The sequence below is a fragment of the Melospiza georgiana genome, chromosome 26 (genome assembly GCF_028018845.1).
Source record: "Melospiza georgiana isolate bMelGeo1 chromosome 26, bMelGeo1.pri, whole genome shotgun sequence".
Lineage (NCBI taxonomy): Eukaryota > Metazoa > Chordata > Aves > Passeriformes > Passerellidae > Melospiza > Melospiza georgiana.
Genome location: NC_080455.1, coordinates 5,019,167 through 5,289,738, shown reverse-complemented (window position 1 = coordinate 5,289,738; position 270,572 = coordinate 5,019,167). Strand labels below are relative to the sequence as shown.

At 57.4% G+C, this 270,572-nt stretch overlaps 16 protein-coding genes and 1 non-coding gene across 25 annotated transcripts; 6 read left to right on the top strand and 11 right to left on the bottom strand.

Annotated features, from left to right (window-relative positions):
* Positions 1 to 3,690: 3,690 nt before the first annotated feature.
* On the bottom strand, positions 3,691 to 7,439 carry FAM174C (family with sequence similarity 174 member C). Of its 3 annotated transcripts, none has more exons than XM_058040828.1 (3): positions 7,138 to 7,439; positions 6,412 to 6,573; positions 3,691 to 5,547 (listed from the first exon to the last, which is right to left on the bottom strand). In XM_058040828.1, the coding sequence occupies exons 1-3, from the start codon at positions 7,389 to 7,391 to the stop codon at positions 5,544 to 5,546; spliced, it is 420 nt and encodes a 139-aa protein (XP_057896811.1). In that variant the 5' UTR covers positions 7,392 to 7,439; the 3' UTR covers positions 3,691 to 5,543. The 3 variants fall into 3 exon arrangements, with proteins under 3 accessions (XP_057896811.1, XP_057896813.1, XP_057896812.1); XM_058040830.1 differs by having other exon boundaries at positions 6,412 to 6,528; XM_058040829.1 differs by lacking the exon at positions 3,691 to 5,547 and having other exon boundaries at positions 6,408 to 6,573.
* Positions 7,440 to 10,821: 3,382 nt separating this feature from the next.
* Positions 10,822 to 13,983, bottom strand: CIRBP (cold inducible RNA binding protein). 2 transcript variants are annotated; one of them, XM_058040730.1, is made up of 7 exons: positions 13,877 to 13,983; positions 13,116 to 13,224; positions 12,912 to 13,018; positions 12,287 to 12,425; positions 12,112 to 12,196; positions 11,942 to 12,006; positions 10,822 to 11,579 (listed from the first exon to the last, which is right to left on the bottom strand). In XM_058040730.1, exons 2-7 carry the CDS (start codon positions 13,216 to 13,218, stop codon positions 11,563 to 11,565), a joined length of 516 nt encoding a protein of 171 aa, XP_057896713.1. In that variant the 5' UTR covers positions 13,219 to 13,224; positions 13,877 to 13,983; the 3' UTR covers positions 10,822 to 11,562. The 2 variants fall into 2 exon arrangements, with proteins under 2 accessions (XP_057896713.1, XP_057896712.1); XM_058040729.1 differs by having other exon boundaries at positions 10,822 to 12,006.
* Positions 13,984 to 31,977: 17,994 nt separating this feature from the next.
* MIDN (midnolin) lies at positions 31,978 to 43,899 on the bottom strand. Of its 2 annotated transcripts, XM_058040723.1 has the most exons (8): positions 43,756 to 43,899; positions 41,617 to 41,842; positions 40,571 to 40,658; positions 40,199 to 40,261; positions 35,321 to 35,707; positions 34,734 to 34,866; positions 34,315 to 34,617; positions 31,978 to 32,720 (listed from the first exon to the last, which is right to left on the bottom strand). In XM_058040723.1, exons 2-8 carry the CDS (start codon positions 41,832 to 41,834, stop codon positions 32,455 to 32,457), a joined length of 1,458 nt encoding a protein of 485 aa, XP_057896706.1. In that variant the 5' UTR covers positions 41,835 to 41,842; positions 43,756 to 43,899; the 3' UTR covers positions 31,978 to 32,454. The 2 variants fall into 2 exon arrangements, with proteins under 2 accessions (XP_057896706.1, XP_057896707.1); XM_058040724.1 differs by lacking the exon at positions 43,756 to 43,899 and having other exon boundaries at positions 41,617 to 42,327.
* Positions 43,900 to 55,168: 11,269 nt separating this feature from the next.
* Positions 55,169 to 58,016, bottom strand: ATP5F1D (ATP synthase F1 subunit delta). Its single transcript, XM_058040731.1, has 5 exons — positions 57,871 to 58,016; positions 57,021 to 57,174; positions 56,581 to 56,669; positions 56,028 to 56,156; positions 55,169 to 55,291 (listed from the first exon to the last, which is right to left on the bottom strand). Exons 1-4 carry the CDS (start codon positions 58,006 to 58,008, stop codon positions 56,034 to 56,036), a joined length of 504 nt encoding a protein of 167 aa, XP_057896714.1. The 5' UTR covers positions 58,009 to 58,016; the 3' UTR covers positions 55,169 to 55,291; positions 56,028 to 56,033.
* A 212-nt stretch (positions 58,017 to 58,228) lies between these two features.
* Positions 58,229 to 66,714, top strand: CBARP (CACN subunit beta associated regulatory protein). 3 transcript variants are annotated; one of them, XM_058040720.1, is made up of 10 exons: positions 58,229 to 58,758; positions 60,938 to 61,009; positions 62,109 to 62,272; positions 62,374 to 62,435; positions 62,665 to 62,830; positions 62,899 to 63,073; positions 63,232 to 63,384; positions 63,666 to 63,873; positions 63,981 to 64,164; positions 64,492 to 66,714. In XM_058040720.1, exons 2-10 carry the CDS (start codon positions 60,962 to 60,964, stop codon positions 65,672 to 65,674), a joined length of 2,343 nt encoding a protein of 780 aa, XP_057896703.1. In that variant the 5' UTR covers positions 58,229 to 58,758; positions 60,938 to 60,961; the 3' UTR covers positions 65,675 to 66,714. The 3 variants fall into 3 exon arrangements, with proteins under 3 accessions (XP_057896703.1, XP_057896705.1, XP_057896704.1); XM_058040722.1 differs by having other exon boundaries at positions 58,230 to 58,758; positions 62,127 to 62,272; XM_058040721.1 differs by lacking the exon at positions 58,229 to 58,758 and having other exon boundaries at positions 60,863 to 61,009; positions 62,127 to 62,272.
* Positions 66,715 to 67,150: 436 nt separating this feature from the next.
* STK11 (serine/threonine kinase 11) lies at positions 67,151 to 99,768 on the bottom strand. Its single transcript, XM_058040726.1, has 10 exons — positions 98,287 to 99,768; positions 93,303 to 93,386; positions 89,922 to 90,011; positions 89,036 to 89,168; positions 88,427 to 88,563; positions 87,872 to 87,999; positions 80,727 to 80,784; positions 73,534 to 73,727; positions 69,343 to 69,571; positions 67,151 to 67,738 (listed from the first exon to the last, which is right to left on the bottom strand). Exons 1-9 carry the CDS (start codon positions 98,574 to 98,576, stop codon positions 69,354 to 69,356), a joined length of 1,332 nt encoding a protein of 443 aa, XP_057896709.1. The 5' UTR covers positions 98,577 to 99,768; the 3' UTR covers positions 67,151 to 67,738; positions 69,343 to 69,353.
* A 4,578-nt stretch (positions 99,769 to 104,346) lies between these two features.
* On the top strand, positions 104,347 to 157,457 carry SBNO2 (strawberry notch homolog 2). Its single transcript, XM_058040718.1, has 32 exons — positions 104,347 to 104,429; positions 111,176 to 111,386; positions 112,654 to 112,733; positions 117,539 to 117,662; positions 129,834 to 129,998; positions 135,040 to 135,132; positions 136,099 to 136,195; positions 136,379 to 136,539; positions 136,927 to 137,060; positions 137,603 to 137,693; positions 138,716 to 138,859; positions 139,349 to 139,466; positions 139,860 to 139,965; positions 141,030 to 141,183; positions 142,377 to 142,553; positions 143,733 to 143,830; positions 145,968 to 146,050; positions 146,911 to 147,099; positions 148,184 to 148,356; positions 148,724 to 148,855; positions 149,072 to 149,207; positions 149,477 to 149,589; positions 150,076 to 150,147; positions 151,012 to 151,120; positions 151,352 to 151,426; positions 151,706 to 151,849; positions 151,988 to 152,082; positions 152,225 to 152,317; positions 152,514 to 152,645; positions 152,820 to 152,896; positions 153,271 to 153,461; positions 154,280 to 157,457. The coding sequence occupies exons 2-32, from the start codon at positions 111,288 to 111,290 to the stop codon at positions 154,855 to 154,857; spliced, it is 4,233 nt and encodes a 1,410-aa protein (XP_057896701.1). The 5' UTR covers positions 104,347 to 104,429; positions 111,176 to 111,287; the 3' UTR covers positions 154,858 to 157,457.
* Positions 157,458 to 158,584: 1,127 nt separating this feature from the next.
* Positions 158,585 to 160,311, bottom strand: GPX4 (glutathione peroxidase 4). The gene is made up of 7 exons (XM_058040728.1): positions 160,213 to 160,311; positions 159,871 to 159,965; positions 159,582 to 159,726; positions 159,347 to 159,498; positions 159,199 to 159,223; positions 158,916 to 158,975; positions 158,585 to 158,838 (listed from the first exon to the last, which is right to left on the bottom strand). The coding sequence occupies exons 1-7, from the start codon at positions 160,309 to 160,311 to the stop codon at positions 158,806 to 158,808; spliced, it is 609 nt and encodes a 202-aa protein (XP_057896711.1). The 3' UTR covers positions 158,585 to 158,805.
* Positions 160,312 to 160,702: 391 nt separating this feature from the next.
* POLR2E (RNA polymerase II, I and III subunit E) lies at positions 160,703 to 164,048 on the top strand. Its single transcript, XM_058040727.1, has 8 exons — positions 160,703 to 160,793; positions 160,909 to 161,083; positions 161,242 to 161,357; positions 161,704 to 161,784; positions 163,036 to 163,094; positions 163,249 to 163,327; positions 163,459 to 163,532; positions 163,781 to 164,048. The coding sequence occupies exons 1-7, from the start codon at positions 160,737 to 160,739 to the stop codon at positions 163,522 to 163,524; spliced, it is 633 nt and encodes a 210-aa protein (XP_057896710.1). The 5' UTR covers positions 160,703 to 160,736; the 3' UTR covers positions 163,525 to 163,532; positions 163,781 to 164,048.
* A 1,995-nt stretch (positions 164,049 to 166,043) lies between these two features.
* ARHGAP45 (Rho GTPase activating protein 45) lies at positions 166,044 to 184,104 on the bottom strand. The gene is made up of 23 exons (XM_058040719.1): positions 183,988 to 184,104; positions 182,258 to 182,564; positions 180,009 to 180,152; positions 178,889 to 178,973; positions 178,180 to 178,252; positions 177,862 to 177,940; positions 177,532 to 177,669; positions 177,246 to 177,310; positions 176,889 to 176,999; positions 176,572 to 176,652; positions 175,358 to 175,537; positions 174,659 to 174,796; positions 173,886 to 174,076; positions 172,963 to 173,102; positions 172,557 to 172,634; positions 172,235 to 172,336; positions 171,479 to 171,642; positions 171,070 to 171,258; positions 170,594 to 170,731; positions 167,711 to 167,949; positions 167,269 to 167,518; positions 166,568 to 166,670; positions 166,044 to 166,425 (listed from the first exon to the last, which is right to left on the bottom strand). Exons 1-23 carry the CDS (start codon positions 184,102 to 184,104, stop codon positions 166,151 to 166,153), a joined length of 3,387 nt encoding a protein of 1,128 aa, XP_057896702.1. The 3' UTR covers positions 166,044 to 166,150.
* Positions 184,105 to 186,321: 2,217 nt separating this feature from the next.
* On the top strand, positions 186,322 to 191,407 carry CNN2 (calponin 2). The gene is made up of 7 exons (XM_058040898.1): positions 186,322 to 186,411; positions 188,495 to 188,616; positions 188,921 to 188,987; positions 189,067 to 189,204; positions 189,338 to 189,454; positions 190,159 to 190,305; positions 190,382 to 191,407. The coding sequence occupies exons 1-7, from the start codon at positions 186,349 to 186,351 to the stop codon at positions 190,646 to 190,648; spliced, it is 921 nt and encodes a 306-aa protein (XP_057896881.1). The 5' UTR covers positions 186,322 to 186,348; the 3' UTR covers positions 190,649 to 191,407.
* Positions 191,408 to 192,363: 956 nt separating this feature from the next.
* On the top strand, positions 192,364 to 215,748 carry ABCA7 (ATP binding cassette subfamily A member 7). The gene is made up of 51 exons (XM_058040897.1): positions 192,364 to 192,427; positions 193,724 to 193,990; positions 194,094 to 194,187; positions 194,338 to 194,479; positions 194,558 to 194,685; positions 194,750 to 194,871; positions 195,669 to 195,863; positions 195,946 to 196,035; positions 196,117 to 196,342; positions 196,428 to 196,567; positions 196,643 to 196,759; positions 196,889 to 197,068; positions 197,148 to 197,356; positions 197,442 to 197,618; positions 197,787 to 198,009; positions 198,100 to 198,321; positions 198,403 to 198,607; positions 198,675 to 198,791; positions 199,180 to 199,351; positions 199,492 to 199,623; positions 200,269 to 200,408; positions 200,486 to 200,623; positions 201,328 to 201,539; positions 202,300 to 202,372; positions 202,615 to 202,817; positions 202,921 to 202,969; positions 203,453 to 203,515; positions 203,887 to 203,904; positions 204,585 to 204,730; positions 204,807 to 204,931; positions 205,007 to 205,105; positions 205,853 to 206,048; positions 206,561 to 206,655; positions 206,870 to 206,902; positions 207,680 to 207,785; positions 207,875 to 207,949; positions 208,651 to 208,820; positions 208,889 to 209,066; positions 209,152 to 209,267; positions 209,846 to 209,990; positions 210,077 to 210,200; positions 210,289 to 210,421; positions 211,369 to 211,489; positions 211,588 to 211,650; positions 211,727 to 211,833; positions 212,125 to 212,266; positions 213,301 to 213,435; positions 214,135 to 214,238; positions 214,864 to 214,956; positions 215,036 to 215,273; positions 215,347 to 215,748. The coding sequence occupies exons 2-51, from the start codon at positions 193,925 to 193,927 to the stop codon at positions 215,485 to 215,487; spliced, it is 6,738 nt and encodes a 2,245-aa protein (XP_057896880.1). The 5' UTR covers positions 192,364 to 192,427; positions 193,724 to 193,924; the 3' UTR covers positions 215,488 to 215,748.
* Positions 215,749 to 216,054: 306 nt separating this feature from the next.
* On the bottom strand, positions 216,055 to 216,161 carry LOC131093792 (U6 spliceosomal RNA). The gene has a single exon (XR_009115616.1). It is a non-coding gene; the product is annotated as a U6 spliceosomal RNA (small nuclear RNA).
* Positions 216,162 to 216,499: 338 nt separating this feature from the next.
* On the top strand, positions 216,500 to 229,424 carry TMEM259 (transmembrane protein 259). Of its 2 annotated transcripts, none has more exons than XM_058040965.1 (11): positions 216,500 to 217,087; positions 219,080 to 219,346; positions 219,610 to 219,721; positions 222,854 to 222,964; positions 223,825 to 223,947; positions 224,268 to 224,368; positions 225,213 to 225,270; positions 225,568 to 225,651; positions 226,044 to 226,176; positions 226,509 to 226,608; positions 227,204 to 229,424. In XM_058040965.1, the coding sequence occupies exons 1-11, from the start codon at positions 216,863 to 216,865 to the stop codon at positions 227,996 to 227,998; spliced, it is 2,109 nt and encodes a 702-aa protein (XP_057896948.1). In that variant the 5' UTR covers positions 216,500 to 216,862; the 3' UTR covers positions 227,999 to 229,424. The 2 variants fall into 2 exon arrangements, with proteins under 2 accessions (XP_057896948.1, XP_057896947.1); XM_058040964.1 differs by having other exon boundaries at positions 219,610 to 219,775.
* A 537-nt stretch (positions 229,425 to 229,961) lies between these two features.
* On the bottom strand, positions 229,962 to 236,295 carry GRIN3B (glutamate ionotropic receptor NMDA type subunit 3B). The gene is made up of 10 exons (XM_058040963.1): positions 235,852 to 236,295; positions 234,252 to 234,850; positions 232,789 to 233,839; positions 232,251 to 232,396; positions 231,966 to 232,081; positions 231,634 to 231,785; positions 231,380 to 231,544; positions 230,785 to 230,852; positions 230,342 to 230,683; positions 229,962 to 229,998 (listed from the first exon to the last, which is right to left on the bottom strand). The coding sequence occupies exons 1-10, from the start codon at positions 236,293 to 236,295 to the stop codon at positions 229,962 to 229,964; spliced, it is 3,120 nt and encodes a 1,039-aa protein (XP_057896946.1).
* A 1,837-nt stretch (positions 236,296 to 238,132) lies between these two features.
* WDR18 (WD repeat domain 18) lies at positions 238,133 to 247,177 on the bottom strand. Its single transcript, XM_058040862.1, has 10 exons — positions 246,968 to 247,177; positions 246,394 to 246,504; positions 244,561 to 244,694; positions 243,474 to 243,615; positions 242,807 to 242,950; positions 242,555 to 242,619; positions 242,328 to 242,452; positions 239,530 to 239,696; positions 239,013 to 239,081; positions 238,133 to 238,750 (listed from the first exon to the last, which is right to left on the bottom strand). The coding sequence occupies exons 1-10, from the start codon at positions 247,175 to 247,177 to the stop codon at positions 238,619 to 238,621; spliced, it is 1,299 nt and encodes a 432-aa protein (XP_057896845.1). The 3' UTR covers positions 238,133 to 238,618.
* Positions 247,178 to 249,165: 1,988 nt separating this feature from the next.
* ARID3A (AT-rich interaction domain 3A) lies at positions 249,166 to 268,682 on the bottom strand. 2 transcript variants are annotated; one of them, XM_058040846.1, is made up of 8 exons: positions 268,246 to 268,682; positions 267,441 to 267,756; positions 254,119 to 254,191; positions 252,928 to 253,111; positions 252,247 to 252,494; positions 251,554 to 251,850; positions 251,389 to 251,475; positions 249,166 to 251,298 (listed from the first exon to the last, which is right to left on the bottom strand). In XM_058040846.1, the coding sequence occupies exons 1-8, from the start codon at positions 268,632 to 268,634 to the stop codon at positions 251,099 to 251,101; spliced, it is 1,794 nt and encodes a 597-aa protein (XP_057896829.1). In that variant the 5' UTR covers positions 268,635 to 268,682; the 3' UTR covers positions 249,166 to 251,098. The 2 variants fall into 2 exon arrangements, with proteins under 2 accessions (XP_057896829.1, XP_057896828.1); XM_058040845.1 differs by having other exon boundaries at positions 251,389 to 251,850.
* Between the last annotated feature and the right edge of the window lie 1,890 nt (positions 268,683 to 270,572).

The following is a 270,572-nucleotide window of genomic DNA, read 5'->3' as shown; positions in this document are numbered from 1 at the left end:
TTTCATCTATGGGGTGCTGGAGGGATTTGAACCATCTCTTCTCCCAGAGAGTGACCAGAAAAATAACACACAGACTGCTGTAACACATAAAAACACCCAAAAAAACCCACAAAAAAAACCCCAAAACAAAACAAAAACCCACCAAAACCTAAAAAAACCCCAACTTTAGACACAAACCCTCATTAAAAGCAGGGGACAGTGAGTGAGAGAAGAGAGAGAAGAGCTCAGCAGTGCTCCCTCCCCGGGCTGTGCCGCAGAGGTGATTTCGCACTCCACGGAGCGCGGCGTGAGGAGCAGCAGCAGCAGCAAACAGGCTCTGGAATCAAAAGAGCTCCCTGGCACTCCACCGGCCCCGCAGCTCCCATTCCAGGCAAAGGAAATTTGCATCCAAAGCATCAAGAGCACTTTACCTCGAGTTTAAAATAAATTCCGAGCAGATCCATGCCGCCAGCTTGCGTTTGTGACTGGAATCCCAGCCAGCGCCAGCCGGAGCCTGGCCCCGTTGAGAGCTGGGGAAGAGGGGATGGCACAGAGCAGGGAACAGGGATGAGAAGGGGACAGCACAGCTGCAGCTGGTCCAGCACCAAGGGCCACAGCAATTAGTGCTAATTGGGGTAACAGCCCCCTGAGCCTGAAAAGGAACAAGCACGCGGTTCACATCCTGCGGCAGCTCCCAGCACCGCACACACACGGAGCTTGGAAGCACAAAATGATGGATTTTTTTTGGAAAAGACCCCTGAGATCATGAAGTCTAACTATTCCCCCCCAGCACTGCCAAGGGCACCATTAAACCATGTCCCCAGGAGTCTTCTGAACACTCCCAGGGATGGTGACACCACTACTGAGCCAGGCTGGATCCCTTCCTTTTGGGGAAGGAATTTTCCCTCATATCCAATCCAGCTGGACATGGTGATGGTGTCCTGCCCATGTTGCTGCACAGGGAATGCTCTCTGTTAGTTCATTAGCACTGCAGTTAATTTGGCCCAGGAAAGCTGGGGTGCCCCCAGGGTGATGCTGTTCATGTCTGGGCTGGAGCTGGTGGCATCACTCCATCAAACCAGGGCATCCTGGAACCCTGCAAGGCCAGAATCATAAAACGCTTTCCCAAACAAGTCCTGACAGGGCCAGGTGGAACCTGGTTCAAGTGGAGCTGGGGCAAGACACTCCCCTGAGACAGAAACCCCAACAGCTCGCCAGGAGCCACCCCAAAACCTGCTGTTCCCCCACCCTGATGCCAAAAGAGACAAAACCCCCGAAGGGCACTGCCAGCTCATCTCAGCTGCTGGGAGAAGCAGATTTGCCTTTCAAGGCACCAGGATTTATTTGCAGCTTCCCCAGGTGCCTGCAGTGCCCTGGCAGCTGCAAGTCTGGTCTGTGAGTGCCACCTACAGGGATCCCCTGTGCCCCAGCTCCTGGTGTGCCCTGACCCCGCTGCCCCCCAGAACCCCACCAGTGACGAGGGGAAATCCTGGAGCAAACAAAACCCTCCCAGCTCCTCCAGGACAGGGTGGGCAGAGGGGGACAGAGAGAAAGTGGCTTCTGTTTTCTCAGTGCCACTGATGAGAAGCAGGTGTGAGTCAGGGAACGCCCTTGGGTTTGTTCTGGAATGAATTCCTGGCAGGGAGGAGCTGGGACATTCCCATTTCAGCCTGGAGGAGACTCAGGGGAGGCTCCCAAGGGGCAGCTCCCATCTCTGCTCTCTGGGACAAGGGGCAGGAGCTGAGGGAAGGGCTGGAGCTGAGTCAGGGCAGGTTTAGGGCTGGATTTTAGGAAAAGATGCTCCCCAGGGAATGGTCCCAGCCCCAAAGCTGCCAAAACTCCAGGAGCACTTTGGAAGAACTCCAGTATGGACACTGCTGTCAGGGATGGACAGATTGGGGTTGTTGGGGTGTCTGTGCATCCCATCGAGTTGGACTTGATGATCCCTGTGGGTCCCTTCCGACTCAGGAGATTCCATGATTCTGTGATCCAGGGAAGAGCATCTCCTTCCTCACCTCCAAATAATCAAAATGGAACTTGGTTCTGCTGCTGTGCAGAGGCTGGAATTGGCCTCACAGCGACTTTATTTGGTCCTCTGTACAATAAAAGGGATTAATGTGAGAACGGGGAGAAAGGAGACTTCAGAAAACTGAAACCAACCCAGAGATGGCTGGGGAATCAGAGAGTCACTGAATGGTTTGAAAGGGACTTTACAGCTCACCTCATTCCACAGCTTCCATAGACCAGATGGCTCCAAGCTCAATCCAGCCTGGACAGGACACAGGGTGAGGAGCAGCCCTGGGAGCTCAGTGTCACTGCCCTGTGAGCAGGGGGAAACCCCAAGGACCCCATAAATCCACGAGTTCACCACAGCAGCCTCATCCCACAGGCTCAGCAGCCCGTGCACACAGCAGGGAGGGATGGGTGAGCTGGAATTCTTTATTCCAGTGCTTCCAGCTACAAGGGAGGGGACGCTGCAATGACAAGAAAACCATGGATCAATACCATGGCTGTTTAAAGACAGAGCAGCAGTTCCAGGAGGGCGAAACACGAGCTGCTCCTTGGGGAGTTCACACAACAACCTACTCAAGTGCTGTTCATTGACTCCCACCACAGGCTCAGACCCTGGCAGGGCTGCAGGTCCCATCCCAGGCACAGAACAAAACCAGCAGAGCTGATCTCACCCTTCTCCCATTGATCCCATTAACCCTGCAGATGAAACCCCAGTCGGTTTGGGCAGCCCAGAAAGCCTCCAAGATAACAGAGGGATTACGTAAACTTTGGAAAATTTGGTTTAATTCAGAGCAGACTGTCGTAGCCACGATGCACACAGGTGGTGACTGTTGCAGGATGTGATCCATTGGCTCTTTTTGGTGGGATGAGCAGGAATCCTGCAGCCCAACAGGCTCGTGGAACCTCCACCAACACCCTGAGGCACCCAGGAGAAATAAAAGTGCAGCAGTGCCTGGTGAAGCCTCAGCCTGCCCAGCACCAGGCACAGGTGGGTCTGTTTGCATTCCTGTGTTTAGCATGAAAAACAACTGGAAATCTCAAGATCCAACTGGGGCAAAGAGACCTAAAACAAGGGTATCAAATACACATGGAGGAACTGAAAGAGTCATGGAAGGAACACCTGAACTGCTCCTTTGTGGAAATGTCACATGAGGTGTTCAAAGCTGCTGTTATTTGCAGGATTCACCCCAAACCCCCCTGGCACTGCTCACACTGCAGAAGTGCCAGATCCAGCTGATTCTTGCCAGAGAAATGGATCATGCTGAGCATCCCAAGGAGTCTCAGATCTGTCACTTGGGTTTTCTCCTCCTAGAAAAGGTCTCCAAGGGCTCAGAGCACAGCAGGGATGGAATGTCACAGCCTGCAAAGGGCAAACCCAGATGCCAGCTGCTGCTGAGGGGCAGGATGGAAGTGGAAACAGCTTCACAGGGTCCCTGATTGCAGCTCCAACCTGTCTGCAGCCCAAGACCAGGACAAGTGACAGCCCCACAAGCACCTTTGTACCCTGCACCCCTTAAAGGTGGCCAGGAGGACTCTGAAAACGTGGAAGTGGTGTAGAAATTCCAGGTTGGCACATCAATTTCTTTCCCAGGCACCTCATCACCTGCTCCACGCCTTTCCCTGCTCAAACACAAACATCTGTTCCAGCCAAAATTAATTGCAGCAGAATTATTTTCAAGGCAAGACCTACTGCTCTGATCTGAATAATTTAACATTAAACAAATGCTCCACTCGTGTGAGGTGAGGAAATTTGAGAATTGCAAACCCCAGCTGCCCAACAAGAGGGGAGCTTAAGGAATGCTCCAGGTGAAGAAGGAGGGATGAGGAATGTGTGGGTCAAACACTGAGCATGGCAGTGGGACAGTCAGGCTCCAGCAGCACAAGGAACAACTTTTCAGAGAGATTAAAACAGCCAGGGAATTTTACCAGCACATGCAGCCCTGCAGGATGAAGAAAGATCTTCACAGAGCTCAAATCATCCCCAGGGAAGCTGATCCAGGTGGAGCCATCCCAGCAATCCCCACATGGAACCTCTGCCTGCTCCCACAAGGCAGGGAACACCTAAAATAGGTGTGAAACGATCAAAAACAACAGGAAAACGGGGCACATGCAAGAGCTGTGTGCACATGGCAATGTTATTAAAAAAGTACATGTGTGTATTTTAAAATCCTTTGTGCACACGTGAGACAGGGCTGCCACGAGGGTGGGATTTCTCCAGGAAACCTCACCTGTCCTGACAGACAAACTGCTGCTTGCACAGCATCACAGCACTCCCTCAGCAGATCCTGCAGCATCTGGCAGCCCCCAGCCTCCCCCTGATCAGGATCAGCACATCCCTGTCCCTTCTCCAAGAGCCATCGGTGCCCCTGATCCACAGGGGGTTTGCAAGCCAAAGAAAAGGAGCCAGACATCCCAAAGATTCACCCTAAAGGTGAATATCCTCATTTTTCACCCTAAATGTGCCACAGGGACCCTCCCTGCCCGCAGGGTGAATCCCTCTGGTTCTCCAAAGGCACTCTACCAGCTTGGGGGGAAGTGGGATTGAAGGATGTGCTGCCAGTTTTCAAGGAAAGGCCACAGACAGAAGCATTGGTGAGCAGTTTTCACCGATTTAGCAGCAAATCCACCCAAAAAACACCTCCTGACACATTCACCTTTGGTCCTACACAATCACATCCCAAATATCCACGTAACAATGGGCTGCAGGAGAGATGCCAGCTGAGTACCAGCCAAGGGAATGAAACTCCAGGGTCCTTGAGAGGAGAGAGCTCATCCAGGGCTGCCCTGAATCACAGTCAGGAGGGGTTGGGGTCCCCCTTTTCCAGTCATCAGCTGCTCCAAGACACTCCCTGGCTCACATCTGGCTCCTCCTCAGGTATCCAGAGCTTGGCAGATGTCACATGTGTCCCTGGTGAGCTCACAGCTGGGGCTGGGCAGCGTCCAGGCATTCCCAGCCCTTCTGGAGAAAGATTCCTTTGGGTTTTGGCCCCTTTCATTTCTGTAAACCCGTGAATGACCTGGATTGTCCCAGGAATTGCCAATCGTGCAAAATGTAACTCGTTTAACTCCTTCCCAAAGCTGCTCTGTCTGAGCTATCACCCTCCCACCCCCGTTCCTGTAACAGAGCCAGAGCTCTCACAGCTCCTCCCAGAAGCTGATTACAGAGACACTTCCCAAAGAAGTAACCTGATATTGCATGAAGGAAAGAGGATCAGCCTGGAGAAGGCATCTGATGCTTCCAGGGCATGGAGAGAAGGGTATGAGGCACAGGGGCAGCTCTGGAGCTCAGATTTCAGGTGCTGAAAATCCTCCAAGAGCATCTCCTTTACCTCAAGCCTTTCCCCATGCAGTGAACAGCTCCCATCTTTACCCAGAAATGTCCCCAAAAAAATGCATGTGAAGAAAACAGGTTTGGTCCCCTCTCCCCTGCCCCAGCTATGGAAGGGCTCAGACTGTTAGTGAAGTCACTGTAAGCAGATAGAAAACTTGAGCACTAAAGATTCCACTGGGATTGGACCCTCCGTCATTCAGTCAGTGCCACTGGTCCTGAATCATCTGGAAAAAAAAAAAGGAGACACCCAAAATTAGGGAGAGCTGAGGTGACATTCCCTGAGGTGACATTCCTTGAGGTGACAATCCTCCTCAGCTTAAAACAACCTCCCCAGAAATCAAACTTTGGGATGTGAACACAATGATGGGAAAGCAGGAATGGATAACCCTGATGGGACTGGGAGTTTGAACTGTGATATGAGTTGGAAGCAATTCCCAAAATGAAAAAAAGAAAACCCAAAATAAACCAGGAATTTTGCTGGGAAAACAGGAATGGATATCCCTGTGAGACTGAGAGTTTGAACTGTGATATGAGTTGGAAGCAATTCCCAAAATGAAAAAAAGAAAACCAAAACAAACCAGGAATTTTGCTGGGAAAACAGGAATCCTATCCTGATGGGACTGGGAGTTTGAACTCTGATGAGACCTGGAAGCAATTCCCAAAAATGAAAAAAAGAAAACCAAAACAAACCAGGAATTTTGCTGGTAAAATGGGAATGCTATCCTGATGGGACTGGGAGTTTGAACTGTGAAATGAGTTGGAAGCAATTCCTAAGCTGAAGGGAAAAAAGAAACAGGAATTTTTGTTTCTCTGTCTAACACAGGGAGGCCCAGACTGGGCACAGGGGCTCTCCCAACAGCTCCATAACCCCACAAATAACCCTGTCAGCGAGACTTCCCTGGGCCAGAAAACGAGGAAAAGTGAGATAAATCCGTGTGCCAACACAGAGACCACACACAGGCGCTTTAATTTATGCAGATCTGGTTGCAGGAGCTGTGCCAGAGCTCCCACGGCTTTGGGAAAGGAGCCTCAGCCCCTTGTGAGGAAAAGAGCAACACAAAAAAAACCAACACAAAATGCTCCCTCACCGCCTCAGGTTCCGGCTTTCAAACACGGTGTCCTCGTCGCTGTCGAGGGAGCCCAGCTCGATATTCTCGTCCTGGCTCGACAGCAGCCCGTACTTCTTCCTCTGGGGCTTCTTCAACCTGAAATGAGTTTTGGGCTCGTTTCTGGGGCCCTCGGACCTGGGGCTGAGCGACACGGAGAGCGCAGTGAGTGAGCCGCTGTCCCCACCCAGCGGGTGGCTTTAGCGGAGATGGTTTAGCGCTAATTACCTCGGGTAATTAACAGTGTGAGGGATTTACAGCGTGTTTTGGACTCGCTGCCAAAGGGATGCGCTGGGGAAGCAGAGCTCTGGCTGGCAGAGGGAGGGAGAGAGGGGGATTCAGGGAAAATGGGCACAAACCCAGGGATTAGGAGCGGAATTGGGACAGGCAAGGGACAGGGACACCGTGACCGGCTTCGGGGGACCCAGAGCAAGACCGGGACCGGCAGGGAAACCGGGACAAGCAAGGACAGTGCCACAAGCAAGGGGGACTGTCCAGGACCAGGACAATCAGGGTGACATCCCCGACCACGGGGAACCAGGACTAGCAGAGTAGAGAACCTCAGAACCGGGACAAGCTGGGACACAGCCCGGGATAACGGGAACGGGAACCAGCGGGCACGCAGCCCCGGGTCAGGGGACACCAGGATGGGGACAAGAGCAGGAGCAGCAGAACACGGATACAGCCCCGTCCCCGCCTTGCACTCACCGGAACGCCCGCAGCATGAAGTAAAAGGCGGCCAGCGCCGACAGAGCGCTCAGCACATACACGGCGCGCCTCAGCACCGGCAGCCCCGACCCCACCGACAGCCTCGGCCCGGATTTGTGCTCCGTTCCCGACTGCGTCTCGTTCCGTGTGACCGCCCGCGGCGGCTCCGTGCTGTTCCCCGGGCTGGGGGCGGTGGCGCGGCCGAGGCGCGGGACGAGGAGGAGGAAGATGAGGAGGAGGAGGAGGCGCGGCATGGCCGGGCCGGGGCGGCGGAGCGGGAGCGGCGGCCGCAGGAAGGCGCCGGGACGGTGCGCGCGGCTCAGGCCCCGCCCGGCCCCCGCGGAACCGCTCGCGGGTTCCGGGGCTGCGCCGTTCCGGGCCGGCCGTGATCCGCTCACGGAGCCGCCGCGGGGCTCCGACATTTTGCCCTCGGGGTTGTTATTGTTTGCCCTCGGGAGCTGCGTGCCCCTCGGCGGGGCCGCCATTTCTCCCTCACTGCAACACCCCGTCCGTCACAGACGCCATTTTCCGCTCAGGGTCATCCTTCCTCTCTCAGGGCTGCCATTGCTCTTTCAGGGCTCTCATTCCTCCCTCAGAGCCGCCATTTCCCCCTTAGGGTTGTCCCTCCTCCTTCAAGGCCACCATTTTTCCCTGAGGGTCATCATTTCTCCCTCAGTCTGGCCACTTCCCCCTCATAACAGGATCTTTTCCCCGAGGGTCACTATTTCCCCCTCATAACAGGACCTTCTCCCCCAGAGCCGCCATTTCCCCCTCAGGCTTGGCCCTCCTCTTTCAAGGCCACCATTTTTCCCCGAGGGTCATAATTTCTCCCTCAGTGTCGCCATTTCCCCCCTCATAGCAGGATCTTTTCCCCCAGGGTCATAATTTCTCCCTCAGTATCCCCACTTTCCCTTCATGGCAGGACCTTCTCCCCGAGAGCTGCCATTTCCCCCTCAGGGTTCTCCTTCTCCATTCAGGGTGGCCATTCCTGCCCTATGGTGAACACAGATGGGAACAGGAGCATTTTGAGCATTCCAAGAATTTCTATCCCCTAATTTTTCCCTCTGCAGACACTTCAAGCTGAGCAGGGCTCAGTCACCGCCCTTCAGTCCTGCTCCACTTCCCCATTTTTCCTCAAGGAATGGCTCAAGCTGCCTGGACACATAGGGCTTAGTTTAAAAAAAGGGCATTTTGGTTAAAACTGGGTCACCCAAGCTCACGTCAGACCCTTGGCACCCAGACACCTTCCCAATGACGCCACTGGGTTCCACATCCAGCCCCTGGCTCCAGCGATTCCCTCACCCATCCCAACAAGACATCATTAACTCAATGCCATAATTAGCAATGCTAAAAATAACAGCGCCTTCAACCAGGCTATTTTTGCACCTGTTCATTATTTCTGCCTGCGTCTAAGCATCCTATTTAGGAAGGTCTTACAAAGCATTATTTTTAAGTATTTTCAGCCTGAATTCATTTCAGCCTCACCTGACTGCATTTTTATCAGCAAAGACCTCACACACTCCTCAGCTTTCATTGTATTTAATACCCTCTTGCATTAACATGCAAAAAATCCTCACTGGTGAATTGCTCAATACAACCCCCAGAAGAAGTGTGTCATGGCTGATTGCTTTTTTTAAATGCTGTTCACTTAGATAAATTGAAAGAGGTTAGAGGAGGAAAAGTAGGTTTTGTGAAGTGAGCTCTGTAATCCCCTCCTGCAGGCAGGAATGTCTGGAGACTCCTATCAGTGGAAAATGGGGAACTGATGGCTCTTGGGCAGCAAGTCCTCAGGGCTCCTGACTGAGCCCATCACCAAATTCTGAGTTTATCAGTTAAAAAAAACAGGGAGAAAAGGGCAGGATGAAGCAATAAGCTCTTCTCTAACACAAAATAAAAAGGGAAGGAGCAGCTGAGATCAAAAACTCTTACCCTGCAATCTCCTGCCAGAAACACATTCAGAGTGTCAGCCTCTCCCAGCATTATTGTATTAATCCTCCTCATCACTGAGCTGCCACATTGTTGGGATTTAATTTGCAACAAGACCTCATTGCCCGTGAGGATCACACATCAATCTGCTTGGAGCAGAATGTGTCTACCTCCAAGCATCACAGTGGTGGTTTGCTCTGTGCACCAGGACAAATACTTTAGCCAAAAACATTCTGTCTCCCACAAAAAGTGCCACAGAGATTTGTTTTTCCACATTTCAGTGTTTTATTCTGTCTTGACTGATCTGGTTCATGTAAAAATGAGCAACACCACTGCTTTGAGCTCTTCATCTCCTCACTCCAGTGTCTATCCTTCTGTCTTCTCTGACGTGTCTCAGTGCTGAAACAAAACGGACACAAGAGAATTAGAAGGTGGATAAAGGAATGCAAGAAGGTTACTGTACCACTTAGGGATATGGAAGAGGGAAACAGACAAAAAAAGAACTCAGGAGAGGGATGTTACCTGGTTGGCAAACTTGCTGCAGCATCCCTGGAACGCAGCTCTGGTCGCTCAGGATCTGCTGGGCCTCCGAGGCGTGTGCCGGGTCCCTTCAGCCTGCTAAAGCAGAGAGGCATTAACAAAGAGCCCAGGGCAGAGGCTGCTCTTGCCCCCAAACCTCCCCACACAGCTCACAGCGCACGAGGGTCTCACAAGCCATCGCTGAACCCATCACACCACAAAGCACAGTCTGGGAAAAACTGTTCCGGGCCGGCTGCTGCCCGTGCTCAGCCAGCCCATGGATTGGATCCCCCTAAGCAGAGAGTTAACACTTGGACATGGCTGCTTAGGAAGTGTGGGCCATGGGAAAAAGTTAATGGCAACAAGTAGGATGGCAAAGAAAGCTACAATTAAAGTGAGCAACTTAATGAAGTCTAGGAAGATTCTCAATAGATGAACACATATCGAGTCAGGGAGTTCGTTCCAATCTTGCTTCCGTACCTACAGCAAGACACGGCTGCATGCCCAACTCTGATCTGTGGAACTCAAGGTGTGCCACAAGCCAAAGGTTGCATACGGCATGGGTTAACGTTTTTCCAGCAGCTGACCAAAATTGTCAAAAGGAATATTTCACAGGTACATTAGACTTTCAAATGAGCTCTCAACAAGAGGAAGGATGCGGACATGAGCAAAAGGAGTTACCTCGAATTACAGGACTATTTCCACATATGAACTAGCCAAGAGAGCAGCTCTCGTCTCAGAGGTTTCTGTTGGAGGCACAACACTTCTTTTCTCCAAGGACACTGCAGTTTCCATTTGCTAGCAAAGAATTCTTAGAACTTGTAAGCAATGACACAGCTAAGCTAAGCCCGGCATTCCCCTACATCGCACACGCGCTCGGCACGCAGGGAACAGCCCAGGGACTACAGCACTTGGCTCTTCTCTACAGCTTCCCAGTGTAACCTACAGCAGCTTTGCAGGACACATCCATCATCCTTCCTAACATTCCAACTGCACTTCGCTCCTAGCACGCCCTCAGTTTGTACTTCCAGCCTCTACAGACAAGGTCTGACTACTTTATGTGAAATTTCTTGGCCAATTCAGATGTCAAGACCGATTTTAGGATTAAAATTCCAGCACGTCCGGGCAATCGTCCGGCCAGCTCTGCCACTGTCCCTAATCTCCTCCTCTCGCTCCCAAGACTGTTCTTCATCTCCAAGGGTTGTGTTGTGCAATGAAATGTAAATGTCAGGAGCAGAGTTCATTTCAGACGGTCTTTTAATAGGCTTCGTAAAGCCAAAGAAAACTGTATACAGGAATCCTTTACCACTTCAAATACAACAGCAATGGAATATGCATATTTCTTCCAGTAAAAAAGGACAATATAAATAAACATTTTCAAGAACCTCTTTATGGTTTGCAAGTCTAGTTCTGGGTCATTTACATCATTACAACAGTAAAAATACCGTTATGCGGGTTGAACATACAAGCACGTTTCTCTTTAGATATATCAAGGTGGTTTGCCTTCCAACGGAACCCAAGCTGCATTCCTACCTTGCTACACTAAAGGAATGTTACAAAAGACGAAGGTAATGCACTTGAAAAAAAAAAAAAGGAAGAAAAAAAAGTCCACAGCTTGTTCAGCTTCTAGTGAACATTGGTACAAGGTCCTTGCTAGCTCAAAAGAAACTGAATTGGGGCCCCAACTTAAAAAAAACAACCAAAAACGAACACCTTGGCTCATTCATGGAGGATAAAATAAAATCTGAAGTGCTTTCAAAAAAGATTAAAACCACTTGAAAGCAGAGCTTTCTCCAAGACAGTCTAATCAGACAGTCTTGTCTCAGAAGCTGCCAGGCTGTGTATGACAAGATCAGAACTGATAATACTACAAAAGTGAAAATACAAGTAGATGTACTACACAATAACCATTTCAGCGAAGCTCCAAAAATCTTTATAAATACAGCCATTGGAAGGACGATCTTGAGTCAGGAAGGATTTTTACTCGTTGTGTGTAGCTGAGGACAAGAAGCAGGCACAATTGTAAAGGCACTGAAGCAAAGACAAGTTCCAGCATTTTACTCCCTTTGCATTATTCCAAGGCTACGGCTACTTGGCTACTGAGATCCCCCACCCGCGGGTCAGTGCGTTAGGGCAGCCGAGTTTGGGCTCCAGGAACACCTTTTCTTTTCTTTTTTTTTTTTTTAAACACTTGCTTTGCCTTAGATCCGAGCAACTCCTGCACATGCATTAAATTAGAATCTCCCGGCACCACCACACGTCCACAGCCTGAGCCTGCCCCAGCTGCAGGCTCGGGCTCAGCAGGTTCAGAGCTCCTACAGCACACGGACTCAGCGCTCCCGCTCGAAGCACGACTTACCGTAACTGTCGTAGCTGTCTCTGTAGGAGCCTCCTGAGTTCCTGTCTCCATAGCCACCTTGACTCCTGCACGACAAACACAACTTGCTCTACAGCTGCTCAAATCCTCCTCTGCTGCTTTGAGCCCCACCACAGCTTCCCCACCACCCCTGGTGCTGGCAGAGCCCTTACCTGCTATTATAGTAGTCTCTGGAGCCGTTATAGCCTCCACTTCTGGAATCAAATCTGCTGCCGCCATAGCCTCTGTCTCCACCTCCTTAGAAATACATGGAAATTAGGTTTTTTAACCATTCTGACAAATGACACCCCCCCATGCAGACATTATGAGTGACCCCCATGCACTCACCTCTGGAGAAGCCACGGCCCCGGCCTCGGCCCCCGCGGAAGAAGCCCCGGCCCCCCGAGGACCCCCCTCTGTAGCCACGGGATCTGTTCTCTGAGGACTTCCCAGCCTGGTCAACTCGGATCTGACGCCCATCTACAGACTAAAACACAACCACAGTTAGCCAGACTGAAATAATTAAATAGAAAGCACACGTAGAACAAGTTGCATGCCTTCTAAGTTGGCGGAACAGTGCCACAACTCGCTGCTTGTGAAATAAATAAACATCTATTCCGTGCCACAATTAAATCAAGTAGGCAAAAAAACTGATATATTAGGGAATATTATTATAACATTCTATAGTTTATTACAATATTATATATAGGAACGCTTATAAAGTCATATCTCAGTCATCCAGACACCACAATGGAACTCTTTAGTTTTATTCCTAGTACAGATACATACACATATATGTATGCTCTTTTACATATTAACTCATATAGCCAAATTTTTCCCATATACACCCATATAATCTCATGTAAGATACTAGCATTAATCTATTTTTTCACACAGCCTGAACAGGAGCACACACCTCTGATTCTCTTCCTGCACTATGGGAAATAAAGAATCAACTCCAAGGCCTCCTCACCTTTCCGTTCATGGCCATCATCGCATCTTTTGCATCATCGATATTTTCAAAAGTAACAAAGCCAAAACCTCTGGATCTCTGAGTCTCTCTGTCTTTCACCACCACAACTGTGAAAAGGAAAGACAGGAAATAAAAACCCATCCGCACCAGGGAAATTTAAAAGACTTAGGGAATCTATCTCCCATCGTGGCTCTGCAGCCTCACCTTCAGAAATCTGTCCGTATTTAGAGAAGACTTGCTCCAATGACTGCTCATTGGTGTCGAAACTGAGCCCGCCGACAAAGAGTTTTCCCTCATCTGACGCCATTCTGACCTGCCAAACCAACAGAACCGAGTCAGCGACTCAAAAAACCCACACAATCCCCACGAGGTCTGAAACAATAAATCCTTTTAACACCACCTATAACAACACTGATGTGATCGCACACTCCCGGACGCCTGATGTGGTCCTCCAGTCTTACAAGGGGTCTCCCGCAGGGAGAGCGGAATCGAGGGCCCAGCTGGGGCTCCGCAAGGCTCAGGGCCAAGGGCAGGTGAGCAGCATTGGGACCGGGCGCCGGTAGAACCCGCGGCCGGGTCGGGTCCCGCCAACCCCCGGGAGGACCCCCGGTACCGGCCCCTCCGTGCCCAGCGCGCATGCGCGCCCGCATCGCCCCCTACCGGCCTAGCCTGGGCAGCGCCGTCCGCCGCCCCCTCCCTCCCGCCCGCCATTTTGCACGGCCGAGGCCCGTCGCCATTTTGTTTCCGCGCACGCCTTTCCGCCCGCCGCGGCCCCGTCCCCCACTCGGCCCAGACCGGCCCGCTCCGCCGTGTCCCCCGTTCCTGCAGAAGGCACCGATCGGTGGGTCCGGAGCCGCGGCCTAGCCTCCCGCGGGACCCGACCCTGTGCCCCTGGGACACGGCTCCGCTCACTGCGGACCACCCGGCCCGGTGCGGTCGCGGCCGCCCCGCGCGACTGCGCTCACCGATAGCCGGGCGGTGCGAGGTCCACACAACACTTCAAAGCTTCAGCGAAATGTACGGCGAGCCTGGCGGGGCGGCGCCTTATAAACGCCCGCGCCTCATCCCGCCTATCTTATGAATATGCAGATGAATCCCGCCGCAAGGAGGGGCGATACGTCACCAAAGCGCTGCCGCCGCTGCCCCACCTGATTGGGCGGGATTTCATTAATATTAATGAACCACGGCGGGGGCGATAGTAGGGGCGCGCAAACAAAACCACAGCGTGGCCCCGCCCCCTCCACCCTCGCGGGGGCGGGGCGCGAGGAACTGCTCCCATTGGCTGCGCGCGCGGAGGCGGGCGGGGGCGCCCCTGTGAGAGGGAAGGAAGTGGAGGGCGCTGATTGGGCGGGGGGCGCGGTCGCCCCGCCCCTCTGGCTAAGTGGGCGTGTCCGGGCTGGCCCAGTTTCGCGCCCTTCTCGCACTGCGGCGGCGGCCGCAGACAAAGGGCCCCCTCAGGGGCTGCCGCCATCTTGGGCACCGAGCGCTGCCCCCGGCCGGGCTCCGGCGGCTCCTCCCGCTGCGGCCCGGCCGGTCACCGCCCCGCTCGGGAAACCCGTCCTGGCCCCGCGAACTGGCCGCCCTCCTCTCTATCCCATGGGGAATGATCCCTCTTTGCAGTGTTGTCCGACACGCACTTGGGAGATGATGGTGAGAAGTAGTCAAAGCAATAAAGTTTTCTTTAAAAATAAAAGTCTTTCATCAACCTCTTTTCCCAAAGATTGACATCTTTAAAAGCACATCCTGAGGTTTGACAAAGGTCAGAATGTCTTCAGCACTAAAAACTTTGTGTTGAAAGAGAAAACTGCCAAAGCCAAAGACGTGTCTCAGCGAGAGGCTACGCAGCTTTGAAAGGCCGCAAAATAAAAATGGTCAGTGTTTCATACAATAACTACAATCTCATGTAGAAAACTGTTTAGAAACATTGGAGGAGAAGAGATGCACATGAATAAATAGATTGGAGAGGAGGAGATGGATGGGAGGGAATAGCAGTGAGCAGGAAATGGGAAGGAAACGCGGCAAGGGAAGGAAACACAGCGAGGCTGTCACTGTGTGTGTCCTGTGACCAAGGACAGGACTGGACACATCAGGGCTCACTCTGTGTATCCCTGTCCCAGACACCTTTGCTGTGCCTCCAGAAACTCCTTGTAATTCACGTTGCAGTTCACAGATGGAGTTTGCAGCCACCAGCCTCCATCCTTCCTTCTGTCCTTCCTTCCCAGTATTTCCAGTCTGAGCCAGGCTGCACAGAACAAAATCACTGGAGTGCAGAAATCACCACTATTTGGTGACAAATTTCCAAACCAGGCACTGAGTCTGAGGAAAAACAAACCTCAGGGAGATGCAAAGAAACCTGCCCACAACTACTCATTTGAGCAGTGATCACCCATTCCCTGCCTCCCAGAGTGTGGAAATCAGGCTTTTCCTCCCTGGTTTGTTGTGATCCCTTTGGGATCTGCAGGAAAAGGGCAGTTTGTACATAGGTAATACAGTAATTACGAAACCCAGGGGCACCACATCTGTGGTTTTTCTGAGCTCACAGGGCCACAGGGACAGAATGCTGCCACCAAAGTGCTCAAAAGCACATAAAAACACCCAATATTGATGACACACCCGGCCAATTTTATTATTTTCCTACTATGAAAAAATTTTACTCACTTTCCTAGGCCTGGAGGAGGGAGCAGACCCGTCTGCTGTTAGTGCAAATTGATTTTTGCCCTTCAAGAGAGGAAAAGATTCCAGCCCTGCAATCACAGGCGCAGCATTTTGATTAAATTAGAGACCCATTAACGTGAGCGTTTCTGGTCTGTGATGAGGGTGGATAAAGTGACCTTGATGCACAGAGAGCCATTTTCCAGCCTGAGGGGGTGAACATGCTCCAGATCACTCAGGGCAGGCATCAGCTGTGGATTTGACAATCCTCGTGGATATTCCACGATCAGGCTGCACACAGGGGCTGCTCCTCTGTCACCAGCCCAAGGGGCTCAGGGACATCCCTGCATGTCCCACAGGCTGGAAGCAGCCAGGCAGGCAGCTTGCACCACTCATTAGGCCAGTTAATTAAGCACTAAACAGCCCAAGATTAATCTCCTGCAGCACAAGGAACCTGGCCAGGGGTCCTAAACAGGCAACACCACATAGCAGAGTTCACTCCTGTGTGAGTTCCAGACTGAGCACCCATGGGTGTTTTCCCTGGCTGAGCCGTAATTTCGGTCACCTGGATGTGGCTGTGAGCAGGGCTGAGTGACCCAATTTGGCAAAAGTGCCAGCACTTCCTCAGGGAGTGCAAATATCCGCTCTGGAGCGGAGCTGTTTGTGTGCACAGGTGCTGCCATGGGAAATGGTGACTCACCAGAGGCTGGAGGGAGCTCAGGGATCACCTGGAGCTCATTCAAGCAATCCCCTCACACACGACTGATGTTTTTATCACTTATTTTTTACAGCTTCCAAGGGCAGAGGTTGTAGGACTGAACATCCTGTTAATGATTTCCTGGAAGTTCTGCCTGTCCAGCAGAACATGGAAAGCGACAGGAGGAGTCCTGCCTTCATCCCGTGCCATTCCCACATCAGCATGAGCCTCTCTCCTGCCTCCAGCACATCCCACACCCGCCCAGCTCGGCCTTCTCTGGGGGTGCCCACCTTGCTGTGCTGTTTGTGGGGACTTTTCCCAATCCCTGCACTCATGGCACACACGGAATTGCCCAGAGCCGCCCAGCAGCTGAGCCCAAACCTGCTCGGCAGCCCCGGCACCTTGTGGGGGAGCCAAGGGCAGCCCCCGCCCCGGGCACTGCTCTGATGAGGTGCCCAAATCACCGGGCAGCTGCTCCGGGCCAGGGCTGGGGATGGGAGTGCTCAGAGGAGGGGAGGACGGGGCAGTGGGTGCCACATCTCCTCCTCTTGTGGTGCTGTGTTGCTGTGTCTTACTGGGGCAGTGGGTGCCACATCTCCTCTTCCTCTGGTGCTGTGCCTTACCCAGGGCAGTGGGTGCCACATCTCCTCCTCTTCCTCTGCTGCTGTGCCTTACCCAGGGCAGTGGGTGCCACATCTCCTCCTCTTGTGGTGCTGTGCCTTACCCAGGGCAGTGGGTGCCACATCTCCTCTTCCTCTGGTGCTGTGCCTTACCCAGGGCAGTGGGTGCCACATCTCCTCCTCTTCCTCTGCTGCTGTGCCTTACCCAGGGCAGTGGGTGCCACATCTCCTCCTCTTGTGGTGCTGTGTCTTACCTGAGGCAGTGGGTGCCACATCTCCTCCACTTGTGGTGCTGTGCCTTACCCGGGGCAGTGGGTGCCACATCTCCTCCTCTTCCTCTGGTGCTGTGCCTTACCCGGGGCAGTGGGTGCCACATCTCCTCCTCTTGTGGTGCTGTGCCTTACCCGGGCAGTGGGTGCCACATCTCCTCCTCTTGTGGTGCTGTGCCTTACCTGAGGCAGTGGGTGCCACATCTCCTCTTCCTCTGCTGCTGTGCCTTACCCGGGGCTGGGAGCGAACAAAGCCCCCCAGGCACCCCCCCTTCCCCCTGCATTCCTGCTCCAGAGCCTGGCAAAGCCCCTGGGAGCGTCCCCCCTGCTCCAGGCACAGCTCGGCACGCCCCAGCACATCCTGCAGGGCGCAAGAGCCGCCTCCCCTGCCTTTGTTTTTGCTGGGATTGCAGGAAAGGAGGGAATGTGAGGTCGGGCTGGAGCAGAGCTCATGGCTGAGCCTCCACCCCATCCAACACCAAGGCTCCTTCCTGGTTTTCCCTGCAAGATCATCTTATACCAGGAGCAGAGAAGGGACACGGAGTCCTCAGTGTCCCCTCGTTGTCCCTGCCATGGGAACCCTCGCTGTCCCCACCGTGCTTTGCCCATGGCAGCCTTGGACCCTCGAGCAAACACCAAACCAGGGCTGGATCAGGGAACTGGCAGTCCCAAAGCGCCCCAGGGAAAAGAATATTCCCTTCTCCCTTACTTCTGTCCCCGAGGGAGTTGCTCATCTTTCGCTGAAAGAAAAGCCCTGACGCAATGCCGCTGTTTCCATGGTGAGGAGCGCTTCCCTGTGACCGGGATTTACCGGGCTGGAGGACAAAGGCACCGGGAGCAAGGGGGGACAGGATCCGCAGGGATCAGATCCACGGAGAGCAGAAGGATTGGATCCACGGGGAGCAGGAGGATCGGATCCACAGAGAGCAGAATGATTGAATCCACAGGGAAAAACGGGATGGGATCCACAGCAAAAAAAGGTGCAAGAGATCAGGGCTCAAGTTGCCCTTGGGCAGCATCAGGAAATCCAAACTGGAATATTAGGAAATGAGCTGAGGTCCGGGGGCATTCAGAACTGGAGATATTGGTGCACTCAGCTGGAATCCGGGGAAATTCAGAGCTGGGAATGCCAGTGCACCCCGATTGAGGTCAGGGGGGATCCAGGGTTGGGAATGCCGGGGCACCCCCGGCTGAGGTGAGGAAGATGGTGAAAATAAGCATGTGGAAACCATGGCAACCGTGTGGCTGCCTTGGCGCTGAGCAGCAGCTTTATCGGGGCTGGTGCTTCCCAGCCAGATTATGGAAAAGCAAATCTTGTGTGTCAGACTGTCCCTACCTGCCCAAACGCGGCCAAATTTAGAAACAACTGCACACAGCATCTCCAGCAGCGGCCTCATCGCCCCCACAGCTCACGCTAAGGTGTTGCTGTGGGATTTTTGCCCTTTTCCTCCAGCACTCCCAGCTCGCCAGCACAACATTCCAGCCACTGTCACACATGAATGCTTTTCCAACATCAACCCTTCACCTCCCAGCTCTGCCACACTGGACAGCCCAGCCATGCCATGGTCAACGTGGTTCACTCCCAGGATCCAAAACTGCCTGGAAAACCCAGATGGGAGCTGCCCAAGCTGCTTCCCCATGGGTGGCCTCTCTCCCACATCTGCCAGGGTCCCCCTGCACAGAACGCAGCTGTTCTGGTGTGGGAAAAGCAGCAGCAGCAGCAGCAGCTCTGTGCTGTTTATTGCTCCCACCTTCCCTCCTGTCACCCTCCCGTCTGCATTAAGGACTCAGTTCAGTTATATAAGCACTCATTAATCATCATCTAAGAGTATTTGCAGCGTTGAGTCCTTAAGGGCAGGAGATGCTACCCAAGGACAGGACAAACAGCCTCTGACCGCCTGACACCGGGCGACCTTGCGGGACAGAGGGCTGGGGACGCAGGAAGGGTTTGGTTTATCACAGCCTGCAGGGGAAAAGCTGCCAAGAACTGGGAACATCGTATCCCTGCCCAGCAAGAGGTAAAGTACACACCGAGGGGGGCCAGCCCAGGTGTTGAGGGAAGCTGGAGCTTTTCCAGGCCCCTTGGGCTCCTCCATTCACTCCCTCAAGTGCTCACACTGCAGTTCGCTGCCTTGATTTGTGGTAGGGACGGTGGTCTCACATCCTTACAATACCACGCAGGGTGGGATCATCCAGCTGTCTCAGGGCTCCCCTGATATCCTCCCAGGACCCCAGCGTGCCCTCTGTGCCCTTCAGCAGGTCGCTGTGTGCTGCTGTTTCCCTGCAAGGGCACACGAATCACCTCGAGCCCACATCCACCCCCGAGTCACTTCACTGCCGCGGGCACGGGGGGCTGGCCCGGCGGAACGAGCCGGGAACAGCCGCGCTTGCAGAAATCCCTGAACTGCAGCATCGACGTTTTTCCCCTGCCCAGAAGGTTCCCGCGCCCTCCTCGCATGAGCTCATCCTGCACCGTCCCCTTTCCGCGCCTCCCGTAACCCAACCTCTCCCAGCCCCGCTGCAGGAGCAGGAATGAGACAGGAATGAGACACCACAGCCCAGCAGATTCTTGGCTCTCTGGGTCACTCTCTGCCTCTCGGGAGAGCTCCAAGTCATGCGACTCCTTCTCTTTTTTTTTTTTTTTTTATCTTTTCTCTTTTTTCTCCCCCCCTCGATGTGGGGGAACCAGTCGGGAAAGTTCCCCCGCTCTTCCCCCCTGGCACGGATCCGGATGGAGGCAGGTACAGGCAGCGCCCGTGCCTCCAGCAGCAGCAGCACCACACCTGCCCTGGGAGCCGGGCGTTCCACAGGGCAAGGCCGGGATCCTGGCACTGCACAGCCTGGTGCCACCCAGCACAGCTGCCCTGTGACTCCTGGAGCAATCAGCTTTTTTTTGGGAGGGGGGGAGTTTGGCAAAGCTCCCCCAAAAGACCCCCCAGCACCCGTTGGGATGAGCTGAAAGGGAGTGGAGGCTCCTCACTGCCCACATCCCCGGGGTGGCAGCGCCACGTGGACCTGCACAGCTGGAAATCCTCCTCCCACCATCCCCAAAAGCAGCTCCCAGCAGCCCAGAGATGCCCCAGAAAGCCGAGCTCCCCAAAAGCAGCTCCAAGGAGCCCAGAGATGCCCCAGAGAGCCGAGCTCCCCAAAAGCAGCTCCAAGCAGCTGCTCCAGAAAGCCGAGCTCCCCAAAAGCAGCTCCAGCACCTCAGAGCCGCCCCAGAAAGCCGAGCTCCCCAAAAGCAGCTCCAGCACCTCAGAGCTGCCCCAGAAAGCCGAGCTCCCCAAAAGCAGCTCCAAGCAGCTGCCCCAGAAAGCCGAGCTCCCCAAAATGAGCTCCCAGCAGCCCAGAGATGCCCCAGAGGGCCGAGCTCCCCAAAAGCAGCTCCAAGGAGCCCAGAGCTGCCCCAGAAAGCCGAGCTCCCCAAAAGCAGCTCCAAGCAGCTACCCCAGAAAGCCGAGCTCCCCAAAAGCAGCTCCCAGCAGCCCAGAGATGCCCCAGAAAGCCGAGCTCCCCCGGCAGCGCTGCCGTGCAGGGAGCTGGACGTGACCTGCTTCCCAACGCAGCAGCGGGATGGAGGATGGGAGGGATGGAGCGGCGGGATCCGTGCCAGCCCCACACCCCGAGAGCCACCAAGAGCTGACACCACGCCGAGCCCCTTCCCCACGGCTCGGAAAGCCCAGAAAAAGCTCCATTACCCGCTGGCTGCTGCATGACCCCATCCCAGATATGGGGGGGGGCGCGGGGTGCAGCATCCCAGAGCCCACTCCCCTGCTGGGGGGTTCTGCTGTGGGCCGGGGGCTGGCACGGAGAGCTGCCATTGCTCAGCATCCCCCCGGGGGTCCCTGCTGCAGCATCCCGGGGGTGCCGAGCGCTGCCGAGGCCGTGGCAGCAGAGGGCAGCCACGCTGCATGCACCGATCCTGCCCACACGGCACGGCACGGCCCGGCCCACGCGTGTGACACGGCCACGGCACCCCCGTGTCACCCTGAGCCTCAGGGTCCTGCAAACGGGGCTGGTCCTGGCGCCCAGCACCCCTTCAGCACCCCACAATCGTCAGGATGTGCTCCTACATCCACAGGGTGGGCTGCCCACGTGGAGCCCCAAGTGCAGCGGGCATGGGTGGGCTGGCAGAGGGTGCAGGGCACAGCAGGAGCTGCTGGGGACAGGCACTGCCTGCCCGAGCCCCCCTGGCCTCACACAGAGATCATCCCTGAGTGTGCTGGATGTGCTGGGGGGTCCCAGGGCTTCCCGGGGGATGTGGCAGTGAGGAGCCCCCACTCTCCTCCAGCTCATCCCAATGGGTGCTGGGGGTCTTTTGGGGGAGCATTCCCAGGGTTTCCCAGGTGCATGGTCCCCACCCTGCACCCCCTTCATGCACCAGAGCCCCCTCCTCACACCAAACCTCCTGCACCCCCCCCAGAGGGTCCCACTGGACACACATGTGTCCCATGTGGACACACATGCACAGAACACACGTGTTCACACAGGGACCTGCACTCCCATCCCTGCTCTGGGTGTGTGTGGGGTCACCTGCCCGTGTGGGAGACCACAAGCAGGGTGTGACAATGCTGGCCTGTGACAATGACAGTGCAGGAAGGGTCAGAGGTGGTGGCACTGTGAGGTCCCCCTGTCCCCAAGCAGCCCGAGTGACTGTGACAGGGTGAACCCCACGCTGCCAGTGCCTCAGTTTCCCTCCTGGCACTGCTGCAGGGAGAACCAGACGGCACCAAGGGCCCCAGAGTGGGGTCTCTGAGCCCCCACAGCCCTGCACGTGCAAAGTACACATCAGTTCTTGCATGTGTGCACACACAGCTGGGAAATCCCACACGTGTGCAACCACACACCTGGGGAGTAACACATGTGCAATATCACACATGGACCCAGCCAGCCCTCCTCATCCTCACCCTCACCATGGGCCTGGGCCCCTGGGCACCCCCAGAGTGGGGTCCCTGAGCCCCCACAGCCCTGCACATACAGAGCACACATCGGTTCTTGCATGTGTGCACACACAGCTGGGAAATCCCACACGTGTGCAACAACACAGCTGGGAATTCACACATGTGCAATGTCACATGTGGACCCAGCCAGCCCTCCTCATCCTCACCCTCACCTTCACCCTGCTGTGGGCCTGGGCCCCCGGGCACCCCCAGAGTGGGGTCCCTGAGCCCCCACAGCCCTGCACATACAGAGCACACATCAGTTCTTGCATGTGTGCACACACAGCTGGGAAATCCCACACGTGTGCAACAACACAGCTGGGGACTCACACATGTGCAATGCCACACGTGGACCCAGCCAGCCCTCCTCATCCTCACCCTGGGCCCCTGGGCAGCCCCGCACCCATCGCAGCATCACCGTGGCAACGCTCCAGATTTATCAATGGAGATGCTGCGGAAACGCTCCGGGGGAGGTGGGAGGGAGGGAGGGAATGAGGGAGGGAAGGATGTTCTGTGGGAGCTGGCGGGGGACACAGACGGACAGACGGACAGATGGATGGCTGGGGGGGTGCAGGATGGGCTGTCACACTCGCACACACACGTGTGGGGGCGCGCTGTGCACGCACGTGTGCAAGGGGAACTGCAAAGGAGGGTGGCTGAGAACTCTGGCTCTTCCCCAGGGTTTTCCCAGCCCTTGGCAAAGCCCTGGGGGCTGGCAGTGAGCTCTGTGCCCCATGTGGGTGCATGGAGGGGTCCTGAGGTGAGGCCTGATGTCCCATCCTTGTGGCTGTGAGGAACAGAGCCAGCTGCTCTCAGCTCCAAAAGAGTCTAGGGCTCATCCAGGAGGGGACAACCCCGATCCCAGGGAAGTGGCCAGCGTGTAGCAAGGGGCTGTCAGAGCTGCGGGGTTCCCCCTTCCTGGGGAAGTGCTGCTGGTTTCACACGCTGTCTGTGACTCAGGCACCCGGCTCTATTCCTGCTCTGTCCCTGACTCAGCGTGTGGCTCCAGGCAGGACACGCTCTCACCAGCCCCACACAGCCACCACAGGGAAGAGGAAGCAGCTCAGGGACCCTCAGAGCAGTGTGGGCTCCTCACCCTGTCCCCCCACAGCGAGGCAGGAGCCACCCAGAGCACCTGCACTGACCCCCAGCCCTGCAGCCTTCAGCCTCACGGGCTCTTCCTCCCGCACGAGGCACCCAGATGGGGATGGGCACGGCTGCCCACACCACACACACAGCAGGGACCTTCCCTGCAGCTGTTCCAGGAAGGGCTGGAGGAGAGGAGGAGATGGGGACGGGACGGCAGCAGCAGGTTCACACCAGCTCAGCACTTTCCCGGCTCTGGGCAGCGCCGTCACACCCGGCTCATCACATGCCTGCTCACACCCACCCCCTGCGCCTGCCCCGGGCACCGGGCCAAACCCACAGCAGAAAGGGTGGGAAAAAAAATCCAGTGAGCGACTGACCGGCCTCAACAGCCTCAACACAAAACATTCCCGACGTTCTGAGCGCACGAGGTCCCAAATCACACAGTGCTGGTGGTGGATTGGGGACATGATGGACCCCGTGCTGGGGCACAGCATCACTCACAGCCACACACCGGCTGCAGCACTTTTCACCTGAGAACACACAGAACTGGCTCAGCCATGGCACCTCCAGGTCAGGGCTGCAGCACCAGGACAAGCCAGAGCTGGGCACTCAGCTGCCAGCCCAGAGCTCACTCTCAGCCCAGTGGGCATGTGCCCAAGCTGCAGGATGCCCGGGCAGGCCGGCCATGCCATGAGCTGGGCAGTTTCCTACGGTTGGGTTTTACACCTGCCCCAGCCCAGGTGAGCTTGGAAATCCCCAGGTGCCCGCCTGGCCCTGGGCACTGTGGCTGTCTCGAAGGCAGGTGTTTGGAGATCCCCTGGATCAGCAGTGCCCATCAGCCCTGCCCTGCACTCAGGTCTGTCCTGTCCTGCAGGGCTGCCCTGTGCACCCGTGTGTGACACCACACACAGCAGCAGCTCCCAGACTGCCTCCAATGCTGTGACCACTGTGGGAGATCAATGACAGGGGTGCACCAGCAGCTCCCTGGTGCTGGGACATGGAGGAAGCTGCCAGCACAGCCCAGCTTCACAGGGACTCGCCTGTTTGTTTGTTTAGCACATGACTCACCCCCCCGATCGCGGTGTCCCCAAGTCAAGGCGTCCCCATCCCAGTCCCTGTGCACACCTGCCTGTGCTGACTCACTGCTGGCCATGTCCCCCTCACTGTCACCCACCGAGGGGGCTGCAGCCCCTCAGGAACCACGAGATTCGCTCAGGAAGGCAGAGCTCAGCAGCTCCTGGGGTGGGAGCTGGTGAGGACCGAGGTTAAGGGGGTTTGGCCAAGGCAGGAACACCGTGCCAGGTCACGGGTGGGGATGTGGGGGCAGAAGGCCACAGGCAGTGGGCACAGTGGGTCAGGGAGAGCTCGGCAGAGCTGGGGTGGCTGCAGCAATCACTGCAAAAGTGAATCTGGTGAGCAGGGCCTGGGAACAGGCAGGCGGGGAGGGGGCAGCTGCTGCACCTTGCTGTGACTCACAGAGGCTGCCCTGCCCGCGCCATGGCACTGAGCCCTGGGTACTGCATGGCACCCTGGGCACTGCACGGTGCCACTGACCCCTGGCTCCTGGCACAGCGCTCTGGGCATCACATGGCACCACTGATCACCTCCCTCTGCAGCCACCCGTCCCTGCTCAGGTCCACAGTCCTGCCTGCATGACACTGTGGCACCCCAGACCCTTGCCCGGTGCTGGGCTGCCAGCCAGAGCAGCTGTGGAGCCGGTGCCAGCTGTGGCCGAGTGCCAGGGGCAGGTGGAGCTGCAGCCACAGCCCAGACCCACGGCAAGCCCAGGGCAGGTGGAGCAGCCCCGGCTCCCCAGGCAGAGAGAGCAGCCCCGGGCTGGAGCTCAGGGCACTGCCTGGCACCGCTGCACAGCCGGATCCGCCCAGACACCCGGGAAACGTGCCCGGTCCGGAACCCCACACCCAGCCGGGGCGGGCACGGTGCCACCCCGAGCCTGGGGCATCCCGAGGGCACCGCTTGCCGGGACCCTCCGTCCCTACAGCCCAGCCGAGGGACACGAGCACCCAGCGCGGCCCCGGCAGCATCACCGGGCCGGCCGCGGGCGCCGCGGGCTCCACGTGGCCGCGCTGGCCGGAGCGGCCGGGGGGTGGGGAGCGGCAGGAATCCAGCACTGAGTCACGGCTTCCTCTGCGAGCCCGTGACTCATCCCGGCAGCGCCAGGCTCGGCTCCGGCGTGCGGAGCCCGCGACGCGCACACGGCTGCATGTGAGGGCAACCCCCGCGTGTTGGGGGGCCCCGCACGCCCGCCCCGTCCGTGGGATCGGTGTGAACGCACACAGAGCCGTGCCCGAGGGCACGAGCACCGACACGTGTGCACGCAGCCGGGCTCTGGAATGCCCGCGTCCTCCACATGCACAAGAACGCGTCTGTGCAAAGCACACACGAGTGGAGCAGTGCGAGGATCCACGCTCAGCCCCACGCTGGCCTGCAGCACAGCCCTGTCAAATTTCTACATCGGGCCGGGGGCTGGGGCTCACCTGTGGGGTTGCAGCAGCACTTTCTCCTGCACCTGAGGCTGCGGCTCCTCACTCTGGGACCTGGAGAGGAAGAAGAGGATGTTGGGAAACTTTGTCCAGCTGCAGATCCCTGCTGTGCCCCTGCTGCATGCATGCCAGAGCTTTCTGCAGCCACCCACGCAGAGCCCTGTGCAATAGGTGCCCGCAGCACCGCATTTGTCCTCCCCACAATTGAACTTGGGGTGCACGGAAGGAGGGCAGCAGGGTCTGCACAACCCCACACACACACACACGCAGCCGTGGGTGCACACGTGTGACCTGCAGCCACCCTCACACGCAGTGCTGGGACACCCGCGCTTTGCCACCTGGCAGCTCGCACCCACAGCTCTCACACCCGCTGTACCCCGCCCTTCTGGGGGGGTCCCCATCACTTTGGGGGGGTGGGGAAATTGCACTCTGCAGAGCCGGAGCTCAGTGCCACAACCACAGAGACGGGGGGTGGGGGTGGAGTGGGAATTGGGGGGTGGGGGGAGGGATCGTCAAGGTTATGCTGCGCCAAGCCCGGCCCACGATGGAAACCGCCGGGGCCGGGCTGCTGCCCCAGCCCGGGGGAGCGAAGGGGGGCCGCCCCCGCCGACGTGGCAGCCGCTGCCCGAGCCTCGGCGGGGCTGAACGCCCCCGGCTGCAGCCGTACCAACGGGGGGACCCCCAGGCGCAGCCCCCCGGGCTCCTGTCGCCAGGATCCCCCCCAATACACACAGAGGGGCACCCGGACCCCTGTGCGCCCCCGGCCCCTCCGGCGCTCCGGCTGTGCCGTGGGAGCGGGGAGGGGGGGGGCGGTTGCCACGGTAACGGAACTCCCCGCGCGCCGGGATGAATGGGCCGGGAGCGCGCGCGCGATCTATGAATGAACGAGCCGGGCCGGGAGCGCGGAAAGCCCGGCACGGATCGAGGAGCACGGAGCGGAGCCTGGGCACCGGCTCCGCCTCCCGGCCGGGACCGCCGATCCCCCAGAGGCCCCGGCCGCTCCGAGCCCCTCCGAGCTGCGAGCAGAGCTGTGTCGGGAACCGAGGCCGGAACTCGCGGGGTACCCACGAGTGCTGTCCCGCCCTTTGCCTGCGGATCCGGGCCGGGCTTTGCCGGCGCGGCGGGCAGGGGTCCGGCGGGCTGGGGGAAACACCCGGCCCGGATTTCCCGAGCGGAGGGGAACGGAGCAGGACCCGGCTGTGCCCCCAGCCAGGACAGCCCCAGACCTTGATGCCCCGGTGGCCGAGGGGCTCCAAAGCTGCACCCCACTTCGTGCACCCCTGTCCTAGCCACCCCCAGGGCTGATCATGGTGGGGGCTGCTGCCGGCACTACCAAGGGGACCCCAGCTCTGGGATGTCCTTCCGGGCTCTGGAGTACCCATGGCAGAGCGGGGAGGGGTCCCTGGGGAAGCCTCGGCTCCTCCGGGCCCCCTCCCTGCCAGCCGCAGGGCCCCAGCCCTGCCCAGCCTGCCCTGACCCCTCACCTCCGGCCCTGTAAGCGGTTCCCAGAAGGCAGGATGGGAGGGGGGGCAGGATGGAGGCGGAGGGGGGGGCAGGATGGGGGGAGCGGGGCGGGGGGGGCACCGCCTCATCTTCCCAGCAGGGTCTGGGTCAGCCCTGGGTGTCACCGTCCCCCAGGACAGTCCGTTCCCAGCACAGGCCAGGGGCGGGGAGAGGGTGGGGAGGGGGCATTCCTGGGCTGCCTGGGGGCTGAGTCAGCCCCGGCCACCGCGGCCACGCGCACACGCAGGGACGCGCCACGGCCACACACGCAGCGCGTGTGCACGGAGGAGCGGAACCACGCGCGTGTGGCACACGCAGCGAGCTGAGCGTGCAGATCAACCTGGGCACACGCGGTGACACGCGTGGGAACACGCAGTGACACAGCTTGGGACACACACACACGCACTCTCAGCGACCATGTGCGCACAGATGCGCACACACATGCACACGCACATACAGATTCGGGGGCGGTGCAGCCACATGCCCCTCTCACCCTCCCTCCCCGCATCCTCCAGCTGTGCCCAGCGCACGTGGGGACCTCCCCCGTTCCTCGGGGGTTCGGGGGGGGGGCCCGGAGCCGGTTGCGGGGGCGTTCGGCCGAGCGTCGCCGGGGCTGCGTCACCGCTCTGACGCACCGTCGCTACCTGTGGGTCCCGCTGCTATAAATAGCCCCGCGCACGCCCCATCTGCCGCTCGCACCGTGACATTGTGACATTGTGAATGGGGGGGGGGGACACCCCGCTCCGTGCCCCCAGCGCCACCGGGGCTCAGGGGACAGGTGGCGCCGTGCCAGCCCCGAAAATCCGAGCGGTGGCCGGAGGGTAGCGTGGCGGTGGTGGCACTGAGCCACCTGGCAGGGCCTGGGCTGGCAGGAGCAGCACGGACGTCACGAGAGCTCCTCGAGGTCCTCGTAAACACGGTGACGCACCGGCGATGCCCTCTGGCCCCGTGTCCCCACCAGCCCCGTGTTTGCCCGGGGCCACGGTGCGGGGACGGGACCCCCACGGCACAGGCTGTGGGGTCTGGGTGACACAGGAGTGACCCCTCAAATGTGTGTCCCCATCCCGGTGTCACCAGTGGATGTGAATGGGGGCAAAAGGGGGAGCTAAGCCGGTGCCCCCTCCCAAAACACCTCAGCTGAGAGATGCTTTTGGGGTGTTCTCCAAAAGGGAGATTCGGGGGTTTTGTCGCTGTCGAGGGCAGGCAGCCAGGCCGGGACGCGCAGTGCGACCATTCCCGGTTCCCAGCGCGGCTCCTGCTGCTGCTCCGGCCCCGCTGCGACCTCGGGCCCGGCGGGGCTGGGCTGGCTCGGCGCCCCCGGGCCCGCCGCCCCCGTGATGTCACCGGCCATGCACGCCGGGCTCCTCGGGCCGCGGCTGCCGGCCAGCCTGGGGGAGCCGGGGAGGCCCCGGGGGCGGCGAGGACACCGAGGCACCCTCTGCCCCACGAGGGGCTGCCGTGCACACAACAGACACGCGTGTCCCGCTGTGTTCCACGCGTGTGCGCTGCACACCGGCCATGCGTGCATCCCCACAGCCCAGCCAGGTGTGCTGCAGCCCCTCGCAGCAGCCAGGGGGTGTTCAGCACCCCCCGGAGATCCCCAGAACCTCCAGTAGCTTGGGCACGCCGGGATCCCCTGCCCCACGCAGCCGTGCGTGCACACGCGTGTGCAAGAGCCCGCGGACACGTGTGGGGCAGTGGGAGGCTGTGGGGAGCGCCGTGGGGCCGCGGCTGGTGGGCGGGGTGAGACATTCCTCACGGCGCTTGTTATTTTATCTGGTTCAAAGTCAGTTCCTGGAATGTTTTTAATTCCAGGATCCATCCCTGCGCCCGGCAGCTCCCGGGCCCTCCCCGCGGCCTCTTCTGCACCCCACACCAGCACTGCCGGCCCCACGGCAGCACCGCGAACTGGCGTGGGGGCTCAGCCCTTCAGGAACCTCCTGCACCCTCAGGGATACGCAGAGGGCACCCATGGGTGCCCCATCCTCGGTGGATGCCCCACAGCCGGGTGATGGGCGCACCGTCTGCAGCCCCACGCGGGGGATCGGGCTCGCCCCCACGCGGGACCCCGCTGCGGCAGACGCCGTGTTCCCAAGCCGTGCCAGGGACACGCGGCAGCAGCAGCAGCAGCGTCGCCCACCCGGCGTCTGGCACCGCCGCGCCAGCCCCGTCTCTCGCCCGCAGCCAGCGCCGGGTGCAGCCGCAGAGATTCCGGGGGGCTGGGGGTGCGCGATGCTCCCCCCACCGTGAGGGGCTGGCGGCGGTCACGGGGGTCCCACGGGGTTCCCACGCGTGTTTGCAGGCTGGGGGTGCAGCGTGTGGGGTGTGTAAGGGCTGGGCGTGCAAGGCTTGGCGTGCCTGCCTGTGCCGGGGTGTGCCCGGCATGGCGGGGCCGCGGCAGGGCCGGCACCGTGGGCGTGCACGGAGCCCACGGGTGTGCCGGGAGCGCTGGGAGCCGTGGGTGTTTCCTGGCACGCCCTCTGCGGCAAGGGCTGGGCGCAGGGACGAGAGGGGCACCCGGTCCGGCTGTCCCCACCCACTGGCTGTGGGTGACGGACGCACCTGGCAGGTGGCACCCGCGCTGCCCCCACAGCGGGCACGGTGCTGGCGCTGTGGGTTGCTCCGTACTGGGAGCACTGGGATGAGCACGGCCTGGCAGCAGTGCGGGGCTGGGGGCATGGGGAGAGGAGCCAGGATGGGGTGCAGGGGGTGTCACCTGGGCTGGGCAGTGACCCCCCCTGTTATCAGCAGCGTCTGGGGGCCCTGGGCGTGGTGATGTCACCCTGCGGTGCGGTGATGTCACCCTGTGGTGTGGCACAAGGCAGCGCCCTGTGCCCTGCCTCGTCTCTCTGTGCCACAGACACCTCCTGCGGGTGCCAGCTCTGTCCTGTGCCATCGAGCCACGCCACGGCTGCGGGGCCAGGCCTGTCCCTGCAGCGCCCCCGTGACCCCCCAAACCCTGAGCTGAGCCCATGGGAGGCAGCAGCTGTTGGGATGGACTGCGGGGCTGCCCAGGGCGGGATTGTTTGTGTGTGTCCCCGTCCCCCCCCCCGTGCGTGGCTGCTGGCATTGTCCCCGTGTGCACACACGCGTGTGCGTGTCCCCCGCGTACCCTCCCGGCAGCCATTGCCTTACAAGGGCCGTGCTGCTGCTCCTGCCGCGGTCGGAGCCTCTTCCCGTTGCCAAATTTGGCCGGGCCGGGGGTGTGGGGGGGTGCAGGGGCTGCAGGGGGGGGAGCCCGAGGTCTGCTCTACCCGAAATGACGTCAAGGCCGGGGCGCAGGGTGCCCGGTGCGGCACAAAGCCACCGCAGGAACCTGAGCGGCTTCCGCTCCCTCCCGGCCTCCTCCGGCACTCGCTGCTCCTGGAGCTCAGGGTCTGGACAAGCCCCCCCTGCCCAGCTCACACTGAGCCCCCCATGGGATGAGCCACTCGCTTCCCAGCCTGTCTGTGAGGTGCTGAGGGTCCCTGGAGCTCTGGGTTGTTCTCTGTCCCCAACCCTGGGGACACAGCTGGGACGTGGCAGAGAGGGGACGTGGGCAGCCACTCCTGACCCCTCCCCACATAACAGCTCTGTGCCCAGTCAGGATTCACCCCACCCCAGGTGTGCCTGGAGGTGACAGTGTCACCGTGTTGGTGTCACAGCACAGCTCTGGGGGTGTCCCAGCCCACAGTGTCCCCCCACAGCATCTGACACCCCCAAAGCCTCCAGCTCCCTGGGGGCTGCAGGAACAGGGTTGCATGGGTGACATGGCGCTGACACACATCCCCAGAGCCACCCCACCCCATCTCCTTCCCCGGGGCAAGGGCAGGTGGGGAAACTGAGGCACGGCCACATTTATGGCCACCAACCCCCCGCCCCGGCCCGCAGCCACCGGGGTGTGACGCAGGAGGGAGGGAGGGAGCTGGCAGGCAGCTGGCACTCACGGCCAGCCCAGCTGGTGCAACCGGCCCAGCTCCTCCAGGCAGTGGCCAGTGGGATGAGACTGGGAGCACCGAGTCTGAGAGCACCCACGGGTTGGGGGCTGGCACCCAGAGAGTGCTGAAAACACCTCAAAGAACCCCCAGAACTGTTCTGACAGGGAGGGATGGGGCATCACTGCCCTCCTTCCTCCTGCAGGTACAAACGTGGGTGCTGAGCAGGTATGTGCACAGATATGGCACCCTCTGACACTGCTGGGGTGACCCAAGAAGCTCCTGTCACCCCCACACCGACACCAGACACGATTGCATCCAGACTGCCCAAATTTATTTCAAAAATAAAAAATAAAATATTAAAGACCGAAACAGCCTTGCTTTTTCCCCCCCGCCCCCCTTTCCCCAAAACACACACACAAAAAAAAAAAAAAAAAAAAAAAAAAGACTTTTACAGACAAAAAACACATCACATGGGGGCTCTATTTGCACAGATCCTGACGGAAAAAAATCCAAGTCGGACGAGAAAAAGGATCCTACGGCCTATGAAGACTATGTCAGTATTGGCTCAGTCGGGTCATTAATGTCTATAAATACCGGCCCTGCAGCCGGGACCGAGTTTGGGGTTATTTATTCAGGGTTTTTTTCTTTTTTTTTTTCTTCTTTTTTTTTTTTGTTGTTTTTTTATTATTTTTTTTTAAGTTAAAAAAGAAAAAAAAAAATTTCCAACCACCCAAGCGGAGGGTGGGAAGGAGTCCAGGGACTCGGAAGTTGGGCTCGGCCGCGGAGGGAAGGCGCCTTGGCTTCTCCCTCCCCAAACAAAATTGAACACCCCCCCAAAAAACAAAGCCCTCCCCACCCCCGTCCCCCCTCCCCAGGCTGCGGCGGTGGGGCCCAGGCACACACGTCCCCCCTTTTGTGGGGGGGCCCAGCCCCACAGCCGAGCAATGCTACATATAGAAGGGAAGGAAAACAAACGGCCCCCAAATCGGGGGGGGCTCCAGCACCTCCGAGAGAGACTTCATCTCCTCCTGCCTGCGCCGGGCTGGGGTGGCACGAGGTGGGGCCGGAGCCCACCCGGCTGTGCCCCTTTCACAGCAAAGCAGCAGCTTCCATACACCCCGGCTGGGGAGGCTGCAAGGAGGGGGCGGCTCCTGCTGCTCGTCCCCATCTCCCCAAACCCAAACGAGCAGGGGGACGGATGGGGGGGCTCCCCCTAACACGCAGATCGGCCCAACGCGTCCGCTCGCAGCAAATCTGGAGGAGCCCCAGCCCGCGACGCCGGCGCTGCCTCCCCAGAGCGGGGCCAGCCAGCGGGACCCCCCGGCACAGTCCCCCGGGGCCCTGGCTCTCCTCTATGCTACGACAAACTCGGATTTCATCTCGGCCTTGACCTCCGGCTTCCAGACCGAGTCCTCGAAGTCCAGGTCCAGGCTGCCCTCGCTGCTGGAGACGCTGCTGTTGCTGTTGGTGCGGCCGGCCTTGCGGTTGGGCACCCAGTGGTACGGAGCCCGGGCGTCCCGCCGCGCCTTCCGCCGCAGCCGCTTCTGCTGCAGCAGCAGCTGCAGCCGCTCCACCTTGCAGCGCGTGGCACGGTTCTCCGTCTGCCGCAGCCGGTCCCCTGCGAGGGAAAACGGGAAAGGGGGTCACAAGGGGTGCCATGGGGGGAGATGCCAGCCCTCAGCTAGCCCTGTGTGCCACGGACATGTGGGCATCACTGTAGCAGAAATGGATGAGGATGGGTCATGGTGGGGTGCCCTGATGCATGTAGCACCCAATGGCACACACCTCTAGAGCAGGAGCCCTTCAAAAGGGGAAAGGGGGCCATGGGGGGCTTCTATGGGGGGACATGCCAGCCTCCAGCTAGCCCTGTGTGGCACGGACATGTGGGTGTCCCTGTAGCAAAAATGGAGGAGGATGGGTCATGGTGGGGTGCCCTGATCTACAGCCCAGCAGGTAGCACCCAATGGCACACACCTCTAGAGCAGGTGCCCTCCAAAAGGGGAAAGGGGGCCATGGGCGGCTTCTATGGGGGGATATGCCAGCCTCCAGCTAGCCCTGTGTGGCACAGACATGTGGGCATCACTGTAGCAGGAATGGAGGAGGATGGGTGATGGTGGGGTGCCCTGATCCACAGCCCAGCAGGTAGCACCCAATGGCACAGGTAAATGGACACACCTAGAGCAGGTGCCCTCCAAAAGGGGAAAGGGGGTCATGGGGGGACATGCCAGCTCCACATGGCATGGACATGTGGATGTCCCTGCAACAGCCAGGTGTCCCCTGTAATGGAGGAGGATGGGTGATGGTGGGGCGCCCAGATCCACAGCCCAGCAGGTAGCCCCCAACAGCACACACCCCTAGAGCAGGTGCCCTCCAAAAGTAAAGGGGTGAGGGTGGCCTAACCCACATACTGGGGGGATCACGGAGCCCTTCATGGCACAGTCCCTTGGATATCCCAAAAATAGTGTGCCCACCACAGCACCAGGTCCTACAGCACCAGATCCCCAGTGGCCTACAGCCATTTTTTGGGGTGCAGCATTCCCACCACAACACCCCGTCTATCCCCCTGGATGGGTGGAGGGCAGCCCTGGAAGACCTGGTCACACCAGCAGGGGTTGGAACCACCCCTGTGGGGATCTGGACCACCCCTGGCTAGGAAAGAAGGAACAGCAAACCCTGAGGGGGCTGAGCCAGCGCTGGTGGTTTCACTTCTTTCCTCTAAGCAAATCACAGGGGGTCTGGTGTGGGTGCCTGCGACACCTTCCGGCCCCAGGGCTCACAGGTGTGCACCCAAAAATGCTGGGGGAGCTGCTGCCACGCTCTGGCCAGGCCCACCTTCACCCCCAGTGTGGAGAGATGGGGTCGGAAAGAAGGAGCCACAGCCTGCGTGACCCCAAAACCTCTGCCCACACAGAGGGACAGGCCCTGAGCTCTGGGGCAGCACGGACACCACAGCCACCTGCCACTCCTCCACACCCCCACCCACACAGGGACGCGCTGTCCCCACAGGGCTTGGCAGAGATGACAACGCAGGGTGGGTGGGGGGACCTCCCTGAGTCCGCAGGGGGTGCTGATTGCCACTGAACACACAACCCTCCTGACTGACACCTGCCAATCATCCAGCTCCTAATCCCTCCCTGCTCATCCCAGCCATGCACCAGGCACCCCCCAAGAGGTGCCAAGCTCACACCCCAAGCGAGGGCAGCCAGACTCACCACTGGGCTTGCACATCCGGATCTGGCTTTGGCACTGGACGACGGGGTGCAGGGTGGGGGCGGCGGCCGCCGGCAGCGGCTCTGAGGTAGTTTTGCTGGCGAGGTCTGGAGAGGCAGGCGGCGAGGAGGAGGAAGAGGAGGAGGAGGAGGAGAACTGCGTCTGGCAGCGGAGCTGTGTCAGGGACTGGGGCATGCCCTGGTAGTGTCTGGTGGCGCTGAGGAGGTCGTTGAGGATCTGCAGGATGGTGCCGATGTCCCGCCGCGGCCGCCCGCTGCTGTCCTGGCAGTTGGGGTGCAAAGTGCCTGCAGGCGGGGGAGAAGCGAGTGTGAGACAAGCAGCACCCCCAGATCCACAGCTCCATTGCCCCCCAATATCCCCCCCCCAGAGCCCCCTGGCAGTTCAGGGGGGCAGCACGTACCGGAGAAGGTCCCTGAGAAGACCCCAGGAGCGTGGTTGACAAAGCTCTCGATGACCGCCCCGGGCTTGCGCGACCGGGCCGAGGGGGCCGGGCTGCTGCCCGGGGAGCTGCTGCTGCGGGAGCCACAGTCCACCTGCCAGGGGGAAAACACGGGATCAGCCTCGGGGTAGGGGTCTGCTGGGGCACACAATCCTGCTCCTCCTCCTGACCTTCTGCCACCCCGCAAAAAAGCCAGGTCAGGAGAGCCCAGATAGGGAACAGGCACCCCTGGCATGCAAGGAACCAGCCTGGGGGTCCCGACAGGCCCCCTACCCTGCTGTGCTGTGCAAAGGGGAAAGGGAAGCAACAGCAGCAGCTCCTGTCCACCCATGGGGACAGGCAAGGTGTGAGGACAGGCAGGGTTAAGAGCTAGCTTGGGTTACACCCTGTCCTTGAGCCCCTCCCTGGGACCTGGGGACATCCTGGAGGCCAGACTGGGGACAACCCATTCCCACACATGATGAAACCAAGGAAGGGCCAGGCTGAGCTGGAAAAGCCACAGCTTCACCCCCATTTCCCAAAGCTCCCGGGACATCCCCCAGCCTCACCTCTGAGCAGGAGGAGACCACGCTGCTGTTCACCGTCTGCGCGCTGGCCCCGTGCGACCGGAACATGCCGGCGGTGACGGGAGCGGCGTGAGGGGCGTTACAGTACACGGGAGGGGCTGGCGGGGCGGGCGTGGGGCTGGGGGCCGGGCTCTGCTGGCACGAGGGCACCACGGGGATGCGGGCGAAGCCGGAGCCGCCGGCACCGTGCAGCGTCCGGCAGTGGGGGCTGGCGCCGGCGCCCGCCTCGCCCCGGCTGGCGATGAGGTGTCGGTGCTGGAGCTGCCCCGTGCTCTGCTGGGCCGCCAGCTGCAGCTGCACGAACATCATGTGGTCACCCACACGCAGCGCCAGGGTCAGCGGGGACCGGCCCGACAAGAAGTCGTTGACCTGGGGAGAGATAAGAGAGAAGGGATCCTCATCGGTTGCGGCACAAGCAGTGGGGTGCTGGTTGCCCCCGTGGTGATGTAGTTGCCCCTACGGGTTTCCCTTGGCTACAGGGATGGGTCACTGGGGCACAGAAGGGGTGACCCCCTTTGACAGCCCTTCCCAGGCCCTCACCCGTGCCAGGCTGGCACACGAGCCCAGCTGCCGTCCCCACGCGACCCCAGCCCGGTGCCAGCTCCGTCAGCTGATGGTGCTGGAGGGTGTTTTTCTTCCTTCTGCCCTTCCTGCCCTTTATTCCCCACCATGGAGTGGCCGTGCCTGCCTGCCTGGCTGCCCTCCCCGGCGGGCAGGGACGGGCAGGGGCCGCAGCTGGCACTGCCCAGAGCTGCACACCCAGCCAAGGGAGGGGTGTCCCCCCTCCCCAGCTCGAGGGACTGGCACAAGGAGATGAGCAGGGGGCAGGTGAGGACATGCCCGGTCCCTGCGTGCCCACCATTGTGATTCAGAGCCCACCTGCCCTCCTCCCTCCCCCCCTGAAGGCAGCTGGGGTGGGGGACAGGCCCTGCCCAGCCCGGAGGCTCCAGCCCTGGCAGGTGATGGAGCAGCTGCAGCCTGGAGACAAGAGCCAGGGCCTGACCCTCCCCAGGCCGCAGCTGTGGGGGGCCCCCAGTGCCCAGCACCTGCCACCCCCCAGCTCACACCCCTCAGCCTCCCCCCAGGCGCATAAATCACTCGGCAGCTGTGCCAGGGAACAGGGGAGCCCCCTGAGCACTGCCCCACATTCTAGGGGGGGCTGCAACAGCCACGAGCCCCCCCCTTGCCCTCATGTGTGCTGCAGGGGGGCTGCGCCTCTCACCCTGCCAGCCCAGACGGGTTAATGGGGACAATGCCCCCCCTTTCCACCACACACCCCCCTCGCTATTCCAGCTTTCCCAGCCTGTCACGTGCAGCTCCTGCTATCACCCACCCACACCCCGCGGCACCTTTGGGGTCCCCAGTGGGGGTGCTGGGCCCCCCCCCGTCGCCAGCACTGCAGAGCAGGGCCCCCCCCCAGCCCCAGCCCTGCTCCCCCACGCCCCGCTGGCGCGGAGGCCGCTTCTGAGAAGCCGTGGGAAAAGCAGCTTTAAAAATACCAGCAGCAAAGCCCCGAGCGTGTCAGGCGGAGGCTGCAGAGGAAGGGGTGGGCGGGAAGGAGACGCTGCAGCTCTGGACACGGGAGGTTACGGGGCAAGGGGGCGGGAGGGGACGGCGGGCGGGCGGGCGTGCACAGGGGCACACGTGTGCACACGCGTGTGCGTGCACTGAGAGCACCTGGCCCCGTCCTGCCTCAGTTTCCCTTCCCATAGCGGCCTGGATGGCCTCATGCCAGGCTGGCAGCCCCATCCTCACTGCTTGGTCCCATCCCAGCTCTGGCCCGAGCATGGAGGCTGCTGGGCCACCGCAGCCCTGCTGCTGCTCTCTGAGCCGCTCTAGGGGTACATTCCAACACCAGGTTGGACTCCAAGCACCATTCACCAAACTGTGGGAAGGGGTCCCAGCCGGGTTCTGCTCCCGCTGAGCTCCTGAGTGGGCTCTTTCACAGCCCCAGCTCTGCACCCAGGTGTGCCCGGGGGAGCCCCATGCACCTCCCCGGGGCCCCTTGACGTCAGCCGGCCCCGCGGCCTCCTCCCGCTCCCTCTGACTCACCCCTGCCCTGCCTGACCCTTCTCTGCCAGCAGAAACCAGAGCACCCCAACGCCGCCAGGCCCGCTCTGCCGACGCTTCCCAGCAGCAGCAGCACCACCAACACCCCTCCATCCATCCATCCATCCATCCATCCATCCATCCATCCATCCATCCATCCATCCATCCATCCTCACACACGGGGGTCCCACGGCCCCCCTGCCCGTGGCACGGAGCCCGCCCGGTCCCCGCGGCGCCCCAGCCCCGGGGCTCCCAGCAGCCGCCCCCACGCCGCTGCCAGCCTCTCTCTTCCCCCCCTGGCGAAACCAGCCCGCTCCAATGCAAACACGTCCCACCCAGCCGCCCGCTCGGCCGCCCACGCCGGGAGGACCCCGCGTCCCTCCCAGCCGGCTCCGCCGCGGGGGCCGGGACAGCCTCGCCGAGGGGGCTGGAACCACCGAGCCCCCCCAAATCCCGCATTTAGGGGTCCCCTGTGATTCTGCCAAGCCCTGCGGGGCTCAGCTGCACGGTACCGGGCTCGGGGCCCTGCGGGGATGGGGCAAAAGTGTCTCCCAGCTGCTTCTGAGAAACGCCGATGAGTCAGAGAACGCCGCATTCCCGCCTCGCTCCGACGCCTGGCCCCGCGTCACCCCGGCCCGCAGCACCGCGCACCCCCAACTCTGGAGCTGCCCCCATGGGCAGGGCAGCACCCCCAAACAGGCACAAGGAAACCGTCCTAAGAGATGCAGATTGGCAAAGGCAAGGCCAGGGCAAGGATGAGGAGGGGGAGCAGGAATTGCCCCCCCCAAGCTCTTGCAGAAATTGCCCTCCCAAGCCCCTGCAGGAATTGCCCCCCAAAGCCCCAGCTGGGCACAGCTGGGCCTCCCCCATGCAGCCACCTGTGTTGTGTCTGTGCCAAGGGTGGGGGCAGAGGGACAGAGCCCCCCTGGCCGCGCTCCCCCAGCCCTGGAAGATCAGGATGTGTCATCCCCATCCTCTGTTCTTCCTCCCCCTCAGCACTCCCGGGCAGAGGGACCGGGGGAAGGAAGGCAGAGCCGGCAGCGGGACCCAACGCCTGCCTGCCATCTCTGGAAAGCGGGGGCAGCCGTGTGTGTGAGGGGAGGGGAGGGAGGAAGGAAGTGCAGGAGCATTTCCAGGAAGCCCCCGTGCCCGGCAGTCACTTCCCCAAAGGCTGGGGAGGGGGTGGCAGCGCCCCGGCCCCCCCTCACCGCCCCCAGAGGAAGCGGCTCAGCTCTCCCCGTGCTCCGGAGGCTGCGTGACGCAGGCAGAGCCCAGCAAAGCATGAATGGGAGGAGTGGTTTCCTGCCCCCCCCCTCGCCGCCCCCCAGGTGCTGGCGGTTCCTCCTGCTCAGCCCTGGCTTCCTGAATCACCAGCCGGAGGAACCTGCGGTGGGCAGGGAGCTGCGGAGCCGCTTCCCGCAGCCGCTGCCAGAGCGTAGCCCACCCACCCGCCCTCCTCTTCCTCGCTCTGCTTGCTCTGGGGGGGGGGGGGGCACAGCCCTGTGCAAAGGGGGTACACTGAGCTCCACAGGCTCCTGGCTCCCACCTCCTGCCCACAGCAGAACTGTGCAGCCCCAGCAGAAATATCTGCAGCCCTGAGGGCAGGATGTGTGACCTGCCAGGCCAGGCTGGCAGAACCAGCCCCCTCCCATAGCTCTGGGATGGGGCAACCCCTCCATGGGACCCCCACAGCAGCGTCCGGCACTGGGGATCCACTTAAAGCTCCAGTCTAAGCTTACCCCTAGAGCCCCCACAAGGGGTTAAAGCAGCTCCCAAAAGTCAAGGTCACCCCGGGCAGCCAAGGGCACTGCGGGCACTGCAGCCTAGCCCTTGGCACATCCCCACACGGGGGGGGCACAGCAGTGCCCCCACCAGCCCCTTCTCTGAGCCCTGGCACCACACGGGGCTCAGCCCCTTCCCAGAATTCAGGCGATAAAAACGCTCAAAAAAACCCCCAACCCTTCAAAAAACCAGAGCGGCCAGAAAAAGGAAGGAAAGAGTTTCACAGAGCAGCGACAGAGACGGAAAACAAAGGAGCGGGGCCTGCACGGCTGGGGGTAAATTCCACCTTGGCGGCAGGAGCTGCGCACGCACCCACGGCTCTCCCACGGCTCTCCCACCCTGGGAACGCTCCCAGCCCACCGCAGAGACCCCCCAGCAGCGAGGACATCCCACCCCCTCCAACAACTCCACAGCGGCTCAGCCACGGCCCCACCAACGCCGCCCACTCGGCCCCTCGCATGGCCCGGCACAAGGAGAGGGGTCAGAACGCCCCAGCACGGCCAATCTGCACCCCAAGGACGGCTCCAAGGAAAGCAGGGACATCTCTGGGCGCTGGGCCAGGCTGTGCAGCCCCATGAGCGCCCCCAGGCAGCCTCCTTTACACCCACCACAGCTGTGGGGCACATGGCAGCCCGCTGCCTGCCCCCCAACGTGGGCACCTGGGGGGAGCTGCAGCCCCACAGCCCCGGGCAGGGCCCTGAGCTGCCCGGCTCTGCCACCACCAACCAACCAACCAAGCAACCAACCTGCGGCGTGACCTTGAGTGAGTCACTTCACCTCCCCGGCTCCCTCCCGGCTTGTTTGGGCTGCCGGCGTGGGACCTCCCCGAGCCCGGCGCTGCTGCCCTGGGTGACGGTGCCCGCCCCGGGCACCACCCTCAGCACTCTGCGAAACCTCAGCGAGGAACCAACGCCAAAGCTTTTGGGAGGGGAAGCAAAGCGAGGCCGCAGCTGTCTGTCCTTCCTCCCCACCCACCCACCCACCCTCTCTGCCTTTGTCTCCATCCTGCCCCGGCATCCAGCCCCTCACCTGAGTTTCAGTTAAGCTTTCCAGAGCTTGCATCACCGACTGTTCTGGCCTGGACGCCTGGGACTGGAAAAAAAAAAAAAAAGAAAAGGAGGAGGGGGGGGATTAACGTTACAAATGCAGCAAAGGAGGGGGCGTCCGCAGCAGGAGGGAGGGATGACATGTCACTTCCACTATTTCTACACAAGCCCTGAGAAAGGAGTGAAATACTAAACCTGCTGCCGTGCCCAACCCAGCGCTGCCTCCTCAGCAAGAGCTGGGGCAGCAGAGCCGCGGGGCTGCCAGCACATCACATCCTCATCCTCGCCCGGGGCTTTAATAATAGACAGGGACGAGTGGGAGGGATGGAGGGAGCAGCAGGAAAAGGCCACTCACCATCAAGCCGGCCTCCACGGTGGGCACCAGTGTCAGCTTGCTGCCTTCCACGACCCCCAGGTCCTGCAGCTTGCCAGAGCTGAGGCGGCTGTGGGAGGAGATGCCAAAAGCAGGGTCAGTGCAGGTCGGGCAGCTCCCCCACGGGGGGACACCAGAGGGGGACACCAGCTGCAAGTCTGGGGGACCAACAGCCCCTCAAAGCGCCCCTACCTCAATAAATTCCCAGCTTTCACAGGGAGAAGGGAACCCTGGCACCCCACTGCTCCCGGGGGAGCTCACGGTGTGGGGCACCCCTGCCCTGGGCACGGGGCGGTGCTGAGGGGTCAGAGAGGAGCTGAGCTGTGGGCAGGGAGGGCGGTGGGAGCACAGGGTTCATAGCACAGGAAATCTGCCCACCGGGGGGGCGCCTGGAGAGAAGTTGGGACCGGTGTAGGTGGGGGAGGCAGCGCTGGGAAATTGCTCCCCCAGCCCCGCAGACGGATGCGGTGTCCCCATGTGTCCCCCCCCTTCCTCCCTGATCCGGGAAAGACTCTCCAAGTTCCTCCCGGCCCGACCCCACGCGGGGGGGGCGCAGCCCCTCGGCCCGGGCCCCCGGCAGACAAAGGCTCCCCCGCCGCCCCCGGCGCTGGGGGCTCGGGCTGGGGGGGCCGGGCCGCGCCGCCGCCGGGGCTGAGCCCAGAACAAAGGGCCGGGGCACGGCCGGGCCCCGCCGCCCACAAAGGAGCCCCGGCAGGGCCGGGCGAGGGGGCGGCGGCCGCGCTCCCGGCCCGGCCCGGAGCCCCCCTCCCTCCTTCCCTCCGCCCCGGAGCTCCCCCTCCCTCCCTCCTTCCCTCCCTCCGGCCCGGCCCCCGCTCGCCCCCGCCGCGGCCCCCCGGGCTGCCGCCCCCCCCGCCCCGCACAGGAATGGGGCCGGGAAGGGGGAGGGGGCGGGAGCCTTTGTGCGGTGCCGAGCCCGGTGCGAGGGGGCCGCCCCCGCGCCCAGCCCCGCTGTGGAGGGCTGGGGACCCCGGGCCTCCCGAGCCGCGCCGAGCCGAGCCGAGCCGTACCTCTCTTTGTGCAGCAGCGCCAGACGCTCCTTGGGCACCTTGAGGCGCTGGGACAGCCGCCGCTTCAGCCCCTCCACCGTCTCCTCGGCGGGCACCGAGAGCTCATAGCGGGTGCCGGTGGTGGTGTGGATGTAGAGGTTCATGGGGGGCTCGGGTGGCCCCACCTCGCAGGCGGGAGCCCCGCGGCTGCAGCTCCTGGCGCCGGGCTGCGGGTCCATCCGCCGACCTGCGGGGGCAGCGGCGGTCGGTGTCGGGGGGCGGCGGGGGGATCGGACAAAGGAGGGAGCGGGGCCCGCTCCGCCGCACGCCCGGCGGGACCTACGGGAGCTCCGGCTACGCGCTGAGGCCTCGGGCGGGGGCCGGGAGGAGGCGGCGGGCGGCTATAGGAGGGGGGTCCCCAAGCAGGGCTGCACCGGCCGTGCCCTCCACAGCCCAGGCGGAGAAAATAAAAAAAATATATATATATATATAAAAAAATAAAAAAAATATAAAATCTCCCGTTCTCGCCCCGCTCCGGTGGCTGCCGTGGGAAGGGGGGTTGGTGGAAAGCGGCGCTGCCTGCTCCTGCCTGCCGCCTCCTTTCTTTCTGCTCGCCGCCGCTGTGTGCTCACGGTGCGGGGTGTCTGGGGGCGGGGTGAGGCCCGAGGCCGCGGCGAGGGGCGGGGAGGCCGCCTCGCTCCCCCTTCTCTGGGGCCGGACCCGCCGAACCGGCCGCCGCTCGCGCTGCCGTGGGAGCACCGGGGGGGGGGAGGGAAGTTACAATGTAGCAACGTCCCGGGGGGCGGGGCCTCGCCCTCATTCACTCCGGCTCCTCCGGCGGCCGCGGGCCAATGGGAGCTCGCCGAGCGCCCAGACATCCGCGCTGGCGGCCAATGGGAGGCGGGCGCAGCTTCCCCACGTGGCCCGGTGGGCGGGGCGGTCGGGCCGGATTCCTCCCGCCCACGCGGCCGCGCTGGCCCCGCCCCGGCCCCGCCCCCCGCGCGCCCTCGCGCCGCGCCTGGAGCCATTCATAATCCCGGCGCACAACAAAGGGGCGCGGGGGGCTCGGGGGTCCGGTCTGGTTCGGTTCCGGTAATACCGGGCCGCCCCTCGCTGGGGAGCCCGTGGGCTTGGCGTGCGAGGCGCCACGGAGGGGTGGACGCGGGACACGGGCAGGCGCCGGCCCGGAGCGCCGCGGCGGGGGCGGTGAGCGGCCCCCGCACCGGAGGAGGCCGCGGCGGGAGGTGACTGCCCGCGGGGCCGGGCGGGAGCTGGAGCCCCCGGAGCCGAGTGACGCCGGGACACAGAGGCGGAAAGGGCGGGGGGGATGGGGGGGGGAACACGCACAGTCACCCGCGGCCGGTCACACCCGCCCGGTCGCACGCACCCGCCCGGTCACCCTCCCGGTGACGCCGTTACAGCTACGGGGAACTGTCCCGGTGAGGGGTTAAGCCCCCTCTACTCCCCCAGCACGCCCTTGCCCCCCGAATCCTGCAGCTGCAACCTCCACCCCAGCGGCCCCAGCCCCGCCGGCGGCTCCCGGGGAGCGGAACGGACACCCCGCAGCCCCGGGGCCCCGTCCCGGCACCCACGGGGGGGTTGGGGGGGGCGGGCTATGAGTCAGCAAAGCGCGGGCGCCCTCTGCCGGTCCCGCCGCGCCTCCGGAGCCCGGGGGGGCCGCGGGGGCCGCACCGGCGGCGCGCCGGGGAGCCCTTACCGACACACCGGCTGGCCCTTACCGAGCCACCGGGCGGGGTGCGCCCCAAAACCGCTGCTCGCCCACCGGGATGGAGAGCCCCTGCCCCGGGAGCCCCCCCTCACAGAATACCGGGTCTCGGTAGCGAGGAGCCGCTCCCCGGGACGCGGCGGGAGAACCGGGGCTCCGGCAGCTGGAGCGGGGAGAACCGATCCCGGTCCCGGTTCCGCTCCCCCGAGGGAGGCAAAGCTCCAGGTGACCGAGGACACGGAGGGTCCCTGAGGGTGAGCAGAGCTCCCGAACAACCGGAGAGGGGCTCTGCCGTGCGTCCCCTCGGGAGCCCCGGGGAAGTGGGGCCACCCCGCCCGCTCTGGGGAAACAACCGAGAGATCGCGGTCCCGGTCCGCTGATCCCCCCCCTCATCCCGACCCGGACCCCCACCGGCCCGGCGCGGCTTTACTCACCGAGCACGGCCCCGCGGATCCCGGCGCGGCGGGAGCTCAGCTGCCTCCGGTGGCAGGAAGAGGGAGAGAGACCCCAGAAACGTCCCGGGGGGAGGTGGCGGTGGGTGCGGTGTCACCTCCCGAGCGCTGCAGCCGGTCCGAGCGCAGCCCTGACGCGGAGCTGCCGGGGAGGTGCCCGAAGTTTTATCCCGCACCGCCCGGGGTGGAGCCTGGCGGGGGCAGGGACCGGTCTGGCCTCGGCAACGGCCCCGGCAACGGCCACGGCCCTGCCCCGGCCGGAGCCGCACCTGCTCCCGCGGGGGGTCCCGCTCTTGGCCCCAGGGTCTCGGTTCTGAACGGGGGTCCCAGCCTGAACCCCCTCATTTCGGGTCCCGCTCAGGGATCCCGACTCGCCGTGCTCTAATCTCGGTATCAGCGCGGGCACCGGGGGCGTCTCAGCCCATGCCGGGGTCTCGGTTCTGCGGGACCGTGGGGAGGGGACAGAGCGGACATTTCTCCCCCTGTGCGTGCCCCGTGGGTCAAAGTCAGTCCGTGGGTAGGGAATGGATGGGCTGAGCTCTCCTTGGGAGCCAAGCGTCCAAGCTGCTGCTGCCCGTGGAGACTTCTCTGATGTCTGATAACAAGGCTGGACCATTCCTCCCCCAGGGATTCCCAGCAGGGACACAGTTAGGACACAGGGCTTTAAAGCAAGGGACAAACGGGCCGGTGGGCACCGGTTCCGGGCTGCCAAGGGGCACAAGCCGCTTCCTCCCGGGCCAGCGCCACCCCGCGCACACAGGGAGGGTGCTGGGGAAACGCTGCTGTGACCTCAGGCTGCCTCGCCGGGTCTCTCCTTCGCAGACAATGCCCTGGCACACCAAGACACAAAGCAGCTGGAGATGGGGGGGATCTGGCGGGCAGTCCGCAGTGGGGACACCCGACCCGTGAGGCTGCAGGAGCTAAAGGGGAACTCTCCGAACCCCCAAAATTCTGCTGCTGTGTCCCTCCCGCCCGGCATCCCCTGGAGTGTGTGTGCGGATGGCTGGGAGGGAGCGAGGCCACTCGTGCGAGGCAGAGACCGGGCTGGGAGGGAGCTTTTGTCGCACAGCCCACGGCCCCCCGCCCGCCCCAGCCCCCTCCAGGCTCTCGGGGGGGAGATGAGCTCAGGCGGCTCCGACTCCGGCTCCTGCCATTGTTGTCCCTGGGAGAGGGGCCGGGGCAGGGATGCGCCATTGTTCTCCCCGGGAGCTGCGGAGCCCCGGGCCTGCGAAGCCGCCCCTAGGGGGGCCACATCCCCAGCTGGCCCTGGAGCAGCGAGGGGACAGCCAGGGCCACAGGTTTGGCCGTGCCACAGCTCAGGAGGGGCCGTGGTGGGGACAAGGTGACACAGCAGAGCCTCTCCTGCAGGGATCATGGTCTACTCCAGCCCTGATCCATGGGGAAGGACAAGGTGACACAGCAGAGCCTCTCCTGCAGAGAGCAGGGTCTGCTCCAGCCCTGATCCATGGGGAAGGACAAGGTGACACACCAGAGCCTCTCCTGCAGGGATCGTGGTCTACTCCAGCCCTGATCCATGGGGAAGGACAAGGTGACACACCAGAGCCTCTCCTGCAGAGAGCAGGGTCTGCTCCCAGCCCTGATCCATGGGGAAGGACAAGGGGACATTGTGGCCATGGCTGGGAGTGCGGCCTGCTTGGCTTCTTTGGCAAAGCAGCCCCAGGGCAGAGCATCTCCCCACGTCCTGGCAGCCCTGAAGAGCCCCTTTCCCTCCTCACACGGCTCCAGCTCCTTCCTGGGAGGAAGCTCCATCTCCTCCGGCAATCCCATGACTCCAGGAGCCGGTGCTTTAGGAAGTGTGTGCACATTTCAGCACGGTTGAAGGTATCTGGAGGAGCCTCCAGAGACACAAGCTGGGAGATCCCAGGATTCCCAGCAGCCTGGATTTTGTGTGTTTAGTTTATTGTGTTGCCCTGGGAATAAATCGTTAAAGATTACAGGCAGACTCGGGCATAATTGCTGCACGGCATCGCAGGCTCCCGCGTCTCCAGAGGGAGCGTTCTCCAAACCCCGCACGGCTGAGCAGCTCGGGGAGAGACGATCCGACGAGCAAATACCTACACAAATCCCGCAGCAGGCCGGCCACACGCAGCTCCCGCAATCCTCTTAGCTAACCTGGGCGCTGGGATCAGCCGGGAGGGCGGCGCGGCCACGGGCTGGACCAGAGGGGCTTACCCGGGTCCCGCCGGGACAGGGACGCTTCCCACGGGCCTGGTGGCACGGCAGAGCCAGGGCAGCACCGCGGTGGTGTCGGATCCTTTGTGTCCTGCCGGCCCCAGCTCCAGCTGGGAGCCCCGATTCTTTCGGAGCTTGGTTCTTGGAAGTTTTCTCCCTCGAAGGAAGGGAATTCCCAGCCCTCTTTTCTTCGGGGAAATCCCCCACCAGCCCCCGGGCAGCAGCTTTTCTCTTTTCTCTCTCTGTTTCCACACCACACACCCCCCCTCCCTCAACCTTTTTGGGCTGGATTCTTGGCTGATTCCACAGCTTTGGCAAACGGGGGATTTTTATCGCAGTTCTCTGCATTCCACTCGCAGGCGCGGGGTCATGGGATTAGGGCAGAGCTGACTCCGGCTCCGGAGCAGCCACAGGAGGGGAGAGGAGGGCGGAGAGGAGGCGTTCCTCACTCTTGCGGCTGCAGGAGAAGCTGGGCTGCAGCCTGGGGGGGACCCAGGTGGGACGGGGATCCTTTTCCTCCGCCTGGAGAGGGGAGGGGAGCGATCCCGCGGCTTCCAAGGTGCCCGGCTGGGGCCTCGCACGGAGCTGTGGGAGCTGGGAGCGTTCCCAGGGCGCGGGGCCAGGGCCGGGATCATGCGGGGCACACCCGGCAGGAGGGTGCAGCACAACCCCGGCACCTCCACCCGCCCGGCCCGGCCCTGCCCGGCCCAGCAGGGTGGGAGCGGGGCTGGCCCGGGGGTCCCGGGGGGCTCAGCCTCGCTCACTCAGCCTCGGGCGTGCTCAGGTGAGGCAGCGCTGCTGCAGGGAGCGAGGAGCTGCTGATTGCACCCTCCCATCACAGCCCCCGGCGGAGCCCCCCGACCCCGCGGGCCCGGGTGTCCTTGGGCAGGACGGCGGTGCCTGTGCCGGTGACGCTGGCGGGGCTGTAAACACCCAGGCGTGTCCTTAGAAACACACAACCGGCTCTGTGTGTTCCCAGCTCTCGGGGACGTGTCCTGGTGGCCTTTGGCAGAGTGTCCGGGCGTCGCAGCCTGGGGACACTCCAGCTGCCAGCCCGAGCCCTGCCTGGCCTCGCTCGCCGTGCCCTGGCTCTGGGGCACCCCACACTCGCAGGGCTCTGCCCCCCACCCTGGCCTGGGGCCTGGGGTGAAATCACCCCTGGGGTGACTCAGGGTGAGCGTGCACTGAGCAAGGGGAGCCCAGCACAGGGCAGACCCCAGGGTGACTCAGCTGAGGCTGGGGGGAGTCAGCAGAGCCCTCACCCACCTGGCCCTGGGCCCGGCAAGGATGGCGAATCCCTCTGCATTTAGCAGCACCCAGGTGTGCAGCCATACTTGGCCGTGCTGGGCCGTGGCCCCGCTGCCATGAGGTCAGCCCTGGCTATTCTGGGCTCTTTGAGCTCACGGGCCCCTTCAGGACGCTGAACTCCAGTTCCTGCTCCCATCCCGGTGGCTCCCAGGCCCCGGCCCCAATGCCTCCCTTCCCGTGGCCCCCTCAGCTGGGGGCAGGCAGAGCTGTGGGCCCCAGCCCGGCTTCAGCCTGGAGTTGGGATGGGATGAGCAGGGGGAACCCATCCCTGACCACCTCCTGTCCTGCTTCATGCCCCAGCTCTGCCTCTGTGCCTGTTCTTCTGCAGCCCCCCAGCCCTGTGCTGCTGTGGCAATTCTGGCAATGGCAGAATTCGGGTTAGGAGAGGTCCTGGGGTCCTCCACCATGGGCACACGCTGTCAGCTTGTGCCCACCCTCCCCTGGGCATGGCCCTCACAGTGCCCTGAGACCCCCCAAAAAGGGCAGAACTCAGCTGCTGTGCCTGGGGAGCCCTGGAAACACAGGTAGGGAACTGTCAGGGTGAGAAGGGGCACCCAGGGCACAGACCCAGAGGCAGCAGAGCCCTGGTCCCCCACACCCCCGTGCCCCCCATGTCCCCTGTGCCCCCCACACCCCTGTGTCAGTGCCAGAGGCTGTTTCCCAGACGCTGCCACATCTCTTGGTTTGTTTTAAATCCCGGCTCCAGGAGTCAGCCGACAGCTCAGCTGCTGGTGGTGGTGTTATTATTGTTGTTATTATCATTATTATTATTATTATAAATGCTCAAGCGAGTTGCCAGCCTTGGGGAGGGGAAGGACTCGGGATTTCGGGAGCCTCCTTGGACACACACTGAACCTTGTTCCTGGGGTGACCCAGCCTTGGAAACCCGAGGGAAAGCAACTCCCTATTCCACCGTATCCAATCCCATCCCACCCCATCCCAACCCATCCCCATCCCACTCCAGCCCTCTGATCTCACCGTGAGGCGTCATCCCCGCTCCTGGGAATGCACACAGGGTGGCAGAACCGTGTGGGATGGATCCAGAGCTGGGGGTGATGCCAGCAGGGGACCAAAGGGGGCATGGGGTGGGTGTCCCCCGTGTGCTGACACACTCACCCCGTGTGCTCACACTCACAGCACCGCGGCATTCCCGCCCCTCGGAGCCGCCTCAGGAATGCGGGAACCTCACCCGGGCGGGGCTGCGGGCACCTCCCCACCCTCCACGGCCCTGGCAGCCCCCAGCCCAGCCCGGCACGGGGCAGACACAGCCCTGGTGCGGGCGCAGTGCCCTCCCTGCCCTCCAGCAGGGCTGGCACCCCACTGACCCCCCAAAAGCGGGAAGGAGGAACAGGATCCATGCAGGCAGGATGTGCCCCGGGAAAGCCCGGCTCGGGCGGGATGGGGACGGGAGGAGGCATTTCCTCCTGGCCTCGTCCCTTCGCACACGAGTTCAGCTCCTCACGCTTGTGCCCAGAGCCGGCCCAGGAGCTCCGGGTGCGCTCCCACCGCCGGGGCTCGCCGGGCCCGGTGGGCGCTGCCCTCCACACCCACGGTACCTCCTCCCTTCCCGGCCCCCCGCGCTCCCCCGCGGCCGCAGTTCCTGTTTACGGTGATGGAGCCGCCTGCCCGGCCCTGCCGACACCGCGGGGGGAATTACCGGGGCACCGCCGGTGCCGCTGCCTCCCCGTGCCTGGCACCGGCGCTGATGGGTTCCCGGCTGTGCGGGATCACCCCGAGGATGGGAGACCATTCTGGGAACAGCAGCAGGAAATCCTGACCGGGAAAAGAGCTGGACCCCGTGTGGCATCGCAGAGCCACAAATCTGCTGTGTGTGGAGTGTGGGTGCCCCTGCCTGGCACTGCCACGCTCTGTGTCTGGAGCAGGGCACCATGCCCAGGTTGGGGGCTCAAGGGAGGCTCCAGGTGTGTCCCAGGGAGCCGAGGGAGGAATCCAGCACCCACTGTGCCACATTCCCCAGCGCTGTGAGGAGCCGGGCTCAGCTCATCCCAGCGCCCGACCGACCTGTGGGGAAACTGAGGCACCAGCTGGGGAAGTGACTCACCTGCACCGTGGCCTCTAAATGCACTGCTCCGATTAGATAATGGGCGGAAGGATCACAGGGAGCCCCGGCAGCCTCTCATTAAACCTCGGGCTCCCCGAAGAGCCTTCAGCTCCATCCCAGGCCGCGGCCACCTGGGCCGGTGCTGGCCCTGCCCAGAACCCACCCACTCACATCCGCAGGCGCTGCAGCACCTCACATCTGGCCCTGCCGGAGGGTTCCTGCTCACAGCAGATGCTGCCCCTCCCAGAAGCCCGCAGGGGCTGTGGGGAGGCATTTTGCAGCCCTGCACCTTCAGGGTGCCATACCTGGGACACAGGGGCTGCAGCCAGCCGGGGTTCGGGGACAGGATGTGGGGCCGGACGAGGACACAATGTGGGGAAGAGAGAAGGGGACAGCAGGGATGGGGACATCCCGTCGGCACAAGTGGGCTCACAACCCCTCCAGCCCCCAGAGCTGCCCCCGGAGCTCCGACTCCTCCAGGTCCCCTGGTGCTCCCTCCTGCTGCACCTGCCTGGCCCGGGGGGCCCTGCCCTGCCTGCAGCGGCCTGTCCGAGACGCGCAGGAGCTGGTTGGGCCGGGCAGGTGCCGGGTGGGAGCGGGGTCCGCTCAGCCCACACAGGCGTGGCCGCGCCGGCTGCGGCAGCAGCGAAGCTCCGCGCCCGGCTGGCCCCGTCTTGCTGGGTGGCAGGAGCCTCCCGCGCCGCTCGCAGCCCCGGGCGGGCGGGCACACCCCGTCATTAGCCCAGCTGCCGGCGCTGCCCGGGCAGGGAGGGGGCGGCAGGGCCGGCACGGCCTGCTGGGGATGGGGATGAGGATGAGGATGGTGCGAAGGCATTGCCCAGCCGAGCCGGGCCCTCCCCTCCGTGCGTGGCACCCCCGCGCCCCATGGATGCCCCTGACGCGTGGGGGAGGCAGCCGGGGTCAGGCCCAGCAGCTGCTCGGGCCGTGCCCTGCGGGTCCGCGGTGCACAATGAGCCCATTGAGGTCCCGCGGGCCGGGGGGAACACCCAAGGTGGCGGCGGCAGAGGTGACTCCAGTGTCAGCCTCAATCCTGCTATTTATACCCGGCGGAGGGGCGGCCTTGGAGGGCACGGGGATGGGAGCGCTGCCAACCCCTCCCTGCCCCATGCCAGGGCATCCCGGAGGGCAGCGCCCCCGGCCCCCCGGCTTTCCCTGCCCGCCCCACGGCCCAGCCCGGCGCCAGCCCTGCCAGGAAGAGCCCCAGCGCCGGGACCAGCTGCAGCCGCTTCCTCCCGGCCCCGCCAGGAACTGGGGAGCCCGCAGGGGCTCCGAGCCCCCGGCTGCAGCCAGGCTAAAGGGAACCGAGCGGCTTTGGAGCCGCAGGGCTCGCGGGGGGCACCTGGGTGCTGGATGCCAGGATCCAGCTGGGAGCTCCTTGGGAACCTCCCAGCTTTACCAAGGGCGAAGTCCCAGCACATCAAAGGCGGGAGCCGGGGCAGGAGCCTTTGGTCGCTGCCAGCGGCCGGTTCCGCCGCCCCACGGAGCTCCCACCGCCCCGCACCGGGGGCACCGGGCTCCGGGGTCGTGCCCCCCTCCGCGGCGTGGCGCCCGGCCCATCGCTGTGGCAACCGCCAGCAGCTCCGGGTGTATTTTCTGCACCAGGGCCACTGTGGGAACCTGGACGGATGCCACCTCATTCCGCCGGGCTCTCTAGGCCGCCTTTGTAGCCGGCACCGAGCCCAGCTGGCAGCGCCTTCCTCCCCAGGCTCCCGCTGCCCCTCGCGGGTCACGGCCCTGGCTGGGAGGGGGCTCTGCTGGAACCCCCGGCAGGAGAACACGCACCCCCTCGGGCTTTGGGCCACCTCCACCACAGCCGTGAGGCCTCCAAGGCCGCCCTGAGCGAGGGCCGTGCCCGTGGCCCCGGGGAACGAACCCCGGCCAAGGCACCGGGAACCCGCAGGGCAAAGCCCGACCCCACCGCCCCCTGCCTGACCCCGGCAGCTCGCAGAGGTGGAATCGCCAAGAGCAGCAGCACAATCTGAGATTCCCATGTCCCGTTCCCACTCTGCCCAGCCTGCCGGTGCCTCAGTTTCCCCAGGAGAGAACGCGCCCCGGGCCGAGGTTTGCTGTGTGGCCGGTGTGGCACTGCCAGCCCCGGAGCACCGTGACAAGCTCTGTCGTGCTGGCTGCAGCACCCGCCCTCCTCAACGCCCCACGGCGCTCGGGATTTTGCGGGTGAGGCCGCTGGGGCCACGCTCCCCACGGGCAAAGCACCCCCAGAACCGGGACCGAGGGGCCCCACCGGGCCAGATCCCGGTGCCAGGTCCTGCTCCTCCCCACAGGGTTTTCCCTGAGCCGTGCCACGCTCCCTCTGCGGGGCCACGTGCGTGGGAGGGAATCGGAAAAGGAGCATTTTCCAGAGCTGGAAACCCAGAGGAAAAAGGCTGCCGTCCGGAATGATTAACGCGGCCGGGTTAATCATTATACAGCAGCAGCACCCGCTGCCCCCCCCCCCCATCCCAAGGAAGCTGTGAGAGGATTCGGCCTTCGAGCTTCGAGCTGCCCAAGGGCGGCGTGGCCCAAGGACGCTCCGGGCTGCGCTCGCAGCGTGTGGAGCCTCCGCTGACCTTCCCACGCCGGGGCCAGCGGCAGCACAGAATCCGTGTAGGCAGGAAGGGGCCAGGTCTGCAGAGCCCCCGGGACCCCAAAGGGGGTCCCCCAAACCCCAAGGAGCTGCCGGTGCATCCTGAGAGGGATGGGGGCAACCTCAGTACCCCCAGGGTGGGCACCGATGGGGCACAGAGACAGGCAGGATCCATCCCCAAGGTTTGGGCAGGGAAAGGGGCGGCTCTGCCAGCTGAGTCAGCCCGGAGGGAGCGGGGCTTCCTGGGGCTGCGGTGGGGTTTGGGGTTTGTTTTTCCTGCAGAGAGAGGAGAGCTGGAACCTTTCGCCTGCATTCGGGACTGGGTGGGACGGGGAAATGCCACGCGGCCAAACGCAGGGATTGCCGCCAGCACCGGGAGATTTGGCCTGGCAGAACCCGGCCCGTCTCGGAAATCATCCCCCGGAGAAGCGACGCCGCCGGCAGAATCCGTGATGCTTCACTTTCCGAGCGCCGCCGGCCCCGCTCCCCACCCTCCATCTGGCAGCAGAGGATGCGAGTCATGGGAGAGAGAGCCCTGCGTGGAAAGGGAGGAGGGGGGACAAGGCCAGCCCTCCTCCCACCGCGTTCCGGGCAGCCCTTCCCTCTCACACCCACCACGCCCCAGCCCAAAGCCGGAGACAAACAGGTCCCGGGGACAACTCCAGCACATGGCCCGTGCTGCCGGTCCTGCATGGCCCCAGCAGGGGCAGGGACCCCAAGGCAGGGGCAGGGACCCCAAGGCAGGGGCAGCTCAGCACCCATCACCCCAAAAAAAGAGGCAGAAAGCACAGATGGAGGCTGCTGTGCCCCTGGGCAGGTGCCAGCACTCCAGGAACAGGAAAATGCCACACTGGTGTCACAATCCGGGCTGGTGTGGGGGCAGGGGAGAGGAGGGTGACCTGCTGAATCACACCGTGATCCACACCAGGACTGTCCCCCGGGCTGGGCTCAGCCCTGCAGCACCTGCACAGTGAGCAGGGAAGGGCTTTGCCTCTGCAGCAGCTGCACATCCCCTGCACCCAGTCAGGCCATTTTTGTGGCATCCAGCAGGACGTGACCGACGGTGGCTCTGGCACGGGCAGTGGGAGCCAGGGGAGGAGGAGAACGTGGCTCTGCAGAGCCAGATAATGAGCAGGGAGGGGAAGGGCTGGAGGCAGAGGGGCTCAGAGCTGAGGCTGCAGGGAGCAGGCTGGCCTGGGAGTGTGGAGGAGCGCAGGCATCCACCCACACAGGCCCTGCACCCCCAAAAGTGCACAGGCATCCACCCACACAGGCCCTGCACCCCCAAAAGTGCACAGGCATCCACCCACACAGGCCCTGCACCCCCAAAAGTGCACAGGCATCCACCCACACAGGCTCTGCAGCCCCAAAAGTGCACAGACCCTGCACCCCCAAAAGTGCACAGGCATCCATCCACACAGGCTCTGCAGCCCCAAAAGTGCACAGGCCCTGCACCCCCAAAAGTGCACAGGCATCCACCCACACACACCCTGCACCCCAAAAGTGCAGCTCAGGGTCAGCAGGGCGATGATGCTGCCAGCCAGGCACCCACAGCCCCTGCTCAGGACAAAGCCTCATCCTTGCATCCATGGGTGCCTGGACATGGAAGGGTCCCCCCTGCTCCCCCCAAATGCAGCCTACAAGTCCCAGCAGGTCTCAGGCTGTGGAGCACCCAGCCAAGGGCAGCTGAGAGGGGGCAGGACCGGATCCCTGGGCCCCCCCAGCTCCCCTGGTGCTGGCGGGAGGCAGTGGGAAGAGCTGGTGAGAGGACGCTGACGGAGACACTTTTTTTTCCCAGTCCTAAAAATAGCAGCTGGCCGTTTCCCCAGCTTCCCGGCCTCGCCAACGCTCTTCCATTAGATGAAAAACCCGAGGCAGCCACCTTCCGTCAGCACGGCTGCGTGTGCTGGGGAGGCTCACGCAGCCGAAATAGCGGCTGGGGACAGAGAGGGGCAGCGGGAGAGGGAAGGGAGCTGCCCGGCCCCAGTAATTCCCAAGATGTTTTAATTAGTACAGCTCTGAGGCTTCGGAAGCTTTGCTTATGCTCAGTGCAATGTCTGACCTTTAAGGAAAAAAAAAAAAAAAAAAAAAAAAGGGGGAATGAGAGGGGAAGGGGAAAAGGCACTGGAGCAGCTCAGGAGCTGGAAGTCGGCTGAGCTTCAAATAGGCTCCGCGTCAGGCACTCGGAGGCTTTTAATAAGCCACAGAGTGAGAAATTTAACACCACAGGCTCTATTTTTGATCACTTGTGAAGGGGGGGGGGAGAGAGAAAGACAGAGTGAGCGAGAGGAGGGGGAGGAGGTGGTGGTGAGAAGAGGAGGCAGCCAAGATTACATCCTGGGTGGCAGTGCCCAAAATAGCCGTGCCCTGCTCCGAGCACGGAGCGGGAGGCTGGAGTGGCAAGCACTGACCTCACAGGCAGCCAACACAGCTCCCCAGGCTGGAACAGCGCAGGGAAAAGGGGATTAGAGGCACGCAGAGGGAGGGACGGAAGCTCTGCACAGCAGTGGAAACCCCAAATCCCTCTGGAAAGGCGTGGGAGGGTGGCATGGAGCGAGGGGCCCGGCAGCAGCTGGTGCAGCAGGACACACGGCAGGACACGCATCCCTGGCACAGGCAGAGCTGTCCCATGCCCATAGCTGCCCCTTGCCAGCAGTGCTGCAGCCCAGTGAGCCTTTCCTGCTTCTCTGGGCTGTCAGGAGCCCTGAGGAACCCCAGGTGGCCTCCTCAGATAGGGCTGAACCCAGCGAGCCCCAAGCTCAGCAGAGCAGCTCCAGCCATCCCCAGCACGAACAGAAGCAGGAAAGATTTCCACCATGCACAGCATCTGCTTCCCTCTCCAGGCCAAGCCCATCTCCAGGAGCAGGGGAAGTGCCACTGGCAGCAGCAGGGGATGGGGCAGAGCCCAGCAGCTGCTGCCCAGCTGTGGGAAGCTCCCTGGTGTGCCAGTGTGGATTCCTGAGGCTGAGGCTGGGACAGGATGGCTCTGGAACAGATCTGTGCTGCTGAAATCCTGCAGTCCAAGTGCTTACTGGAGGTGGCTGGAGCACGGGGAAGGGAATATAAATCTGTCTGATGAACCTCCCCAGGGTGAATCTCCCCAGCCAAACCCCAGGGCAGGGCTGGTGACCCCTTCCCAGGGTGAATCTGCCTCGGGGCAGGAGCTGGGAACTGCTCCTGGCTGCAGCTGCAGTTGCTGCCTGGGAAGAAGGCAATGTGCCACAAGAGGGGGTCACATTTCCTTTTAATTGATCAGAACCATTTCTCCACCTCCATTCGTCCTGCTCCATCTGTACAGCTGGGGAGTAGAACAGGGACAGGCTGGGAGTTCTGCATCCACAGTGGGATTCCTGCAAAACACAAAGTGGGGTCAGGTTAGTGTAGGGTGAGCTTGGCTGGGCTGCAGGTCCCAACCCCAGGGCTTGGCCCCACTCCAGCTGTGCAACTGCTGTGAGTAAACACCAGCCAGCAGCTCTGCAGGACCAAAGAGCACCTGGATCAGAGATCAGGAGAGAGCAGGAGCTGCTGCCCTCCTGTGCTCCAGGCTGAGCCCGTTGGAGGCTGCCAGTGACTCACAGCCCTGCTCAGCACACACTGCTGCAATTCCTGGCTGCCAGCACGTGGGAAGGGAAGGGATGAGGCACAGTCCGTGCAGGGCAGAGCAAAAAGAGGCCACAAGGCAAGAGCCTGGCCTCACCTCCCCTGAGAATGAGGCTGTTTGGCTTTAGTGGGAGTGTGTGTGGCAGGGATCACATGCTGTGGGGCCCAGGGGAACCAGTGAGGCCCCAGCAGTGACCACAGCTCCCAGTCTGTCCCAGGTGTATCCACCCACCCTTATCAGGGCTGAACTCCAGTGTCACAGCTGGGCTGGACCCCACAGTGCCACAGCCCAACCCCAGGCCCCACTGCCACCAACAGCCCCAGGTCAGCTCTGCGCTGGGGACCCCCACGAGCCCCCCCAGAGCTGAGGCCTGACCCTGGCAAGGGACAGCTGTGTTCACTGCTCCCCAAAAGCAAGGCAGATCCCCTCACCCAGCCCAGCAGGCCCTAGAGCAGGGCTGGGTGCTCAGCCAAGCTGAACCTCACCTGGATTTACTCCAGAGCCTTCACCAGGGCTTCGTTAGCTTCTACCTTAATCTGAGCTTCTGCTTTAGCAGCTTCATCAGACGCTGCTGCCATCTCTGACACAGCTTTCTCCAGGTTGGATTTTGCAGTCTGGACATGAGGGCACAAAGAATGTGTGTCATTGGGAGACACTGCAGGAGAGGGGACTGTCCTTCCCTCCCTCCCTCCCCTGCAGCCACTGCTCCTTCATGTGGATGCCAAGGACCCAGTGACTTGGGAGCCTCACAGAGCTACAGACACAGCTGTGCTGGCCCCAGACACCTTATCAGCAGGGAAAAGCTGTTCTGGAGGTGAGGACAAGGTCAGTGTCTGTCCAAGGGGTGGGAAATGGTGTAAGATTTATGACTGCAGAGCTCCCTCTCTCCAGAGAGCTCACCAAGGAGGTGCCCCAAGCCTCTGATCCCAAAATATAGCGGGGGTGCTGACACAACCCTGGGTTCTGGGCACAAGGACCCCAGAGCACAGAAGGAGAGCAATTTCCCCACCAGGGTGGGTGAAATCTCTGGGTACTCACAGCCAGGTCCAGCATGTCCATGGTCACTGCCTCCTCTGCCAGCACCTGCACCGTGGAGTCGGCGTGGACAGTGACAGAGCCACTGCTCACTGTGAGACACAACATGGGAGGTGGCTCAGCCAGGGGGCTCAGCCCTGCCATCCCCACCACCCTTCCCCAGAACAAACCCTCAGCGCCCTCCTGGCACATTTCCAGCATTCAGGGACTCAGCTCCCACCCCATAGCAAGCTGGAGAAGGGGATGGACCCAGAAAACCTGAGCAGAACCACGACCTGGTGCCAGCCCACGGCTCCCAGATCAGCTCCCAGCAGGCTGGGAAAGCAGAAATCCCTGGAAGTGCACCAGGCCACACCTGGATGGGCAGAGCCTGCCTTGTGAAAGCGCCAAGAACACCAACCCCACGCACACCTTTCCTGCCCAGCCCCTCCTGCTTCGCTCACCAAAGTACTTGGTGGCCGTCCCATCCTCGGCGTGGACTGTGACAACGCCCGGCCGGAGCACCTGGAGCGTGGGGACGTGGGATGCCAGGATGCCAAAGGAGCCCGTCAGCGTGGGCACATCCACCTGCTTCACGTTGGCACCGTTGTAGAACACCTGCATGGACGGAGAGGACAAAAAAAAATAGCACAGTCACCAGGGATGGGGGGATGGAGAGCCCATCCCAAGGGAGCAGCCCGGCTCCTGGCAGGTTCAGGGTGTGCCCAGGACAGGCTGCACCCGCACAGGGTGGGAGCAGAGCCGGGCTCCAGAGCACAGCTCCTGGCAGAGGCACTGGGGAAGCGTTCCCAGCTGCCGGGGCACGGCGGGGAGGCGGCACATGGAGACACCGAGTCGGGAGTGGGCGAGAGGCGCCGGCACAGCCTGGGAAGCGCGTGGGGAGCCCGGAGCCGCTGTCCCCGCTGCGGCCCACGCTGCCGGGCTGTCCCCGTCCCCAGCGCCCTGCCCCGGGGCCAGCCTGGCAGGCACGGCGGGGGCGGACCGGCCGCGTCCCGCTCCAGGCCGGGCCCAGCGGGTCCGGCAGCGCGGCTGGAAGGGCTGGAGCGGCCCCGGGAGCGCCGCGGCGGGGACCGAGCGGCCGGGCGGGCGGGCAAGGCCCGAGGTCAGGGCCAAGGTCAGCCCGGGGACAGCCCGGGGACAGCCCGGCCGTGCCCCGGGAGCCGCGGAGCCCCCGGGAGCGGAGAGCCCCGCGGGGGCGGCAGCACCGCCCGCGGCCCGCCCGCCCCGAGCCCTCAGGACACACCGGGCGAGGCGGGGGCGGGGGCACCGGGAGCGGGGCCGCGGCGGGCATACCTGTGTGGGTGAGGCGAAGGTGAAGGCCATGGCAGCGGGGCCGCCGGCGGCGGGATCGGCATAGCCGCGGCTGGGCGGCAGCGGCAGCGAGGGGCGGGCGAGGCGGAGGAAGCGGCGGGCGCAGAACATCGCGGCCATGGCGGCAGCGGCGGCGGCAGCAGCGGCGGCGCGGGGGAGGCCGGGACGGCAGCGGACCACAGCTCCCGACGCGCCCCGCGCGCCACCCGGCGGAGGAAAAGCACGCTGCACCGCATGGCCTTGTGGGAGTTGTAGTCTCTCCGTTCTCGCCGAGTGCCGTGGTGCTGGGCGGGGGGGCCCGCTCCGCCTCCGCACCGAGGGGCAGCCGCGGCCCCGGGCCCGGTCCGGCCGTGCCCCAGCGGCGCGGGGGGCTCCGGGGCACCGCTGGGCACGGGGAGGTGGGACAGGGATGCAGGCAGGAGAGGTGCAGGCAGGGATGCAGGCAGGGATGCAGGTGGTGATGCAGGCAGGGATGCAGGCAGGGCGGGTGTAGGCAAGGCTGGTGCAGGCAGGGATGCAAGAAGGAGTGATGCCAGGGCTGGAGCAGGCAGCGGTGTAGTCAGGGCTGGGGCAGGCAGGGGTAAAACCAGCGGTGCAGGCAGAGGTGCGGGAAGGACTCACAGACAGGGCTCACAGACAGGACTGCGGGGCAGGCAGAGGAGCCGGGGGTACGGGCAGGGGAGCCGGGGGTACGGGCAGGGGTACGGGCAGGGGGTACGGGCAGGGCTGGTGCAGGCAGGGCTGGGGCAGCCCCTGTCCCCACGTGACGCCCGCGCCGCGCGGGGGCGGCTCCGGTTCATTCATAAATCCCGGGGCCGCCCCGCCGCACCGAGCGCAGCGGCGGCGATGGAGCCCCGGTCTCGGTTGTAGGTGAGTGTCTGGTTCCGGCGCCTCGCGACAGCGCCTATCGCGACATAGGGAGCCGGCACGGCCGAGGGGAGACCAGACCATCACTCCCTATCGCGCGCAGAGGTCCCGGGGGCTCCTGCCTCGCTGTCACAGCGCTGTCACCAGCTCTGCCTGCATCCCTTATTCCTTCCTGTCCCACATCCCTGCTCGCATCCCTCATCGCTCATCCTCCATCCCTATCTCCATCCATGCCCCACATTCCTGCCAACATCCCTCATCCCTGCCTGCATCCCGCATCCCTGCCTCCATCCCTGACCGCATCCCCGTCACCGGGCTGAGGCAGAGCGGGTTCCCCCCACGTCCCCAGCGCAGCCCCGGCCCCGTGGGTCGCACACACGCGTGGGGCGCAGCCCCGGCCCGCCCCCCGCACCCCTTCCCACGTGCGGAGGCGCGGCAGCACCGGCATCCCCTGGCCCCGAGCCCCCGCCCCGGGCTCCGGCGGCCACCGCGGGTCCCGCCCCGTGTCCCCCCCGGGGGGGACAGCCCCGGGGAGCGGCCCCCTCCTCCAGACAATGGCCGTCCTGTTCCTGTCGGGTCGCCATGGAGACGGGATTCCTCCATGATGGGGAACAGCAGGGACATTCTTCCCGCTCCCCCCGCCTCGGGCCTGAGGCTGCCCCGCAGGGATCCCGCCCGTGGAGCCGCAGCCCCCTCGCCCGGGGTCCCCCCAATGTGCAGGAACCCCCCACACACCCCCTAACCCTTTCTCGGGAGTCTCAGGGTGGGTCCCCTCACCTCGTGCTGCGTCCCACCAGCTTGGAGAGGCGTGAGGGGCGATGCAGGCAGGGGGGTCTCTGCCTCAGGAGCCCCCCAACAGCCCGATGTCCCTCCAAGGGGTTGATACCCCGACCTGTGACAGGGCTGCCCTCAGCCATCACTGTCCCTCGCTGCCAGCTGCGACACGGCCACGAGTGACAGTCCCCACCCCTTCACGGGCTCCATTCACATTTTTCACTGACCTAATTCTGAGCGGCTTCCAAGCGCCCACCCCCGACAAATCCGGGGGTCCCCGACACAGCATCGCCCACCCGGCCCCGGAGGGACACACGGACAGGGACACACAGAGGGACACACGGAGAGACACATGGACAGGGACACACGGGGGGACACATGGAGGGGAGACACGGAGGGACACAAGGAGGGGACACATGGAGGGACACATGGAGGGACACACAGACAGGGACACATGGAGGGACACACGGAGGGACACATGGAGGGACACACGGAGGGGACACACGGAGGGACACAAGGAGGGGACACACGGAGGGGACACACGAGGGGGACATACAGAGGGGACACACGGCCTGGCAGCGGGAGCTGGAGCTCGGAAGTCCCCGGGAATGGGGGCACAGACACGCGGGAGGGCGATGAGGTCCCCGCCAGGTCCCCAAAGGCCGCGCAGTGGGGGAATGGGACCCCATGGCGGCGGCTCTCGGTGCTCAGGAGCTCAGGGCCCCCCCGGCCCCTCGGTGTCCCCCCCCCCGCGGACAGCCCGGTGACGGAGCCGCTCTCGGGATGACTCACGAGCGTCACCCGTCGCGCTCCGGCGACACCCACGCCACGAGCTGTGGGGCGGCCGCTGCCCCCCGTCCCTGCCGGGAGCCCCAGCGCGGCTCCCCCCGAGCTCCCCCGGCCGGGGTCCCCCCCGAGGGGGCTGCGTTTGTCCCTCGGGGGCGGCAGCGCGGTGTCACCCCGGAGCCGGGGCAGGGATTCACCCCCCGGGCCGGCTCTGGCCACCGGCACCGGCCACGCTTTGGGGGCTCCGGTCCCAGCCGGGCGTGGGGACCGTGGGCGCTCCTCGCGGGGCCGGGGGTGGCGCCCACGCGAGGCCGGGGGCTCAGGGGGTCGCTGGGGAGGGGCAGCGGTTCTGCCCTCGCCTCCCCATCCCTCCATCCGTCCATCCCTGCCTCGCTCCTGACCACACCCTCCATCCCTTCATCCTTCCCCTGAGCACACCCTCCCTTCATCCCTCCATCCCGGTCCCTCCCTCCATCTCTCCATCCCGGTCCCTCCCTCCCGGTCCCTCCCGGCAGCTCCGCACCGCGGTGCCGGGCAGGGGCCGGGCAGGAGCCGCCGCCGCCGCCCCCGGCCCGGCCCCACCGTCCCGGCCGGTGCCTCCCTCCGTCTCCCCCCGCCCCAGGACACGCTCGGGCCGGGACGGACCATGAGCGATGACCCAACACCCTGGGACAACGCGACCGAGAGCGCCACGGTGAGTGCTGCTGTCCCTGCCTGCCCTGCCCGCCTCGGGCGCCCCTCCCCGAGCCGCCAGCCCGGGGGTCCCGCGGGACGGGGGGGATTCATGTCCGGAGCTGTGGGGTTCTCATGGGAGGGGGATTCATGTCCGGAGCTGTGGGGTTCTCATGGGGGGGGGATTCATGTTTGGAGCTGTGGGGTTCTCATAAGAGGGGGATTCATGTCCGGAGCTGTGGGGTTCTCATGGGAAGGGGGGATTCATGTTTGGAGCTGGGGGGTTCTCATAAGAGGGGGATTCATGTTCGGAGCTGTGGGGTTCTCATGGGAGGGGGATTCATGTCCGGAGCTGTGGGGTTCTCATGGGAAGGGGGATTCATGTCCGGAGCTGTGGGGTTCTCATGGGAAGGGGGGGATTCATGTCCGGGGCTGTGGGGTTCTCATGGGAGGGGGATTCATGTCCGGAGCTGTGGGGTTCTCATGGGAGGGGGATTCATGTCCGGAGCTGTGGGGTTCTCATGGGAGGGGGATTCATGTTTGGAGCTGTGGGATTCTCGCGGCTGCCGTGGGGCTGGAGCCTTCGCTCGGGTGGGGGCCCCGCTGTCACCGCCTGCTCTTCCAGCACTGGGTGGGTGACGGTTCCCAGTGCTCTGTGCCCTGCTGGGATGCTCTGGGGGTACTGGGGGTCCGGGGCCCTGGGCGCTGCTGCCGGATCAGCCCCTCTCCCCCGGGTGGGGCAGGCTTGGGGGTCCTGTCGCCGTTCCCGTCCCCATCCCCGTCCCCATCCCCATCCCCATCCCCATCCCCATCCCCATCCCCATCCCCATCCCCATCCCCATCCCCATCCCCATCTCCATCCCCATCCCCATCCCCATCCCCATTCCATCCCCATCCCCATCCCCATCCCCATCCCCATCCCCATCCCCGTCCCCATCCCCATCCCTCTCGCACTCGGCGCGGGGGCTGGGGCGGCTCAGCCTCCCCGGTTGCCGTTGCCGTGGTGCACGCAGGGCCCGGGGGCGGCGGGGGGCGGCGGCTCCGGGGGCAGCGCTGGCGTCAGCGCGGCGGGGGCAGGTTCGGGGTGCGCGGGGGTCCCCCGGAGCATCCCCGCGGCTCAGCCCCTCGGCCCCGGGCAGGCGGTGCCCGGCGAGGTGTCCCCGCAGGATGGGTACGTGCTGCTCCTCGCCCTGCTCTCCATCTTCATCGGGGGCACGCTGGTGCTGCTCTCGGGCATCCTGATCATCTGCCGCCGCTGCTGCGAGGCCGATCGCCGGCACTCCAGGTGGGCCAGGGGTGAGCACGCCGCTGTCCCCGGGGTGTGTGGCACTGCAGGGAGGGTCGGGGGGACTGGCATGGGCACCTCTGATCCTCCTCCCCCCGCAGAGCCAGCGATGATCCTGAGAAAACCAACACCACTTACCTGGATGACTCGCAGCAGGCGCAGGGTGAGTGACCCCAGTGCTGATCCCCCCAAATTGCATCCTGAGTTTTGGGGAGGGGGGTGAGGCAGCTCCTGGGCCCTCCCAAGGGGAGCAGCGACCACCTTGTGCCATCCCTGGCTGTGAGCAGGGAATTCCAGGCTGGCACTGAGGCCATGAGTGCAACAAGTTTGCCAAGCCTCAGCTGGGGCACACCGAGGCGGGGGGAGCTGGTCGCTGACCCCCTTCTCTGCAGATATCACTGGTAAAGCAGAGGACCCCGAGTGCCTGTCGTCCTCCAGCTACCGGGATGCAGAGAGTGAGAGGTTCCTGTCCTCCAGCTCCTCCACTGCCCGGCGCGTCTCCTTCAACGAGGCCGCGCTCTTTGACCAGGGCAAGAAGACCCAGGAGAAGGGCAGGAGGTGAAGCTCTGGGCTGAGGGGGGGGACAGGGGGTTGTGGCTGCGCCTCCTGACCCAGCTGTCCCACAGGTACACGCTGACAGAGGGGGATTTCCACCACCTGAAGAACGCGCGCCTGACCCACCTGCACCTGCCGCCGCCTGCCCTCAAGATTGTCACCATCCACGAGTGTGAGTCCAGCGAGAACAGCCTGGCCATGACCCCCCGCCTGCCCCCGCCCAAGCCTGGCCTTGCCATCTTCCAGGTGAGCTTTCAGTGCCCGAGGGACAGATGGGACATCCTGCAGCACCCCAGGGAGGCACCGCTGAGCCTCAGGGCATTGCTGGAAGCAGAGCCAGGAGATGCTGGGGTGCAGGGGGTCCCCATTGTCCCCAAACCCCCTGAGTGCGCTCTGCCTTGCAGCCCCCTGCAGGAGCCCTGCCCCGGCCAGTGCTGCCCAGCCATGCCGTGGGCCCCAGCTCTGCCCTGCCCGGGGACACCTACAACTCCACGGTGGACACCAGCTTCACAGAGGCCAGCCCGTCCGCCTCCTCCGACTCCGGGGAGGGGCCTTCGGTGAGTGCTGGGGCAGGACCGGGCAGGGGAAGGGGCTCCCAAGGGTTCTGTCCTGCTCCCTCCCTGCTCCATGGATGCCATCCCTGCCCCCTCGCTCCGTGCCAGGGCTCAGGAAGAGTCGTGGGCATCCAGCTAGAAACAGGCTCTGCTCCCTGCCCCGGGGGACATTTGTGCATCTGCTGCAGCCCAGCTCTGACAAAGGAGCCGAGCGGGATGCGGGGGGGGGCTGGGGAGGCACGATTGGGTCCGAGCGGGCACTCAGGGCCCCCCCGGCCCCCCAGTTCACAGCAGCACCCAGGAGCGGGAAGGCGGCTGCGGGAGGCAGTGCCGGCCCCGGGGAGCCCCCCCAGACCCCCCCACAGGGCACCGTCCTGCAGTTCTTCACCCGCCTGCGCCGCCACGCCAGCCTGGACGGGGCCAGCCCCTACTTCAGGATCAAGAAGTGGAAGCTGGAGAGCACCCAGCGGGCGTCCAGCCTGGACACCAGAGGTGGGGGTCAGCGAGGGGGCTGTGCAGGGTGGGGGGGACACGTGTGGGTTGGGGGGATGCTGCTGCCGCTTGGGCTGTGCCCCCCAGCCCTGCCCTGCGCCCCCCAGGATCCCCCAAGCGTCGGCAGTTCCAGAGGCAGCGGGCGGCCAGCGAGAGCATGGACCAGGAGGACCGGGACCCGCACCAGACCGACATCATCCAGTACATTGCCCACACGGACGACGTGTCCTTCCACCCCGCGGGGGGCCCCTTCCTGCCCTCCCCCGCCAGCCCCCCACCCTCTCTCGGCAGGTATTTTTCAGTAGATAAGAGGGGACGGGGATGGGTGAGCACCGGGAAGGCACCGAGGGACCCCGCGCTGCCCTGGGCATGGGGTGCTCCCACCTCTGCGGCTCTGGTGGGGTGAGGGGTCTGGGGTGAGGGGTCTGGGGGGCGCTGGTGATGGGGAGGTTGGGTTGGGGCATGGGCACGGTGGTGGCAGCAGCATGGAAACAGGATGCAGGAGCGGGTGGCACCGTGGCGCTGCTGTGGATGGAGCCTGCCGGGGCTGGGCTGGCACATCCCTGCCCGTCACCTGCGGGGTCTGTCCCTGACGTGACACCGGGGTGCCGCCCGCAGGCTAGAGCCAGGCGAGGGGGGCGCGGGCAGCCCCGGCGAGCCCAGCGTGCCCGAGCAGCCCAGCGCCTACCACGACATCTGGAGCCTGCGCGCCTCGCTGGAGCTGTACGCGGCCTCGGAGCGCAGCAACGACCAGGACTCGGTGCGCAGCGACGGCGGGGACAGCGTGTCCTCCGCCAGCGGAGTGCCCCCCTGCCCTTCCCCTACCCTGGATGAGCCCGAAGGCCCCGAGGAGAAGTTCTGGGCTCGGCCCAAGGCGGAGGAGTCGGAGCCCGGCACACGCAAGCTGCTGCAGATGGACAGCGGCTACGCCTCCATCGAGGCGCCCAGCCGGGGGGGCGAGGAGGGTCCCCCCAAGGACCAGACAGCCTCCGAGAAGCGCATTTGCTTCACCAGCGCCGGGCGGAAAGGAACCATCTTCGAGAGCTTCGAGGGCCGGGAGCCGGAGGAGGAGGAGGAAGATGAGGAAGAGGAGGAGGGCGGGAGCAGCACCCTGGGCGCAGCGGGTGGGGGGACACACCTCCGTCCCCACAGCCCCCTGGCCTGGTCCCCGTACGGGCAGATGTTCCCGGGCCGGGAGGGGCTGCCCCGGCGGGATTACAGCATCGACGAGAAGACGGACGCGCTGTTCAACGCCTTCGTGCGCCACGACCCCCAGTTCGACGAGTCCCCGCTGCGGGGCAAGCACCGCTCCCGCACCCACCTGCGCAAGCAGTGGCAGCACACGAAGCAGTTCAGCGACCCCGGCGTGCGGTACCCGGCGCTGGAGCGGCACCGGACGCCCCTGCGCCGCGGCGACAGCGCCAATTACCCGCTGGACTCGCGGTTCCACAGCCCCCTGCCCCGCATCGTCAGCGCCGGCGATGAGGAGGCGGCGGAGGCGGCCGATGGGGTCCCCCCTGCCCCGGCGCTGCCGGACCCCGAGATCCAGGTGATCGTGGAGGAGCCCGGAGAGGCGGCCTCCGAGCCCAAGGCGGGCTCTGAGCCCCCTGAGGACGATGACTGCCCCGGCTCCGGGAGGTGCTTGGGGCTGGGCTCCGGCTCGGAGCTGATGGACAAGATCGCGGGCGGCCTGGAGGAGCGGCTCTATGGACACCTGAGGAGAGCGGCCGAGAGGGAGAGCCCCGAGTGCGCCGTGGCCGTGGCTGCCAGCGATGCCTCCCCCGACCACAGCACGGTCTAGGCCCAGCATGAGGGGGAGAGACCCCGGCGCAGGTTCAGGGCTTCATCCCCTCCTGCTGCCGGGTGCCCAGGCCAGGAGAGCACATGGGGACCCCTGGCTGTGACACCAGCACGGGGGTCCGGTAGCGTGGGGTGGCCGAGCCCCCCGGCTCCCATAGCGAGAGCCTGGGCTGGGGGAGCCCCGGGGGTCGGGGCACGGTGGAGAAGCCGAGGGGGTCAGCGCTGAGGGAACTTTGCTGAAGCCCCCGTAGCTCAGACCTTGGCTCTCGCCTCTCTCCGAGGTTTTACAAGCAATAAGCCTCTCATCCGGCCGGGAATGTCCCCGCAGCCAGGAAAAGGGGCCGGAGCTGGGTGTCCCCAGTGGTGCCACCCTGGCCCAGGGGGCGGTTTGGGGATGGGGGCAGTCACCTCCTCAATCTCAAACCCCCTCCCCACAAGGTCTGCAGGGAGCCTGGGATCTAAACTGGAAGCAGGGGGGATTCTACAGGGGCTCAAACTCCTCCTGGGGGACCCCAGAATGGCAGCCCGAGGGTCTGGGGGGGAAGGATCGGCCCTGGGGACCCCAAAAATACCCCCAGGAGGGGTGAGGGTGCCCGGTGCTGCCCCTGGTGCTGCCCCCCGGGCCAGGGGACAGGGTGAGAGCAGAGAGGGGCATCCCCAGCATGGGCTGTGGGTGACCCCCCGTGCCCCCCAGGAGCTCAAGGATATTTATTGATTTTTACAGAGGCGGCTGCTGCTGCTCCGTGGTGGGGGAGGCGGGGCGGGGTGTTCACTTTTTATTGGGTTTTTATTTGTGTTTCAAAGGACGGGTGAAAAAAAAAAAAAAAAGAGGAAAATAAAGAAACTGCCCCAGCCCAGCCCTGGCTGTGGCACCTGGGACTCGGCAGCAGGGGGGGGGACAGGCAGGGCCCCCCCAAACCCCCATTGCATGCGAGTAGAGGCCGGGTTGCCCCTTCCCTCTGTGCAGGCTCTGCCCAAAGCTCTCCCTCCATCACCTCTGCGTTTTTAAGTCTATAAACAAAGGAGAAAAACCAAAACCAACCGTGACATCTCTGAGCTCTTTTCTTACCTTTTGGGCGTGGGGTGGTGAGGGTAGGGGGGGCTCCAGGCCTGGCATTGCCCCATAAATGTAGGGTTTGCCTGGGGGGCTGTGCCCTTCCAAAAGGAAAAGGAAAAGGAGGGGCTGGTCATACCCCTGACCCTGCCTGCTGCAGGAGGAAGGACATGAAACCCACCTGCTGTTTTCACTTTATTTTTCTTTAAAAAAAGGAAAAAAAAAAAAAAGAAAAAAAAAAAGGGGGGAAGAAAAGAAAAAAAAAAAGGCAGAAAAAAAAAGCCAAGTGGCTGCGACCACCCTGATCCCTTTGGAGCTCAGATTCCTCCTAAGCTCTGAGCCCTTCCTGGGCCCTGTTCCCTTCTGAGCCCCTCCGAGCCCCCGTGCAGCATGCAGGTGTAATAGAGTTCTGCTTTGTTTTAATACCTGTTTTTTTTTGGTTTTTTTTTTTTTTTTCCTCATCTGGTTTATTTTAACACATCACGATGTGTAGGAATCTCTAAATATACCGCAAATATAAACAAAAAACAAAAAAAACCCAAACAAACAAAAAATTAAAACAAAACAAAAAAAAAAGAGAGAGGAAAATATATAATATATAACAGTAGTCTAAAACATAAAGTGCACGGCAATGGCTTTGCACGACTCTACACAGCCAGGGGGCCCCTTGACCCCTCATCCCACCCTTCCCATCGCAAAATTAAAAACAGAATCAGTGTCTTGATTGGCAAAGAGTGATCGGGGGGGGAAGGGGGCAGCGTCCCGGCAGCCGCAGAGTTCAACTCCCAGGTGTCCGATGGGATGGGCAGGGCAGGGAGGAGGGTGTGGCCACTGCAGCTTCGTGTCCTGGCGCTGGCCGGAGCAGGGGGTGCGGGCAGGGAAGGAACGGGGGGGGGGCTCCTTGGTTGGTTTCTTCTGGTTTCCTTTTGGATTGCAAGCACAGTCCAGTCCCAGGAGAGAGGCAGAGCTGGGGCAAGGAGGGGGACACAGGCTGGCCCGGGCCCAGGGATGCTGTGGGGAGAACAGAGAAAAGGGGGTTAGGGATGGAAGGGGATGCCCAGTTTAGGGTGCTGGCTGTGCTCCTGCCCTGCACCCTGCTCTGGGGGCTCCCTCTGGCATCTTGGGATGGGAGCGAGGGGTTCGGGATCCCTGTGCTGTCCCTGGAAGGTTTTAGGGAGTCCCTCAGCCAGGTGAGCCCAGCAAAGCAAAACCCCTGACCAGGAATTGGTGCCAAGGAATGTAATTTATGCCAAGGACAGGAGCAATCCCTTCCTTCAAAAGGTTTCTAGGCTAAGGAGGGGAGTGACCCAGCCAGGCTTGGGGCAGGAGCAGGTCCAGGGGAGCCCCATCCCAGGCTCAGGCTGCACTGACTCCCCGCAGGTGACTCACTGCCCCCATGAATTAAAGATGGAGCTGCCACGGGCCTCTGACAGCTGCAGGGGGAGGATCCGGCTTTTATTTCGGGCTTTTTTCACACCACAAAGCTGGTCGTGATCCAGGAGATAACAGAGCTCAGCCCCAGCAGCGCCGTGACGAGCATGAGGCCGGGGGCGGATGAGGCTGAACATGACTCACTGCTGGCTCCGTTATGAATGAGGGGTGGGAAGGAGGGGACAGGGCTGGGAGCTGGGCAGGAAGGAGCTGCAAGGAGGGGGGGAAGCAGGGAGAGGGCTCAGCTTCCCCTGGAAGTGGCTTGGGCATGGGTGACAGGGCCAGGGGTATGTCCCATGGGGACATCCTGGGGCTCAGCATCCCTCTGTGCTCTCCAACTCCAGGTATGTGGTGAGGCTGGGAGCAGAGCAGAGAGGCCCTGGTGCCAAGGAAAAGGGTTCAGCATCCCTTTATGCTCCCCAACTCCAGGTAGGTGGTGAGGCTGGGAGCAGAGCAGAGGAGCCTTAGTGCCAAGGAAAGGGACTCAGCATCCTTCTGTGCTCCCCAACTCCAGGTAGGTGTTGGTGAGGCTGGGAGCAGGGCAGAGGAGCCTTAGTGCCAAGGAAAAGGGCTCAGCATCCCTTTATGCTCCCCAAGTGCAGGTAGGTGGTGGTGAGGCTGGGAGCAGGGCAGAGGGGCTCTGGTGCCAAGGAAAAGGGACTCAGCATGCCTTTATGCTCTCCAACTCAGGTAGGTGGTGAGGCTGGGAGCAGAGCAGAGGAGCCTTAGTGCCAAGGAAAAGGGACTCAGCATCCCTTTATGCTCCCCAGCTCCAGGCAGGTGTTGGTGAGGTTGGGAGCAGAGCAGAGGAGCCTTAGTGCCAAGGAAAAGGGCTCAGCATCCTTCTGTGCTCCCCAACTCCAGGTAGGTGTTGGTGAGGCTGGGAGCATGGCAGAGGTGCCAGGGAAAGCGGGTGGCATAGCACAGCCCAGGAGGGGACAGAGATCACTACAGCACCTCTCACATGACAGGGCAGACTAGAGCAGAGCCAGGTGGGCACAGCAGGGCATTGAGAGGGGCTCTGCACCCCCAGCACCACAGGAAATCCAAGCCCTGGCTACCAGGAACTCTGCAGAGGGACGCTCAGGATCCAGACTCCAAAACACCCTCAACTCCCTCGCCCTGCCCACAGCTCAGAACCCCCACAGCTCCCTCGGGCAGGGCCCAGAGTGCCCCGGCAGTACCTGGGCAGAGCTCACTGCTGCTTGCAGGTGGAGAGCTTGCGGATCTTGCTGCTGGCAGAGCAGGCCTTGCGGGAGGGGTTGGAGGAGGCGCTGGCGCGGCGCTCGCCCTTGGCCCTGGCGCTGCTCAGCTGCCCCGGCTCCGTCCCGTTCATGCACACGGCCTTGGGCAGCCCCCTGCCGCGGCTCTGCCCGTTCTGCCCGGCCTCCTCCTCCTCCTCAGGCACCTGTCCTGCAAGGGAACGGCCACAGTCAGAGGGGGCAGCAGAGCCGCCATGGATCCTGCTCCTGCTCCCCAACCCGGGATGTGCAAAGCCAGGTGTTGGGGAAGATGAAACAGGAAAGCCTTATAAATGTGATTGCCTGGCAAAAAGAGTTTGAGAATATGGAAACTGTAAGTGAGATTGAAATGAAAGCAAGCTCTGAGATCCCTTAGTTACTGAACAACAGGAAAATAATGGCGTGGCTGAAGGCAACCCCCTTTTGATGGAACACCCTCTGCTTGCTGACAGCTCCAAGGGTCAGAGCAGACCCTACAGCTTGGCAGAAGGAGCCCAAAGAGGAGTTTTTAGGGTTTAAAATGTAGTACAGTATGGTAATGTAATGATTCTTACAGGCTGTATGTAAATGCTATAGGATTTGTGTATTGTACTAGATTGGTTAGTGAGAATTAGAATATTCAACACAGAAGAAGATTTATTGTATTGTAATGGGAACCTCACTCTCTTACCCCTTTTGCTCTCTTACCCCTTTTACTCTCTCCCCCTCTCTCCTCTCAGCCCTGCTCTGAGCTGTGCCTGGCAGCTCCCAGCAGGGCCCTGCACCCAGGCCCTTTGCAATAAACCCCAAGTTCCACGACCTGGCTGCAGAGATCTCTCATCTCCATCCATCCTGACCATCCTATCCCCAACACTCCTACAGAGCTGGGAGCCTGAGACTGCACCTGTGCCCTGCCCCAGAGCTCAGGCAGCAGCTCAGCTCCTCTGGGAGCAAAGGGGCAGCAGTGCACGAGGTCACCCCTCTTTCCTCCTGCCTTCTGTGCAGGTCCCAGCCCCAGGTACCAACCTGGGGGTGCCCAGGGGCTGGCAGTGTTTGCAGCCTCTTCTGGCAGGGGTTCAGCTGTGTCACTGTCCCCTGAGGGAACACCCCATGGGTGTCATCAGCCCTTGTCCCTCCTCAGCTCCGTGTGACTCAGCAGAGCAGGTGAAGAGCCATTTCCAGAGGCATCTCCTGCTGCCACAGCCGGGGTTTGGGTCACATCCCCTCACTCAGGGAGCGACACAGGGATGTGGCTGCATCCCAGGGTGGGATGAACAGGAGCAGGGAGCAGCCCCCAGCCCAGCACAGGCTGAGGAGAGGCTTTGTCAGGCCCCTGGCTCCCCCCCACCGGATCCAGCCGAGGCAATTTCCTTCCAGCAGGAACGTCACGCTCCAGGGCCCTTCAGTTATGACTCAGAGGTTTGAGTGGAAGCAAAGGCTGTAAGACGATTATGTATAATTTTCTTTAAAGGATGCTCAATCCTTTCTCTGCCAAGGCTGGGCAGGACGTCAGCTCCGCTTGCGCCAACCATCACCCCACTGCTGGCACCTGGGGGGGCACAGGGCTGCTGGGAGAGCTGCTGCTCCTCTGGGGAACACACTGGGGGTCCCACCTCGGACCCCCTGAGCCTTGCCACTGAGCCAGAGATGGGGAGGGAGGGGTGTATCCTGAGTTACACATACAATTATTTCCTCCTGGATCTCCCCCTGTACCCTCCCAGCGTTGCCACAGCTCCCAGGCACTGGCTTGGGGCTGCTTACCTGAGCACTCCTGCCATGAGAACAGACAGGGACTGACTGACCAGGGACAGCTCCTGGGTGCTGGCAGCCAGCCCTGGCACTGCTGGAGCTGGTGGCACCTGCAGTGGCACCACAGCTCCTGGTCCAGCCCAGCTCACCACAAGGGATTGCAGTGATGGAGGTGCTCTGGCCCCCAATGCCTCTGGCACTCAGGCAGTGACTGGCACAGCAGGAGGATCAGGAGCACAAAGCTCATGGATTCCTCCAGTGCCTGACCCCTCTGGAGCCCAGAAGAACCACCAGCAACCAGCTGATGGCTGGAAAGGGCTCAGGAGTCCAAGTTTTAGAAGAGAAACACGGGACCAGAGCTTCCAGGCATGGGGCTCCATGGGTCAGGCTGCAGCAGCCCAGAGCTCCAGGCTTTTCATGCCATCCCTCCATCCCACCAGCACAACTGCAGAGCCTCAAACAACCCCATTCAGAGCAAAGCTGAGCACTTCTCCTTCCCCTCCCTCGGCTGAACTCGGGCCAAGTCAATTAACATTTCTGACTGGGGAGGGAAAAAGAATCTATCCAAACAGCTCACTTGTCTTTTGTGTGACTCTTCCCTCCTCCCCTCCTTCCCCTGCTTCAAAAGCACAGTCCCGGGAGTCTATTATGGATATCAAGGAGGGAGGTGAATCGTGAGCTAATTTTACCTCCTTCACCAATGACAGTTGCTGACGTTCAAATTAATGAAAATAAAAAATTCAGCACGGGCTGAAGTCTTGGCAACTGCTGCCCCCGCGGAACCGCTGACCCAGCGCTGTGTCTGCCCGAGCAGCTCCTGCCCACCTCACCCTCAACCACCAGCAGGGCTAAAAATAATATAAATAAAGGCAGAGCTGAGAGAGGAACCAGCAACGTGGCTGCTCATCCCTGCCACCCCTCACATTCTTAATGGCTCCGCATCCAGCTCATTCAGGCACCAAAAAAGGTTTCAAAATAACACAGCAAAGAGGCTTTGAATTGCTGTTTGTCAGACTGAGCACACGGGCACGGTGAGCAGCCAGGAATGCAGTTTTCCTGAGCACCAGGCTTGGCTCAGAAGCTCCAGTCCTGGCTGTGTTTTCCAGCCTCAGACTGAAAAACCCAGGAGGAGCAGGTGCTGCAGGATGGGGCTGCAGCAGAGGAGGGGTTAATGTAGGACAGGAAAGAGCAGAGCTCAGCTTCTAGACCTGAGGCAGCACAAAAGCACCAAGCAAGACCAGGATGACCACATCCCTTCACTGCACAAGATGGGGAGAGGATTGTGCCTCCAGGCCACAGCCATCCTCTCCTCCACCCTCTCTGGATGGGATGTTTAACACCGATTGAACCAAGGGCTTGGAACATTTACATCTCCCCACAGAGCTGCATGAATCTTTAAATAACCCTTTAAAAATGAAAGCACTTCCTCAAAGCCCCTTCTTCCTCTGAAGAACACAGGATTTAATGAGGTTTCCTCTTTCCCCCCTCCCTCTCAAACCCAACAGCCACCCCCAGCCATGAGTCACTCACACTCCTGCTCTGGCTGCCCAGCAGAGCCACAGCTGAACTCATCCCCCATGCACACGGGGGCTTTTCATTTATATTTCAATATGGGATCACTGGGCAGGTTCAAAGGGATGCTGCAGGAAGACTTTGGTGAAAAAATTAACATTTATTCCCTCTGCAGCTGCCCCCACCTCTGCAATGTTTCACAAACCCACCGAGGGTCTGTGCTGGGACCCTCCTCACCCTGCTCCTCCCATGAGTGTTGAGGGGATTCCTGCCCACCACAAACTCTGCACATCCCACCTCAGCAGCCCCTCTCACCCTTTAGATCTCTAATTCCTCTGAAACAGCACAAGTTACATAGAGAACATGGAAGATCTGCCTGTCATCTGCCATGACAGCTCTGATTCGGGTTTAAACGCTGCTGTTTGTATGAGGAGGGTGAAATTCCTGGTGTCAGTGTGATCCCTAACCTCAGATACCTGCCTGCATGGGGCTCACCCTGCTCAGCTGGGATGGACATGGAGCTGGGGAAGGCAAGGACCAGGCAGGGACCAGGGGATCCCCCAGGTGTGCCACAAACCCTGAAGGCAGAGTCATTTCAGGGCTCTGCTCACAAATAACTCGTTCTAGCAAAATTAGAATTAACTGTGCTGAACAGCAGAGCCCAGCAGCAGCTGTTGGTGGGAGATGGGAGGAAGCTGGCACAGGGGTAAAACTGGGATGGGCATCCTGATTGATCAAATCAAGGACTGAGGAATCTGGAGCATCATGGCTCACTCACACCATTCCACAACCGAGAATCTCCTCTGCTGAAATGATCATTCAGACCTCAAGGCCTTTCCTTAAAAAAAGCTTTAAACCCCCCCCAAAAATCCCCCACAACCACTTCTCCCCTACCTGGTACTGTGAAGTCCTGAGTGTAGATGATATCATCTTCAATGTCATACAAGTCATCATCCTCTTCCTCATTGTAGCCATGCAGATCCTCCAGGTAAGGCACCGCCGTCATGCTCCTCCACCTGTCCTTTGTCTCAGGGCTGGGAGGGATGGGCACCAGCGCCTCTGCCTGAGCATGTTTCTTCCTAAACCAGCTGCACAGAGCCCGAGGGCAGAGCTGGGTCAGTGCACAAGGCATGCAGGAGGCCTCCAATGAGGGTGGCCCCAGCCCACCTGGATATTCAGAGCTGGGAGTTCCACCCGTGCCAGGTAAGGAGAAAACAAAAGGTCTGGGCAGGTGTCAGGATTGGGACACACTGGGATAGGGACAGAACAGAGGGACAGGCACAGAGAGAAGCTCAGGACCATTCTCTCCATCACCAACTCCAGCCCAAACTACCTGTAAGTTAAAACAAACCAGCAGAGTTGCCAGAGCTCCTGAGTTTTGTAATCCAAGCAAGCTGGACAGAAGGAACTTCCCTATCCTGAAGCTGAGGCTGATCCAGCCCAACAGACACAAATTTAAAGATCTCAGCCTGAGAGGGGCACTTACTGCAGCAGTTTCCTCTAAAAGCCAGTTTGCACCAAGGCCACAGCAGAAATGTGAATACTTTATCTTTTTATCCCCCCCTGTCTCAAGGGACTCCTCTCACCACCAAACCCTGTGCTGCCATCTGGCCAGGAAAGGATATCTGAAAGCTGTTCCTAATCAGATCAGGAATCCAGCAGGCTGCTTCCAGCAGCATCCCAGAGCCAGATGGGATAAACCTCTTAGGTTTTCATCGTGCTCCCATAGCAGAGCTCTGACTCCAGACTGTCTGGGACATCTCCCAGTGCTGCATGTGGGCACCCAAAGTTTCCTGGAAGGCTGCTGGAGCCTTCCACACTCCCAATGACCCCCTAAATGTGGGTGGGAGCAGAAGTTCCTCCAGACTCAGGTACCTCTAACACAACTTTGCAGCCCACATGAGCCTGATGGGACACAAATGCTTCCCACCCTGCAGTTGGCATCCTGTAAACTCCTGGCCTCCAAGCACGGAGGAGGGCCTGAGCCAGCCCAAGAACTCTCACCAACCTGAGCCATCTGGTTTTTATCACCCCAGTTCCAAATTCCTTTCAGGAAGGAAGGCTGAAGGCACCTCCTGCGCAGAGCTGTAATTATCATTTTGTTCTAAGTCTTACACTGCTTTGACAGCCGGCCTAAAAAAAAAGTGGGATTCTAACAAAACTATCAGGGAAAGGAGAGGAGTGAGGAGATAAACAAATGGAAATGCAGCTACTGGGACAAATCAGGCAGGATTCAAGGGAGGGGTGAATTCTCATCCAGAAACTGCTTCACCATTAGCATCTTTAAACTGTTTTCTCTGCAGAAATGGAGTTTGGCAGCTCCTTGTTTGCAGGGAGGAAGGTGTTGTTTGGGAAGAGGGATAGAAGCTGCTTCAGATTTCATCTGGCAATTGTCACCTCCAGTCCCTGAAGGGGCACTAAAGGAGTTAAAGCCCATCCCAGCTGCTGGACAACATAATTCTGACCCAGGGCCCTTCCCAGATGCATGGATGGCTTCCTTGGTGACACGCATGGCACACTGCTCTCCTAATGGGATCAATCCATTTCTCTTCTCTGGAGACTCTGTTCATTGAGGAAGAGATTGCCAGAACAGCAAATCCAGCCTGGGCTGATCCAGCCTGGCAGGATCAGCAGCACAGAGCCAGAGGAACCACCAGCAAGCAGCTGATTTAGCCAGAGGCACTGGGGCTTGAGGGATCCAAACTCCACACCAGAGACCTCAGGAGAAGGGAATATCCAGGACAAATGAGATCAGAGTGATGGCTGCTGAAAGGAGAATTTTAAAGGGAAAAAAAAAGCCTGGAAGTCTATGGCAACTGGTGTTTTTATTTTGCTGTATTTCAGCTCTGCCTCACTCTTCCCTCCTGTCCTACTTACCAGGAGAGTAAAAATAGGTTTTTATTAGCAGCAGAAACCTGAATCACTGTACTCCAGTCATTATGCTTCCATCCTCTGGGAGGTGATTTCAAACACTTGCATATGCATATATGGTAATGAGGATAGAGAGTGAAAAGAGAAATCCATTGAAGTTCTAAGAAAAATCAAAGACCTCTTGGAAGGAGCCTTGAGCAATTCTGTATGGAGTAGTGGAGTATTTGCTGGCAAGGATTTTCCAGCAGGGACAGACATTTTGCTTTCTGTGCTGGTGCTGGAGGTTGTCACTGAAGATTTGCACCTCAGCTGAGGACCACTGGCTTTTGGAACTGGAAACCAGTTCCAGAACTGGCCTGAGCCAGAGAGCAGCAGCTCCTGGTCAGTGATGGCCATGAGATAAAGCCTCTCCTCAACCCTGCCCTCACCACAACCCCAAATATGGCTGGGTCAGAGCCCTGCTGATGAGAGTTCCACCAGTTATTCCCAGTTTCAGGGATGTTTTCTGAGCCTACTGCACTGGCACACTCACAGTTACCTGGTGCTTGTGGCAGCTGCTTTAACCTTGAGGGCAAAGAAAAGATTTTGCATCTCAGAATTGCCCCTTGAGCAGAACATCCCTCTGCAAGAAGCAGATTCCTCTCTGCTCTATGCTTCAAAGGGCTGGGAGGGGCTTAGAAATGCTTCAGAGTGAAGGCAGCAGTAGTAAGGGATTATTTCCTCCTATTCCACAAGCTCATTGAGGAGCCTGCAAAGCTCAGAAGCCCCAGGCAGCAGCAGCAGCACAAGTGTTAATTGTGATCCTGCTAGGCAGAAGTGGCCAGACAGCTGCTATCAGCCACAGGGAGATAAGACACCAAGGGTCAAGGACTGAAGGAAAAAAAAGGAATCTGGGTTGCCCAGTGCTTAATGAGCCTGTTTGGTTTGCAGCTCCCAAGCTCAGATCTCCCATCACAAGTCCTCCCTCTGCTCTTTTCAAGTCCTGGTATAAGCAAGGTTAAAATAAGAATCTTGTAAGCACAGCTGCAGCTTTCCAACACTCCCAGCTATTCACTTCCCATTTGGGTCACAAACATTGCACTTGGCTTGGTCTGCACAGGGATGGCTTTCTCTGAGAGCAGATGCCAAGCTGCAGATCCCTGCCCTGCCAGCCAGGGTCAGGATGAGCAATTCTCCACCTCCTGTGATGCCATGTAAGGGCCTCGAGCTCCCTGGAAGGTCACTGTCACCACAAGCAGCAATGAGCAGGGCTCCAGTTTAGCTCAGCTCCCTCACAGGCAATTGTGGAAGGCACACAATGTCCCAGGGAGAGGCAACACACACACACACACACACACAGCAGTGTTCCTGCAATCACATTTCCTCACACAAATTCCCTGCCCTACAATCCCCATCCCAGCAGCACCAAAAATTTTGATATATATATATCTTGCTGGATCAAGAGATGTCCAAGCTCTTCAGTGAGGTTCAGAACAAACAAAAGTATGAAAACAGCAGCTCCTCCAGGCTGGTGGTAGCACCAAAGGTAACAGAAATCTGGATCAAGAGATGTCCAAGCTCTTCAGTAAACAGCAGCTCCTCCCAGCTGAGAGCAGCACCAAATGTAGCAGAGAATGGCTCAGACTCCTGCAAGAAGTTCTGGAGATTCAGTCCTTTCACAGACCACGTTACAAAGCTGATTTGCAGAAGGTGGGTAAAAGAAGGAAACATCCCTTCCATGAAAATTGAGCCAGGTGCCTCAGGAAGGAAGAGGAATGCTTCTTTGTGTCCTGGCACTACAGAGAAGGGATGGGGAAAGCCCACAAGTGCACAGGCAGCAGCAGAGGCTCAGAGAAGCCTCTCTCCCTCTCTCCAACACAGCCCAGCAGCACAGTCAGCCTCTGCAAAGGAGCCCTCAGCAGCACCACAGGGATTTCCAAGGGGTTTGGTACCCAGGTTTGAACAGCACAGCACCCCAGAGCCCACAGGAGCTCCAGGAGGGGAGCCCAGCCTGCAGTGAGGTTAATTTGCACCTCCACTAACAAAAAAGTGGAAGTGCCTCCCCTCTCGTGCTCTCAACTCCTGCAACGGGATCTGCGCCTGAACAAATTAAGTGTGACACTTGTAGAGAGGGAAGGGAAGATGGTTGCCTTGGAAACAAGGGACAGAGGTAGAATTCTGCATCCACTTCATCACTTGAAGTGCTGCAGCAGGTCAGTGAGTTAGTAACAAAATGCAGTGTGTGAGCAGGAAGTCCTTCAGCAAAAGCACAGGGCAGAGGGGAGGTGGTGGATGATCCACAGGGAGGAGGTTGGAACTCCTGAGATCTTGGCAGCTTTTCCTCCCTGCCCTACAATCCCCATCCCAGGAGCACCAAATATTCACAGAGCTGAGCTATGAGCACTGGTTTTCCACTGAACATCATTCCACTCTGATCCTTCCAGGGAAAGCAGGTTTTCAGGCTCTTCCACTGCTGCTTCAGGGGCTGGTTTCTGGCAGTTCCTAAATTCTGAGATGACAGGCTGGGAGAAGTTGAACTCATTTCCATTTCCAGCTCCAGGTCTGCTCTGCATGGACTGGGATGAACAGAACAGCATTTTGCTTTGTCCCACTCCAGTAAAAGTGCAGAGACAGGAGTTTGATGCAGTTCAGCTGCAGGAGTGAGGAGGGAGGACAGCAGCTGGCAGGGATGAAACTCAGCAGACTCTTCCTCCAGCATTCCTCTGCTGCTGCAGGGGCAAAAGCATTTGGAATAGCTGACAGGAATGATGGGAGGAATGGCTGGATTACCATTGCTGGGCTGCCTGGATGCCTTCCCTGCCTCCTGCTCCCTGTGGAACAGCACTCTGTGCTCCCTTGGTGCTTTCTCAGTGCCTCTGATTTCATCCCTGATCCCACTGCAAGGGCCTTCACACTTGATGGAAGTGGGGAAGGATGGATCCTGGGACACTCACACAAGCTCTGTGATGCTTCCCTTGGGATCACTGTCCCTTCCCACCATCCTGACACCAGCCTGAGTGCAAAACCCCTGCCTGGGGCCCAGGGGCTGCTCCTGCTGCTTTCAGAGTACTTTGATGATCCTCACTGTCCATATGAGTGAATCCCCAGGAACAGCAGCTCAAAGACATAAAAGGAGACTTCCAGCAGCATAGAAAGGCACAGGGTGATTCTGGCTTGAGATGGGATCCAGCCCAGCAGGGCAGCCTGGGGAAGTTGCTTGATGTTTTTCTGGTTTAGTTCCTGTCCTTAGCACATGTTTTTGCAGGGTGGAGTGCAGAGAAACCCACAATCATTAATGATTTACTCACCCCAATAGATGAAATCTAAGGGTTCTAGAAATCAAATGTCTTCTTACTAAAGTGCTTTCCCAATCCCTGAATGGCTGCCTGCTGTCCTGACTGCTGTGTTCCATTTACAAAAAAAAAAAAAACAGGGTCAGGTTAAGCATCAGGGCTAAGCTTCTATTTAAAGAAAAGGCAGGAGAACCAAGCTCTGGATTCTTTAGCACAAAAAGAAGCTAGACAGACACATCCAGGGCCCAGGCCACAAGCTCTGCTGTGCTTGATGTAATTACTAGATGCCACAGCAGGAGGAAGGAGGCAATTACCAATAGGGGAGAAAAGCCTGTTAAAAAGCACTGGCTAAGCTCACACAAAACTACTAAGAGCCTAAGCCATAGAAATGCTCCTGGTTTGCAGGTAGAGCCTTTCCTCAGCCCCTCTTGGTGCTGTGGGATGAAAAACCTCAGCACAGCAGCTGAGGAGCTCGGGGGCTGCCCTGTGCTCCAGTTTCTTCAGCTTTCTAACTACAGGCAGCATCTCTGGAGACCCCTCTGTGCTTCCAGCTGGGCAACACTGACACAAAAAAATCACTGCCACGGGGGAGGAGGGCAAAATGGAGAATCTGGAATTGGGGAAGCAGCTCAAGCACCTGGCAGTGACCCATGAGGGACCAGGGCAGCTCCTGAGCTCAGGGGTGGCCACTGCAGCCACAGGAAGGGAAGTGCTTTTAGTGCTTTTCTCAACACCTACTGATGACTCCACAGATTAATTCCTGCTTCTTTGCAGTGCTTCCTGACAAAGCAAGGCAAGCTGGTGCCCTCTGGTCATGGCCACTGGTGCTGGGAAGGAAATGCAGCATTGAATGGGAGATGCCTGTGTCCAGAGCACCTGAAACAACCCAGGCATGGGGCTTGGCTACTACAACAAAGTCCTTACTATGAATTAATCACCTGGGAAGCTCCATAAGCCTTGCCTCCCCAGCTCTGCTTGCACCCTGGTCCCTAAAATCCCTGTTGGAGCTGGTTCCATTTGCTCCCTGTGGAACCCCAGTGCATTTCAGGCCTGGCTGTGGCTCCTTGGGCACCATCACCTGACAGCACATCGCTTTTCCAAAAACACAAGAGGAAAGCAGTGCTGTTCTTGCAGCATGGAGTGGGCTCAGCACCACCCTGGATCACATCCTTGCTTTTACAGCTCCCTAAAGGATCAGGGAAGGCTCAGGGGCCAAGCAGCTGCAGTCCAGAGGCAGCTCTGCCTGTCCTCAGAAGCACTTCCCATTCCAAGAGCAGATAAGCTAATGCAGCCTCCGCAGTGAGGCAGCCTCATGATGCTTTTTGTTCTTGTACTTTTATCCGCCCAGGAAATCTCTGCTCAGAGCCTGCATGTTCAAACAGATCCTTAAAAAAAAACCCTCAGTGATAACGGGGCATTTCCCCCCCCTGACTATGGCATGGAAAATGGGGGAGGATATGGGGGAGGGAGGACTGTGATATTAAAGAGAAAGAAAGAAAAAAAATATTTCCTATTGTCCTGGAACGCTTTTCCACATGCTGACTCCATATGGAGCAAATACCAGGGGATATTTCTGTCCCCAGACTGGCCAGAACTAACACACATTACTGAACAGTCCTACTATAATAACACAGCCTTCAGGACCTCCTGTTCTGCTCCATTAGGACTTGCTGGCCCTCTGGAAAAAATTATCCAGAACCCTTAATTATCCAGAAGCAGGCATGCCACAAACAGACTTCCAACATATTCCTTATTTACTGCTTAGCAATTCCAGTGCTCCACCGGATGCTCTAATAGGAGGAAAAAAGCCAAGTGGAGCTTGCCAGAGCCCCAGCAGAGCTGGAGGAAGGAGATCTAGTGACTTGCATGTGTTTGCTGTCAAAAGGAAAACAGAAAGTGAGAGCAGGAGCACAGGTAGAGGAGGAGCAGGAAGAGAACACTCACTTGTGCTGCCTTATCTGCTGTATTGAGAACCTCTTGGCTGGGTCGTATTCAAGCATTCCTGAAAAGAAGAAAAAAAGTCCAGGTGTGATCACAGACATTCAGTTGAGTCAAAGCCAGCACAAAGCTCTGCTCTCCCCTCCCTGACAGCCCTGCTGTGCCCAGTCCTGGCAGGATTTGCTCCACCAGCCACAGGAAACTCAGCATAAAATCCCAACCCACTGCTGAACATGTTCCAGTCTGTCCCACCTGCAGGTACAGCCCATCCCTCCCTCCCAGTGCAGGGACTGAGGCTTGTCCAGCCCTCAGTCACAGCTCCAATCAAGATTTTTGCATTTCAGAGAGAATTTCATTGAACCTCCTCCATGGAAGAGCCAAACCCCCAGGCACAGCATATGTCCACAGTGTCCCAGATCCTCTGGTCTAGTGGAATTCTATTCTGAGGTGCACCAGGGGAGAACCAACAACAAAAATAAATCATCCTGATGCCCATCCCTGTGCTCTGGCCAGGAATTGGATTTATGAGATCATCTGCTGAGGTAGCTGGGGTGGGTGGTGAGCAGAGCAGAGACAGGAAAAGCAGCTCATGCCTATTCTCTCTGGGAGAAAGGGAGGTGGATTCCTTAAACAGCCTCCTGGGATGCCCACTCTGCTCCACTGCCTTTCAGAAGCTTCACAACTCAGCAGAAGGGAAGGAGAAAATGTTGCCATATTCTTCAGAAATGAGCCCATGGAACCCTGAGAGTTTCATCCAGCAGCATCCAAGATATTCTCCAGTGAAGGTTCCAGGAATATATTCACCTCCTGAACATTAACCAAGCCTCATGACTGAACAGTACAAGGAGTTTTGCTTTTACTGGATGATCTCCTGTTGCTCCTCAAGCATTGTGAAGTGCTGAATAGGTTGCATGAAGAATGAGGGTTTGGAGATGGTGGGTTGGAACAGGAGGAACCCATCACCAGCAACCAGAAAAGTTTGGGAAGCAGCACTCACTGTCAAACAGGAATCCAGAAATTCAGGACAGGAGCAAAGAGTGCAGAGAGCTGGGGAGAGCCAGGACAAGAACACACTGAGAACACAAAGGTGGGGGATAACTGGGTGGACATTTGGGAAGTGAGGGCTGGAAAGACATATCCTACTACAAGCAGGAAGCTGCAAGGGCCCTGGAGGTGAGAACCTACAATTCAAAGGTCATGGAAGAGATAAATCACCACAGCACATGTGACACCATAAACTGCTCCAGAACATCTTCCCTGTCAGTCTGCTCACATCACATCAGATCAGGACTTGGGCAAAGAGGGGGGATAGGACAGTACAGCGGGGAAAGACTGAGGTTATTTCACCTCCAGAACCCAAAATACACTTTGCCCTGGCAATTTGGGAAGGTTTATCCATGCTAGTGACAGCATTAAGAGCTTTAAGGGAGATGGGATCACTGCTGATCCACATGACATCACATGAAGGAAGTTAAAGCAATCCAGGAAGAGCTCTCCAGGTCACAGGGCAGAGCCCAATTCCTCACAGTTTTGGATTATTTGGACTGGGTTTTGAGGGTGGAAACTCTACAACACCCACCCCCACCCTCCCCACAAGTGCAACCTGTTCCAGAGCTCAACCCTGGCAGCAAAGGAATTTTCTCACGTTCAGATGGAATTTCTCCTCACATTACAGAAAAAGAAAGAAGTTCAGAGGAAAAAAAAACCCATCCCACACCTAATTAAAGAACCTATTAATAAGATGATCAGACAGTTTCACAGCTGAGCTTCCCAAATGAGTTGGCTTTTTTTTTTCTTTTTAAGAAATAGGGCTGCAAAGAGCTCTCACATGAAGATTAGGGGACAAATATTGGTTAGGTTCTCTTATTCATGTTATAAGAAACAGGAAGTCAGGACACCACCCACTCCCCCCACTGATTTATTTAAAAACCACACTTCAAGGTGTTTTTGAAATTGAAGGCATTTACCAGATGAAACTGGTACAAGCAGGAGAAGAAGCTGAAGGTAAATGATTAAAAGAGCAGAAGTCACAAACAACCACAGCACAGGGAGCTGTTACTCTGAAGCCATTAAAAAGGCAGAAAGAAAACAATCGAGTGAAAAGAATTTTTACTTCAATGAAAAACGACCACATTTGGGGCAACATCTGAAAGAAAAGTGTCCTCACTGAAAATGTACATTCACACATTCAGCTCTGAGTCACTGGTGGCAGCTCTGTGGCTCAAGTCCTGCACTGAGGAGAGGCTTCAGCAAGACAAAACATCATGTTCTATTCACCAGGCAAGTCATCCTGGAGCGCCCGCCCGCAGCCGCCGCCGCTCGCGGCCATTTAGGGTAAAGACTTCCCTGGAGTTTATCTGCGAGCAGGGATGGGACAGCCTGTGCCAGGGAATGCTTCAGGAGGCCCAACTCTGAGCTCTGCTCCCCAGAATTCCCAGAGGATTTGCTGTGTGCACACAGGGGTGGCACAGAATCACTGAGTTCAACCTGCGGGTGATCCTGAATTTGTCACCCTGAGGGTCGTGGTCAGGTGTTCTTTGGAGACCTCCAGGGGATGGGGGATCCAAACCTCACTGGGTGCCTGACAACTCCTTCCATGAGGAAATTATTCCTAAAATATGAAATCCCCTCATTGAGAATTATCAGGTATTAAACTGATAAGAACAGACAGCACACAGCTATGCCCAGATAGGGGTATCACGTCCTCTGCAGCACATCAACAGTTTCAAAATCCTTGCAAATCACAACCCAGAAATTGGAGATCATGGATCTGCCCTGAGCTCCTCACAACCCCCTCACCACACTCAGTGATCCTGGACAGGCACAGCTCCAGGGCAGAATTCCTGGAGCTCAGAACACAGGGCAGTCTCAGGTGTGGGACTGGAGAGGCAGGAAGAAACCCAACAGCAAAATTAACAGGCTCAACCTGGATTCCATTTCAGTCTCCAACTTGGATCAATATTTAACAAGCACTGTAAAAGCAGCGTGAGGCCAATCTGTAAATGAGGCAGGACCTTCTCCCTCCCCCTGCACTCAGCTGGCTGCTCTGGTCACAAACTCCCTCTGCAGGCAAATCTTGAGCCTGTGATCTAGGCCAGGCCTCTGGAAGGGCACACACAGCCCTGGGGACCCCTGCCACAGCAGAATTAAAGCATCCCACTGTCACCAGGATGCATCCTCTCACTGTCCCAGCAAGGAAAGGTCGTGGAAGTGACAAAACAAACTGCTGAAGATCCAGCCACCATGTCCCAGGTCTCAGGGCCTGGAAATCAATCCAGATGCTGATTAATGCAGAGCTGCAGCCTCAGAGCTTCCTCTTCCAGTAAAAGTCTATTAGCCCAGGAGGAGGAAAGCTGACCTTGTGCATTTTTCTGGTCCAGAAGCAAAGTGCACAGGAGTTGATAAGCCACGGGCAGATGCTGCCAGAAGAACCTTAAGACTATTTATAAACCCTTCTGCCCTGACACATCTCTCCTGACTGCACACACAAAACAGCACCAGACCTTCTTTCCATCCCTGAAGAGTACAAATAAAGCTTCATCCCTGATTAGGGAGACAAAATGAGGAGCAGCATCCCAACTAATCTGGAGGATATACTGTCATGCGAGTCTCTTTACAAGCTAAATACCACTGAAGCTTTAAGTCCTCTAAACTCTGCTGTTCTGCAAAAAGGGAACAAAGATAAGAACAAGCTCAAGGGGAAGAAAAAGTAAAGACACACTACAAAAGTAGTCAACAGAAGAACAAAAAAACCTTACAAAGTGTGTTTGTGTTTGCTTCATAGCCTGGCTGTGGTGCCTGTGGTCAGCACAGCCCTGGCAGACAGAGGAAATGAGCATTTTGCTGCACTGAATTCTGCCTCACTCAAACCCAGACCAGGCACTGTGAGGGCTTTTAGAGCCTTTCAAATCAACACAAAGATGAGACAAAAGCACCAGAGCGACAGAGCTGAGCTGGGGGGGTGTCTGTGCTGCTCACACAAACACAGCCACCCACAGTATCTGATCCACAGGCAATGGATTCAGCTCCAGCCTGCTGCAGGAGGAGCAGGCACCCACCAGGAAATGCAGATGTTCTGGAGGAAAAGCAGGAACTAAATAAAGCATCCAGGTTTGTCACCATAGCTACGTGGTGCCACGGCTGCACAGCTCAGCCCTGGGCTTCAGCAGATGCTGGGGAGCTGCTCAGGCCTCCAGAGCAGGCAGAGCTGGAGCAATCCCACCCCAAAATTCATCCCTCTCGAGGCCACCTGGCATGTTGACTGCTAGAAAATGTGTCTCACACCAAGCAAGGGGAATATCAGAAGGTTATGCCAGCTTTTGCAATGTACACAGCAAAATGAGGGGTAGAAGACTGTTCTCAGTTCTGTGGGAGAGAGGACAGGAAAAGGGATCCTTAGGGCTTCCCACTGCCCTGAAAGAAAGGGGTCTGGTCACCTCCTCCCAGGCAAGCTCCTCTCCTTGCCAAACCCACTCAGCTCCCACCTCTGTGGAGCACAAGCACAGAAAGGATGCAGACAAACAGCAGAGAGGATGCAGGAGGAGACTCAGGCTGTAAGAGATGGGCAAAGGGCACCACATTCAAGGCTCTGCCATGTAAAATCAGGCAGAGGGAAGAGTAGGTAATTCTGGCTCCAGCTCTCACACAGGGGTGGGATGAGAACTAGGAGGGGAGTTATTGTGCTAATGAAGCACAAGATTTTAAGCTGTCAATATCCTCAGCAGAGGAAAAGAGAAAACTGCCACGCTCCTTTTCCCCGGGGGAAGCACTAAGTGCAGCTGAGAGGCTGATCACAAACCTCCAAGGAGTTCTGCTGGATGCTTCAGCAGAGCTGCTGCCGGACCAACGGGACTGCAGGGTTTGCTGCATTTGGGCAATTCCCAGCTGATTAAAATGCCACATTTGGAGTCAGCAGTGACAAGCCAAATGCCACAGAGAGCTCAGGCCACTGTTCCCCGGGGCTGGCAGGTACAATGTGAGGCACATCAGGCCGTGAGCAGCCTCTGTGTCAGGCTCAGGCAGATCCTGGCTGTGCCGAGCGCCATTGGAAGCGCTGCCTTATGTAACGCCTTCGGAGAGCTGCTAAAGCTGGCTAATGCTTTTGGAAACACATGGAAATAACTGATTTCATCGTTGGCATGGAGCCAGGCAAGCTAAAATAACCTCTGAGGGGGGCTGCGGGGGTCTGGCAGCTCCGCGGCGCTGAGGGGCCGGGGGAGCCCCGGTGGCGGCAGCGGAAGAGCTCGGACTGACAGCACCACCTGCCGCCAGCACGGCCGGCACCGAGCCAGGAGCTGGGGCCGTGCACCGAGCCCGGGGACCTGCACCCAGCCAGGAGCTGGGGCCGTGCACCGAGCCCGGGGCTCTGCACTGAGCCTGGGGATCTGCACTGAGCCTGGGGACCTGCACCCAGACAGGAGCTGGGGCCGTGCACCGAGCCCGCAGATCTGCACGGAGCCTGGGGCCGTGCACCGAGCCTGGAGACCTGCACCGAGCCCGGGGACCGGCACCGAGCCAGGAGCTGGGGCCGTGCACCGAGCCCGGGGACCTGCACCAAGCCCGGGGACCTGAACCGAGCCCGGGGACCGGCACCGAGCCCGGGGACCGGCACCGAGCCTGGGGACCTGAACCCAGCCAGGAGCTGGGGCCATGCAATGGGCCCAGGGCTCTGCACCGAGCCTGGGGCCTGAACCGAGCCTGGGGACCTGCACTGAGCCAGGAGCTGGGGCCATGCAATGAGCCCGGGGCTCTGCACCAAGCCTGGGGCCCTGAACAGAGCCCAGGGACCTGCACCAAGCTCGGGGACCTGCGCTGAGCCCCAGGGCCTGGGCTGAGCCAGGGACTGGGGCTCTGCACTGAGCCTGGGGTACCTACACCCAGCCCTGGGGGCCTGCACTGAGGCCAGGGGACCTGAACTGAACCGGGAGCTGGGGACCTGCACCAAACCTGGGGACCTGAACCGAGCCAGGGGACCTGCACCCAGCCCTGGGGGACCTGCACCCAGCCCTGGGGGACCTGCACCCAGCCCTGGGGCTCTGCACTGAGCCAGGAGCTGGGGCCCTGCACCGAGCCCCGGGGACCTGCATCCAGCCCAGAGCTGGGACCCTGCACCCAGCCAGGGGACCTGAACCAAGCCCTGGGGGATCTGTGTGCAGCCAGGGAACCTGCGTCCAGCCCCAGGGGACCTGCAGAGCTGACACACTGCCAGCAGAGAGGCACTCGGTGCCCCCCAGCCCCTCACCAACCCCAGAGAGCACAAGGAGCAGGAAAACCAACATGAAACAAGACAAACATCCTGAATCTGAGGGCTGATTGCTCACAAAGAGCTGAGGAGAAAGGAGAGGATGAGCCTGTGCAGAGGGCTGGGGAGCACAGCAGCACCTGGCTGTTCTGCTGGAGAGGAGGCACTGGGAATGCTGGTCAGGCTCTCCCACAGGCTGGAATTGCATCCCAGCTCCTGCCAGAGGCTCACCAGGCTGCACAGCACAACTGTTGCCCTGCCTGACTCACCTTCCACAGGTAGAGCCTCTTCAGCACTAAACATCAAGCTGCTGAAATAAGTGATAGGAATAAAAAAATAAAAAAAAACCCCCACGACTTTCTCCCCAGAAAGTGCCACTCTCCTGGTCCTCGTGGTCCTATCCCAGCCCTGCTGTGAAACTGGGCACTGCTCCAATATCCTGCAGCTCTGAATTTGGGGAGAAGGAAACAAATGGGACTTGAGACCAGTCCAGAGGTGAGGCTGATGAGGAGGGACAGCAGCCCTGAGTACTCAGTGTGTGACATTAGGGAAAGCCTGGACACAGCATCACTGCTCTCACTGTCCTGCATCAGTGCTATTATGCCATTTTAAATTTAACACCTTGTGGGCTTTGCCTTTAGATGTAAAAGCTTCTCAGAGCACAGGCAGCAATGCAAGAACCAACTCTATCCAGCAGTGGCTGTGAGCTGTGCAGGGCATTGGTGGATCTCAGGAAAACACCAGTGCTGGAGATCTGCCAGAGTCTTGTAAGGCTATAATATAACCTCCATGACTAAAAGGATCCCATATCCCCACAAGACACTTGGAAGGAAGCTCTGGCACTGTGCAATCTGAGGAGTTGTTGCCTCTATAAATGTTACCCCTTTTGGAACCAGCTGGGAAGACTCACCTCTCAATAAGTCTGAGAGTGGAGGACCACAATCCTCTGGAATTGTGTAGTCGCCTTTCCCGATGTTTTCAAATAATTTATAGATATTATCCCCTTCAAAAGGGTACAGACCCGTTGTGATGTTGTATCTGTGAAGGCAGAAGGAGAAGTAGGATGAGAAGCAGCCCACAGGTACTCAGTTTTTACCTGACTACATAAGCCAAAAGCAGCCAAGGGGAAACCAAAAGAGGAATATTTGGCAGTATGTGCAAAACCTCTTTAAGGTTTAGCCTGCCTCCATCACAGTCTGGGACAGCAAAAACTTCAAAACAAATACTGGAGATACTTGTGGCTTCTGTTACTGCCCTGGCTGTGCCTCTGGGAGCTGAGCAACAGCTGCAGAGTCACTCATGGAGAGCAAAGATCCCCTTGTGCAGAATTACAGATACTTTGGGGAGCATCAACCCACCCACAGGAGTGAGCAGCACCCCCCGTCACAAGAGCAGTGATGACAGAGTTGGGCCAGCACTGAGCTATCTGAGCGTGTCATTAATTGTGAAGTTCCTGGGCACTCACAGTGTCACCCCTGCAGACCAGATGTCGACTTTAAAGCCTGAAAAGGTGTCAAGGCCATTGGCAATTTCTGGGGGCTGGAATGCTGGCGACCCTTGGCTCGTCCTGCACGTGTCGTCCTCCGCAAACGGATGCAATGCCTGAGGCAGGAGAGACCAAACAGTGTCAGCCTTCCAAGGAAAACAAACTGTGACTCTTGGAAAAGTTCCACCTGGGAAACAAAAGGGGAAAACTCCTCTACTGAACATCTACAGATGATAAGATCATGCCACCACAGCAGCCACACGCCACAGTGACAAGTCTTGCACCTCTCCTACCTAAGAGAGATTCCATATAAAAAGAAGGATAAGGTTATGCAGCTTATCCCCATTTCCCCCCACTTTTGGGCTCATCCACGATTGACATCTTCCTTCTCTCTGTGTTTCCTGAGCAGAGGTTTCATGCTGTTACCAAAAGAAGTGCTTTGGCAATTGCAATAAATATTCAGAGTCACTCACAGCACTCTGCAAGTGCAACAGAACAAAAGCCTAAATGCACAATAAATCAATGACACCACAGAGGTGACCTCAATCTAGAATGTCCCATTCTGATTTTGCTGTGCTTCTCACATACCTCTGCTACTCCTAAATCAGATATTTTTAGTGTCCCATTGGTTGTTAGCAGGAGGTTCCCAGGCTTTATATCCTTGTGGACAATCCCTTGGCTGTGCAAGTATTCTAAGCCATCTATAAGCTGACAAAAGTACCTGCAGAGAGAGGGAGAAGGGAAAAATAAATCAAACACTTTTAGCCAGTAGAAAGGAGCTTTTTGCTGTGGTCAGAGACTCTGGGGCATCATCATAACCCACACGCAGCCTGGCAGTTGTAGAGGCAAGTGTTTCATCTCATAATACCCAGAAATAACATTAATGTGCCTGAATTTCACTTAGGCTGTCTGTAATCTCAGAGATCTCTTAAACTAAAATGACAATATGACTATAAAATGATGTAGTTGCCACAGATTTGCTGCTCTGCCCTGATTTGATCCTGACAATGTTTTTGTTATCTATTCCCAGAATTCTCATGTTTCTTTCCTTTAGGAGTAAAAAGGGCTCCAGCTTAAGCCAGCTAACTACTCCAGCTACCAGATCATGCTGGATATTGCCAATCCCTAATCCATCCCAAGGCCTTTAAAGTCTTTTCTGATGCTGAACTGTGGCTTGACCTCCATTTAGGCAGGAGATTCCCCCCTCACACCCCTTGGCAAGGCAAGAGCACAGGGAACAGGGGGGGCTGTTGGGCAGCTCAGGAAGTAAAATAAAAATAACAGAAAAATCAATAGAAGGATTGTTTTCTTCCCAGAATCTAAGGGCAATCTCTGCTGGCCACTTCAAGAGCTTTTCACTTCTTTTGCATGGGTGTAAAATATGAAATTACTGCACAAAGCCAGGTTTGCTTTCAAACACAGTCTGAGCAGAGTGAACTCAAGAGAACACAGTGGGGAGAGGAACAGAACTTACCCGTGAGCCTGAAATACTGGAAACCTCTTTTCTGGGACACTGTCCAGCATTTCCTGCATCCCACACACACAGTACTCCATCACCATATACGTGAGGGCAGAGTTAAGGAAGCTCCAGGGTTAACCCTCAGTGTTAAATAAACATCCCTCAGAGGGAATGGCTGCACTTCCCAAGTGCTGAGGGAATGCTCCTCCAGCTCCCACACCTACAGGAAAATCCTTCTGCCAAATGAGCATCTGCAGCTCTGTGAGCAGACCTGGAACAGGATGGGAACTCCATAACCAGACCTGGAACAGGATGGGAACTCAACTCCATGACCAGACCTGGAACAGGATGGGAACTCAACTCCATGACCAGACCTGGAACAGGATGGGAACTCCACAGAAAATAAGCTGGAGATCTCACAGGCATGACAGAGAACAGGGAAATACCTTGAAGTGGGCACAGAAAGTTGGGAAATCCCTGGCAGAAGAGCTGCAGCCCATTCCCCCCGTGCCCTGGGTGCTCTGCAGCTCAAAGTGAGCTCCCACCACCTTCCCCAAAGTTGGTTATTCCTCACTCCCCGTCCCAAACAATCCAGTTGTGTGCTCTGTGGAACAGCTGCTGCTTACCCCCAGCTCCACAGGAGTATTCCAGCAGCAGGAAAAAGGATCCTTGGAGAGCTGAGAAGCTTTGTGAAACCACATGGATTAAAAACAGTTACAACAGAATGCCAAGAGCTGCTGGCACTTTGCAGCATTTGTTCCCTTGCAGCATATTCCAGTTTTTATCTCTGTAAGCTTTAATGTTGGGGCCAAAAAAAATGGGAACCAGACTGCCTGATGTTGTAGTTGCCTGTTTCCTCCTCTCCCTGGGCTTTTGAAGGCAAAGTTTGGTTTGGAGGGGCCTGGAGGAACAGACCTTGGGACATTGGGGAGTGTCCTGACAGAGCAGAGCTGCCAGGGCTCCCCTGCATTCCTGAGCATGGTCAGTTATTCCTCCAGGCAGTTGCTTTCTTAACCTAAACCCAAAATAAGTTAATTTTGCCCCAAGAAGCCACCTGAGGTAGAAGAGGCAGAAGGGACACTCCTGCCCTGGGCTGAAGACTCTGCTGCCCTCTGTTCCATCTAGCAGCTCCAAACACTGAAAACTCATTAAATTCCTGCTCCATTCCCCATGAGAGACCCTAAATACTCTAAATTTACCCTAAACCAGAATTTATGATGTGTGTGAAGATTCTCAGTAAATCAATAAAAGCAAGAATAGAAGAGAGAACTCCCAAAATTCATTCCTAGCCTGGAAGAAATCTGTGAACTGCTCCTATCAGAGTGATTTGGAATATATCAACTCTCCCACTGTCAGGAGAATAACAGTGGTGGTGGATAATCCAGAGCAGCTCCTGGGGAGCAAAGAGGCTCAAGGACAGCCCTGGCTGGGTGTCACTAACAGCCAGGCTGCTCCTCACCCCTCCCTGGTCACTGATCCCCTTCAGGTTGATCAATCAGATTAGAGAACAGACGTCCAGGCTGGAGCAGATCTGTTACAGGTGCCCCAAGCTCTCAGTTCTCCTCCTCAAGGGTTTCTGCTCCCACACTCAGCTCCACACACTGGTAATGGGATCCCTGGGATGCTGCTCATGGAACTGGGTTCATTTTCTGCCTGGATGAGCTCTCCATTCACCACTGGCTCTGCACTCCCAGCAAACTGCCCTTAAATACTGAAATTCATTGATATTTTTAATCCAGTTGCCACAGCTTTCCTTTTCTCTCACAAAAAAAAAAAAAAATCACTGAAGGTTTTTATTAGGTGAGTTGCTCAAATGCTGTTTTAACCTGAAGTGAGCCTACAAAAAAGATGGAGAGGGATTTTTTAGAAGAGGACACAGTGACAGGACATGGGGAAATCCCTTCACACTGACAGAGAGGTGGGTTAGATGGGAGATTAGGAAAAAATCTTCCCTGTGAGGATGGTGAGGCCCTGGCAGAGGTTTCCCTGAGAAGCTGTGGCTGCCCGTGGATCCCTGGAAGTGTCCAAGGCCAGGCTGGAAGGAGCTTGGAGCAACCTGGGGTAGTGGAAGGTGTCACTGCCATGGCAGGGGTGGGATGGGATGAGCTTTAATGTCCTTTTTAACCCAAGCCATTCTGTGACTCAATGACAAACAGCTCAAGCCTGCAGTGCACTTCCACCAGCAACAGAACACTCAGGTGGGGACAGAATCCTTCCTTCCACAGCCCCAATTTCCAATCCCACAGTGCTTGTTCTGGAAATGAGGATTTTTCTATACACTCAGGTGGGGACAGAATTCCTTCCTTCCACAGCCACAATTTCCAATCCCACAGTGCTTGTTCTGGAAATGAGCATTTTTCTCTTTAATCACCAATAGGAAAGTTGACATCTCCCCCTAAATCCCAACTCTGCCTCCTGCCAGGAACCAACACAGCCCTGAGCATGACTCAGGGCCCTGCCCCCAGGGCAGCCTCAGGGATACAGTCCCTTTTCTGCTGGATCTGTTCCCAAAATTGTTCCTCATGTGGCTGCTCAAGGTCTGCTCTATCACAGCCCAGGCAGTGCCTGTCAGGAGCTGGGGAAGGGCTTGAACAAAATCATGGATGATTTCACTGATTCCAGTGAAAACAAATTCCCCCCAGTTATTGCCAGAATCAGCACAGGGAGGAACAAATTTTGTGAGAGTGTAGAAGCAGATAAAGATAAAAACGACAAAGTCAACCTGTCCTTGTGAGGGAAAGGTTGGACCAGCACTGCTCAAAGTCCAGCAAGGAGCATCCTTGGAGAGATCCCATTTCCCAGTGATGGTTTTGTGTTGTCATCACCTGGTACCAACACACGATGTCTCTCTCGGGCTCCTTTTCCCCCTGCTGCCTCCTCCCTTCTACCTAATTAACCAGGATCTCTCTATCAATAATTGACTTGCAGTCCCCTCACTCTGTAGAGGCCACAGAACGAGCAGAAGCTGTCACACTCCTTTATCCTAATGATCTGGTGGCAGAGTGTTTGATCTAATTAATGCACACAATTAAATTACTCCTTTTCTGGAGTACTGTAATAAGAAGACAGCAATTAGAAAACACTGTCAAAAATAAAAGGATCTATTTATAATATATACTACAAGGGATCAGCTCCAGGAACTTCCACACTGGTTCCAGACAAAGTGCTCTCAAAATCCAGCAAAGTGAGGATAAAATTGCATTGATCAGAGTCTGTGTGAATTTGTGTTTGTGTGCAAAGTCTGCCAGGTGGGCAGGATGGTTATTAGCAGTGAAAGCAATTTAGCTGCAAAAAATTAAACTTAAGAAACATCCAAAAGGGCTTTTCCAAAAGCAGAACTACAGCAGAGAACAGTGGCAGCTCAAACCTGACCAGTAGCCCTGTGTAAAAGGATATATTTTCTGTTTCTCCTCGTTGTACAACACATCCACCAGCTGGATGACGTTTTTGTGCCGTAATCTCCGCAGGAGCTGGATCTCCCTGCAGGAAGAGACAAGGAAAAAGTTACATTTAAAAAGCTTATTCCCAACTCTATTTCTTCCAAAATTTCACCCAAATTTAACTTGGCTGAATGGCTCAGAGACCTGAAGTGAATTTTGTGTTTGTGGGGAATAAATAAGGTAAAACAGTGAGGAGCCACCTTCCCTTGGCTTGGGGAACAGCCCCTTGAATGTCACCTTCTGTCACCTGCCCTAAACTTTGGCTCCAGGGATTTTATACCTGCCCCAAACCACAGTTTACTCTCTTTTGCATTAAACTCATCCTGCAAAATCCCACTGGATGCCAGCTGTGGAGAAACAGGCAGAGCAGGACAGTCAGGTCAGGGTGGTTCTGTTGGTGCCTGGCAGTGCAGGTCCTGCTTTTCACTTTGTTCTGCTGCTGCTCCATCCTGGGCTGTGCTGAGCCCCCAAATTCTCCTTCCCACAATGATCTGGTGAGTGCTTTAAGCAGTGTGGTCACACTTCATCAGCTCAGCATTACAAGGAATTCTGAGCACAGCTTTGGAAGTGAGAGCCCCTACCCAAAGCCAGCTCAGAGCCCCTCGTGGGCACAATTAGCAGCTCCAGTAACGAGCTGGGGCCAGCACAAATGCTGAGCAACAACCAGGAGCTGCTCCTTGGAAAGGGGTTCTCTGATCCAGGAGTGCAAGGAGAATCCTTACTGATCTTTTAAGGATGTCTGAGCAGTGTGAATTATTTCACTACCAAAATTAAGGCCAGAGACTCCTTCCTCAGCTCTGGATTTAGAAGAAACCGCCAAGAACTGAGCAGAGACCCAGGATACCACAGCAAAACTCCCAAGTATTGTGTGGACATGGCAGACAAGTCTAATTATAGGAATGACCAAAGGGCTGAAGTGGATTAAATTAGCACAAGGAACAGCAGCCAGTGTCAGTGTGGAGCTGAGGAGATCCTGCAGCACGAAGGGAGAGGGCTGAGGGCTCCAACCAGGGCTGCCAGAGGAGAGCAAACACACTCAAACACAACTTTAGGCCCAAAATGTTGGGAACACATTTAAAATCCTGATCCCAACAGCTCATTCCCTGTAATACAACTCAGAAGCACAAACACTAATTCCTACAAATAAATATCTCATATTTCTGTAATGATTTTCCCCCCCCTCAGGAGGACTCTGTGAACCAATCCAAAATGCCAGGGCAGTGCCCCCACCCCTGTCCCTGGGGCAGAAGCCAAGCCACCCTTTTCCCAGAGGAAAGATTACTTCTATTTTTAGCCCCTCTTTGGCTCTGGAATGCCTGAGGAGCAGGGACAGCCAGCTCAGTCACCTCCAGTCCCATCTCACTTTGCAAACCCCTCGAGTAGGGGAACAGAGGTCTCACCTGCTCAGAAAAGGCCTAAATTTGATTTTTTTTTTCTTCCAAAACCACCAACAAAACCCCACTGCAAGTGTGTGAGCAGACAGATTGTCAGAAACCAAGGCCTGCTTGCAAGTACAACCTCCTTGGAAGGAGACAAGGGGGAAAAAAGACCTAACTCGAGCTCTGTCAGATCCATTAAGCTCATCCTGGTGGATTAAGATTTATTCCCTGCAAGGTACCTGCTCTGGTAAATAACAGGGGGTGTTGCTGCTCAGAACTGTAAACAGCAAAGCTGCCCCCTTGTTCCATGGGCCACAGCATTTTGGAACGTGCCAAAGGCAGCCTGGAAAGGCAGATTCTCCTTCCTGGACATCTCCACTGTGAGATGCAGTGTTCTTCCTTGTTCCCAGCCTAAGAAAACACAGCCAAAAGATTCATTCCCTTCCTTTGGTTCACAAGGTTCTTCCCACAACATCCTGAAAGCTTAGGGAGTGCAGCACCTGATCCAGGACTGGCTGCAAGTGCCAGGAAGATTTCAGCGTCACTTTTTCTTAGTCCCAAGAGTTCATCCACATCCTGCTCCTGCAGGGATGTCTGGCATTCCAAATTCTATATCCATCAGAATATGGAATTCTGGGCTCTTCCAGGTCCCAGCATTTCACCTCCCAACCCAGGCAAACATCCAGCTCAGCAGAGGAAATCCTTGAGCCAAGGGGAACACATCCCTGAGGATGTGGGATCCTGAGGAGGAGGGATCAGCTCATTCCCACCTGAGCTCACACCTCCAGAGCCTCCAGCAAATCTGTCCCCGTGTGGAGGTTCCAGCTCTTGGCACTTGCAGACCCCAGGAACTGTCACAGCACAGCCCCATAACCCAGGAAAACCCTCAGAGGAATTCCAAGGAGCACAAATTCCAAGCAGAGCAATTGCTGAGGTGGTAAGTACAGCACAGGGCACTTGGGATCCCACAGAGCCCCAAACACTTAATTAACGTGTCAGGCTATTAGCACACAGCGTTATTAAACCTCTGCTGCTGCTGCAGCCACAGGCTGCCAGGTTTTCCTGCCTTTTTTTTTTGGCAATTCCACTAAACTCCTTTTTTTTTTGCAGGGATGAGATTCTGCAGTGTCTGCCTGACTGAGCCACCTCCACCTGCTCTATAGAGAAATTATTGCCCCAATAGATTTAAGGAAATTGTGTCTTACAAGTTTAAGCCCTCAACATCCTCTCCAGGACTCAGAGAGCCCTTCAGGGCTCATTTTCCTGGGGCAGAAGTGGAGTATTTTGGAGTAGAGAAAAATAATTTGATCTGATCTAAGTCCCAAACACATTTTAGCTGTAATTTCTGGGTCTCCAGAACAACAGGGCTGGGGCAGAGATGAGCCTGTGGCCTGGGATATCAGCAAGGAGTGACCCAAGGTTGGCATTAACATCCCATTTCCAGCCCAACATCTGCAGGTGCCCAAGGCCCAGCTCAGAGACCTGTGTGATCCTCCACAGCTCATTAGTGCACTCTCATTACTCCCTGTGTGTTACTGCTTGTGGAATTACCCAAGGGCCACTGTCTAGGAACCGTTTTCCAGGGATTTCCTCGGAGGACAATTCCATTCCTGTGCTATCAGCACAGCTCTGAGGAAGGAACCCACCACAGTAACTCAATCACCTCCGCCCAACAGCCCAAACCTCACGTGCAGCTTTTCCCTGTGTGGTGGGAAACACTGGAAAACACCTCAGTGATCAGATTCCAAGAGAGAAAGCAGAGCCCAACAGTGTGATCCGACCCATTTCCTGCTGTCCTGTGCACAGGAGCAGTTCTTGGGCATAAACTCCTCAATGCTGCCCAAAGTGAGATTCCAGTGCAATCTGGCCATGTTGACATTAAAATACTGTGTCAGGGTCCTGTCCAGCACTACCTGGAGACCCCACAGCACTTTGTTCCTCCCACCCTGTTTGGTCACATATCTCACACTCAGAGCAGGCACAGCTTTCACTCCCTCTCACAGCAGTGCTGAAGGGTTCTGATAAGCTCAGAGTGCCAGGGGGACCAGGGAACCACAAAATACAACAGTTTGCCTTAAAATTCCCCACTGAAGCAGCAGATAAAGCACATGGATAGGTGGGCAGAGGGAAAAGGATGAGGGAACAGAAATAGGAACCTGAACTAAAGTTAAACCCCTGGGTACAAGGCAAGACCTAAAATCTGCCTTGGTGTTTTGGAGCAGGTGGGGCTGAGCCAGGAAATGTCCACAGAAAGTCCCTTTTAATAACTCCCTTAATGACCCATCTGATACTCACAGCCCCGTTCTGGGTGTGAATAAAACTTCCACGGAGTTCACCTCAGGACACAGGAGCATTCCCATGGCTCTGAGAGCAGGGAACTCTCCTGATGTGGGCAAGCTCTTTTTACCTAATTTACATGGAAAGCTTCCCTAAGGAGGAAACCATCTCCAGGTTCCCCAGTGGCAGCACTGGAAGTGCCCGTGGAGGGACCCAGGGACGGGGCACTCAGCCTCCACCAGAAAAACAAGAAACATTTTATTACACATTAACCAGGTTTGCTTGATCCTGAACCTGAGCCAGGAAGGGAGAGAGACAGGGAGGTCCCAGCCTTGGGATGTGACTGTTCCACAGCCAAGAAAGGTTGGAAGGCAAAGTGAGAGAGCTCCCTGACAGCAGTGCTGGGACAGGATGTGAAATATCCCACAGCTAAACTGGGAAATCAAACGGAGGGACAGACACAGGGCTCTGCAGGTCAGGGCTCACCCACAGCAGAACAGCACAAGAGTATCCTCGACCTCTCAGAGCTCTCCCTCCCAGCCTAGATAAACCCTCCTGGGTTGTTTGGGCTGCAGAGGCTCCTGCAGGGCTGATAAGCAGCTCCTGGCAGGGCTGCTGCGAGGTCCAGACTAGGGAGAGTTCCCACAGCAGCCCCACTGATCCAGCCCCTCCTGGGGTTCACTTCCATGACGGCTTTGTACCCTGAGTAACCAGGTGTGGCAGAGGCACAGAGAGCTGACAACCCTTGGCCCCAATTTACAGCCACAGAAATCAGCTGGGGAGAGCCTTGAGTTAACTCCCAAGGACCTTAGAAATGAAGCTGAGCAAAAAACCCAAAACTTCCTGTGCCCATATATTGGATTCTGTTCCAGCCACCTTCCCCATGGGTGGGAGGAGGAATTGCCACCACAGAGAGCTCCAGGGAACACCTGAGGACACCTGGGCAGATACAGGAATAACCCTGTGAGGACACCAGGTGTGTTTGTAAGGTTCTCACCTCGCCCAGGTGCTGAGAGGATACAGAGGAATTGCTTTAAGAAACAATATTTTATCCATGAAATGACACCAAAGTGGTGTATCCCAGACTCTCCCAGCCCTTGGGAACCTGTGCCCAGCCTCACCCAGAGCACTGGCTGCCGTTCAGAGGGAAGAGATTCCTAAATACCTGTGGATTAGGAAGCACTTCCCACAGCAGATCCACGCTGTCAGCTAAAACAACACAGCAGCTCAGCTGCTGAACAAGAAGCAAGCTCACCCATCCAGTTCCCAGAGCTCCTTACTCACTTTTTCACGTTGGCCTCCCCGTTGGGGATCCGGCGCAGCTTCTTCTTCTTCAGGATCTTGACGGCTCTCCTGCACAGGGTCTCTGAGTCCAGCATCTCCTTGACTTTGCCGTAGGAGCCCTCTCCCAGCAGGTCTCCCATGAGGTACTTGCCGATGAGCTTGGCCCGTTTGCGCCGGGGCTGGTAAATGACCTCGGTGGAGTCGATGCGGTGGATGAACGTGTCCATGCCCACCGACATCAGCTCGCTCTCTGCAAACATTCCCAGCTGCTGGGGCTCCTGCAGATCCATCCTGGATTAAGTTCCTTAACCTGTTTTTTTTGTTGTTTTTTTTTTTTTTTTTTTTCTTTAAGCGCTCAAGGCTTTAATCCTTGTTTTGTTAAGTTTCCAACACTCCCTTTTTACTCCTTCTCGGGAAAAAAATATCCAGAAGATTGTACAAACATGAATAATAATAATAATAAAAAAAAACAACCAACAAAAAAAAAAGAAGGAAAAAAAGAAAAGAAAAACCAAACCTAAGAGCTGCTTCCAGGTCAATTGGATGCCAAAAGATCCCGGCCTGGCTCCAGAAAGTCTTTGAAAAAGAACATAAATCTGTGACGGGACACACTCAGTCCGGGACTCACGTTGCTTCCGACCCGGTCCCGCTACCGGGGGCTCTTCCCAGTCAGCTGGCCTTGGCTGGGCCCAGTTTGATCCTACAGAGTTAGGTCATCTCCGGGCCCGTCAGGCCACCCCGTGGAACCAGAGCAGCTCCCAGTCCCTCTCGTGACTTTCCATGCCTAGGAGCTCACGGTTCCAGCCGGGGTGGGAAGGTGCGTGCTCCCCCCGGAGCGCGGGCCGCAGCGGGGGTTCAGCCGTTGGGGAGCTGGAAGCAAGTTTCCTTGAAGGAGTTTTCCCAAACAATTCTTGCGTCTTCGCTTTCGCCTATAAAAGTTTGAGGCCTTCGGTGCCTACCGAGAGCTCCCGGGGGCATCCTTCATCCACCGGGATTGCGCCCGGCACATGATGTGTCACCACCGCCTTTGCTCCGGGTGTCAGCGGTGCAGGACAACACAACCCCCGTTGATCCCGGGAGGGGTCAGGGAGACCCCCCGTGCCCCAACACCCGGCTGCTCCCGGGGGATCTCCTGCCCGGTGTCCGGTTCTTCACGGAGAGAGGGGACGGTCAGGGATGCCCACCCGGCCCGGACGGTGCCTCCCGCACCTCCCACAGGTGTCAGCGGGGCTGGCGGCAGGGCACGGCGGGAGAGCAGAGCGGGGTGACAGGGGACAGGACACTTTCAGTGCGACAAAATCAGCGCCGGAGCCGGGACGGGACGGGACGGACTCCCGGGGAGGGTTCGGTGACCTCCAGGCCCTTCCCGGCCCGGGCCGGCTCCTTCCCCGCACGCAGCTCCGGCCGCTGCCGCCGGCCCGAACGGTGAACTGGGGGAGGGGGGGGCGAGCGGCCGAGTCCCCCCTCCCCGTCGCCAGGCGGGGGAGCCGGGCCGGGCCCCGGCGCCGCGCTCCGCCCCGCCGAGCCGCCGCCTCCCGCGTCCCCCCAAGTTCAGGGGCCGCCCCTCGGCCGCTGCCCCCTGGCGCTCTCCCGGCCCCGGTCCCGTTCCTCGTCCCGGTCGCGCCGCCCCGTTACCGCCCGCCCCGCCGCGCGCGCGCCGCCGACGCCGCTGCCGCCATCTTGTCCCCGCCCGCCCCCGCCGTTCCGTCCGCCCCCCCCCCCGCCCCGCTCCGCGCCTCGCGCCGCCCCGGCGCGCGCCCCCATTGGCCACGCCGTCGGCCCCGTCCCCGAGCGCTCGAACGCTGATTGGCGGCGGCTACATCACGTCGGGTTCCGGTTGGTTCGTTACGAACGTCCCTTCCACCCACCCCGGCCGGCGGCGGGGCTTTGTGATAGGCTAACGGAGCTGTCCGTCAGCTATATGGGCGGGGATTGAGGTGCCATTCAGATGTGATAGTTCATAGGCGATGTCCGTCGCGATTGAGGGCGGGGCTGGCGGCGGCGACGCGCTACTATTGGCTGTGAGCGCTGTCAATCACCGCTCGGAGGCGGGGCGGCGGGCGGTGAGGGGCGGAGGGCAAAGGGCACGCGGGAGTCATGGAGACGGCACCGGCACGGAATCGGCCCTGCCCTACCGGGGAGCGGCCCTGTCCCGCCGGGGAGCGGCCCTGCCTCGTCAGGGAGCGGCCCTGCCCCGCCGGGGAGCGGCTCTGCCCCATCGGGGAGCGGCTCTGCCCCGCCGGGGAGCGGCTCTGCCTCGTCAGGGAGCGGCCCTGCCGCGCCGGGGAGCGGCCCTGCTCCGCCGCCCTCACGGTCCGCCCGCCGCGCTTGGGCCGCTCTGCAGCCGCTTCGGGTTTGGGGTGAACCCGCTCCCCCTGTTCCGCTCGGTTCCGGCTGCACCTCGTCCCACCCCGCCCAGCCAAGCAACTGCGAGGGCATCCCCAAAATAACGGCACCGGTTCCAGCGCCCCGCCAGACTCCGGCACAGCCCGGGGGAACGAACGGGCTCCTCCTCCCTGCGCCGCCTCCCCCTCACGGCCCCGGCCCCGGCAGAGCCGCCTCTCCTGCGGGCACCCTCCGGTGGCTCCTAAGGGTTGGGCTGCACACGCTGCTCTCCCCGTTCAAAGCTCGGTTTCACCGGATACCGGGGATGTCCAGCCCGGGGAGTTGCGGTATGACAGCTCCGGCCGGGAACACCGGGAACCGGTGCCGGTACATGGGGTTTGTGCAGTGTCAGCTCAGGGGAACCACGGTGCCCCTGCAGCCGCCTCCAGCCCCGCTGTGCCAGAGGCTCAAACCCTTTGGCCAAAGGGATGGAGCCAGACTGAGCTGGGATTGGAACATGTAGCAGCAGCTTCGAGAGCTGAGCCGTTCATTCGAGGCAGGGCAGGACAAATATATGAATTCTCCCTTTCCACGAGAGCTGCTGACACTGCATGGATTCCGAAGCACAGGTGGGAGAGTCCTGAGGCTGTTTTGGGGGGCCTGAGCATGGTCAGGGCCCCATGAGTCCTCAAAAGGTCAGATCACTGTGATGCTCCAGTTTGTTGGAGGAATTTGGTTTGTTCAAGGAACTTGAGCCTGTGAAGGTTTGGGAGGAGGTTCCAAAGAGGGGATGCAGAGGAGGGGGCTGCTCTGCCGAGCCCTCCAATCCCGCCAGCACCGCCTTTCCATCCTCCCTCAACGGCTTCTGTCACGACAGCACCCAGCCCCGGGTGATTTATTCCAGTCTTGGCACCGAGTCCAAAGTGCTGGAACCCATCCCCGAATTTCTGGTAAGTGCTGTGCATCCCCTTCCCGAGGTGTTCCCAGCAGTGGGAGGGCTGGAGGAGCTCCTGACACTCCACACTCTGCTCCCTGGCTGTCCTACCCCCTCTCCCACCAGGGTGGCAGAAGAATCCTCCCCAAAAGGCAAAATCCTGCTTGACTGTCCAGGAATGAGCAGGGCAAGCCAAGGACTCACATGGGGTGTCCCCAGGTACCCCCAAGCCCTGTCCCCCACTGGGGCTGCAGGTGCATCAGGCAAAGCCAGAGGCTCTTGGGCTTTCCCAAATATTTGCACCAGCATCGTCCCTTCCAGAGGGGAGGTGACAAACTGGGAGAAACAGCTGACACCTGCCAAAATTGTGGCACATGGGGCAGGCAGGAGCTGAGCTCTCACTCTCTGCAGCCCCACAACCCGGCCAAGTGGGTACAGAAGGGTTTATTCACACATGGGATGGTTTTGTGGGACCCTGGCATCACAGATGGTCCCATCCCTGCCCCCTGCATGCCCCAGCCCTGCACGGGGCAGGGTCTGTCCCCTGGTTGCCTCTTCCCACAGCTTCAGGGGCACAGGGCCAGCTGGCAGCACGGCTCCACAGCCCTCACCCCACGGAAAGTCAGGGGATTTCCAGGCTCTGGGAAAAAACAGGAAGTGGCAGTGGGTGACAGCAGCCAGGCACACCCCAATGTGGAGCTGCTGTGTTCATGGGATCAGGGCCCAAAAACTCCCATCTTGGTCCCCATTTCCTGAGACTGGGTGTCTTACAGGGACCAGCTCCCCCAAACTCCCATCTTTGTCCTCATTTCCTGAGACTGGGTGTCTTACAGGGACCAGCTCCCCAAAACTCCCATCTTTGTCCCCATTTCATGAGACTGGGTGTCTTACAAGGACCAGCTCCCCAAAATGCCCATCTTTGTCTTCATTTCCTGAGACTGGGTGTCTTACAGGGACCAGCTGCCCAGGAAGGGCTGTTCCTGGAGAAGCCAGGCTGTTTTCCAGGGACATTGCTCCTGTAAAGGGGCAAACAGATCAGGAGACAACTCAGATGTCCCCACATCTCCCACCAGTGCAGGCACAGTCTCCCAGCCCAGCATCACTTCTGCTTCATTAGGGTTTCCTGTGTGAATTGGGATCCACAATTCACACAGGGTGGAAGGAGGAGGAGGAGATCCTGGTAAGGGAAAACTGGGTTTGGTGGTTCTGGGAGGAGGCAGATTCAGTGCTGGATGGATCTCTGTGTGTTCTCCCACTGTGCTTATTTATTTATATTTGTGTAACACCAAATAAAGATTCAAAAGGATCTCTGTAAGAAGTGTATGTTGGAAAACGTGACAGGATTGGCTTGATTAATTACTATATGCAAATGAATGAAGGATGGGAGCAGTGGGATTAGCAGGGGAAGAAGGGGACTGTCACAGACCTTCCTGGTTCCCCCTTTGCCTCTGGCACACACCCAAATTTCCCAAGGACCTGGTGTTAATGTGGTTCCCATCTGCCAGTACTTCCCTTCTTGGGGATAAATCAGTTCCCTCTGGCTGCTGCTGTGCTGGTGTAAAAATCCAGGAGGCTTCTGTGTGACCCCTTGGGATTTTGTTCCTACTGTGGGACTGCAAAGGTGGCATGAATCCAATGCAAGCAATGGGAAATTAACAATATTAAAAGGCCCAGTGAGGGGAAAACGAGTGAGGAGCCTGGGATTCTGAGAGCAGGTCATTCTCCAGCCCTGTGATTTTTTTTAATTCCTGCAGCAGGACTTTGTGGCATGGGAGTGGGCAGAATCCTTGGAAGCTGCTCAGGGTTTGAGTGTTTCCAGCTCTCCTGTGTCCTCTGTGGGCTGAGCTGCCGCCCTGGTCCTGCAGGGAGGAAAAGTGAGGAATTTCCTTTTCTTTTGAGAGGAAAAGAACTGGACAGACTCTGCTCGGGAGTCTGATGGTGTGCACAGCCAAGGCTGCTCCGGGATTTTGGTTTGCTTCCTATTTCCATCCCATCCTGGGATGGATGGATGGATGGATGGATGGATGGATGGATGGATGGATGGATGGATGGATCAATGTGGGATGAAAGGCGAGCACTCTGGATCCACACCGATGCAAAGCCCGTGGGAACGGGCCATGCTGAGACCCACGGGAGCCCCCCGGGAGCCCCCGGGCCGGGTGTGGACCTGGACCCGCCGTTCCGGGGGCAGCGCCCGCTCCTGAACCGGGGCAGGGGGAGGCGGCCCCGGAGGCTCCCTCTGCCTCGGGGGCTCCTTCGGCCCCGGGCCCGCTGCCCGTTCATCACTCGGGGCCACCCTGGCGGCTCCCACCGAGACCGAGTTCCGAGCCCTGCCTCTCCTGCTTCCCGCTCCGCGGCCTGGCCCGGTTATCCCGTTCCGCTGCCCACTCCCGGTTCTCCCGTTCTCCGCTGCCCACTCCTGGTTCTCCCGTTCCCCGCTGCTCACTCCCGGCTCTCCCTTTCCCCACTGCCCACTCCCGGTTCTGCCGTTCTCCCGGACCCGGTCCGCTGCCCACTCCCGGTTCTCCCGTTCCCCGCTGCCCACTCCTCCCGGGCCCGGTTCTCCCGTTCCCCACTCCCTGTTCTCCCGTTCCCCAGTCTCGGTTCTGTCGTTCCCCCGGGCCCGGATCTCCCTTTCCCCGCTGCCCACTGCCGGTTCTCCCGTTCCCCACTCCAGGTTCTGCCGTTTCCCCGGGCCCGGTTCTCCCGTTCCCCGTTCCCCGCTCCCGGTCCTCGCCCGGTCGCCGCCTCCCCGTTCCCCGGAAGCTCTGTAGCCCTTCCAACATGGCGGACCCGGAAGCGGCGCCAGGCGGCGGCGGCCGGGCGGGAGCCTGAGCCCCGGAGCGCCCGGGACCCCCGGCAGCCCCGCGACCCCCGAGCACAGGTGAGGGCCGCCCGCTCGCTGCCCCCGGGACCCGCCGCTTCCTCCCCTCCGGGCCGATCTCTCCGTGGGCGGGGGCCGCGGGCCCGCTCGGGCCGGGCTGGGGGGTTCGGTGGGGACGTGGCCCCCGGCGGGGCCTGTCCCAGGAGCCGTCGGTCGGTGCCGCGGGGAGTCCGGGGGCTGCGGGGCTCGGGCCGGGCCCGGAGCAGCCTGTGGAGACGGCCCCGCTGCCGCTGTAGGCACCCGTGTCCCCCACGCGTGTCCGTCCCGCGTGTGGAGCGGGGCCGGGGGGGCTCGGCGGGACCGCCCGGGGCTGTGCCGGTACCGGCAGCGCGTGTCGGCATGGGAGAGAGCCCGAGATGCTGCGGAGCCTCTGGAACCGCGATCCCGGCAAAGCCCGGACCCCTCCAACCCTGTCCGAGCCGGGTCCCGGTACAGCCGGGGTGGCCACAGGCAGCGAACCCTCGTGTTTCTGACTCCCCCTCGTGTTTCTGACTCCCCCTCGTGTTTCTGACTGCCCTTCGTGTTTCTGACTGCCCCTCGTGTTTCTGACTGCCCTTCGTGTTTCTGACTGCCCTTCGTGTTTCTGACTGCCCCTCGTGTTTCTGACTCCCCCTCGTGTTTCTGACTGCCCTTCGTGTTTCTGACTCCCTCTTCAGAATCACGGAATGGTTTGGGTTGGAAGGATCTCAAAGCTCATTCAGTTCCACCCCTGCCATGGTCAGGGACACTTTTCACTGTCCCAGGGTGCTCCAAGCCCTGTCCGACCTGGCCTTGGGTTCCAGGATTACAATTTACAGGGATGGGGCAGCCACAGCTTCTCTGGGCAGCCTGTGCCAGAGCCTCAGCAAACTCACAGGGAAGGATTTCCTAACATCTGATCCAAACTTCTCTCTGTCAGTGTGGAGCCGTGAATTCATCATGCACTGAGCTTCTGCTGGCCCAATTCAGAGCCTCTGCAATATATATAAAAATACTAGTGCCAGCTCTAAAACTCCTCAGAGTAACTGTAAGTTCCAGTGTAAGGACTGTGGCTCCCCCTTAGAGGCTCAATTTACAGTGAGAACGAGATAGGCTGGGCAGGGCAGGTCCTGCAGGTTCAGCACTGGCATCTCAAAGCTGGGATCCAAACCCCAGAGGGTTTTCTGCTCTGTGCACTGGCCCTGGGGTGAGTCTGGAGGGCAGGAGGATGTTGGCTGTGTGCCTCCTTGGGGCTGTTCCTGCTGCTCATCATCCTGGTGTCACCTGAGCTTTGAGCTCGTCCTGAGCCGTGCAGGAATGGCTGAACCAAGAGCAGCTGGTGCTGGGAATGTTTAAGTGGAAAATGATGTGCTAACACTGTTGCTGTGGGGTTGGGAGTGCTCTGTGTCCCGTGCAGCACAGCCAGGTTTTGCAGAGCTCCATAAGTTGCCAGCTGAAGCTTTTGGAAGCCTGAGCTCTGCTATCTCTGCCAAAAGCTCTTTACTTCGTGGGGGTCTGGTTTTTGGATGTTTACACCCTCATTTTCCTAAAATAAGCCTGTTCCTGTCTCGTTCAAATGTTGCTGGGAGGTCTCTGCACAGGAACAAACCGTGCTGTGACTTGTCACCATGAGACTCTGGATCCTTCACGAAAGGTTTATACTCTCCTGAGACATTTTTCTGTTTAAAACTTAAAACTCTTCAGTCTTTTTGGGTTGCACAATCGAGATCTGCACAAGTGTGGGTGTGATCAAAGTGAACACACGCCTCTCACAGAGCAGGTGCACGTCGAGTCTGCCTTAAGGCTGCCCCAATCCTTAGGGAAGCTGGCTTTGATGTCCTGAAGTGGTTTTCCTACCATGAGTGGCTCTGTGTGAAACAGAACACTGGGACCTGCTCAGGTCGAGAGGGTTTCTCTCTTTTTGTGAGAGAAACTGGGGAGAAAGTGTAAAGAATTTGGGACCTGCATTTTCTCGGCTTCTGACCTTGCTTAGCCAGGTTCTTTGTGGAAGGGGAGCAGCCCCAGTGCTCCGAGTGCCCTGCTCAGGCTGTGCCTCGTGCTGGGAGGTGCCCAAAACTCTGCTTTTGGGAATGTTCTGTGGACCTGGTGTCTGAGCCACTGCCTCTGCCTTACAGGGATGTGTTCGTGGCTTGGGAATGGTGATGCTGGGTGGATTTACAGAGGAATGTGCTGAGTTCCTTGGCAGAGCGTGGGTGGTGTCTGGGAGGCGTTTTTGCCCTGTCCAGAAATAATCCTATGTGTTTCCAGGTGGAAGAGCAGGGATAGGTGGAATTTACCTGTGTGTGGCAGTTAATATTTTCTCCTAAAAGGAACTTTTCCCTCCAAAAAGCTGCATTTGTTTGGTTTCCCCCTGTGTGGTCTGATTGTCAGACGAGGAGCAGCAAGTACTGCTTGAAGCATCCAGCTCTTCCCTGTGGAAACTCTGCTGGCCTTGGAGGGCAGGTTTGTTCTTTTGCCTGCACTGCCACAGCTCTTGCAAGAATCTCTGGAATGATCCAGATTTTCCTTCCCTTTCCTTGCAGACTAATTCCCACAGTTAATTGTTGCATGGATTGTTCCATGCTGCAGCATTGACTTGTGGTGCCCAGGTGATGCCAGGGTTTGCCCTGGAGCCTGGCAGTGCTGTGCCCAGCTCCAGGGCTGCAATACCTGTGTCCCAGGAGACCAGGGTGGCTCAAAGTGCTGGCTTAGGATGCCCTGAAGCAATTCCATTTTCATCACCCATAAGATGCGTTTTCCGCTCTGGTGTTTCTCCTTTGTGTTGGTGACGGGACTGAGTCCTATTCCCATCTGCTTGTTTGGTCTAAACTTCCCAAATATACGTCAAGGAGAAGCATGAAAGAGGAACTTGAAGGTGCCTGGGTGCTTGAGAAGTAAAACTGGCTGTTCAGAGTTCTGTGGGGTTGACTTCCCATTTCTTTGGGGCCGTCACATCCCGCAGAATTCCCGTGGGCGCCCATGCTGGGGGGCTCATGGGTGGGTGCAGCAAGGTGGGGACACTTTGGGGCTCCACCTCTGCTCTGTAGGGGTGGGCAGGGTGAGGGGAGCCGATCCCTGAGCAGGAGGAAGAGCAGGATCACGTTCCCAAGGTGTTTTTGTTGTTCCCCAGCGTGGTAATTCGTGATCGGCAGGTTTAGCTCCCGCTGCTCCAGGCACGTCTGTGGGTTTCTGGCTGTGTTCCTTTAATGGAGGCAATTTAAAATACACCAACAAAGGGTGGAACACAACGGGAGGAAGTGCTGGCTGCACTTTGCTGGGTTGTTTTCACCTCTGCTGATCGCAGTTATCAGTGATCCAAGCCCTTACTCCCATCTCTGTCCATCCTGGTTACAGCACAGCAGTTCTTTGTGTATTCCCAATTGGAATTTTCCTGCTGCAGCGCTGGTCTGAGAAATGCCTAAAAAGCTCAAGCTGTTAAAAGCTGAAAGCTGTGCTCTGTAACCTCTAGACACGATGAATTCCAGAGAAATTCCAGGCTGGAGCTGCTCCTTAGTCCCTGTGCTGACAGCAAACTGTTTGGAATATTGAAACTGTTCTGGAGCTCAGTGATAGGATGAAATCACTCCGGGGCTTCGTCATCCTGTGCAGGGAGCTGCTTTCACTTTCAAACCTGGCCTGCACGGCCAGCAAGGAAAATGTCCCGTGGGATTTTTAGGGTCGTGTCCTCTTCCCTCTGGCTCTGGGGGATCGCTGCTGCAAGGAGCTGTGACTGAAGTGGCTGAAGTTGGGAACAGTCTCTGCATGCTGCCACTGAGGGCTGGGCTTTCCTCTCCCAGCCTCTCCCAACACCAGTGCTGGCTCCTGGAGCCTCCTCTCCGGGGATTTGCCGTAACAGCGGAAGCTGCTGCTTGCTTGGTAAGAGAAGCGGTGGAAAATCACTTTTAAAAGTTTGTTATAGTGGCGCTCTCACGTGTGTGGGCCTCTGTGTAACCAGTGTTTACTGTCACAGCAGCAGGATGGGATGTGGAAGTGGAAGCACTTTGGAACTTGCTGATTTTGATGGTTTTCCGTGATGTGGCTGCCTGGAGCGTGGTGGGATGGGCACAGACTGAGAGGGCTGTTCCCACTTCTCTGTTCTTGTGCTGGGTGTTGTCCTGCTGTCCTCTCGGGCTCATGCAAGTCTCTGACTCTGGATTTAGTGTTTTATTTAGTTTTTCCTTGGAATTTGGGAGTGTAAACTGGGCAGCAGCCCCTGGCACTGGGACATGAGCTCAGAGTGAGAGCTGGGTCAGGCTCCACGTTCATCACCAGGAACTCCTTTTGCAGCACAAAGATTTGGCAGGTGCAGGTTGGATTCTGGGGTGTCCAGTAAGTGCTGGTAAGGAATTCCCTCAGCATCTTCCAGGACTGAAATGTGGCTGGAATGGTATCAGCTGTAGAGTGGTCTCTTGGTGCCTCTTTTTCCCCCTTGTTTTCAATGCTTGGCTGTATTTTGCATTTGCAATACAAACCCGCAAACCCCCCACAAACCAAGACTCAGAGCATTCTAGCTTTCTTGCAAAGCAGTTTTCCTTCGTTTTGCCAGTGGGGTATGATCTGTTGTGTGCAGTTTTCCTGGGGAGCTGCTGCTGCTTTAGAGGCAGCCTCTGCTCTGCAGGGTTCACAGTGAGATCTGGTGGTGTGATACACAAGCTAATGCAGAGCAGGCACAGAGGGATGCTGATATTGATTTTACCCTTCCTGAGTTCCTTTGGATATGTAAGTAAAGCTGTATATTTGTATTTGCTATGGCTCTTACGGGAATCACTGCTGCTGATTTCCTCTCAAAAGCTGTTGCAAATAGGGGAAAGAAAAAAAAAAAAAAAAGAAAAGCAGCAAAACCCCTGAAGTCTGTAAGGAAGAGTCACAGGGTTTTATAGACACACAGCAGTTGGTGATATTGACCCTGAGATCAGCAAACCTCAGCCTTGGCTTGGGTAAAGCTGAGCGGGAGTTGGAGAGAATCTTTTTGCAAAATAGAAAAGGGTGACCTTCTCCCTGCAAGAAAACCAAAACCCAAATAATCCCTTTGGGAGCTCCACGCAGCATTCCATAGGTGGGATGTGACTGCTGAACTCTGCTTTTCACACAGAGCACCCTGGGCACTCGGGGGCTTTGCCTGTGACTCCACTGTAGGATCAGGCTTAGGGGTCCTGGTGGTCCCTGCAGCCCCCACATGAGCCCTGCCCAGAGGGCACTGCTGGCACGGCTGTGGCACCACGGGGAGGCAGAAAGAGTCACTTTAATTTCACTTTCCATCGCAAACGCCACAGTCATTCTGTCCGCCGCAGGGCCACTTGTTTTTAAAGGAGTCAGAAATGGCTTTTCAAAAATATTCCTTGTAGCAAACAGTGTGTCCTGAATGATCAGAGGTGGCTCTTTTAAATTACAGCTTTGCTCTGCACTCTGTAGGTGTTGTGTGTGGCTGGATTGCTCCATCCAGAGGTTTTGGCCACTTTGATTTACTCAGCTTCCTTTGCTCAGGAAGTGACAAAGAAAGATTCAGTAGAAATGAAGATATTGTGAATGCTTTTCTCTGCTCCTCTGGTTGTATAGGTTGCTTTCACCATCTCCTTTTTGTTTTAATCCATTAAATCCAGTTGGAAATTGGTTACCTGTGGGATTGTGGAGAATTTAGAAGAAAATTAATCAGTTTGGTGGTTTTGACTGAGAAGTGCACTGGAGGCAGGGTGTTACTGTGAGATTAATCCTGCCAGGACAATGCTCCTGCATTGGATCTCCTTTTGCCAGGAAAGTGCCAGAAGCTGATAAATTCAGGAAATTGTGGCATTAATACTATTAATTTCAAATGAGTAATGAGGTATTGTTGGGTTTGACTGCTGTGGGAAAGGTCTTGGTGCAGAAACATCTGCCTTGGAGCTGGGGAGACCCCAGAGTGCCACAGGATGGGAGAAAAGGGTTCAAACATCTGCCTTGGAGCTGGGGAGACCCCAGAGTGCATCAGGGTGGGAGAAAAGGGTTCAAACATCTGCCTTGGAGCTGGGAGACCCCAGAGTGCCACGGGGTGGGAGATGAGGGTTCAAACATCTGCCTTGGAGCTGGGAGACCCCAGAGTGCATCAGGGTGGGAGATGAGGGTTCAAACATCTGCCTTGGAGCTGGGAGACCCCAGAGTGCCACAGGATGGGAGATGAGGGTTCAAACATCTGCCTTGGAGCTGGGAGACCCCAGAGTGCATCAGGGTGGGAGATGAGGGTTCAAACATCTGCCTTGGAGCTGGGAGACCCCAGAGTGCCACAGGATGGGAGATGAGGGTTCAAACATCTGCCTTGGAGCTGGGGAGACCCCAGAGTGCCACGGGATGGGAGAGGAGGGTTCAAACATCTGCCTTGGAGCTGGGAGACCCCAGAGTGCCACAGGATGGGAGATGAGGGTTCACTGCTGGCTCAGCAGTGTCCCACCTCCAGAGCATATTTTCAGGAAAACAGGCAGTTTGGGGGAATTGATTACCATGAGTTTGCACAGGAGTGCAGAGTCTTCTTGTGCATTAGATAAGGAAATTCCTCAGGCTGAGCCCAGCTGTGGGTGACCTTAGGGACCTGCAGGGCTCCTGGTGTGAGAGGTGTGTTCCAGTTCCAACCTGGGTGAATTCCTGGTGTGGTGCTAATGCAGAGCTCTGTTTCCCATGAAACCCTCTCTTTTCTGAAGAGGCACAACATTTCACAGGCTGTTTGCTCATCTCTGAGCTATGTTTAAACCCACAAGTAGTTTTTTTTTTTTCTCTCACCTCCCCTCTGACAAAACCTAAACAGCGCCTTTCTTTCCCAGCCCAGGACATGGTGCAGGGTGAAGAGCACAATTAAAGACGCTGCCACCACTCACTCCACACCCTCCTGAGGACTCCATGAGGCAGGACACGGGCTGATGCTCTCACCCCACCATGGATGGGGGGAACAGCTTCCCACAGCACCAGCAGCCGGGCGACGCCGTCCGCGGCATCCCCGGCCTCCGCTCCCAGCTCGCCGTGCCCGACGTGGAGGTGAGGCCCTGCACATCCTGGGGAGGGGGAGGCTGTGCCCAGGAGGGGTCTGGGCACAGCAGTCTGGCCTGGTACATTCTGGGAGTCTTGCTTTGTGTTTGCAGCAGCAATTTCCAGGCTTTCCAGGGAGCTGTGCAGGGAGTCGAGGGATTGAGGTGAGGAGGGAAAAGCTGTGATTAAAACAAAGCCTCTCTGAAAGGTTCTGGCTGCCAGCTCCTTGAGGAAGGACTGAAGAGACTCAGAGAATGTGCCCAGGATTGCAGACCTTGTTCTTGCCCCAGCACATCTCTATCAGACCTTGTTCCTACCCCAGCACATCTCTGCCAGACGTGTGAATCTGTGCCCGGGTCCAGCCGTCCTTGTTTCCAGAGCAGCAGAGATAAATAAGTTGTATTTGTCCTGATATAGTTGCTAAAACCAGACCAGGTCCCTGATGCATTTGTCCAACAGGGCAAAAAGCAAACCCTGTCCCAAAATAGCTGATGTGTTCCTGGAGTTTTCTCTTTCTGTTTCAAACTCTGGAATGTGTCACATGCATGGACACAGAAGTTCAAGCGAGGCCCAAGTTCCTCTTGCTTCAAGTACGAGGTTTCATTGCTTTGGGCATAAAAAGAACAGATTAAAGGCTGCTGTGGAGCTGAGTAAGGGGATACTGTGTTCTCTCCTTGATTTTATTGGTATGAGCTGAGCTAAGACCTTGCCATTAATTGGAGACTCTTCAGGGAAGTGAGAAGACAAAAGGCACAAAAGGACATTTTTGGATGTGACCTCTGCCGGCCAATTTCAGGTTATTGGGTTCGTGCTGACATCCCACAGAGACTGAATCACAGAATCATGGAATCACTGAGGTTGGAAAAGACCTTCAAGGTCATCAAGTTCAATCTGTGACTGATTCCCACCTTGTCACCACACCAGAGCATCGAGTGCCACATCCAGCCCTTCCTTGGACACCTCCAGGGATGGGGACTCCAGCACCTCCCTGGGCAGCCCCTGCCAAAGCCTGACTACCTTTTCCACAAGTAAATTCCAGCCTGAACATCTTCATGCCATTTCCTTTGTCCCTTCAGTGTCCTGTGCAAGGGCTGGGGAAGGGGACAGTGGTCCAAAGGGGAGTGGGTTCCAAAACTGAAACTGAAGTCCTGCTGGGGAGACAAGGAGCCACCTGTGCCTCTGGGAAGCACTGAGGGAGGGAAGCCATGGGCCTGCAGCCCCAGGTAATGGTTCCAGGTCTCTGCTGTGCTTTAACTGTTGTGCCTTCTGCTTGCAGAATTCCATGCTGGCCGCCGACTCGTGGAGTAGCTGCTACCCAGGCTCTTTCCCAACCTCATCTTTCCCAAGTGAAAACCAGTGAGTGCTGTTCTCCTTTGTCTAATCCCCTCTGCTCTTGCACACCCCGTGATTCAACTGTTTCTTTGCTGCTTTCCATGTTTACTTTATTTCACGATGTGATGGGGAAATAATTGCATCACTCACTGATCTTGTGGCATTTCAGACACTGCTGCAGCTTGGGAGCAGCAGCAAACAGCTTTTTGTTTTTAAAAATGAGAAAAAAGTTTTGTTTTCTGTTAAACCTGGAGGCTGCAGGAAGGGAGAAAGAGCTTTGGTTTAGCCTGGGTTTGTAACACTAATGGAATTTTTAACAGATCCAACTGAGCAAACACTGGGCAGTCCCTGGCTTTGCACAGATGTGCAGGAAGATGTTACCTGTACTGTGTGTTGGGTTTTGGGTGATGTTAAAATCCTTTGCCATGTCACTGGAAGTGACTGACACTAACAGCCACGTCATGTCTGTACTGAAAAATTTTGTTTTCCATTTTCCCTTTAAAATGAACCTTCATCACAAGGTGGGATATGACAAATGTTTGGGCAACATAAAGTGGCCTTGTGCCATCACTGGGTGACTTGGATGGGGAGTCTGGTGGGGCTGGGGGTTTGGAGGCTGATCCATGGCTCCTTTGGTCTCTGTGAATCCAGGGAGTGGCAGGGATACACGGGATGTGTTCTTTATCTAGGTCAGAGGTGGGAGGAAGTAGAACTGAAAAAAGCAGAATCTGACATCCTGAGTTAACAACTGTGTTCCAGGTGCCTGGCATTACACTGGGGGTTTAATGTGACCTCCCTCCTGAAGGGATTTTGGCATCTTCATGGTGGGTTCCTGTGGTGGTGTTCACAGGGGTCTTAGGGTGAGGGAAGAGACGAGAATGTTGACTCCATGTTTCAGAAGGTTTGATTTATTATTTTATGATATATATTATATTAAAACTATACTAAAAGGATAGAAGAACGGATTTCATCAGAAGGCTAGCTAAGAATAGAAAAAGAAGCTAGCTGACTGTGATTGGCCATTAATTAGAAACAACCACATGAGACCAATCACAGATGCACCTGTTGCATTCCACAGCAGCAGATAATCAATGTTCACATTTTGTTCCTGAGGCCTCCCAGCTTCTCAGGAGGAAAAATCCTAAGGAAAGGATTTTTCATGGAAACACATCTGTGACAGGATGCCTGTCTGGGAGGGTGTGAGTTGCAGGCAGAGAGGAGCAGTGAGGGTCAGCCCCTCTGTCAGGGGGTTGGTGGCACTCGTGTCCCTGTGGTGCTGCTGCCCTGGTCCCCTCTGGGCACAGCAGGAGCTGTGGGGTGGATGCTCAGGGCAGTTCCCCATCAGAGGGTACCAGAAGCTGCCCCACAGGTGCTCAGGGAGCTGAGCTGTGCCAGCTCCTCCCCACAGGAGCCTTCTCAGATCCATTCAGGCCCTTTGCTCTTGGCCAGCCTGGCTGATTGGAAGGGGCTGTGCTTTTTGAGCAGGATTCCTGTAAATTACACGTTGTGAATCCTCCGGAGAGCTATAACAGAATTTCTGTTTTGCTGCATTGAACCACAAGATTAGATTGTGTTTATCTATTGCATTTTTTTTTTTTTCCTCTTGACCATTTGTTCTGGTTTTGCCCCTCATTCTCTTCCTGTACCAGCGCTGCCGGGAACAGCCCAATCCTGCAAGGACATGCCTGTGTCTCACACAAACCTGGACTTGCTGCCTTTCCTGAAGTTACTTCTGGAAATGAGCCCCATTGTAGTAATGATTTAATAGGGAATGATTTAGCCAAAGTTACACTTTTAGCTTCCTGGTCTTCATACCCCAGGAGGTGTAAAAATAATGTAAAAATCACCTTTCAGGTGAGATGTTCCATATCTGCATTTCACATTAAAAAAAACAAAAACAATCAAAACAACTCTGTGCTTTTTGATTTGAAAATGGCACTGACTCTGTTTTAGGTGAGTGGTAGGAATCCTGGAAGGAATGGAAACATTGAAAAGTAGGATTTTAAAGGCAGTTGTAATTGTAGCCCATGCTGTAACATGAAAAAATGCAGCTGGCATTAGAGGCGGTGCACGTTTTTCTTCAGAATCCTTGCAGAGAAATCTCATTTGCAAGTGGCTGTGTTTGGACAGGGCTTATTCTCATAGCAACACCTTTATCCTGAAGCAGGTTTTTCCTGTTTCTTTTCAAGAGTTCACTTTCATGCTAGGGAATTTCTTTAGAAGACCCCAAATGTGGCCTCTTGGGCTTCGGATTTTCTTAACCTGACAAATGTCAACAGTGTATTAAACCTCCCTGAAAGAACCAGGGAGGGTCAGAGCTCTGAAGAGCAGCAGCTCAGCTCTTTTCTGAGGAAATTATCCCTGCAGAGCTCAGCTTCTCTTGATAAGAGGCTCAGCACATTCCTGGCTGGGGGGAATCTGGGGCTGGGGCAGATCACAGCTGCAGCAAAACTTTGTCCCCATTTTTACACTTTTCTTGTTGTTTTTATGCCCTTTTCCACCTCTGCATGGAGCTGAAATAGTAAAGCAGGCTCTGAAAAGCATGGATTGGTGTCTGATGAGGAAGGAAAGTACCAGGCTAGTGCCAAGGCAGCCTGCAGCCTCTCAGCTCTCCCCGATCTTCCACTGGCTTGGGATGAGAAGTTTGTGTCTCTGAGTGGAGGACAGAGGATGGAGCCTGGCCAAAACACACATGGAGGTCTCAGAGGAGTGGCACTGTGGGGCCAGAAGGGCTTTGGGTGCCTTGGTCATGCTCGTTGGGATGAGCAGCTGGGTGAGCAGCTGGAATGCAGCGGAATTGCAGCGGAGCGTTCCTCTTTGGGCAGCTGCTGTGGTTAAACCAGCTCCAATTTCCTTTCTGGAGCTGTTTTTGGCTGTCCAGTGAAGCCCCTCAGCATCTGGGGGAAGCTGCTGACCCACAGCAGAGCAGTTTACCAGGAATTGAGCCCTGGAGAGGCTGAGCAGGTGGGGACAGGGTCGCTGACCTGATTCTTCCAATTAAAGCCTTTTTATCTCAGTTTATTTCAAGCAAACTTGTCAATGGCTCTGTGCCAGCCCTGCAAATGAGAGGAGACAGCTTTGAGTTCTGACTCCAGGGAAGGTAAAACCCAGCTCTAAAGGTACTGAAGGGATTTTGGGGCTTTTCCAGGAGGATCTCAAAGCAGTGCCTGGAGCTGCTGTGGGCTCTCCCTGCAAACTGCAGCAACCAAGGGCATCTCACATGGGCAGATTGGAATACCAAGATTAAGGGTAACAAAATGCCAAGCAGAGCTGGTCATTCCACAGCAGGCCAGGGAGGTTGGAGCTCTCTTGCTCTGTTTCTTGTTACCTTGACTGACCCTTGTCCAGGGGAAGAGGAGAGGGTGTTCACTTTTCCAGTAAAAATAGTTTTCCTATTCCTTGGTTAGTTCCTTGATGCTGGCCAAGCTGTGTCCTCATGTGAGAGACGACCACAGCAGCCTTGCTTTGAAAGCCTTTTAAACCAGCCTTTTCCTGTGTGGAAATAATTAATTCCCAGAATTTATGCCCAGATTTTAATTTCCTTGGATGGATTACAAAGAGCCAACAATCAGGGCTGGACTTTGGGAGCAGGGTTGTGGTCACAGAGGGTCGCAGGTAAAACTGTGACAGCACAGAAAAGGAGGAAAGAGCTGTTAATTTTTGAGGGTTTTGCCTTCAGTGATGGGAAATGAGCAGGAAAAATGTATTTATCAGAGGAGATAACAGTGTTTGCTCATAAATCCACATGTAAATGTTCACCAGCTGTGTTAACGAGCCGCTGGCCACGCACGGCACCTTAATTGCTTAATAATCCTTTGGCAGCTTGGCATTCCCAGCTCTTGGGCAGGAATTCTGTTCAGACTCCGTTTCTCCCTCTCCCAGAGCCCTGTTCAAGTTTCTGGCCTTGGATTCTCTGGGCACCAGGGTGAAGAAAGAGGAAACCACCCAGCTGGGGTGGATATCCCATGGCACTCGCCCAAGCAGGAGCACGGCCCCTTACGGGAAGGATTACAAAGCACATTCCTTGCTCCTGCAGGAGAGGGGAAAGCCTCGTGCAAGCCAGGAGGTGGCGTGGAGCAGAGGCCAGGAGCTGCTCCTGGGCAGGAGGAAGGAAATTGGCTGCTCTCCTGGCAGATTTTGCCCCTGGCTGCCTGGAGGAAACGGATGCAGGGAGCAGGAGGAAGCTGGCATGGCCCTGCCCAGGTGCAGCAGGCAGGATCTGTGCTTTGTTCCCTGGTTAGCTGAGCACTGATCTTGCTTTTGAACTCACACACCACTCACATCCCTAGTTCCTCTGTCTGGGTAACAGTTCTGTCTGTGTTTCCCAGTCACCAGCCCCTCCATTCTGAGCTGCCTGTCCAGGTGGGTTAACAGAGATGTTTCCCTGTCAGAGCTGATTTGTGAGGCTGTTTTGGGGGTTTTGTGGCCTAAACTGGCATTCAGCTGTGATGTTTCCCTGTCCTCACATGGTGTGCCTGGCAGGTCCACCACACCCATCCCAGGGCTCCATTCTGCTTTGTCATCAGGGCTGAAATATTGGGTACTGCAGACCATTGATATCTATTAAGTCCTTCCTGGTGTACACAAATTAAGAATTATGGTCTTAACTCAGCATTCTTACACTGCTGAGTTTGGGAAGTGGGATACAACTGGTACAGGTATTATTTTGCCCTCTCTCTTCTGAATAATACCCAATAATATCTCTCTCCTGTATGTGGCATCCTGAAGTTTCAGCTTCACTGAAGTTTCACCTTCACTTCAGAAGCTAAAGTGACCTGAGAAATTCTGGGGATTCACAGGGAGTAACTGCTTTTCCCATTTCCTTCCAGGCAATATTTTAGCCCCCCTCAGGATTTTTATATGGATTCCATCAGCAGACCACATTTCTTGGATACAAACTATGCAGCTGTGGACCCCACTGACTTCTTACCAAAAAATGGGGATTTTCCTCAGGTAAGTGCAGAGTTCCTGATGTCTTTGGGGGGGAAAATGAGGCTTTGGAGTGCTGGGGATTGCTTTACAGTGTTAGGGAAAATGAAGAGATGGGTGATAAATTTGTCCAGCCCCAGAGAGGAACTGTGTGCAGTTGGGATCAGTCCTCTGAAACCAAGAATTTGAAAGGTTTGGTAGGAGCTTCTCTGTGGTAAAACAGCTTCTGTTTTTTAAAGGGTTGTTTGACATAAGCACTGGTGGTGCTGGGGGCTGCAGGAAGGTCCCAGAGTGTGAACTGAACCCGCTTCAGACTCTTTGGTTATTTCCCTCCCAAAATTCTCTTGTGCTGTGTGTTCTTCCTCACTGGTTACAAGTGGTGGATTCCTGAACAGTGAATATTTAGGGATTACATCAACTCAGTGCCTAGCATTCCAAGAGTGGAGCCAGGTCAGATTTTGCAGAGCTGAAACGTGGGAGCAATGAGCAGTGACCCAGAGTCACTCAGCATCTCTGGGGACCCAAACCTCCCTCACCTTGGGGGTCTCTCTGGGTGGGAAGGGGCATTTTCCATGGAGGTTTTGGAACATTGCACTACTTTTGGCAACATCTTATGGTAAGGTTAGTCAGTAAAAACTGCAGGTGGTTGATATGATAGGGCTGACTTTGGAATGAAGAAGGGACAGGCTATATCCTTTCATGTGTTAATTCCCTCCTTGTTGTGTTTTTGGTTTCTTGCTATGGCTAAATAGTGGTTTTGCCCCTCCTTGGGGCTCTGATTTCTGCAGGTTTGGATGTGCAAGTGCTGGGGATTTATGCTTTTTGGGGTGGCCACTGGTCCCCCCCATCCCATTCACATCAGGGACCCACCTGAGCAGCCACTGGGCAAGGTTTTCTGGCTGGATTAAACCAGATAAATAATTAAATCACAGGAGCATTGATCTCTGCCTCCTGCAGAATTAATTGTGGGAGGAACAAGGCAGAAAGGTGATCTCATCAACTTGTGAGACCATTTATGGGGCTGTGATGGGAAGGGGAGAGGGGTCCCTGCCACAGGTCTCACCTCCAGGTCTGGTGGGGTTTGGCTGATGGGTTCAACGGGAAAAGAGCTTAATTATTTCTTTAACTTATGTATTTTGTAGTATCTCAGTGGTCAGTCAGCTTCCTTCCCTGCTGCATCACAGAAATTGATCTCAGCCAACTTGGAGGAGCAGAATTTTGGAGGTTCTCTGTGGAAGGAGATGCTTTGTGTTGGCTGGGTGAGAAAAGAGCAGGGAGCTCTGAGACAAAGCAAACCTCAAATGATTCCCAGAGCAAGAAATAATAATAATTCTTGTGCTGCTCTTATCCTTTGGGACAGGAAGCCATGGGTGGGAGTGAGTTGATTTTGGGCAAATGGGCTTTTGTTTGGACTGAACCTAACACATCCAAAGCAGTTCCTTCACTGGGCTGTTGTACCACCATGTGCTCCCAGGAGGAGCAGAGCAGCTTCATGGTGCTCTCCTGTCCTGTTCCATGCTTTGTGAGCCCCCCTGGAGATTGCACAGGTAACAGGGTAGTGATGTGTCACCTTGACACTGAGGAACAGGGGATCAGGCTTTGTTGGAGCTCTGTTTTCCAGGCTGAAGCTCTCTGGAGCCAAGGGACAGTGCTCAGTTATTTCACCTGTGGGGCTGTCTCTGGAAGAGAAATTGCAAGCTCCAGTCATCTTCTAGCAGCTTATTCTGCAGTATGGAGCCAGGTCAGCCTTCTTGAACACTCAGCTTTGCATTTCTGAGCACCCTGCATGGTCTCTGCTGTGCTCACTCTGAGCAGGATGCACTAAGCACTGACATGGAGAAACCCCAGGGGTCTCTGAGCCATCAGGCATTGCCCATGCAGAGAAAAGCTGCAGATCTGCTCACAGGAGCCAGAGGTGGAGCCTGGCTCTGGTAGAGCACCAGGTCTCAAGCTGGAGACAGTGGTATCAGTCTGGAGCCACCTGGGAGTTTCCTGAAGCTTTTCCAGCTCTTTCTTCAGCAATGTTTCCCACTTGAGTGCTTTCTCATTGTCCCAGACACCGAATTGTTAAATATTAACATTTGGCCAGGGAAGCTGAAACATTCCATCCAGGAGGGGTGGGAGCAGCTGGGTGGTTCCATATTTCCAGGTGGCTGTACAGGAAAGCACCTGTCTCCTCCAAACTTCCCTGCTGCCATGGTAGGAGTGGCAAAGGTTGGTCCAACCATGCCAGACAGAGCAGTGGAGCCCAAGGGGCAGCATGAGGAGCATGCTGAAGGTGCTGGTAAGAGATTCCTGATCCAGTCTGTGGTTCTTGGGCAGGCAAAATGGGTCAGGTGCTTGTGTGAGGGCTTGTGCTGCCTCCACACGTGGATACAGGCTGTTCTCTTGGCTTTGCTCCCGTAGCAGAATCCAGAATTTTGAGGAATAACAAAGAAGGATTTGAAAGGTCTAAAGAGCAAATGATTGAGGCATGTGTGCGGCAAACCCTTTCTGTTGGTGGCTGTGAGGGTGTTCACAGGGGTCTGAGGATGAGGGAAGAGATGAGGATCTGACTCCATGTTTCAGAAGGCTTGGTTTATTATTTTATGATATATAGTATATTAAAACTATACTAAAAGAATAGAAGAAAAGGTTTCATCAGAAGGCTGGCTAAGAATAGAAGAAGAATGATAGCAAAGGCTTGTGGCTTGGACAGAGAACCCGAGCCAGCTGACTGTGATTGGCCATTAATTACAAAAAACCACATGAGACCAATCACAGATGCACCTGTTGCATTCCACAGCAGCAGATAACCAGTGTTTACATTTTGTTCCTGAGGCTTCTCAGCTTCTCAGGAGGAAAAATCCTAAGGAAAGGATTTTTCATAAAATATCATGGCTACAGGTGGCAGTGATTGTCCATATGCTGTAGAGTTCAGAGTGGGAGTTCTGGTGCTTTTTCCTCTGGCATTGGCATTTCCTCTCATCATCCTTCCTTGTTTTGGGAGTCCTGCAGAGTGCAAAGTCTTTGCTGACCTGGGGATACTGAGAGTGGGAATTGCCACATTTTTTAAAGGCTCTGGGAGTTTCTCTGTGGTTGAACCATTCACCGTGCTGAGCAGGGAAGGTGCTCGCTGCATGGCCAGAACAGCCTGATGAGAACTTGAATTTGTTTCCTGCACAATAGGGTTCTGGCTTGCTCCTGGGGTGATTCATCCTTGCTGATCTGTTGGCATTTTTTATATAAACAAGTGGCTTGAGTGGAGGTTCAGAAAATAGTTCTGGGAGGCCACGTTGGCTCTGACAGCATTTCTGGTCCTGGGAACTGTTGTGTGCAGGCAAAGTCTCATCCCAACCACACGGTGCCATCTCCTTGTGGAAAAGTCTACGGACTGCCCACGTGTCCTTACAAATCACAGTCCTGGGAGAAGCAGGGGTTGGTTTCTGTTGCTTCCCTGCCTTCCTGCTGGTTATTCCTGCAGTGCCAGGTGCTGCTCAGCTGGGATCTGGCACTCGTGGGCAGCAGCTCTGCAAAGGCACCGTGGCTGTGGTGGTGCTGTCTTGTGACACTGATGGTGAGAGCTGTTAATTGCCATAATAAATCATTGAATTAGGAGGGTTTAACTTATCCTCTGGCCTGTGTTGTCTCTGTGAGCTGTGTCTGTCCCCAGATCCTTCAGAGTCAAAGCATCCTGCTCTAGGAGAGCATCCCTGCTGCTCTTGGCCACCACAGATTTTTCTTTACTTCACTGCCCTGGTCAGTTTAGAATTAATTGAAACACAGACTCTGCCTAATTCCTCTGAGCTCTTTGCTATGGCCTTTGCTGGCAGTCTGTGTTCCCTTTGCCTAATTTTGTGCTACCTGTGGCTCTAGAAGAGGACTTTGCTGAACACACAGAAACCTCCTGTGCTGACTTGAGAGAAATAAACGTGGGAAGGGGAGCAGCTCTTGGGAGCTGGGGACATGGTGGGTGTGCAGATCCTCCTTCTCCCCTCAGTGAAGCAGCTCTGGGTGCTTTGGGAGGAATTCTGGTCCCCTTTTTAAAATGTGGGTTGGAGGGAGGAGCTCAGTCCAGATGGATTTATCCTGTGGGTCAGGAGGAATTGCCTGCTCCCAGGCAGGCAATTCTGTAATTCCTCAGTAATTCTGTAAAGATGCAGTCACAGCCTTGTTTGCTCTGCTGTGCTGGATGGGGGCTCCTGAGCACGTGTGTTAATCATAAACCAGCCCTCTCCTCACCACCACCAGCCCCTTGCAATCTCCTCTTAATCTTCCTTGTTAAAGCAGGAGGAGAAATTAACCTGCTCTTAAAAAAAGTATTAATTTTTTAGAAGTGCTGCAGAGAGCACAGAGCTGTGGTGATTTAGGAGAAATCAATGCAACAGTTATTAAATTATATGGAACACTTGGTTGTGGCTGAAACCAAGAGTTTCCTGGAATAAGAAACATCCTGGAACTTCTGTTGCTGTCCTGGAGTTATGTCTACAGGGAACACAGGCATTAAAATCCATTTGCAGGCAGTTACCTGGCTCTTGGCCTTGGGAAGAACAAGTGGCTTTGCATGCTCATGTCTTTGTTTCTGCACTGCAGCTTTGGGGTTTGGGCTGATGCAATAACACTTTATAACCCCTCTGCCTGAGGTACCTGACACATCCTGCAGCCCTGGGGTAAGGAAAATGAAAAGGCTGTGGTTATAATAACTCACTGTGCACTGACCAGAGGCTTGGGGTGCTCCAGTTGAGGCACCCTTGGAGGAAGGGAGGCGTAATTTGGTTTTTGAGGTATTTTTTTTGTTGTCAGTGGATTGCAGGAGCCCCCTCAGGTGCCTGTGGCCCTGGGGAAAGGGGTAAAAGAGCCTGGAGGACTCAGATATCCCCACCACATTCTACTCTTGATAATTTTCATCTGTGTTGCTGCCTCCAAGCAGCAATGCCCACTCCTGGCAGGAGGGATGGGGATCTGCCTTCTGAGGGTCTTGGCAGGCACAATTCCCTGCCTCCTCCCTTGCCAAAGCCAACAAAAGTGGGAAAAGCCAGTCTGAAAGGCTCAGAGCTCTTAAAAGTGCTGCTAATAGAATCCAATAGCACACCACGGGGATGTGGTTGAAAATAGATGTTTAATTCAAAGCAGAGCTGGTCTGAGTCAGGGGGTGCAGAAAGTTCCCCAGCACAGCAACTCCCTGGGCTTGGCTGGAAGGGGATAAAATCAGATGTGAGAGCTGGAATAATCCTGCTTTCCTTGTCCCTGTCTGTCAGCACACGTGTTCTTGGGTGAATTTGCAGGGAGGCAGGCTGGGAACATTCCAGGTGGTGGTTCCACAGTGGTTTGTCTTCCCCTTGGTGATTAAACTGCTGTGGTCTTGCAAAATCAATGCAGCAGCCCTGGGTGTCTGAGCTGTGTTCCCACTTCCTCCAGCAGCACAGGTTCTCTCATGGCTGCATTTTGCCCCTCTTGACAGAAAAGGAAGAGGAAATAATCCACCTGCTCTTCCAAAGGTTGCACAGATTGCCAGCCCTTGATTGACTCAGCCAGGACACAGTGGTTCAGTCAAGGTCACGCAGCGAGCTGCTAATTAAGACATTACAGAAATTAATTTGGCCTCTTCACTCCACACATGTCATTAAAGCACCTGCCCCAGCAGAGCCTGCCCTTAAATACAGCAAATTCAGAGAGCAGCAGCCTTGAGAACCCTCAGCCTTTGTGCTGCCCACAGAAACCATATTCTGCTGTCACTGTAGTCCCTGCAGGACGTTCTGCTGGTTCTCAGGGAAGCGCTGCTTGCAGCCTGAGGTGGGTCCTGAGAACAGGCTCCAGCTCCTCCTGGGAGCCCCATTCCTCACTGCAGACCCTGCCAGAGCTGCATTGTGCCAAGGAAAAGGTGCTTTTCTTTCAATTTGGTTATTGAACAAACCTCCTGGACTGGGTGTGGAATGTGGATCCTCGCTGCTGATGTCTCAGTCCCTGTGGAGCCACGGTGCTGCAGAGGGTTCTGCCCCTGGGAACGAGTCCTGCTGCAGATTTTTGCCCTCTGGGTGGTTTTCCAGCCTCAGTACCTGTGAGTTTTCCTTGGAGGGGCCCACCCTCCTTCCTCATCTGATGGCACAAAGCAGAATTCTCTCACTCAGCTCTCTCCTGGACAGCTTTGTCTGCTCACCTCCGTGCCTTCTTTCACGCCAAAGCTCTGTTTTTTTTGAGAAGTCCCTGACAAAATGGGATTTTCCAGCTGTTCCCAGCACAACTGAGAGGAGCTCAGCAGTGACAGCCACAGCAGCAGGCGCTGAATTCTGCCTCAAATGTGGAGCAGAGATGAGCTGTGCTCCCTTGAAACTCTGTGGGTGCCTGGAAGTTCTGGGAGCAGGGATGGGGAGACTCAGGGCAGCCAGGGCTCCTCTCCCTCCCCATTCCCAGCACGTGCACTGCTGGGTTTGCTGGGCAAACTGGGATTGACCCCACGGGCAGAGCCACCAGCCCTGCCAGGGAAGAGCAAACAGGAGCCTCTTGCACCCAAAGCAAACATGACAGTTCCCAGGGATTTTCCAGAGGGTTATTAATTGGATAATTCCTTTCATCTCCAGTGTTGGAGGAGACCTTCATTAAGTTTACATCCCCCTTTTTGTGCCTTTTTTCTCTTCTCCACCAGCAATTTATTTCTGTTACCAGAACCGTTAAAAGTTAAAAGGGAACAGCTTTGGAAAGAGGAGGCAAAATAACAGTGACCCAGGGAGGAAAGGGAAGAGAATGGGCCACTCCTCTGGATTCCTAAAGGCACCACTTGGGGTGGGGCAGGCACCAAAGACAAAGAGAGCAGCACATGGCTCTGGGGGGGACAGCAACGTGGGGATACTCCTCATGAGCTTTGTCACTTCACCTAAGCCCTGAAATTGGGGGTGAAGGGGTAGGGACAGGAGGGCAGGACCCCCAACCCAGAGCAGGGGCTGCCAGGGGTACAAAATCTGGCGCAAAGAGAGCACGTGGCTCTGAGGGGGGACAGCAATGTGTGAATACTCCTTATGAGCTTTGTCACTGCACCTGAGCCCTAAAATTTGGGGATGAAGGGTTAGGGGCAGGAAAGCAGGACCCCCATCCCAGAGCAGGGGCTGCCAGGGGTGCAAAATCTGGCACAAAGAGAGCACGTGGCTCTGAGGGGGGATACCAACATGGGAATGCTCCTCATGAGATTTGTCACTTCAACCATTCACTTGAACTCTAAAACTGGGGGGTGGGCAGGACCCCCATCCCAGAGCAGGGGCTGCCAGGGGTACAAAATCTGCCACAAAGAGAGCACATGGACACCAATGTGGGAATGCTCCTCATGTGCTTTGTCACTTCAACCATTCATCTGAGCCCTGAAATCGGGGGTGAAGGGGTAGGGACAGCAGGGCAGGACCCCCAGCCCAGAGCCAGGGGGACAAAATCTGGCACAAAGAGAGCACATGGCTCTTGGGGGGGGACAGCAATGTGTGAATACTCCTTGTGAGCTTTGTCACTGCACCTGAGCCCTGAAATTGGGGGTGAAGGGGTAGGGACAGCAGGGCAGGACCCCCAACCCAGAGCAGGGGCTGCCAGGGGTACAAAATCTGGCACAAAGAGAGCACATGGTTCTTAGTGGGGGGACACCAACATGGGAATGCTCCTCATGAGATTTGTCACTTCAGCCATTCACTTGAACTCTAAAACTGGGGGGTGGGCAGGACCCCCCATCCCAGAGCAGGGGCTGCCAGGGGGACAAAATTTGGCACAAAGAGAGCACATGGACACCAATGTGGGAATACTTCTCATGTGCTTTGTCACTTCAACCATTCATCTGAGGCCTGAAATCGGGGGTGAAGGGGTAGAGACAGGAGGGCAGGACCCCCAGCCCAGAGCCAGGGGGACAAAATCTGGCACAAAGAGAGCACATGGCTCTTGGTGGGGGGACAGCAATGTGGGAATACTCCTCATGAGCTTTGTCACTTCACCTAAGCCCTGAAATTGGGGGTGAAGGGGTAGGGACAGGAGGGCAGGACCCCCAACCCAGAGCAGGGGCTGCCAGGGGGACAAAATCTGGCACAAAGAGAGCACATGGCTCTTGGTGGGGGGACAGCAATGTGTGAATACTCCTTGTGAGCTTTGTCACGGCACCTGAGCCCTAAAACTGGGGATGAAGGGTTAGGGGCAGGAAAGCAGGACCCCCATCCCAGAGCAGGGGCTGCCAGGGGTGCAAAATCTGCCTTTGGGTGGCCGTGGAGGGGAGCAGAGGGAGCCTGGAAGGCTCTGGCTCTGCAGAGCTGTTTACTGTGCTCTGTGGTTGGATTACACCACGTACAGTAATTCTCCTCGCACTGCCAGTAATTTCACTGACTTACCAAGCAGGCATCATTTCCTGAAAGTCAGCCCTGGACTTAGAGGAAGTAAGAGCCCTCTCGTCGTCGTGACTAAACAGTCTATGCAAATCTCCCGGCTCAGGACGGCTCTGCCGGGCCCTGAGTCTCCATTTTTATCCATTTTTCTCCGTTTTCCTCACTCTGGCTGCTTCATGTTGGCTTTTAAAGCCCCCTGATGAGCGCTGGCTGTGAATGGACCTTTCTGCACTTTCCTCTGAGCACCCTCCCCCTGCTGCTGCCTCCTGCACCGACAGCCCCACGAATGCTGCTCTAAAATGTCCCAAATGCAGTTCTGGCTGAAGTTCCCATCTCTCTACAAGGTAAAACCTCATTTTTTCCTGGGTTTTTCCTCCTCCTCCATGGAATTCCTCGTGTGTTTGGTCTCCAGTGGCTGCAGAGTTTTGGAGGTGACACCTCTCCATGTTGGGTACTGGGAATAGATTTTTAAAATTTTTTTTTTTTTTTGTCCCAAAGATGTGATTTCTGTTTTGCTGGAACTTGCATTGCTGGGTGCTATTGAGTGTAGAATTTGGAGGGAAGGAGCTCTCTGAGGATTGATCCGTGTGATGGCTTTGAGGGCTTTTATTTCCAAAGTTAATTAATGTGGGCTGCAGGAAGCAAGGGGAGCTAAACCTTCCACACTGTCAGTTTATTGTCCCAAATTTAGACAGATTTTGGGGTTTGGCAGCTGAAAGATTTTATAGTGATCATCTGCAGCTCTGATTTGGTTACTCCTGAATAGTAATTTGCTTAATCTGTCACTTTTGAGGTGCTAAATGTCTCTTGGGTGACAGTGTGGCTGTAATTGTGGGTGTGTATTTGGGTGTACAGATAGGTTTTTTGGGTTTTTAATAAAACCCCCTCTTCACTTGAGTGCTGTGCAGTGCAGTCATCCAGAGCTGCTCTGCAGACACTGTTTCCTCAGTGTCTGGATTGTGAGAAAATAAACCATTTCTATTGATGGCTTGATGGAAAAAAAAATAGTTTTAGGATGCTTGTTCTGTCTGTATTTAGACTTCACCTGTTCTTTCATTATTTTTAACACTTTATTTTGACTGAGGGAGCTGAGCTGTTCCCAGGGGCTTGGAGAAAGGTCAAATGTCTGGGATGGGGTACCTTGATTTTTTTCCTGATCTTTTTTAGGGAGATAATGTGTCATAATCTCAGTTTTGGGGTAATGACAGGAGTACCATGTGCCACAGTAGCATCAGGTTGTCCTCTGCTCTGAGACCCACCTGCAGCTTTGGTCTTTGGCCCAGGAGAGGTCTGGACAGTCCAGAGGAAGCCACAGAGATGCTGAATTCCAGGAATAAGATTTATGTAAAAATTGCAGAAAAATTTATTGTAAAAGTTGCGGAAAAGTATCTGAAATAAAGATCCTGCCTGTCACAACAACTTCCATGTGGTGCAAAAATTTGACTTCCACTGAGACAGAACTGCTGTTACTGTAGAACCTCATGAGAAAAACTTAAAATTCAGATTAATCCATCTGAAACCAGGACAAAATTACATGTTTCAGTGCCTGAACTGGCTCTGACCATGGCCTTTTGGTTGAGGTGATGATCTTTCCTTTTCCCTGAGGTCACCAAGGCAGCTGCTTCCATTTGCAGCAGATAAACCAGGCATGGTTTGCACTGGTTGTGGATATCCATGGCCTTGTGTTGAACAATTACCCTGGGTTTGGTAAATTTACAGAGGGTGGTGGAAGTTCTTGGGGTGGGGAAGCTGGCAGGTGATTAATTTTAGTGCTCTTTAGATAACACAATTAGTTAAGACAAATGAGGGATTCTGGAAGTTTGTGACTAATGCCTGGTAATGCTGGCAGGGGATGGGGTCTCTGCATCACTTCCAGGAGGAGCATTGTCCTCCCTCTGCCTTGGGGGCTGCTTTCCTCTCCCCACTTCAGCCCAGTCGTGGGGCTGGAAGGGTCTGGGTGACGTTTGCTGCAATGTCTTGGGTTGGGTCATGAGGTTTTCCCATATCCTGTTGCTATTCCAGCCCATCCCTTCCCTATTGTTGGGAGCCTCGTGGTCACTCTGTGCTGCCCCACAGCCTCCCCTGCCCTGACACGGGTGTGCAGATGTTTCCTCCTTGCCCAGCCTCTGCCAGTGCCCTTTGCAGGTGAACAAACCCTGCTTGGAAGTGGGACTGGGTGGGATCTGGGGCCATCTGGATCCTGCTACTCACTCTGGCCATGGCCAGACCCACCCAAGTGTTCTCCTGCTTTCTGGAGTGTGAAAGGGAGTCCAGGGCTCCCTTTATTCCAAGGTGATAAATCTGGGTGCCTGTTCATGCCTTGATTTCTGGGCAATCCTAAAATAGCCACAGGAATATCAGGAGCAGGAGCTGCTGCCCTCACTCCCTGAGTCTTTAGGTCCAGCAGTTGGTGACTGAGGAATCCAAACTCCCCACATCACACCTGCCATTGCTGGAGTGCTTCCAGCACCTGCACTGATGGCTTCAGGGCACATCCCTGGCCAAATGAGACATCCCTGGGAAGAAGGGGAAAGGAACATGTCCCAGTGCTTTAAACCCTACAAGCCCATAACTTTTGATAGCAATCAAGGGGATTCTGACCCAGCTCTTGGCCTGAAGCCCTTGGGAGCAGCACAGCCAGGCTCAGCTGCTCGTGGGTTTATGTCAGGCAGGGCTAAGTGACTTTTAAAGAGTCTTTGGCTGCCTTTCTGCCTGCAGTGGGAAATTGGCCTTTACTGGAAGTGATTCCTCCTGTAGCAGCCCCTGGCTCTGCTGGCAGCAGCCTGTTGGGTTACCCTGGTGCTCTGGCTGGGCTGTGCAGCATCTCTAAGGCCACCAAGACAGACCTGTTGGTCCATTTGCCCTTCCTTCATGGGCAGAGACTCATCTCCTGCCAGACCTGAGTGCTGGAAGTACATTGCTCTTAATTAACAGCAAAGTTTTTCTGCTTTGACAAAATTTGGAGGTGCTGTTTGGTGTGGGAGGAGGGCTGAGGTGTTGGGAAGGGGAAGGGTCTGTGCCACAGTGAAGAATGCAGAGCAAGGAGTGCTTATTGGTTCTTGCCACCTAAAATAGGGAAACCAGACATGGGCTTGATGTTAGGGAGGGGATTGATGGCTCTTTCTGAGCCAAAGTCTGTGTGACTCAAGCCAACAGCATCACTGGGCTGGCACCAAATAAAACAGTTGCAAACCATCCGGCCCAGTCACCAGAAAAAGAGCAAGGGCAGAGCCTGGTCCCTGTTGCTGGAGCATGTTCCTTGTCCAGGCTGGGCTGGCCCTTGGGAAGAGGATTGGTGGATCTGCCTGGATTTACCTAAATTCAAATCCAGGTGACACCAGCACTCCTTCCTGGCTGCCTTGTGTGTGTAGAACCTGCCTGGAGGAAAGAGATGTTTCCTACAGGTAGTGCTGCATGGCAAATTGCAGTGAAATAGCCACGCTGTGATTAGGTGTAGCTGGGTCTCTGGGGGCTCCTGCACATGAATGAAATCCCTGAGTCCTTTGGGGTCGAGGTGAAGCCTTTGCAGCCCTCAGCAGCCTTTTTAAATCAAGCACAAAGTGGAGTTGAGCGATGCCTCCTTGGATGCTCCTCTCTCTCCCAGTCCATGGTACAGGGATGTGCACAGCCCAGGTCAGCCTTGACCATGTACCCACACTCCTGGCCAGGGTTTTTTCTTCTTTTTCAAGAAACAGATTTTCAAACAGCACCACAGAACACGTCCTCAGTTCCAGGTTAATTCCTGCGATCCGTGGAGCGCAAAGCAACGGAGACGCTCATTGGGCAGAAAGAAATTACAACTTGCTGGCTGAGTAAGGAAGGATCTTTGGTCTCATCCTTCCTCCTCCAACCATGGCCATGCTTTGTGTTCCAGGATTCTTCATACCTCGATGAGCTCTCCAATAACAACTCCCTGTTCTCGTCCCCCGCGGATTCCCTCTCAGACATCGTGGATGCCAAGGACTTCCTGCCCGCCGACAGCCTGAGCCACGTGCCAACCCTGTGGGATGTGAGCACACCTCAGCAGAACCAGATCGAGGTAGGGGCTTGTCTTAGTTTGATAAAAAACACCAACACTGTGTGATGTGAGCACACCTCAGCAAAACCAGATCGAGGTAGGGGCTTGTCTTAGTTTGATAAAAAACACCAACACTGTGTGATGTGAGCACGCCTCAGCAGAACCAGATTGGGGTAGGGGCTTGTCTTAGTTTGATAAAAAACACCAACACTGTGTGATGTGAGCACGCCTCAGCAGAACCAGATTGAGGTAAGGGCTTGTGTGGTTTGGTGAAAAGTGCCAGTGCTGTGGGATGTGAGCACATCTCAGCAGAACCAGATCAAGGTAGGGGCTTGTCTTGGTTTGGTGAAAAATGCCAATCACTTTTTAAATTTTTTTTTTTTAAATGCCAATCACTGTTTTTACAATTTTAAAAGTTTAATAGTAATGAAATGGTTTTAAAAATAGTAATACAATTTGAGTAATAATAACTTGGACAATTTGGATTAGGAGAATATGAGACAATAAGAACAAAGAGTTAACAGATGTCCAGGTACCTTTCTCTGGGCAGCATAAGCCCAAAAAAGGATACACGTTAACAGAGGATTAACACTTAAAAACAATAACCTGTTGCATATTCATACATCTCATACATGATGCATAAATTCCATTCAAATATAGGATTGTGTATGGTCAGTGTCAACTTCTTCCTCTTAATCCTAACTGAACGAGGCAGGAAAAAGTTCGTTTCTCCTGATAATGAGGCAATAAATTCACTTTCTCTGAAAGATTTAGGTGTCTTGTGGCTGCTATCTTACTGCAAGTCCTTTCTTTAGAAAAATAGTATCTACATAGCATAGTTTCTATTTTAACCTTATGTTATAACCTAAAACTATATTTACCACACTACTTAAGAAAATTAATACAGCATCACTTTCCAACATAACACATATAATATTCATTTTAATGTTTGTGAAAAGCCAGTCATAAAATATGCATTTTTCACAGTTTGAAATGACAGATGTCTGCTAAGGAAGGCAGGAGCTTCCCCTAAAATGGAAAATGTAAACCCTCTCCCTCCGAATTGCTGTAAATTTTAAATTAAGGGGTCTCAGGCAAAAATATGGAAGCAGGAAATAACAGTTCTTTATTAGGGAAGAAAATAAAAGGATAAAATAAACAATGCAGTACACTAAAACAACACTGACAGAGTCAGAACACAACCTGACACCCTGTGGGTCAGGGTGTTGGCAGCAGTCCCATTGGAATTGTGGCTCAGCCCTCCTGCAGTGTCAGGGCTGGCTCTGTTGGAGCAAAGGGGATCTGTAGAGAACGATGTATTCTTCCTCTGAAGACCCAGTGGAAGAGGCAGCTGCTGCTCCTCTGGGGAATCCAGTGGAGAAGCTGTGCTGGTGTTCCAGAATCTCCAGATTATATCCAGGCAGGAATGCTTGGCTGGTGTTCCAGAATCCCCAGATTATATCCAGGCAGCAATGCTTGGCTCCTCCCTCTGGGCTCACATCTCCCAATGGGATGCTGTAGCTCTTATCAGCCATGCAATGACATTCAACAGCCTCTTATCAGCAGATGTCTCTCCTGTTGTGGAAGAGATAAGGAAAATGCCCACTGAACAGAAGAAACTGCCATACAGATGGCAAATAGAATACAATTTGCTTGGCAATCCAGGACAGGGTTGCTCCTTTCCCATCCTCCCAACAGACAGGAGGTACCTCAGCCTTCATCCCATGGGGGTTTTACCAAGGAATTAAGAAACCAACCCAGTTCTTTTGGGTGAAGTTTGAGGTGTGGTGATGTTATTTCACTGGTGGAGGGAAGGGGTGAAGTGGGGTTAAGTCCAGCAGGTCCAGGGTGCTCAGGATTGCTGAAGGGATGGACTACAGTAAAACCACCCTGACATGGATCATTAACTTCCCCTCACAGCAGCACCTTTTGTTTGTTCACCAGGGCAAACAATTCAGCAACGAGTGAATAACTGTCTCAACTTGAGACTCACCATTTGTGTTTACTTTGTGAGTGCAAGTCCCTGCAGGATTTTACATCCCAGAGTTTTCTGGGGTGCAGGAGCTCCTTGCAGTCCTTCAGCATCACCTGATTGTGGGCATTTTTGGGGCATTTTCACCAGCCTTCTGCTCTCTGCTCTGCAGGGAGTGGTTGGAGCTACATCATCCACATCCACTGGATTTGAGTCTCAGTTCTTGCAGTTCCTATCCATCTGTGCCTCACATTTCCACTCTCTTAGGAAGAATGAGGGGAAAAACACCCAAAGTGCTGCCCCAGGAGGGAACTGGGGTAATCACTGCTTCATTTTGAGGCTCTGCTGTGCTCAGTTTCTCTGGCTGTGCTTCCCTGAGCTGTCTGCAAGCCTCAGACCAGTTGGAACTTGCAGTTTGAGGCAGCAGGAAGAGAGCTGAGCTATTGGAATGCAAGAAGTGGCTGCAGACATCCCAGGCTTGCAAATTGGATGGTTAAAAATGCTGGAGAGCAGATGCATCCCCCAGGACAGAGGAGCCATGTGCCACATTGCTCCTGTTCTCATATTATTGTTGGGTTTTTTTATGTAAAAGCCTAAAATTCTGCAGAAATGGTTCTGTGGTGGGTTCTTTGCAGTCATGTGAACTCTGCTTGAGACAGTGAATGCCTAAAAAATCCTGGAGTTCTGTGTCTGTGGGGTGAACGGCAAAAACTTACTGGCAAATGCTGTTCTAAATGCGGCATGAAGAAAACAAGGGAGAAATAAAGGGTGTGTAAGTGTGAGAATGACTTGTGTGACCACAGCAGGATCTCCAGCAGAGTCCTTGTCCCTGTGCTGTTCCTTGTCCCTGTCCCATGCTGTTCCTCGTGCCCTGCCCTCTACCCTTGTGTCCTGCTGAGCTCTTGGGCTCAGATAAGGCCAATTAACTCCTTGGAATTCCATTTATAAACGACTTCCTTTGGGAAGGAATCTCCAGCTAATTCTGAATGCTGTCTTATCTGTGTTTGCTGAGGCAGTTGGGGCAGGGCTGCTGCTTTTTTTGGGCTGTTTTTTCAACTGAGTAACATTTCCTGAGGTGGTGTCAGTGAGGTGCCTCGTGGACAGGAGATTTTGGTTTCATTATTGTGTGGAAGTGTACTGGGTAAAAGTGCTGCCAGTTTGATTCACCACTGGCTTCTGCATATTAGTGTGGGATATCAGCAGCTTTGATAATCTTGTCCCTCCCCACATCACCACACCATCCTAGTTTTCCATGGAATTGCAGGAATTTTGGCTTTTGAGCAGTCACTAAGCTGCAGTGATGGAAAATCCATTACATTAAATCCTGATTCCTGTGATCCATCACTCATCTGTGGCTGTGCAGCCAGATCTGACCCACAGTCCACCGCTGGGTTATCAAGAGTGTAGTTTTTGTAGAACTTTTGTCTCAGAGACCCAGACAGAGCAGGAACATCAATCTCTCACAGTTCTGATTCATGGGACATGCCAAGCTGGATGCATCTTGGGGGAGACCCATCTGTGGATCCCAGGTACAGGAACAGTTTTGTGCTTTATTCTCTTTAAAAATAAACATTCCCAGCTCGCTGAGAATCCCTGGATTGAGGTGGTTTGGGATCAAAGTGGAAAGGGCTGCACACAGAAGTGCCTCTGTGTGCCAGTGGGGAGAGCTGTTATCCCAAGGAAAGGAGCTGCATCCAAAATGTTGGCCCTGTTTATCACTCAGGAATGGGCAGAGAGGGAAGAGCTGCTACCCTGTGAAATATTTGCAGGAGCAGCAGACAAAACAGCTTTGATTGTGATGGAGCTGTGAAATAACCTTTTAAAAATAGTCCCTGTCATACATTGTGTTTTCTGTCATCCAGCTCACACATTCCCAGTGTTTTTAAGGCTGGGAAGCACAGCCCAGCCTTGGAAGGCTGTGCCTGGAATTTGAGAGCTGCTGGTGCAGTTTTTGGTTGCTCATTCACAGTTATGTTCAAGATGTGAGCAGCTTTCTCCCAGCTCAGAACCCAGGGAAGGGATTTACACAGAGAGGGCTTGGCTTGGCAGCCACGTGGGGCTGATTCCAGCCCAGGGAAATCACTGCAAGGTGGGACAAAATGGAGAATAAAGCAGAGGAGAAACAAGTGGAGTAAGAGCAAGGATGTGGCTGTGCAATTATTGGTCTCTCTCCTACTTCCAGCCCTGTGCTCTCATGGATCTGTGTTTCTCTTCTCTTAGCACAGAGGGAGGAGAAAATCAAACCAGGAGGTGAGGGAGGGCAGGGAAAGGCAGGGATTGTGATGTGGGTGATCCATCTCCCCCTGCAGCTCCTGCTCCCACCTGCTTTGACCCTCACAGCACATTCTCACCTGTGTGGGTGGTTTTCAAATGCCCCCAAAACAGCCAAGGTTCCTTTGCTTCCTTTGCAATTCCTGAGGTGGAATGCTGGGTCAGGATAGCAGAGGTTTGTACTTTAGGGATTTTTGTGATGCAAACTCAGCCTTGCATTTGCTTCTTGCTGCTGGAGCTTCGAGAACACGTCCTGCCCTTCCAGCAGCTCCTGGCCATTCTCCTGTCTGAGACCAAACTGAGCTTGGATTTGTAGGTGGGGATGTTTCACCTGCTCTCCAGATTTGCTGGCACTGAAAACACTTGTTCTGTCCAGCTTCCTTCTGGTAATTCTGACTCAGACTTCCAGGAATGGAGGGTGGGTTTTTTTTCTTTTTCTTCTTCTTTTTATTTTTCTTAAATTTTATTTTAAAATAGGAGTGTTTATGCCTAAGAGCTTCCCATGTTTCTCTGCTGCTGGGTCTGTCATTGAGCCTGGTGCTCTGCACAGGCTGTAAACTTGGAGTAGAGCTGCTCCTGGAGTTGCTGATTGCTTTGGATGTCACCAGCTGCTGGCCTGACCTTGCTCTCTGTTGGGAAATTCCAGGGTGAATTTGTTTGTTGTGGGAGCAGAAAAGGATCTCCTCAGCCTGGAATATCTCAGGAGCTCTCTCTCCTTGTGGAGTGTCTCAGGAGCATGGTCCAGGGATCAGTGTCCAAGGATTTCTGTTGGTGCATGTCCATGTTTGCCCTCCCTCACCTGCACGCTCTGTGTTGCAGCTGTTCTCACCCAGCACACCATTCCCTGGCCTGAACAGCTCCAGTGACCACGTTCCTGCTGTCCCCAACACCCCACTCCTCATCAGCTACCAGGTGAGAGCCTCAGTGGATGCCCCAGGTGACACCCCAGTGCTGGGGGCAGCAATTCTGACCTTTATCCCTTCAGAGGGAGTGAGACAGGAAGCTCAGACACAAGTGCCTGCCCTTTCCCAGAAGTGTGTTGTATTTCCCAGAGGGGAGCCTGGGGATACTTTGGGCTCTGAGGACTTTGCTCTGTGCTGTGGGCACAGCTCTGGGTGCAAAGCTGGGCCAGGTGCCCGCTCAGGGCAGGTTGGGCAGGGTTCAATGACCCCACAGCCCATGCCAGGAGTGGTGCCAACATCTTTCCCCAGTTTGATGGCAACCAGGCAGCTTTTACAGCCCCTGGGGTGGGCTCCCACTGATCTTAGTCTACGAATGAGATAGATTGTGATTTTTATGGGGGTTGTAGCTTTGGGGATGGTTTCAGTGGCAGTTTGGGGCTGGGCACAGGCTGTCCTTAGTCTGGGAATGAGATGGATTGTGATCTTTAGGGGGGTTGTAGCTTGGGGAATGGTTTCAGTGGCAGTTTGAGGCTGGGCACAGCACAACTCAACTCATGTCTGTAGCTCAGCAAGAACCAGCAGCTCCCACTGATGGCTGTCCTTAGTCTGGGAATGAGATATATTTGTGATTTTTAGGGGGGTTGTAGCTTTGGGGATGGTTTCAGTGGCAGTTTGAGGCTGGGCACAGCACAACTCATGTCTGTAGCTCAGCAAGAACCATCAGCTCCCACTGATCTTAGTCTGGGAATGAGATGGATTGTGATCTTTAAGGGGATTGTAGCTTTGGGGATGGTTTCAGTGGCAGTTTGGGGCTGGGCACAGGCTGTCCTTAGTCTGGGAATGAGATGGATTGTGATCTTTAGGGGGGTTGTAGCTTTGGGGATGGTTTCAGTGGCAGTTTGGGGCTGGGCACAGCACAACTCATGTCTGTAGCTCAGCAGGAACATTAACATTGGGTCAATGCTGTTTCCTTCAGTCTCAGGCTCCTGCAGAGGAGGAAGATGAAGGTGAGGAGGAGGAAACAGAAGAGTTGGGGCACACAGAGACGTATGCAGAATATATCCCTTCAAAGTGTGAGTGTTGCCTTGGGAAGCTCTGTTCACTCCATTGTGCACCCACCTAATTTAATTGTGTGTTTGCTGTGGCACCTCCCAGGCTTGTGGTTTTCTAGAGAAAACTCTACAATGCCCTGGGCTCTGCGTGATGAGCTCTGAGGAGTAAAAACCTGGACTGACCTGTGCTCTGTTGTCATTCAGCCAAGATTGGGAAGCACCATCCTGACCTGGTGGTTGAGACGAGCACCCTGTCCAGTGTCCCCCCACCTGACATTACCTACAGCCTTTCCCTGCCCAGCTCCGTGGCTGACAAAGGCTCCCTGTCTGCACTGCAGCTGGAAGCCATCATCTACGCCTGCCAGGTACCTCCTGCACCTCAGCTGTCTCACACCTGAAGGAAAATGCCTCTTGCAGGGCCAGGTGTTTTAAAATGACTGCGATTTGGGTGATGAAACTCCTTTGGCATTTTTAAATGCCTTTTGAAGGGTTATTTGAAGCTAGGGGCTTCTGTGTGGTCTGCTTCCCAAAGAGACAAGAACCCTGGACTTTTCCTGCAGAGGATTTTATATTTGGGGGGGTCTTTTCCATGAACTATGAGCTTGATCACAACTCCTGACCTTCCCTGCTGTTGTTTGGCTGAGCAGTGCACGTGCATCTGTGGGATGTGTGAAAGGGTTAAGTAGTGCTCTCAGCAAAGGCAAATCTGTAATTTTAAGTTTAATTTTCAGTTCTGTTCTTGATTTTTGCAGCAACATGAAGTTTTATTGCCCAATGGGCAGCGAGCTGGGTTCCTGATCGGGGATGGTGCTGGAGTTGGGAAGGGCAGGACTGTTGCAGGCATCATCTTTGAAAATTATCTTAAAGGGAGGAAAAAAGCTCTGTGGTGAGTTGTTGGTTTTTTTTTTTTCCTCTTTTCCCGTAAGACCTTGGAGTAAGTTTGGATCTGGAAGTAAGGAATTCTTTAGTGCTGATGTTGGCTTTAGAGTTGAGTCATGCTGTGGCCTTGGGTAAGTCGTTTCCACCTCTTAGTGCCTGAGTGCTGCCTGTGAAATGGGAATATTCCCCCTGCAGCAGGGATGGGGAGTGAGTCACTGTGAAATAACAGGTTCTGTGCTCCTTGGGGTGAGGTGTCAGGCCTGGCCCTGCTCTCCCTGGAGTTGTGGAGGGTTGTTCCTGGGTGCAGAGCCAGGAATAAGGGGCTTTGCTGCAGATCACAGCCTGTGCTGAGGGGCAGATGGGCTGTCAGAGCTCACCCTGGGGGCTGTGGGCAGTGGCAGATGTGAAAACTCTGCACACTCCTCGTGCTTTAATCAGAGCTGTTAATCACCCTGTGCCCTCACTCCCTGGGGACATCCCCAGGCCCAGCTGCTGGGGGGCAGATAAGCAGCTCCAGGAGGAGACAACCACCCCACATCTCCTTCACAGGTTCAGCGTCTCCAATGATCTCAAGTACGATGCTGAGAGGGACCTGAAGGACATCGAGGCCTCCCACATTCCTGTGCATGCTCTGAACAAGGTAGGAGAGGAGCTGCCCTGCTGCTCTGGGAATCAGGAGCAGCTGGATGGTCTGGCTGAGCACGTGGAGCAGGACGAGGCTCAGGCAGCAGCAGAGCTTCTGTTCCCTCCTCCCAGCCAGCTCTTCCCAGTTATTTTATTGTGGAGCTGCACAGGGAGCACAGAGCTGTTCCCTGCAGGGAGTGGGAAGTGACTGCAGGCAGGTGCAACAGCAGAACTGGAACCTTCTTTACCATTCCTAAGAAATCCTGTGGAGAGAACAGCTCTGTGAGATGTGCTCTGCTCTCCTGGGCCAGCCTTTCCCAGTGCTGATCCACGGAATCACTTCTCAGAGCTGTAGGGAGAACAGAGATGCCTGGACTGGTGTCTGTTGTGGCCTGTGGTTGAATTTCTGTCCAGTGTCTTCCAGTTCACTTAAATCCTCTCCTCTGGTTTTAATGGTATTGAACAACCAGCTCTTACAAAGAAACCACAGGTGTTTGACACCTCTGAATGTGCTCCACTAAGAGATTGAAAGGGATTTTGTGTTCAACCCCAAAAGACTTCAAATGACCTTTATTCAGCTTGGGACCAAGCCTTTCCCCCTTGTACTTCATTACATGTGGGACCCATGGCAGTGATACAGGCAACAATCTCACCTGGTCAAAGAGAAAATTATTTTCTAGAAGGAATTAGACAGGAAGGGTCAAAGCAAAGACTCCAAACTGTTGATTAAAAAAAGGAAGCACTTTTTTTTGCCAGAAAATCTCTGTCCTCACACGGTCCCCACGGTTCACTGCAGGCTTCCAGATGTGCTGACACATTGGCTGGGGCACTTCTCCAGGCATTTACAGTCCCTGTCATCACAATAGTTCAGTGCCAAACACAAATGCTGAAGACACCAGCTACCAACAGCTTTTTGCCTGTTCTGAGCTCAGGCTGGGATTTGCTCTCAGAGCATGGAATGTGGGCAGGGATGGGTGTGACATTGTGGGGACAGCAGCCACAGTGTGTGTGTGTATGCTCCTGCTCCTCTTCCTGCAGATTAAATACGGTGACACAGCTACCTCAGAAGGAGTCCTCTTTGCCACCTACTCGGCGCTGATCGGCGAAAGCCAGGCCGGGGGACAGCACAGGACGCGCTTAAAACAGATCCTGGAGTGGTGCAGGGAAAACTTTGAGGGAGTTGTATCCTTAAAAAAAAAAAAACCAAGAGACAAAAACTGGAGAGAGAGAGAGAGAGAGGAACTGCTGCTTTTAATTGTGCTTCAACAGGGAACAAAGAGCCTGGGGCTGTGTGAAGTCATGGGGAGCAGCCCAGTGCCTTCAGGAGACAGGAATCCCCCACACTCACATCTCCTCCTCCTCCTCCTCCAGGATGTATTTAAGGGGAGGAGGGGAAGAAGCAGCTGGGATTAACCTTTTCAGCATTCCTCTCCCTCGGTATTACAAGACACACCTTGGAGGTGAAGGGAGAGGGAGGGGTGGATGACTTTGGATCTGAAGAGCACAGGGCTGGGCAAACCCAGCAGATTCCACGTGTGGGCCGTGAGTCAGTCCTGCTGATACTGGGACAGGTTGTTCAGTTGCCTGGAGGAGACTAGGTTCTATTTTCTGTCTGCTCCCATCCTCTGGATGAAAATAGGTCCTTTTTCCTTAACTGCCACTCCCCTGCAGATTGTGTTTGATGAATGCCACAAAGCCAAAAACGCCAGCTCTACCAAAATGGGCAAAGCAGTGCTGGACCTGCAGAACAAGCTGCCTCGAGCAAGGGTTGTCTATGCCAGTGCCACAGGTGAGCTGCTCTGCCCACAGGGTGGGTGTGACAGTGGCAGAGGTCCCCTCTGAGCTGAAGGGACACCCTGAGGTGTGACTGTGTGTGAGATCCTGTAAGGAGAAGCCAGCGGTGCTGCAGGGCTAGAGAGGAGCTCAGCATGCTGAGATGTGCCCCAAGCCCCATCACTGATGTTACTGTGACTTTTTGGTGGATCAGATTAATTTCTCTCCAGTTTAACTTGTTCCTGGCCAGCTGTTCCAGCTGCTTGCTGATGTTTACCCATGGAATGTAGGGAGGGCGATGTTCAGAAAGGTCTCCAAAGGCACAGTGGCAAATGACAACCTCTTCAGAGGTCTCTTCACTTGTGTCACAACTATTCCCAAGTGCTGACGTTGATTTCTGTCCCAACAGGTGCCTCAGAGCCAAAAAACATGATATACATGAGCCGCCTGGGGATCTGGGGGGAGGGAACCCCATTCCGAGCCTTCGATGAGTTCCTGCACGCCATTGAGAAGAGGTGAGTCCTGCCCAGGGGCCTTGTGTGGGACGTGGTGCAGTGCCCAAGGATGGGGTGGGCAGCATCCCACAGAGCTGGGCTGGGGCTGCTTCTGGAGAGGAACCCGCCCTGTGCTGCCCCAGAGCAGAGGGAAGGTCCCACAGCTGGGGTTCAGAGCTGGGGTTCCAAAGCTGGGGCTCAGAGCTGGAGTTCAGAGCTGGGATTCAAAACTGGGGTTCCACACTTGGCGTTCACAACTGGGGTTCCAAAGCTGGACCCACAGCTGGGGTTCCATAGCTGGGTTTCACAGCTGGGACTCAAAACTGGGGTTCCATAGCTGGGCTTCACAACTGGAGTTCAGAACTGAGGTTCACAACTGGGGTTCCACAGCTGGGGTTCAAAACTGGGGTTCCACAGCTGGGATTCAAAACTGGGGTTCACAACTGGGATTCAAAACTGGGGTTCCACAGCTGGGATTCAAAACTGGGGTTCACAACTGGGATTCAAAACTGGGATTCAAAACTGGGGTTCCACAGCTGGGATTCAAAACTGGGGTTCACAACTGGGATTCAAAACTAGGATTCAAAACTGGGGTTCCACAGCTGGGGTTCAAAACTGGCATTCCACAGCTGGGGTTCACAACTGGGATTCAAAACTGGGGTTCCACAGCTGGGATTCAAAACTGGGGTTCACGACTGGGGTTCTGATGCTGTTGAGTCAGGGATGGAATGAAAGCCTCCAGTCTTCAGAAGGTGAATCAGAAGGTCGTTTAATAAAGGTAGGGGGTCTTTTATATAATGTGACTCGTTAAGGTGAGACTTGATTGATCTCAAAGTAAAAACCTCTCACACTCTTGGTGAGCTATGAATAGCACACTCTGGAGAACCATATCAATAAACAACAGTTACAGAAAGAGGGATAATGATTGTTTTAAATTCTTTTCTCTCAGTTTTCCAGGCTCAGCCTGGGAGAAATTATCTCTGTTCTTTCTTTGACTGAACTGAGAGTATCCAGAGGGTTCCAAAGCTGGACCCACAGCTGGGGTTAGACCCAAGGTGGGTCCCACAAGTGTTGTCCTCTCGCAGGGGCGTCGGCGCGATGGAGATCGTGGCCATGGACATGAAGGTCAGTGGGATGTACATTGCTCGGCAGCTCAGCTTCACTGGGGTCACCTTCAGGATTGAGGAGATCCCTCTGGACGAGAAGTACAAGGCTGTGTACGACAAGGCAGCCAAGCTGGTGAGCTTGGGCCCCTTGGAGTGGGAGGCTGGGGTCTGACCGTGCTTTGGGCACAGCCACAAATATGTGGGAGAGTGTGAGGCCCCTAAATGTGGCCATGACCTCAAATGTGTGGTGCTGTTTGAGGGTCTTCAGGATGAGGGAAGAGATGAGAATCTTGACTCTATGTTTCAGGAGGTTGATTTATTATTTTATGATATTTTATTATATTTAAAATGCTGTACTGTGGAATTTTTCCTCACTCGGGGCCACCAGTTGTGGTGGTGTTCACAGGGGTCCCAGGACGAGGGAAGAGATGAGAATCTTGACTCCATGTTTCAGAAGGCTGATTTATTATTTTATGATATATATATTATATTAAAAGAAAATGCTATATTTATACTAAAACAATAGAAGAAAGGATTTCATCGGAAGGCTTGAAAGGAAAGAAATGGAATGATAACAAAAGTTTGTGGCTCTCAGAGAGTCTGAGCCAGCTGACTGTGATTGGCCATTAATTAGAGACAACCACGAGACCAATCACAGATGCACCCATTGCATTCCACAGCAGCAGATAATCAATGTTTACATTTTATTTCTGAGGCTTCTCAGCTCCTCAGGAGAAAAATCCTAGCAAAGGGATTTTTCAGAAAATATCATGGCTACGCTATACTAAAACTATACTAAAGAAAGAGAAAGGAGACATCAGAAGGCTTGAAAAGAATGATAATAAAATCTTGTGACTGATCAGAGAGTTCAACACAGCTGGACCATGATTGGTCATCAAGTAAAAACAATCTACATGGAACTAATCAAAGATGCACCTGTTGGTAAACCATTTCTAGACCACATTCCACAGCCATCAGATAATCAATGTTTACATTTCTCTTCTGAGGATTCTCAGCTTCTCAGGAGAAAAATCCTAGCAAAAAGATTTTCATAAAATATGTCAGTGACACAAACATAGGAAGGAAAAGAGGTATACAATGCTTAGCTGGTGTATTGAAAGAACTTAGACTTTTTTGCTTCTATTTGGAAGTTCCACATGGAACTTTGGAAGTTTGCAAACCAGAGCTGCATCGTGCTGATGGAGAGGATGCCCAGTGTTGATTGTAAATCAGATTATCAAACCTTCAGCCTGTTCTGATCACCTCCTACACAACAGGAACGACAATGGCAATTCCATTAACTCCTTCTCCTTGTGTTCCCTGCAGTGGGCAGAGGCCCTGATGGTGTTCCAGCAGGCAGCTGACTGCATCGGGCTGGAGTCTCGCAAGTCCCTGTGGGGGCAGTTCTGGTCGGCTCACCAGCGCTTCTTCAAGTACCTGTGCATCGCCGCCAAGGTGCGGCGCCTCGTGGAGCTGGCCCGGGAGGAGCTGGCCAGGGACAAGGTATGGGGGCCTCACCTGGGGCTTGTGTTTGTGAGGGATGAGGTGAGAGATGGGTGAGTCTGACCCATGTTCTTAGGAGGCTAATATTTTATTTTATTTTATTTTATTTTATTTTATTTTATTTTATTTTATTTTATTTTATTTTATTTTATTTTATTTTATTTTATTTTATTTTATTTTATTTTACTTTATTTTATTTTACTTTATTTTATTTTACTTTATTTTATTTTACTTTATTTTATTTTACTTTACTTTATTTTACTTTACTTTACTTTACTTTACTTTACTTTACTTTACTTTATTTATGACATGACATGACCGATCACATTGTATATCACATTGTATATAATATACCCCTCACCTGGGGGTTGTGTTTGTGAGGGTCCCCAGGAGGAGGTGAGAGATGAATGAATTTGACTCATGTTCTTAGAAAGCTAATATTTTATTTTATTTTTATTTTATTTTATTTTATTTTATTTTATTTTATTTTATTTTATTTTATTTTATTTTATTTTATTTTATTTTTATTTTATTTATGACATGACAGGACATACATATCACATTGTATATCACATTGTATATCACATTGTATATCACATTGTATATCACATTGTATATCACATTGTATATAATGTAATGTAATGTAATACAATGTAATATAATATAGTATTATATATATTCTATTATATTTAATATTCAATAATATAATATAATATAATATAATATAATATAATATAATATACCATCCAATATATAATATAGAAAAATATAATATATAATATATAATATATAACATATAATATATATTATATAGTATATAATATATATGATATCTATATATAATATAATAAAATATATTTATAATATAATATAATATAATATAATATAATATAATATAATATAATATAATATAATATAATATAATATAATATATTACATTACATTATATTACATTATATTGCATTATATTATATTATATTATATTATACTATATTACTTACATTACATTACATTACATTATATTACATTATATTACATTATATTATATTATATTACATTATATTACATTACATTATATTACATTACTTACATTACATTATATTACATTATATTACATTATATTTATACCTCATGTCCCATGTGCCATCCCTCATGTCCCCATCACTCGTGTCCCCACAGTGCATTGTCATCGGCCTGCAGTCCACAGGGGAGGCTCGCACCAGGGAGGTGCTGGATGAGAACGATGGGCACCTCAACTGCTTTGTTTCTGCTGCAGAGTGAGTTAAAATCCCTGCTTTCCTTCCTGGGGTGTGTGGGGAAAGCTCTGCCCTGGGGCACAGAGCCCTGGCAGGGCTTCAAATGCAGTTTGATGTCACCTCCCCCTGTAGCACAGAGGGGACACTCAGGTGGCTCCTTGAGGCACTGTATCCTCAGTGGGATTATATGAGCTGTATCCTGGATTTTGAAGTCTCCCATGGACTTAGAGGAAGAGCCTGATCCTACTCTCTACACACAATAAAAGAATTGTCAGAAAGAGAGGCAGAATTGTAGCTCAGAGGTAGGTTGTGTGGATCTGGCTCTGAAAAATGAGGCTGTTGACACAGAAGAAATGAGCAGGAGAATTTACTGTGATGGTTGGGATGATGACGTGAGGTGGTGTCAGTGGAGTGGTCTGAGGAGTTTAAATCCACCAGTGTTGGCTTTTAGCTCATGTGTAAAGCAGGACCAGTGTCCTGGCTGTGTGGCCATTGCTCCCAGCTAGCAGGAGAGCTGCCTGTGGCAGGAGTGAGCCAGCAGCAGCACTTGTGCTACCCTCTGAGCAGAGAGCAAAGCTCCTGCTCCCCCTCCTTCCTGCAGCTTCCAAAACCCCAGCCCATCCCTGAATGCAGCCGTTCCTGCATGGCAGGGGACAAAAATCTGGCATTGGGTTGGGTTTCTGCTGTTCTGCAGAGCTCTTTTCTTCTAATTGACTTCTGCTGCAGGTGGGAGAGTGGGACATGCCCAAGGCAGCCTGAGGCTGGGTCAGGCTGAGCTTTCCTCCCTTGTTGAGCTGGGTTTGGGTTGTTCTGTGTCACTCCTGTGCCTCCAGCCCATTTCTGAAAACCAATTACACTTTGATGACAGTGCACAGGGCAGGTCTGGCAGCTCCTTGGGTGATTTGGCCCCTTGGATTGGTTTCCATGTCACAAAACTCCAATCTAGGTGGCAGCGTGGTCCCTGATTGCTGCTGGAGAAGGGGTCTGTCAGGGGTCTGTCTGTCTGTCCCACTCTGTGGGAATTGCTGCCCACTCCCAGCAGCAGCTCTGTGTTCTTGGCCAGATCACCAAGTGTCTCCTGGCATCTGCTCAGCCTCCAAATGTGTGTCCTGGTGTTCCAGCACTTCAGGGGATTTCTGGAGGGGAGTGTGCTGGGAAGGAGCAGTTTAAAGATGCTGAGAAATGGGGTTAAAAATAAACATGGTGCTGTGGTGGGTGGATTCCAGCCCAGGGCTGTTTTCAGGGAGATGGGGAGGGCGAGTGTGGGAAATGAGTGGAATTTCACAGCTGGGAGGCTCCAGAGCCAGTGGTCATTGGGTCACCCCAGCACACAGGACAAGTGGTCATTCCTGGTGTCACATAACTGCTCCAGAGCCAGTGGTCATTGGGTCACCCAGGACACAGGACAAGTGGTCATTCCTGATGTCACATAACTGCAGACACAGAGCTCTGTCCCTCTGGGCAGCTGTGTGGTCACTGTCCCCTTCACCCCCTCATGCCAAGGCTCCTGGAGCTCCCTCCCCAGTTGCTAAGTCTGCCTTTTCTCACCCAGGGGAGTTGGCATGTCCATCCTCTCACCTGGTGCTTGTTATATTTGGTTTGGGTTTTTTTTGTTGTTTTTTTTTCGGCACCACCCCATTGCCCTGGGGGTTCATCCACACAGTCAGCCTTTAAACATTTGGTCTGTGATTTTCAGAACAGCCCACAGAAACCTTTGATTTTCATCATTTTTGACTTTTTTTTTTCTTCCATTCACTTGGAACCACTACAGATCCATGTTCTGTCCCTTGGTTTTGTGAGAAGCAGGCCCACAGGCAGTTGGAGGACTTTGGTGGAACACATTTATTTATTGGATAGCCTGACAGTGGTCTGTGCTCTCAGGGCATGGAGAGGGACTGGGACACTGGGGTTACTGTGTTTTTGGTGTAACAGTTTCCCAATGTAGTGTTTCCCATTTAAAACTCCTTCTTGATTGTTATATAAAGGACCTGCAGGTGCAAGAGCCACCAAGGGCTGGCTGAGGCCAAGCTGGTGGCCATGGATGGGGTGGATTGACCTCTCTCCCATGGAATGTGGGGCCATCCCAAACACACACTGCTAGGTGATAACCAGCACAGTGTTGCTGGCAGCTGGAATAAATTGTGCATCTTACTTTCAGAGGCGTCTTTCTATCACTAATTCAGAAGCACTTTCCTTCAAACAAAAGAAAGAGAGAAAAAGGAACTGGCATTAAAAGAAAACGTAAGATCTCCCTCACTCCCAGCCCAGCCCCTGCCTCCTGCCCTGCTGCTGCCCCCCAGCCACTCAGCTTCTCTGCCTTTTGCCCTTCTCCCCACTCCATGCTTTTGGCTGCTCTCCCTGGTTTTGATTTGCACATCTCCCAGTGCTCCCTCATCCAGAGGAGCAGCTCTGGGTTTTCCCCCCTTTTTCTCCCTTTGCTTCACTGCCCTTGCCCTGATCCTTCCTTTTGATCCACGCTGGGGGCAGATGGCACAAGGCCTGGCTGGTGTCTGAGCCCCTCCTGCAGCAAGGGGAGTCCTCCACAACCCCTTACTTAGAGCAAGGAAGGTGTCCTGAGGGGAAAAAAAAATAATTTCCCTGGTAATTATTTGTTGTGGCTGCAGGTAAGAAGAGTTTGGGATGTGGAACAGGGGGAAGAGGGGGCAGCAGCACTGGCAGGTTGTGGAGCAGCCTTAGCAAGATGATCCATGAACCTTTTTGTGCAGAGGGGGCACATTGTGCTGTGCTTTATGTCCCAAAACACCAGTACTTTCTGTGTTCTGCACACTCCTCTGGAGGCAATGCCCTGGGATTCCTTCCCTGAGGAGCTGGCACTGCTTAGAGCCAGCCACATGTGCAGCCAACTCCAGCCCTGCTCAGGAGTGCCTTGTTCTTCCTTTCTCTCTCTTCCTTTGTCTCTCCTGCTCTCCCTCCCTCCCTAAGTGCCACCCCCACCCCAGAGGCTGTGTCCTTCTGAGCTCACACTGTCATTTGGGGCAGGCTCAGCTCTTTGGGGACTCCTCCTCCTGCTGCTGTCTGTGATCTGTCCCTGTGTCCTGCACTGGGGCTGGGGCTGTGACACTGCTCCCTCTCTGCTGCAGGGCGTCCCAGGGGCCGCTGCCCCAAGGCTCTGCGGGGTCCCTGTGACCAAGGGGTTGTCATCAAGATCAGCGATGACAGCAGCACCGACTCGGACATGGGGCTGGACAGCGACCTCACCTCGTCCCCAGAGTCCCTGCTGGAGACAGACGATGTCATCTTTGTGGATCACACCTTCAGTGAGGACAGGGGTGAGCAGGGCAGTGACAGGGAGGGGTGGAGCAGTTCGTTTGGGGTCCCCAGGGTCTCCCTAAGCTGTGGGTTCACTGGGAGCAGCAGGCAGGCAAGGAGACTCCACACAGCTCAGATGAGGGGTTTATTGGGGGTCCCACCCCTGGGAGCAGCATGGTTTGTGAGGGAAAAGGGAGGGAGGGGGAGCCTAGGGGGAAAAGGGGCCAAGAGAGAGTCTTCTCCCACAGCTTAACAGGGAGATTCAAACAGGGAGATTCTTTACAGAGAGCTCAAAGTGGGCACAGAATAATCCTTGGGCCAATGGGATTACAGACCCATGATACTTCAGGGTAGGAGCACAGGCTTGGAATAAACCCTACATTTTGGAAGGATGAGACAAATGTAACACCACAGAGGGGAGCACTGTGTCCTGCAAAGATCCCTTCAGGTTTGGGACAATTTTGTGATCCTAGCTGGATTATATCCTGGGGTCACTCTTGTGGGGTGGATCCACATTCCCCACTGGATCAGCGAGTGTGGCGGTGTTCACAAGGGTCTTAGGATGAGGGAAGAGAAGAGGATCTGACTCCATGTTTCAGAAGGTTTGATTTATTATTTTATGATATATATTATATTAAAACTATACTAAAAGAAAGGATTTCATCAGAAGGCTAGCTAAGAATAGAAAAGGAATGAATAACAAAGGCTTGTGACTGACCGAGACAGTCCAGACAGCTGACTGTGATTGGCCATTAATTAGAAACAACCACATGAGACCAATCACAGATCCACCTGTTGCATTCCACAGCAGCAGATAATAATGTTTACATTTTGTTCCTGAGGCCTCTCAGCTTCTCAGGAGAAAAAAATCCTAAGGAAAGGATTTTTCATAAAATGTGTCTGTGACAAGCGCTGCCCTGTGTGCTCCTTCCCCCAGCAGAAAGGAGAAGCCCACAGGGAATTCACTTTGTGCTCAGCATTTATTGCAGGTCATAGTGCCTTTGTCCAGCAACATTGGCCCCAGAAACCCTCTGGGACAACTTTTTCCCTCCTCTCTGATGTGAGTTACCAGGGAACTCTAAAATTCTGCCTTTCCCATTGTAGGTGGTTTCCACATGCTGCCTTCTCAGAAAGAGCTGCACAGCCTGAGAGAGCTGAAGGTTGAAAAGATGAAACAGGACCTCCTAGCAAAAGTGAAGGCACTGGGCCAAGAGCTACCTCTCAACACCTTGGATCAACTGATTGATTATTTTGGGGGCCCAGAGAATGTGGCTGAGGTACTTCCCACTGTCAGTGTGTTTTGGTGGCACTGGGTGACAGGGAGAGGGGCCAGCAAAGACTCAGAGAATCATGGAATGGTTTGGGTGGAAAGGGACCTTAAAGATCATCTCATTCCACCCCTCTGCCCTGGGCAGGACACTTTTCACTATCCCAGATTGCTCCAAGCTCCATCCAGCCTAGCCTTGGACACTTCCATGGATAGGGCAGCCACGGCTTCTCTGGGCATCGAGAAAAATTTCTTCCATTAAAAAACCAGAAATTTCTTGCTGGCAGAGGGTTTCCTCTCCCTGTTGGGAATTGCCTGGCTGGCCTTGCAGGGCTGTGTGGCTCCCCAGGCTGCAGCAGCCCCTGTCCTGTGTGCAGATGACGGGCAGGAAGGGACGGGTGGTTCGCAGGCCCGACGGCTCCGTCGTGTTCGAGTCGCGCGCCGAGCAGGGGCTCTCCATAGACCACGTCAACCTGAAGGAGAAGGAGCGCTTCATGCAGGGGGAAAAGGTGAGCTGGGCTCTCAAAACCTGCACAGGACTGATAGGGGGAGGGCAGGGAGGGTGTCTGTGCCTCCCTGTGCCCTGCCAGCAGCTCTCTGTGGGTTTCACAAACCCTCCCAGGTCCCTTTGACGGCTGGGGCTGCTGTGGTACCTAAAGCTGTTTCTTGAAGCTGTTTAATGTGTTTTCAGGAGCCTGACTCTGTTCTCACTCATCTCTCTGTAGCTCGTGGCGATAATCTCAGAGGCCTCCAGCTCAGGGATCTCCCTCCAAGCAGACAGACGGGTGAAGAACCAAAAGCGCCGGGTGCACATGACCCTGGAGCTGCCCTGGAGTGCAGACAGGGCCATCCAGCAGTTTGGTGAGGGCTGGGTGTCCCTGGGCACTGTCACCTGCCCTGGGTGTGGGCCCTGGGAGGGTCAGGTGTGGTGGCAACCCAAGGTGGATTTAGGGGATGTCTCTGTCAGGTGGAGGCTCAGTCACTGGTGCTGTGGGATTATAGCCCTGAGCTCTGGGGCAGAGGATGGACTCCCCAGGGTGAGAGATGTGGGCATTATGTGGCTTTTCTGGTTACATTCCCACTGCAGACAGGCCATCCCAAGCTCCTGTTCCATCCCTGTTCCCATGCAGGCCGAACTCACCGATCCAACCAGGTCTCTGCTCCCGAGTACGTGTTCCTCATCTCAGAGCTGGCAGGGGAGAGGAGGTTTGCATCCATCGTGGCAAAACGCCTGGAGAGCCTGGTGAGTGCCCACAGCTGTGATCCCAACACGCTTCTGATTCCCTCTGAGGAGATTCTGGGTCAGAGCTCCCACCAACATGGCCAGGGGAGGAGTGTGTCACCCCTGGCTGAGGCATTGCAGTCATGGAATGGCTTTTGGCATCCTGGGATTTGGGAAAGGAAGTGAGGAGAATGTGTAACTGAGGCTTTGGGAGGAATTTCAGGGCAGCAAGCACCTGCTTCCAGATGCTGCAATTTCCCCACTATTACTGGAGTATACACCCATATTATTCCCAAAAAGCTTATGAAATAATTAATGGAATAATTAGTTTGCCTCTGTTTCATTTTCTTCACGTCTGATAAATCCCCAAATCCTTTGGTAAAATCTCAGTATTCTGGAGGAACACTGCCTCCCCATGGCACATTTGCAGACATGCCTTTGGCCATCCTTCCCTGGTGTTTTCTAGCAGCTCAGAATAAAAACCTTTTGCTCCATCTGCCTTCCCAGGGTGCCTTAACTCACGGGGACCGACGGGCCACCGAGTCCCGAGACCTCAGCAAGTACAACTTCGAGAACAAGGTGACAGGGCTGGGCTGGGGCAGCGTGGCTGGGAGGGGGTTGGAAGTGCTGGGAGAGGGAGCCAGAGGCAGGAGGATCATTGCTAATGGCTGCAGGCAGGGCCCAGCCTAGCACCGAGCTCCTGCGAGCTCAGAGTCATGGTCACACTGAGGATTCTTCCACCAGGAGCTGGGAAGGGCACCCAGTCCTCTGTCCCCAGGGAAGGGCCTGGGGACATGGGAGGCACACACACAGCTTCCCCCTTGCCTTGTCTGTGGCATTCCTGGGGTGACAGTGTTCTCTGTGATGTGTGACACCCTCAGCAGTGTCACCCTCAGCAGTGTGACACCCTCAGCAGTGTGACACCCTCAGCAGTGTGTGTCCCCTCAGCAGTGTGTGACCCTCAGCAGTGTCACCCTCAGCAGTGTTTGACACCCTCAGCGGTGTGTGTCCTATCAGCAATGTCACCCTCAGCATTGTGTGTGTGTCCCCTCAGCAGTGTCCCCTCAGCAGTGACACTCAGAGCAGTGTCCCCTCAGCAGTGTCCCCTCAGCAGTGTGTGTCCCCTCAGCAGTGACACTCAGAGCAGTGTCCCCTCAGCAGTGTGTGTCCCCTCAGCAGGGACACTCAGAGCAGTGTCCCCTCAGCAGTGTGTGTCCCCTCAGCAGGGACACTCAGAGCAGTGTCCCCTCAGCAGTGACACTCAGAGCAGTGTCCCCTCAGCAGTGTGTCCCCTCAGCAGGGACACTCAGAGCAGTGTCCCCTCAGCAGTGTGTCCCCTCAGCAGTGACACTCAGAGCAGTGTCCCCTCAGCAGTGTCCCCTCAGCCCCAGCCCAGCTGCCATGTCCGTTCCTCCTGTGTGTGACTCTGCTCTCCTCCTGCAGTACGGGGCCAAAGCCCTGGACAAGGTCCTGTCCACGATCCTCAACCACTCTGAGAGCAGAGTTCCTGTGCCCAGGAGCTACGAGAGAGGGGAGGATGCCTTTTTCCGTGGTAAGAACATTTCCAGCTCCAGGGTTTCTGCTGGATGGGCTGGTCTCAGGTTTAGGATGCTGGAAGAACCGAGCAGGAGGTCAGAGGGAAAAAACAAAGGGGAAAGTGCTCTGGCTTATGTCACCTGCAAGGCATGGGGAGTGGCTGAGTTCCTGAAGAGGAAACAGTCCTGCAGGAATGCTGGTGGGAGGCTTAACCCCAAAATACAAAAGATGTCTTCTGCCATTGCAGAAATGAAGCAAGGGCTCATCTCCGTGGGCATCTGCTGCAGCCAGATGAAGTATGGCACTGTCTCAGTGGAGAAGGGTAGGTGTGGAGCTGCTCCTGCCCAAGGCAGGGGGCACATGGAAGAGATGGGAGTGTCATGGCTTGCCTGACCTCGTGGGGTTTGCTGGGCACCAAAATGTTTGCTTTGTGGGGAAGGTTCTGTGCTGATGGCCCTGCAGATCCCATGGCCCCCCAGCTTCCTCACAGCCCTTGGACTGGGCTGCTGTCAGAAGGAACATGGGGGGCTCTTGGGGAAGGGGCTGGTGGGTTCCATGTCCAGCTGCACCACATCTCACCTGACCCACTGTGCTCTTGCAGACTGCTCCATCACCAAATTCCTGAACCGCATCCTGGGCCTGGAGGTGGACAAGCAGAACATGCTCTTCCAGTATTTTTCTGACACCTTTGACTACCTGATTGAGAAGGACAAGAAGGAGGGCAAATATGACATGGGCATCCTTGGTATGGAGAAGGAGGGGTGGTCACAGCTCTGGGGTTCCAGTTCCTCCCTGTGCAGTGTCCTTGGCTAGCACAGATCTGAGACCCAAGGAGGTGCTTTTGGGAGGATGTTCTTTACAACAGCCTTTTCTCCTTGCACAGATTTAGCTCCAGGAGTGGATGAGATCTACGAGGAGAGCAAGGAGGTTTTCCTGACCCCGGGGCACCCACAGGATGGGCAGGTTGTGTTCTACAAGGTGGGCACCAGGTTGTGTTCTACAAGGTAGAACCAGGTCTGTGCCTGGTTCTAGGCTGTGCTGAGGGGAGGTCTGTGAGGCAAACACCGAGGCACTTGTCCTGCCCCTGGAGTCACAAATCCCTCTGTGTGTCCCTGTTCAGATCAGCGTTGACAGAGGCTTAAAGTGGGAGGAAGCCTATGAGAAGTCGCTCAAACTGACAGGAACCTATGATGGGTTCTACCTCTCCTACAAGGTATGTCCTGGGCTCTGCCAGGGTGGCACCTCAGCTCAGGGGTGATCCCAGCAGGAAATCTGCCATGGTGGTACAAGATCACTCTTCCTGAGGGCTGGGAAATGCCTCCAAGGACTTCCATGCTGGCAGGAAGGGGTTGGTTTAGAGAAATGTGGGGAGGAGGGACCAGGCTGTGACCATCAGCTGTACCCCACAGGTGCGAGGCAACAAATACACCTGTCTGCTGGCAGAGCAGTGCCGTGGGAAGAACTTCATCCTCTACAAGCCAAACATTGGGAAGCAAAGCCAGCTTGAGAGCCTGGACAGTCTGCAGAAGAGATACCGACGGGTAGGTGGAACCTGCAGCCCCCAGTGTTGGAAGGGCATTCATTGTAACCCTGTCACAGCTCCTCGTGGCTCTGCTGTGGATGGGCAGGGATGATGTCCTGACTCCCAGCCCTGGATTTCACATCTCTTCATCCTGGACAGTGGAAAATTCCTAATGCTGGGTGTTCTGCTGCAGGTGCTGCCCGAGGAGGCCAAGGAGCACTGGGAGAGCAGCTACCACTTCTCCTTGAAGAACTGTAACCACGCCGTGTGGTAAGGCAGCTGCAGCCCCAGCCTGCCACAGAATCTCAGCATGGCTTGGGTTCAAAGGGACCTTAAATGAAGCCCATCCAGTTCCATGGCAGGGATGGATAGCGAGACCTTCCACCAGGTTGCTTCATCCAACCTGGATGGATGCCTTGAGCTCCTCCGGGAATGGGGAGGCCAGGCCCTCACCACCTTTTCAGAGAGGAATTCCTTTCCAACACCCAATTTACATCTCCTCACTTTGAGCTTAAAGCCCTTCCTCCCTCCTGCACCCTGGGGCTCCCTGACCGTGGCACTGGGGGAGGCTGTGGGGACGCAAATCCCGCTCAGCTCCAGCAACCTCTGCTAATCCCAGTGGTTTTCTCCCATGGTCCCTGAAGGAACAAGAGCTGCAGGCTGATCCAGGAGGGGAAGGAATGCTTCCAGGGCATGCGCCTGAGGCACTATTACATGCTGTGTGGGGCCCTGCTGCACGTGTGGAGCAGGATCGCCGGCGTCATGGCAGACATCACCAGCAGCAGCTACCTGCAGATCGTGCGCCTCAAGACCAAGGAGAAGAAGAAGCAAGTCGGTGTGTGCAGTGATTTCCTTCTTAAAAGGGGTGTGGTCCAGCACATGGGGTGGTAGCACCAGTTCCTCCCTTCCAGGAGGGCAGTTGGATGTGTTGGGGCAGAGGGGGTGAGCCAGGCTCATCATCCTCCTCCCCACTGTCCCCACAGTGCCCCGTCCCTTCCCAGAGGGCTGTGGGGATGTTATGGATGGAGAGGGGAGAGCTTAGACAGATCCCTGCCTTTGACAGGTGTCTGGCAGTAGGCAGCACCCCAAAACCCACTCTCACTTGCAATGACTGATCAGGCCATGAATTATTTATTTGAATAGGCCAAGGAAAACAGACATAAGCAGATTCACTTGCTACACAGAGAATAGAAGTTTCTTTTGTTTAGAAATTCTGTCTAAACAAAAGAAACACCACTAGTAGATAAAGGTACCTATGTTACAGCTGGCAAAAAATAGTATAAATTAGGAATCAATGTCACTGAGCAACAAATTATAGCAGTGTGCAGAGAATGTCCTTAATTTCTCTCAGTCCCCAGGGGAAGTAACTTGATGCCCATGTCTTGGTTGTTGAGAACTCTCCACACACGCAGAGAGTGTATTAGAGACTTCTGCTTTCATGAAAATCATAGTGGTCTCTTGTAGTTGTAAAACTGCTTGTGTTCTGTTTCCTTTCTCACACCAAGACAGAATGCTCATTGCTGGCTAAGGAGGTTTGCAGCTAAGATAATTAATCACATGACAACTCCAGTGTGACTTAGCCACGTGTCACAGGGAGATAACTTGGGGGTGAAAGGTCCTGCCACAGGGGACTGATGTCTGTTCCTCCCCCAGGGATAAAGATCCCCGAGAGCTGCGTGCACAGGGTGCGGGAGGAGCTGAAGCAGATGGACGAGGACGTGAAGAGGAAGCAGAGCCGGCTGCTCCAGGCCCAGGAGCAGAGCTCCCCCTTCTCCCTGCCCCTGCACATCCTGCCGGGGCCAGGGCTGCCCCTGCCCTCCCTGTGCCACGATGAGATCCTGGACTTGACCTACAGCCCTCCCAGCAACAGCATTCCTGACTTGGTGTTGAACCCAGAGACCAGAGCGCTCTGCTTCTCCTCGGAGCCCCCCCTGCAGCCCCAGCAGCCCCCCCAGCAGCAGCACAGGTTGTCCTTTGGCTTTGGCCACGCTCCTGGCCTGGAGGGCAGCACAGCCCCCGGCCCCTCACTGCACGAGCCCCCTGCCCTGCCTCCCCCAGCCCCCCTGCAGCAGCCACAGGAGGATTTTCTCCAGCAAGACGGGAATATCAATTTTAGAGAGATCCTGGAGGACATGCTGAGGACGTTTAGCGGGCCCTCCCAGGAGAACTTGCTCCCCCCGGAGCGCCAGAGCGTGATCCAGTTCAGTTCTGGGCCTTTCCCAAACTCCTGAGTGCCAGCTGGGAATGCTGCTGTGGATCTGTGTTCTCTGGTGCAAAGGTGAGAGCTGAGGAGCCCTGACTTTTCTGCTGGTTTGGACTGACTCTGCTCTGGTTTTGAGGGAAGAAAGAGCCTGGAGTTTCTTAAAGAGAATTTTATTTATATCTAATATCTAGTCAGGCATGTGCAGGTTTGTATGGAACGTGCCCAGGGAGAGCTGAGCAGGTCCTGCTGGGCTGAGGGCTCTGCTGGGTTGAGTCCTGCTCACAGGTCAGTGCTCAGGTGGGATTGAAGGGAGACCCCTCCTGTGCCCACCCCCTGCAGACTACTGAGTGTCCGAGCCTTGCCCAGCCCTCCAGGCCTGCAGGAGGGGCATGGCCAGGCTCTGGAATGACCACATGCTGGTCACTTAGGGAAGAATGAGAGTTCAGCCCCCAGCTTGGGCTGCCCCAGCACTGCTGCACACCCTGGGGCTGTGCTGGCAGGCTGGGATGAAGGGGAAGGGAATGTTGTCCCAGAGGAGCTGGGAGATGCTGAGCTCAGGTGTTCTCTGGCAGGGCTGTGCAGGTGCAGTGAGAGATCCAAAAATGTTTGTGCTGCCCTTGCCAGGAAGGGACCTTGAGCTGGCTGCACCCCACAGACAGAGCTTGAGTCTGGCAGAGCTCAGCCACGCCAGGATCAGCAGGATTCTCCAGAGCAGAAGGGACACATGTCCCTTTGTCCTGCACTTTAACCTCACCAGGTCGCCGTGACCAGATGTGCTTTGGCCAGTTTCCTGCTGTCACATGTTGTCCCTTCACCTGGACATCTCGCTGGTCCTGCCACTGCCCTGGGCCAGGGGTCTGGGTCAGGGCAGTGTCATTGTCACTGCTGGGGTGTGTAGTGTCTTTGCACTGGCCAGGATGTGCAGTGTCATTGTCACTGCATGAAATATGCAGTGTTCCTGTCATTGCCCAGGATGTGCAGTGTCACTGTCACTGTTCAGGGTGTGCAGTGTCATTGTCACTGCATGAAATATGCAGTGTTACTGTCATTGCCCCGGATGTGCAGTGTCACTGTCACTGTTCAGGGTGTGCAGTGTCATTGTCACTGCCTAAAAAATGCAGTGTTCCTGTCATTGCCCAGGATGTGCAGTGTCACTGTCACTGTTCAGGGTGTGCAGTGTCATTGTCACTGCCTAAAAAATGCAGTGTTACTGTCATTGCCCAGGATGTGCAGTGTCACTGTCACTGTTCAGGGTGTGCAGTGTCATTGTCACTGCATGAAATATGCAGTGTTACTGTCATTGCCCAGGATGTGCAGTGTCACTGTCACTGTTCAGGGTGTGCAGAGTCACTGTCACTGCCCAGGACATGCAGAGTCGCTGTTGAGGGTGTGCAGTGTCACTGTCACTGTTGAGGGTGTGCAGTGTCACTGTCACCACCCGGGATTTGCAGTTTGGCTGCTCCTGCTGCAGTCTCCCTCTCAGATACCAAAGAACAAAGGCTGCTTTGCAAAGCACTGCCCCACCCCCTGCTGCCTCCACCCCAGCACCGAGGGCATCAAAGCCTTTCCCAAAGTGGCACCGGGATGATTTCAGGCAAGGACCTGGGCCCTTCCTCAGAGAGCCCTTGGGGCAGGGGGTACTCTGTGCCCTAACAGGGCAGTTTTGAGGGGGCTGGAGCTTCACAGTGCCTGGTGGTGTCACCCCCGTGTCCCCCCAGGGCTCAGGGACTGGCCCAGTGCCCGTTTGGTGCTGGGAATTGCTCTGGGTCTGTGTCCAGGCGTTGTGAGCTGACTCCTGACACCGACCTGCCCTGCTGCCACACAAGTGGGCTCAGTTTGAGGCTACTCTGGTCCCTGAATTTCGTTTGGGGGGATGCTGTCCTTACCCCCCTCCCCAGCTTAGCACCAGCCCAGGCTCAATCCCTGCAGTCAGGGCCACATTTCACCTCCTTCCTTACCTCAACGTGATCACCAAAGATGGGGGAGCCCCCTGTGCCCCGCCAAGCCCTGCTGGTCTCCCCAGCTCTGCTTCTCTCCAGCCCTGCAGCCTTCCCCAGGCCGGGCAGAGCCAGGCTGCCCCTCTCCACACCCTCCCCTATTTAAAGCACTGCTCGCTTGGGGCCGAATTCCCAGCAATGAGGGAAAAGGACGCCGGGAAAACCCAGCTCAAAGAGGTTTAAACTCAGGAATAGCGAGGGGGAATTCCCTGCTGGGCACCCTCTGCTGTCACCGGAGCCTTACCTGGTGGCTTTGACCTTAACTTTAAAATATATGCAATCTTCCCTCCCTGGTCTCTGGAAAGACAGAGGCCACCTTCAAGGATTCCCTTTCCTGCCCCAGTCCCATGTTTTTTGTCAGGGTTAATAATATGTAATGTTACCTTTTAACTAAATTATTCTGCAGTTGTCCTACTGATTGTATTTTTAATGAGTCCCTGTTTTCTTCCCTGACACCTTTGTGTTGGCACTTTTTAATCTGCTTGTTGTTTGCCCTTGTTTCTATGTATATTTATAATTAAGTTGTATATATGTAAAGAGATTTTTTAGACTATGTGCCTTGGACTAATAATTCCTGAATTTTCTACTTGCCTCGGATAATTTTTCATTCTGCTCAGTAAAAACGGAACAGAAGCCACATGTGAGATTTCTGTAACTCCCAGCTCTGTCTCTATCTCTTGGTCTATCCAGCTTGCTCCAAGAGCCCAGCAGGGACTTGGATCAGGAATCCAAGGCTGGCAGCTGGACTTTGTATCTCCTGTGTCACCAAATCAGTGACATTGAGGGCTGTTGTCCCAAGTCTGTCCTTGGGAGAAGGAGAGGAGGATCCTGGCTGGATCCAGCCTTGGATGAGGCAGCTTCCTCCTGGCTTGGCTGGAAAAACACAGATAAAGGAGCCTCTGTTCCAGTGTTCCCCCAGCTGTGGGATGTCACATCCAGGCACTGCTGGATGGCAGGAGGGATGGGGTGAGCCCAGTGAGTGATCCCTAAATGTGAGCAGGATCCTCCCAGCATCCCTGATGTGCTGGAGGCTCTGCAGGGTTGTCAGACTTTGGGAGACCCGGGGATTTTTCCTGGGGACAACCTCCCTAAGGGGGCTGTGGATGTGACAGGGAGAGCCAGCACTCCCCAGGCCCTGGCAGGAGGTGCAGCAGCATTCCTGCACGGCAGAACCTGAGCTGTCCCTGCCCACGATGGGACACCAGCCCCATGGGCTTGGCTGGGCACGGCTGTGGCTTCACAAGCACCAAGACGCTGCCCCGAGGAGGAGGAGGAGGAGGATGATCCTGCTCGCTGTGGTCAGACACATCCCTGGCTGCAGGGCATGTTTTGCCGTGTCCCAACATGCCTGGCTTCTGTTTTGCAGGAATTTCTGCTGGCCAGGGCTTGTACCATTGCTGGACCCATCCCCTCTGCTGCCCTGCCAGGATTCCTGGGGACAGGAGGGATCCCAAATGGGACAGGGAGGATCTCACAGGGGACAGGAGGGATCCCAAATGGGACAGGAAGGATCTCAGAGGGGACAGGAGGGATCCCAGAGGACACAAACCTTCCCCAGCTCTGCCTTTGCCCAGGGAGCCCCTCAGGAGCACACATCATGCCGGATTTGCACTTCCTCCTCAACGCTGAGGATTATCCCAGCTTGGCTTAGGAGTTGTGTAAGGTCTTGGCTTGCCAGCAAACAACTCCAAGCTGTCAGCAGAGCGGCGCAGCAGCCCCAGCCCCATCCCTGCTCCATCCCACAGCCAACACAGCAGCTCATTCCTAACGCCTTTATTGCAGGGGGACTCGTTAGTGTGAGGGGGCTCTGGCTGCTCCTGCCCGCAGCGGCCACGGCCCCTGGAGCCTCTGTCCAGCAGGTGCACGCCGTGGGTCAGGGCTGCCCCACCAGCAGCTGGGTTGGAGGCAGCCCTTCATGGGGCTGGAGGAGGCTCCGTGGGCAGCAGGGCTGGCACGGGCAGGGGGACAGCAGAGCAGAGCTACAGGTAGGCAGGCAGGTCCTTCTCGATCACCTGTGGGGAAGAAGGGAGTGTTGTACCCTGAGAACATCCCCGGCTTTCCCCTCCTGCCCAGCAGCAGCAGCACTTACAATGGGATCTTCCATCGGGCTGTATCTCTTCACCACTTGACCTTCCCGGTTAATGAGGAACTGTGGGAATGAAGCAACCCCTGGTGAGTGAGTGCAGAGTGAGAGCCCCCACAGGCTCACTTCCCCCTCAGCTGTGCTCTGGGCAGGGCAGGGGTTCCCAAGGGTCTCTGGACACAGAAACCCCTGCGATGCTCCTGCCCTGACACCTGAGCAGAGCCCTCCTACACCAGCAACCCCCCTCAGATCCCCAGAGGAGGCAACCATAACCACTACAGTGTCCTACCTTGGTGAAGTTCCATTTTATTGCACTAGGAGAGAAAAAAACAGGAGTGAGTTTTGGGCAGAAAAGCCCTTCCTCACCCTCCCTGAGCCAAGCCCTCCCTGCTGGCTGCAGGGCTGTGGCTCCCCAGGGCTCTCCCTTCCACACTCACTTGCCCAGAGTGCCTCTCCCTTTGGGCTGCTCCTTCAGCCACTTCCAGAGCGGGTGAGCATCGTCCCCGTTGACATCGATCTTGCTGAACATGTCAAACTTCACCCCGTAGCCCTCAGCAAATGCCTTGATCTGAGCGTTGGTCCCGGGCTCCTGAGGGGCCACACCAGCACCGTGAGGGTTCCTCGATCCATCCCAGCACTCCCGGGGAACCCGAGCCCCTCAGCCCCACGTACCTGCTTCCCAAACTGGTTGCAGGGAAATCCCAGGATGCGTAAACCCCTCTCAGCGTATCGGGCGTGCAAATCGACAAGCTGAGTGTAGTTTACCGCCGTTTTCCCTCACTTGGAGGCCACGTTGGTGATGATACAGACGTCGCCCCTGCAGAGGGGGTGGATGAGCTGCCCTTCCCCGCAGGGCACGGCCAGAGGTCCCTCACCCGCCGGGCCGAGGCGTGAGGGTTACGCAAGAGCCTCTGTGACTCAACCTCGCCCCAGCGCTGCATTCCCGACCCCTCCGTCCTACCGGTACTTTTCCAGGGACACGTCGTTGCCATCGATGTCGAGGGCGACGAAGTCGTAGATGGCCTTGGCCGAGCGCCAGTCGTCCGCGTGGGCACACTGCGGGGCGAGAGCATCACTGCGGCGCCGGCCCCGCCACCTCCGCTCCGCTCCGCTCCCCTCAGGGACCCTGCGGAGCCTCCCCGCGGCCCGTCCAGGCCCGAGCCCCCGCCAGGCCAGGCCTGAGCCGCCGCCGCCCACCCCGGGCACCCCGCAGGAAAGACCCGGGCCCATCCCCAGGCCCAGAGCGGTCCCAGAGCAGAGCGGGCCGTGCCGGGCCGAGCTCCCGGGGCCGCCCCGCGCTCACCATGCTGCGCGCCGCGATCAGCCCTGGTCCCAGGAGCGCTGTCCGCGCCGCCGCCCGCGCGCACCACAGCGCGCCCCGCACCGCGCCGCCCCAGCCCATCCCGCACAAACCCCGCCCTTTCTGGCCGATCAGCCAATCAGCGCGCAGAGAGGCGGCCCCGGCGGCGTGATGGATGGAAATTTGACCAATAGAAGGGCAGGATAGGCGGGGTGGCCGCAGGGGTGTTTATCGGGAGAGACCACGAGGGCGGAGGGCAAGGGCAGAGCAAAGGGCGGGGTTGGAGACAGGTGCTGCGAGCAGCGGCTCCTGGGCGGCGATTCCCTCCTGACCGGCCGCGGGTTCCGAACAGCGCCACAGCCTCACCCCGACAGCAGCAGAGAGATGCCCGTTCCCTCCGGAGCCAGCGGCGGGGAGCAGCTGGCGGCGGACTACATCTCCCAGGAGGCGCCGCGGCTGAGGACCCCCGTGCACGTGTGCAGGGCAGGCGGCAGCGTGGGCAGCCCGCGCAGCCCGGAGCGGCCAAGATGGACGACGAGGAGGAGACGTACCGGCTATGGAAGATCCGCAAGACCATCATGCAGGTCCGGGGCACCGGGAGGGCTGAGCCTGCCGTGTGGGGAGTGCCGCAGGGTGGAGGTGAGGGGACGTGGAGGCCAGTCGCCGTGCCGATTCCTGAGCCTGGTGCTGTCCCCGTAGCTATGCCACGACCGCGGGTACCTGGTGACCCAGGACGAGCTGGATCAGACGCTGGAGGAGTTCAAGGCGCAATTCGGGGACAAACCCAGCGAAGGCCGCCCCCGTCGCACCGACCTGACCGTGCTGGTGGCTCACAACGACGATCCCACGGACCAGATGTTCGTGTTCTTCCCCGGTGAGCAGCGCCGGCCCGCGGGGTCTGGGGCTCGGAGCGTGGGGAGGCTCTCGGTGAGCCCGGGTCCCCCGGTGCCCTCAGGGCACGTTCCGAGCTGAGCCCCCGGGGAGGGGAGTTCTGAGGGCTCTCAGTGACCCCAGGTGTGGCTCTTCCCTCAGAGGAGCCCAAGGTGGGCATCAAGACCATCAAGATGTACTGCCAGCGCATGCAGGAGGAGAACATCACCCGGGCGCTGATCGTGGTGCAGCAGGGAATGACCCCCTCGGCCAAGCAGGTCTGTGTCCCCCTCGGGGGCTGTGGAGGTTTTCCTGGTCTGTTTCTGGGTAAATAAAAGCCCTGAGTTTCCCTCCAGAGAAGAGGTTTTGCTAGAGCCTGTTGTGCCTTAGCACAGGCTCTTTTTTAGCACCCAAATGTGTTCAAGCAGAGCAGCAGCTCCTGGTGGCAGTGGCACAGCTGAGGACCTACAAACAGTCAGGAAGGGGAGGGAAAAAGAGATATTTCCCTATTCCAAGAGATCCATGGGCTCATTCCCAGCCTGCCTGTGCCTGTGTGAGCCCAGGTGCAGTTCTGAGCCCTGCCAGGGCTGCCCCAGCCACCTCTGATGGACTTTTCCCTTCCAGTCCCTGGTTGACATGGCTCCCAAATACATCCTGGAGCAGTTCCTGCAGCAGGAGCTTCTCATCAACATCACGGAGCACGAGGTGAGCAGGGGGTGGGATTGTCACCATGATATTTTATGAAAAATCCCTTTGCCAGGATTTTTCTCCTGAGAAGCTGAGATGCCTCAGAAAATAAATGTAAACAGTAATTATCTGATTATTTGGAGGTTGCTTACCAACAGGTGCACCTTTGATTGGTTCCACGTGAATTGTCTCTAATTAATTACCAATCAAAGCCAGCTGTGTTGGACACTCTTGAGTCTGTCATGGGTTTTTATGATCATTCTTGTCCAGCCTTCTGATGTCTCCTTTCTCTTTCTTTAGTATAGTAATATAATATAATATAATATAATATAATATAATATAATATAATATAATATAATATAATATAATATAATATAATATAATATAATATAATATAATATAATATATCATAATATATCATAATATATCATAATATATCATAATATATCATAATATATCATAATATATCATAATATAATACATAATAATATATCATAATATAATATATCATAATATATCATAATATAATACATAATAATATATCATAATATAATATATCATAATATATCATAATATAATATATCATAATATAATATATCATAATATATCATAATATATCATATAATATATCATAATATATCATAATATAGTATATATCATAATATAATATATATCATAATATAATATAATATATAATAATATAATATCTTTAACGTAATATATGTAATATATAATATATATAACATAACATAGTTAATACAGTGTGATATATTATATAACATATAATTCTTATAATGCATAATGTATAATTAATATAATATTAAAATATATAATGTAATATATATTATATAATATAAATTATATAATAAATATAATATTATATCTAATTAATTATATGAATAATTAATTATATTATGATATTATTATAATTAAATATTATAATAATTATAATATTTATAAATTAAATAGTAAATATAATATTATATATCATAAACAGTAAATATAATATTATATATAATTAATATAATTCAATATATAATTAATTTAATATTATATATATAATTAATATGGTATAATAATAAATCAGCCTGAGGACCCTCACAACACCACAACCTAGGATGGTCCCTCCCTCCTGCTGGCTGCATTCCTGCTGCTCCCAGAGTCCTTCTCCTGCTCTCTGGCTGGGCTGAGGGACACAGTTTTCCTTTTCCCCTCCCAAACTCGTTGTCTCCAGCTGCTGCCTCATCTCAGCCTGTCTTGTGTTTGCAGCTGGTGCCAGAGCACGTGGTCATGACAAAGGAGGAGGTGACAGAGCTGCTGGCCCGATAGTATCCTTTGAGTGTCCCTTTGTGTGTCCCTCCATCCTGCTCAGGTGAGATGGAATTGGGCTGAAAACCCCTCCTCCTGCCATGGTTTATTTCTGTTTTGTGAGCTGCCAGCAGCCCCTGGTGTGTCAGAGCTTCTCCTTGACTCCCAGCACAGCAAGCTGAGGGAGAACCAGCTCCCCAGGATCCAGGCTGGGGACCCTGTGGCCCGGTACTTTGGGATAAAGCGTGGCCAGGTGAGGGGAGCAGGCTGAGGCAGCAGCTCCTGGGGCAGGGCAGGGAGGGGATGATCCTTGAGGGCATTTTGGAGCAGAAAAAGTGTCTCCTCCTCTTCCTCCTGTTCCTGAGCTCTGTGTCTGCCCTGCAGGTAGTGAAGATCATCAGGCCCAGCGAGACAGCGGGCAGGTACATCACCTACAGACTGGTGCAGTGACACAGTGGGTAAGGATGAGGGGACCCCCTGTTTGGGGGGGGGCCTCTGGGCAGTGCCAAGGGATGTTCCAAGCTCAGTGTGAAGCAGCTGCCTCCAGGGAAACATCTCAGAGCTTTAAATGGCTGATGGAGGGAGCTGGTGGGGAGAGCAGGGTGAGGCTCCCCTGGCACCTGTGCCTCTGCTCAGGCTGTGCAGGTTTGGGGTGTTCAGAGGGACCTGGAGCAGGAGATGATTCCCATCCCTCCTTCTCTTCCAGGTGTGAGGAGCTGTGTGGCTCCCACCAGCATTTCACGGGCTCTTGGAGATTCGTGCACTTCAGAGATGGCCAAGGAAATCCAAGGAGATTCCCACACTGCCTCTCTGCAGCCCCATCCCTGGGCCTCATCCCTTGTCTTCCAGCTTGGACTTTGTGGTGACCCCTCAGTCCCACCCAGGACTCAGCCATGGGGGAAAACAAGTGGGGAAAGCCTTTTGCTTCCCTGTTTTCTGGGCTCTTGTTTGAAATAAAGCTTTGTACACCCTCAGTGCTGCAGTGTTGCTGAGCCTCTCCCTGTGGCAAAGCCTCAATACTCTGTAAGTTCCCATAATTTTCATTCTGTTTGGAATCTCTTCCTGCTGAGCCCTGCAGAGCCTTCACTGGCTGCTCTGGGCAGTTTGGAAGTTCAGATTTAACTCCTTCCTTCCCTGATCTGGTTTGGAACTCTGCTGTTCAGACACTGCAATGGAGAATTGCTCATCACCCCCAGCTGCACTCATTTCAATCCATCCCAGCACTCTGGGGGGCTTTAAACTTCATTTTTTTTGTGCCACAAACACTTGGATTTGGCCTGGAAAACCCTGCTGCCCAGGACAAACACGGGTCAGAACACACTGGTTTTATTGGGTTTATTTTGGGAAGCTTGTCAATATGAACACAGCAAGGCAGCATTGTGCAGCATCAGGACAAACACAGAATCCACACAACCTGGAGGGAGCTGCTGTTGTGGGAAGCTCAAGTGCAGCTTTAGCTCCTTCTCTCACTCACACTCACCCTCATCATCCTCACCCACCCTCACACGCACGCGGTACCGCCGTGGCAGCAGCATTCCCACATCCTCCTGCTGCCCTGGAGAAATCCAGCTGCTCCCCTGAAAAATCCTGATCTGTGGAAGAGCTGGAGGGCACAGCAAATCCTGCACGTGTCCAGCTCTTCCCTGGCTCAGTTCCAATCCTGTGAGTTAACCTGGGTTTCTGTACCTTTGCTGAGATGGGCTCTCCATCGACTTCAGAGGGCTCCAAACTCCTGTCCATTGCCTGATTCTGCAGTACCAAGGTATCTGAGACCCTCCCAACACCACCTGCTCTGTCTCCCACAAGCAGGAGCACGAAGGAAAAGGCTCTCAGCTCATTCCAAGCTAAAACTCAACTTATTTCTCTGTGCCTCAGTGCAGGAAAATTCTCATAGCTTTAAAAATCACCGAAACCACTTTGGTTTAGTGCCTTAGCCAGCAGAGGTAGTGGAGTCACGTTGAAGGGTTGATTATTGTCTTTACAGAAAAAGAAAGGAAGCTCAAGATTATACTGGCTGGGGCTGTGCTGGCTGCAGGCCGTGGTGGCCCTGAGGAGGAGGAAGAGGCACTTCCTCATGGGAAGAGTTGCAAGAGCAGAGGGAGATTGTCCTGGACTTGCAGCGCAGCTTTGTGGAGATGAAATGATTGTACAACCAAACCATGAGAGCTCAGCAGGGCTCAGGACATTGCAGCCTGGCAAATGTGCCCTCAGGCTGCTCCTTGCATGTCTCCTGCCAAGGAGGGAAATGCCCACCAATCCAAATGCCCACCAATCCAAATGCCCACCAATCCAAACAGCGATGAAGATGCAATCAGCTGGGCCACAGTGCTGAGGGTTTGGGGCAGGAAATCCATCCTGAACCCTGCTTAAATCAGGTGCCAGTGAGGGACATCCCTGAGATCCTGGCACAGCCCCAAAGCCAAGCCTGGCTCGGGGTGAGATGGTGCAGGGGCTTCACCCCAATCCCAGCGCTGCTCCAGCTGTGTCCCTGTCCTGTGAGGTGCCTTCAGTTCCATCTGCTCCTGTGGTGTAATCCTGCCCATTTTGTGTCATCCTGCCCATCCTGAGGGATTGTTGTTCCCATGTCACTCCTGGAAGCCTTGGCTCCCTTCCAGCCTCAGCCAGCAGGGATGAGCAGGTCCTTTGACTCCTCCAACCTCGATCTCACAGCACAGGTGTGGCATTCAGGGATTTGGGAGCACAACAACAATAAAACACCTGCCGCAGGCACAGCCCTGGGTTCCTTCCCAATCCTGAACAAGGGTTTGCCCAAACTCAGCTCCCTCCCAGGCAAAAATCCTTCATGGCCCTGGCTGTGACCCTGTTCTCCAGCTGGGCACTGAGGGACTCAGGGGTTTTGTGTGCAAGCTCCAGCCAGGAATCAGCCAGGACTCCCCTGCAGCTGACACACCAAACCCCCCTGGGCCGCCCCATGTCCTTCCCACCCCTCCCCATTCCAGTTTCCAGCATCTGGGCAGCCATGGGGATTTGCTCCTTTGTCCATCCCAGTGTCTGGGGTACCTTAGATGAGCCGGGGCTGCAGCTCGTGGCTGCTGTGGCCCCGAGAGGCGCCGGGCTAGTTGGTGCCATCCCTGGGGGTGGCAGAGGTGCCAGGCTGGGTGGTGCCATCCCTGCTCTCAGCCTGTTCCTCCAGATTGCTTTGCTCCTCGGCAGCAGAGCCCTCTGCATCATCGGACTGGCCCACGCTGCAGCTCCTGCTCCGCAGCCCCTCCTCGTCACAGAAATTAACCTCTTCCGTGCTGGTCTCACTGCCCTGCTTGGTCAGGTGTGTCCGTGGCTCCCCGCCGTCCTCCAGCTCTGAATCAGAGTCCACGGAGCGGTCACCGGACTCTGTGGGACACAGGAGCTCTGTGCCACCCTCCAGCCCAGCACGGTGGCATCAGCAGGGGTCCCTGGGGTGGCAGGGGGTGGGTCTGTGTGCCCCCCCCGTGCCTCCCAAGGGACCTGTGTGCCCCCAGGGGCTCTCACTGACCTGCAAGGGAGTCGGCGCTGAAAGCCAAATCCCCTTTGTCCGAAGGCCGCTCCAGGTAGGGGCTGGTGGCAAGAGGAGCCACGGGCTGGGAGCCTGCAGGGGCCTGGGGGGGAACAGGGACGGTGGTGAGGGCAGGGAGGAGATTTCTCACTCCCTGGGAGCTGGGTCAGTGAAGGTTCATCTTGGAACATCCAGGGAAGAAGACGAAGAAGGAGGCGAAGCAGGAGGAGAAGAAGAGAAGAGAGAGAAGAAGGAGAAGGAGGAGAAGAAGAAAAAGAAGAAAAGAGGAGAAGGAGAAGGTGAAGAAGAAGAGAAGAGAGAGGAGAAAGGAGGGGAAGGGAAGGGAAGGGAAGGGAAGGGAAGGGAAGGGAAGGGAAGGGAAGGGAAGGGAAGGGAAGGGAAGGGAAGGGAAGGGAGGGGAAGGGAAGGGAAGGGAAGGGAAGGGAAGGGAAGGGAAGGGAAGGGAAGGGAAGGGAAGGGAAGGGAAGGGAAGGGAAGGGAAGGGAAGGGAAGAGAAGAGAAGAGAAGAGAAGAGAAGAGAAGAGAAGAGAAGAGAAGAGAAGAGAAGAGAAGAGAAGAGAAGAGAAAGAGAAGAGAGATGGTGATGAGGGCATGGAGGAGATTTCTCACTCCCTGGGAGCTGACTCAGTGAAGGTTCATGGAGCATCCCCCGAGCATTCCCCCTCCCTGGGGGTTCCTACCTGCTCAGCACCACTGGCCACCTCCTCTGTGGCACCTGAGCCATGTCTGCTGGGTGCCAAGTCCTTGTGCTCGAAGATGGTGGGGTAGAAGATGATGAGTGCCTCAATGATCCGAGCTTGGTGGGGATAATCCACCAGTGAGGACAGGGAAATGGTGGCATCCGTGGGCCTGGGGCGCATCAGCGTCGGCCCAAAGACGATGCCCAGGTTGCCTGAGGTCATCTTGTTGTCCTGTTCCACTTCCATGATCCTGGGTGGGAGGAATAGCTTGTGAGAGCAAGGAGGGAGAGGCGAGGATGGGCAGGGCTAGGGGAGACACCAGGGAGCTGCAGCCATCCCTGCACCTTCCTCCTGGCTCCAGAGGCTGCCCACCCCTCCCCGCCCCAGGGGACAAAGGGAAGGTGCCCAGCAGCCACCCAGGCTCTGGCCATGCCCCTCTCACCTCCTCAGGTGCTGCAGGAGGAACTGGAGCGTGGCCATGTTCTCACGGGGCAGCTCCTGGAGCAGCTCCCTGAGCTTCAGCACCAGGCCCAGCACCACCGGGTCGGTGTCGGCTCCTCTGTCCACCAGCTCGGGGCCGCCCTTCCCAGCACGGCCCTTGGCCTCGGTGCCCTGCAGGCTCTCCTTGGCCAGCCCCATCAGCTCGTTGTACAGCCTGAAGGGCATCAGGGGCTCTGGCAGCTGCAGGGGAGGCGAGAGAGAAATGGGAGAGGAGAGAAAAAGAGGAGAGAAAAGGAGAAGGAGGAGAAGAAGGAGAAGAAGGAGAAGGACAAGAGGAGGAGAAGAAGGAGGAGAAGGACAAGAGAAGGAGGAGGAGGAGGAGGAGAAGAAGGAGGAGAAGAAGGAGGAGAAGGACAAGAGAAGGAGGAGGAGGAAGAGAAGGAGAAGAAGAAGAAGAAGAAGAAGAAGAGAAGAAGGAGAAGAACGAGGAGAGAGAAGAGAAAGGAAAGGAAAGGAAAGGAAAGGAAAGGAAAGGAAAGGAAAGGAAAGGAAAGGAAAGGAAAGGAAAGGAAAGGAAAGGAAAGGAAAGGAAAGGAAAGGAAAGGAAAGGAAAGGAAAGGAAAGGAAAGGAAAGGAAAGGAAAGGAAAGGAAAGGATGAGATTATCCTGGTCCTGGGAGCAGTTCCCACCTCCATAACATCTGGACCTGTGCCAGGCTCTGAGCTGGCACCACCTGGGGCATTTCTACAGTGAGGAAACATCCCTGGAAGTGCTCAAGGCTGGCTCGAAGAGAGCCCAGAGCACTTTTAACATCCATCTCAGAATTCCACGAGTCTGTGACCTGCAGTGCTGCAAACCTCTGCCCAGAGGTGACATTTATTTATTTATCCATCTCCTGGAGCGTGTCAGTGGACCCTCGTGAGCCCTGGCCAAGGATCACTTGTGAAGCTCAAGCCAAAAGCAGTGCTGGATCCACCCCTGCTGGGTTGAGGCGCAGGAATTCCCTTTTTTCCCTGGAAAACCCCTGGCTGGGATGGGGCCAGCTGGAAGTTCCCCAGCTGGCAGGAAGAGGACGGGGATGGTTGTTCAGGGTGGGGGAAGCAGAACGTGAAGGGCACAGGATGTGCAGGGCACAGCCTGCAGCAGAGGTGGAGCTGCAGCCGCAGGGGAAACTCTGCTTTGAGGTTGGTGTGAAGCAGAAAAGCAGAAGGAGCTGGTGTTGACTGCTGGGTGTTCCACACCGCTGGGGATGTTTTCAGAGCAGCCTCAACGGATGTTTTGGGGACAGGCTGCCTCCATCCACCCCTTTATAGAAGGACTTTAACCCATTTCTCTGCAGCAAGGGCTCAGCACTGATTTCCCCCCTCTCTTTCCACTCTGCTTCCATGGAAGCCACTCAGAGTCCTTGACTTCTGACGTGCAGGAGCCCAAGGGCAAGTGAGGTAACACAGAGCTGCCCTTGGGGAGGGGAGGTTACAGGAAAAGGCAGCACAAAGGGTTAACCCAGGGCTGCTTGCAAGAGAGAAGCAGCTTCCTGCCTTGTGGTGGTGGCTGCTGGAGGATGTGGGTGACAGACGCTGTATGCAACGACAGTTTGGGTACAGAGTGGGGGGTGCTGGGGCTGAGCACGCGCACTGGGGTGGCCCGAGGGGCAGAGACCACACTGAGCCCACCTTGGGGTGATCCCAGGGGCAGAAACCCTGCTAAACCCACCCCAGGGTGATCCCAGGGGCAGAGACCCCACTAAATCCACCCCAGGGTGATCCAAGGGGCACAGAGCCCACTGAGCTCACTCCAAGGTGACCCAAAGGGCAGAGACCTCACTGAGCCCACCTTGGGGTGATCCCAGGAGCAGAGACCCCACTGAGCTCACCCCAAGGTGACCCAAGGGGCAGAAACCCCACTAAGTCCACCCCAGGGTGATCCAAGGGGCAGAGACCCCACTGAGCTCACCTTGGGGTGATCCCAGGGGCAGAGACCCTGCTAAACCCACCCTGGGGTCACTCAAGGGGCAGAGACCCCACTGAGCTCACTCCAAGGTGACCCAAAGGGCAGAAACCCCACTAATCCCACCCAGGAGTGACCCCAGGGACAGAGACCCTGCTGAGCCTATTCAAGGTGAGCTCAGAGACCCCACTGAGCCCATCCCAGGGTGGAGACCCCACTGAGCTCTCTCCAAGGTGATCCAAGGGGCAGAGACCCCACTGAGCCCACCTTGGGCTGATCCCAGGGGCAGAGACCCTGCTAAACCCACCCCAGGGTGACCTCAGAAGCAGAGACTCTGCTAAGCTCACTCCAAGGTGGCCCAAAGGGCAGAAACCCCACTGAGCTCACCCCAGGGTGGAGACCCCACTGAGCTCACTCCAAGGTGATCCAAGGGGCAGAGACCCCACTGAACCCACCTTGGGCTGATCCCAGGGGCAGAGACCCTGCTAAACCCACCCCAGGGTCACTCAAGGGGCAGAGACCCCACTAAACCCACCCCAGGGTGACCTCAGAAGCAGAGACCCCACTGAGCTCACTCCAAGGTGACCCAAAGGGCAGAGACCCCACTGAGCCCACCCCAGGGTCAGAGCCCACCCCATGGGGACATGACTCAGCCCCTGCAGGGTGACCTTTGCTGGCCCCTTCCCTTTTTGGGCGGCCACTTCCCCACTTGGAGGGGGTGGAGGTTCCTCGCTCGGCGCTCCTCTGGGCGCGTCGCTGTTCTGCGGCCGTGACCGCAGTGACGCCGCGTGGGACGAGCTGGGGGAGGATCACTGGGGCCCCATCTCCAAGGCCAACCCACTCCCCATCCCTCCCAACCCGCCCCGAGCCCAGCTGGTGCAGAATTCCTCCTGCCAGGTTCGTTCCTCTGGCCAGCTGCCCTCCCTCAGCACCTCACCTGTCTCAGGTAGAGCTTCAGGACGTTGCTGATGTCGTGAGGGGAGGCCTGGGACAGCTCCACCAGCTCCTTCCCGTTCTCAAAGGCCTGGCAAAGCTTCTCCACACGTGTCTTGACACCGTTAACTCGGTAGATGCCCTGAGAAGGAGAGTAAAGTGGAGCTGAAGTGAGGGGATGGGTTCCTCTGCATGTTTGCATGGGACAGTGAGATGTGTGTGCTCCCACCCTCTCCTTTTGGAGTGGGAAATCCCTTTGGGAAGTCATTTTGGGATATCTCCTTCCAGCTCACTCATTCCTGCCTCAGAGGAAAGCAGGAGAGGTGATTTCCCAAAAGCAGAGCTTGGGGGATCTGGGCCAAGCTCATCCCTGGCTCCCTGCCCTGGGGAAATCCGAAATTTTCAGCCTGTTGGTTTTCCAGAGGATCCTTCCAAGGGCCTGTGGCTCAGCCAGCTGAGGAGGAGAGGGGAGTTTTTCACCTTTGTTTTCAGGGCTCTCTTCTCAATCTCTGAGACGCATTTCTTGACGATGAAGGGGATCCCATCCGAGCTGCCCTGAGACGCCTTCGTGAAGTCCTGCCCGAAGAGCTGCAGCTTCCCTTGGAGCTTCTTGTGCCCACACTGGATGGCCAAGGTCTCCAGGCACTTCTTGTGGCAGGCCAGGCAGCACTGGAAGAGAAAAGGGAACACGTGGAGGTTGGGGGCAGCCACAGAGACGCCAAGCACTGCTCAGAGCATGGTGAGGGACAGGAAAAATAAAAAAAAATACCCTGGGGATGCTGCAGCACTAAAGGAAAGCACCGTTTTCCACCTGGAACCCTCCCCAAAGGAGAAATGTCCTCCTGACCATGGTCAGAGCTGGGTTCCAGCCCCAGCTGTCCCAACCCACCTCCTCACACTCGGCTCCCTGGAAGTACACGTAGCTGTTGCACTCCCGACACTTGGAGGGGGCTCGGAGCTTCCTCAGCCGATGGGTCTGGGCAGCCTTGGACAAACCAACGTTCCTGAAGGGTCCTGTGGGAGCTGCCAGCTCTGGGGTGATCCCATTGATGCCTAGGGAAAAGGAAATATAGGACAGGCACAGCTTGAGCAGGGCTGTCACTGTCACCGCTCTGAGCGGGGCTCGTCCCTCAGGGCTGCTGGGGACACTGTCACAGACATCTTTTCATTAAAAATCCTTTCTCAGGGTTTTTCCTCCTGAGGAGCTGAGAGTCCTCAGGAACAACATGTAAACAATGGTTATCTGCTGCTGTGGAATGCAACAGGTGCATCTGGGATTGGTGTTTGGAATTAATGGCCAATCAGCAGAGCTGGCTCAGACAGAGAGTCTGAGGCAGCTGCCTTTGTCATCATTCTTTTCTATTCTATTCTTAGCTTAGTCAGCCTTCTGAGATGAAACCCCTTCTTCTATTCTTTTAGTGTAGTTTTAATGTAATATATATCATAAAATAATAAATCAAGCCTTCTGAAATATAAAGTCAGATCCTCATCTCTTCCCTCAACCTGAGACCCCTGTGACCACCATCACAGCAATCCCCAGGAATTGCTGTGTTTGCCTGCAGAACTTCTGAATTTGGGAAAAGCAGCCCTGTTGTGGTGGGCAGCACTGTCACCTCCCAGAAAAGGTGTCCCAGGTGTCACCTACTCTGCTCAAAGGGGGTGCTGGTCCCGTCCTTCTCCTCCAGCTCCTCGCTGGAGGACGCGGTGCCGTTGGAGGAGAGCCTCTGGAGCTTGTGGCTGAATTCACCTGCCCAAGGAGAACCCACAGAGCAGTGAACCCCCTGAAAAGCTGCTTTTCTCCTGAGAGCTCACCCCATCCCAGCAAATCCCACCCTCTCCCACTGGAGATTGGGGTCAGCAGTGTTCTCACAGGGCAGGTAAAACAGGGGATGCTCCTGCCTAACTGGGAAGCTCTGGGTTCGGACTGGTTGTGCTGGGAGGGGCTCCTGGGCTGTTCCCATATCTACCTGCATTGGAATCCAGGCTGCTGTCAGCCTCAGCCACAGAGGATGGCCAGGATTTATGCACCTGGTGTCCCCTCCCACCTGCAGAGAGAACACACAGTGCCTTGGGATTGCTGCGAGGGAACGGCTGGAGAAAAGCCTGGGTGCTGGGGGAAACTGGGGGAAGCTGCTGGTGGGGTTTGGTGCTTCCAGGGACACCCAGCAAGGAAAGGGGAGATGGGAAGATGATGGGAAGATGGGCAGTGGTTTCTTAGGGAGCAAAATGCCACAGATCTGATTTAGTGTCCTTCAAGAGGAGGCTCCCCAGCCCGTCCTGCTGCTGACAGCAAAGCCTCACATCAAACCTTGGGGTTTCCACTCTGCTCCTGCCTGGGGGGGACATGGGAGAGCTCTGGGATTCCGGACTCACCTCTTCTCTCAGCTGCTCCAGCCCCACTTGGCGACTCCTTGGCTGCTGCTGCTCCCTCTGAGCCTGCCCCAGCCCCCTCTGCACTCGTGGAGAACTCACTGGCACTGAAGCTGCCCTTCTGTGGCTGAGTAAAGGGAGACCTGCAGGGGAAAAGGGAGCGTGGATGGGAAGGAAGGACACTTGGAGACTTCATCCCTGGCTGCCATCCACCAGTCTAGGGAATCACAGTCTCTTAAATACTCAACAGCCTGTCTAATCTGGGCTAAATTGAAGGATAAGAAGGTAATTCCCAGCTGAGTTAAAGGGAGACCTGGAGGGGAAAAGGGAATGTGGATGGGAAGGAAGGACACTTGGAGACTTCATCCGTGGCTGCCATCCACCAGTGTAGGGAATCACAGTCTCTTAAATCACAGCCTCATCTAGGCTGAATTGAAGGACAAGAAGGCAATTCTTGCCATGAGCCTAGCTGAGTAAAGAGAGACCTGGAGGGGAAAAGGGAATGTGGATGGCAAGGAAGGACACTTGGAGACTTTATCAATAGGTACCATCCACCAGTCTATAGAATCACAGTCTCTTAAATACTCAACAGGCTGAACTGACGGATAAGAGAGCAATTTGAACTGGTCAGCACAGCTGAGTTAAATAGAGACCTGGAGGGGAAAAGGGAATGTGAATGGGAGGAAAGGACACTTGGAGACTCTATCCATGGCTGCCATCCACATTCTCTTAAATCACAGCCCCATCTGGACTGAACTGAAGGATAAGAGAGCAACTCGAACTGGTCCAGCCCTGGCAGGAGCCGCCTTCAGGAATGCCGAAAGCATCCTGCCTCCTGCAGGACAGTGTGGGTGGCAGGGGATAACGAGGGCAAGGCAGGGCAGAACTGAACGAGGCAGGAACGAGGCCTGTCCTCCCTCACCCACCAGGCGTTGTGGGACACGTAGGGCTCGAAGTCGTACTGCACGTCGGGCTCGTCGCCGCGCTGCAGCTGCCGCACGTGGGACGCGTACTGCTGGCCCGGGTCGTAGAGCTTGCTGCTCTCACACAGCGTCTGGAAATTCACCGGCAGCGCCGCCGTCTGCATGTGCATCAGCTGGTAGAAGGAGATGGTGGCCTAAAAGCGACGTGGAGAGGGATGGATGCGGGCTCGGTGGGCTGGCAGGTGGGGAATTGGGAGCACAAAGCGGCGCTGCTCTGAGTTATGAGGGAGAGGGGAGCTCTGCATCCATCCAAATGCCCTCTGGAATAGGGGCAGCTCTGCTGGGAGGCAGCTCTGAGCTCTCCAGAGCACCTCCCACCTCTCACAGACGTGTTTCCATGAAAAATCCTTTCCTTGAGATTTTTCCTCCTGAGAAGCTGAGAGGCCTCAGGAACAAAATGCAAACAATGGTTATCTGCTGCTGTGGAATGCAACAGGTGCATCTGTGATTGTGGTTGTTTCTAATTAATGGCCAATCACAGTCAGCTGTCTCAGACTCTCTGTCCGAGACACAAACCTTTGTTATTCATTCCATTTTTCCTATTCTTAGCCAGCCTTCTGATGAAATCCTTTCTTCTATTCTTTTAGTATAGTTTTAATATAATATATATCATAAAATCAAGCCTTCTGAAACAGAGAATCAGATCCTCATCTCTTCCCTCATCCTCGGACCCCTGTGAACACAGTCACATCCCACCCTGGGGACACCCCACTCACCGATTTGATGACCTGGTCAGTCTGTTTGATCACTTCGTGGATCTGGCGCAGCGAGTTCACCTTGGTGTCCTCCAGCTCCTGCTTCTGCGTGTTTGCATCGGCCACGCAGGTGCGGTACGTGGCCATGGCCTCTTCTGCCTGGGAGTTGGGAGAGCAAGGCATGGGAACAGCTCACAGGTGAGGAGAATAAGAAGAGCCCCTTGGACCCTGTCCATCCAGGCATTCCTGAGGATCACTTCACCCCACGAAGTGGCTCAGGGGACAGCAGGAGCAAGGAGCCCCCTCCAGGGCTGTCACCTGTCACAGACATCCTTTATGAAAAATCCTTTCCTTAGGATTTTTTCTCCTGAGAAGCTGAGAAGCCTCAGGAACAAAATGTAAACAATGATTATCTGCTACTCTGGAGTGCAACAGGTGCATCTGTGATTGGCCTGTGTTGGTTGTTTTTAATTAATGGCCAATCACAGAGAGCTGGCTCAGACAGAGAGTCCAAGACACAAGCCTTTGTTATCATTCTTTATTATTCTATTCTTAGCCAGCCTTCTGATGAAGTCTTTTCTTCTATTCTTTTAGTATAGTTTTAACATAATATATATAATAAAACAATAAATCAAGCCTTCTGAAACACAGAGTCAGATCCTCATCTCTTCCCTCATCCTAAGCCCCCTGTGAGCACCGTCACAGCCACCCTCCTCCTACCTTGTTCTTGGCTTCCTCCTCCAGCCGCCTCTTCTTGTCCAGGGTTTTGGTGGTGGTGCTGCTGGTCGTGTTTTGCTGCTCCTCCTCCGCTTTCACCGCCATGTACTTGGCCTTGTCGTGCTCCTCGCTGCGCTGCATGTATGTCTGCTTGGCCTTGCGCAGGTTCCCCTCGGCCTCTTGCTGCCAGGGAGAGGATGGAGCACAGAGAGGGGGTCACCAGCTCCTACCAGGCTCCCCCAGCACAGCCAGGGGGTCACCAGCTCCTACCAGGCTCCCCCAGCACAGCCAGGGGGTCACCAGCTGCTACCAGGCTCCCCCAGCACAGCCAGGGGGTCACCAGCTCCTACCAGGCTCCCCCAGCACAGCCAGGGGGTCACCAGCTCCTACCAGGCTCCCCCAGCACAGCCAGGGGGTCACCAGCTCCTACCAGGCTCCCCCAGCACAGCCAGAGGGTCACCAGCTCCTACCAGGCTCCCCCAGCACAGCAGAGGCCACCCAACACTGCTGGAGAGGGTCAGGGTGCACAGTGCCCTCAGAGGAGGTTGTTCCTTGTCAGGAGCCAGGACATCCCTCTGTCTGTCCTGAGCAGCCAAGACCCTGCCAGGGGGCTCAGAGACCCTGGCACAGAGCCCAGAACACCTGTGGGTTTGATTGTCACCAACCTTGTATGAAGATCAGCAAGCCACAACAGTTTAGGTAGAATAACAGTGAAGTTATCACAGGGTGGAGAAGGAGATTTTGGGGTTTTTGGTATGGGGGTTCAGGGGGCAAGATGGAGGGAACTGGCTGTGCCCAGCCTTTCTCCTTCTTCTTCTTCTTGGCCTCCATCTTCTGCTGTGATGTTTTTAGATTGGTTTAGAGTAGAAGCTCACTGTCTAACACAGGTGATGGGTATTGGAAAGTAATTGCAAATATTGTATAAGTAGTTTTTAGTATGAAGACATAACACTGCCCTGGGGGCAGGCAGAGTGCCTGGAATTGTCCTGCTAGACAGATCTCGGCAGGGTAGGAGGAAGAATTTTATAGATAAGATACAATAAACAACCTTAAGACCAAGAAATGAAGAGCCCTGACTCCTTCTTCAAGCGCCGGGCTGCTCAAAGAGACTTTCAAACTTTTCTCAGGGTCACTCTGACCAGCTGGAGACCCCAACAGCTCCTCAGAGCCATGAGTTGCTCCAGGCTGGCATTGGGAACACAAACCCAGTCACTCACCAGTTTCCTCTGAGCCCGGTGCCACTGCTCCTTGATCTCCTTCCTGCGTTTCTCATGTTCCAGGCGTCTCACCATCAGTGGCTGCGTGGGGAGGGAGGGAGGAACAGCCCCATGATGGCCTGAGCTGAGCACTCCTGCTCTGCCCTCACCAAGATTTTGGGTGGAGAAGCGTCACTGTCACTCCCAGGACAGCTCACAGGCACTGCTTTGTGCCAGGGGTGAAAAATCTACAGTTCTGGATGCAGGATCCCTCTGGACTGAGCTGAGGAAGCAACACCAGGACCTCCAGCCCCAGGAAGGGCCTCCTGTCCCCTCACCTGAAGGAAGGTTTGCTGCTGCAGGGTGGTGGCTGCCTGCACCATGGAGGCCCCGTGCTCCATGTCCTGCTCCAGGGCCAGCAGGTAGATGGACAGGAAAGGCATGCTGGTCTGGGGAGAAGGAAAACACATTTCCCTGAGCCCCAGAACCCGGACTGAGCACAAGGAGATGCATCCTTCAGGGAGGAAAAGCTAGAGGCAAGGTGAGGCTGGTGACTGCTGGCAAAAGCCCCATCCTGAATTTCTCCAGGCAGGGCTCCATGTCCTCCTGAGCTGGGGCACATGGAATGGGCTCTCCAGGGCTGCTGGCTCCCAATCCTGCCTGGCACTGGGGGCTTCAGGGACTTGGGGACTCACCTCCTGGCTGATGGTTTGCTTGCAGCTGTTTGCCATCTTCTGGAGCCCTCTGGCAAACTCTAGCTCTGGAAGGAAAAGGTTGAAAGTGAAAAGACAAAGGAGACACTGGGATTTCCCTGGTGGAACCCGATCTCCTTTTGAAAAATCAATCAGGAACTTGAGGAGTGAGGTTCCCACTGTCCTGGCAGCATCACCCTCCTCCAGGAGGGACCTCAACCTCAACCTCAGCCTGTCCCATGGCTCAGACCTGCTCCAGAAGGGACCCACCTGCTGTCCCCACACTCACCCAGTGCGTTCCTTTTCTCCATGTATCCCATCAGGTCCTTCATGTACTTGGAGATGGTTTTGGCGTACTGGAGGGCAGCGTCCACGCCCCCCTCGCAGCGCTGCAGCATCACATCCACCTCCTCAGCAGCAGGGCGGGCTGTGGAGGGACAAACAGACAAACACCCCATGAGCTCCCATTGCAAACACCCCCAGCCCTGTGCCAGCCCTGTGCCAGCAGCTCTGCTGCCTTTCCCCAGCTGAGCAGTGAACCAGGGCAGCAGCGATGATGAGGAAGGTGCTGCTTCCTGCCCAGACCCCCAAACCCTGCACCCAGCCCCATGTTGCTTACCTGTGGCACAGCTGTCCGTGCCTGAGGGCACTCCATCTCCTCTGGGCCCAGGAATGCCCCCATAGAGGCTCTCCATGGTCTTTGGGAAGTGGGAGAGAAGAGGGATTGGTCAGCCAAGAGGATGGGGAGCAGCTGGAGGGGCTGCCCAGGTGGGTGGGAGCCTGAGCTGCTGGAGCCTTTTTGCCACTGCTGGGAGTCAGCTGTGCCCAGGGGCTAATGAGACTGTCACCCTGCTCTGGGCTCACAGCAGAGCTGAGGGGAGCAGCCAGAGCCCTGCGTGAGCCCCACATGGCATCCAGGACTCCGGGCATCCCTCACCTGGTTCTGGTCGCTGGGTGGAATGGAGAGGATGGTGCTGCTGTCCACCTCCCCCATGAGGAACTCAGACACCCTGTGGGGAGAGGAGCACGGCTGGACTCAGCACAGGGACACGGGCTGGCTGCCCAGACTCCTTTACAAACTGCCAAACACCCCCTGGAGCTGCCCAAACTCCCTTTCCCAAACATCTTTACAAACTCCCAAACATCCCTTGGTTGCTCCAGAGGATGGTTGCCCAAACTCCCTTTCCCAAACTCCCAAACTCCCAAATATCCCTTGGCTTCTCCATGGAATGGCTGCCCAAATTCCCAAACTCCCAAACTTCCAAATACCCCCTGGCTGCTCCAAGGCATGGCTGCCCAAACTTCCAAACTCCCAAACACCCCCTGGAGCTGCCCAAACTCCCTTTCCCAAACATCTTTACAAACTCCCAAACATCCCTTGGTTGCTCCAAAGGATGGCTGCCCAAACTCCCTTTCCCAAACTCCCAAATATCCCTTGGCTGCTCCATGGAATGGCTGCCCAAATTCCCAAACTCCCTTTCCCAAACATCCCTTGACTGCTCCAGGGGATGGTTACCCAAACTCCCTTTCCCAAACTCCTTTACAAACTCCCAAACATCCCCTGGCTGCTCCAGGGCATGGCTGCCCAAACTCCCTTTCCCAAACTCCCAAACCCCCCCTGGCTGCTCCCTGCCCAGCTCCCTCACGTGCTGCTGAAGGACACAGCGATGGTCTCCACAGCCTTCTCGAACTCCCTCTTGTCTGCCTCATTGTTGGATTCATAGTGGAAACCTGGAGGTGAGGAAATGTGACAGCCCTGTTGCCACAAGCGCCCGTCCCTGTCTCAGCAGAAAGACAAACTGCCAGCTCATGCTGGTACCAGGGAGGGTTTGGGGGCTGGGGTGAATCAAGGGAGCAGAGGGAAGGATCATCCCCATGGGCAATGGATTTTTCCTTTTTCCAGCACAGCAGTTTCCCCCTCCTTCTCCTCAGGACTGATATCCCTGACAGCATCCCTTGGCTCGTGTTTCTGTTTATTCCTGTTACTCAGGGCTGCTGGAAAAGTGCTGCTGGACCTGTTCCACTGCCTGCCCTGCCTCATGGCCCCTCCAGACCCCTCTCCAAGCAGGATGAGCTCCTCCAGGAGGGCTCTTGCCCGCAGACAAATGAGGAACCACCACCAGCAGCAGCAGGAACTGGGGCTGACAGCGCTTGGCAGGCTCCCATACCACGGGACAGCAGCAACCAGAGCTGCTGGGCAGGCCTGGCACAGCTCTTGGGGTGGGCAGGGGTCTGCTCCAAGGCCATTCCCTCCCATTCCTATGTGGAACCAGCCCTGCTGCCATCCTGTCCCCTGTGGTTGCTGTTGGGTGACTCGGAAGGTTGTGCCTCAGTTTCCCCAGGTGGGGATCTGTAGCCACGATATTTTCTGAAAAATCCTTTCCTTCAGTCCCCTGTGGCTGCCGCTGGGTGACTCAGAAGGTTGTGCTGTGCCTGTGGTGGGTGACAGCAGCAGGAGGAGGTGCCCAGCTGGGATGTGACCTCCCAGACCCCGCTCCACAAACACGAGAGGCTGCCAGGAGCAGGATCTGATGATTTCAGTGTTTTTCCTGCGGCTGTGCTGCCTGGAAAGCCCCGGGCAGGATCTGGCATTTCTGACACGACATCATCCTTAAAGCTGAACCGCACCAAGAGGCAGACGACGCTTCTTCCCTCTCCACCAGCCCATGGGGCACCTCCACACCCCATAACCCCTTCATGGGCTCCCCAATTCCCTCTGTGGGGCAGCGGGGGGGTGGCTCAGAGCTCCCAGCACCGCTGTCTCACCCTTGACTTTGGAGATGAGGGTCCCAGCGGCCGTCAGGGTCTCCAGGGTGTTGAGCAGAGGGTATTTATTGATGACCTGGCGCAGGATGCGGAGGGTTTCACCCAGGCACTCGTGGGCCAGCGGCCTCTGGGGCTCCTTGGGGTCTGCAAGAGAGGGGGGCTGAGGTGCTGTGTCCTTGTGCCACGTCCCTGCCCTGTGTCCCTGCCCCCTGGTGTCGCAGACATCTTTTATGAAAATCCTCTCCTTAGGATTTTTTCCTCCTGAGAAGCTGGGAGGCCTCAGGAGCAAAATGTAAACATTGATTATCTGCTGCTGTGGAGTGCAACAGGTGCATCTGTGATTGGTCTCGTGTGGTTGTTTCTAATTAATGGCCAATCACAGTCAGCTGTCTCAGACTCTCTGTCCAAGCCACAGACCTTTGTTATCATTCTTTCTTTTTCTATTCTTAGCTAGCCTCCTGATGAAACCTTTTCTTCTATTCTTTTAGTACAGTTTTAATGTAATATATATCATAAAATAATAAATCAAGCCTTCTGAAACGTGGAGTCAGATCCTCATCTCTTCCCTCATCCTCAGACCCCTGTGAACACTGTCACACCCTTGGCATTGCTCTGCATCCCTGTGTCCCTCCCCTGTTTACCTCCCAGCAGGGACCTGCCATCTCCCAGACTATTCAGGCCTCAGGGCTTCCCAGGACTGGCACAGCCACATCCTGCTTGTCCAGCACCTCCCCACATCCTGACCCTGTGTCTCCTGCCCAGCCTGGCACTGGCCAGGGGGGCACTCTGACCTTTGAAGCATTTTTTTCCCCTCCACAGTAACTTTTTGAAGCATTTTTTTCCCCTCCATAGCAACTTTTCCCCTCGAAAGCAGCTTGGGAATTTCCTCCATTTCCTTCCCTCCCTCCTGCCGGATGGACGCTCCCAGGGACAGGATCGGCCTGGTCCAGCCAGGCTTGTTGCACCCCACAGGTTCCCCCCATTCTGTGGGCTCCAGGGGTCTGGCCAGCACCCCCCAGTGCAGGTCTAGGGCTGGTTGGGAAGTTTTGGGATGGGGGATCAGCACCCACTGCCCATCCAGGCACAGACCCCTCCCCAGCTCAGGGTTGGGAAGGGATTTTTGCAAAACCAGCGCTGACAATGCGGTGTCCAACACCCGCAGACCACGGGATTAATACACTCCCTGTGTCCCCTCGGGCAAGGAGAGCCTGCAGCCCACCCAGCCCCTCCTGCTGGCCGCCCTGGTGGGCTGGGGGGCCGTGCCCAGCACCCCGTGGGGCCCTGGCAGGCGGCTGGCACGGCTGCGCTGTAAACAGGAAAACGGGCGGGTGAAAATAGCCCGGGCAGGAAGCGGCGTTATCCCGGCTCTGAGCTGCTCACCCACCACTCACCCACCACTCACCCACCACCGCTGCGCGCTCCCCTGGCCTTCCCGGGGCCTTCTGGCACAGCAGAGACCCCCTACCCACGGGGGGTGTGTGCCAGGGTGGGCACTCACTGAGGGTGGGCACTCACCCCAAGGGTGGGCACTCATGATGGATGGGCACTCACCGAGGGTGGGCACTCATTGATGGATGGGCACTCACCCCAAGGGTGGGCACTCACTGAGGGTGGGCACTCACCAAGGGTGGGCACTCACCAAGGGTGGGCACTCACCCCAAGGGTGGGCACTCACCAAGGGTGGGCACTCACCCCAAGGGTGGGCACTCACCGAGGGTGGGCACTCACCCCAAGGGTGGGCACTCATTGATGGATGGGCACTCACAAGGGATGGGCACTCACTGAGGGATGGGCACTCACTCACCAAAGGTGGACACTCACCCCAAGGGATGGGCACTCATTGATGGATGGGCACTAACCCCAAGGGATGGGCACTCACCCCAAGGGATGGGCACTCACCGAGGGTGGGCACTCATTGATGGATGGGCACTCACCCCAAGGATGGGCACTCATGAGGGATGAGCACTCACTGAGGGTGGGCACTCACCCCAAGGATGGGCACTCACTCACCCCAAGGATGGGCACTCATGAGGGATGGGCACTCACTGAGGGTGGGCACTCACCCCAAGGGATGGGCACTCATTGATGGATGGGCACTCACAAGGGATGGGCACTCACTGAGGGATGGGCGCTCGCTCACCAAGGGTGGGCACTCACTCATCCCAAGGGACGGGCACTCACTCCCTGAGGATGGGCACTCCCTGAGGGCACTCACTCCCTGAGGATGGGCACTCCCTGAGGGCACTCACCATCTCGCAGCACCACGTCCCGCAGCTTCTCCAGGGCCTCGGCGAAGCGCGCCACGTCCGCCAGCAGCTGCGAGATGTCCTCGGGGTCGATGAAGGGACCGTCCCCGCCCTCCATGGGGCTGTAGCACAGCGGGGTCTTGTGGCCCTTGGGCAGGGGGAAGCCGGCGGCGCTGGCATGGCGGCTCAGGCTGGTGGGGCGCTTCAGGGTGCCCACGGCGCCAGGGCTGCTGCTGAGCTTGGCACTGCCCGCGGGCAGCTCCGCCACGCTGCAGCCCGGGGCGTCCAGGCAATCCTTGCGGGAGAGCTCCTGGGGAGCAGGGAGAGCGTGAGGGTGCAGCAGGGTGGAACCCCACACCACCATCCTGGAGAACAAGCTGTTTCCTTGGGGGACTGGGGTTGTGCCTCAGTTTCCCCAGGTAGGGATCTGTAGCCGTGATATTTTCTGAAAAATCCTTTCCTTAGGATTTTTTTTTTTCTCCTGAGAAGCTGTGAGGCCTCAGGAACAAAATGTAAACATTGATTATCTGCTGCTGTGGAATGCAACAGGTGGGTCTGTGATTGGTCTCATGTGGTTGTTTGCAATTAATGGCCAATCTCTGTCCGAGCCACAAACCTTTGTTATCATTCCATTTTTTTCTATTCTTAGCTAGCCTTCTGATGAAATCCTTCCTTCTATTCTTTTAGTATAGTTTTAATATAATATATATCATAAAATAATAAATCAAGCCTTCTGAAACATGGAGTCACATCCTCGTCTCTTCCTCATCCTCAGAGCCCTGTGGACACGGACACAGGGATCCCCTTGGGCACTGTCATGGCACAGGGGGCAGGGTCTGGGCACTCCCCTGGCTGCCCCATCAGTCCCTGCCAGCTCCTCTGGGGCCGTGTTTGTCATGAAATGCACACAGTGACAGCGTTGGTGACACTGCTTGTCTGCCCCAGCACCCACCGTGATGGGGCTGCCCATCCCAGGGGGTTGGGAACCCCAAAAAAGCAAAATGGCAGCAGGATCCGGCCCACATATCTCTTCCTCTTTTTCAGCTGGGTGAGGAGGCAGAGACAGAGACACCTCCCAAACTACTGTTTCCGCTTTACAGGTGTTTTATAGATGGAGGAAGCTCCAAATTTCTAGGGGTAAAATTGCATTTCTAGGGGTAAAATGGCAGCAGGATCCGGCCCACACAGCTCTTCCTCTTTTTCAGCTGTTCCCATACTGGGTAAGGAGACAGAGACAGCGACACCTCCTAAACTATTGTTTAGGCTTTGCAGGTGTTTTACAGATGGAAAAAGCCCCAAATTTCTAGGGGTAAAATTGCATTTCTAGGGGTAAAATCGCACTGAGGAAGGTCTGGTACCCCTCCCTCAGCGTTCAGAGCTGTCATGGCTTGGGAGCCCCACATCCACTGAGAATCCCTGGGCACCGGGAGGGGACCCTGCAGCCCCTCAGCATCTCCCACCGGTGACCCCCAGCACCCGGTCAGACACGGACGTGCCGAGCCCGAGCATCCCCGGCCGGGCGCTGCCGGAAGCGGTTTTGCACCGGGGGAGCCCACACGGGAGCACCGAGAACACGAGGGCGAACGGGGGAGCCCATCCCCACCACAGGGGCTGCAATGAAGCACAGAGACCCCCGCCCCAAAACTCCTTTGGGGGGCCACCCCAGCCCTGTCCCGGGGTTCGAGCAGCGCCGGTGCCTCCCGTCCCTCCCTCCCTCCGGTGCCCCGGTGTACCGTCAGCCTCACGCTGGGCGTGCGGGGCAGCGAGTCCAGGGATCGCTGGCGGTGGTGGGCTCTGCCCGCCGCTGCCGAGGGGCTGTAGCTTTTCCTGCCCGCAGCCCGACCGAGCATCCCGCTGGCTGCCACCCATGGGATGGGGACGGGGATGGGTGTCCCGTGCTGGGGAGCCGCCCAGGGGCTCCGGGGATGGGGATGGGGATGGGGACGGGTGTCCTGTGCTAAGGAGCCGCCCAGGGGCTCCGGGGATGGGGATGGGGATGGGGATGGGTGTCCCGTGCTAGGGAGCCGCCCAGGGGCTCCGGGGATGGGGACGGGGATGGGGATGGGTGTCCCCTGCTAGGGAGCCGCCCAGGGGCTCCGGGCCGCGGTCCGCACGGTGCCAGCCCGGTGTGGCCGCACGCACCGGGAGCGGGGCGCAGGCGCGGGGAGCACCGGGGAGCCCCCGGCGGGCAGCGTTTCCTCCTGGCCCCGCCGGTACCGGGGGGGTTCTCGCACAAAGCGATCAATAAATATCTGGCAGAGCCAAAGCGCCGGGGATGGCCGAGCCTGCGGTGGCCCCGCTGCCATGCCGGGGTCACCAGGCAGGTCTGTGAGTCTGTCTGTCCTTCCCAAAGGCTCGGAGGGAGCCCCCCCATTTCCTCCCTGTCCCTTCCTGCCCTCCCGCCTCCCTCGGCGGCTGCTCCGTCCCCTTCCTCAGGGGCAAAATTCTCCCCCACCGGGGTTTTTCTCATTTCCTCCTCTTCATAAACCTCCTGGAAGCATCCAGGGCTCCACTGCCAAGCTCTGGCTCTACCCCTGGGTGCCCCAAAGCCCCCCACCCTGCCAGGGGGTGACACTCACCGGCAGTGTCTGTGGGACGGGGCTTCCAGCCCGGCTCTTCTTGGAGATGGAAGGGGTTTTTATCAGCTCTCGCTTTTTCCTGGAGAACATCGTTCCCGAGGGGCCGAGGCGCTGCCCGGAGCCCCTCGCTCGGCCCGTTCGTGCCGGTTCCTCACGGTCACATTCGCGGGGAGCAGGGGCAGGAGGGCGCGTGTGACGCCGCCTCGTTTCCTCATCGGCTTCGCAGCCCGACCTGAAACAGGAAAAAGCCGAACGCGCACCCAGGAGCGAGGCCGGGCCCGGGGGCACCCTGGCTGCCCTGCGGGGTCACGGGGGGCAGCGGGAGCCCCGCACTCGTGGGGGTTTGAGGGGGTTTGGGTGCTGCAGTTCGGGGATTACAGACTTGGGGGGAGGGGGGGGTGAGCCCCATTCTGTGGAACCAGTGAGGAACTCCCACCCTCAGCCTGTTTGGGGATGTCCATCCGCCCAGGGATGACAAACTCCATTCCTCTTAAAGCCCCAGGTGCGGGGCTGAGTGGGATGGGGGGCTCTGGGCTCCCATTTGTGGGATACTACCGGCTCTGCCCTTCCGTGAGCTCGGTGTGGGTGCCGGGACCGGCCCTATGGGGTCACAGCTCCTGTCCTCCTGTCCTCCTGTCCTCTGAGCACCCACATCCCACCCGTGACTTTCCCACTCGGGACGGCTGCCAGCCCCTGCGGGCAGTCGGGGGTTTCGCTGTCCCCTTCCCCGCTCTCCTTCATGCCGGGACCTCCCTACCGGGCCGAACCGGGCCGGACCGGGCCGGGCTGTCCCGCGTGGGGACACGGGCACGGCGGAGGGTGGGCCAAGGGGAGCGGGACGCGGTCGGGGATGGGTGGAGGTGCGGGGACGATGGAAAGGGCACGCGTGGCCTGAGTGTGTGCGTGACCGTGGGTGCGCGCAGGAAGGTGCGTGTCAATGTGTGAGTGAGCGAGTGAATGTGTGAGTGGGTGTGCGTGGGTCGGGGGGTGCGTGTGGGGTGTGTGTTGGTGTGTGTTGGTGTGTGTGGGGGTGTTTGGGGGGTGTTTGGGGTGTGTGTGTTGTGTGTGCGCGCACAACGCGTGCCCGTGGGCCAGGGTGCCCACTCCCGTGCATAGGGATGCCCACGCGTGTGTCCGTCTGTCTCTGTGTGTGCGTCCGTCTGTCTCTGTGTGTGTGTCCGTCTCTCTCTGTGTGTGTGTCCGTCTGTGTCTGTGTGTGTGTCCGTCTGTCTCTGTGTGTTTGTACCCTGTGCCCGTGTCCCAGCAGGGACACCTCCAGTTCCAGCCCCGGGTCCCCCCGGCTCCCGGTGCCTCCCGGTGCTCCCCGAGTGACACTATCGGGGTTCGTGACCCTCCCCTCGATCCGTTTTGGATCCTGCCCTTATTTGGACATTTCTCCCTCCAATCAACGCCGGGGGGGGGCCGGGCCCGACCCCGCCCCCGCCCCGCCCGAGCCCGCTCCGGTACCGGCCCCGTTGCCCGCTCCCCTCTCCGGTACCGGCTCCGTTCCCCGCCATGAGCAGCTCGCAGTTCAACAAGGGCCCGTCCTACGGGCTCTCCGCCGAAGTCAGGAACCGGGTGAGCCGCGGTGGGGGCCGGGCGGTGCCGGGACCACCGGGCTCGGGTGAAGCGGGGGCCGGGGGATACCGGGACCACCGAGCATCCCGGTGCTGCTGGGGCGTCCCGGGTGCATCCCGGGCTCTGGAGAGGCGGCGGTTTATCCGGTATGCCCCGGGACTGCAGAGCCGGCCGGCAGCGGAGAAGTTGGGGGATTTCGGGAAGATGGAAATCCGGGGCTGCCCGGGAGGATGCGGAACTGAAGGACTCAGAGGTCTCTGAGGGTTGGGGACACCGAAGCTGAGCTCTCGGTCTCGGGGTGCCCTGAACCTGCCTAGAGGGTCCCAGGGCGTGTTTGGGGACCGCGGTTGGGTCCCTCCCGTGCGGTGGCTCCGCTGTCCCGGGCAAACCGCGGGGATCCCATCCCGTCACTCCCGGGCTGGGGGCATCTCCTCGGTCCTCCGCGGCTCCGGACCAGCTCCACAAAGCTCCTCCACTTTCTGCTTCACTTCCCCGCAGCTCCACATCGCTGCACGGGATGCTCCGACCCTCAGCATCCCCGCGGTTTTCTCCGGGGATGCGGTTTTGGTGCCGGTGGCTTCCCCGGGAGGGGAAGGAGGGATGGGAGCCTCCGGGTGCGCTGTTTGCACCCCTCGGCGGGCAGAAATCGAGCCGCGGTCACCCCAGGGCTGGTGGCCGGTGGTTTGAGTGTGTTCTGCTCCAGGGCAGGCAGGAGAAGGGACAAGCGGTGGCGGGATGGGATGTGGTGGCTCCTTACGGGAATTCGGGATTTGCATTTCGTAACGGGAGCAGGGCTGGGATGAGCCCCGGCCTGCCCGGGGCTGGGCTGCCCCAGCTGAGAGGGTGACACGCACCGGGGCCTCGGTGCTTCGTGTTGATTCAGCAAGACGTGAGCCAGTCCGACTGCCGCGGTGTGTGTGATGGAGGTGACATCACCCACTGGGAACCAGTCGGACCAGGGACATGCTCCCAGCCTGTGGGAGCCCTGCTCCACTGTGGACTCCCCGTGCCCTGGGAAATCCTCAGGCTGGCCGTGGGGAGGGAAGAGGAACTGGCTCCAGCTGCTCACACTCCAGACAATCCGCGGGTGGAACTCTAGAGTCCCCCAGGCAGGACACATGTGGTGTCATGAGGGTGATCTGCATGGCTCCAGCTTCCATTTGGAGCTGGAGTGTCCCAGCTGTGCCCATCCCAGTGTCCCCCTGTGTCCAGGATCCCCAGGAACTCATGGCACATAACAGGACCACGATGGGTGGGAGGTTGGTGGATGCTCTGGGGCCACCCCCAGGTGCCAGCTGAGCACCAGAGGGGCTGTGCTGGGGCAGGACAGCACTCTGGCTTTCCAGGCCCTTCCCTCCCTAGGCCAGGAGAACTTTCCCTTCCCTTGTGGGTCAGAGGCTGTGATGACAGAGATGCTGCTGGCCCTGGCAGCTGGTCTGCATTTGGGAGGAGACGTCCACATTCCTGGCATAGCCGCGGTGAGGGAGGAATCTGTGCTGGAGGCTGGGCCTCGCCAGAAGGGAAAGGGAGAGCATCTCGTGGCCAGAACCCCTGGGGCTCACAGCTGAGCTCCCACCAGACCCTGGGGCTCACAGCTGAGCTCCCACCACATCCTGGAGCTCACAACTGAGCTCCCACCACACCTTGGGGCTCACAGCTGAGCTCCCACCACACCTTGGGGCTCACAGCTGAGCTCCCACCAGACCCTGGGGCTCACAGCTGAGCTCCCACCACACCTTGGGGCTCACAGCTGAGCTCCCACCACACCTTGGGGCTCACAGCTGAGCTCCCACCACACCCTGGGGCTCACAGCTGAGCTCCCACCACACCCCTGGAGCTCACAGCTGAGCTCCCATGGGCTCCAGCAAACAGCAGAGACAAATCCAGGGGTTCACTCCCCCCTAACCCCATGGGCAGCCCCTTCTCATGCTGTTGGAATGGTTCACAAGCTGCTGTGTGTGCTGGCAGCATCACCCTCATGCTCCTGTCCCTGCTGCCATACCAGGGAGGGGGGGAATGTCCCCATGAGGGGTTTGGGGTGCACATGGGGCCCTGCCTGAGCTGTCCCCTCACTGTCCCCCAGCTTGCCCAGAAGTATGATCCACAGAAGGAGGCTGAGCTGCGGACGTGGATCGAGAGCGTGACAGGAAAACAGATTGGACCTGACTTCCAGAAGGGGCTCAAGGACGGGGTGATCCTCTGCGAGTGAGTCCTGGGGGGTCCCTGAGCACGGCCCCCAGCCCCTGCTGCTCCAGCTGGGAGGAGATGGGGGTACCAAGGAGCCTCACCAGCCCTTGTGGTGGGAAGGGCGGGCTGGATGTGTGCCAGAGCCACCCCCAGGGCTTCTGTGTCTGGGGAGAGCCCTGAGGACAAACAGGGATCTGGAGGGGGAAATTTGCCCCACATGAAGGAGGCCTGGGCAGGACCTTCCCAAAAGGAGCCTTTGCCCTGCAGCTCCTTGAGGTTTTTCCTGCCACAGCCTCATTCATGTCCCCCTGCCTCCCTCCAGGCTCATGAACAAGCTGCAGCCCAACTCGGTGAGGAAGATCAACCGCTCGGCTCAGAACTGGCACCAGGTAGGTGCAGCTCTGCTGCCACCTCTCTGCTGTTCCTCTGCCATGGCCCTCCAGGGCTCACCCCTCTGCCTCTCCCCAGCTCGAGAACTTCTCCAACTTCATCAAGGCCATGGCCAGCTATGGCATGAACCCCGTGGACCTCTTTGAAGCCAACGACCTTTTTGAGAGCGGGAACCTGACGCAGGTGCAGGTGTCGCTGCTGGCGCTGGCGGGAATGGTGAGCACAGAGGGAGGATGAGCACTTTGGGACCCCGAGTTTGGGGTGATGCCTGTGGGATCCCACAGCTCCCCCTGCCTGGAGAGTGGGTGGGGGGGGGTTTGGGACCCTTCCTCACAGCCACTCCTGGCAGGCCAAGACGAAGGGGCTGCAGAGCGGGGTGGACATCGGCGTGAAGTACTCGGAGAAGCAGCAGAGGAATTTTGATGAGGCCAAGATGAAGGCTGGGCAGTGTGTGATCGGGCTGCAGGTGAGCTGCCATGGCTGGGATCTGGGCAAAGGGTGGCCAGGGTTCTGAATTCTGTCAGATTCTCAGCATTGTCACAGCTCCAGGCATTGCTGGAGCGACCTAAGGCATGAGGGGCCTCAAGTGTTCCTGGGATCTGGGACCATCTTGGCTCTGTGTCCAGCGTGAGATGGGTTAGGGAGCATGAGATGGGTTAGGGAGCACTGGCTGTGTTCCCCAGGCTGGGGATGGGGACAGGGGGAGAGGGGACATATATGGGGCACCATGGATGGGGGAACATGAGATGGGTTAGGGAGCATGAGATGGGTTAGGGAGCACTGGCTGTGCTCCCCAGGCTGGGGATGGGGACAGGGGGAGAGGGGACATATATGGGGCACCATGGATGGGGGAACATGAGATGGGTTAGGGAGCATGAGATGGGTTAGGGAGCACTGGCTGTGCTCCCCAGGCTGGGGATGGGGACAGGGGGAGAAGGGGCACATGTGGGGCACCATGGAGCATGAGATGGGTTAGGGAGCACTGGCTGTGCTCCCCAGGCTGGGGATGGGGACAAGGGGAGAAGGGGCACATGTGGGGCACCATGGATGGGGGAACATGAGATGGGTTAGGGAGCACTGGTTGTGCTCCCCAGGCTGGGAGGGATAGGGACAGGGGGAGAAGGGACACGTGTGGGGCAGCACACGTTCCTCACCAGCCCCCCTTTTCAGATGGGCACAAACAAGTGTGCCAGCCAGTCTGGCATGACTGCCTATGGCACCCGGAGGCACCTCTACGACCCCAAAAATCAGATCCTGCCACCCATGGACCACTCCACCATCAGCCTCCAGATGGGCACCAACAAGTGTGCCAGCCAGGTGAGCCCCCCACACCGGGCTGGGGAGGGATGGGTGGCCACAGCTGAGCCCTGCTCCATCCTGTCCTTCCTTCCAGGTGGGCATGACAGCTCCGGGCACCAGGAGACACATCTACGATTCCAAGCTGGGCACAGAGAAGTGTGACAACTCCTCCATGTCGCTGCAGATGGGCTCCAACCAGGGTGCCAACCAGAGCGGGCAGGTCTTTGGGCTCGGCCGCCAGATCTACGACCCCAAGTACTGCCCCCAGGGCAGCCAGGGCGAGGTGGCCAACGCGGCCGGGGAGCAGAGCGGGGACCCGCCCGGGTACCGCTACTACCGGGAGGAGGAGGAGAGATACTGAGCGGGATGGCTCCGCCCCAGCCGCACCATCTCACCAACAGCCACATTCCAGCCTCCACTTTCATCATTCCCTCTTTTCAAACTCTTTTTTTTTTTTTTTTTTTTTTAAACTTTGGAAATGGATCTATTTTTCTGAGCGAGGAAATAAAGGACCCTGTTTGTAGAGAGGTGCCCAGGCGATTCCCCCCAGGAGCTGCAAGCAGGATGGTGGCAGATGTTCCAGCAGCTGGGGGAGGACAGTGTCACCTCTCACACACCCCTGGGATGGCCCTGGATCCCTCAGCAAGGAGCAGGAGAGGCTGTCCCTGGTGCTGCTGCTCGTCCTGTGCTGCAGGAGCCTCCTCAGCCCTGTGGAGGAGAGGGACTGGGGGCACGGGGGAAGCACATCTGGGAGAGACCTCGGGATTGTGAGTGTTTGTGGGTGGATGTGTGTGTGCGCGCAGTTTTGTGCTCTCTAAATGCTGGAAATGCCCTTTTTGCAGAACTCGTAGAGACCAAGTTTTCCAGGCCACGGTGATGGCTGCAGGGCTGGGCCGGGAGCTGGCACAGCTGGCACACCCAGCACTGCAGCAACCTGATATCCCAGGCTGGAGCCAAGGCTGACTCCAACGCCTGCATCCCGCACCGGGGCGGTGCCCTGCCCATCCACATCTCCCCTCCCGTGTGGTTTTAAAGTGGACGCTCTCAGACTGAAACCATTTATTTGAAAAAAAAAAACAACAAAAAAAAAAAAAAGAAAAGACAAACCTTTCAACACAAACGGGAGCTGGTCTGAGCTGCAGGCGCCTCCTCCAGCCCCAGGCAGGTCTCTCTGTGCCTGGGGGGCTGCAGACCTGGCTGAAATCCCCGATGCTGGGTGGGGGGAGAGGGAGCTGGGAAGGGGCTGCGGGGTTAAGAGATGTGCAGCTGATTAATGAGTGATTAACAATGCTAACGGGGTGGGACTGGATGTGCCTGTCTGGGAAGGCATCCCCCTTTTTTGGGTGAAATGTTGTGTTTTGAAGAGCCGTGCTGCCCCGTGGGGCTCCCAAGGGTGGGGTGGGGTGGGGTGGGATGGGGTGGGATGGGGTGGGATCCATGGGATGGGGTGGGGCAGGATGGGATGGGGTGGGATGGGTGGGATCCATGGGAGGGAATGGGGTGGAATGGGGTAGGATGGGATGGGGTCCATGGGATGGTATAGGACAGGATTCATGAGGTAGGATGGGGTAGGATGGGATGGGATCAGTGGGATGGCATCCATGGGATGAGATAGGACAGGATTCATGCGATGGGATGGGATCAGTGGGATGGGATAGGACAGGATTAATGGGGATGGGATCCATGGGATGGGATGTGATCTGTGAGATGGGATGGGATGGGATGGGTGGGATGGGGTAGGATGGGATGGGATCAGTGGGATGGGATCCATGGGATGAGATAGGACAGGATTCATGCGATGGGATGGGATCAGTGGGATGGGATAGGACAGGATTCATGCGATGGGATGGGATCAGTGGGATGGGATGGGATCAGTGGGATGGGATAGGACAGGATTAATGGGGATGGGATGGGATCCATGGGATGGGATAGGATGAGATGGGATCCATGGCATGGCATGGCATGGCATGGGGCGGGATGGGGGCGGGATTCCCACTCCCCGCCCCCCTTTGCCGTGCCTGCCCCTTTAAGAGCCCGTGACGTCACGCCCACGGCTACTCTGTAGCGCGGGGAGGGGCGGGGCCCGCGCGCGCCCGGCGGATTCGCGGGGTCTCTTAAAGAGGCCGCGCAGCAGCTTCAGGTAACGGGGGTCCCGGGCCGGGGGCTGCGAGGGGCGACGCGAGAGGCGAGGCCGTGTCCCGGCCGCTGCTCCCGGCCGGATGCGTCCCCCCAGCGTCCCCCGAGCTCTTAGTGCCACCCCGCCCCCCCCCAGGCTATCCCCGTGTCCCCATCGCAGCCCCGAACTGTCCCCATGTCCCCCATAGCCTGTCCCCATCGTTCCTTCGTGCTGTCCCCATGCTCCCCCTGGGTTACCCGTGTCTCCCCTGGGCTGTCCCCACATCCTGCCGGTGACTCCGCACCCCGCCCAGAGCGGGGCTCCGTGCGGCCGAACCGGGCTGGGGGACGCGGGCTTGGAGGGCACCGGGAGCTGCGGTTGCTCCGGCGGTTGCCGAGTTCCGCCGAGCTCCCCGGTGCAGCGATGCGGCGTGTTCGTCCTCGTGTGATGAGTGAGCAGATTCCCACGCGGGTCCCCCGGGAGGATCCAGGGATTCTCTGGTTGTTTTGTCCCGAAACGAGCCGCCCTCCCCGCGGGGCTGGGGCTCCCCCGCACCGGCAGTTCCGCTCCGGTTCCAGCGGATGGGGACACTCGGACACCTCTGTCGCCCCGTGTCACCCCCGCCCCGCAGCTCCTTCTTCCTCTCCGTGTCACCCCAGCTGACCCCGGTGCATCCCTAGAGGAATCTACCCCCGGACCCACTCGTGTCGGGCCCCGCAGGCGGATTAGGCGGATTTCCCAGCCGGGATCCTAATCCCGCTGCCCCGTGCCCGTTTATCCCGCCTGCTCCCGGGACCCGGCTTAGCCCCGGGCGCGGGCGGGCGGCGGCAGCGCGGGGCGCCGGTGAGTGCGCGGCCCCGGGGCAAAGCGAGGGGCAAATCCGGGGCTCCCGGTGGCCGGGGAGCCGCCCCGGAGCTCGGTTCTCCCCGGGGCGTGGGCGGGTGCAGCGGGCGGAACGCGGCGGGTTGGGTCGTGCCACCGCCGCCGCCACCGGGCTCGTCACGGAGCCGCCTTGGCAGAGCTTTGCTGCCGGGCCCCGGAGCTGCTGGCGCCGCTCCAGGGGTGGGTGAATTCCCGGGAACTCGGCAGAGAGGGATGCGGGTGTCCGAGCTCGCCCTCGAGCCCGCTGCACCGGGGCAATCCCGCTCCTGGGCTGATGAGAGCCCCACCCGCATCCCTCTCACGGGGAAACTGAGGCACGGGCAGGTCTCAGCCTCTCCCAGGCTGCCCAGCTCGTTGCTGGGGTGCCGGCATGGGCAGCGAATCGTGCTCCTGGCTCCCGGACAGAGCTCATGCCCTATTCTGCTGCTTTTGGTTTAGGAAAGAATGTGATTTGAGCCTTTAGCTCCGCAAAGGAGCTTTGCTGCCGGAATGCCGTCCGGCTGCTGCCGGCCCCGGAGCTCAGCGCTGTGCCCGGCACCGTGCCCGGGCTGTGATATGCCCCGAAGCAGAAGGAGGTGAGAACGCCCGATCGTCACCCCCAGCTCGGGGCTGCCCCCCTGCTCTCAGCCGGACCGAGCGATGGCCGTGGGCACCCAGCTGGGGCTGCTGCTCTGGAAGAACTTCACCTACCGCCGGCGGCAGCGGGTGAGTGCGCGATCGGGGTGGGGCAACCCCGAGCCGCTGGTGCCTGGCAGAGCCCTGGACGCTGATGGGCACCGGGAGCCCATCAGCCTCGCGTCTCCCCCAGATCCAGCTGGCGATCGAGATCCTGTGGCCCCTCTTCCTCTTCCTTATCTTGATCTCAGTGCGGCGATCCCACCCGCCCTTCAAGCAGCATGAGTGTGAGTGTCCCTGAGCCAGCCGAGCCCCCTCTGTGTGCCCTTCGGGGTGACACCGGGGTGACAAACACGGGAGGCGGTCACAGGGTGCTCGGGTGTGTGTGTGTGTGGGGTCCCGCAGTGCCCCCCTGAACCTGCCTCCCTCTCCCTCAGGCCACTTTCCCAACAAGGCGCTGCCCTCTGCGGGGACCCTGCCCTGGCTGCAGGGCATCATCTGCAACATGAACAACCCGTGCTTCCGACACCCCACGGCGGGAGAGGCCCCGGGCGTGGTGGGCAACTTCGATGGCTCCATGTGAGCGGCGGGGCTGGCGAGTTGCGGGGCACAGCGGGGCTGGGCGGGGGTCTCACTGTCGCCTGTCCCGTGTCGCAGCGTGTCCCGGCTCCTGAGCGAAGCCCGGCAGCTCCTGCACCGCGGGCACGGCCGGCGCCTCCTGAGCAGCTTCGCCCGGCTCCTGCCCGCCCTGCGCCGGCTCCGGGACAGCGGCAACCAGCGGAGGGGTGAGCACCGGGAGCGGGGGGTGCCGGGGGTGCCAGAGCCCTTGTGTGACCGCTGCTCCCCCAGCTCTGCCGGTGAGGGAATACTTGAGAGAGGACGAGACTTTCTCCCGGTTCCTGCGGGCCAACACATCGCTGCCCCCGGCGCTGGTGGATGAGCTGATGGGGGCTCGGCTCAGCCCCCGCATCGTGAGTGTCCCGCGGTGCCCGCTCCCGGTGCCCGCTCCCGGTGTTCACTCCTGGTGCCCATTCCCGGTGTTCATTCCCCGTGCCCGCTCCCCGTGCCCGCTCCCAGTGCCCATTCCCGGTGTTCACTCCTGGTGCCCATTCCGGGTGTTCATTCCCCGTGCCCACTCCCAGTGCCCACTCCCGGTGCCCATTCCCGGTGTTCACTCCCGGTGCCCCCTCCCGGTGCCAACTCCCGGTGCCCGCTCCCGATGCCTGCTCCCAGTGTTCACTCCCGGTGCCACTCCCGATGTTCACTCCCGGTGCCCCCTCCCAGTGCCAACTCCCGATGTTCACTCCTGGTGCCCACTCCTGGTGCCACTCCCGATGTTCACTCCTGGTGCCCACTCCTGGTGCCACTCCCGATGTTCACTCCCGGTGCCCACTCCCGGTGCCCACTCCCAGTATTCACTCCCGGTGCCCACTCCCGATGTTCACTACCGGTGCCCACTCCCGATGCCCGCTCCCGGTGTTCACTACCGGTGCCCCCTCCCGGTGCCCACTCCCGATGCCCGCTCCCGGTGTTCACTCCCGCTGCCACTCCCGATGTTCGCTCCCAGTGCCCGCTCCCTGTGCCCACTCCCGGTGCCCACTCCCAGTATTCACTCCCGGTGCCCCCTCCTGGTACCAACTCCCGATGTTCACTACCGGTGCCCACTCCCGATGCCCGCTCCCGGTGTTCACTACTGGTGCCCCCTCCCGGTGCCCACTCCCGATGCCCACTCCCGGTGCCCCCATCCTGACTGCCCCTCTCCTTCCAGTTCTCCTTGGCGAGCCTTCGCCTCCCGCTGAAGGTCCTGGTCTGCAACGCCTCGGTGCTGGGGGGATTCCTGGCGGGCAGCGACGCCGACTCCACCCGGAGCCTGCAGCAAGAGCTCTGCGCGCTGCCCAGCTCCCAGCTCCGTGCCATGGAGGGCTCCTTCCTCGCCCAGATGGACTTCCCACGGCTCCTGGCGGTGAGCCCCCAGCGCGGCCGGGTGCTGGGAGGAGGCGGCAGAGACCCCTGGCCTCCCCTGACCCTTCTCATGCCCCTTGTAGGAGCAGCTGAGCTCAGAGCTGGGCGGAATCGCTGGCACTGTGGAAGCTTTGGGCAGCTTCCTGCGGGATGCAGCATCCCTGGTGGAGGAGGTACGGCCCTCATTCCCCTGCCCATCCCACCGTGTCCCTGTCCCCCACTGCCCCTCTCCACTCTCACCCCACTCTCCGCAGGTCTCCTCCATGCCCAGCCTGGCTGAGCTGCGTCAGGAGATTGTGGGGCTGAGGGCCCCCAACAGCAGCACGGGTGCCTTCAGGGCCCTGTCCCGCATCGCCTGTGGCCACCCCGAGGGCGGGGGGCTCAGGATCCCCTCCCTCAACTGGTACGAGGACAACGATGTCAAAGCCTTCCTGGACAGGAACAGCTCAGAGCACAGACCCGTGGCCTCGGGCAGCACCAGTGAGTGTGGGGGGCTCAGCCAGGGGCTGTGGGGGGCTGCTGGTGGTGGGGGGCTGCTGGTGAGGGCTCAGCTCTGCACCCCCAGGTCCCTTCTGCAGGGAGCTGCTGCGCAGCCTGGAGTCCAGCCCCCTGTCACAGATCTTCTGGAGGGGGATCAAGCCCCTCTTTGTGGGGAAGATCCTGTACACCCCCCCTGGGCCTGGCCCCGACAGCGTCATGGCTGAGGTGAGTGGGGGCTGTGGGGGGCTGCAGGGGTTTGGGGGGGTCTCATCCTGAACCTGCCTCATCTTCCTCACTCAGGTGAACCGAACCTTCCGGGAGCTGGCCGTGCTGGGGGAGCTGGGGGGTGCCTGGCAGGAGCTGGGACCCCGAATCTACACCCTCCTCAACAGCAGCCTGGAGATGCAGGTGCTCCAGGTGTGTGAGCCCGGACTCCTGCCGTTGCTGTGGGGTGCAGGATGGGCTGTGCTGGGGTGCAGTGAGTGGGGTGGGATGCAGCTGCAGCAGGGTGGGCTGCATGGCCTCCCATACCCTGCTGCTTTGCAGGAGCTGCTGCTGGCCCCCAGCACAGCCCAGATCCTGGATGGGTTCCTCAATGGCACCTCCTGGAAGCTGCCAGAGCTGGTCACATTCCTGACGGGGCCAGCAGGGGGACCAGGCCTCACCTGGCACCGGGTGTACGCTGATGTGGACGCAGTGCTGAGCACGCTGTCGCAGTTCATGGAGGTTTGTGTCACCCTGCCGTGGAGGGCTGGCCCCTCGCACCACCCGTGCCCGCTGAGCCCACCTGCCCTCCCTCCCACAGTGTGTCTGCCTGGACAAGATCGAGGCAGTGGCCACCGAGGAGCAGCTGGTAGCCCGAGCCCTGGAGCTGCTGGAGGAGCAGCAGTTTTGGGCAGCAGTGGTCTTCCAGCCCCCCATCAATGCCACAGCCCCCGGGCTGCCACCCCACGTCCGCTACAAGATCCGCATGGACATCGACGACGTCACGAGGACCAACAAGATCAAGGACAGGTTGGGGGACGCTGTTTGTCTCCATGGCCACCCTGTGCTGCTTGCCAGGAGATCCCTGGTTGCCAGCACCGTGCTCTGCCCCCAGGTTTTGGGACCCAGGCCCTGCTGCTGACCCCTTCAGTGACCTGCGCTACGTCTGGGGGGGCTTCGTGTACATCCAGGACCTGGTGGAGCAGGCGGTGGTGAGGGTGCACACTGGGGCTGCCCCACGGACCGGGATCTACGTCCAGCAGATGCCCTACCCCTGCTACGTGGATGATGTGTGAGTAGAAGGGCAGCCCCAGACCCTTTGGGGACAGTTGGGTGATCATCCCCCTGCTGCAGCATCACTGCACCAGGGAGGTGGCACAGGGCTGGTCATGGCCTGGTGTCCCTGGTGCAAGAGAGGAGTGTGGAGCTAAGGGTGGAATGTCTGGTGGCATCTCCCCAGGTTCTTGAGGGTCCTGAACCGCTCGCTGCCTCTCTTCATGACTCTGGCCTGGATCTACTCCGTGGCCATGATCATCAAGGGGGTGGTGCACGAGAAGGAGACGCGTCTCAAGGAGACCATGAAGACCATGGGGCTGAGCAGCGGGATCCTCTGGCTCAGCTGGTTCCTCAGCAGCTTCATCCCCTTCCTCCTCAGCTCTGCCCTCCTCGTCCTCATCCTCAAGGCAGGTTGCAGGTCTCAGGGGACAGCATGGGTGACCCAGGGAACATCAGGGCTGGGAGATCCACAGGCTCCAACCTGCCTCCATCCACAGCTGGGAAACATCCTGCCCTACAGCGACCCAGCAGTCATCTTCCTCTTCCTCGGCACCTTCTCAGTGGCCACCATCAGCCAGTGCTTCCTCATCAGCACCTTCTTCCCCCGTGCCAACCTGGCCTCGGCGTGTGGTGGCATCATTTACTTCTCTCTGTACCTGCCCTACGTGCTGTGCGTGGCCTGGCGTGACTACATCACCTTCCCCCTCCGTGTCCTTGTGGTGAGCTGGGGGCTGCCCCTGCTGCTCTGGGTTTGCCCCCATGCCAGGCTTCGCCCTCACTGCCTTTCTGGCTGTCCTCAGAGCCTGCTGTCCCCCGTGGCCTTTGGTTTTGGCTGTGATTACTTCTCCCTCTACGAGGAGCAAGGGGTGGGCATCCAGTGGCACAACCTGGCTGCCAGCCCCGTGCCAGGAGACCCATACAGCTTTGCTGCAGCCATGGGGCTGCTGCTGCTGGATGCTGTCCTTTATGGATTGGCCACCTGGTACATCGAGGGTGTCTTCCCAGGTGAGTGCAGCCCCCCTGAGCCCCAGCTGCCGCTCAGCCCTGGCCCAGTTAACCCCTTCTGCTGCAGGTCAGTACGGGATCCCGAAACCCTGGAATTTCCCCTTCCTGAAGAGCTACTGGTTTGGGGAGTCATCCTCATCTGGGCACTCCCTGTACCACAGCAGCTCCCACTCTGCACCCCAAGGTGAGTCCCTGCCCACCCTGCAGCTGCGTGGCTGAGGGCAGTGGCCATGGAGCCCTCCAGCCCAGGCTGTCACCCCAGAGGAGGGCCCTGCACCCCATAGCAAGGGGACATCTCTGGGGACAGGGCTGGGGACAACTTTGGGGAAATCTTTGGGGACAGGGCTGGTGCTTTGGGAACAGAGTTGCTGGGGTGTTTTGGGGTCACTGCTGGGGAGGTTTTGGGGTCATTGCTGGGGAGGTTTTGGGGTCAGTGACAAGGGGGTTTTGGGGTCACTGACAAGGGGGTTTTGGGGTCACTGCCAAGGGGGTTCTGGGGTTGCTGTCGGGGAGGTTTGGGGTTGCTGCCAAAGGGGTCCTGGCCAGGGATGTGACCCCTTGGTGGCTTCCAGTGCTGGTGGAGGAGCCACCTGCTGATCTCCAGCCCGGCGTCTCCATCCGCGACCTGGTGAAGGTCTATGGCAGCAGCGGCCATGCAGCCGTCAACGGGCTGAGCCTGGACTTCTACGAGGGGCAGATCACATCCTTCCTGGGCCACAACGGCGCTGGAAAGACCACCACCATGTGAGCCACCCCAGAGGGGCTGCGTGGCCATGGCTGGGGACAGGAGCTGAGCCTGACTGTGTCCCCACACAGGACAGGGTGCCCTGGCCCAAGCCTTGCTGCCCCTGTGCTCCATTACCCGCTTTTCTCACCCCTTCCAGGTCCATCCTCACTGGCCTCCTGCCCCCTACCTCGGGCACTGCCTACATCCTGGGCTGGGACATCCGCTCCGACATCGACAGCATCCGCAAATCCATGGGGATGTGTCCCCAGCACAACGTGCTCTTCGACATGTAGGCGTGGCTGGGGCGGTGTGGGCAGTGATGCTGGGCTGTCCCCTCAATCCCTGTGCCAGGTCGTGGAATTTGGGGTTTATTGCAAAGGGTCTGGGTGCAGGGCCCTGCTGGGAGCTGCCAGGCACAGCTCGGAGAAGAGAGAGGATGAGAGGGTAAGAGAGTAAAAGGAGTAAGAGGGCTAAGAGACAAGAGCTAAGAGAGTGAGGTTCCCGTTACAATACCATAAATCTTCTTCTGTGTTGAATATTCTGATTCTCACTAACCAATCTAGTACAATATACAAATCCTATAGCATTTCCATACGGCCTATAAGAATCATTACATTACCATACTGTGCTACATTTTAAACCCTAAAAACTCCTCTTTGGGCCCCTTCTGCCAAGCTGTAGGGTCTGCTCTGACCCTTGGGCCTGTCTGCAAGCAGAGGGTGTTGTTCCATCAAAAGGGGATTACCTTCAGCCAGCCACACCGTTGTTTTCCCGTTGTTCAGTAACTGAGAGATCTCAAATCTTGCTTTCATTTCAACCTCCCTTATAGCTTCTATATTCTCCAAATCTCTTGCCAGACAATCGTATTTATCAGGCTTTCCTGTTTCATCTCCCCCAACACCCCTCACCTTGCCTTTCCCCCCTGTCCCCCCAGCCTGACGGTGGAGGAGCACGTCTGGTTCTACGGGCGGCTGAAGGGGCTCTCGGAGCAGCAGGTGCAGGAGGAGATGGAGCAGCTGCTCCAGGACACGGGGCTGCCCCAAAAGCGCCGGGAGCAGACCAGGAACCTCTCTGGTGCGTGCAGAGCTCGGCCTGGGTGCCTGGCAGGGCCTCCATGGCCCGGAGCCCCCACAACGCCGTCCCTCTTGCAGGCGGGATGCAGAGGAAGCTCTCGGTGGCCATCGCCTTCGTGGGCGGCTCCCGCGTGGTGATCCTGGACGAGCCCACGGCCGGCGTGGATCCCTTCTCCCGCCGCAGCATCTGGGAGCTGCTGCTCAAGTACCGCAAAGGTGGGAGCCTCAAATCTGACCGGGCAAGGGGGGATATTTACAGGCACGGACAAAACGGGGCTGCTGGGAAAGCGCTTCGAGCTGTTTAATTTTCAGCATCAGTCTCATTACGTGGTTATGACAGTGGGAAGGTGCTAGCAGCTCACAATTTAGGCGGTAGGCGAAAAAATGTAATGTTACAACTTGCTTTATAAGCTTCTTGACCGATCACACGAAGCAAAAGCACATTGACAGTATTTATATCTGTATAGTATATATTCTATATTGATAGTAGTTCTATCCAATCACCATAAGCACAGGTACCTTTGGTTAAACAATGCTTACTTATTTCGAATACAACACCCACTTGTAAGCCTCAATGCACAGAGCTCTATTATTAAGCTTTAACCCTCCTAATATCTTGCTAGATAAACTTTCTGCAGCTTAGAGAGCTATTCAGACAAGCATTAGAACACAGGCCATTGTTCTATTTGCTCTTGCCTTTTCTACAGTTTCAATAATTTTTCTTCTGACCTATCTCATGGCTGCTGCTTAGCTCTGATCACAGTTTTGCTGTATCTGAGGCCTGCCTTTTGCAGCTTTCCTAAAAATTAGAAATTTTATGGATTCCCACACAAATTCGCCCTCTGAGCCCCCCCAGCCTGGGGACAACCTGCAATGGGGGGGGGTCCAGCAAAGTGCTCAAGCCTGTTCCTGGTCGCCAGGTCGCACCATCATCCTGTCCACCCACTACATGGACGAGGCGGAGCTGCTGGGGGACCGCACTGCCATCATCTCCCAGGGCCGGCTCTGCTGCTGTGGGTCCCCCCTCTTCCTCAAGGCCAGGCTTGGCACGGGGTACCACCTCACCCTGGTGAAGCGGGACAGGAGTGGGACAGGCGGCAGCACCGGCACCGTCCCCGGCGTCACCAAAAAGGTGGGAGCCTGATGGTCGTCCCCCAGAGGGCAGCCCAACACACTGCTGCTCTCAAGGTGAAGAAAAAAGGAAGTTTATTTTCTGACTCCGACATTTATCGATTTTTCGAAAGTGCCAGTGGATTGGAAGGTGACAGTGCCACCTCTCCAGTGACACTGGACGAACCAACAGCCCATCAGATTTCTGCTCCGTGAAAGAGTGCAAAATAATGAGTTATTTACAGGAAGTGTGTGAGAAGGTTTGCTGCAAGAATATAAACATCAGAAGGCTTAGAAAATACGTAAAAAATCAGGGCGACACCCCCAGGGCACTGGCACAGATGTGAGGTGCCCCCATGTTGCTATAGGACATGAAACAACACACAGCTGCTCTCAAGGTGAAAAAAAGGGAACTTTATTTTCTGACTCCAACGTTTATAGATTTTTCAAAAGTGCCAGTGGATTGGAAGGTGACAGTGCCACCTCTCCAGTGACACTGGACAAACCAACAGTCCATCAGATTTCTCCTCCTCCTCACAAAAGAATGCAAAGCATTCTCAAATGTTAAATAAGTTAATAATAATTCTAATAAGTTAAATAATAATTCTGAATAAGTTGTTTACAGGAAGTGTGCGAGAAAGTTTGCCACAAGAACGTAAACATCGGGAGGCTTAGAAAATCTTAAAAAATCAGGGTGGCACCAGTATCTCCTGGGTACTGGGAGGCACTGGGAGCCAGGTGCTGCTGTGGGGTGCCAGCCTCCAGCCCCCCCTTTCCTGCAGGATGGCAGTGACTCAGAGCACAGCAGTGACACCGGCCTGGGCAGCGAGCGGGGCAGCGATGCCAGCACCGTGGGTGAGTGTTTTGTCCCCTCAATGTCACCCCCCAGCTGCTCCCCCAAACATCCCCCATCAGCCAGGGGGGCTGGGCGTGCATGTGCCCCCTCTCCCCCTTTCCCTGGAGGTGCACAAGGGGGTCTCCATCCCCTCCATCTCCCCTGGGGACCCTCAGGCTGGGCACACGGAGCTGTGGCCAGCTGTGCCAGCTGTGCCAGCGGCTCCTTCCCCTGAGGTTCCCAGCCCTCCCCATCCCTCCAGATGTGGCCCAGCTGTCGGCGCTGATCCAGAAGCTGGTCCCTGGCTCCAGGCTGGTGGAGGACATCGGGCACGAGGTGCTGTTTGTCCTGCCCTACAGCGGGGCCAGGGATGGGGCCTTTGGGGAGCTGTTCCGCGAGCTGGACGCGCGCCTGGCCGAGCTGGGGGTCTCCAGCTACGGCATCTCTGACACCACCCTGGAGGAGGTACCAGGGGGGGCTGTGCTCAAGGGGCTCCTGGGGTACCTGTGAGCAGAGGGTTTCCCTCTCTGGTGGTGTGTTTTTAACACCAAGCCTCCAACACCCCCAGATATTCCTGAAGGTGGCTGAGGACGCAGCACTGGATGATGGCACCGCAGGTAAAACCTCTCGGTGCTGGCTGGAGCTGAGCTCGGGGGTGCAGGGGGTTTGGGGAGGTGCTCAGCAGCTCAGAGAAGAGGGGTGGGGTGTCCTCAGCACCCTGCAAAAGCTGGGGGCACCGTGGATGCAGATCCACGTGTCCTTGGTCCTGTGTCGCTATAGGACACGAAAAAACGCAAGTGCCACCACTGTTGTTAAGGTGAAGAAAAAGTGAAGTTTATTTTCTTACTCTAGCACTTACAGTTGTGTAAAAGTGGCAGTGGATTGGAGGGTGGCAGTGCCACCTCTCCAATGACCCTGGACAAACCAACGGTCCATCAGCTTTCTCCTCCTCCATCAAAGAATGCAAAACAATGAGTTATTTACAGGAAGTGTGTGAGAGAAAGTTCACGACAAGAATGTCAACATCAGAAGGCTTAGAAAATCTTAAAAAAAAACCAGGGTGACAGTCCTGCCCTGGCATCTTGTCCTCTTTTTTCCAGGCACCATGAAAGGAGCAGTCCCTGGCGAGATGGGAGATGGGGATGTGGCTGATGGAGAGCTGGGTAAGGAAGGGGCAGTGGGACCCCTGAGCTGTGCTGAGAGACCCCCACCTCCATCTCCTGGGCTGGGGTGATGCCACGTGTCCATCTGGGCAGCTGTGCATCCCTTCAAGCTGGGGGACACTCGGGGACCCTCGTGCACCCCCGGTTTTGGGGTGTCCCCAGAGCAAAGATCTGGGGTGAGGATGGGTTTGGGGAAGCCCAGCTCTGCACAGGAATTGGGATGGGATGTGAAATCCCAGGGGGAGGAACTCTTGAGGGACAACTGGCATGGGGACAGCCATTCTGGGGGGGCTGTGATGGTTTGGGGCACCAGCTCTGCACTGGGGGGTGGGCACTGCTTTTAACCCCTCTCTCCTCTGCTTTACATTGAGCCAAAGGAGCCCGGCGAGGTAGGAGCTGGGGGGGATTTGGGGGGGCTGGGGGCTCCCAGTATCCCATCCCTGCTGGGGTGGGGGCAGTTTGGGGGGGCTGGGGGCTGTTTGGGGGGGTTGGGGGCTCCTGCATGCAGAATCCCATCCCTGCTGGGCTGGGGGCTGTTTGGGGGTTCCTGCATGCAGCATCCCATCCCTGCTGGGGTGGGGGCAGTTTGGGGGGGCTGGGGGCTCCTGCATGCAGCATCCCATCCCTGCTGGGCTGGGGGCAGTTTGGGGGGGCTTGGGGCAGTTTAAGGGGGCTGCGGGCAGTTTAGGGGGGCTGTGGGCAGTTTAAGGGGGCTGTGGGCAGTTTGAGGGGGCTGGGGGCAGTTTGGGGGGCTTGGAGCTCCTGCAAGCAGCATCCCATCCCTGCTGGGCTGGGGGCAGTTTGGGGGGGCTTGGGGCAGTTTAGGGGGGCTGGGGGCAGTTTGGGGGGGCTGGGGGCAGTTTAGGGGGGCTGTGGGCAGTTTGAGGGGGCTGTGGGCAGTTTGGGGGGCTTGGAGCTCCTGCACGCAGCATCCCATCCCTGCTGGGCTGGGGGCAGTTTGGGGCTCCTGCCTGCAGCATCCCGTCCCTGCGGGTGTATGAGGATACCCCTGCCGTTCCCCTGTGCCCCCTGGCACGACTCCCTTGCCAAATCCCTGGCTTCCCCGCAGCAGAGGAGCCCCGGGAGACCGACCTGCTGCGGGGCCCGGCGTGCGGGAGGGTGCGGGGCTGGGCGCTCACCTGCCGCCAGCTCCGCGCCCTCTTCACCAAGAGGATGCTCCACGCCCGCCGCAGCACCCGCGGCTTCCTGGCGCAGGTGAGGCCGAGGGGAGGGAGGGGATGGGGCAGGGGGAGGTAGAACCAGCCCTGATCCCCCACGCCGGGCTCCCCAGATCGTCCTCCCCGCCGTGTTCGTGTGCATCGCGCTGCTCTTCAGCCTCATCGTGCCGCCCTTCGGGAGGTACCCGCCGCTGCGGCTGCAGCCCTGGATGTACGGGCAGCAGTTCACCTTCTTCAGGTGTGTCCCCAGCGCTGTGCCCGCCGTGTCCCCGCTCCCCCGGTGCCACCAGCTCACTGCCGTGTCCCCCTTTAGCAACGATGCTCCAGGGGATGCCGACACAGCGCGGCTGCTGGAGGCGCTCCTGGCCGAGCCCGGCTTCGGCACCAAGTGCATGAAGGAAGAGGGGAAGGGGTGAGTGTCCGGGGCTGGCTTGGCCCCCTCCTCAGTGCCCTTTGATGCCCGCAGGGGGCTGTTGGCAGATCATGAACTGCTGTGGAATGTGGAGCTGTTTTATTTCCCAGCATCAGTCTCATTACATGGCTATGACAATGGAAAGATGCTAGCAGCTCACAATCTAGACAGCAGGATAGAAAACTTAATGTTACAGCTCACTTTATAAGCTTCTTGACCAATCACACAAAGCAAAAGCACATTGACAGTATTTATATCTGTATAGTATATATTCTATATTGACAGCAGTTCTATCCAACCACTACAAGCACACCTATCTTTGGTTAAACAATGCTTGCTTATTTCAAATACAATACCCACTTGTAAGCCTCAATGCACAGAGCTCCATTATTAAGCTTCAATCTTCCTAATTTCTCACTAGATAAACTTTTCTGTAGCTTAGAGAGTTGTTCTAGACAAGCGTTAATACACAGACCATTGTTCTATTCATCCTTGCTTTTCTACAGTTTAAATAATTTCTCTGCTGAACCTATCTCATGGCTGCTGCTTAGCTCCAATCACAGTTCTGCTGTCTCTGGGGCCTGCCTTTTGCAGCTTTCCCCAAACCCTGTAATTTTGTGGATCCCCACACCCATGGAGCAGCGCTGCCACCCGGTGTGATGCTGGCTGGGTCCCGGTGCCCCTGGCTCACACCAGGCTGGTAATGGGAGTTTCTCTCTCTCTCTCTTTCTCTCTCCTGGTGCCCAGGGCAGGCCTGTGCCCCCCAGCTTCCCATCCTGATGGATTCTCAACCCCTTCAGTCCCCCCATCCCTGCTGGAGGTGCTGCAGCGTGGGAACTGGACACGGGCAAAGCCATCGCCACCGTGCCAGTGCAGCGGGCCAGGGGCACACAGGATGCTGCCCGAGTGTCCCGAGGGGGCCGGGGGGCTCCCACCTCCCCAGGTAACCCCAGCCAGGCAGGGGCAGCCCCAGGGCTCTGTCAGTGCTGGCTGTGGGGGGCTCTGGTGTGTGAGGGTGTTCACAGGGCTCTGAGGATGAGGGAAGAGATGAGGATGTGACTCCACGTGTCAGAAGGCTTGATTTATTATTTTGTGATATATATTATATTAAAACTATACTAAAAGAATAGAAGGAAAGGTTTCATCAGAAGGCTGGCTAAGAATAGAAAAAGAAAGAATGAATAACAAAAACTTGTGTTTCGGACAGAGAGTCCAAGCCAGCTGAGTGTGATTGGCCATTAATCAGAAACAACCACATGAGACCAATCACAGATGCACCTGTTGCATTAACAGCAGATAATCATTGTTTACATTTTGTTCCTGAGGCCTCTCAGCTTCTCAGGAGGAAAAAATCCTAAAGAAAAGATTTTTCATAAGAGATGTCTGCGACATGGTGATGCTCTGGAGGATGCCACAGGGCTGGGTGTCCATCCAGCCCCTCTGTCCATCCCACAGGTGCAGAGGGGCACGGGGGACATCCTTCAGAACCTGACAGGCAGGAACATCTCTGACTACCTGGTGAAGACCTATCCCCAGATCATCCGTCAGGAGTGAGTGCTGGGGCTGGGAACACCAGGGACGCCAAGGGAACACCCCAGGGACACCTGGAGGGAGGGGACACTGCTGGGGACATGTGGGGACACCAAGAGAACACCTGGAGGGAGGGGACACTGCTGGGGACGTGGCTGGGTGGGCAGATGCTGCCCTAACGTCCCCTTGAGGGGTTTCTCTCTCCTCTGACTCTCCCCACCTCATTTCTTTCAGGCTGAGGAACAAGAAATGGGTGAATGAGCAGAGGTGAGCTGGGCCTGGCACAGCCAGGGGTGGAGGGAGACAGGAGATCCCTGGTGGGTTTGGGGAGAGCCTGAGTGGCCCCTGTGTCAGCATTCAGAAACACAATAATCACCAGAATGTTTCTGTGCAGGTGCTTTTATTGAAGAGCTCTGGGTGTCAGGGGTACAACCCCAAGTCTGACACGTTCCTCCCAAATTTTGGGATGAACGTGTTTTTATATTCTATCGTTATATAACTTTCATGTTCATTATTAAACTTATATTGTTCCATTGTATACATAGATTTCATCCAAACATGGGATCCTCGTGGCCCCCTTCAAACTTCTAACATAGTTTCTCATGATTCTTCCTAGGATTAAACAATAATTACATTTAATTACTAAACAATCATCACATCTAACAATTATATAATTTATCATACACTGCTTACACAGGTGCAATTTCACATGATCTGGCAAACACTAAGCCTAACATTTTCAGAGTCTATTTTCAACATTTTTCCAGGACCCCACTAAGTCTAGCTTCTTTCTAATTCCCCGAATTTTATGATTTTAAAACCTTTTACTGTCACCTGGGCAGAGGCTTCATCCAGGTGCCTTCAGCCCCTTGCTGTGTGTCCCTTACCTGGCACCTGGGTGAGCGGAGGGTTGAGTTTCTACAAGGGTGCCAGGTTTCCTAGAACTGTAGAACTTCCTGGGATGGAAAGGACCCACGTGGATCCTCTCAAGCCCAGCTCCCGGGAGTCTCTCTGGCAGGTTTGGGAGCTCCATTTCTCCTGCAGGTACGGCGGCTTCTCCCTGGGTGCTGGCAGCTCCCAGGCCCTGCCATCGGCAGCAGAGGTGGATCAGGCGGTGCTGGAGCTCCGTGCGCTGCTCAACATCACCCTGGTACAGCAGCACTCAGCCCCTGGCTCAGCTCTGGGGGTCCCAGTGCTGGGAGACCCCCTCCTCACCCCCGTGTGTGTTCCTGCACCCAGGGCAGCCCCTCGGATCGGCTCCTGGCCAACCTCAGCCGCTTCATCGAGGGCTTGGATGCCCGCAGGAACGTCAAGGTGGGCCTGAGGGGTGGGAGCAGGGGGCAGCAGGGGTGTGGCAGTGGTGACAGTGTTCACAGGGGTTCTTGGATGAGGGAAGAGATGAGGATCTGACTCTGTGTTTCAAAAGGCTTGATTTATTTTTTTATGATATATATTACATTAAGAAAGGATATATTACGTTAAGGATGAGGGAAGAGACAAGGATCTGACTCCATGTTTCAGAAGGCTTGATTTATTTTTTTATGATATATGTTACATTAAAACTATACTAAAAGAACAGAAGAGAAGGTTTCACCTGAAGGCTGGCTAAGAATAGAATAGCAAAGAACGATAACAAAGGTTTGTGGCTCGGGCTCTGTGTCCAAGCCAGCTGGGCTGCGATTGGCCATTAATTCTAAAAATCTAACATGGACTAATCACAGATGCACCTGTTGCATTCCACAGCAGCAGATAATCATTGTTTACATTTTGCTCCTGAGGTCTCTCAGCTTCTCAGGAGGAATTATCCTAAGGAAAGGATTTTTCATAAAGGCTGTCTGTGACAGCAGTGGTGTCCCCTCAAGGGTGACTGAGGATGGCTGGGGCTGCAGGGGAGCTGGAGCTCCCTGGTGGGGAGTGGGGATGCTCCTGGTGGGAGTGGGAGCTGCAGGCACAACCAGGGGCAGTGCCAGCTTGGCTGGGGGGCTCCGAGCTGCCCGACCCTCCCCATCCTGCAGGTCTGGTTCAACAACAAGGGCTGGCACGCCATGGTCTCCTTCCTCAACGTGGCCAGCAATGGGCTGCTGCGAGCCCGGCTGCCCCCCGGCGCCGACCCCGCGCGCTTCGGCATCACGGCCACCAACCACCCCCTGAACCTCACCAAGGAGCAGCTCAGCGAGGCCGCCCTGTGAGTGTGGGCACGGGGGTCCCGCAGCCCCCCCTGGCTCCCACTGAGCTCCGTGCCCTCCTCGGCAGGATGGCCACCTCTGTGGATGTGCTGGTCTCCATCTGCGTGATCTTCGCCATGTCCTTCGTCCCGGCCAGCTTCGTCGTCTTCCTCATTGAGGAGAGGGTCAGCAAGGCCAAGCACCTCCAGTTTGTCAGTGGGATGAAGCCCATCACCTACTGGCTGGGCAACTTCGCCTGGGACATGGTGGGGATGGGGATGGGGACAGGGATCAGTCCCAAAGGGTCTGGTCCCAGCCCTGACCCCTTTCCTTGCTTTTCCACCCCCTCAGTGCAACTACCTGGTGCCCGCGCTTCTGGTCATCCTCATCTTCCTCTGCTTCCAGCAGGAATCCTACGTGTCCTCGGCCAACCTGCCCTCCCTGGTGCTGCTGCTGCTGCTCTACGGGTGATGGGGCAGCAGAGCCCAGCAGGGGCTAGGGGGTTGTGGGGCTGGGGGCAGCTGGGGTGAGAGGTTGTGGTGCTTGGGAGGGTTTGGTGCACTCTCAGACTGAGATGGAGGGGATTTTGGGGCTGGGGGCAGCCGGGGTGAGGAGTTGTGGTGGTTGGGTGGGTTGGTGCACTCTCAGCCCCCCAGGTTGGGATGGAGGGGGTTGTGGGGCTGGGGGCAGCTGGGGTGAGGGGTTGTGGTGCTTGGGAGGGTGGGTGCACTCTCAGACTGAGATGGAGGGGATTTTGGGGCTGGGGGCAGCTGCAGTGAGGGGTTGTGGTGCTTGGGTAGGTGGGTGCACTCTCAAGCCCCCCAAGCTTGGATGAAGGGATTTTGGCGCTGGGGGCAGCTGGGGTGAGGGGTTGTGGTGGTTGGGTGGGTTGGTGCACTCTCAGCCCCCCAGGTTGGGATGAAGGGGTTTTGGGGCTGGGGGCAACCAGGGTGAGGGGTTGTGGTGCTTGGGAGGGTTTGGTGCACTCTCAAGCCCCCCAAGTTGGGATGTGCACCTCAGCCAGGCCCTGCTGTGCCCCCTGCAGATGGTCCATCACCCCCCTGATGTATCCAGCCTCCTTCCTCTTCAGCATCCCCAGCACTGCCTACGTGGCCCTGACCTGCATCAACCTCTTCATTGGCATCAACGGCAGCGTGGCCACCTTTGTGCTGGAGCTCTTTGTGGACCAGGTGAGCCTTGGGATGCTCTGCACCCCTCATTCCTTCCATGCTATGCCAGTGCCAGCTCCCCACCCCTCTCCTTGCTGCCCCATCAGAACCTCAACGACATCAACCGTGTCCTGAAGAAGGTTTTCCTCATCTTCCCCCACTTCTGCTTGGGCCGAGGCCTCATTGACATGGTGAAGAACCAGGCAATGGCTGATGCCTTTGAGAGGTTCGGTGAGTCTGGGGGCGTCAAGGCTGCTCCCCCTCCCCAAAGCCCAGCACAGGGGTTCCCTGTTCCTACAGCCCCTCTTGCTGCCTGCAGGGGACAAGCGCTTCGTGTCCCCCCTCTCCTGGGAGCTGGCAGGGAAGAACATGTTTGCCATGGCCATCGAGGGCATTGTCTTCTTCCTCTTCACCCTCCTGCTGCAGTACCACCGCTTCTTCCTGCGCCTGGGGTGAGCAGAACCCCAGAATCCCAGAATCACTGAGAATCAGAATCCCAGAATCCCAGAATCACTGAGAATCAGAACCCCAGAATCACTGAGAATCACAATCCAAGAATCCCAGAATCACTGAGAATCAGAACCCTAGAATCACTGAGAATCAGAATCCCAGAATCCCAGAATCACTGGGAATCAGAATCACAGAATCCCAGAATCACTGGGAATCAGAATCACAGAATCCCAGAATCACATAATCACAGAATCCCAGAATCACTGGGAATCAGAATCACAGAATCCCAGAATCACATAATCACAGGATCCCAGAATCCCTGAGAATAAGAATCACAGAATCCCAGAATCACATAATCCCAGAATCCCAGAGAATAAGAATCACCAGATTGGAAGAGACCTTTAAACTCATCAAATCCAGCCCAGCCTCAGCACTTCAACTAAACCATGGCACTGAATGTTACATCCAGGATTTTTTTAAACACATCCAGGGATGGTGACTCCACCATCTCCCCAGGCAGATGATTCCAGTACTTTATCACTCTTTCCATAAAAAAACTTTTTCCTAATATCCAACCTAAGTTTCCCTTGGCGCAGCTTGAGACTGTGAGCTCTGGTTTTGTCAGTGCTGCCTGGAGAAAGAGCCCAGCCCCACCTGAACTCAGCCACCTTTCAGGAGTTGCAGAGAGTGATGAGGGAACCCCTGAGTGTCCTTTTCTCCAGGCTGAGCACCCCCAGCTCCTTTTCTCCAGGTTCAACACCCCCAGCTCCTTCAGTCATTCCTTATAGCGTTTATGTTCCAAGCCCCTAACCAGCCTTGTTGCCTTCCTTCGGATGTGTTCAAGTATCTCAACATTCTTCCTAAACTGGATACAGAACAGGACACAGTACCCTGGGGGTGCTCAAGGGCGTGGACAGCCCTGGATGTGCCCTTGCCACTGTTCCCACAGCCCACGGGCTCTGGAGCTGCCCTCGCTGGGAGATGAGGACCAGGACGTGGCCAGGGAGCGGGCGAGGGTGGGCAGCATCCCCCCACACGGCCACCTCCTGCTTCTGAAGGACCTGACCAAGGTGGGTGGGTGGGGCTGGACCCTGCTGTGAGCTCCAGTCCCCCCAGGACCCCTGGCAGAGGCAGGAGGGAGCACCAGTGTCACCTCTGCTCCATGCAGGTGTACCGGCGCAGGAAGGCTCCGGCCGTGGACCGGCTCTGCGTGGCCATTCCCCCTGGGGAGGTGAGGGACAGACGGACAGACAGACAGCTCTGTGGGCAGGGCCAGGGCTGCCAGTGAGCCTGCTCTGCCCCCACAGTGCTTTGGCCTCCTGGGGGTGAACGGTGCTGGGAAAACATCCACCTTCAAGATGCTGACAGGGGACACGGAGGTGACGCTGGGGGAGGCCTGGTTGAAGGGGCACAGGTGGGTGAATGCAGGGACTCCATGGCTTGGATCCCGTTCCATGTCCCCACAGCCATCATCTCTGTCCCCTCTGTGCTCTTCCTGGCCCTTTGTCCTGCAGCTTGCTTCATCCTCATCCTCATCCCTGAAGCTGCTTCTCCCTATTCCCAAAGTATCCCTGGCACGTGTGCCCATCCCACAACATGCTCACCTGTCCCTGTCCCATACTCACCTGTCCCTGCACCATGCTCACCTCTCCCTGCCCCATGCTAAGCTGTCCCCATCCTGTGCTCACCTGTCCCCATCCCACAGCGTGCTCACCGACCTCCAGTCTGTCCACCAGCACATGGGTTACTGTCCCCAGTTTGACGCCATCACGGACCTGCTGACGGGGCGGGAGCACCTGGAGTTCTACAGCCGCCTGCGTGGCATCCCAGAGGAGGAGACCCCCAGGGTAAGGCCTGTTCCCTGTTGTCTTGGTTTGGAAAGACAGGAGTCTGCTAAGGAAGGCAGGAGCCTCCCCTGAAATGGAGAATGTAAACCCTCCCCACCCCTCTGGATTGCTGTAAATTTTAAATTAAGGGGCTCTCAGGCAAAAATATGGGAGCAGGAAATAACAGTTCTTTAATAGGAAAAATTAAAAAAAAAAAGGATAAAATAAACAATGCAGTAAACTAGAACAACACTGACAGAGTCAGAACAAAACCTGACACCCTGTGGGTCAGGGTGTTGGTGGCAGTCCCATTGGAATTGTGGCTGCAGCCCTCCTGCAGTGTCAGGGGTGGTTCTGTTGGAGCAAAGGGGATCTGTAGGGAAGGATGTATTCTTCCTCTGAAGACCCAGTGGAAGAAGACACAGATGCTGTTCCTCTGGGGAATCCAGTGGAGAAAGCCATGCTCGTGTCCCAAAAACCTCTGGATTATATTTGGGTAGGAATGCTTGGCTGGTGTTCCAGAATCTCCAGATTATATCCAGGCAGGAATGCTTGGCTGGTGTTCCAGAATCTCCAGATTATATCCAGGTAGCAATGCTTGGCTGGTGTTCCAGAATCTCCAGATTATATCCAAGCAGGAATGCTTGGCTGGTGTTCCAGAATCTCCAGATTATATCCAGGCAGGAATGCTTGGCTGGGATTCCAGAATCTCCAGATTATATCCAGGCAGGAATGCTTGGCTGGTGTTCCAGAATCTCCAGATTATATCCAGGCAGGAATGCTTGGCTCCTCCCTCTGGGCTCACATCTCCCAATGGGATGTGGTAGTTCTTATCAGCCATGCAGTGACATTCAATAGCTGTTATCAGCAGGTGTCCCCTTCCAGGGAGGTGTGAATGTGGTCACTCAAAGAGAGAGGTAAAGCAAACTGCCCACTTGACAAAAGACAATCTGCCATACAGACGTTAACAGAAAACATCTTACATTGCAACCTCCAACACCTGTCCTCCCCACGCCATGGGGAACCCCCCAGCCTCACCCCTCTGTCTCTCACAGGTGGCTCAGTGGGGCATCACCGCTCTGGGGCTGGCCCCACACGCCGACCGGCCGGCGGGCAAATACAGCGGGGGCAACAAACGCAAGCTCTCCACGGCCATCGCCCTCCTCGGCTGTCCCCCCGTTGTTTTCCTGGTGAGGGGGGCACTGGGAGGCCCCACAGCATGTCTTGCTTAGTTAGCTTCTGGATAATAAGTCATTTGGGCAGGAATCCTGTCAGGGGAGGGAGCCCTGCAAGGGAGAGCAGGGTTAGGAGCAGCGTTGCGTTTAAGGATGGAATTTTGGTTCGTGCAGTCATTAGGGTAGGTGGTTTTAAGACTTTGTGTTTAGGGTGAGGGAGACGGTTGCAGTTATTACAGCGTACAGGTAGGAGCTGAGGAGGGTGAGTTAAGGTTGTAGATGATGATGATTGCTATTCAGCCTAGGCGAGAGATGGGAGAAAAGGTCAGGATTTTTCAGATTTGTGTTTGGTTGAGACACATTCACCGTCCTAGGGCTGCTGAGAGGATAGCTAACATAGTTAAGAGAGTAGGATTTAGTGAGGGCGAGGTTATGTAGAGTAGTGTGATTGGGGAGAGTTTTATGATGGTGGATAGGAAGAGGCCGATGGTGAGAGGAGAGCCTTGCAGTAATTCTGGGAATCAGAAGTAGAATGGCACTAGTCCTGCTTTTGTTGTGATTGCTGAGGTGAGGATCAGGCTGGACGCTGGGTGGGTAAGTTGGGTGATGTCTCACTGCCTGGTATGCCATGTGTTGGTTACGCTGGAGAATAAGACAAGGGCAGAAGCAGCGGCTTGGCTTAGGGGGCACCAACTGACCCTGGGCCCGTTGCAGGATGAGCCCACGACGGGGATGGACCCGCAGGCCCGGAGGTTCCTGTGGGAGCGAATCCTTGGTGTGATCCGGGATGGACGGTCCGTGGTGCTCACATCCCACAGGTGAGTGGGTCCCCACAAAGGGGAGCACCCCGTTCTTAAGGCAGGGGAGGTGTTGGTCTCCCCCAAGCCCCCACAGCCCTCAGATTGGGCTTAACCCCGAGCAAAGCAGCTCTTATCCAGATAACCCAGTTCCTCTGGGAGACAGAGTGCAAATACCTATGCTGCTACTACCTTTGGCAAGCAAAGTGATTTTCAGCTCATTAGTGATTATCAGCTCTCTTAGGATTTCAGCAATCATGAGCTGGAATCCTCAGAGAGCTGATAACCCCATAGGCTAGGGGCAGAGCCAGACAGCAAGAGAGGAGAAGGAGAGGTCCTGGCAGTTCCACAGCGATGGTTTATTGAGGGGTCTGTGAAGGGTTCCAGCAACGGCCGAATGGGTTAAACCAGCCCCTTTTTGTAGAGTATAGGGAGATCCAAACTTGTCCAATAGTAAAGGTTAGGGAAAAAGTGACCTATGGGGTTACAGAGACAAGCTAGTCAGAAGACAGGAGCTTATTTTGCTGTCTCAGCAGTTCCTACTGTTAAGTCTCAGCCCTCCATGGAGTCTGCTACACCCCATAACCCCCCTATGGGCTAGCAGAGTGTCCCTCTGCCCTGGGGGGGCTCACACGTGTCCCCCCAGCATGGAGGAGTGCGAGGCGCTCTGCACCAGGATGGCCATCATGGTCAACGGCCGCTTCCGCTGCCTGGGCAGCGTCCAGCACCTCAAGAACAGGTACTGAGTGGGGGGCTAGGGGGGTCTCCAGAGGGTGGTGGCCATGGCAGCGCTCACAGAGTGTCCCCTCTCCCCGCAGGTTTGGGGATGGGTACACGGTGGTGGTGCGGGCGGGGGGCCCTGGCCCGGCAGCAGTGCAGGCCCTGCTGCAGCAGCATTTCCCTGGCATTGTGCTGCGGGAGCAGCACGGGGGGCTGCTGCAGTACCACCTCCCTGCCCGTGTCACCTCCCTGGCCGCCGTCTTCAGCCTTCTGGCCGCCCACCGAGGCCCCTGCCACATAGAGGACTACTCAGTGTCCCAGACCACGCTGGACCAGGTACAGGGAAGGCGGTGTGAGGGTGTGGTGGCCCTGACTCGTGGTGCCATCTCTCATCCTGCCCTTCCTGCAGGTCTTCATGCACTTTGCCCAGGAGCAGAGCGATGGGGACGCCGGGGAGGTGACAGCCTCAGGACAGGATGCAGCCCCCAACCCTGGGAGGAGGCTGAGCAGGTTCCTGGAGGATGACAGCTACCAGGAGAGCGCTGTCTGAGTGGGCCATGGTGTCCCATGGACCCTCCTTGGTTGTGACAGCAGCACACGCCAGTATCACAGGGCTTTGGGGTACTGCAGCCCCCCAGAACTGCACAGAAGAGGCCTGGGCACATCCTGCCACCATCTGATGGGACAGTGGGTGCTGGGTCAGAGTGCCAGGACAGAGCTGGCGCCGGCTCCCCGAGGTGGGGTTGATGCCCTGCACGGGGCTGAGCTGGATGGGGGGTCTGGGGCTGGCCTTGGGACCCCGCTTGCTGTAACCGAGCAATTCAATAAAAACCCGCGGTACTGCCGGGGGGCTCCACTGCCCTCGCTGGGGGACAGGGTGGGGGCACAGCGGGACACAGGCAGCATGGCTTCCATAGAAAACTTTTCCTAACACCCAACCTAAATTTCCCTTGGCACAGCTTAAGACCACATCCTCTCCTGTCAGTTGGACAGAGGGTTGATGTTCGCCTGTGCCAGGGCTGCACCTGGGGGCTCCCCCGACCTCGGAGGGGGCTGGAACGCTCTCGGGGGGACAAAAGGGTCGTCCCGGGTGGGGTCTTCGAGACGCTACCCGGGAAAAAATATGGAACGCTTCACGAATTTGCGTGTCATCCTTGCGCAGGGGCCATGCTAATCTTCTCTGTATCGTTCCAATTTTAGTATATGTGCTGCCGAAGCGAGCACGAATTGCGGAGTACCCACAGCGGTATTTAAAGCTTCCATAATCAGCAATTTTCTCCTCAGTGCGAGGTAGTCTTGTTTCCACTCCCTGCACTTTTCTTCACATAATCACTCTCCCAAGCGATGCATCCTAATGTTTTTATTCTAAATCTTCCGCTTTGGTGAAATTTTTGCCTTTTTTGAGGTCAAACGGCCGCTCGGAGGTGCCGCCCCGCGCGGTGCATGGTGGGAGGTCTCCTCATTTGCATGGGGGCGTGGCCTGACCGGAGCGTGTCCTCCACCGTCCCGTCGTGCCCTGGGCGCGCGTGCGCGCGCACGCGCACGAGCCGCCGTGGCCGGCGGAGGAAAATGGCGGCGGAGCGCTGAGGGACGGGACGGGACCACGCCGGGACAGCTGAGCCGCTCGCCGCTCCCGGGCCCCGCCGCGCCTCCCCGGCCTGTGGAGAGACTCCCATGGCCGCGGGGACATCCCGGCAGCCACGTCCCTGATGTGTCTGCCCTATCCGCGTAGCTACCGGGCACCACTGAGCACCCGGGCCTGACCCGTCGGGCCTGACCCGCCGCCGCCCCGAGGCGTCTGCGCCGGGCAGGGGCCGGGGAGGGGGACGGAGGCAGCGCCGGTGCCGCGCCCGCCCGGCCCCAGCCCGGCCCGCGGAGGTGCAGCAGCGTTTTCAGGCCCAGCCCTCAGCGGCCCCGCCGTCAGGATGTCCGAGAACCAGCCGAACGCCAACAACCACCACCCGGCCAACAACGCCGGGGCCGCCGGCGGCAACAACCGCGGCGTCCGCAACCCCAACCTCAACCAGAACCCCCTGATCAACGTGCGGGACCGCCTCTTCCACGCGCTGTTCTTCAAGATGGCAGTGACCTACGCGCGCCTCTTCCCTCCCTCCTTCCGCCGCGTCTTCGAGTTCTTCGTTCTTCTCAAGGTGAGGGGCGGCTCCTGCTGAGGGCAGGAGTTTCATCAAAAACACCAAAAGTCGAGCCAGCTGTGTTTGGCCCATGCACACCGAGCTGTCCCCGGAGCTCGTGGGCTCCTCCTGTGAGGGAGACATTGATCTCCGTGGTGGTCCCGGTGTTCCCTGCACTCTGGCGCTCTTCCAGATCTGCAAATCAAAAAGAAATTGCTGAGCCAGCTTGCTGGGCAGCCAGGCTGCTTTCATTTTCTGTTTCCTAGCAATGGCACTTTTTGGATACATTTCCCACATGCCCTACTGGATTGTTTTGCTGGAGTCTTATCTTCCTGCTCCACAGCTTTCAGGGTGGGAAATCAGAGAAAGGAGAAGGGGAGAGAGCAGCTTGCCAGGCCACAGCAGCACACTCCTCTAGGTTTCAGCAAGAAAACATTGAGCACAGCTTGTCTCATGCTGTACAGACGGGTTTCCTACCCTTTCAGGAGATGTTTGGGTTTTTCACATCCCTGTTATCTCTCCCATTTGTCCATCTGCATCCCGGCTGGGACAGGGCTGGTGCTAACGGTGCAGTGGTCAGGCAGAGTGGCTGGGAGCAGTTTGTTGTGCTTGTGCCTCTGATCCCAGCTCCTCCCAGAGAAGGAAGAACTTCCTCAGGGCTCTGTGCAGAGCAGCCTGCAGGGTCAGGGGGCAGCAGGAACCCACATTCCCATCCCTAGCCCTGCAATTACCCCAGGCCCTTCTGTGGCTCCTGCAGCCAGGGAGGTGGCTGTGTTTTGCCTTCCCTCACATGTGCAGCTCCTCTGCAGAGTGATGTTTACCAGGCTGTTTGTTCATCACAAATAGGTCAGGACGGCGGGGCTGATGAGGACAGAGCAGAGCAGAGCAGGGTGGTTGGGAAGGGCTCTGAGCTCAGCAGTGCCAGCTGTGCTCACAGCTCTGAACTTTGGACGTCTCTGCTCACTCCAGGGAACAATATTTTTTATTCCACCCTGCTTTGCTGTGGTTTATGGCTGTTCCTGGCATGGAGGCAGGACAGGGAGCTGTGGTGCTCTGTGCACGGCCTCGGGGCCCAGCTCAGCCTCCTGTTCTTTGGGACAGCAGATCTGGGTTTGGGTCATGCTGCCCAAGGTTGGGTTGGTTTGCTTGGAATTTTCTTTATTCTGCCTTTACAAAGCTGGGCAGGCCTCTCTAGGTTTCAGCAGGAAACTCTTTGTGCTGAGGAGGGAAGGGTTGGAAGGCAGAGACGTGTTTCCATTTCCTTCAGTGTCCCCATCCCACCCTGGTGCTGTGTGTGGTGGGTTTTGGGGACACTGTTTGTGAGGGTCTTCACAGGGGTCTTGGGATGAGGGAAGAGATGAGGATCTGACTCCATGTTTCAGAAGGCTTGATTTATTTTTTTATGATATATATTACATTAAAACTAAAAGAATAGAAGAAAAGGTTTCATTACAAGGCTTAGTTAAGAATAGAATCAGCAAGAATGATAACAAAGGCTCTGTCTCGGATTCTCTCTGTCCAAGCCAGCTGTGCTGTGGTTGGCCATTAATTACAAACAAGCACATGATACTAATTACAGATCCACCCGTTGCATTCCACAGCAGCAGATAATCAATGTTTACATTTTGTTCCTGAAGCTTCTCAGCTTCTCAGGAAGAAAAATCTTAAAGAAAAGATTTTTCATGAAAAGATGTCTGCGACAACAACTGTTGGATGCGGGACCTGAGCTTTCAGAAGGCTGTCACTGTCAGCTCTCATGAGCAGGAACAGTTGATTCCTGATGCCTTTGGTGCTTTCAGAAGGCTGACACTGTCAGCTCTCATGAGCAGGAACAGTTGGTTTCTGATGCTTTTGGTGTGTTCCTCGCTGGATTGCCAAGGTCTGGCTGCTGCTTTGTTGATTCGGAGAAGCATCAAAGCTCTCGTCCACTCCCCCAGGTTATTCTGGTGTTTCACAGGCAGAGAAGTGCTGATGATAACGGGGGGATCTGTCTTGTCTCCTGCCCTTTAGGCTCTCTTTGTGCTCTTCATCCTGGCCTACATCCACATCGCCTTCTCCCGCTCTCCCATCAACTGCCTGGAGCACGTGCGGGATAAGTGGCCCCGCGATGGCATCCTGAGGGTGGAGATCCAGCGCAACTCCAGCCGGGCCCCCATCTTCCTGCAGTTCTGTGGCGTGGAGAAGTTCCCAGGAATGGTGGTGGAGTCCACCACTGAGGAAGAGGAGGAGGAGGAGGAAGAAATGTCCGTGGATATGTTTGAAAACAGCTCCATCAAGGTAAGGGTGTGGTGGAGAGGGGAGTCTGGGTGATGGGCTGGGGAGAAGTCTTGGTTGGAAGTGAGGTCTGTGTGTGATCTCTTGTTCTCCTGGGAACAAAGGCTGTTCCTGAGTGGCCTCTGATGGTTTAACACAGAAAGGAAACCACAGAAAATGTCCTTTTTGAGGGGGATAAGCCTTTGTGTGCATTGACAGAGCATGGCAGGTGAGAGGTACAGTAAATAGCTGCTGATGAGGCTTTCCCTGCTCTGGTTTTCCAACAGTTTGAGCTGGATATCGAGCCCAAGGTGTTCCTCAAGCCATCCCGGGTGAGCAGCACTGAGCTGCCCCACAACGACAGCCAGGAGTTCTCGTTTAGTGACACGGCCACTAAAGGTATGCAGCCTCTGCGGGAGACTGTGTCCGAGTTTGAGATGCTAGCCCGAGCAGGTAATCACACCTTCACTGCTACCCGTGCTCCTCCTTCCTCCCATCATCATCCTCCTCCCCACACGTCCCCTCCTGGCTCCTTGGGGCACCTGCACGGTGACCTTAAATGTTTACTTGGGGATAATCCTGTCAGTACTAACAGCAGCCCCACATCAACCTGTGCTCTGAGGCTGGGTTAGAAAATTTGCCAGGCCAAGAGGTTTCAGATCAACTACAGGTGAATCAAGCTCTTGGCCTGGCAGGTTCCTGTGCTATCTCAGATGAGCCTGAACCTCCTGTTCTGGTCCATTCACTGTCCCCTGCAATCCACAGGGATCTCCTGACAGTGACATGAGCAGGGTTTGGGCTGTGTTCTGGGTGCTGAGCCAACACCAGCACTTGGAGCAGCCAATTTGCTACAATTAATTAATCCCAAAAGCCACCCAGCGGGTTTTGGTGGATTGCAATACAGCACTGCTGTTCCACTCGGATGTTCCCTGGCCTTATCCCTCCCTTTTCCTGCCTGACCTAAGCTGCTCAGCACTTGTAAATTCCAGAGGCAGATTTAGTAGCTTTGTATTATTTAAAATGGAATTCCAGTGTGGAAAAACTTCTTTTTCTAGTGGTTAAGGCAGGAAATCTACTAAGGAATATTTATCTTAAAATAGAGATGTGGATTTGGATTCTTTGGGGGTTTTTTTTCACAAAATTTGCAAGAAGTTGGCCTCTTTCACCACAATGTTGTCCCTATGAATGCTGGAATTCTTTGCTCTGCAGACAAACTGGGGTTGTGGCTGTGGAGGAGGATGAGACTGAAGTCTTCTTCCTTGGCCTTGCAGTGGATTTGCTTGATGCTCATCCAGAGCTCATTAGTCCTGAATTAAAGGTCATTAAGACCAGAGAGCAGTAAATGTTTTTGGTGCAGGACCTTTATTGCTGGTGCCTGGGTTCTGAGGAGAGTCACGTTGTGCTGGGCTGGGGCACTGGTGGGAAGTCCCTTGTTTTGTTGAATGCCTGGTTGGAAACCATCCAGAAAAGGAGAGGAAGAGAACAGGCTGTTTCCCAGATTAGTTACAAAATTCACATCTTTAATTCAGTCCCAAATACCTGATTTTAATATTTTTTTTTCCAAGCTTTCAGTTTTCTCAGCGCACCAAATTTTATTTTTAGTCAGAATATTTTACCATGAAAAAAATATTTTATTCTACAAAGGAAGTAATTGTTTGTTGATATTTAAACCCTTGATTTCCTTTTGAGCTTTTAACTGTTTATAATGGAAACAAAAGACAAACCAAACAGCCCAGCTTGTGTTTGCTGGCCAATAAGGGGATCAGGAGATCTCTGTCAGTGCTGGGTCAGGTGTGTGTCTGTTCAGTTCCCTTTAACTGTCACTGTGGGTGGTGCTGGGATCTGCCTGACAGCTGCCTCCCCCTCCTGGAGATCCACCCTGGCAGGCTGAAAGAGCAGGGATTAAATTGCTTGGCTCTGGCTTAGCAGGAGGTTTTGTCCTTTCAGAGATGATGTAGCAAAAAAGCATCTCTTTGGAAGCTTTCTTGAAATAAAAACAAAAACCAAAGCAGAGAAACTTCAGGCCCCACCAGTTTTTGGGAAAGCTGTAATTGCTGCTGCCTTCATTTCTGACATGTAATTGCAGCAGTGACCTCAGTCCCCTGGGAAGTGCTGGGCTCTTGCCTCTGGAGCATTTACTTGGTGTTCAGCAGGTGTAAAGTGGATTTTCCTGCTGCTTCCCAAACAACATGGAAAGCAGAAATTGAGCAAAGCAAGAACCAGTGGCTCTGGGCTTGCCAGGCAAAGATGTGGGCAAGTGTTGGAGCTGCTGCCCTGAAGCTTTCCCAGAAGTCCCACATTAAGGACTAATGTCAAGGGCTGTAATTCCAGAGAATTTGTATTGATTGATGTTTAATTGGTTGAGGGAAGCCTAGAGCCCACATTTACAACCAGTTCCCTTTTCAAGAACATGATGGGAGGGAAAGAGGGAACCCAGAGGAGCTGATTTTCATGCTGGCTGTTTGCAGGTGTGGGTGTTGAGTCTCCTGTATCTCTCCCCCAGTGTGGCCACAGGAGGAGTACATTGTGGAACACTCTATGGAATACCAATTCCCTTTCCAAGAACATGATGGGAGGGAGGGAAGGAACCCAGAGGGGCTGTTTCTTCATGTCTGTTTGTAGATGTGGGTGTGGAGTATCCCTGTGTCTCTCTCCCAGTGTGGCCACAGGAAGAGAACATTGTGGAATACTCTCTGGAATACAGCTTCCTGCACCTTGCAACCAGTTCCCTTTTCAAGAATGTGATGGGAGGGAGGGGAGGGAACCCAGAGGGGCTGTTTTTCGTGCTGGCTGCTTGCAGATGGTGTTGAGTCTCCCTGTGTCTCTCCCCCAGTGTGGCCACAGGAGGAGTACATTGTAGAATACTCTCTGGAATACGGCTTCCTGCACCTTGCAACCCTAATTCCCTTTTCAAGAACATGATGGGAGGGAGGGTTTTTTGGTTTTTTTTGTGCTGGCTGTTTGCAGATGTGGGTATTGAGTCTGTCTCCCTGTGTCTCTCCCAGTGTGGCCACAGGAGGAGTACATTGTGGAATACTCTCTGGAATACGGCTTCCTGCACCTTGCAACCCTAATTCCCTTTTCAAGAACATGATGGGAGGGAGGGGTTTTTTTTGTTTTTTTGGGGTTTTTTTGTGCTGGCTGTCTGCAGATGTGGGTATTGAGTCTGTCTCCCTGTGTCTCCCAGTGTGGTCACAGGAGGAGTACATTGTGGAATACTCTGGAATATGGCTTCCTGCACCTTGCAACCCTAATTCCCTTTTCAAGAACATGATGGGAGGGAGGTTTTTTGGGTTTTTTTTGTGCGGCTGTTTGCAGATGTGGGTATTGAGTCTGTCTCCCTGTGTCTGTCCCCCAGTGTGGCCACAGGAGGAGTACATTGTGGAATACTCTCTGGAATACGGCTTCCTGCACCTTGCAACCCTAATTCCCTTTTCAAGAACATGATGGGAGGGAGGGAGGGTTTTTTTTTTTGTGCTGGCTGTCTGCAGATGTGGGTATTGAGTCTGTCTCCCTGTGTCTGTCCCCCAGTGTGGCCACAGGAGGAGTACATTGTGGAATACTCTCTGGAATACGGATTCCTGCGCCTGTCCCAGAGCACCCGGCAGCGCCTCAGCATCCCCGTCATGGTGGTGACCCTGGGTGAGTGGGAGGCATCTTCAGGGCTGGGTACCTGCAGTGCAGAGACCTCCACACCATCTCAGGGAACTCTTCCTGAAGCTGATGGTGCTCGCTTCCCACGCAGGAGAGCTGCATTGTGCAGCCTGTCTGCCTTTAGTAGGTCACAGCTTTTCAAAGGAGCTTTCTGAAATGGTGGAGCCTGGTTCAGTGAACCCTGATGTCATGCCCAGCAGAGTTTTCCCACATGGAGCAGGGAAGAGCTCTCTCCCTGGCAGAAGGCACTGAAGTTCTGAGCAGCAGAATTAGAGCCTGGTGGCCAGAGCAGCTGTGCAGGAGCTGGGGACACGCTCACAGATCTGTCACTCTGTGTGTGCTGCTGTGCCCCTGTGAGCAGCAGCAGGTCATTTCCCCAACCAGTGGTCTCCTCTCCTGGCATTTGCTCTGTTAAAACCTGTCCAAGTCAGGAACACATCCTCATCCTGAACCTCTGTAGCTGTTAGTGCAGCAGAGAGGAGCTCATCACTGCCTCCCACTCAAGCTGAAGCAGAGCTGGATGGGGGTTAAGCAGCTTTCCTGTGCAGTAATGAGCAGTCAGGATGAGCCCCAGAGATAGGCCAAGCCTAGAGGGCAAATTCCCTTTGTGTCTGTGCCAGCACAGAGTGTGACATCCCTGACAGTCCTTAAGTCCTGACTGCCATTTGCACTTCAGTGTGGCTGAATCTGTCAGGCGGGTGAGATTTTCCCTCCCAGTCCTCCCAAGTTTGGTTTTACTGCCCCAGATCCACATACTGACACAGCTCTGGAGGCACAAGTATCCCTCACCTTGTCCCTTTGTGGCTCCAGGTGTGCACAGTGTGGAAGGTTTTTTGTTTTCTCTCTAGATCCTACGAGGGATCAGTGCTTTGGGGACAGGTTCAGCCGCCTGCTGCTGGACGAGTTCCTGGGTTATGATGATATCCTGATGTCCAGTGTCAAAGCTTTAGCTGAAAACGAGGAAAACAAAGGTAAGGCCTGGAGCAGTCTCAGCAGAGGCTGCTTGGAGCAGTGGGTGTGTGTTCTGTGGATGCCTGACTATCATCTTCTGACTATTGATTAATCTGTAATGCAGGGAGCAGCTCCCTGTGTTATTGTCAAGGACAAAACGAGAGAGGCAGGAGGGGAGAGGTGTCTGGAAACGTGATTTCCTCCCACCTCACTGCCCTGCATGACAATGAGTGCTGCCCTGAGGATTTGCTCCAAATCCTGTTTCTTCAGCAAGCACTGGAACTTGGTTCTTAGTCTGTGGTTTAATCACACTGAGCTCGTGTTTGTGCTTTTTCTCCAGGTTTCCTTCGCAACGTGGTGTCTGGGGAGCATTATCGTTTTGTCAGCATGTGGATGGCCAGGACATCCTACCTGGCAGCCTTTGTCATCATGGTCATCTTTGTAAGTCCCTGGGAGCTGGGCAGTGCCTGGCCTCAGCCTGGTGCTGGGCACTGAGTGATTAAAAGCAGACAAGAGCTCTGCTGTATCACCAAAGTGTAGTTGGTGGAGGATGAGGCCCTGCTCTGGGGCATGTTTTTGTCTGTTTGGGGTTTTTTTTAAAGTTCCTGAAGTCCACCAGTGGAATGAGCAATAGAGCTGACCTAAAATGCTGTGTTGTTTTTGTTGTGAAAAGGGAGCTGCTGTTAATTTCTAAGTGTCCTTAAAACACTCCAGCTGTCAGTACAGGGTGCAGACATTTGTCTTTTAAGAGCAGCCCAGACTGATTTGCCAGGAGTGATCAAGATAAACCAAATGATGATGTGTGAGACGAGATGTTTTCAGATACACATCAGACAAGATCCCAAGCCATAAATACCTGGTGTTTGTTGTCTTGGGTGGCTGTGGGTGACTCTCTTTGTGTGTGGCTGTCCCACCCATGGGGCAGGTCTGTGCACAGTCCCACTGTGGGCACTGAGGAGGAGCTGAGTGCAGGGAGGAGCGGGACGGAGCACGGGAAAATCCCCGCTCCCAGCTCCGCGGGTTGGTGTGGCCCCAGCGCAAACATTCAGGCTTGGTCCCTTTACAAACAAATCCCTTACTGTCTGTTCCCCTGCAGCAGCACAGAGATTAATTGCTGTTTGTGAAGCCCTAATTACTCTTTGGGAAATGGCTCTGCACAGCTCCAGCTAATGAACGTGGGATGTGCAAGCCCAGGCTCGCCTGGGTCTGTGCCGCACTGCGATTCCGAGCGACTCCCTGCACCTGTGGGGCTCTAATCTGCCTCCCCTCCTCTCTCCTCTTGCAGACTCTCTCTGTCTCCATGCTGCTGCGCTACTCACACCATCAGATCTTTGTCTTCATTGGTAAGGACTGGCTGAAGGGTTTGGGTTGTGCTGGGCACTGTGCCTGCTGCAGCACGGGGTGTTGTAGAGTCACAGCAGGTTTGGGTTGGAAGGACCTTGAGGATCATTAGTTCCAGTTTAGAAGGGTCCTGCCTGTAGGTGCACAGGGAGTACATCCTTCTGCTCCCATTCACTGCACTTGCCAGAGCTTATTCTCTGTCCTGAGAAGCATTGGGTGGGGAGAGAGGATGTGGCTGCACTGTGGGGTGGAGGGTTCTGTGGCCCTCTCCATGCCTCAGCCTGTTTTTCCTCTTGCAGTTGACCTGTTGCAGATGCTGGAGATGAACATGACCATTGCATTCCCTGCTGCTCCACTCCTCACTGTCATCCTGGCTCTGGTCGGTAAGGACTTGCTTCACTGCTTGTGTCTGCAGCATGTCCCTCTGGGATCTGTGGGAAGTCTAATTCCCTGTTCCCAGCTGGCCACAGCAGGTAGTTACTGTGGCTGCTCATCACAAGGCAGAAGGCTCTGGAATTTGATGGCACAGTGAGCTCCATTGTCCTTCTGGGTCCCCTGGAAAAGCAGCAGTTTGTTGGGAAATCCCAGAATCCAAAGCTTTGTCTGTCCCTGGAGCTCGTTGCAGACTTGCACTGTGTGGCCACTTTGCATTTGTACAATTTTAATTTAAAAAGCAGCAAAACTTCCCAAAACCTGCACTGCAGAAAGCAGCTGATCTGTGGGACATGGCAGGCAGAGCATTCTTGGCTGTAGCTGATGTCCCCTCTGTCCCCAGGTATGGAGGCCATAATGTCTGAGTTCTTCAATGACACCACAACTGCTTTCTACATCATCCTCATCGTGTGGCTGGCGGACCAGTACGATGCCATCTGCTGCCACACCAACACCAGCAAGAGGCACTGGCTCAGGTGAGGGCTGCCTGTGGCCACATTCCCTCTGCCTGTCCTCCCCCAGCTGCTCTGATCCTTCCCAGCATCCCAGGCACAGCAGCCTCCACTCCTAAGGGTTTTATTTGTGTGGCTGCCCCACACATCACAGGGTCCAAAGTGAAATTTTTCCAGTTTGGATTTGGGTCTTGCAATCACCTTGGTCTTCCCCAGCCTCTTGTTTTGTCCTATTCGTACTCTAATTATCTGTTAATGAGTTTGTGTCACTCCTTGTGAGGTGCCTCAGCTCAGGCTGCTGTTGGGAGTAGAAGGGAACTCTCATTTTCCCTGATTTTTCTTGCTTTCTTGTCCAGATTCTTCTACTTGTACCACTTTGCCTTCTATGCCTACCACTACCGCTTCAACGGGCAGTACAGCAGCCTGGCACTTGTCACCTCCTGGCTCTTCATCCAGGTGAGTCCCTGCAGGGCTGCTGCACCTTTGTCAAACTTCCTCTCAAGCTGGGTTGGAGGGAAGGATCCTTATTTCTGGTTTGGAAATGGAGCAGCAGAATGAGGCTGTGGATGTTTGGATTGCTGCCATGGGTCTGACAATAAGCTGATGCCACAGGGCTGTTGGGAGAGGATTTCTGTCCTTCTGGAATAAATCCTGGGGAGGGTCTGCCTTGCAGAGGAGCTCTTTGGGTCTGTGCAGTGAGGAATGCTGGTGGGATCAGCTCCAAGCTTGTGACTGATATCCTGTATCAAGCATATTTGTCGGGTGAATTTAGTTGTTGACCTGCTGCAGGGTGGGGACAGGGAATAGAGGATGGGCCAGAGGAATGCTGTCACCCTGCTTTTCCCAGCCTTTGAAAGCAAAGAGGGGTTGAAAGGAAAGAGACAGACTGTGCCTGTCTTCGGAGAGAAATTATAAAGCAGCTTGCAGTAGTCATAGTGGAAGGGATAAATCTTTTCAGACTTGCTAGTGTCAGAGCAGCAGGATTCTTCAGGAGAAGTTTGGTTTGCTTGAGACGTGGTGGCCTGTGACACCTTTCCCTTTCCTCCGCCAGCACTCGATGATTTACTTCTTCCACCACTACGAGCTGCCAGCCATCCTGCAGCAGATCCGCATCCAGGAGATGCTGCTGCAGAACCAGCAGGTCGGGCAGGGCACCCAGACCACGCTGCAGGACAACCTCAACAACAACACCACGGCTGCCCCGGTGGAGGCCGGGCCCCGCCGGGCCCCGCTGGCCCCCGGTTCCCTCGGCGAGGGCGGCGCTCCGGCCGCCCTGAGCCCCGGCGAGGCCTCCAGCGTCATCGCCGCCGCCGCCGCCGTGGGCAGCGACCTCAACTGGGTGGCAGAGACGGCTGCCATCGTCACGGAGGCCTCGTTCCTGTCTGACCTGAGCAGCAGCCTGCTGGAGCCCGCCGTGGTGCACGAGGCCGTGGCCAACGGGACCCCTCCGGAGGCGGCCGCGGGCTCGGGCTTGGTGGCTCGCATCAGGGTCAGCAGCGAGCGCCCCGAGACGGCCGTGGGCTCCATCACCATCGAGGTCACCTCAACGTCCGTGGTGGCTGCAGCAGATGCTTCCCCCGCTGCTGGGGCTGCCCCGCTGCAGGAGGGGGTGGTCTCCAGTCCCTCCCTTCCCAAGCAGACTGAGGCTCTGGAGGGCTCAAACAGCCGAGCAAAACCCAGTGGTAAAAACTGCACGGGCAGCAGCGGTGTGGCAGAGCCCCTGCCAGCCTCGGGGGGGGACAGTGACCAGGACAGAGGTTTGGAGGACCGGGGGGAGAGCAGCCCCTGCCCAGCACCAGCAGAGAGAACGCCCAGCTCAGAGCCAAGCTCCAGGAACCTGTCCTGAGCCCCGTTGCTGTCACTCTGGACTGCCAGGAAGACATTTGGATTTTGTTTGTTACTATTTCTCACTTCACCATCATCCTTAACCCATGGATCCCTCTGAGCAGAGCCGAAGCAGCTGGGACAGAGCAGGGCTGCTGTGACCTCCCTCCCCTAGGAAAGGCACTGGGGGGCTGTGGGAAGGATGGGGGGTTTTGGTCCCCTGGCTCCTCTGAGGCCACAGGTGAGCCAGCTACCTGTTCCCACCCTGCCCAGCTTGTGCCCTGGCTTTTCCTTGTCCCCCAGTCCCTGGCTTTGCTCCTGCAGCTGTGTTTGCAGTCCAGGTGCTGATCCCAGGTGGGAGCTGGCCTGGGACAGGCCACAGGCATGGCAGCTTTGTGGTTAGAGTAGGAGTGGATAGAACAGAGTGTCCAGCCCCTGTGGGAGAACCACAGAGGTGATTCCTGATCACCTTTCCTGCTCCTGAGGGGAGGAGGAGCTCTTACCTTCCCCAGGCACAAAGTCTGCCCAGGCTAGGGCACAACCAAAGCAGAAAGCTGCAGTTCAGATCCCTTTTTTCTGTCCTTAAACTTCCCTTGGTGGGTGGGTTGGGAGGTGGAAGGTGCTGTGTGCAGGTGGGAGCTGCCATCCCAGGAGCCATGAGTGCTGCAGTGGGGTCAGTGAGGGCAGCAGCTCTGTCCATCCTGCACAGCTCTGCTCTGGCTGAAGCAGCTGCTTTCCAGTGCCTTGTTCCCTCCTGGGGGACACGTCTGTGTTTAGGATCAGCCCCATCCCAGAGGAGACAGCGGCTCCTCATGCCTGGATTTTTGCATGAGCTGATATAGCAGAGAACCAAAACACTAAAAAGCCAAGGCATTTCAGCTGGTTTTGCCACGTTTCCCTGGCAGTGGAGGTGAGGCTGGCAGAGCCTGACCTGTCCCAGGAGGCTGAGCTGGGGGTGCTGCCTGTGTTCCAGAGGGGCCAGATCCATGCCAGGCTTTGTGCAGGGAGGTGCAGCAGAGTGAGGCAGGATGAAGCTCTGGGAGAACCGTGGTGGGACAGGGCAGGGACAGGAGGTGACATGTGGGCACTCAGCTCTCTTGGGGACAGCTGGGTCCCTGCACAGATGTCCCTGAGTTCAGTGTTTTTCCCCTGTGGCTGAGCAGTGTCTGGAGTCCCTCCCCTCGGGGGGCTCCGTGCGTTTCAGTGTTACCTTATCAACACAGGGGGCTCAGAGCCCCCTCCTCACCCCTCTGCCTTTCCCACCTGGGTGCCCCCTTTTTGTTTTTTTCCTTTTTCACCTGGAGCAGCCTTGGTGCTGTTCCAGGGCAGGGGGGACCCTGCTGTGACCAGCAGGTCAAATCTTGCTGCTGCCCTCACTCCTGAGAAGGAACCTTGTGGCCAACTGGAGTGCCAGGCATGACCATGATGGGCTTTTCAGAGGAGTGGGTGGGAGGGGAAGGGGGGGACACCAAACCAAATGATTTGATGAATGAAAAGTAGAGTTCATTCTATTTAATGTACAAAATGTGTTTGTATATAATAATAAATATTATCTCTTAACAGCTCCTGCAGCGCTGCCCCATGTGCTGCCCACGGCTGTGCTGGGCTGATGTGTGGGAGTCCTGGGGGTGCCTCCTGCTGTCCTGGGGTGTCACCATCTGTCCCCTTGCAGGGTGCAGGGGCAGAGGGCTGAGCACCAGCCCTGTCCCAGCCATGCTCGGTGGTGCCAGGGCTGCAGGGCTGGCTCCTTCCACAGGGGCCATGGGAGCTGTTCCTCATCCTCAGAGCCCCGAGCAGAGCCTGTCCCGCTCCCCGTGCAGCCTCTCCGTCCCTCACCCTCCTCCCGAGGAAGGCTCCGGTTCTGCTTTGTGGGATCAGCCCGGTTTTGGAGCTGGAGCTGCCTCTCCAGAGGGAGGTTCCGGGCTCGGCCTGTCCTCCTGCCCCGTGCGTGTGGGAGCTTCCTCTGCCTCCTCCTCCTCCTCCTCCTAATCACGGCCGTCCTGCGGCGGGGCTGAGCTGGGCCTGCGGAGGAAGGAGGGGGAAGGGTTGTGTGGGGAAGAGGAAAAGCAGACTTGGTCTTCCTTCATCATCTTTATTGACATGGTGTAAAAACAGAGCCGGGGGCGCGGGGCTGAGCTTTGTCCAGGCACTGCAGGGACTTCTCACCCCAACTGAACCCCCAAAAAGCATCTCCTGGTCCTTCAAACCCCACTGCCAGCAGAAGGGATGGGGGAAAGAGACTGCAGAGATGGGGCAGCCCCAGGACATCCTCCCTCCCTTTTTTCGTTCCACTTCTCCAAGCTAGAGGAGCCCTGCCCTGCCCGGCCCCTGGGATGTTTTGGGGGGTCCCTGCTCCCCATCTCACCTCTCCTCCCGCTGTTCCTCGGTGGCCAGCGGGGCGGGCAGTGCCCGGCCGCCCTTGGCGGTGCCCAGCACGGACACCAGCTCGCTCTTCCTCAGCAGCGCCGCCCGCAGCTGCTCCCGCATCTCCTGGATCTTCTCCTCCAGCTGCCGCAGCTCGTTCTCGCCGGCCGCTCTGTCCAGGGGCTGCGGCGGCCGCCCGTTCCCGGGGTGCCACGGAGGGGACCCCTCCTCCTCCTCGGGGGGCGCTTTGTCCAGCTGGAAGCGCACCCGCCGCGCCTCCCTCCGCAGGGCGCTCCAGGGCTGCGGCGCTGCCCCCGGGGCCGGCCTCGGCTGCGGCTCGCACCTGTGTGGGGACGGCTGAGTCGGGATCTGGCTGCTCTGGGGTCCCTCCGCAGCCCCACAGGAGGAGGAGGAGGAGGAGGAGGCTCTCAGTGCCAGCCTTACCTCTGCTCCAACTTCAGCTGCTGGCTCTTCCTCTCCTCCGTGCCCATGTTGAGAGCCCGATGGATTTTCTGTGGGGAGCATGGCAAGAGTGAGTTGGGGGGGATGGATTGGAGGTTAACAGGTCAGGGATTATTTGGAAGGTGATGATCTGGAGGGTGACGGTCTGGAGATGATGGTCTGAAGGGTGATGGTGTGGAGGAGATGGTCTGGAGGGTGATGGCTTGGAGGGTGATAGTCTCTAGGTGATGATCTGGAGGATGATGGTGTGGAGGATGATGGTGTGGAGGAGATAGTCTGGAGGGTGATGTCTTGGAGGGTGATAGTCTCTAGGTGATGGTGTGGAGGATGATGATGCGGAGGTGATGGTGTGGAGGGTGATGATCTGGAGGCGATGGTGTGGAGGGGATGGTCTGGAGGTGATGATCTGGAGGATGATGGTGTGGAGGATGATGGTCTGGAGGGTGATGATCTGGTTCAGGTCTCAAACAGGGGTTGGTGATCCATAGCTGGAGAAGGTGGTGCAGTTTAGGAGTGAGCAGCCACATGGGCTTAGTTAGGGGTCTTTGGGACACTAAGCCCCTTCCCCTGGCCCCACCTGGCTGGTGTGCAGCCAGTAGTTGAATTTCTTCTTGCGGCGGATGCGGGGCAGGACGAGGCGGTAGAAGACGTGCTCGCCCAGCGAGGTGAGGAGGGAGCCGCTCAGGCCGATGCACAGCAGCACGAACAGCCCCGAGAAGTGGTAGATGCCCATCTGCAGGGTCTGCGGGTGGCAGGGGGTGTGGGCTGGGCTGCGGGGGGGGGGGGTCAGACCCCCGAGCCCCCTCCCCGGCCGGGGCGCTGCCACCGCACCTCAGTGACGGCGAAGACGCGTTTGCCGCAGGGCACCATCTTGTACCACTTGTCGTGCAGGAGGTCGATGAAGCCCGAGGATTTGTAGCGGCTGATGAACTCGGAGACGTTGGAGGTCAGCGGGGAGTTCTGGGGGAGGCCGATGCCGTAGCCTGGCCCCAGTGAGGAGGGGGAGAGAAAGGGGCAGTGTTGGGACAGAGGGTGCAGCCCCCAGTGCCCACCATGGAGGGGGCACCTCCCCACCCTGCGTGGTTATTGCACAACCCCAGCCCCACCACACACACACACACACACAGAGAACAGAATCCCCTTCCCAACACAGCCCCCCAAACCTTCGATGGCGAAGGGTTTGCCCACAGTGAGCAGTTTGCAGTCAGAGTCGATGGAGACCTCATAATCCAGCAGTGACTTGTCCATGATGAAGGCGTTGAGCTTGGCAGGCTCTGTCCTGTGGGCACATGGGGGGATGCTCAGAGAGGGGCTGCATCCCCCTTGAACAGCATCCCCCCAGCCTGACACCCCCCCAGAGGTGCACAGGCTCCAGGGCTGGGGCAAAAAAATGCCCTGGGAGGGGTAAAAGGTTGGAGAGAGCCCCTCATGCTCTCCCTGCCCCTCACTTGAGCATGGTGACACCGTCAGGGGTGGTGGGGACGTTGTAGCGCCGCATGTACTCGTGCATCTCGGGGAAGCTCTTCTTGATGTACTCCTCAGCACTGCTCTCCCACACCGTGCCGAAGCGGAAGCCCTGTGAGGGGTGATGGAGCTGGAAGGAGGCACCAGAGCATCAGCACCCCTGGCCCCAGGAATGTGTCCCAAATCCCTGGGGATGTGTCCCCAGCCCTGAGTCCCAGGCAGGGTGTCTGGGCAGCCCCAGAGATGCAGGAGCTCTTGGGGATATCTAGGAAAGAGCCTCAGCCTGAACTCAGCCCATTTCCCCCTGCCCTGGAGCTGAGGCTGGGGTTTAACACCAGTGGGAAACACACACAAAGCTTTCTGCAGGTCTCAAAGACCCCCTCACTCTTAGAAGGGGCCAAGACACAGAACTGGGGCTGGAGAGAAGAAGGAAGGTGCAAAAAGAAGGACAGGACCCCCCTCAGCCCCTTCCCTGGCCTTCATCCCTCTCCCAGCCCATCTGAAGCAGCAGAACACGCTCACCTTTGGGTCATGGATGCCCGAGAGCTCCTCGAAGGTCTTGTCCCCCACCATGACAGCTGCCAGGTTGGCCGTGTAGCTGGAGAGCACCAGGAGGCAGAAGATGGCCCAGAGGTTCATGAGGAAGCGGCCGGTGCAGCACTTGGGCGTCTTGCTGGACACAGTGCGCCCAAAGAGGATGGCGTAGCACAGGTTGAGGGCTGAGGAGTAGGAGAAGACCTTCATGCGGTTGCGCCCGTGGGGGGTCATTCCATAGGGGCTCTTCCACTCGTAGAGGGTGAGGAAGAGCGCGGTCATGTGCAGCGCCACGAAGATGCCCACCCACATGGTCCAGTGCAGGGGCCACATGAAGGCCCCGATGGGCGACGCCGTGTCCTTGGTCCTCACCAGGATGCCCAGGCTGGTGGAGAAGAAGGGGCTGGTGAAGTCGATGACTTTGCTCCTCGCCGAGTTGATGCTGAAGGAGGTGACGGCCATGTGGGCCGTGCCACTGAGCAGGTCCCCCACCAGCCCCGTCCAGCGCCCGTTCTTCCAGGCTCCGTATTTCCCATCTCCCACGATGTAGAGCTCGAAATCAAAGGCCATGTCCTCGGCCAGCTTCTCCAGCAGGTCGATGCAGTACCCGTAGCAGCATTTCTTGTACTCCTGTGGCACTGACCCGTTGCCACTGCCAATCTTCTCAAAGAGGGCGTCCAGCACGGCCGAGTCGTTTGTGCCGGGGTCCAGGCAGAGCTGCCCGGCCGGGCAGTTCCCTTCCTCATCCACCTCCCTGGTGAACACAAAGGGGTGCTCCACCAATGTCACCACCCTCAGCCGTGTCCTGGCCCCCTCGGCCGCCTCCCCGGGGCTCTTGTGCTGCCTCTGGCTCTGCCACACGACCTCCTCCAGCTCCAGCTTGCCGTGGCTCCAGGTGCCCGCCGTCATCCAGGTGGGGACCCCCTGCGAGTCCCTGCGCAGGCTCCAGATGCGGAATTGCTGCTCTGGCCTCACCAACACCGTGTTCTTCACACTCACCAGCCCTGTCTGGCCGTGGAAGGAGGTGTTGGCCAGGAACCTGCCAAGGAAAGGGTTTCACTGCTCCGGTGCTCAAGGGATAAAGCTGGGAGCTGGGAGCTGGGAGCTGGGAGCTGGGAGCGGGACGTGCCCGACGTGGGCAGGGACAAGGTCAAGGAGGAGCAGCAGGATCTGGCCCTGCAGCTTGCTGTGCTGCCAGGGCCAAGAGTTATTAATATTTATAGAGTGACCATGCTCGGGCAGTGTTAAGGAGATCTGAAGTGACACATTCCCCCTGTGCAGTGCTAACCACGTCCAGGGGGCTGAGCCCCATGGTGGTGGCTACACACACACATCCCAAGGGTCCCCTGCTCTGCCCTTACCCCATCCCAAGTCTGGGGCAGAACCTCCCATGCACCCCAATACCACAGAGCCAGGATAGGGATAAAAAGGAGCCCCCAGCTCCCCCTTACCGTGCAAGGAAGAGCCCTGGGGCCTCGCTGCCTGCCCGGTGCCTCTCATTGCAGCTCCCCGTGGTCTGCAGCTGTGCGGGGTCAGGGAGGCTCTGGGCAGCCTGGGCAACGGCCTGGGACACCAGTCCCACCATGTCCTGTACAAAGAGCTCCAGCGGTGGCCGGCTCACCTCCCCAAAGGCCAGCAGCCCCGGGGGCAGCCCCTCGGTCTGCAGCTCAGCGGGGCTGAGCGGGAAGCCCAGCATCCAGTGGAATTCCTGCAGCGGCAGCCCCAGCTCCTCGGCAGCCTGGAAGATGAGTCGAGCGCGGGGCAGGTCACAGCCCAGCAGCAGCACGGGGCTGGACAGGCTCCTGACACGGTCCCCGTGCTGCTGCAGGTAGCGGCTGGCCCTGGGCTCATCCAGGTAGCCCAGGTCCAGGACGGTGCGGAGGAAGAGCTGGGAGCGCTGAGCCCAGAGGTGGAGGAAGCTGTCGATGTCCCAGGGGTGGCAGAGCACCAGGCTGGTCTCCTGCCAGTCGTTGGCGTGCAGGATGCTCACCAGCACATCCACCAGCGTCTCCGGGGAGCTCTGCCGGTCCATGTGGAAGTGGAAGGGGCTCTGCCAACACACGAGGGTCCTGGCTGTGCCCCTACCCACGGGAAGAGCCCAGAGGCAGCGCCAGACATGGACCCACCTGCCCCGAGGTCATCCCACACTCCCTGGTCATCCCCTGCCCAATTCCTGTCTGGGATGCACTGCCAGGACACATCCCAAAGCCCTTTGGAGTGGGGATTGGGGCTGGGGGCTGCAGAGCTCCTGAGGAACCAGGGAACTTACCTTGGAGTGAAAGCTGGAATTGGGTCTGGGATAGAGCTGGGCAAGGAGCCAGGAGAGAGCTGAGATGGGAGCTGGGATAGAGCCAGGATAGGGCTGGAATGAGGGCCAAGAGGGGGCTGGAATAGAGCTGAGATGGGAGACAGAGAGCCAGGATGGGGCACAGGATGAGGCTGGGGTGGAGGCAGCATGGAGGTGGGAATGAGGATGGGAAGGGGCTGGGATGGAAGAGAAGAACGAGAGAGAACAGAGCCGGGTTGGATCTCGGAGATAGTCGGGATGCAGCAAGGATGAGTGGTTGGGATTCCGAATTGGAGCTGGAATTGAAGCCGGGATTGGAGGCAGGTCCGAGCCGGGAGGAGAACCCGCGGAACAGAGCCGGGATGGAATCGAGAGGGAGATCGGGATAGAGCCGGTATGGACCCGGGACGGGGATCGGGATAGAGCCGGTATGGATCCGGGGCGGGGATCGAGATAGAGCCGGTATGGACCCGGGACGGGGACCGGGATAGAGCCGGTATGGATCCGGGACGGGGACCGGGATAGAGCCGGTATGGACCCGGGACGGGGATCGGGATAGAGCCGGTATGGATCCGGGGCTGGGATCGAGATAGAGCCGGTATGGATCCGGGACGGGGACCGGGATAGAGCCGGTATGGATCCGGGACGGGGACCGGGATAGAGCCGGTATGGATCCGGGACAGGGACCGGGGCAGGAGCACGGACGGAGCCAGGACGGGAGCGGGGACGGGATCTGCGGGCAGTGCCGGCGCTGCGGGTCTCACCTGCGCTCGGAAGGGCAGCGGCCAGCGGGTGTCCAGGATGCTGACGAAGGGGACCTGGAGGGCGGCGGCGAGGAAGTCGAGCTGGAGCAGCTCCCGGCGGGAGCGGGGCAGCGCCAGGACGGCGGCCACGCCGCGCCCCGCCAGCGCCCCGCACACCCACCGCGCCAGCGAGCCGGGGTCCCGCGCCGCCGGGCCGCCCCCCACCACCTCCAGGCTGAGGTTGTGGGGCAGCGTCCCCTCCCCGGGGCCGGTACCGGTGCCGGCAGCTCGGGCCAGCGCGGCGCGGAGCCGGGCGCGGGCGGGCGCGGGCGGTAGCAGCGCCCCGAGGCGCACGGCGGGGCCGGGGCTGGGCCCGGGGGGCGCCGGGACGCGGCAGGGTTGGGGGTGTCCCCCCGCCGCCCCCAGAGCCGCCGCCAGCAGCCAGAGCGCCCGCAGCCCCGCCATGCGCCCCGCACCGGCCCCGCACCGGCCCCGCACCGGCTCCGGCCCCCCCGGCCCCGGGCAGCGCCGAGGCCCCGCAGCCCCCGGAGCGCCGCGGGTCCCGCCGGACCCGGCCCACGCAGCAGCGCCGGACCCGCCCGCAGCCGCCCCGTCCACGCCCACGCGCGGCGCGGGTCCCCCCCTCCCCGCCGCCACCCGCGCTGCCCTCCGAGCGCTGCCACCCGCGGCGCCCCTGGCACGGAGGTGCCCGCTGAGCACAGGGTGGTCCCCGATACCTCTGGAGCACTGGGATGTTCCTCCTCTTCCTCATCCTCATCTTCCTCCTCCAGAAAGCCCCTGGGGTGGTCCCGAGCAGTGAACTGCCGCCTTCATCCCGATAAAGACCCCCCAGCCCGACCCCTCCATCCCTCCTCAATCTGAGGGGCAGCTTCAATGTCCGGGGGTCCCGAGGCCCAGAGTTTTCCAGGGCTGAGTGATTCCTTCTGCTGTGTGGGGAAGGAGAAAAGGGCAGCAGCAGCAGCACAGCCTTCCTCTGCTGAGGGAGGGGATGTGGGGTCACCCTCCTCATCCTCAGCAGGGAAACTGAGGCTCAACCCAGCCCAAAGGGTCCCTGCCACCAGCACACAAACACCAGCAACAGGGGCAGGAGGCACGCTAAATTAATAAGGAAAAATGAAGGATGGAGCCAGAATCCATCTGGCAAAAAGCATCGATTCATGTAATATCAATAAATGTAATGAGTCACAGCTAATGAATTCTCCTGCGGAGCTGGACCTGCAGGGAGGGCAGCTCAAATCCTGCCAGAGCACGGAGGGTCACGGGGGGCTGGAATCCCCCTGACCACGGGCCCCCCTGGCAGGGATAAACACAAGGATAAACACAGGGCAGCCCTCGCCGTCCATGCAGGAGGGGCTTGGAATGAAAACCCCTCCCCAAACACCAAACACAGCATGAGGGGCTCTCTGGGAAGCCCCATCCTCCCTTCTGCTCTAAGTGCAGCACCCCAACAGGAACCCCACTGTGGGATGACTGGGAGGGAGCTCTGGGTTTTTTGTTTTTGGGCTCCCTGCAGCAGGGATGTGCTCCCACCTCTTGCCCCACTGCAGCCCCTGGCTCTGGGTGCTGACAGTGCCTGCTGCAGCTGATGAATGTTGATCCAAAACGTTGGGAGGAAGAGGAGGAGCAGGAGAGGAAGGGAAAGGAACAGCTCCAGTGATTAAGCTAAAAGCTTCTTCTCTGGAACTGGGGATGCTCGGGTGCTCTGGTTTTAAAAATGCACTTTAAATCAGCTGCACTTGGTGTATTGAATGGGAGGGGGGATGGCACAGAGGGATGGCCAAGGGACACCTCAACACCCTGTAGGGACAGGGAAGGACCCTTGGGGTGAAGGCAACAGGGCAGTTTGGGGATAAGGAACCACTCTGCCATTCCCAGTGGGCAGCCCAAGGATGCAGTGAGAGGTGGTCACGGTCTCGTGGCCACGTTAAAGAAACCAACACGGGCATCTTTCACTATAAAAACCAAATCTTTTATGTAAAAAATAAACCTAAACAAAACCCACAACCCCCGCTGCCATGCTGTGACAATACAAAAGGCCGAGTCCCCAAACACCGTGAAAACAGAGTCGTTGGATCCAAATATATATAAACTGTTGACTGAGGAGATTGGAAATAGCACCTTGCTGGTCCCCCCGCCCCTCCCCAGAGTGACCCTGTGCCCCAAAACCACCACCTGTGCTCCAAAGCCCAGGGACACCCCAGGCTCTGCCTGCCACACACATCAGGAGCCCCCTCCTCAGCCCTGGGAGCCAGGGACCCCCCACTTGTTGCAGCAGCCCCCCCAGAGAAGGAGCCCCTCAGCCCCTGCTGTCCGTGCAGAGTGTGGGGTCTGGTGGCACTGAGCAGCAATCCCCAGGACAGGGTGGGCACAAGGGGGTCTCCAAAATCCAATCTCAAACCGGTATTGAGAGAAAAAAAAAACAAAAAAAACAAAACACTTTTCTGTCTGCACTGCAGGGTCAAGTAACGAAAAGAAACAAAAAAAAAGGGGGCGGGGGGAAGAAACGGGGAACGAGCAGGAGCTGCATCCTGAGCCCTCCCAGCAGCCGGCGAGGCTCCTCCTGCAGCGGCCGCCCGAGAGTCCCCCGGCCCCGGAGCGGAGTGAACGCGGTCCCTGTGCTGTCCCCGCGCCGGTGCCAGTCCCGCGGCTCGGAGCAGGCTGTGCCGGCTCGGGGCAGGCTGAGCCGGGGCTCGCAGCCGGCTGGGCGGTGCTTCCCCGGGAGCCGGGCAGGGAGAGGCGGAGGGGTGCGAGGGCGGGGGGAGCCTCTTCACTTGGCTGGTTTGGTGATGATGCGAGTGGAGAAGTCAAAGAGGTCCTTGTTGATTTTGCGGAGGTTGCTCACCTCCTCCTCCAGCTCGCTCACCTGGATCGTCAGGTGCTCCTGGTCTCCCACCAGGTTCTGTGACACGAAAACACAACAGACAAGAGTCAGGGCCCCGGCTCTGACAGGCACAGGATGCTGCTCCTTCCCCAGCAGTAAACACCAAACCCTTCAGTCCCCTCCCTCCTCCTCCTCCTCCTCATTAAAGTGCAGCCCCATGGCACCAGTAGATTTTAGGGCTCTTTTCCCCTATTCCCACGTCCCAACTTGCTCCAATCAGTTGACAAGGATCCCCCTCAAAGGGCCAGTACCCAACTCCCAGCCTGGGAGCAGCTCTCACCTTTTCCCTCGTCGAGTACATCTGTGAGTACATCCTCTCTGCCTTCTCCAGGTAGCTCTGCCCAGGCTCCTGCAGGGACCAGAATGGAGGGGTTGGCAGAGCAGACACAGACCCTCTCCCCATGCCCCTGGACTGGGTTCCCCATGGGAGGAAGCCTGGCTGATCCATCCTGCTGTCAGGCAAACAGCCCCTTGGCCTGCTGCCACCGACCAACGGGGGAGCTTATCCATCAGCTCTGGGCAGAGGCAGACAGAGGCAGACACTGACAGTGGGGAGCAGAGAGGCTGGCATGGCTGGGCTGTGTGACCCTCCCAGCCTGGGGACAGCCAAGGAAACGGTGGGACAGCAGAGCCAGCCCACGCTGCAGCACGGGGCTGGGGAGGACAAATGACTGCAGCAGCCAGGACGGGGAGGACGCAGGAGGGAACACCAACGGCTTCCACCAGCTGGAGGAGAAGCTTTTCTCTGCCACAGCCCCTCCTGGCTGGCTGCCCCCCTGCCCAGTGCCCCCCAGTACCTGCTGGTGCAGCCCCAGGCGCAGCGTCACCCCCTCGGCGCCCGGCTCGTCGCTGCTCTCGGTGCCGTGCAGGTGCCGGCTGAACTTGGGCAGGGGCACGCTGGGCTTCCCCTCGGGGTTCAGCATGTTGGCAGGGGCCAGCACGATGAAGGCGTTTGTCACCGGGCCTGTGGGGACACAGGGGGACAGCTCAGGCTGGACCCTGCTGCGTTTGGGAGGCCTCGGGCAGCCCTGGCACAGGACTCTGCTCTGCCTGCCCAGGGCTGGTTGGGGACCCCAAAAGAGCAGAGCCCGGCCTCCCACCACGCTGAGCTGCCATCCATCAGCAGCTCTGTGCTGCCACAATCCATGGCAGAGCTGATGAGTGTGTTAATTACTGCATTAATTACTTACCCGCCCCCTCCCAGCTGCTGTGAGCTCCCAGTGCTGTCCCCCACGCCCTGTCAGGCACAGCAGCCCCCAGCCCCCCTCCAGCAGGCAGGGCACTGCTACCACAGCCCCACCATCCATTTCCCCTTTCCCATTTCCACCTTTCCAAGGTGAAGATGGTCCATGTGCACCTGGAGGGGGCTGCCAGGGCTGTGGAGAGGGGTGCAGGGTGAGGGAGGGGACATGGGGAGGCTCAGAGCTGCTGGAGGATTTTGGTCTCTGCAGAGCAGCTCTGATATGGATCAGGGCTCTGTCATCACCATCCACCCCTCCAGAGCCTGCTCCTAAATCTGATCCTCCCAGGATTCAAGGTTGGGTCCCACCAACAGAGCAGCACCTCTGGCCCCAAAGCTGTTCCTGGCCAGCTCTGATGGCTTCACTCCCTCCTTAAAGACCAGATCATTGTGCTCCATCAGTGACATTCCCACTGCACTGGCAGCTCATGGAGCAGTTAGAGAGGAAAGGTGGAGAGGAGAAAACCTCAGGAGTGAACCCAGAGCTCCCCAAACCTGGTCACCACCTGGACACAGCCCCACAGCCACTCTGGGGCTCCAGTGCAGAGGTCCTGTGCCAGATCACCTTGCCCCAAGGCCTGGGGCAGCAGGCACTGGGTGACCCTGGGCCAGTCTGGGCATGGGGACTAGGCTCAGCTGGAGGGAAATAACCAAATAACCCAGCTTCCAAGGCAGAGCTGCCAGCAGAACACATCAGCCAGATCATCCTGGGATGGCCTTGCAGGGGGAGCCCTTGGGATGGTCTGTGCCACGCTGTGATTGCAGTGACAAGGATGGAGCTCGTGTGACAGGATGGGAATTGAGGCCTGGAGGGATCTGGGGGCAGCACTGGCTCCCAGGCTCATCCCACAGGTCTCCTGCTACCCCCCAGAGTGGTGGCAGCCATGCAGGGTGATTGGGAGTAGCCCTGCCTCGCCAGCACTGCCACAACTCATCACCCAGGAGCAGCAGCTTAAATTCTCAAAGCCCACCCACTCTGCCCCTGCCAAGGACAAGCCACCCTTGGTGACACAGCCCCCTGCACCAGCCTGGCCCTGAGCCACTCTCCAGCTCCTTGGATTTAATTTGCAGCAGTGTTGAGGGGAGGGCAGAGGCTCCTGTTTGCCCCCAGGCACCCCCATGCCCAGCAAGCAGAGGGACAGTGCTGTCCCAAGGACACTGGGCCAGAGGCTGCTGTCACATCACCATGTCACAGCCCTGTCACCTCTGCCTTGGGGAGGGAGCAGGGACAGACCTTGCTGGGGGGCTCAGGAGAGGCCAAGCAGGGGACAGGGATCCATGAGAGAGGGCTGGCTTGGGACAGCAGATTCCCCCACACTGGGAGGCTGCAGGGCCCTGTGGAGATTCCAGAGCCAGGACAAAGCTCAGGGGTGCTGGAATCCCAGCCTATTCCTGAGCACACGCAGCCATGCCAGTGCCAAGGCTGCCAGGGAAACCAAATCCCTGCCCACAGGCAGCAGAGAGCCAGCAGAGCACCCACAGCGTGGGGTCAGCCTGGTCCTGCTCCTCCTGGGAAGAGCCTGGTCTGTCCATTCCTGCCTGCAGCCTCAGGAGGACTCCAGTGCCCGGCTCACAGCCAAGGCCTGGCCCCCCCTCCCCTCCTGGGATGACTCACAGCTCCATTTGGTTTGTTTGCAGCCTCTAGTGCCAGCCAGGCTGGATGGGCACTGCAGTGGGTCCCAATTAGGGACGGTCCTTGGCAGCCAAAGGAAAGAGGAAAAGGGTCTGCAGGCAGCCTGGCTTGCAGAGACTGCCCTGAGGCAGCAGCTCAATCACCACGGAGGAACACAGGGACTGGCTGTCCCCACCATCACCTCTGGGAGGGGTCTGGGCCATGCCCAAGGCAGCCCCACTGGTCACTGCAGCACCAGGGGCCAGAAACCACAGTTAACAACAGGAGGGGTAAATCCCCCACTGCTCTGAGGTGGCTGAGGCACCCAACTGCTGCTCCTGCAATTTACTGGAGCCATCAGACTGAAATCCCAGACAGCTGCTCATATGGGATTCACTTCAGGCCCCATGAGCTCACTGCTGGGGTCACAGAGCTGTCTCCCCTGCAGACACAGCTGGGGTGCATGTGGGGTGACTGCTCCCTGGGGAAAACAAGGAGGAGGATCCCGTGTGGCCTCAGCGACAGGGTGAAATCCATGACTCACTCCTGACAGAGCACAGGGGGTTGTTAACACACGGGGCAAGGTCAGGGCAGAGCTCCAGACAGCCCGGGCTCCCTCCAACGCCTCTGCCCATCCCAGGGCGTGAAGCAAGGGGCAAAAACACACCTGGAGTGCCCAGGGCAGCTCAGGTGAGACACTGGGCCTCTGGCAGTGAGGATCCTGGAGATAAGGACATTCCTACCTTTGTGATTCATCGTCTTGAGGCACTGCTTGCTCTGGATGTCCCACAGCCGGACGGTTTCGTCGTGAGAGCCCGAGAGCAGCAGGCTGCCATCTGTGGACACTGACAGACACGTCACCTGGTTCCTGGAATGGGGAAGAGGATGTTTAAACTCAGGATGACCCCAGGAGTGCCAGGAGCTGGTGAGGTGGGCAGATGGAGGCTGGCAGGTACGTCTGGTTCCTCACCTGTGCCCTTTGAAGACCTTCCCGTTCTCCCGCTCTGTCTGGAAGGTCCGGTCTCTCTGAACTGGCTGAAGGAATTCAGGAAGGAAAGGAAAGGAAAGGAGTTACAATTCAGGAAAGCTGAACCCAGCAGGTTCATCACCATGTCTGGAGGGGGCAGAGGAGACACAGAGGAAGCCTCCCATGTCCTGGCAGGTCACACCAGTCCCAGCAGGGAGGTGACAGTGGCTCGGGGTGACAGCCCCACACACTCACCCAGGCACAGAGGTCGACCTGGAAGATGGAGCCATCCATGCCCCCACAGAACATGTGGTACTCAGAGAGGTCCAGAGTCACAGCCATGATCCCCACGTCGAAGAGCACGGAAAGCAGGAGCTCCCCAGATGAGATTTCCCAGAGCTGGAGTGAGAGGGCACAGGAGAATCAGGGGTGAGAATGTTCATGGCAGGATTGGAGGAACACTGATAACCTGAAATTCCCTCCTGGATGTGACTGGGAAACTGAGTCCAAGGCAGAACTCAGGATCAGCCTCTCTGAGCAGGACAGAAGTTTCCCAGGCAGCTTCAAAACAGCTCTGAACCCTCTCTGTGGCCACCCTGCCCCCAGGGCATCCCCTCCCCACAGGCTCCAGCCTGCTCTGCTCCCTGTGCACATCAGCAATGGAAAACTGAGGAGCTGACCCCGACATTCCCAGGACAACAGGGACTGCAGCAGTCCAGCCTGGGGGCAGGAGCAGAGAAACTGCTGTTGTTGGAGAGGCAGAGCCCAGCTCTGGCAGCTCTGAGTCACTGCAGAGACAGCCAAGAAACGAAGCCACTGCAACCCGGCAAAGCTTGGGGACAGCTTGGGGACAGCTTCCTGCTAGCTGGCAGGAGCCTGGCTGTGACCCCACAGGGTCTGGCAGCTGTGAGATGAGCCTCACCTTGGCTGTCTGGTCGAGGGAGGCGGTGGCAGCCCGTGCCAGGGGCCCTCCAAAGCCGCAGCACAGGTCGGTGATGGGGAGGCTGTGCCGGGACCAGACGTGCCGGGGGTCGGGGATCTGGGAGGGCTCTGCCTGCAACACGCTGTGGGGAGAGCAGAGACAGGCAGGTCAGCCAGGACAGAGCCCCACGGGGAGCTGGGCCAGGCTCTGATCCCACTGGGAACGCCTCTGCTGGCTGCAGGGACCAAGGGGGACACGGGAGCTGCTGGCAGCCATGGCTCATGGATGCTGAGACCCCTATCCCACAGACAAAGAGCCTGGGGAAAGGGCACAATCCCTTCTGTGTCACCCAGGGAAAGAAGTCAGAACCATCTGCCTGCTCCCAAGAAGCCCCCAAGGAAAGGTTCCCTGCCCAGAAGGAGGGCACAGACACAGCTGTGGGCTTAGAGGGATCTCCTGCTCCAAAATCCCTGTGGCACACAGATACTGAGATTCCTATCCCACAGGGACAAACACCCTGGGAAAGGGCACAATCCCCTCTGTGTCACCCAGGGAAAGAAATCAGAACCATCTGTTCCCAAGAACAGGTGAGACCCTCAAGGAAAGGTTCCCTGCCCTGAAGGAGGACACAGATACAGCAGTGGGCTTAAAGAGATCTGTTCCAAAATCTCTGTGGCACACAGATACTGAGGCTGAGATTCCCGTGCCACAGGGACAAAGGGCACAATCCCCTCTGCATCACCCAGGGAAAGAAATCAGAACCGTCTGTTCCCAAGAACAGGTGAGACCCTCAAGGAAAGGTTCCCTGCCCATAAGGAGGGCACAGACACAGCTGTGGGCTTAAAGAGATCTCCTGTTCCAAAATCCCTGTGGCACACAGATACTGAGGCTGAGATTCCTATGCCACAGGGACAAAGGGCACAATCCCCTCTGTGTCACCCAGGGAAAGAAATCAGAACCATCTGTTCCCAAGAACAGGTGAGACCCTCAAGGAAAGGTTCCCTGCCCTGAAGGAGGACACAGACACAGCAGTGGGCTTAAAGAGATCTCCTGCTCCAAAATCCCTGTGCCCCCCAGCCCCCCTTACTTGTAGAGGTTCCACACCAGGGCCAGGCAGTCCTTGGCCCCTGAGAGGAAGTGGCTGCTGTCATCAGTGAAGCAGAGGCACGTGAGGTCCTGGTAGTGTCGGTTCAGGATGGCCAGGAGGTTCCCATTGGACACCTGCAGTGAGGAGAAGGGCAGGAGGGAGTCAAGGATGCCTTGGGATCATGTGGTGAGGAGGGTGGGTTCTGTTCCACCTCAGGACAGTGACTGACACCACTGAGGCACGGCTGGAACAGCCTGAACTCAGTGGAAATTCAGCACATGGCAGTGGAAGAGGTCCAGACACTTTAGCTCTGGAACCCAGTGATGCCAGAGCTGCTCCTCTGGCCAAGTCACAAACGTGCAGTAAAGATTTCTTGTTCACTCTTAATATTCATATTACTTCTTCTCCCCTCCCACAGGTCCTCAGGAGGTGGCACTGGGGTTATGAGAGCTGCAGGATACCCCAGAGGTGGCTCAAGGGGTTTAGGGTGGACAAGGGATCCCCCAAGTATTTCTTATTAAAAGGCAACACTGCAGATGGGGAGGGAACCAAGAGAGAAAAAGCCTCAAATAAAATAAGAGTCTGCTTCTTCTCATGGTCTGAATTACACCAAAAAATCAAACCAAACTTCAGTTCAAGGGGTTTCACAGACAGCACAAAAGCCAGCTCTAGGGGCTGCTTCCAGCTCCACGATGGTTTCCTCTCCAATGTGCCAGAGGGACAGTGCCATACCCTGGAACACATCTGTGGGTGACAGTGCCATACCCTGGAACACATCTGTGGGTGACAGTGCCATACCCTGGAACACATCTGAGGGTGACAGTGCCATACTCTGGAACACATCTGAGGGTGACAGTGCCATACCCTGGAACACATCTGAGGGTGACAGGGCCATACTCTGGAACACATCTGAGGGTGACAGTGCCATACTCTGAGGGTGACAGTGCCATACTCTGGAACACGTCTGAGGGTGACAGGGCCATACTCTGGAACACATCTGAGGGTGACAGGGCCATACCCTGGAACACATCTGAGGGTGACAGTGCCATACTCTGGATCACATCTGAGGGTGACAGTGCCATACCCTGGAACACATCTGAGGGTGACAGGAGCTGGAGCAGGGCCCAGCTGGGAGCATCACAGGCAGCAGCTCCCACTGCAGGCTCAGCCTCAGGGATTTTTTTTCCCAACTAAAAGCACTTGGGTACAAACAAACCCTGATGGGTTCAGGTAGAGCCACTCACACCATGAGTCTCAAACCTCCAGGTGAGGCATCCTGGGGTTTAATCCTGGGCTCAGGACAAGACACTGCTTCCATTTGCTCAGTGGTGTGCTGGGAATGCAGCAGTAATCCCAAATTAATCCAGCAGTAATTAACCAGCAGGACAATGACCAGAGCACAGCAGGGGCTGCTGGCACCCTGGGCACACACAAATACACAGCTGAAATGTGGGAGAAGCACTGAAGCAAAACCAGATCCTGTGCTGCTGCCTTTTGAGAGCAGTGCCTGACCCCTGAGGCAGAGTCAGGGCATCCAGAGATGCCTGGAAAGAGAAGATGGAGGCAGAGTGAAGCCTCTCCCTGAATTCCTCCCACTCCTACGTCAATGAGCTGCTCTGTGAGCTGAGAGCAGCACAGCCTTTATCCCAGGATCAGGATTTACAGACATTTAGAGGATGGGGACCCTGATGCCAGGATCAGGATTTACAGACATTGGAGGGACTGGGGACCCTCCCTGACTGTGCAGGGTGTGAGTGTGAGTGCCCCAGCACCCCATAACTCCCACAGACCGTGCAGGGTGTGAGTGTGAGTGCCCCCAGCACCCCGTAGTACCTCCCACAGGTAGATGCTCTCGGCGACGCCCGCCAGGACGTAGAGCCCATTGGGAGAGGCTGTCAGGCAGGTCACAGGCCCGGGACAGATGATTTTCTGCTGCAGCTGGTCCTGGGACAGAGAGAGAGCACAGTGAGGGCTCAGAGAAGGGAAGGGGCTGCAAGTAGGGACCCCCGACATGGGGGCTCAGGGGGATCTCTGCGAACAGAGGGATGGGGGGCACTTGCACGGGGTGATGGAGGTCGGAATGGAGGGACAGGGAGCCTGAGGGTCCAATAGGGGACAGAGGGGGGTCTTTGCAGAGAATTGGGCCATGAAGGGGTGTCTCAGGACAGAGGGGAGTCTCCACGAAAAGAGGAGCCATGAGGGGGTCTCTGTGGAGAGAGGAGCCATGAGGGGGTCTGAGCATGGATTTAGGGGGGCTCTGTGGACGGAGGAGCTCCTCATCACAGGGCCGGGGGTTTCTCAGGAGGGGTGCCCCCGTCACATCCCCCACGGGGCCCGGAGTCCCCCCGCGAAGCCCGAAGCCGTCCCCCGAGCCGAGGCCGCCCGGGCCCGCCCGCCGCGCCGGTACCTTCCTCTGGAGCTCCCAGACGTTGATGTAGCTCTTGCCGAGCTGGGCCCCCAGCAGGTGCTCGCCGCCCAGCAGCGCCAGCCCGCGTGGGCCGCTGTTGCCGCCGCGGTAGCCGGGCAGGGCCGAGCCCGAGTGCAGCTCCCAGACCGAGCAGTTGCAGAGCGGCCCCGCCGCGTCCGACACCAGCGCCACCTCCATGGGCGCCGCCATCTTCGCGGTCCGCCAGGGCCACAGAGAGCGCGGCCGCGGCCCAGAGCGCCGCCTCCGCCGCCCGGCGCTGACCAATCAGCGGCGGCGCCGCCGCGGCCGCGGGGGGCGGGGACTGCGCACGCGGCAGGAAGCTCAGCAGGGCCCGCCCCGCTCGGTGCTGGATGGGTGACACGGGGCAGCGCGTGTGCACATGGGGACCCCATGGACACCCCACAGCTTATGGGGACCCGGTGGAGACCCCATAACCCTATGGACCCTCCACAGCCCTATGGGGCCCTATGGACCCTCCGCAGCCCCACAGCGACCTCATGGACTCCCCACAGCCCTATGGAGACCCCATGGACTCCCCACAGCCCTATGGGGACCCCATGGACCTCCACAGCCCCATAGAAGCCCCACGGACACCCCACAGCTTATGGGGGGACCCTATGTAGACCCCATAACCCTATGGACCTCCCACAGCCCTATGGGGACCCTATGGACCCCCCACAGCCCTATGGGGACCCCATGGACTCCCCACAGCCCTATGGGGACCCTATGGAGACCCCATAACCCTATGGACCTCCCACAGCCCTATGGGGACCCCATGGACTCCCCACAGCCCTATGGGGACCCTATGGAGACCCCATAACCCTATGGACCTCCACAGCCCCATAAGAGCCCCATGGACACCCCACAGCTTATGGGGACCCTATGGAGACCCCATAACCCTGTGGACACTCCCCAGCCTTAAATGGGACCCTATGGACATCCCGGGACCCTATGGACACCCCACAGACTTATGGGCACCCTATGGAGACCCCATAACCATATGGACTCTCACAGCCCCATAGGGACCCCATGGACACCCCACAATCCTATAGGCACCCCATAGCTTCATGAGAACCCCATGAGCACCCCACAAAACTAAGGGTGCCCCGGATACCTCCCAACCCTATGGACACCCCACAGGCCTATGGGGAACCCATGCACATCTCATAATCCTATCATCACCCCATAAATCCATTGATACCCCACAACCCACAGGGATACCCCAAATCCATAAGGAAATCCTATAGGCACCCCTAAGGCAAGAAACCCCAAACAACACAACTTTTTTTTTTTTTTTTTTTTTAATATTTCTTCACTTTACAGGGTTACAATTGTCTTAAATATTCTGACGTTTAAATACAATCTGTATAATAATGTTATTATAAAATGTAAACTTTCAGTGTTTTTTTAAGTTTATTTTCTCTTTTTTTTTAAATTTTTTAATTTTTTTTTTTAATAATAATCAAAAAAGTCTCAATACCTGAATGTTTTGCAAAAACTGAAATCTTTCACCGGGGCCCCGGGTGCGCCCGAGGCCGCCGCACTCAGAGGTAGAATGTGGTTTATTTTTTTATTCCTTTTTTTCTTTTTTTTTGTCTTTTGTGGTTTTTTTTTCTTTTCTCATTTTCCTTTTTTACCTGAGTTAAGATATGCAACGCTGGGGGGGGAAGGGGGCAGCTGCAGCTGGGGCTGCTCCTTTAGTTTAATTTTCTTTCCAAACCCCCCCCCCCAAAAAAAACTGATTTAGGCTCTTTTTTATTATTTTTAAATCGATATGCAAAAAAAGAAAAATACAGTGGAAAGTCACCTGCTCTCAAAAACAAAAATAAAAGGAGGGGCAGGGAAAGGAGGGGGGGAGGGAAAATAAAAATAAAAAACCCAAAACAACCCAAAATAGTGACTGTACAATGCAAAAAAAAAAAAAAAAAAATCACAAAGAAAATCTAAGCCTGCCCTGGGCATGAAAATTCCCCCTTGGAATTTCTCCTTATGGGGAGCTGGGCTGGACCCCAACAGCAGCAGGAGCTGGACGGACCCTCCCAGGCCCCCCCAAAAAAGGGTCCACAAAGCCACCAAGACCCCCACCCCAAAAAAGAGCCACCAAGGGGATTCCAGCACTGAAAAAAAACCAAAAAAAACCCAAAAACAACAATAAACCAGCTGGGAAAAAAAAAAAAAACAAAAAAAAACAAACCCAAATCCCCTGAGATCGCCACTTCCCCGAGTGAAATGAAAAATAAAAGGTTGGGGTTGGGGGGCACCTGGGGAAGGGGGGAAAAACCCTGTGCTCCAGGTGGGAACCTGAGAACGGAGATACCGAGGGGGGCGAGGGCGTTTCGGTATCGGCTTGGATTGTGTCTCACGCAGATGTGGGTGAATAATTTTTCTTTTTTTTTTTTTTTTGGTGAGGGGGAGGAGGAGGGAAATATTTAAAAGAAACTGAGATTGCGAGGTTTAAAATAAATGCTTTGGGTTGTGTGCTCCAGAGCGTCCTGCAGCTCTGAGCATCCCCATCCTCTGGATGCTGCTTGGTTTTGGAGGAAATAAGCCCAAAGTGGCCTTAAACAGTAGTTTTATGCAAGGGGAGGGATAAAAATTAGGATTTGGCGGTGGGGGAAGGAGCAGAGCTGGACCCAACCACCGATAAGGAGAGGAGAAAGGAGATTCCAACTTTTTTCCAAGCTCCCATTTTCCCTGATGAAGACTAATATATATCATTTGCATGTTAAAAGATTGATTCTTTTTTTTTTTCTTTTTTTTTTTTAGAGAATAAAATAGAAGCTATTTACAACAAAACAATCGAAAACAACCTCTTAAAATCCTGCAGAGAGTGGAGTTCCCAAAACAAAGGAGGGAAAAGGATGGAAATGAATAAAATTTCTCCCTATTTCCAAATTTTTTTTTTTTTTTAGGATTTTTGGTTTTGTTTTGTTTTTTCCTTTAGAATTCCGGGGGGGTTTCGCTAGAGCTCGCGTCGGCAGGCGTCCGTGCGTCTGTCTGGAGGTAACACGAGTTAAAAAATAACAATAATTATAATAATAATAATAATAAATGTACAGTGCAAAGTGTGATGTGAGTGAGGTAAACGGTCCCGGAGCGGCGCAGCCGGACAGCCGGCGGTGGCTCCAGCAAAACCCCCCGGGCTAAAGCTTTTCTGCCTGGAAAAGGAAAATCCAACAACAGGAGAACAAGGGCAGGGCCCATCGAGAGACTGAGAAGATCCAGGAGAAACCCTGGCAAGACCTCAGGGGAGACCCTTGGTGAGACCCCAGGTGGGATCTCAATGAAACCCTGGTGAGATCCTGGTGGGACCCAGGAGAGATCTCAATGAAAACCTGGTGAGAGCCTGGTGAAATCCTGTTGAGACCCCAGAGAGACCCTGGCAGGACCTTGAGCAAGACCCCAGAGAGACCCTGGCAAGATCTACGGTGAGAGCCTTGGTGAGACCCCAGTGAGACCTTGGCAAGACCTCAATGAAACCCCAGTGAGATCTCAATGAAATCCTGTTAAGACCCCAGAGAGACCCTGGCAGGACCTTGGGTGAGACCCTTGGTGAGATCCCAGGGAGACCCAGGCAAGATCTCAATGAGACCCCAGTGAGACCCAGGCGAGATCTCAGTGAAACCCTGGTGAGATCCCGGTGAAATCCTGTTGAGACCCTGGCAAGACCTCAGGCCAGACCCTTGGTGAGATCCCAGTGAGACCCTGGCAGGACCTCGAGCAAGACCCCAGAGAGACCCTGGCAAGACCTCGAGTGAGACCCTTGGTGAGACCCCAGTGAGGCCCCAGTCTCATCCAGGTCTTGGGTGAGACCCTTGGTGAGATCCCAGTGAGACCCAGGCGAGATCTCAATGAAACCCTGGTGAGATCCTGGTGAGATCCCAGTGAGACCCTGGCAGGACCTCGAGCAAGACCCTGGTGAGATCCTGGCAAGACCTCAAGCGAGACCCCAGAGAGACCCTGGCAAGACCTCGTGTGAGACCCTTGGTGAGACCCCAGAGAGACCCTGGCAAGACCTCGTGTGAGATCCCAATGAGACCCCAGAAGACCCCGGCGAGCCCCGGTGCGGCCCCGTCCCCCCGCGGGCGCCGGTGCCCGAGGCTGGGGGCGTTAAGGCGAAGAAGCGCTGTTGGAGGTAGAGCTGGGGGGCACGGCCAGGCCGGCCGGGGCGGGGGGCACGCTCCCACCGCCGCTCCCCACCCCGCTGCCGCCGCTGCTCCGGCTGCTGCCGCCGTTGCCTTTGCTGTAGGCAGAGGAGGAGGAGGAGGAAGAGGAGGAGGAAGGGCCGGGCGTCTGGGCGAACAGCACACCTGGGGGAGAGAGCAGAGAGCAGAGCTGAGGCACGGGCGCTGCGAGATGGATGGAGGGCAGCGGGAGCGTGGCACGGGGCAGCCCCTCACCTGCGTACACGATGCCGTTGATCTCCACGGACATGCTGATGCTGTTGGTGCCGTTGCTGCTGGCGGCGGCGGCGTCCGGGCGGTTCTCTGCCGGGGAGAGCCGCGTTACCGAGCCCGCCGGGGCCGGGAGCCGCGTGGGGCCGCAGGGCCGGGGCCGGCACTGACCTGGCGAGCGGGTGCCCTGGCTGTTGATGCGGATGCTCATGGGCAGCTGGGCCGTCATGGCCAGGAGGTTCTGCTGCAGCGCCCGCTGCATCAGCCGCTGCTGCTCGTCCGTCACCAGCGCCAGCTTCTTCTCCGGCGGCTCCCCCGACTCCAGCTTCTCCCGCAGCTGCTCCAGCGCCGCGGCCTGGGCGGCCGCCGCCACCTGCACCGCGGCTGCCTGCGCCGCCACCACCGGGTGCCCGGCCAGGGACACCGGGAGCCGGCTGGGCATGGAGATGGGGATGGGAGAGTCCTCCTCTGCCGGGGGAGCGGGTGTCAGGGGTGGGGACACAGGTGGTGCCGCCACCCCGGGGTGTCAACAGTTTGGGGCCCTGCTGTCCCTCCAAAAGGTCAGAGATGGGTGGTTGGAATCAGGGTCCCCAGGGTGTCAACAGTTTGGTGCCCAAAGGTCAGAGATGGGTGGTTGGAATCAGGGTCCCCAGGGTGTCAGCAGTTTGGTGCCCAAAGGTCAGAGATGGGTGGTTGGAATCAGAGCCCCCAGGCTGAGCCCTGGAGCCCAAGGAGGGGAGAGCAGCATGACCCCTCTGCCTGTTTCCCCCAGCTCTCCCCATTATCATTACATCTCCAGGGCTTAGCAGGGAGCTCAGCTTGCAACCACACCCTGGAGCAGGCAGACCCCAGAACAACCATTACCTTTCTTGATCTTCTGGCCGGGCGTGATGGCGCCGCCGTTGGTGGCAGATGCCAGCCCCAGCGCTGGCACTGGCAGCTTGGGCGAGGAGAGGAGGCCGTGGGTGCCACCGGGCGAGTAGGCAAAGAGGGAGCCCCCGAAGCCCTGCCGCCGGCCCTCCCGCCGGTTGCTGTCGATGGCCGCCTGCAGCTCGTTGGGGTTGCTCAGCCCACGCTTCTCACACTCGTAGGGGTACAGGTACTTCATGTACCTGCGGCCAGACGGGACACGGGAGGGATGGTGAGGGCGACACAGTGGCTGGGCACCCCTCCCCATTGTGTGCCACCCCCATTGTTGCCTCCCCACTGCTCACACAGGGCTGTGCTGAGCAAGAGGGACCCCCAAGGACTCCCAGTGTGCCACCCCCATTGTTGCCTCCCCACTGCTCACACACAGGGCTGTGCTGAGCAAGAGGGACCCCCAAGGACTCCCAGTGTTCCATCCCCATTTGCTCCTTCCCCACTGCTCACACACAGGGCTGTGCTGAGCAAGAGGGACCCCCAAGGACTCCCCGTGTCCCATCCCCATTTGCTCCATCCCCACTGCTCACACACAGGGCTGTGCTGAGAGCATCCATGCCCTGCACAGGTTAGGGGGACCCCCAAGGCCTCGCCCCCTCCCCATCCCTCCGAGCCCCCTCTCACTGGGTGCGCAGGGTGAAGGCCGCGCTGGTGATGGAGGTGGGCAGGCTCAGCCCCTTGGTGATCTCCCTCCACAGCTTCTTGTTGATGACCTCCACCAGCCCCCCCTTCTCGGTCACCAGCGTGTACAGCATGTACAGGTCCAGCACCTGCTTGGCCATGATGGGGATCCTGTTCACGGGGGTCCCTGGGGAGCGGCGGGAGGAGAGAGCTGCTCTGGGGTGCTGCTTTCTTACCCAGAGTGGGGGCGCAGCTGCTGAGACCCCCGTGGGGCAGTGGAGGGGCTGGGGGGGGCTCATGCTGCTCCCTCCCCTTCCACTGTCCCCTTCTTCCCCCCCAGGCCCTCCCCTGAGATCAGCCCCGAACAAAGGAAACAGAAACTCGCAGTTTGCAGCCACAGCCCCGCTGCCGTGGCTGAGCCGGTTCCTCGGGCTGAGCCGGCACCCGAAAACAACAAAAGTTATTTACAACAGGGGGGGGGGTGGCACAATCCGGCTCTGAGGGTCTCCTATGAGCTTGGGGGGCTTGTCCCTCCAGCTTGAGGAGGGGGCTGGCATCCCTTATTGGGGTCCCCACCTTCCCAGCCATGCGGTGAGGGAGCCCAATGGATGCAGGTGGGGTGACTCCAGGGGATGGAGGTGGGGGGACTGCAGGGGACACAGCCAGGGGACAGGACATGGCCAGGGGGACCCAGCCAGCAGCCCCAGCCCCCCTGCACAGGCACACGTGCCTTCCCAGTGCTGTCGGACAAAGGGCCAGAGCCAGCCCTGTGTCAGCACTTCCAGCGCTGTTTTCCACGCAGGAACCAGACCCTCGAGCAGGATTCAGCCCTTCCCACCCCCGGCCCCCCAGCCAGGGCCTCTGCCCGGGCACAGAGAGGGGCTGCAATAACCCAGGCAATGGGCAGAGGGGGCACACAGCCAGGGCCTGCAGGTCTGGGTGTGAAGGGAGGGGGACAAGGAGGGGCTGCAGGCTCTGGATCCAGCCCAGCAGGTTTGACCCCGCTGTGCTGGAGGGGTTAAAGATTAACCAGCAGCTCAGCTGGAGCCGTGACCTCAGGGCACTAATGAGGGGCAAGGAAATGAGCCCCTGGCCTTGGGGGGGGACGTGGGGGGTGCAAGGTGGGTGTGGAGGAGCAGGGTGGGCACAGAGTGGGCAGGGGGGCACAGCGTGGGTGTGCAGCTGGGTACTCACCACGCTTCTGCATGAAGCTGAACAGGTCATCCAGGAACTCCTTCCTCCTGGGGTCACCATCCAGCTCGTACAGCTGCATAAAGAAGAGAGAGATGCTCAGAAACCCCCTTAACCCATGTGCGTCCCCCAACCTGAGACCCCTTGGCTTCCTCTGCAGCAGCCTCAAAGGACACCAAATGGTTTGAGGGTCCCTGCAGAGGTCCAGGGGGTCCCTACAGAGGTCCAGGGGGTTCCTGCAGCTTGGGCTGACCTTGCCAGCCCTGGTTGTAGCTCAGCTCCGGGATCATGGCTGGAGTGGCTCCCAGGCTGCCAACACCGCCCCAGCTCCTCCCAGGAACGCTGACCCCTGTTATTTTTAGCCTCCACAGCCTGCACAGCACAGCAACTCTTCAGCGTGGTCCCTCCACGCTTGGAGTGCCACAGAGAGAGAGAGAGCCATGGCCAGGAGGAGCCAGTGTGCCTCACCATGAACCTGTGTGTGCCACCACCCTGCAGGGACACGTCCTGCACTGGGGGAAGGCAGAGCTGGGCCAGGCTCTGACACGCTGCTGCACCACCTCCCTCACCGGCTCTGCTTGGGGCATCTCCGTGTGGGACCCCCCACCCCGGCACATTCCTGCCTGATTTATGGCTTTTATGGCTCAGCACCGGCCGGTTGGAGCGCCCGGCACGCCGCAGGCACACACCACACCACACCATGCAGCCTCTCCCCAAGCCCAGCGCTGTTTCTGCCTGCAGGCTGGTGGATAATCCCCCCTCCCAACCCTCCCAAACCCGGGCAGGGTGCTGGAGCAAGGGCTGTGGGGGCAGGTGTTGCCCAGACACCACCACAGCTCCGCTTTTCTCCATGACAGCTCTGAACAACTGCCAGGGGGGCCGGGAGGGGGCTACAAATAAATAAATACCCCCCCCCCCCCAAAATAAGCCAGGCACGCACTGCAGGTCACCCACGTGCCCACTCCCTCCATGGCACCAGGGCTGTGGGCAGGTGGATGGGTGGGCACGGTCCTGCCTTGAGCCCCCTCCTCCTGCAGCCCCGCGGGGAGGATCCGGATCCTGCAGGGCCGGACTCGCCCGCCGGCGCCGATCAAAGGGATCAATGGGGCCGCATGATAAGCGGGGCCATAAACCCCCCCAGTTCCCCTGGGAAACTCGGCAGGCTCGACCAGACCCTTGCACACCCCCAGGGCAAGGGCAGGAGGCACCAGCACCACCGGCAGAGACCCTCAAAACCCCCTCAAAGACCCCTCAAAGGAAGGGGTCTGGTGTGGCAGCGCTGTGGGGGGAATGAGCCATGGCACAGCAGCAGGGCTGTGAATTTTGGGGTTGAGTAACACTTGTGCCAGCTGAGGGATGTTGGGCTGGTGCCAATCCAGCCTCCCCCATTTCCTTGAGCAGCTCCAAGAGCCACACACAGAGAAAGGAAAGGGCTTCCCCAGCGCCCGATGCCATCCTGGGGAAACACCAAACACTCTGGTTCATCCAAGACCCTCGGGGTCATGATCCACCCCCCTCCTGGACTCAGTCCCGAGGGGAATGGACGCGTTTAAGAGGATGAAAGAAAATTAACCGTCAGCTGAGGAGAGCGTGGCCGGCCAGGACAGGGGGATTAGTGGCTGCGGCAGGCGGCTGCCCCGAGTGTGAGCCCCGGTGGTCCAACGCCAAACTCAGCTGATTGCAGCCACTCTCCCCCCTGCCCAACTGTGATAAAGCCATGGCGGTGCCCAGGGATGGTGGGCAGAGGGATCCCCATGCTTGCCCTGCCGGCACACCCGCCACGGCTGCCGGGCAGAGGATGTTGCACAAGCTGCTGCCGATGGTTACGGCGCCAAGCAGAGAAACAAACTCCCCTTGGGACCCTCCAAACCCTGGTTTACCTCTGTCACTGCCAACAGAACCAACTGCCAGTGACAGGCACCTGCCCAAGGTGCTCAGCTGGCGGCACTGTGGGGTGAGGACATGCCCAGCCACGGCTGGGACGTGCCTGGTGTGCACTGTGGTGTGTGACAGAGTGCATTTGCCAAGCCCTGGTGTGCACTGTGGTGTGTGACAGGGCGCGTTTGCCAAGCCCTGGTGTGCACTGTAGTGTGTGACAGAGCGCGTTTGCCAAGCCCTGGTGTGCACTGTGGAGTGTGTCAGACTGCATTTGCCACGCTGCCCCTGTCCTCCCTTACCACCCCTGTTCCCCCTCGACCCCCAGCACAGGCAGGACACGGAAGGGGACAGACAGAGACGAGTGACTCCCAGCTGCCCCTCGCAGGATTTCCTTGCATTGACGCCATCCGCAGCCAACGGCACAGCAGCCCCGAGAGCCCCAACGGCAGCGCAGGACAGCTGGGACAGCGGGGCTCGGAATGCAAATTGGGGAACAGAAACGTTCTGCTTTTGGCAGCATGCGAAACCCAGCGCGCAGCTGAGCTTGGCACGGGCCGGCGCTGCCGCACCGAAATCAGCAGGTGCTGAGTCTTGTGCCTGCTTGGTGCTGATCCCTGCCCCGTGCCCGTGCCCTGCTTCCTGCTCTCAGCCCTGCTTTGTGCCCAGCTCAAGGCCAGCTCCTCGCAGGAGCACGCGGCGTCGCGGTGCTCGGTGCAAAGGTACCGGCGTGCGGGCAAGGCCGCCCGCTGCCGCTGAGTCAATACATTTATGTTTCGTAATTAGGGAGCTGGAAACGACTTAATCCAGAACGCAGCTGCCCCGGGAATATCCTCTTACCGTGGGGTCCCCACGGCAGGGTGTGGTGGCAGGGGACACTGTGGTACACAGCCATGCCAGCCTGGCTTGGGGGGAGCAGGAGATGCTCCCCACATCCCTGAGAGTCCCCTGGGCTGGGGGATGTGACCCAGTGCTCCCAGTGCTGACCATTCCAGGGTGAATGCTCGATGCCAGCAGCACGGGGTGGCTCTGGCCACAGTGCCCAGCCCACCTGGCCACAGCACAGCCCCTCGGCCCCCGGCCGGCTGAGGACACGGAGCCAGATGGCCGTTGCCAGCAGATCCATAATTAAGTGGAGGAGGAATTAGGCAGGCGGTGGGCGGGTGGCCCTGACCCCGGCCCCAGCACCCCCGGCAGGATGCCGGCCCGGCGTTTGGTGTGGATGACCGGATTAATGTTTCAAACCAGATTACAGGAAAATCCCAACCCTGCTGGCTTTCAAAGGGCAGGCGGGAGGAGGCGGCCCCATGGCAATGCCAGGAATGCAGGAGAGCCCTCGGCACGGGCCGGGGATGGGGGGTCCGAACCCTCCCCAAGCCCCCGAGCAGGAGGGGAAGCATCATTTCACAAGGCTCATGCTGGTGCCAGGCAAATCCCCCCTTCGGCAGGACTCCCTTGTCTGCCCCATGAGATGTCATGGAGGAGTCCGTGTCCCTGCATCCCACGTCCGAGTTAAAAACATAAAAACACCTCCCCTTCCCCCCCCCCGCTGCTCGGTTCCGGGTTTTCAGGCCTCGGGGATTAATTTTCAAGTTTCTTTTCCATTGCCAGGAAGTGGCAACACTCTCGGTTTTCCTCCTTCTCTCCAAAACCGGTTTGAGACGTGCACACCGTGACGCGAGCCGGGACTGGGGACAAGACCCAAGGGCCACTGCAGCAGGGATGGGGGCTGGTGGCAACCTCCACCTTCCAGGGGCTCAACTCCCCCAAATTCCTGTATTTAAGGAAAAAACACAACGCAGGCAGCAGCGGGGAGAGCTCGGCAGGTAGCAGGAGCAGCAGTGACAGGATTGAGGGGTTACTCCTCTCCTTTTCTTCCTTTCCTTCCTTCCTCTGGCAGCCCCCGGGGATGCATCCCTTTGTCCCGCGGACAGCGAGGGGCCACGCTGGCCTGGGGAAGAGCCTGCTCACACTAACGAGTTCTTTAACCAAGAATAAACACATTTATGGCGCGTTTCCCGTCCCACTCCCAACCCCTACACAGCCCCCGGCCTCTGGCACGCCGGGACTCGCAGTGGGGTCGGAGAGGGCACTTATTCAGAATAAGAAAGTCGTTTGTAAAAACCAGAGCCAAGGATTGACGCGGGGCGTTTCGGAGGCGCTGGGGATGTGATTTCCTGTAAGGCGATGGCTGAGTCAGGACTGGGGGTACCCAAGGCAGCAGCTCCTCTCTCCATGCACAGGGTGCAGGGTTTGCTGGGGTAAATCCCTCCCGGTGAAGGGCAAAGGGAGCAGTCCAGCCCCGGAGCAGATTCCTACGCAGATAAAGCGCTCGGCTTAGGTACAGGTCACCCCTGGCTGTCCCCATCCCTAATCCCCTGCGAGCCCCCCGGGGAGGGAAGGGGTTGCTGGGGGCAGGGAGGAGTGCGTGCCCCTTCCCCAAAAATGTCCCAACACTTTGCTGGTGGGGGATGTGCTGGCTGGAGCCTCGCCCACATGGCCAGAGCTGGCGGTGACTCCACTGACCGGCCCGGCGGGATTCCTGCTGCTGGAGCATGGCCGGGCCGGGCTGGGCTGGGCTGGGCTGGGCTGGGGGGCCGCTTCCGAGGGGGCAGCTGGGCAGGGGGCCCGGGAGCTTCCCGTCGGCACCATTGTTCACACCGGTTCCCAGCACTGTCCCCTCTTCAGGGGACATGGCCCCAGCCCAGGTGCCTCTCTGCACCCGTACCTCCTCCCCGGGCTGGGGGATCCAGTGGTGGGCACAGCATCCATTGGCGACAAAGCCAGTCCTGATCCATCAGCACGGCAGTCTGGGGGTCCCCGAGACCACCCGGTGCCCACCTCGTCCCCACACAGGAGCCATGCGGGTGACCCTGGGGGTACCCGGCGGGCGGTGTCAGGGCACGGCGGGTGTCAGGGCACGGCGGGCGTCCCCGAGCGGCGCAGGGGACGCTGAATGGGCGAATTAGTCACCGTTTAACCCCGCTGACCCCCCATTGTCCGTGCGCTGTCGGCCGCCCTCCCCAGCCCGGCCGTGCCGCTGCGCCCAGCCAGCCGGCAGCTCCTGGGATCCGTGTCCCTGAGACACCAGATCTGACACCGGCTCCCGGGATGGCTCTTCCACTGCTGTTCGCTCCCAGCACCCCAGGATCCGAGTCCCTGATCCCCCTGGGCTGACACAGCTCCTGGGATGCCTGTGCCACTGCTTATTGCTACCAGCATTCCAATATCCCTGTCCCTGATCCCCCCTGGCTGACACCAGCTCTTGGGACAGTGTGCCACCGCTGTTTGCTCCCAGCATCCTGGGATCCATGTCCCTGATCCCCGTGGGCTGACACTGGCTCCTGGCACTCCTGTGCCTCTGCTGTTTGCTCCCAGCATCCCTGTCCATGATCCTCCCGGGCTGACACAGCTCTCGGGACAGCTCTGCCACCGCTGTTCGCTCCCAGCATCCCGGGATCCATGTCTCTGAACCCCCTGGGCTGACACTGACTCTGCCACTGCTCTTTGCTCCCAGCATCCCAAGATCTGTGTCCCTGATCCCCTTGGACAGACACCGGCTCCTGGGATGGCTGCGCCGCTGCTGTTTGCTCCCAGCACCCCAGGATCCACGTCCCTGCCGCAGGCCAGGCTGACAACAGCTCTCAGAACGCCTGTGCCACTGCTGCGTGCTCCCAGGACCTGTGTCCCTGATGCCCCTGGGCTGACACTGGCTCCCTGTGCCACTGCTGTTTGCTGCCTTGCCGCAGAGGAGGAAGCGATTCCTGCTGCCGCGGCGTTTCCAGCGGCACTTCGCTGCTGGCCGGCAGCGAGCCAGGCTCTGGCTGGAATCAAAACTAGTTCCGTGTCTGAGTGAGGACGTGTGGCACAGCCTGGTGAGGGGTCAGGGATAACTGGGGCGCTGGGGCTGTTCCCTGGGCTGGCTGGCTGGATGGGAGCCAGCCCAGCAGCTCTCCCGGCCCTTGCTGTGTGCGTGCTGGTGCATGCCCTTGACACATGCTTGCTATCACACCGGACCTTGTACAAATATTAATCCAGCCGAGTCAGGCGCTGTTGAGAAAGCTCGTCTGAGGAAGGACAGACACCAGGCTGGCTCCTGCCACCAGGGAAGGCAGCTGAGAATGAGCTATGCAGTGCTAAGCTGGGGAAATGTGGCCAGAGCAGCCAACTCAAACTCTCGGGGCACCTGGTGAGCCCCCAGTTCAGGCTGTCCCTCCTGTGTGACTCCAAAGATGAAGCTCCTCAGGGTTGGAGGGCCAAGACCCTCATTGAGGACCTGACCCGGGTGAGGTGGCAGCAGCAGCAGCAGCAGCAGCAGAGGCCTGGAAGCCAAGACAGGGGTTTAAATTCCACCATATGTAAATGATCGTCTTAGAAGGGGATCGCGGTAAGCCCCGGCAGATGAGTCACCGGGGCTTCCACCGCCCGCTGGGATTTGGCTAATTGCAAATCTGTTCCTGAAATGCGAGGTCCTGCACCTCTGCCCTCCGTCAGCACCACCGAGGGGGTCCCTGGGGTCCCGTGGGCAGGGCCAGGGTGCACAGAATGCTTGGGAACGCCACGGCAGAGCCGCTGGAGGAGCTGGAAGGGGTCCAGCAGCCACAGATGGGGTTGACAGGAGCCAGCTGTGGGCTGTCAGCCCCAGGAACCATCACTGCTGAGCTGCTCTAGCAGCGCTGAAACCTCGCAGTTTCCTCACGCTGAGAGGAGGAGGTGGTGGTGGGCACTGTGATGGCACCACAGTGACAGACGCCATCCCACCGTGGCACCTGAGCAGGTGGCAGTGTGAGACAGCATGTCCCAGGTGCTGCAATCTCCAAAATTGGGCACTGGTGCCCAAGTTGGAGGCTCCACAGGGGAAACAGGGGCAGGAGGTGAAGCCCTTTGCTGCAGGCGTTTAGGGCTGGTACCTGCCTGGGCGCGCCCAGTGCCACCTGTACCAGGGTGAGACCCCAAGCCAGCTGCTGTGGGGGGACAGGGAAGCCACTGTTGCCACAGAAATGACACAGCCCAGCCTGTGGGACACACAAGGAGCAGGGGACTCTCCTCAGGGCTGAGCCCTGGCCTGCAGCAGCCCCAGTGCAGGGTGGATTATCCCAGAGTGGAACCCAGGCACAGGCAGATTAAGGGTCAGGCAGCGGGTCAGGAGCTGGGCAAGGAGCTGCACCCTGAGCCCCCAGTCTGGCTGCCCCAGGGGCTCTGAGCAGGGCCCCCCAGCCCCAAACACCCCCTGCCCTGGCCCCCCTGATTGCAGCACGTCCGGCTGGGCCCTGCGACCAGCTGCCATTTCTCCTGCGGTTTGGGCCAGAAATAGGGTGATGGAGCAACCCTGCCCTTGCCCAACGCTGCAGTGGGGGCGGGGGGCTCTGCTGACAAAGGCCCTGCTCCCTGCACTGCTCTTTTCTTTTTACTTTTTTTTTTCCTCTCTTTTAAATAAACCCTGTTAGTTCAGCTGTGCCGAGAGGGGAGGCGGCCGCCACCTCCGCAGCCCTTGAGTCAGCCCGGGGGGCTGGGGCGTGGAGGGAACAGGGCTCTGGGAGGGCCAGGATGGGGAAATGCATTTCCCCCATGCTTTAATCCCCCCCCCAGCTCTGGGGAGGTCAAGGCATGGGGGAAATGCAGCTTTGGGGGGGACACAAGCAGCGAGGAGCCAGCCCAACTCCCAAGACAAGGGGTGATGGGGAGCTGGGTGAAGGCACTGGCTGAGAACCTCGAGCAGAAAGGATGTGTCCCCTTGTCCCTCAAGCTCATTAATCATCCTGCAGAAATGGCCTGACGAGTGCTGGGATGCCGGGAGCAGCACCTGTGAGCACCCAGGCGTCTGGCTGGGGGAGGCACTCGGCGGCTAAGCCGCTCTCGCCGAGAGAAGTGCCTGACCTCTGGCCAGGGATCTGGTGGGATTACAGCCCCGGGAATGCTCCCTGAGCTCTATGAGCCAATTACTGCGCCGGATCCCCCGGCTGGGAGCACCCCTTGGGCCAGTGCTGCGGGGTGAGCAGGGGTGGGGACGCAGACCTTGTCTTGGGAGGGTGTTGGGGAAGGTGAAGCAGGAAAGCCTGATAAATATGATTGTCTGGCAAAAGATTTTGAGAATATAGGAATTAGAAGAGAGGTTGAAATGAAAGCAAGTTTTGAGATCCTTTAGTTACTGAACAACGGGAAAACAATGGTGTGGCTGGCTGAAGGTGATCCCCTTTTGATGAAACAAGACCCTCTGCCTGCAGACAGGTCCAAGGGGCAGAGCAGATCCTACAGCTTGGCAGAAGGGGCCCAAAGAGGAGTTTTTAGGGTTTAAAATGTAGCACAGTATGCTAATGTAATGATTCTTATAGGCTGTATGTAAATGCTGTAGGATTTGTGTATTGTACTAGATTGGTTAGTGAGAATCAGAATATTCAACACAGAAGATGATTTATTGTATTGGAACGGGAACTTTGCACTTTTACCTCTTGTCTCTTGCTTCTTGCCTTTTACTCTCTTACCCCTTTTATGCTTTTACTCTCTCCCCCTCTCTCCTCTCAGTCCTGTTCTGAGCTGTGTTTGGCAGCTCCCAGCAGGGCCCTGCACCCAGGCCCTTTGCAATAAAACCCCAAGTTCCACGACCAGAAGAAGATTTATTGTATTGTAACAGGAACCTTGTCCTCTTTTACTCTCTCTTTACCCTCTTTACCCTTCCTCACTCTCTCATCTCTTTACCATGCTCTTGTCTTCTCTCTCTTTAGCCCTCTCTCCTCTCAGGCCTGCTCTGAGCTGTGCCTGGCAGCTCCCAGCAGGACCCTGCACCCAGGCCCTTTGCAATAAACCCCAGAGATCTCTTGTTTCTGTCCATCCCGACCGTCCTACCCCCGTCAATCCTACAGGAGGGGTCCACTGCCGACTCCCCAAACTCCTGTCCTGCTCAGATCCCCTCTTTGCCTGCCTTATCTGCTGCTGGCCTGGCCAGGCACTGCAATCACCTCCCCGGCACAGCAGCACCCTAACCGGGGGCCCCAGGGCACTCCCCCCCTTATCTGGGAGCCAAACTGCCTCTGGGTGGGTGGGTGGGTAGGGGGAAGTGGCCCCCCGGCCCTGTGGTGACACTCGGGTCCCCCTTCCCTTCGCTGGGGCCCCCTCGCCCTCCCTGGGGGTGGCTCATCCGCTCGGCTGCCTAATGCAATAAAGCTCTAATCAATATTTTAAAGAAAGTAAATGGACCCTCCCGCCCTCGTTAAGAGGCCACGGGGCCCCCTGGCTCAGGCCCCACGCCCCCAGCTGGCTTTGGGCTTTGAAAAGGAGAATAATCCACGGGAGAAAGGGGTTCAGAGGGGGATCCCCCACGCCTTAAGGAGCTCCTGGGGATTCAGAGGAGGAGATACGGGCTGTCTGCCGCTCCAGACTCTCCTGGAAAATCCCAGTTCCAGCAGCCATGTGCTGGTCTGGGCAGAGGGGGGGGTCCGGTTTCAGCCACCCCCGCAGCCCTGCCGAGGTCGCCGAGTTGCTTTCGGTTTATTTTTCCCCCAGCAGTGCACTTTGAAACGCTCTATCTCGGGGTGAGCTGCACCAGCCCAGATAAGGGCTGAGGTTTTCGCGCCTGGGTGCCACCGGCACGGCTCAATGTCCCCAACACAAGAAACCCCTGCCCCACTAAAGCACCAGCACCCCCCAAAACCCCTCAGCTGGCACAGCCTCCCACTGGCACTGTGGCGACTTCTTAAATCCTTCCTGAAGCAGAAATGGGGGTGTTAAAACATCAGCCTGAGGCAGCCACTGCAGGACACCCCGAAATGGAGAACCCCAGAGGGAGAGTGGTGGCTGCTGCAGGCAGATGAGCACGGGGAGGAGATGAGCACAGGGAGGAGATGAGCACAGGGAGATGGATTCCTTGAGCTCCTGCAATATGGGATGGGGCACTGGCATGCAGGGTGCCCGCGCCTGAGGGAGCAACAGCAGCACAGCAAACTCCAAAAGAGGCAGAGAGGCTGGAAACTCCAGCTCCAGGGGCTGCCACTCCACCAGAGAGGCTCCCGCTCCCCGTATTAGCAGGGAGCAGCAATAGCAATAACGAAACAGAAAGATCAGAGCAGGGATCTTGGGGGACAGAAGCAGCAGCAGAGCCCCCGTAGCGCTGGGGCACAGAACTTCGAGCAGTTTTAGCCCTTTGCTTGCTGGATTTTTATCCATTTCCCACGGGGAGCCTCTTCCTACCCAAAAATGCCCCTTTTACCCCCCTACCCACCCCGAGGAGCCTCGGTGCCCCCGAGTTGCCCGTGTGGCTGGGGGCTCCTTTGTTCTGCAGCGCCCGGGTCAGGCCGGGCTGACCTCTGCCTGTGCAGTAGCCGTCCTTGGGGACGGGGAGGTGCCACGCGCCGGCTCCCTAACCTCCCTCACCTCCATAACTCTTCCTCACGCCCTCCCCTTCCTCCTCCCTTCAGCTGGGCCCCATCCTCCTCCTGCCTCCGGCCCCCCACGGCTGCAAGCCGAGCACCAGTTCACAGGAATCCGTCCCAGATGGGTCAATAAAAGCTGGCGGTGGAGGGAGGGAGGATGGGGGCAGCTCCCGGCTGACAGGGTTTGGGTGTGGGGACAGGCACAGGGGATGGTGGCACTGTCTGGTGTTCTCAAGCACAGAGCCCCACGGGCCAAGGATGCTGACGGCACCAGCACAACCAGAGCTGAATCCAAACTGGATCTGAACTCCCTGCAGGGAGAGCTGGATAGCCAGGGAGTTAAGTTGGTGGCCGGCACTGAGGAGCTCCTCGGCAAAAATAAAAAGCAACTCCAAAAGAGCCCATCCCTCATAGAGCAGGCAGGCAGAACATTGGCTACAGCCACTCACAGCACCACATCCCTGCTGGCTCACCCACATGGGTGTCAGAACTCAGCACATCCCTCTGGGTGCCCAGAGTTGCTGAGGGGGCTCAGAGACGCCAGCATGCAACCCAGATCACCTGGGAATTTGATTTTGACCCCTGAAGCAAGTTGCCAACTCTGTATGAGGACCTGAAAGTCACAGAGGTTTAAATAGTATAATAATAAAATGATCACAGGGTGAAAATGTAGATTTTAGGATTTTTGGTATGGGGGTTATGGGGACAAGATGGAAGAATTTGGGCGTGTCCAGCCTTTCTTCTTTTTCTTGTTCTCCATTTTCTGCAGTGATGTTGGCACTTCGGGATTGGTTTAGAGTAGAAGTGCACTGTCTAACATAGGTGATAGGTATTGGGAATTAAGTGTAAATATGATATATGTAGTTTGTAGTATAAAAGGACAACACAGAGAGTGCCTGTGGCTGCCCTGCTGAGCAGAAAGCAAAATTTTATAGACAAGAATTAATAAACAACCTCAAGACCGAAAAGTGAAGAGTCCAGACTCGTTCTTCAGGCACAGGCCGAAGCAAAGACATCCTGCACATCTCGGGGCAGCAATTATCAAACAGCAACCTGAGGCATGGGGACCCTGATGCTGGGGTTCCCCCTAAAGTGTCTCCACCAGCGGGGTGGGGTACAGCATCCCGTGCCCCACACGGTGACCCTGCTGCCGGGGTTCCCCCTAAGGCACCTCCACAAATGGGGATGGATGGGGTACAGCATCCCCTGCCCCACACGGTGACCCTGCTGCCGGGGTTCCCCCTAAGGCACCTCCACCATGGCGAGGAGCATCGAGGATGGATGGGGTTCGGCATCCCCTGCCCCGTGCTGCCCTCCTCCCTCGCTGTTTACATTCCTGCTGCTCCTTCCCAGCTGGGCTGCTGGGCCGGAGCCCGGCGGCACGGCACGCGCTGGAGCCCGGCCAGGAGGAGCTCCCGGCCAGCGCCGGCTGTGCCTGGCCCCGCTCCAGGGGCCGCGATCCAAGCGCGCTCGCTCGCTCGCTCGCACGGGGCTGACGTGCCGGGGAAAGCCTCTCCGGGCCCGGCGTCGCCTCCGCTCCTCCTCCACGCCCACGGAGGATTTCCAACCCCCTCCGGCTGCTTCCAACATTCAGCACCCAGCTGGCTCTTCCCAGAGAGCCCAGGAAGGGATACGGAGGGAGATGGGTGCCCAGAGAGCGGGAGCGTGGCTTGGGGGCCAAGGGAAGCACTGGGAACGCAGTCGGTGTTGCCAAGTGTTGTGGCTGTGATAGGGGACCGGGCAGAGGCCACGGCACTGACATGCCGACGAACAGGAAGATCAGAGTTGTGGTATTGAAAAGCCTTTTCACAGCTACGAGTTCACGGCCCTGGCCCCTCGCTCGCCGGCGGCAGGAAGCCCAAGAGAGGGAAACCACAAGAAGAGCAGGTAGCCTGGGTGCAGCGGCGCGAGGGATGCGCAGGGCAGGAGCATCCCTGCATCCCCACAGCTGGACAGGAGCATCTCTCCATCCCCACAGCTGGACAGGAGCAGCCCTACAGCTCGGCAGGGGAATCCCTCCATCCTTACAACTGGACAGGAGCATCTCTGCAGCTGGACAGGAGCAACCCTGCACCTGGACAGGAGCATCTCTCCATCCCAACAGCCAAGCAGGAGCATCTCTCCAGCCCTGCAGCTGGACAGAACATCTCTCCATCCCCACAGTCAGGCAGCACCAGGAGGATGGCCACTGCTTCCCTCTGCCAGCCCTGTTCTGAGCCTGCCCACATCCATGTGTGCCAGCAGACCCCGGCAGCCCCTTCCCCCATTTGGGAAGGGATGTGGCAGCCTCCTGAAAGTGAAGGGGCAGAGGTGGTTGCATCCCTCCTGACAGGCCACCATGCCCTGGCTGCTCCATCTGGGTCCCATCTGCTGCTGCTGGTGCTGCCCCTTCCCCCAAACTCTGATGTATTTAAACACACATCAAAGGTGCCGGGCAGCCCCCGGGGAGCCCTGGCTGCAGCAGTTTTCTTCTGTCAGTGAGAGTGGACTGCAGCCAGCTCTGGTGCTGGGAATGTGCTGGCCTCACTGCCTGGAGAAGGCAAGGAAGGGAACAGCCAGGTGCTTTCTCCCTGGTTTCACTTTTTCATGGCATTTTGGCAGCAGCAGGGGTGCAGCTCTGCCCCCCACCAGAGCTTGAGTTGGCCTGCCAGGCATCAGCTCTGTAGTGACGGTGATGGGAGACAGACAGGTCCCCATGGAAAATGGCTTGGGGAGAGTGGAAAACCAAGAGATCCATCAGATTTATAAATCTGGCGTGATTTTTTCATAAATTCCAGCAAGAATCCTCTCATATCCCTGCAGCAGACCCAACTGCACAGCCTGCCTGTACCAGAACAACCTGGACACAGGATCCACTCAGAGCCACCCAACCAGGGAAAGGGGCGAGACCGAGCCCAGCACTAAAACCCCGGAGAAATCCCACGCATTCCTAATGACAACAGCAGCTGGATCCGAGGAGAACACAGCCGGAGGCGGCGCTGCCAGAGGCACCTCCCCACGCTCTGGGGACACAGCGCTGAGCAGGAGCAGCGACGGGGGACGGGGACGGCAGGGCACGGACAGCGCGTCTCGGCGGGCACATACCTGCTTGAACTGCTCCTCGTAGGTCCAGTCGCCGTGGTCAGGGGCTGGTGGCGGGGGCTGAGCGTGGCCCAGGCCGGGGGGCAGCCGCTCCTGCCCGCCTGGCAGCCGTGGGGGCTCCCCCCGGTAGTGCTGGGGCGCTGGGGGCTTGCGGAGCAGCAGGGACCCCGCGCCCGCCCGCACCGCCTCTGCCGAGCTGAGCCCTTCCTCTCCCATGTCTTCTTCTTCCTCGTAGTCTTCCTCTTCCTCCTCCTCTTCTTCTTCCTCTTCCTCCTCACCCAGGTCCTCTTCAAAGTCATCTCCATCCCATTTGCCCTTTCTGGAGCCGGGAGGAGAGAAGAGGTTTGGTCCCATGCTGGTTCCTAAAGTTCATCCCTCTCATCCCTCTCTCCTGCCCACCCCAGCTGTGGGGTTGGGACCACCCACCCAGCACAGCCCATTGGTGGGGGCAGATCTCTGGGGCACAGCCAGCCCCCAGCATCCTGGGAGCAGCTCTATCACGGACCTCTCCTCTGCCAGATGGCTCCTGGCCTGGCCCTGCCCTGAGAGGATGCATGGGTGCTGCATAATTTAACACCAGCCTGGGGTCCTCTGTGCCAGCCCCACGTGGCTGCTGGGCAGGCAGGGATGGGACGTTGTGCCAACCCAGCGTGAGGAATCACCACCACAGAGCCAAACCACTGCTCTGAAATACCCCAACAGCTCTAACCCGAGTCACAGGATCCCCTCAGCCTGCCCAGCCCCACCAGTGCTGTGCCACTTCCCTGCCCCTTCCCCAAAGCCACGAGAGCCACCCGAGCACACTCACAGATCCTCCTCCTCTTCAGAGCCCATCTCCTGCTGGTACCCGCCGCCATCTTCCTCCTCCTCTCCGCGCTCCTCCTCTTCCTCCTCCTCGGAGGCCTGGCTCTCATCCGACAGCCCCGGGCTGGGCGAGTGGCTGAGGCCGGCGGCGGCCGCCCGCATGGCAGCCAGGGCGGCCATCTGTGCCCGCTGCATGTGCGCGCTCTCGGGCTCCGCTCCCTCCTCCGAGGGCGCTGCCGCCTCCTGCCCGCGGCCCCGGGGCTGCCCCGGGGGCTGCGAGGGCTGCGCTGGAGGGGACGTGCAGCGTGCTGGCGGCTGCTGCTGCTGCTGCTCCTGCAGCAGCCGCGCGCGCTGCTGCCGCTGCAGGTTCTCCATCACCGCCTGCAGCTTCATGGCTCTGCCGGCGGGCGGGGGGTCCCCGGGGGGCCGGGGGGCGATGCACCCGGGGGGCAGTGCCCGGGGGGCAGCGCCCGGCAGGCTGCCGCGCTCCAGCGGGGCTGGGGGCCAAAGCTGGGCAGCGCCACGGGCGGGCAGCCCTGGAAGGGGCTGCCGGGGGGTGAGGGCAGTGCCGTCGGGGTTGACACCGGGTTAGGAAGGAAGGATGTGGCCCCCTTGATCCCTCTCAGGCTTGGTCCGATGTCTCCTTGGCTTAAGGGCTACGGTGCGTCGCAGGCTTGGCGCTGCCCCGTTGGGATTGAGGCGCTGCTTGTCCCAGGCAGGCTCCAAAACTCGTCCTCAGGCTCAGCAGGCAGCAGCTGGAGCACGGCACATCGCCCTTTCCCTCGCAGAGCTGGCACTTTCAGGGTCCCCTGCTCGCAGCCGGTGTCCCTAATCCTCAGCTGGGTCAGTGTCCGGCAGGCGTCGGCGCAAACCTGTGGGACAAGTAGAGCAGAGGGTCAGCGGAGCTGTGGGCAGGAGCTGGCGAGCAGGAAGGAGTTAAAGACAGCGCAGGAGCCTCATTAATCTCGAGCTAATGAGATAGGGCGGCCGGGCCTGCTGCTGGAGGGGGAAGGGGCCTGCCGGACCCGATAGCCCTGCCCGGCCCTGCAGGCAGCGGATACCGGCGGACCCACGCCCGCTGATAACAACAGGCCCTGCTGGGGAGGGACATCCACCGGGTCCCCCACAGGGGACAAGGCACATCCCCTGCTGGGGATCCCACATCGTGGTGGGGCGTGGGCAGCACTGGGGGCTGCCCTGCACACTGGAGGGGCCCCAAAGCACCCCGGGGCAGATGCCAGGGGATGGACAGGCAGAGCTTTGAAACCCTGGCAAACGGGCTCAGCCCCCTTGCTCCCCTTCCCTGGGGGGCCTCCAAGGCAACACGAGCCTGCAAGCAGCTCATCTGTGCTTTGCCCCACTGGGAAACACCGAGGGGATTTCAGCTTGACCCTGCAGAACCCCAACACCCTGTTCTGGATCCCTTCTAGCACTGAGCTCTCAAGCCCCGGTGTGACCGGCAGCCCCCGGTGTGGACGGCCAGTCCCAAACCGTGACCTCGCCTGCACTGACGACAGGGAAGGAGCTCACCGGAGGAGCACCGCGGTTGTACCGGGCACGGTCTTTGCCCGTTTCAGCTGCCACGGCAGGACCCTCACGGGGCCAGACCGTGGGGCTGCGGGGCCAGAACAACCGGCAGCTACGCCGCGATCCCGCGCGTTCTGGAAAGAGGAACCCGCTGCCAGTGCGGGCTGCGGGGCCGCGGCTGGGCGGGCGGGCGGGAGCCGCTTCCCCCACGCCTCGCCGGGGCTGCATCCGCTCCCGGGCCGGCTCACGCCATGCACGGACACGTCGCCGCCGTCACGGCAAGCTCGGCAGCCACCGCCTCCATGGGGAGCCAGCAGAGGCGCGGCACAAGCGGGCCAGCAGTGGCCGTGCCTCAGTTTCCCCTCTAACCAGCGCTGTGTGGCCCTCGCGGAGGGCAGATCGCGGTACGGACGCTCCCGCACCGGAGCCGCCGCTCACCGGCCGCGCACCGCACCTCAACCCCGTCCCCAGCGCCACCCACGAGCGAACCGGAGCCGGACCGAGCCGGGCACGTGCTCCCGGCCCCCCGGGTGACACGGTGCCAGCACCGGGCGCGGAGCCGCCTCCCCGAGCACCGCGGAGCCACGCTGCCGCTTCTCCACAGGGAAACCCGAGTGGGGCGGCCACAGCCGGGGCTCCGTGGCACCCCGGTGACCTTGAGCCGTGCCCCTTTGTCCCTCCGGGGCCACGGGGGCCGGTGCGTTGTTCCCCGCCGTGGGGCGGCGACCGGGGGGTCCCGCGAGGGATTCGAGGCGGCGGCGGCGTCACCCGCGTCCCCGGGGCAGGTGCTCGGCAGCGACAGCG

Bases quoted from the DNA above. Each gene is read 5' to 3' on its own strand.
- FAM174C (XM_058040828.1), bottom strand. From the start codon at position 7,391: ATGCCGCGCCTCCTCCTCCTCCTCATCTTCCTCCTCCTCGTCCCGCGC. The intron at 6,574-7,137 runs GTGAGTGCAAGG...CGTGTCGCTCAG, and splicing joins TTCATGCTGCGGGCGTTCCG to CCCCAGGTCCGAGGGCCCCA.
- CIRBP (XM_058040729.1), bottom strand. From the start codon at position 13,218: ATGGCGTCAGATGAGGGAAAACTCTTTGTCGGCGGGCTCAGTTTCGAC. The intron at 12,426-12,911 runs GTGAGGAGGCCT...GTTGTGTTTTAG, and splicing joins TGATGGCCATGAACGGAAAG to TCTGTAGATGGGCGTCAGAT. The intron at 12,197-12,286 runs GTGAGTGCATGG...TGTATTTCTAAG, and splicing joins GGGCCGTGGCTTCTCCAGAG to GAGGTGGAGACAGAGGCTAT.
- MIDN (XM_058040723.1), bottom strand. From the start codon at position 41,834: ATGGACCCGCAGCCCGGCGCCAGGAGCTGCAGCCGCGGGGCTCCCGCC. The intron at 40,659-41,616 runs GTACGGCTCGGC...CTCCTCCCACAG, and splicing joins GCGCTGCTGCACAAAGAGAG to CCGCCTCAGCTCTGGCAAGC. The intron at 32,721-34,314 runs GTGAGTCTGGCT...TTTCCCTCGCAG, and splicing joins CCGGATGTGCAAGCCCAGTG to GGGACCGGCTGCGGCAGACG.
- ATP5F1D (XM_058040731.1), bottom strand. From the start codon at position 58,008: ATGGCCGCGATGTTCTGCGCCCGCCGCTTCCTCCGCCTCGCCCGCCCC. The intron at 56,670-57,020 runs GTGAGCGAAGCA...TGTGTCTCACAG, and splicing joins GACGGCCACCAAGTACTTTG to TGAGCAGTGGCTCTGTCACT. The intron at 56,157-56,580 runs GTGAGTACCCAG...CCTCATGTCCAG, and splicing joins TGGACATGCTGGACCTGGCT to ACTGCAAAATCCAACCTGGA.
- CBARP (XM_058040720.1), top strand. From the start codon at position 60,962: ATGAGCGATGACCCAACACCCTGGGACAACGCGACCGAGAGCGCCACG. The intron at 63,874-63,980 runs GTGGGGGTCAGC...TGCGCCCCCCAG, and splicing joins GTCCAGCCTGGACACCAGAG to GATCCCCCAAGCGTCGGCAG. The intron at 64,165-64,491 runs GTATTTTTCAGT...TGCCGCCCGCAG, and splicing joins CCCCCACCCTCTCTCGGCAG to GCTAGAGCCAGGCGAGGGGG.
- STK11 (XM_058040726.1), bottom strand. From the start codon at position 98,576: ATGGATCTGCAGGAGCCCCAGCAGCTGGGAATGTTTGCAGAGAGCGAG. The intron at 80,785-87,871 runs GTGAGTCTTCCC...TCTTCTTTTCAG, and splicing joins ACTCTCAGACTTATTGAGAG to GAATGCTTGAATACGACCCA. The intron at 73,728-80,726 runs GTGAGTGTTCTC...GGCTCTGTGCAG, and splicing joins CAGCAGATAAGGCAGCACAA to CTGGTTTAGGAAGAAACATG.
- SBNO2 (XM_058040718.1), top strand. From the start codon at position 111,288: ATGGATGGGGGGAACAGCTTCCCACAGCACCAGCAGCCGGGCGACGCC. The intron at 142,554-143,732 runs GTATGGGGGCCT...GTGTCCCCACAG, and splicing joins AGGAGCTGGCCAGGGACAAG to TGCATTGTCATCGGCCTGCA. The intron at 143,831-145,967 runs GTGAGTTAAAAT...TCTTACTTTCAG, and splicing joins TGCTTTGTTTCTGCTGCAGA to AGGCGTCTTTCTATCACTAA.
- POLR2E (XM_058040727.1), top strand. From the start codon at position 160,737: ATGGACGACGAGGAGGAGACGTACCGGCTATGGAAGATCCGCAAGACC. The intron at 161,785-163,035 runs GTGAGCAGGGGG...TTGTGTTTGCAG, and splicing joins TCAACATCACGGAGCACGAG to CTGGTGCCAGAGCACGTGGT. The intron at 163,095-163,248 runs GTATCCTTTGAG...CTCCCAGCACAG, and splicing joins ACAGAGCTGCTGGCCCGATA to CAAGCTGAGGGAGAACCAGC.
- ARHGAP45 (XM_058040719.1), bottom strand. From the start codon at position 184,104: ATGCTCGGTCGGGCTGCGGGCAGGAAAAGCTACAGCCCCTCGGCAGCG. The intron at 177,311-177,531 runs GTGAGTGTGGGG...TTTTCCTTCCAG, and splicing joins GGAGAAAAGGAACGCACTGG to AGCTAGAGTTTGCCAGAGGG. The intron at 175,538-176,571 runs GTGAGTGACTGG...TCTCCCTGGCAG, and splicing joins ACCGGGCTCAGAGGAAACTG to CAAGAGGCCGAGGGGAACCT.
- CNN2 (XM_058040898.1), top strand. From the start codon at position 186,349: ATGAGCAGCTCGCAGTTCAACAAGGGCCCGTCCTACGGGCTCTCCGCC. The intron at 189,455-190,158 runs GTGAGCTGCCAT...CCCCCTTTTCAG, and splicing joins AGTGTGTGATCGGGCTGCAG to ATGGGCACAAACAAGTGTGC. The intron at 190,306-190,381 runs GTGAGCCCCCCA...CCTTCCTTCCAG, and splicing joins CCAACAAGTGTGCCAGCCAG to GTGGGCATGACAGCTCCGGG.
- ABCA7 (XM_058040897.1), top strand. From the start codon at position 193,925: ATGGCCGTGGGCACCCAGCTGGGGCTGCTGCTCTGGAAGAACTTCACC. The intron at 194,480-194,557 runs GTGAGCGGCGGG...CCCGTGTCGCAG, and splicing joins GGCAACTTCGATGGCTCCAT to CGTGTCCCGGCTCCTGAGCG. The intron at 209,268-209,845 runs GTGATGGGGCAG...TGCCCCCTGCAG, and splicing joins CTGCTGCTGCTGCTCTACGG to ATGGTCCATCACCCCCCTGA.
- TMEM259 (XM_058040964.1), top strand. From the start codon at position 216,863: ATGTCCGAGAACCAGCCGAACGCCAACAACCACCACCCGGCCAACAAC. The intron at 224,369-225,212 runs GTAAGTCCCTGG...CTCCTCTTGCAG, and splicing joins TTGTCATCATGGTCATCTTT to ACTCTCTCTGTCTCCATGCT. The intron at 225,271-225,567 runs GTAAGGACTGGC...TTCCTCTTGCAG, and splicing joins TCAGATCTTTGTCTTCATTG to TTGACCTGTTGCAGATGCTG.
- GRIN3B (XM_058040963.1), bottom strand. From the start codon at position 236,295: ATGGCGGGGCTGCGGGCGCTCTGGCTGCTGGCGGCGGCTCTGGGGGCG. The intron at 234,851-235,851 runs GTGAGACCCGCA...GTGTGTTGGCAG, and splicing joins CGCTGCCCTTCCGAGCGCAG to AGCCCCTTCCACTTCCACAT. The intron at 232,397-232,788 runs GTGAGCGTGTTC...GCCTCCTTCCAG, and splicing joins CGGGCATCCATGACCCAAAG to CTCCATCACCCCTCACAGGG.
- WDR18 (XM_058040862.1), bottom strand. From the start codon at position 247,177: ATGGCGGCGCCCATGGAGGTGGCGCTGGTGTCGGACGCGGCGGGGCCG. The intron at 244,695-246,393 runs GTACTACGGGGT...TCCTCACTGCAG, and splicing joins AGAGCATCTACCTGTGGGAG to GTGTCCAATGGGAACCTCCT. The intron at 242,620-242,806 runs GTGAGTGTGTGG...GAATTCCTTCAG, and splicing joins AGGTCGACCTCTGTGCCTGG to CCAGTTCAGAGAGACCGGAC.
- ARID3A (XM_058040845.1), bottom strand. From the start codon at position 268,634: ATGAAGCTGCAGGCGGTGATGGAGAACCTGCAGCGGCAGCAGCGCGCG. The intron at 254,192-267,440 runs GTATGTGCCCGC...TTCTTTATGCAG, and splicing joins ACGAGGAGCAGTTCAAGCAG to CTGTACGAGCTGGATGGTGA. The intron at 251,851-252,246 runs GTAATGGTTGTT...CTCCCCCGGCAG, and splicing joins CGGCCAGAAGATCAAGAAAG to AGGAGGACTCTCCCATCCCC.